The sequence below is a fragment of the Nyctereutes procyonoides genome, unplaced genomic scaffold (genome assembly GCF_905146905.1).
Source record: "Nyctereutes procyonoides isolate TBG_1078 unplaced genomic scaffold, NYPRO_anot_genome, whole genome shotgun sequence".
Lineage (NCBI taxonomy): Eukaryota > Metazoa > Chordata > Mammalia > Carnivora > Canidae > Nyctereutes > Nyctereutes procyonoides.
Genome location: NW_026575135.1, coordinates 38,916,321 through 39,162,564, shown reverse-complemented (window position 1 = coordinate 39,162,564; position 246,244 = coordinate 38,916,321). Strand labels below are relative to the sequence as shown.

General features: G+C 39.3%; 2 protein-coding genes across 11 annotated transcripts; both read right to left on the bottom strand.

Moving 5' to 3' along the window:
* Positions 1–10,795: 10,795 nt before the first annotated feature.
* On the bottom strand, positions 10,796–13,308 carry CER1 (cerberus 1, DAN family BMP antagonist). Its single transcript, XM_055301511.1, has 2 exons — positions 12,811–13,308; positions 10,796–11,110 (listed from the first exon to the last, which is right to left on the bottom strand). Exons 1-2 carry the CDS (start codon positions 13,306–13,308, stop codon positions 10,796–10,798), a joined length of 813 nt encoding a protein of 270 aa, XP_055157486.1.
* Positions 13,309–28,737: 15,429 nt separating this feature from the next.
* On the bottom strand, positions 28,738–193,930 carry FREM1 (FRAS1 related extracellular matrix 1). Of its 10 annotated transcripts, none has more exons than XM_055302119.1 (37): positions 193,893–193,930; positions 164,424–164,932; positions 159,710–159,804; positions 157,122–157,423; positions 155,390–155,586; positions 148,013–148,336; positions 144,876–144,984; positions 141,616–141,747; positions 133,933–134,277; positions 133,171–133,313; positions 125,989–126,182; positions 125,167–125,257; positions 123,510–123,677; positions 121,002–121,210; positions 118,407–118,500; positions 114,388–114,640; positions 109,885–110,079; positions 108,391–108,576; positions 102,036–102,232; positions 97,724–97,946; positions 93,412–93,556; positions 89,770–89,911; positions 86,550–86,745; positions 82,317–82,452; positions 73,408–73,822; positions 67,699–67,900; positions 66,835–66,979; positions 57,508–57,637; positions 54,809–54,881; positions 48,243–48,392; positions 46,518–46,756; positions 45,458–45,505; positions 45,024–45,188; positions 44,711–44,839; positions 44,186–44,301; positions 33,861–33,946; positions 28,738–31,846 (listed from the first exon to the last, which is right to left on the bottom strand). In XM_055302119.1, exons 2-37 carry the CDS (start codon positions 164,664–164,666, stop codon positions 31,641–31,643), a joined length of 6,423 nt encoding a protein of 2,140 aa, XP_055158094.1. In that variant the 5' UTR covers positions 164,667–164,932; positions 193,893–193,930; the 3' UTR covers positions 28,738–31,640. The 10 variants fall into 10 exon arrangements, 8 of the variants coding, with proteins under 8 accessions (XP_055158094.1, XP_055158093.1, XP_055158092.1 ...); XM_055302118.1 differs by having other exon boundaries at positions 82,188–82,452; positions 193,895–193,917; XM_055302117.1 differs by lacking the exon at positions 193,893–193,930 and adding an exon at positions 193,364–193,649 and having other exon boundaries at positions 82,188–82,452.
* Positions 193,931–246,244: the final 52,314 nt, after the last annotated feature.

Below are 246,244 nucleotides of genomic sequence, written 5' to 3'. Positions count from 1 at the left end.
ACTTAAATAAATAAACTTAAAGAAAAAAAAGGATTCAGAGCTTAAACAAAGTATGGGGCAGGGGTAGCAGTAGAATCAACAGTCCAAATAGAGTTATCTTTGGTAGGAGAACAGACAGTTACTTAATACTGAAAGTCAGAAACAAAAGAAGAGCCAGAGGGTGAGCAAGTGGGGTATTTTGAAGGGGAGAGAAGGGAGGCTGAGAGGGAAACTTCAATGACCTCCAACTTCACGTAGACACCAGAATAAGAGATTCTGAACTCTCAGAAAGGTAAAGGAAAGAGGCACATGTTCAGCACCAGGAAAAGAGATGAAGACTCTGAAAGAGATAGCCAATGTGGCTCATGTGGAGACAATGTTGGCCAGTGAAATAAAATAATCTGAGTCCTTCTAGAAAAACTTGAGTGCCCAAGGTAATAAAAATAGCACTTTCTGGACACCTGAGTGGCTCAGTGGTTGAGCTTCTGCCTTTGGCTTGGGTCATGATCCCAGGGTCCTGGGATCAAGTCCCATGTCAGGTGCCCTGTAGGGAGGCTGCTTCTCCCTCTGCCTATGTCTCTGCCTCTCTCTGTGTGTCTCTCATGGATAAATAAAATCTTTTTTAAAAATAGCACTTTCTGCCATATGTTATGGCTCTATAACACTTTGGAGAAATAACTTCTGTTGGTTTCTGAATATGCTAACTCAATAGATCTGCTTTGGGTTCATGGTATCTGCATTCAGTAGATGAAAAAAAATGAGGCCACCTGACATTTCATCCTTTGACATCCTGCAGTGCCACAGCAGGAAGCCTCAGGCTTTGCTGGTAAAAATGAGACTGGCAACAGTGTATAAAGATGGCTGAGAAAATTCCATAGGCAATTCAGACTCAGAGTGTCATGATGAATAGTATGGGGGAAGCAAACACATAATTGAGGAATTCAGTGGAAGCAATGATGAAAAATTGACCAATGACTTAGAATACCACTAAGCCCATCTGAGGTTAAGTAAATACCTGTGCCTCTTTGGATAAGGATAACTGCCAAACTCAAAGACATGCACGCACCACACACACACACACACACACACACACACACACACACATAATTTCTTACTGATATCCTTGTTCTTTGCTCCTCTAGTCAAGGAGTAATGTTCACTGTACTGCATTACAAACAAAGAAAAATGTCATCCCCAGGCTCATACCTGTCCTAGCAAGCAACCTCCTTGTTCACTCTACCTTTTCCTATTCCACTTTTGCTGTTTGGGAAGAACCTGGAGATATGACCCTATAGAACATGTAGGCAATCATCAAATGGGATCAACCTTAGGTTTAGGAAATCTTGGACCCAAGAATCATCCCCTGGCCTGAACCTGTGAAAGCCAGCTTTCTGAGAGACTCTTTCCTAAAGCAATCTGATCATGGTTGTGCTGTCATTCATTAACTGCCACGGGAATCACCAACTGTCATTATGAAGTCTTTTACAAGCGCCCTGTAAATATTAAAAGATCATGTTAAAATTACACCATGTTCAGCAGCAGCTGATGCTGTTTTATGGAAACAGTATTAGAGAGCATGGAAAATTATCACACTACAACTCCCATGATTCCTATGTCCTACAGCTCCCCTGAAGCAGGACTCTGCGCCACAATTTTAACTCTTTAGTCACAGCAGGGAATCATCCAACTGATCATTTCCACTGAGGCAAATCTCATCCTTTAGACGAGCTGTGTCCTTAATGCCTTTTTGCGCACTTGCCACTCAACTTTCTATTCTAAGAATGAAGGCAGGAAAATTGTTTTTGAAGTTTCCCAGGGCAAAGAAGAATATTTCAGCTTTCTTAGAGTTAAAACTAATGTATGGGAGTGCTTTCCAGCAGCCATATGACCTGTCAGGCTTCTCTCTTAGACTCTGTGTCAAGTAGAGTAAACATTCTGGCAAGATGGGACACTTGTCTGCCCTGATTTATGAAATCTCAGAGCTAACTCAAGGCTTATTTGGGTTGTCACATAAGTCCTGCTTGCTCCCCCAAAGACCTGCTTTATCAGCCCACCATAATGTTTGAAACTTCCACCTCTATAATTTTGGCAGAAAGAACAAGATCCAGAAGGTGTCTGTTAAAATAAAAATGACTAGATGAGATTTTGACAATATTTTTAAGTTTCTTAGCAGCAATAATGACAGTATTTTTATTGAGCAAGAATATCCTCATTCTTAGGAGTAAAGGTGAAGTGTCATGATATCCGCAATTACTTTCAAATTGTTCAAGAGTCTGAAACCATGGAGTAAATACACACACACACACACACACACACACACACCTGTACAAACTGAAAGATGAGCAAGTATGGCAAAATGTCAATAATTGTTGAGTCAAACTGGAAGTTATAGAAGTATTCTTGGTACTAGGGTTTTCAAATTTTTGTAATTTAGGAAAATTTTATAATGAAAAGGTAGAAAATACAGGTTCCCAGGAATACCTCCAATTCAGTCAATCATACTCTCTAGGTGTGGAACCAAGAAGCATTGCTTGTGAGCACCCAAAGTAAGTTTTAAGCTGATAAAACTAGGGAGTTATTGAATTATAGTGTTCAATGCTGATGAAGGAATATGTGTGGTAGGTATGTGATTTTTTAAAAATTATTTATTTATTTATTCATGAGAGACACAGAGACATAGGAAGAGAGAAGCAGGCTCCATGCAGGTGGCCTGATGTGGGACTCGATCCTGGGACTCCAGGATCACACCTTGGGCTGAAGGCAGGCCCTCAACCGTGAGCCACCAAGGTGTCCCATGGTAGATATGTGATTAAAAGAGCAATTTATTTGGGGGAGAGAAAATCAACTCAATTAAACACCTCTATTTCCTCTGAGCAAAAAATCCAGTTTTGTTAACTGGAACAAGAGTCACCTTACACATGAACTGCCCAAAAATGAAGTTTGAAGAACTTGAAAGACAGATTCTGTGGACAACAACAGGAAGATCCAGAAGGGCTGGGAGGGCAACATAATGCTCTTGGTCTAGAAGAGATCTGAGCAAGAGTACAGAATTCCTCAGTGACCTCCACCTCTTCATTATCACCTGTGGAGCTTTAAAAATACATCAATGATTGCCTCCTCTCCCAACTCCTACCACCACCCATTGGAACACAGCTTCTATATTTTACAAGCACATTGGTAATTCTAATGCACAACCAAATTTAAGAAGCTGAAACACAAATTCTCCAGCCAGATAAATTCTGTCGCAAGGGCAGGAGCCTATCATAGCCATCTTGATACCCTGTGGGTCAGCACAGTGCCCACCACTTAATAGGTTCTAAAAGATGTTAGTTGGATGAATACATTGATAGGCTCAAGATAAATGGATATGACTTAGAAGCTCTGGGCAATTGTAGGTCATTTGAATATCCTAAAGTGAAGGCAAGAGAGAGAGAGAGAAAACCTCAAGAATGAGATTCCAGGCAGAAAGGAGGAAAAGTAGACTCCAAAGAAAATCCCACCTGTTTGGCAATTGTCCTTAGAACTGTGCCAGAGTTCATGATCTCTTTGGCAGACAAGGAGGAGAATGGAGACAGAAAGTCTCTTTTTGTGATATTTGCACATTTGGGAACCTCTTCATTTCTAGGTTCACAAGGTGTTCCCATGGTCCTGTAAAGCTCCAAGATATTATTTGCTTAAGCGCAAGGTACTGCTAAATCCCATGGATCCCAGGCCCCCCGAAGAGGGCATCATCTGAGTGTCTTACTTGAGCTGGTGCAAGATGTGAAATCTGTCTATCCACTTGAGTTTTCACCTATTTCTTGCCTGAGGTTTGGGCAGGATGCAGGTTTCCTTTGGTAATAGAATTGTGACTTCTGAAAAAGAACCTACTGGAAATTCTTGTTCTTTAAATATTGGACACAAAGAGGTGTGTTTCCCTTAGCTGGCAGACAAAAGGAACTTATGATAATTTCCTTGAAAAATATTAACCCGAGTCCCCACCCACAGGTGGGTCACTGGTGATTGTTTCTTTTGGAGGAAAGGAAGAGGAACAAAACAGAGTCAGAGGGAGGCAGATACTAAAGGAAAATCTGAGCTGTCTCCCAGAAATGTGGGTGGATAATTGGGGCCCGGCTCTGGAGAACTAGTACTACAGGAAAGTTCATTCCATTGCTCAGGGAATTATTACTCACACATTTCACCACTGAAAGCTCCTGGAGGTGAACACGAGATGAAACAAGGTGAAGAGGACCCATCAATATTTCAGATTCATCCTCTGTTCCGAAAGTGGAAACCTGACTTTTCCTGAGTTCCAGTCAGATGGGGTTGGTGCACATGATTTCCACCGTTTCTTCCAGCTCTTCTGGCCTCCATGCTTTCTTTCCATTCCAATTTATCATACCCACTGTTGAGATTTTTGGCTCATGGAAATCTTTGGGAAGCTCATTAGAATTCTGGACCTTCTGCCCTGAAGGATTCCCATACCTGCAACATATGTGCACATTTCAGGGGGTTCATGAGCCCCTCTGGAGTGACAGTTACAAACCCATACCATCCTAATCTGCTCACAGACCTTCAAAAACTCCCCATTGCCTACCAAATACATCCTTAAAACCAGTTGGCTGTCATTCAAAACTCCCCACACCGTCTATACTACCTATTCTTCCAAGAGCAGCTCCAAAAATTCATCCTTGAATTCATTAAGCTAATGTGTACTGAGCATTTATCTCACATAGGACATTATACATTTTATGTAAATGTATGTTTATATATGCAAATATACCAATATTAAAATATAAGTATATAATATGATATCTAAAACAGTATCTCAAATGTATTTAAAATATATTAAAATAATATGCTGTATAAAACAACATTATATCAGAAACAGAGTGGTAACAAGTATATACAATATACAGAACTTGTTGTTCAGAGTTTACTTACAATTTAGAAATAAAGTAAATAAATAGTGATAATATAAGTTAAAAAATGACAAAGGGCTGTGGCCGACACTGTTGTTTGCCTACTCAACGGTACTCAACTGTCATTTCCTCTTTATTCCTTGCTGTCAGAGCAAAGGTTTTGTTCCATTGTTTATCCTCAGTGTAACTGATTTTATTCAGCTCTTTAAAAAGGATGCAAAATGGGAGAGAATCCTCTTTTCTATTATAGACATTGGTGTGCGAACGGTGACACATGATGTCTGGAACTGCAGCAGCCATATTGTGATTGAGCGGAGTTTTAGCTTGTGAAGGACACACTGAGAATGACAGAGCAGAAAGATGGAAGGAATTTGAGTCCTTGGTAGAATGGGAATGCTTCTGACTTGACCAACCAGGAAACTAGCTGCCTTCCATACTTCTTGTTAGTGAAATGCTAAATCCCTTTATAATTTAATATATTCTGAGTTGTGCTTTCCGGTTCTCAAGTTGAAAGCATCCTCATTGATTAAATGTCTTAAGAAAGGCATGGATGATGAGCTCTGGGAATCAGAGAAGGAATAAAGTAGTGGATGAATCAGGAGTTTAACTCTATATGTGTGTGTATATATTTTGTTTATGTATATATGTATATGTGTACATATATATGTATATGTACATATATAAACACATATTTATTTATAGATTTTTTAATCTTTATTATCTCGAGGTAATGTAAAATAGTAGGAAAGATCTGGGACTTTGGAGTCACTCAGCTTCTCTTCCACGGTGCTGCTCTGGGAGGGTTATTTAACTTATATGAGCATCTTCATCTACAAAATAATGCAATACTCCCTCCCTTGTAGAGTTTCCTGAGGATAAATGAAATTATGTATGTGAAGTGGTTGGCACAGTGCCTGATAAATGATATATCTTCAACATATGACATCTATTGATATTGTTTCTTTTATGCAGGAAAAAATATTTATTGAGTACCAGCTACTTGCTGGACACTTTCCTAGGCATTGATTACAATGATCAAAGAAATCCAATATGATCCCTCCTCTCATGAAGCTAATGATTTGAGTAATGATGACACAAATAATGGTATAATCATAAACTGAAACAAGTGCTGAGAGGTGAAGAAATACAGCACCATGAAATCATGCAAGAGTCTAAACTAACCTTGTCTAGGGCTTATGAAAGTTTTCACTAAGACAGTGGAATTTCAATTTGGGGTTGGAGACATAGTAGGAAGAGCATCATTCTAGCTTTACAGAAACAAATACATTTATTTACTTGTTCCCAGACTATAAACTTTGTAAGGTCAGGAATTATATTCAAATAATCATGCATTCCTTTATTTATATTCTTTATACTCAGCACAATGACCAGGCTCATGACAACCATAAATATACGTGGACTGAATGAATGAAGCTTTCTGACTCTCAAAAATAGGGAAAAAAATGAGAATAAAATGTCTATTTCTAGAAGATAGGAAAAGAAAGCACTTAGAACACATAGTAAGGGCTCAATAATTGGTAGCTGCTATTATTACTACTATCATTATTGCTTTATAATTTGCACATATTCTCTCTGCTACAATGCTGTAAGCTCCAGGGCAGCAGGAAATATTTCTTATTCATCTTTACTTATCTCTGGGTTCTCAGCACAGTGTCTTGCATAGAATAGATTCTTTATAAAAATTAAGAAGATACATGACATTCTTAATTAGAAATTAAATTGACAGTTTAAAGAAACCATGTACATTGAAAAAAATAAATTTTCAAAGCTAAGTTAACCACTCTGTAGCGAATACTTAATGCCTAGTTTCTAGAATTGAGATAAAGTAGACATTTAAAAAAAAACTTTAAAAACTGTTATAAAAAGTAGGCAGAACTCTGTGTGGAGAAAAAAAAAATCACTGTAGAACAATACGGATCATCATAGTGTAATTAAAAACTCAATGTCACCCTTTCAGGGACGACTCAAACTAAGTAACTACCCTCTAGCAAAATTCCCCTTCTCAATTTTTTACATACAACTTACAGCCACCTGATATTTTTCCTTTTCGGTGATTAATGAGTCAACTGATTCTCAAATTGCATGTCTCCCCCAACTAGAATGTAAGCTCTTTAGGAGCAGGGAGCTTGTCCGACTTGTTTTCTTTCCATATTCACAGCACCTAGAGCTATATCTTGCATATAGCTGGTAGATACATAAATACATGCTGCATAAAAAATATATAGAAAAATACTGCTATTTATTATTTATGGATATATACATACCTTTGCGAAAATATAAAAGGATATTGGAAATAGCAATAGGAATCTTGGGGATGTTCTTGAGGGGTCAGGGGTTTGGGGCATGGAGCTTAGCATGGTTTTGGAGGTAACTTTATATATATATATGAAATAGTTTATTTCTTTCGTAAAAATAGACAAAAGTACATGATGACAAAATGTCAAATATACTGGTGGTAAGAATTTGAGTGTTTGCTATAATATCCTTTGCATTTTTCTGTGTGTCTATTTTTCAGAATAATTTTTTTTTAAAGAAAGTATGCCTGAATGGAGAAGAGTGAAATAAGCCCTGTAATTTTACAGAATCTAAAGCTCTCTGATGTGCTGCTACTTACACTTATCCTCACAATAATTTTTTAAAGATTCATTTATTTATTTTTGAGAGAGAGAGAGAAGAGCATGAGCAAAAGTAGAGGGAGAGGGAAAGAATCTCAAAGAGACTCCTCACTGAGTATGGAGCCTGACGTGCTCAATCTCATGACACCAAGATCATGACCTGAGCCAAAGTCAGAAATCGGACATTTAACCAACTGAGCCACCCAGGTGCCCCCACAACAATTTTGAAGTAATTCTTTATCACCCTAATCCTATCTGGGTGGAAAATGAGATCAAGATTGATGAGGGAGTTGCCATGACCACCTCTTTAATATAGGGCAATGTTTGGCTGAGAATCTGACCAGGGGATGATTTCTCTTTCAAGACGTAAAATCAATGTCCTCAAATATGATTGCTGAGGAAGAGGTAAAAGAAATCAACCTTGAGGCCTATAAGGAGGAGACTTCAAAGAAATCAGTGTAAACTGGTGCGCAATAAATGACCAAATATTTTAATACAAATAGAAAATATGCTCCAAATGACTTTAGTCTGGTTGCTTAAAAATTTTAAGGCGTATTTTTCTTACCTGTAAAATAGGGTATTTACCCACCTTATAAGATTTTTGTAAGGATTGTAAGGATTGGATTCCACTCATAAGTGGAATTTAAGAAACAAAACAGGGGATCATAGAGGAAGGGTGAGGAAAATAAAATAAGACATAATCAGAGAGAGAAAGAGAGATGCCTGGGTGGCTCAGTGGTTGAGCATCTGCCTTTGGCTCAGGGCATGATTCTGGAGTCCCGGGATTGAGTCCCACATTGGGCTCCCCGCATGGAGCCTGCTTCTCCCTCTGCCTGTGTCTCTGCCTCTCTTTCTGTGTCTCTCGTGAATAAGTAAATAAAATATTTTTAAAAAATCAGAGACAGAGATAAACCATAAGAGACTCTCTCTTAACTCTAGGAAATAAACTAGAGGGTCGCTGGAGGAGAGTGGGGGGATGGGTAACTGGGTGATGGACATTAAACAGGGTACTTGATGTAATGAGCACTGGGTGTTGTATGCAGTGAATGAATCACTGACCTCTACCTCTGAAACTAATAATACGCTTTATGTTAATTAATTGAATTTAAATAAAATAAAACTTTAAGAAAAGATTTTTGCGAAGATTGTGTAATATATGTATTTATGTATTGTATAAGTTGTATGACTTATAACTTATGTCAGGAGACCCAGCATAGCATCTGGCACTTAATAGATTTTCGATATTTGTGTGTTTCCTTTCAGGTGCCCACACTCCTGTGTATTATGTTGAACCATTGAGAACTGCCTTTTTTTTTTTTCCGGTAAAAAGATGAACGTGAGCAATTTCATGAGGTCTGCTCTATGAATGTAAGCTCTGATACCACTATCCACTGTCTCATCTTGAATTCACATGAGGGAAAAGCAGAGCAGAGTTTGAATAAGACTGATGATTGTTTGGGGCTTGGGCTTGAGAGTCTATTTGCAAGGATAAATAAAAGGGATTTGCAAGCATGTAAGGAGGGGAAGGACAGTCCAATTGGCAGAGATAGGTTTACATAATCAGGGTTAGGCAATTGCAAACAAGACAGCTGCTCAATAGCTTTTGGCACCAAAATATATTGACCAGCTGGGATATCATTAATGCTTAACAGTATCATCCTTATGACCATATATTGGCCAATTAGCTTGTCTTTGACCACCAAAGGGTATAATATATTCTGATGCAAATGCCACATGTGTATCTGTATATCACATATTATATTACTTTGATGCAGAATATACACTAAATATAAATACATCTGCTTCTTCAGAACACCAGGTTAGATGATGTGATTAAAGAGAAATAGAATTAAAGCATACTTCAATTCCTTTAAAAAAAATCAATATTCTGAGAAATGCCTTTTTGTGAATGCTGAAAGTAATAGGATCCAAATAATTAAAATAATTTTAAGGTGGATTTTTAAAAAGTAATTATAGAAAAAGAAATATAACTAGAAATATAACTAAAGTCAGGTCTATACAATGTATGCATACAAATAAATATAGAAGGAGAAATGGAATCACTAAAGACAGTGATTTTTTTTTTCTGCTAACAGAAAACTGCTGGAAGGGTCAGAAGAAACACTTGGGGCATTGTCATTAGCCTCTGAAACCATTGAGAAATGCTCCCAGGTAAGTAGTCTCCAGATAGGACCTTTAAATTATGGTACAGATAAAAACTATTAAAACAAAATTTAAGACAATTGAATTCTATGACATTTCCCAATGCTTCATATACTAAAATTTAATACATTAAAGCATTCAGAATATTTTCAGAACTTGCAAGTATGGCATTTACAGAATAAAATACATAATATGAAGTTTTTAGACAGCAGCAGCAAAAAAAAAAAACAAAAACAAAAAACCCAGTCATCCAAACATAGAAGTCAAACTTACTACCTAATCCAAAATGCACATGGATAAAGAATTTCATCTATAAGTTGTTTCCATTTTTAATCATTTGCAGTTTATTTAATTTGACATCTACTGGAATTCCTTGGTTACCTCATTAGCATCTCTGGATTGACCTTTAAGCCTGGTACTGGGGCATATATTTTTGTTCCCCATAATATACATACTTGTGTGGCTACCAGTGATTGTTCCTCGTCCCTATGAAAACCACTAAAAGTAATATTGCTGTTCCTTTTTCAAAGACAGAGACTTGATATTAAGAACTTTATATGGGGAATATCAGAAAAATAAAGAGGCAACCAAGCAAGCTACTCCTTACATCTATGGAAATAAAATAAGCATATCTGGAAGGCAAATAAAACACTGTCTGAGATGAAAGAATCCTTCCTAAAAATACTAGAGACATATTTTGGGTGGTGCTTTGATAAGTTATCAAAGAAGCCAATTTTTAGGGTCTACTTTATTTCTTTTCCAAATTCAGATGTAGGGCTTTTACCAGAACTCAGAGACACTAGATCATGGAACATTTGTAGTGGAAAGGACTTTAGCAATCATCTGATTCAAGTCCCTCATGTAGAGATAAAGCCCTTGAGATGGAGAAAGCTTCCACATCCTTAACATACTCCTGCCAGGACGGCAGGGCCAAGACTAAAATCCAAATATGTACCAATAACTAGATAATACCATTGCCTCTAAATTGTCCTATCTTGCTATTTTGAACCACCTTTCCCTTAAAATAGTATGCACCCACTAACACTTCCAAACTGAGTAATCCAGCACCTTTGCTATTGTAGTTTTGTTTTTCAAAGGTAATAGTGGGATCTCCTTTTAAGTGGAAAATCCTGGGATGAAGGGATCCTGGGCATGAAGTTCTGCGTGGGAGCCTGCCTGTAGGAGGTGTCCATGCTCATGCTCAGTCTTCATCTTGCACTGGCATTCCTTCACTAGCATCACCACCTTGACCACAGGGGCAAAGCCAGTGCAGTTCAGCTGCAAGTGCATCGTGGTGAACTTGGCAGGTGAGCAGTGGGAGCAGAAGGTGTGGGGGTGCTGTGCAGCTCCAGGAAAACGAACAGACCCACATTTCCCAAAGCAAAGATTGTTCTGTACAACTACTTTTTCACAGTCTTCATGGGTGATCGTCTAAGAGGCAAACACATCTCCATTAAGTTATCTTGAGTCATTTCACTGACACACATGATGCAGAAGCTATAGACTGTAAGTCTGAAGATAATTCAGACTAAAATTTGAAAACCTTTCCAATTTTGGATATTTTACAATATCCAAGGGATGGTTAATCTATAAGGGCATAAGGGCACCTCAATTAAATTTCTTTTGTTCAGTAGATAAATAAATTAGCCTTTAGGAAATCCTTAAGTTAATAAGAAAATATTTTATATCTTAAATACCAAACTTTAAGAAATTTGATCTAATTACATGTTACCGGTTGAAAAAATTCTAATGCCTAACTTCCTATTTAAGTAACGTGCCTTATCATTCGACGTCTCACAGTGCATTATGAGTAATAGACTTTCCATACACGTTTGTTAAACTGTTCATAGAATAGATTAGAACATCAAGATGAATTCTATTCTATTTTGAGATCTATGAAGCTGCTTGGAGCAAAGTTATAGCACATATGCCTGCAAATCATCATGCATCACCTCACCTTTGCCCCTCCCATACCCCCTCACCTAGCTTTATGTGCCCTTCAAGATATATGAGTCAAACACTTTAATTTTAATTTAACTAGCAATAGAATTCAACATAAGAGTTTCAAAGGAAATTCAATTGCACGATTCTTGGGAGCAATTTTCTAATTGCACATGGCCAACAGCGCAGTCATTATTATTTGATAATGGACTTATTGCTACATATCCTTGCCTTTTCAGGCAGCATACTTAACTGCCTTACACAGTCAATTACCTTATAATACTGCCTGCTTAATTGGGTAGCATTATTGGACTGTAAAATTTTATTCTCCCCTGCGTTGCTCTCGGTTCAGTATCTTCGTTTTTAAGGACCTGATGCAGTTTCTCGGTTTAATTTAACATTTGGAGCGCAGGGCTTGCCAGGACTGATGGGAGGAAGTGGATAGTAGAATGCCCCTTTGTCTTAAAATGGCGCTGAATCCATCAGAATAACCACAAATCAGCCAACGGGACATGAAGTAGGAGGCATTTCCAAAAGGAAAAAATGTGATTTCACACTGATATCATTTTTTGAAAGCTTATGAGAAAATAAATTAAATTAAATCATTTTTTGTTGCGGTAATGTTAGAAATGATGTAGCAACTTCGGTCAGATGGCCTATGAAGTAGTTGGGTAGGAAATACAGGGATTAAGGCCAAGATACATATGTATGTGGCTGTTTGGGGAGGAGTCCCATGGATCTCACCTTATCTACAGGTAGAACCGACCTGCTCATCCACATCCCAATAGAGTGTAGAGGAATAGCTAGAGAGAAGTTCTGGTTATTACTCTGGGTTCCCACTCTTCCTTACTGAGGGCACAGTCTCACCTATCCCTCTGGATAGGACCCCTCCAACATAAAAATAAGTAAAACCCCATAAAACAAAGTTCTGTGCCATCACTCTGAAGGGTTATTAATCTGGGCAGTACCATCATATCATTCTTACAGCATTTCCAGAACACCAAGAAACAAGGGAAAGTTAGACGGAAATTTGGGGAGTATGATCATCCTTGGCAAATGTTATAATGAGTGCCCAAGGACCAAATTTGGGAGTTAGGTGAGACTCGGGCTCCTGGCAGCCCCTCCCTTACCCTCCACCTATTACAGTTGTCCACCCCTTTCCTGATCCCCTCTCCCTCCAGAACAGATACCTGGCCGAAGGGCACTGTCCTACAGGTCTCCTGATGCACTTCATGGCTTTTGATGGGCAGGATGATCCCCTGAGATGCCGGACTCATTCTGAACATGAAGTGGTGCCAGAATTTCTTGGCCTCTTCCCGAAGAGGAGATTTCTCCATTTGCATCCCATCTTTTGGCTGAGTGAGGGCATGGGTCCCAGGTGGGAAGTGCTCACTGACCAAGTCCTGGGATGGGTGCAGGTCTCGCTCAGGCTTCTTCCAGAGCCTGCCAAACCTGGACAACATCTTCTCTCTCTGCCTCTGGCCTTCTCCTGCACCTACGAGGTGTGGCACCGCAACAAAAAGATCTGGCTTCTCCTCAGCTTCCTCGTGGTTGCCAATGGGGAGCTCCCTGCGATTCCTTTCTAGGATCACAGGGGAAACAGAGCTCTGAGTTTGTCGGCCATCCCTCTGCTGTGCAGCCTTCCCTAGAGGCAGGAGCACCAGCAGCAGAAGTAAGACCAGACACATGCTGTCAGGGGGGCCCAAGCTTCTTTCAGATCCACAGATGGTGAGGCCTAAAGGAAAGAAAGGCTCATTCTCTGCAGGAATGCAAACAAGGAGATCCTATATATAGATACCTGCCTTGTGGGATGGAAAGGCAGGTGGTCAGTAGCCAGGCAGAGTAAACACATTTATTGTTTGCTTGAATTATGTAGTGCTAATGGTGTCATGCCTTCACTTGAGTTTTGTGTATTTTAGAAGGCCCCAGTGAAAGCCTGGGACCCAGGGGGTGATTAGCTGGCACTTTATCGTCTGAGATTTACAGAGCAGTATTTGAGAAAACAACACATTCTTTTCCTGGATTTCCCATCAGTTATTAGAAGAAGGACCAGAGTCAACAAACATTTGTCATGCATCTGCTTTGTATTGGGATAGAAAAGACAAGATAGGTTTTTATGACAGAAGAATATCAGATAAAAATTAAAGGCATACATTTAGCAAAACCTCAGGCCATTAGGCTCTAAGTGCACACACACACACACACACACAACCACACACACACACACAACCACACACACAGGCAGCCATATATCAAAGATACAAGGAAGGAAAAGGAAGAACTAGAATGTTAACTTTGTTGAGCAGAGAACTCTCCTTCTTACTTAGATGTGGTTGGGGTTGTTGATTTTTGTATGGAAACAGAATAAAGGGAATACGTTCTCCTTTTCCACACAAGGAAACTCACAATTCCCAAATAAATCTTCTTCCTTTAAGAATCAAATACTCGATGCTAAATTTCACACCTGGTCGGCCATCAGATAAACTCTTTCAATTGTTCACAAATTTCTCAACAGGATCCTCAGTAATAGATTGCTCATCAGTCTTCAGTGAAGATGGGCAAATGTCTCCCTCAAGCCACCCTATTGGTTTTTTTCTTTCTCTAAACAAAGAGCCAGACTTGAGAACGTGGATTCTAAGAATCAGATTTGATAGCTCAGGGCCTGAAACTGGCTGGTCAGTTCTTCACCTTACAGAATCCACATCGTCTTCTTTATTCCACAAAAATTGATCCAGGTTAAATTAAGACGGAGCCAAAAAAAAAAAAAATTAAGACAGAGACAAACATGCATCTTCAGGAATCAAAAGAAAATTTATTAGATGACAAGACTATCATTCAAAAATGTTATAAATCATGCAAGGGTGTGAGAAAGAAACAGCTCCACAAAACTGAAACCCCAGAATTGAATCCAATTGACCCTCCACACCATTTAAATAGTACTTCCACTGGGAATCAATCCCATACTTGCTTATATTTCTTCTCTTTTATTTTTTATTTTTCTTCTCTTTTAATATAGTTATCATATAAAAATATATATAGTTGTCATATTCTTTGCTTTTAGTAACACACATAATCCTGGAACATTGTCACATTTCCATTCTGATCAAGCTTTCTTTCCAAGAATTGACCCATTGTAATCTTTTTTCCAGACATTTGTGTTCTTTTTAATAGTCATGCCTGATTTCTGTGACATAAAGTCTGAAATAAGTTCCTTTATTAACAATAATAAACTATTTTTAAATGGACCATCATTTTCCAGAATTCTGTCAGAAGAAACATCTTTTGCCTGTACCAAATATCCATGGGACCTGGGCTAATATGAATTAAGATACACTTGATCCATACCAAACGAGCATTAGTATTTGCCATTTCTTTTAAAGTATTTTTTAAAGTTGCCTTCTATTTGAATTTTTTGATTGCTGCTAACTATCCAATGAAATAGGCTGTCCAGAGCTGGCCACTCTGCCCTGATTATAAATATGGCCTGGAGGCCATCTATGTTTCCCAATTTCTTTTAAGCCTTACTTTACAATGGCTGTAGTCCCATTGCCATCAATCACAGTGTCTGGTATTCCTCCAAGCCAAAGGCTGTCCTAGAGATTCTACTTAGGATCTCAGGTTGCCCTGCACAAAGGATACGTTCAAATAATTTCCGTTGAATTAAAATTTGTGATAGACTCACTTTGTGGGCAAAACATCATGGTAGATACTAGAAGATGATAGAAAGTGATAAGAACTTGGCTCCTGCCCTCAAGCAGATTGTATAGTCTAGTGGTATTGTATATTTTGTAATTGAATTATATTAGCCATACGGATCTTAGTTATCCATCTTTAATCTTCCCGTAGCCCTAAACTCTCTTTCTTCTGATACTAATTTTGGTGTTTGATCATTTAAAAGTGACTCAAGCAGGGGTACCTGGGTGGCTCATTCAGTTCAGGGTCTGCCTGCAGCTCAGATTATGATCCTGGGATCGAGTCCCACGTTGGGCCCCCTGCTCAGTGGGGAGTCTGCTTCTCCACCTCCCTCTGCCCCTTCCCCCTGGCTCATGTTCTCTCTATATATATCTCTCTCACTTTCAAATAAATAAATAAAACCTCAAACTTCAAATAAAAATAAAACCTCAAAAAATAAATAAAAATTACTCATACAGAATTTGCTTTTCTGTTCTGTCATTCCTGTTGAGAAAATGTACCAATATGTTGAAGGATAAAGTTAGCAAAGTAAAGCCTTCTGTGATGAGAACATAAGTCTGTTTTCACCCCCTGTCTCTCACAGCTAAGGGCGGATGCCATTCACCTTTCACCACTGTGTCCTTTCATTAGATCTAAAACTATGTATGTGGTACATATGGTTTACTCTTAAGAGCATAAACAGTTTGCAGCTTTTAACAAAAATATGCTGCTTCTGGGCAGCCCGGGTGGCTCAGCAGTTTAGCGCCGCCTTCAGCCCAGGGCCTGATCCTGGAGACCTGGGATCGAGTCCTGCGTTGGGCTCCCCGCATGGAGCCTGCTTCTCCCTCTGCCTGTGTCTCCACCTCTCTCTCTATGTGGCTCTCTCATGAATAAATGAATAAAATCTTTTTTTTAAAGGAATTTTCGATTTCCTGAAAAATTGGAAGCCTTTAAGAAAATATGCTGCTTCTGTGGGTCTACAGTGACACAGGCATCTAGTTACCTCCCGGTTTGGATGAAGCCAAATGGAGAAAGTGGGGGGAGGGGGGGTCTCCAGACTCAGCAGGGAGCAGTAGTGTGGAGAGAGCACCACAGATTGTTGGTGTACTTAGTACCAAATGCCAGAGTGAGAGGCAGGCCTGCGCTGACACAAGCCCCAACCTGCTAAGTGCACTTCCTGGGACAACCTCAGTCCTGCATGAGAACCAGAGGACCTAACATTGTCATTCATTCATTCTCACTTAACAACCCATGCTCGGCCTCATCTGAACTGTGCTTTCAACTTGACCTGGTTTCCTGGGCACTGCAGTGCCTTCAGGGTCGGGTGAAGCTGCCACTGTTCCCAAGAAAAGACAGCAGCCACATTTTTCCATCCCTCTCTTAGACTCTCAGGAGGGAGCCGTAAAATGTCCAGTGCTCTCAAAGGGGAAACAAAGAAGCTAAGTTCTTCTCTGCAAACCCCAGGCCTACAACAACAAGAGGTGAGAGGCAGTGTCAGGGTGGAGGTGGAGGTAAATTGGGAGGCAGAGAAGGGAATTTCGTGAATGGATTTGCGAGTGAAATCTGCATGCCACTGCTTCCTAGCTACCTCTCCTCCCCAAATATGGAAAAGCAATAGAGTTGTATGGAGTTGAATTATTTTAAAAGAACCCAATAAGGAAGCAGAATCTTCTTTTTTCCTCCCAAAGAATAAGGAATAGGGAAAATTAGGGTAAGCGATTTTCCCCTTAAATATTTTATCTTTATTTGGTTTTAGTAAATTATTCAAAGCATAGCATCTCCCCTGGGCACTCCCGTCCCTGCCACTTTCTACAGAACCAGCACATAGGAAGAACCCCGTTCCCCAAAGCTGCTCCGCTTATTGGGCTTGCTGCTCCGCTCATTCATATAGCTTACGTTTGAGTGCCAGCTCCGCACGTGGGCCCAGAGGTAAAAGGGTGAGGCTGTCCTTGCCCAGGCCCACTGGAATTTGCAGTTGATAGGGGGAGACTAGTTTACTGAGGATAAGTTATGCAAGAAAACCTTGGCAGGCACCATTCCTGTACTGATCTAGGACTTTCAAGTAGATCCGAATTCCAAAGGTACAGTGGACTGTCACGCTGTGTTTGTGTTAATTTTAATTTTATTCAATAAATAGGTGTTGAGGGGTGCCTGGGTGCCTCAGCTGGTTAAACATCTAACTCTTAATTTCAGTTCAGGTCATGATCTCAGGGCCCTCAGATTGAGCTCAGTGTGGATGGAGCTGGTTTAAGATTTGCTTTCTCCCTCTCCTTCTGCCCCTCACCCCCTCCCACCCCCTCCCTATTCTCTTTCTCTCTCTCCTAAACAAACAAAGGTGCTGAATATAAGGATGTGCAATAAATGCAATAATTTTATTTCATTTTTAAAAAAGATTTTATTTATTTATTCATGAGAGACACAGAGAGAGATAGAGAGGCAGAGACACAAGCAGAGGAAGAAGCAGGGGAGCCCGATGCAGGACTCAATTCCAGGACCCTGGGGTCACGCCCTGAGCCAAAGGCAGACACTCAACCACTGAGCCACCCGGGTACCCCTTCCTTTCACTTTTGATTATGTGATGAATATCTGCAGTAACAAACCTCAAGGCGAAACAGTATACAATTTTTTTTTTTAAATTTTATTTATTTATTAATGAGAGACACACACAGAGAGAGGGGCAGAGGCATAGGCAGAGGGAGAAGCAGGTTCCATGCAAGGAGCCTGATGTGGGACTCGATCCCGGGTCTCCAGGATCGTGCCCTGGGCTGAAGGCGGCGCTAAACCACCGAGCCACCCGGGCTGCCCCAAAACAGTATACAATTAAAGGTAAATCTTCCTGTGACTTCCCAGGCTTCCTGTCTTGCCATGGAGGCAACCACTGATATCAACTTATATCAAGCTTATATTCAAGCTTTAAAAATTGTCACCTGTTACAGGCTGAAATGTGTTCCCCCCAAAATTCACATGTTACAGACTCAACTCTCTAGTCCCTCAGAATATGAACAGTATTTGAAGAGAAGACTTTGAGAAGAAAAGATGAAGGTAGAATGAAGCCATTAGGGTGGACCCCAATCCAGTAGGACGGGTGTCCTCATGAGAAAAAGAGATGAAGACAGAGACGCAGAAGAGAGACAATGTGGAGACATCAGGAGGCATGGCAATCTGCCCGCCAAGGAGAGAACTCCCAGAAGGAAACCCAGATTTCGAACTTCCAGCCTCCAGAAAAGTGAGAAGAAAAATTTCTGTTGGTTAAGCCACCGCCTCTGGGTCACTTCATTATGGTCCCCATAGCAAACTCCTACATCCCTCCCTCAAAGAGAACAAAACATGGAGCCAATAGAAAAGGACTTATATCAAGTGGTGTAGCATGGCTCAAAAATTCTTTTTTCACTTTAAGGCACTGATCACCCAGTTACTTTTTAGGGTCAGATTACTCCATTTCCAGTGTCAGTAACCCACTCTGTGCCCCAGTCGCTCCCCTACCATGGAGAAACTGGGGATATACCCATCACCGCGCACACCTGTCATATACGATGTGACTAAGCAGCTACTCACCCAGTTGGTAGCGAGGGCTCCTGTAAATCTAAAAGAAGATTAGGGCCACAGAGGCGACGTTGCCGTGTGCCCCACCGCCTGCTGCCCACCTATCCTCACCGCCCATGGCCTCCCCACCGCCCAGGTGCGGGCACTGATGCTGAGCCTCTGCCGTGCGCCTCTTCCCCACCCGTAACATTTACCTCGATCACATCTCATTCTGCAGAGGGCTGCTCTCAGGGAGAGTAATGTCAGTGGAAGTAACTGGACTGGAAGCCAGAAAACCCTTATCTGATTCCCGACTCTGCCTTCCAGCTTGTAAGCTACAAGATTTCGGGGGCTCCAGGGCCCTAAACCTCTCCAGGGACAATCCCGCCTGCCCTGCTTTCCACCTCCAGCTCATTGCCCTTCTTTCTACCCATAACTCTGCCCTCACCCTGAACGATGTCAGTGTCCACACGGATGGGTCTAACTGGTCATCAGCATGACATGACACCCCATTCAGAACCCTAACCCAGATCCGATGACCCCAGTATCCCCCTGGCCTCCCCATCCCCGACACTTCAACTTCTGTGGTGTTGTTTTTTTTTTTTTTTTCTAATTTAAATTCAATCTGCTAACATGTAGTATAACACCCAGTCTCATCCCATCAAGTGGCCTCCTCAGTGCCGGTCACCCAGCTACCCCATCCCCCGCCCACCTCCCCTTCCACAACCCTTTGGTTCCCAGAGTTAGGGGTCTCTCATGGTTCTTATCAGGAATGGCTACCCCTCCAGGTGGTGGACTTCACACTCCACTCTCCCACGACCGTATTCTGTGGCTTCCCTTCTGTACGGTGGCTCCCTGCTTTCCCCGTTACCCTCATAACAGGCCCATCATGGTTCTAGCGAAGTGATGATTGTGTGTGAACATTTGTGTAACATCTATCTCCACCGGAGATTTTAAAGCCCATGGAAGTAAGGCTGTGTCTTCTGGAATCACCATCTCAGGCCTTAGAAGGTAAAATAACCATCCTAGTTCTTTCTGTGTGGTAGATGTTCAAAAAATAGGTTTTAAAAATGACTGTCTCTAGGCTCTCCTTGTCCTCCCATCCAGGTTGGATTCAGGGCCCATCGCTTCACACTTGTGCAATCTTCCCGACTCCCTTGCCCCTTTGTACTTCTCTAACACCCAACTGGCAAAGTTCCAACCCTGGAAACACCAAGCCGTCACCTCCCCTGGGCCACGTCCAGGTTGCAGAATGCTGGCAGGGAGGACAACGAAGTGACAAATATTGGTTCCTTATAAAGTAACTACCCCCCTTCCTAACTGAACCCTCAGTTCTGCCCAGCAGTCTCCTGTTACTCTCAACTGTCTCCATTCCTCTGTGGATTTTTAAAAAATCTTCTCTAAGTATCTCCAGCCTTAGGCCCTTCTACCTCTTCTATCGTCTTCAGCAGATGATCTCCTCCCTTCTTCCACAGAGGAAGATGGAAGCAGGCGGAAGGGTGAGTTCCCTCCCACTTGACCGTCACCCCGCATTGATTCGTTTCTCCTTCCCACTCTGCTCTTGGATTCTACCCTTTCCAACCTACCATAGTGAATATTCACTCCCCCATCAACCTTCTACTCCACTGGCTGCCTCCCACTAGCATTTCTACAATCTTACTTATTTTGAATCTTTTAAACATGTCTTTTGATTTCTTGTAAGTTTTCAGGTTTCACACTCCGGCATTGTCTTCTGCCTTGGAAAGAACTGCTCAATCTCCATGTTCTCACAACCCCCTGACAGGTCAACCCCCTGTAGGCAGACTTTTGCTTCAGGGCTTCCTTAAATAATCCTTCCCAGGATCGCCCATGCTTCCTCACAGCTGTTGCAAATCTCTGCAACATTGAACTCACCTCTCACAAATTTGGTCCTCAACAAAACGGAGAAAAAGACAGTCACCTGGGTGGCTCAATAGTTGAACGTCTGCCTTTGGCTCAGGTCATGATCCGGGGGTCCTGGGATCAAGTCTCACGACAGGCTCTCTCTGGCAGGGAGCCTGCTTCTCCCTCTGCCTGTGTCTCTGCCTCTCTCTGTATCTCTCATGAATAAATAAAATCTTTTAAAAAATGGAGAAAAGGAGATTAGAGTAGGCAAAACAGCTATGAAAATCCTGAAGCTTTAAGCTAGAAGAGCAGAATTGCCATCCGGCCAGCTCCCTGGGGAGTGGAGGATTTACGAGGAGCTGTCTCACCCAGAACACCAGAGTTTCTTTGGGTTTCTGGAAGCCAGGTCTCTTTGTTACTTGGCCATTTAGCGATTCCCCAGACTTGATTTAATTTGAGTGCATATGTGTCCTCCTAAACCAAGGAGAGAAGGCTCCCCAGAGGCTGGGTCTGTGCTTGCTAGAGATGGCATTGTCAGCAGCTGAAAACAGTGTTTTTTTTTTTTTAAGATTTTATTTATTTATTAGAGAGAGAGAGAGAGAGAAACAGACACAGGCAGAGGGAGAAGCAGGTTCCATGCAGGGAGCCCGACGTGGGATTCAGTCCCGGGTCTCCAGGATCACACCTAGGCTGAAGCAGCACTAAACCGCTGAGCCACCCGGGCTGGAGTTTTGTTAAATGCATTTATCTGTGTCTTTTCTGTTCCTGATCTCTTGCTTGACACTTAGGAGGTTAATGAATGCTTTAACTTACTGAATCCAATAAAAATGTGGACAGAAACCTCTGACGTGGGGCCCTATTGAGCTTTACTTTCTGAGAGCTATCTCTTCGTCCTGGAGAACTTACCCTTAATTCTCTGTGTTCAGACTCTATTTTAAAATCAAATTTCCACGGAATCTGGGAAGACTCAGAATAAACCTTTCTTTATTGCCTGGCTGCAGCCTCAGAGTAGGTCTTTGAACTTTGTCATACCAGCCACAGTTCCTAGGCGAGACTCTCCTGGAGGATAATTCTACTCCTAGAAAAGGTAGCTCCTGCCAGAGGACTCTATCTGCATTAGGTGACTTGTGCAGAAAATTGTTTTCCTCCGGTTGGAAGATGGAGGTGGTGTATCACCAACAGAAATGAGTGTAGGGGGCATCTGTCTGAAAACCATTTCCCTACTGGCTACCTTGCCAGTTTCTGCTTATACAATGCAGGCAGCTTGGGGGAACCATATTGTCCCTATAAGCTCATAACACATGGACAAATGATTAAAAACACATGGAAAACAGTTCCACAGCTAAGCTAAAATTCAGATGGGAATGGAAAATCAACTTGCAAAGCTTTTCAACTGACTCGGGGCCAAATGTAGGACAGAATGCAAGGAGAAGTTGCCAAAAGAGAGGGAAGTTGAAGGAAAAAAGGCAACTCGCGGATAGGAAACCTAAAACAATGACACCTTGTATTGACAACCCTTTCCTGAGACTCTCCAAGAGTGGGCACCAAAATCAACTCTGGAAATATTAAGTCCTTCATTTCGTGAACGATTTTGGACAGATTTATATTCTCTACCCTCCATAAATAAAGGTTGGCTTGACTATCTTGGCAACACCTATGCAGAAACATAATGTTAAGTATCTGTAACATAAATATGAAAATATTACACATTTTTCCTTTTCCCTTGGAGGTGTGGGAATTAAGTAACAAGGTGACACGAGACAAACTGTGAAAAATCATGACAATAAAATGCAAAAGCAAAGCAGAACTTTCCAGTAAGACTTGCCTTCTGATATGAACCTGACCCCAGGCCCCAAGGAGGCCAGCCAGCCAGGCAGGCCTTGGTCAGATTTGCAAAAGTTCAATTCTTGGTTCAAATCTGAAACTCTAAGAAGCTTGTTATTTGAGACTAATCACTAAAATGACCCAAGGATTCTGGTGGGTAGGAAATACACAGGCACAGAGATTTCCTGTGAGCCAGATTTTGCTGTTCTTTTCCTGTCTTTTCACTTCTGGCCTGAATCCTTGCTGACTCCTATACAACCTGAACTATATTTCTCTCCATTTAGCACCATTTAATTCTTCACGTGTTCATCTGGGGGCATGATGGATCCTCAGTATGTGGCACAAGTATATTCCTTAAATACTGAATTTCTAAAGGAGGTTTTCAAAACATGGCTCCATGAGGAGCCATTCTGAGAAAGAATGATCTCTCAAGTCCTTAGCAACAAACAATTCTTTCTGTCATGTGAAAAACCATCTGCTAGCATGTCTCTCTTCATAATGAGATTTGTGTATCATAGATCATGTCTGAAATGAGGACATATTGGGGTTTTAAAAAGGGCTTCCTTGGTCATCTGGATTTCTCCAAAAACTGGAAACATTTCCATGATCAACACAAATGTCCTAACATGTGGGAATGTTCTCACTTGTCATACGGAACTTTAAAATCTCGACTCTCCCACCCCCAGACCTTCCTTCCCTGTTTACTGGTGAGCACAGGGACTGTTTAAAATTGTCACTCTCTTGGGGCGCCTGGGTGGCTCAGTCAGTTAAGCATCTTTCTTTGGCTCAGGCCATGATCTTGGGATCCTGGGATCGAGCCCTGCCTTCAGTGTGGAGTCTGCTCGCCTCTCTCCCTCTGCCTCTCCCCCGCTCTTCCCTCCTTCCTCTCCTCCCAGTTGACCTCCTCATGCTCTCTCTCTCAAATAAATAGATCTTAAAAAAAAAAATTGTCCTTCTCTTCCAGGACTTTGCATCTCTCTCTCTTTCTGTCTCACACACACTCACACAACAGCTTTTAAGAAGGTATCTTTTACTGAGTACCTACTATGTTCCAGGCATATTCTTTATAGTTTCATATTTAATTTTCACAACAATTTTTCCAGGAAGTTAACTGTTATCCCCATAGATGAGAAACCTAAGCTTAAAGAATTTAAAATACATAATGAGTTAATGGTGGCATCATGATATAAACCCACCATGCTTCTCTCCCGTCAGCTTGCTTTCTGACGTGTAGCTATTAAAATGGTGCATATATTATTTTATATTCTGTTATTTTAAAACATTATGTGATAAAATTACCACTTTAATGGAGACAATATAATTTTCCATTAAGTATTCTTCTGTCGTTGGATATTTAAGTCTCACGATTTTACTCCAATATTTTACTGCCCAGAAATGAGGATATCGTTATGCTAGTTCTTTTTTCTTTTGAAATTTTCCATGTTGTAGAAACTATTGTTTCCTTAAACAGCTTTATTGAAATGCAGTTGACATACAATAAACATATTTTAAAGTGTATAATTTGGGGCACCTGGGGTTCAGTGGTTGAGCATCTGCCTTTGGCTCAAGTCGTGATCCCAGGGTCTTGGGATCGAGTCCCAGATCCGGCTCCCCACAGGGAGTGTGCTTCTCCCTCTACCTGTGTCTCTGCCTCTCTGCCTCTCATGAATAAATAAATATAATCTTAAAAAAATAAAGTATGTATACCTGTGAAAATATTGCCACAATCAAGAGCATGAATATATCCATCATCCCTAAAAGTTTCCTTTTTCCCTTTTCAATTCTTTCCCCTCTCTCTTTTCCTGTCCTCCTCTCCCATTCCCAGGTAACACCTGACTTGCTTTCTGTTACCATAGATAAAGTTTGCACTTTCTAGAATTTTCTATAAATAGAGTACATATACACTATGTATTCTTTCTTCTCAGGCTCTTTGACTCAGTCTAATTATTTTGAGAATCATCCACGTTGCTGTAGCCATATCTCATTTGTTTTTATTCCTAAATAGATTTCATTGCAAGGATATACTATGATTTGTTTACCCACTCACATGATAATGGACATTTGGTTGTTTATAGTTTAGACTGTTACAAATAAAGTTGCTATGACATTCATGTAAGTCTTTGAATGGAAATATGCGTTCTTTTCTCTTGGGTGAATACCTAGGAATAAAATGGCTGGATCACATGGTAGGTATATGTTTAACTTTTTAAGAAACCACTAAATTGTTTTCCAGATTGGTTGGACTACTTTAGATTTCACCAGTGGTGTATAAGAGTTCTAATTCCTCACCAACACTTGGTAAGGTCTGTCAGTCTTTATAATTTGAGCCATTCTAATAGGTGTGTAATACTTTCTCATTACTGCTTTAATTTATGATTTTTAATAACCAATGATTAATATGTTGACATATTTTCATTTACTTATTTGCCATCTTTGGTGATGTATTGTTCAAAGCTTCTGCTCATTTTAAGAAGACTTATTACTGATTTTTGAGGATCTTTTTTATGTAATATGAATATAAGTCTTTTATCACAGAAATGCACAGTAAATATTTTCTTCCAGACTGTGGCCTGTCATTTTCTTAGTAGCTTGATCAAGATGTATTATTCTTTTGTATATATTGTTGACTTTAATTTTAAACAAATTAATTTTTGTTTAGAATTTTTCTATCGGGATCCCTGGGTGGCACAGTGGGGGATCCCTGGGTGGCGCAGTGGTTTAGCGACTGCCTTTGGCCCAGGGCGCGATCCTGGAGACCCGGGATTGAGTCCCACGTCGGGTTCCCGGTGCATGGAGCCTGCTTCTCCCTCTGCCTATGTCTCTGCCTCTCTCTCCCTTTCTCTCTCTCTCTCTGTGTGACTATCATAAATAAATAAAAATTTTAAAAAAGCTTAAAAAAAGAATTTTTCTATCTATATTCATGAGGGATATTGGTCTGTAGTGTTCTTATAATATTTTTGTATAGTTTGGTATCAAAGTAACACTGGCCTCATAGAATAAATCAGAAAGTATTCTTTTGAGATTTCCTGGGTGTTTGTAGAATTGGCACTATTTCTTCCTTGAATATTTGCAAAATTCAATAGTGAAGCTCTCTGGGGCTTGGTAATCTGTGTCCTTTCATTTTTTTCCCTAATTGGTCCAGTTAGAGATTTACCAATTTTATCAATATTCTTAAAGAACTAGCTTTTGGTTTCATTGATTTCTGCTCTGATATTATGTATATTCTTACTTCTTCTGTCTTTTTCCTCCCTAGTTTCTTAAGGTGGAAGTTGAAGTTAAAACCTTTCTTCTTTGGAGTATAGACATTTAATGCAATAAAATTTCCCTTACATAATTCTTTAAGGGCATCCCACAAACTTTGATATGTTGTTTACATTTAAAAAAAAAATTTTGCAATTAATTAATTAATTGAGAGAGAACATGAGCAGGGGGAGGGGCAGCGGGAGAGAGAGAGAATCTCAAGCAGATTCCACCCTGAGCACAGGGCCCCATGCAGAGCTGGATCCCACAACCTGGAGATCACAACCTGAGCTGAAATCAAGAGTTGGACGTTTAATCTACTGAACTACCTAGGTGCCCCCATGGTTTTCATTTATTAAAAAGTCATCAGACTTTTTAATTTGCCCTTTGATTTCTTCTTTACCCCATGAGTTGAGTAAGTTTATAACTTAGTTTCCAAACATTAGGGGTTTTCCAGGGATAGCTGTTATAGATTTCTAATTTAACTCCCTTATGATCAGAGAACATACTTTGTGTAACTTAAATCCCTTTAAATTTATTGAGACTCATTTTATGTCCCAGAATATAGTTCACCCCAGTAAATGTTTCCTGTGCACTTGAGAAGAATGTCTCCTCTGCTGTTGTTGTGTGGAGTGTTCTAGCAATGTCAGGTTAATTTTTTTTAAAGATATATTTATTTATTTGTTCATGATAGACACACACACACACACACACACACACACACACACAGAGGCAGAGACACAGGCAGAGGGAGAATCAGGCTCCATGCCGGGAGCCCGACACGGGACTTGATCCCAGAACCCCAGGATGGCACCCTAGGCCAAAGGCAGATGCTAAACCGCTGAGCCACCCAGGGATCCCCCAAAGTCAGGTTAATTTGGTTAACAATGTTCACACTTCTAAATCCTTACTGATTTTCTGCTTACTTGTTCTACCAATTATTGAGAGGGTCTTAATATTTCTAACTATAATTGTAGACTTCTTTAATTGTATCAGTTTTTGCTTCATGTATTTCTAAACATTGTTAGTAGATACATATATGTTAGAAGTATTATGTCTTCTGGATGTATTGACTCCTTTAAATTTATAAAATAAACTCCTTCAAACTTGGTTGCTCTAAAATCTACCCCCATATTAATATAGCCACTTCAGCTTTGTTTTGACTGTTTTAGGATGGCATATATTTTTCCTTTTTTTTTCCTGTAGACTGAGTTGGGATTGATTGCCTTTGGGAAGCAAAAATACAGATGGGGATAGAAGCAAAAGGTGAACTCTTATTCATTGCTTGGAAAAAGTATTGCGGGTTACCATAAGGCCCTAATGGAAGTGTTGGTTGATTTTTGTTCCTTTCTGTCCTAAGATAAACTAGACTTTATTGCCTACCAGAATATAAGACCTATAAAAACTGTTCAAAATGAACAGTTATATGTGTAAGTTACGAGGAGGGTATATTCATTTCCTGCATGATCCTGTTCTAAAGACTTGTAGAATTAATTTTAGAAAATCATGGCATTCTGGACATTACACATATCCAGACATACTCTGCCATCAGTAATAGCCCTCTCATGATTAATGGGGAGAAAGGAGGAAGATCAATAAAGTTGTACTGTAAGTTAAACAGTACATCCAATCAACATTCTCTTCCCCTTAACCAACTAGATAAATAAACAAAAACCTGGGTGAGACACGAAGCAAAGACTGGAAAAAGTATCTTGGATGAGTCAGATAAACACACAGCAAATATATCAACCCATTTACAGCTTTCTAAAATAAATTTTTATTTGGCAATTTTTAATAGCATTTTTATTGAGATATATTTCCTGTAATAGTCACCATTTTGAAGTGCACACTTCAGTGGTTTTTTAGTGTATTCACTATGTTGTACAACCATCCCCACTGTCTAATTCCAGATCATTTCCCTACCCTCAAAAAGAAACCCTGTTGCCTCTAGCAGTTAGTTTCAATTTCCCCTCCCCCCACCCCCTGACAACCACAAATCTGCTTTCTGCCTTTGTAGACTTGCCTGTTTTAGACATTTCATACAAATGGGTCATGCACTACGTGGCTTTTCCCATCCATCTTCTTTTACTAACAATAACGTTGTCAAGCATATGTCAATTTTATTGTACTCATTATTCAAAGATATTTTACTGGAATGTAAGCAGACCATTTGCTCAGAGCAGTAATAATTAGAATATGTAGGATAATTTGAAGATATTCAGCCTACGATTTGGAAGTCTCTATTCAAGTGCTAATCTCTTCCCACTTTAACTCCTAAAGACTTCATTGTCCTGGGACTACAATAAGGATATTAGGTGAGATAGTATCATTGTTCTCTTTTTTATTCCTGTTACTCCAGGAATCTCAAAGACACAGAGACCCATACTGGTGTACCTCTTGTTGCAAAACATTGCTTGTCTTGTTGCAAAAAATCAGGCAGCTAGATTTGAAAACTTTAGTTCCTAACTTGATCTGGAGACAGGAAATTTGGGACAGCTGCTATCTGTAACCGTTTGACCTGATCATAAATACAGGAAGTAATATCAGTTTCTTAATCAGGAGAGAAATATAACAAAAGACAGCCTGAGCTGTTTGTATTGGGGTGTGTTTCCCTTCAATTCTGAAAAGGGATAATGTAATCAATGAATTCCACTGTGACTTCCTCCCTGATAAAAAGTTTCACGCTTAAAAAAAAAAAAACTATTAGAACTTTGCAAGTATCCACTATGCTTTTATACTTTTATTTTCCTATCTCATTCACAGTAACATCTCCAATATCTAGACTAGGTGAGGGGTTGGCACTTGATATTTAATATTCGTTGAATAAATAGTAGATGGATAGATGGCTGGGTGGCTGGGTAGATGACTAAAAGCCATGTAACTAAAGGCTGATTTAAACAGCAAGGATAAAAAAAGTCATGTTGAGTTTCCTTTTCTATCCCTTCTTACAATGGATAGAATAAATATAAAATGTTAACAACTAAAGCAACAGTAGCTCAGAAGTAGAAATAGTTTCATTTTATTAATTTTGTTACAAAGCTAGAGACAGTACATTTCATAGGTTCCTTTGCTGCCAAAATTAATCAGCACCAGTTCCTCCTGGTTTGAATTCTACAAGCCATAGTGTTAATGAAAATATGTGCATGTTCTCTTTGTATTAAAAATAAACAAAAACAGAAATGTAAATAAATGTCACCTCGTTCATTGTTACCACACCTTGGAAGGAGATGAAATAATTATATGTTTTTATGTTCAGTAAAATATATGCAGTATACATATGAATGTTGTTGTTAAAGGACAAAAATCACAGGATTCTGAAAAGCTACACACTACTTAACTGGGCTGATACCCTTGAAGAGGGGGACGGTTCCTGAGTCAGTATTCAAGTCTGGGGAGAAGAGCTGGGTGGCATGGAAGTCCATCTTTCTGATGCCCTCCTTTTTAGCTATCATCTGCCCCATCTCTCCCTGCCCAACCCTTCTCACCTCTCTCCCCTCTTCTCTCCCATGATCACCCATTCCCCTTCTACCATTATTCCATTTCCTTCCTTCCTGCTCCCACCAGAACCTGACGGGTGACAGTGACCAACCTAGGTGGAGAGAACCAGGACCATCCTTTACTTTTTTTTTTTTTATTAAAGATTTTATTTTTAAGTAATCTCTACACTCAACATGGTTTTTGAACTCATAACCCTGAAATCAAGAATCAAATTCTCCACGAACTGAGCCAGCCAGGTCCCCCCTTGTCTTTTACTTTTATGATGACGATCATTTACTTCTTTTCTCCCCTGAAGTCAAAGCCCAATGATGAGAAAGAAAAGAAGGTCATGATAAATATTGCTCAGCACCCCAACTTGCCTGAATTTTTCTTTGTATCCTCATTCAATTACTTGCATTTTACAACCTGATTGATGCTTTCATGATCAGGAACATTTAAAAATATTATTCCAGTATTTCTAGTTGCTACAAAAATCAAAGCATTCTCTCTTTGTGCTAGCATTGCAATTACACTTAAACATCATTGTTGTTGCAACAAGGTATAATAAAATCTACCTGTGCTGACCAGGTTCTACGTAACAGTCTTGGATCTGGATTCCCAGCCTTAAATAGTTACTAGAGCTCTGGAGTTCTAGTAGAAGGAGTGGCCCCTGAACTCTTCATTTCTTGAACTTTTACTTTCCCTCCTAGGATATCACTCTTTACATAAACAACTCTTTGCTGCATTACCTGGCATCTCACTTTCCCACGCTGCAGACCCCAGTGGATCAGAAAGGAGTGGAGAGGGTATGGGTTTTTCCATCTTTTGGTTAAATACCAGAGAGTGCTTGTGTCATAGGAGAGACCTGCATGTTGTATCAGTTCAGAGCCTACCTGGAATACCTAAAGGAGCCTCCCAACTCCAATGTGCCTTTTAAATTTAAGTAAAAGGTAGGCCTGCCTAAACGTTATCCCAACTTTTCTTTGTAATTATTTCTAATTACAAAAATCTTGATAAGTGAGCAGAAATGAAACAAGTTTGTCATGTCTTATATCCAGAAACTGGACGGAATTTCTTCCATTTATTTTCACGTTACTGAATGTGTTATAATAAAACCTGCACCAAAGCTTTAGTCTACTTGGTAACCCTGTTTTGACTCTGAAACTACACTGAATTACTCATAAAGCAAGTTCCATTTGGCACAACCGTATTTTTCAGTGATTATGAAAAGAGGAAAAATTGAGCAAATGCTTCAGAAATAAATTTCTAATTTCCTGTAATTAAATCTTGATTTCCGAAGGGAGTTCCTGTAAGGCTGCAACATGCTTCACTGGTAGAAAAAAAAATGTTTCATTCGGCCGATATTATAAATTAATAAGGGATCTTTATGTTAGAGAATCAGGTAAGCATGCCATTTCTATAAATATTAGAGATTTAAGGGCTCAAAATTGTAGCAAAATCCGTTCTGAGAATATAGGTTTTCAAGGGCTCTGCTTTCAGTATGATTTCTCTTTGTTCATCAACACAGTTCATTGAGACCCTTCAGAGGAAGCAGTATTTTTCTTCCATGTGTTAACCATCACTCATATCTACTCTATAATAAACGTCCTTGCAAAATGCTAGTCAGTACCCTATACGTAAATGAAAGAGAATTCACATTACTTCAAATTTCTCATGAATCTGGAAGGCGGGGGAAACTTAATGATTAACTCTGGGATGGTATGATGCCAACATTTTTATTGGGAAAAAGAGATCTGTCTCATGAGGGAGAGGTTGACCCTTGAAGGACAGGTAGCCTCAGAATTCTTACCTGAACTAGAGCTTTGCAAATGAGCTTCTATCTACAAGATTTTCTTATCTAAAGCTTTGCTCTTCTACCACAGAGCATTCTCCTTTCTATCCACAAGCCTCTTATCTCAGGTTTCACATTAGAAAGGGCTCCAAAAAGACAAAGCAATGCTTTGCAGTTCCACAGTGATTTAATGAGCCCGTAGGGTTGGCTTTACTCCGGTGGAAGTGGTAGAAGCAGCTGCAGCACAGATTTCCGAGTGGATTCGCTTGAGGTCTTGGGACAAAACAATCCAGGGACCATGGACTTGGTACTGACTCAGATATGGAGTGCGGTCAGGGTGAGAGTATCCCAGAATAAGCTAAACTTGTACCATATAAGACTGTAGGCATTTATTTCGGAAGGTGTTGAGATCTAAGCATTGTACCTCTTCCTGAAAGAAATATTCATTGATCCATCTTCCTGGAACTATTCTTCAAGGTTTCTTTTTTACTAGATAGAATCACTCCTATACTATGAAAAAAGAAATGTACCAAGTCAGCCATGACACCTTGTTTTCTATTGAACAATATGTACAAATCTCGTAAATAAATAGGTGAGAAATCCCAAGTGGGCACCTGTAATACAGGCCAGTTACATCTGGAGTTTCCTGGAGCACACGTAATTGTAAGGTTTGCCCTTCCTACAGTCCTGCGCTTGCCATTTCCCTTGTCTTTGAGCCAAAACACAGTCCTTGCCACGCTTTAAACGTTGAGGGGGCCCTTTCCTCCAGTTGGTGAAGGTGACAGGTTCCCCGCCAATCCACTCCCAGTGGCCAGCATGCACTTGGTCATTCAAACCTAAGGTGAATCAAAGAATGTGCCAATATTACATTTATGCTCAGATATCGTATCACTCTATTGCTCTAAGCTCAGTAATCACAAATACAGGCCTACATTTTAAAACACAGAAAAAGGCCTGGGAATCCTAAAATGCAGTTAAGAGTATATGGCTTTGAGGGGTACCTGGATGGCTCAGTCAGTTAAGCACCTGCCTTTAGCTTGTGTCATGATCTTGGGGTCCCTCTCCTGCCCCTCCCCTCCACACGTTCATTCTCTCTTTCTCTCTCAAATAAATAAAGTCTTAAAAAAATTAAAATCCAAAAAACTTTAAAAAGAAAGAACATATGGCTTTGGAGTCAGGCAGATCCAAATCCAAATCCTAGATCCATAACTGACTAGTTGAGCAACTTTTGGCAGGTCACTTAACCACTCTAAATTTTCATTTCCTCATCTAAGAAATGGGAATAAAAATAGTTTATGAAGGGCTGTTTTAAGTATTAAATAAGATAATTTAAGTAGTATGTAAGATAAAGTTGGTGGCATACATACATGTTTAGTACACAGTAATTATTATTCACATTATTCTACAGTCAGAATACCCCAGGGAAACAGGTACACTTTTGTCTATTGTTCTTTCTTGCTATTTAAATGTCTTGGTTTTCATATTTGAAAGTAGCTTAACTAGGTATTATTTTTAGTCTGGAACGTAAGATTTTTCAGCCTGCTATAATTCCAACAAAAAAGCAGCTTTTCTCAACTTGCCTCTCTATTCCCACTGGCAATTTTACAAATTACACTTCAGTGTTGCAAAGCTTTTGTCATTTTTCTTAAAGGAATAGTCCTCCTCCTCACTTCCCTTAATAGTAGAAATAAAGAGGATACAATGTGAAAAAAGTCACCTATGACAGCATGATCTGGCTGGCATCTCCCAACCAAACTCAACCAGGAAGACAGTCTTAGTTGCATGGCCTATAACCTCATCCCAAGTGATTCTCCCTTAGTATTTTGAGGATAGAATAAAATGGAGTACGATCACCTTCTGGATGGTTTCCTTGCATTATTGATCAGGATGTGTTATGCCTAAGTACTCTGTGGGAATCGAGGCTTGAGATGAGTCGATGTGGAAGCAGAGAAAGTGTCTCCTCCAGCTTTAACTCTCAGAGAATTTCCCAATTTAGAAATCTACTAAGTATTACAGAGATTTTGAGAAGCCAATGTTGAGTTTACTATAGTTCCCTAAAATCCAATACCTTCAAGGACAGATGGTGAAAATACTTTGATGTGCTCCTAGAATTCTACTCCTAAAAATAGAATCTTAAGAGATTTGTATTATTATTAAAATTGAAGAGGATATTAAAACTTCAGAAAACAAGGGATAAAATTAAGATCCACCTATAATTGTCAATAGAGGTAAACATTTCTAAATCTTTGGTATATTTCTATATATATGTATTTGTATATATCACATGCACGTGTATGTATACACATATCACATGTATAACAATTTTTTATTCCACATTATTTTTTGCTTCATATGGCTGTGGATTCTGCTTTTTTACTTAGCACCCTGTCACAAATATACTACATATTTTATATATGATATGCTTCCAACATATATTTCTTGAATGAAATAATAAACATAAAGCACTTTGTCACATCTTTACTATTCAGGCCTTACAAAGTATTAAATAGTAAATATTCCTTCGTATGACTACACCATATTTATTTAACTATCCCCTGTTTATAGCTCTTGCTGATTTTTTACTTTTAGAAATACTGGTCATTGAATTCTCTTACCTATAAACCAAACCACACCCCTTATTATTTCTTTGAGATAGATATATACAAATCAAACTGTTGTGTGATTAAGATGAGTTTTAAAAGACAGACTGTCCAGAAAAGAAAAAAAATAGACCATCCAACCATCTAACTGTTGCTTGTTACTGAAAAACCACAGTTATTTGGCCCATGGGAGGGCAATGCCCTCTTGATGTCCTCACCCTCCCGTTGTTAATACAGCACAAACACTTGCCTATCCAGAAGGGCCTTCTTCCACTGATGTCCCAAAGCCATCGCATGTGCTGCCTGGAGAGAACAGTTACAAGGCTGCCTTGGTGACTACAAGCAAACAAACAAAAAGGAAAGCATTAATGATAAGGAATCCAACATTCCCGTTGATATGAAATTCAACACAGAAATCAAATCGGTTTAAAATAGAAAAAAAAAAAAGCATAGTGTAGATAGAACTTTCCAGGATTTGGAATACTCTATTATTTTTCTTTAATGACTATCTGTAAGGTGGAATAGGTGACAGCAAAGAAAGTGAGATTTTTTTATATATATATTATCTGGATTGAATCACAAAATTCAATAGGTTTTAAACATCTTTTTAGAAAAATCAGCAACTACCTACTTATAAAAATTAATGCCAAAATATTACTACTCTCATGGGGAGTCTATCTCTAAATGGCATAAATTTGACAAATATCCAGTTAATTTGATCAGTAAGGCAACCCAAACTATTCAAATAAAAACAATTATTTGGCCTATGGGAGGATGATGTTTTACACTTGATATATATATATATATATATATATATATATATATATATATATATATATATATATATTTTATTCATGAGAGACACACACACAGAGAGAGAGAGAGAGAGAGAGAGAGAGAGAGAGAGAGGCAGAGACACAGGCAGAGAGAGAAGCAGGCTCCATGCAGGGAGCCCGATGCAGGACTCGATCCGGGACTCCAGGATCATGCCCTAGGTGTGAAGGCAGGTGCTCAACTGCTGAGCCACCCAGGCATCCCTACACTTGGTATATTTAATCAACTACCCCAATAATTGTCAGACTCAGTAAAATGAGCATGGTCTCACTGTTGAAACTTCACAGGTGTTGTAGAAGTTACAGCATGTGTTCCTATAAGCATATATAAATATTTTCCCCCCAAATAGAATTGTTTTTATGTTTAAACTGCATAACATAATGATTTGACTTATATATATTGTGAAGTGATCACAATAAATTTAGTCAGCATCTCTCATTTCATTTAGATGTCAAAAAAAAAAAACACAAAAAAAGAAAGAAAAGAAAAACAATTGTTTTCCTTGTGATGAGAACTCTTGGGATTTACTCTCAATAACTTCCAAATATACCATATAGCAGTGTTAGCTATACTCATCATGTTGTACTTTATATCCCAGTATTTAATTCTTATAACCAAAAGTTTGTGCCTTTTGACCACTTTCGTCCAAAGACCCCACCTCATATCTCTGGCCTATGCTAATCACATCTGATCTTTTTTTCTAGGAGTTTTTATTTTTTATTTTATTTTTATTTTTTAAAGATTTTTATTTATTCATTCATGAGAGACACAGGGAGAGAGAGAGGCAGAGACACAGGCAGAGGCAGAAGCAGGCTCCATGCAGGGAACCCAATGTGGGACTCGATCCCGGGTCTCCAGGATCAGGCCCTGGGCTGAAGGCAGCGCTAAACCGCTGAGCCACGTGGGCTGCCCAGAATTTTTAAAAAAGATTTTACTTATTTATTCATGAGAGACACACAGAGAGAGGTAGAGACATAGGCAGAGGGAGAAGCTGGCTCCAGGCAGGGAGCCCCATGTGGGACTTGATCCCAATCATGCCCTGAGCTGAAGGCAGACGTTCAACTGCTGAGCCACCCAGGCATCCCAAGTTTGTTTTTTTGTTTTGTTCTAAGTCTCTATATAGTATTTGGCTTTCTTTATCTGGCTTATTTTACTTAGTGTAATCCTCAATGATAATTATGTTGTTACAAACAACAGGATCTTCTTTTTAATGACTGAATAATAACCCAGTATGTGTGTGTGTGTGTGTCGCACGTGCGCATGCATGTGTATATCACAACTTCTTCATTCATTTGTCGATGGACTCTTGGTTCATTTCCATGTCTTGGCTATTATAATTAATAAACATGCTATAAACATAAGGGTGCAGATATCTCTTCAAAATACTGTTTTGTTTTCCTTCAGATATATTGCCAGAAGTGGAACTGCTGGATCATATGGTAGTTATATTTTTAGTCTTTTGAGGATCCTCCATTCTGTTTTCCATAGTGGCTGTGCCAATTCACATTCCGTCACTATACACAAGGGATTCCTCTTTTCCACATCCTCACCAGCAATTGTTATCTCTCATCTTTTTGATGATAGATATTATAACAGGCTTTATTAGGACAGTTTTACTCTATAAACAGAATGAGAATTATTCATGAATTATTTTTGCTGGTAGCTGAAAAATTCTTATAAGCAATATTTGATAGTTTTAATTCCCCAATGGTGCCCATTAAAAGCTTTTTAAAAATGCCTTAAGTAAAAAGCTAATGATTATTTTTTTTCCTTTCTTCTTCTTTTTTTTTAATACAGAAAGTTTCAAACAAGAAACAAAGTCACCATGATCTTGCCTGGTTAACATCCATTGATATTTTATTCATTTTGCCCATGTCTTTCCAAACTTCAGATCCATTTCTTTGCTTTTCAAGATCACATATGGTGAACACAATTTATCCATTTCTTAATGGTTTTTTTCCCCATTAAAACCTGTGCAGGGGCACCTGTGTGGCTCTGTGGTTGAGCGTCTGCCTTCAGCTCAGGTTGTGATCCTGGGGTCCTGGGATAGAGCCTCACATTGGGCTCCCTACAGGGAGCCTGTTTCTCCCTCTGCTTATGTCTCTGCTTCTCTCTGTGTGTCTCTCATGAATAAATAAATCTTAAAAAATAAAAAAATAGAAACCAGTACTTAATCATTCTATCATGCAGTGGTGACTTCTAGGACTTCTGAGGTATGTAAGTCTCTTTACCCCTTCTCTGAATGTCCTCAGGCTGCTGGATTTGGGTTTTGTGATTGAATCCGACCTCATTATTTACTGTCATCTCCTGTCTGACAGTCACAGCAGACACGATAGCACAATTTCTTCCCTTCCTCTCACATCCAATTTGGTAATTCCAACGTGCTGAGGGTTTAGAACGCAGAATACCAAATGTGTGCTATGTGTAGGCCGAGGGAAGGCTCGAGGGGCTGCCTCAGTCAATATGATATATTGAACAAAGCACTAGAGATCTGAGTTCTCTTCCTCTTCTGCCCCTAATTTTCTTATGGCTGTAACTTTAGCCTCACCTTCATCACTACGAATTAACACGTTTTATTCAAGGATATTTAACATCTCCTCCTGCTTTAAGATTCTTGAAACTATTGTGAAAGCACACTTTGTAAAAGCCAGTTTAGCTGGTCAAGTACTAGTTTGATTTGTCTCTCCAAGAAGCAAAAAGTCCCCAAAGAGCAAGATGGGAATGTAGCTGTGTTTAGGATAGGTAAAATGTTAGACCATAGTTATTTATAAAAGAAATATTTAGGCACTGGTATGTTGATTATTTTACAAAGACGTTCCTTTTCTTTTATGCCAATATACACACCAAATAGTGTGAATGTTTTCTATATAGATATGTATAAAGAGAGATTGAAAAAGAAAATATAGAGGGAAACATATAAATAAAAGTCTTTTGAAAGCTCTGAAATTTGAAGGTGTTCAAAGTGTAGCATTAAAAACAAACTAATCTTTCTAGCTAAAGAAATAAACATCTACTTTGAAATGTTTTTGATTAAGTATAGATGTATTTCAGAGTAACTCTTTAAGGATAGGCCAGCAGGGGTTCCAGACACTCCTGTGGAAAACAAAATGGTTTTTTTTAGATAATGATTTATAATAATAGAATTACCAAATGTACAATGACTGCCTAAGGAAATGAGCAGATGAGATTACAATATGTAAATTCAAGAAATACCTAATCTAGGAGTCTAGCTCCTCTGGGTTGGAAAAAATAATAAAACACCAATGGAGAGGAAAGGAGATTGGAGATAAAGATTGAGTTGAATTAGCAATCTGATTAGGGACAAGGAGGAAAGCAAAATTTGCTGTTCTTTTTGAAATGTGGGTGCTGTAAATGACCCTCTGTAAAGGACCTTCAGAGAAGGGAACGCCAGGAAACACAGCCCAGAATTGACTAATGATGCCTGATACCAAAACATACTAATATTAATTCTAATTATAAAATCTAAAACCATTTCCTAAAATTAATCCATGAGAAGGTAAATAGCCAGGTTGTGAAATGTCGAAACTATACATTTTATATCATAGAAGCAATGGCTAATTTCCTAGGAGAATACCTATTTTTCTTCCTTTTATATATATTTTTAATTAAGTTTTTAATTTTAATTCCAGTATTGTTAATATACGGGGTTATATTGAATTCAGGTGTATAAAAGAGTGAAGAATGCCTGTTTTCAAGACAAAGAGGGTGGAAAAGAAGAGAACATAATTAACCTGAAAAGTAATGAGTCCAGAGAAGGGAGGTAGGGAGGCCCAACAGGTGAAAAAAAACAGGTTTAATGGTAGAGGAGGTCCTGGGGTTCACAATAAAATTATACTGAAGAGGTGGCCTTGCTGTCCAAAAATATTTCTTTTACAAAGACTGAACCAAAGGAATATGGAGATCTTTTATTTTTCCTTTTAGTTTGCTTTTAACTTATTGCTAGATATTTTTTGAAATGTTTGTAACTAGTATTAACTGTTCTTGGAGTAATCATTCTCATCCTTTTGAAATACAATGCGTATTGAATATCACACAAATCAGATCAAATATTCATACTCATTTTTATATAAAAATTGAAAGTTGAAAGCTTTTATGATATTTTAAAAATCTTACATCATATATATTTTCTTTACCTCTTTTACAAATCCTGGATACCATCAGAAATAGTATTTGATAGATGTTTTAAGTTCTGGACAAATCTGGTAAACAGATAATGTGTAATTTGAAGTAGTTTTATTACTGATAGACACATAATTAGTCTTTTTCTAAAATATGATGGAAAAATTCCAATTGTCCCTAAAAACTATTTTTTTGTTCTGGAAGTTCTCTCAGTTTTATATCTTAAAAGATATCACCATTCTAGAACTTAAAACAATTCCATGAGACTAGAGTTTATCAAAATATCTTCAAAATAATATGAAAAAATTGCTTCTCAAACAGCTTATAATATCATATTTGATCTATTAGGTATGATCTTTAATACCCTTGAATTAATAGGGAAGACAGATTTTCCATCATCATTACAATAGATTTTATAAGCTATTCTAGCACAAAATATCCTTCCATTTATACTATTTCTAAATACGAAATAGTATATTTCTTATATATGCAATTAACAAATATGGCTTGTAAATCACATTATTTACATTTAGGTCCAGAGAGCTTCTTAATTGGATCTATCGTAAGACATCAACTTAACAAAAGGTAAATGCTGCCATTTAAATTCAGCAACTTTTGCATTCCTTTTTCTTTAAGATTTATTTATTTATTTATTTATTTATTTATTTATTTATTTATTTATAGATAGAGAGACAGCAGGGCAAGGGACAGAAGGAGAGAGAGAATCTCAAGGAGACTCCCCATTGATCGGTGGCCTCATGCAGGGTCCAATCTCTTGACCCTGAGATCATGACCCTGAGATCGCGACCAGAGCCGAAACCAAGAGTCTGATGCTCAACCGACTGAGCCACCCAGGTGCCCCAGTGACTTCTACATTCTTAACAGAGCTTTGTGAGAAGAAGATGTGAGAAGGAATTGTCAGGATTGTATGACATGTTACTGATGTAAAATGCAGGGTTCAAAGACACCATACAGGACAGCTGCATCTGGAGAGAGATGGTGTCAATTTCTCTGAAGCTCATTGATGAATGAAGAATGATTTAGTTGTGGGGCCAGTACTGGGGGATAATACTTTAAGACACAGGCTGGTCTAGACATTTCCAGTACATTAATTGTCCAAACAAATATTTGTTGAAGGAATGAATTTATAAACAGAGAACCTGATTATACCTTCAGTTTGCTCTGAAAGGTTACTTTGATTTCAATCCAAAAGACACTTAGGTCCTATAATTTAATAAAAATTATAATATGTCTTTGATGTGAAAGATACAAAATACTAATACATAGTTTTTAAACCTACTTTAAGTTAGTTCAACACAAAATTAACATAGGTGTGCTCGTCACAGATCTTTATGGAGCTATTTTGGAGAGTATCATAGAAAATGAAGTCCTGTTGCTTCCACTTACTTGCTTAGAGCCACAAGCAAGTGATCTTGCTTCCCCAAATCTCTTTTATCTGAAGAATGTAGATAATAATACCTGATTCCCTCACAGAAGTGATGGAGGATCAAATAAGCCAATATACGTGGTACGTGAAAGAATTCTGTAAACCATACAGTGTAATATACACGGAAGGTTTTATTGGCAGGGAGGCACGTCAAACTAGGTCAGCCTTCTGTAAAAGGGTCAGGGTATAAACGCGCTTAAAGCCAAGTTGCAGATGACATCTCAGGTCAAATGCATGAGGAAGTAGCTAGACTTTTAAATTAATTTGGGCCTCAAGTTTATTACTGGGATGAGTGAATTGTATAATATTAACAGATTTATGATGAGATTAATAGATGTATAACTAGTCTTCCTACTCTTTGTACTCACTATTAAAACCCAGCTGCAATTAGATGGATCAATAAAATAAAAAATATATTGGGGGACTAATGTAGGTTGGTCACCCTGAATATCAATACTACTATAAAAATTGCCATTATTTCAAAAGACATGAGTTTTGAGTCATTTCTCAAAAGGCTAGAAGATCATAATATCAGAGTAAAGAACAGCTCTTCTAAGAAAAGATACTTGGTGACCTTATGCCAACATTGATGAATGGATGGAAAGATACCACTTAATACACGTTGTCTTTACTTTTCTCATAATATGAAGAACCAACCAGTTAAAGTTTCATTAGAGGCCAGAGGAGTTACTTGCACTGTCATTTAGTACCACTGGAAGACAAACAATAAGGCTACCTTCAAACTTAAGGTCTGAAGTTCTGTTGCTCTGTTCATCTGTATTTTACCAACAAATCCCAGTGGCAGTTTGATTATAGTAACCTTGGCTACAGTATACCTGCACTTCTGTACTCCCCCTCATTTTTGTCATCATAGAAACCATACTCTCCTCTTCATAATATATTGCAGTCTTCTTGCTACATCAGAGAGCTTTTCATTCTGCACCAGAGCTCTTTCCTCAAGGAGAAAAAAACTCTATACTGCTATTCCTACCTGAGCTATCAATGCATCAAGGCAAATTTTAAATAAAAGTAGGACACCCAGTAATTTGGAAGAATGTCTTCATTGTTCCTTAACATACAGCATTATGGGAACATATGTATTTAAACAATAATTATTTATAAAATCTTAAAAAATAGTTTAACTTATTTTATATCACCTGCTCATCAACAAAAACCTGAAAGACACCTATTAACCTCTATAGACTCTTACTTATACTTAAGATATGAAATACATCAGTAAAAAAAGGGTGGTAGATTTGACCAGTTTTTTAAAAGACTTAATATATATTTTTCTAAAGGTTTTATTTACTCATTTGAGAAAGCACACTTGAGTGAGCATAAGTAGAGGAGAGGGGCAGATGAAGAGGGAGAAGCAGACTCCCCACTGAGCAGGGAGCCTAATGCAGGGCTTGATCACATGACCTTGGGGTCATGACCTGAGCCAGAGACAGATGCTTAACCGACTGAGCCACCCTGATGCCCCAAACTTTTAAAATATTTATTAGCTTTATAAAAATCTAGTTATGGGGTGCTTGGGTGGCATGGTCAGTTAAGTGCCCAACTCTTGGTTTCAGCTCAGGTGGTGATCTTATGGTTGTGAGATCAAGCCCTGTGTTGGGCTCCATAGTCAGCACAGAGTCTGCTTAAGATTCTCTCTTCCTCTCCCTCTGTTCCTCCCCACCCTGCTCTTGCATGCTCTCTCTCTCTCTCTATATCAAATAAATAAATAAATAAATAAATAAATAAATCTTCTAAAAAATAAAAATCTAGTTATATTTTGCATACAGTAAAATGCATAAATTTTTAAGTACTCAATTCAATGAATTTTGACAATTGTGTATATCCATTTAAGAACCACCCAGAGCAAGACATAGAATATCTCCATCATTCTAGAATTTACCTCGTGCTTTTTAGTCACCCTACAATCCCTCCCAGAGATAATTGTTTTTTTTTCTAACACCAACTAACATTAGCTTTTCCTATTCATATAAATGAAATCATATAATATGTACTCTTTTATGTTGGCTTGCTTCCTCTCTACATGTTTTTGAGATTTATTCGCATGGTTGGAAGTTTTAGTAGTTCATTCCATTTTATCATTTATAAAATAAATTGTCAAGAAAATGTGTTTCCTTGTTGATGGAGAAAATATAAAGAACCCTCATAAATCAACAACAAAAAGACAAATGATGCAAACTATTATTATTTAAAAAGTTGCTATGAATTCTTGTAAATGTATTTTTAGTGCATATTTTTTGGTTAAATTTTATCTATTTAAGTAATCTCTACTCCCAACGTGGGGCTCAAACTCATAACCCCAAGATCAAGAGTAACATGCTCCTCCAACTGCACTAGCTAGGTTCTCCTCTAGCAATATATTTTTATTTCTCTTGGGTAAATACCTAGGAGGAGAGATGTTAGGTCATAGGAAAATGCACATAACTTTATAAGAAATTGCCCAATGGCACTACAAAGTGGTTGTACCATTTTCACTTCCACCAGCAAACATGAGAACTCCATTTGCTCTGCAGCATTTGGTAACGTCAGTCTTTGTGATTTTTTTTTTTTTTTAAAGATTTCATTTATTTATTCATGATAGTCACAGAGAGAGAGAGAGAGGCAGAGACACAGGCAGAGGGAGAAGCAGGCTCCATGCAGGGAGCCCGACGTGGGATTTGATCCCGGGTCTCCAGGATCGTGCCCCGGGCCAAAGGCAGGCACTAAACCGCTGCGCCACCCAGGGATCCCAGTCTTTGTGATTTTATAGTGAGTCTGAAGTGGTATTTCATTGTGGTTTTCATTCACACTTCCCTGGTGGTACATCTTTTCATGCACTTATCGACCAATTATATATCTTTTCTGATGAAATCTTCAAGTCCTTTGCTATTTGTTTTAGATTTTTTAATTTATTTATGAAAGACACACACAGAGAGAGAGAGGCAGAGACATAGGCAGAGGGAGAAGCAGGCTCCATGCAGGGATCCCAACGTGGGACTTGATCCCAGGTCTCCAGGATCACAACCTGAGCCAAAGGCAGATGCTCAAACTCTGAGCCACCCAGGCATCCCCGCTTTGCTATTCTTTAAATCAGGTTGTCTTTTTGTTATTGATTTATAGGAAGCGTTTGTATTTTCTCTATTTGAGACCTAGATCAGATGGACAACTGGAGATTAGCTTTCCCAAATGTGGTGTGCTCTTTCACTTTCTTTTTAATAACGATTCTATTTATTTATTCATGAGAGACACGGGGTGACAGGCAGAGACATAAGTAGAGAGAGAAGCAGGCTCCCTGAGGGAAGCCCTATGTGGCACTCAATCCCAGGACCCCAGGATCATGCCCTGAGCTGAAGGCAGACGCTCAACCACTGAGCCCCACAGGTGCCCTGCTCTTTCACTCTCTACAGTGTTTTTAGATGAGCATAAATTTTTGAATTTGATAAAGTGCAAGATCTGACTGCTATTCACTAGAGACTTCTTTAGTCTCAATTTCCAACCATGGGGGATCTTAGTCTAATTGCATTGTTCTGGAGAGTTATATACTATAGGTGACTATAGTGTTAGAGTTATATGCCTATAGGTGGGCAAAAAGCAGGGGTGGTATCAGGGATAGGTATTTATGCATCTTTAAAGTCCTTCCAGGCTAGATAAATTTTGTTGTCATTATTTGATCACAAGTCATCCTTCACTAAGTGTTCCATTATCCACTGACCCTTTGTCCAACTTGTCTGGTTTCATAACCATCAATGTCTCTTACACTGTCATAGGTCTGATACCTTAGGACCTTTCATTGCTATGTATTTTCAGATTAGTGGGCAGGAATCCCTATTTAATTAAAAAAAAAAAAAAGAAGACAAAACCTGCAGTGCTGCTGACTTGGAAAAGCTCCTTCTGCCTTTCTTCAAAAGATCAGGAAATGCTAAAAAAATAGAATTTCAGCAACGGCACAGTTGTCACATAAAGAGATACATCAAAATATACTATTAAGCTCAATCTCAGATCCATTCTGGACTACGGAACTCTCCTAGGGTTCCTGAAACCAAACCAAGTAGATATCAGACACTTAGCACTCGAATGAATGAAGTGACCCTGCAGCTGGGTGAGAAAAGAGACAGGAGGGAAGAAAACACTAATTAAGGTGAAATAGGGTTTCTTACTGTTCCTTGCAAGCTTGGGCAGCAGTGCTCCAGGTGCCCTTCTGCTCTGTGACCAAAGAGTGGCAGTAGCCTGAATGATGGTGCCACCCAGCTGGGCAGGCTTCACCTTCCACCTCCTGAAATACAGTTGTTCATGTTCACAACAGAACGGTCTTTAAAATCTAGAATCTGCTCTCAGCATAAGGAGTCCTATGAGTCCCCCGGCTTGACTAGAGTGGTTCTGGCACCAGAAAGGAGGTCAGCCGTTATCCCAATGCTACACCTTGAGAAGTGTGATGGCTTTTCACAGAAAACACTACTAAAGTTGACACTGTTTCATTTTGCACTTTTAACATTCTGATGACCTTCTTAAATTGCATCGATTAACGATCGTGGTTTGTGATTCATAAAATACCACTCAGGCCTGTTTGCCTCTTCACCTTCCAAGGCAGGTAGACCTAGCATGAGTAGTCAGATCATTTCCCATCCCTTGGCTTACCGCAGAGCATCGCACAAAGATACTTTGCGGCTCATCCTGTGTCCCACCTCGGTTTGGGGGCTCCAGGCTTTCCAGGTAATTCCATCACACTTGTACAGTTTCCGGAGGCTTTCGTGGAAGTGGAGAAGTCCCTTTAATTCCGGTGTGCAGTCCTTTGGAATTGAGGGCAATCGGTCCTATGGGAAGGAGAGGGATTGCAGATTTGACGTAAAGAAGCTGGGTCGCTCACTCACCTCCTTGAGGTCTTCATTTGTTGGGTAGCCTTTGTGTTCAGCAAAGGATCCCCAAGCCTGAAGGCTGTTTTGTGGCCCAGCAAATAGCCTGTTGTAAGATGAATAGGAAGTAAAGAGATTTTCCTACCTGTCTGGAAAAGTGTGAGTCACTTGTGGATTCCATCTTATCTGCTTGAGGCAGCGCTGCCACTTGGCTTGTCTTTTGTGGCTGACTGGTGATGGCTACTTTGGCCTTCCTTTTGCGAGACGGAGAACTGTCTCCCTCCAGCTTCTGGGAAACCATTCCATTATACTTGAGGAAACCAGAAAACACCAATAAAGAGAAAGCAAATAGCCAGGTAGCAAACAAAAACGTCTGCTGGAAAAATGAACAATCAAAAAATTGGGCTACAGCAGAAAGATAAAAGGTTTTCTTCCTGAACACCCAAGCCTCAGAAGCAAATGTTAAAACAGGCCTTTAAGAGAAATACATAAATATGGAAGACATTAAAAAATAGTTTCACTGACTACTTTGCATCCACAAATACAAGAAATTTAGCAAGTTTCTCAGATTACACTTACATGATAGATGATGTCGGTTCCATTTCTATAAACAGAGGATGGAAGAACCTGAAATCAACAAAATACAACATATGAGTAAAATTGGCTTGAATAATAACTAGCAACAGGGTAAAACCCTTTCAGTAAGATCTTGTGTCTAAAAAATGTTAAAACATATGTTTTATGTCCTAAGACTTTACATGCCCAAATCATTAGAATTTTTAAAAATCACTGGACCCAATCACCACTTACCAGTATTGATTCATACATTCAAAGTTTCAGTTATAGAGAAAAGACTTCTTTATTTTCTTGATATATCTATAGTACACAGAGGTCCAAGAAAACATTCACACACATACACTCATGAGTGTGTGCCAATTAGAATCCTGTGCTAATAATAAAGGTCAAAGCCGCGGTTGCCACACTCATAGATCACTTAATCTCATTCTGTTCCAGGGTCACTGGTTATTCCCTGCTTTGATCACAAAAGGAACCAAAGCAGAAATCATATGGATGGGTCAGTATATCTATCACCTCAATTAGTACAGATTAAGGAAGCGGGCAGCATTATGATATCTGTATACAAAAGGCACTGCCTTGGGGCACCTGGTTGGCTTAGTTGGTGGAGCATGAGATTCTTTTTTTTTTAAATTTTATTTATTTATTAATGAGACACACACACACACACACACACACACACAGAGAGAGAGAGAGAGAGAGAGAGAGAGAGGCAGAGGGAGAAGCAGGCTCCATGCAGGGAGCCCGACATGGGACTCGATCCTGGGTCTCCAGGATCAGGCCCTGAGCTGAAGGCGGCGCTAAACCGCTGAGCCACCGGGGCCGCCTGGAACATGAGACTCTTGATCTCAGGGCTGTAAGTTCAAGCTCCATGTTGGATGTAGAGATTGCTTAAAAACAAAATCTTTAAAAAAGGAGGGGAATTGCATACTTGTGAAAGGAATCATGGCTCCCCTTCATTATGCAAATCAGCTTCTTCAGTGTTTCAGAACACTTATTAATTTTTTTTTTATTGTTTTACAATGTACTCCACACACCACATCCCAGAAGTCCCCATCCTCACTGTTTTGCCATTCCCTTGGGTCCTAAGCTTCATACGAGACGGATCTGCAGAATCAAAGCCCTGCCCGGTGTCTCCCCTAGTGACTGCTGGCCGCTTGGAAGATGGAAGGGGTCTTCTTTCCAGATGAAAGGAACCAGAAGTGGTGGATGAGGAAGACCCTGGGGACAGCGGGTGCCAAATGCCCTTCTCCCTTGCATTGTGCTTGTTTGGGTTGAAGGAATATGAAGGATGACACTGTCCTGGAGGCATGAAAGATGGCAGGTCAGTTCATTGTACACAAACAGATAAGTGATCACATCGACACAGCCCCTGCAGCACTTGTCATTAAACTTAGATGGATGGTTTTCCCACCAGATGTTGCCTTTTTGCCATTTGCCAGAAACTCCTTTACTCTTCATCAGTTTCCATGCAGGAGAGCTGTGCCCTTCTGCACCTCTACAGGGTGATTATAAAGTCATGAAATTGATTTCACAAACCACAGATGAAAACCATTGTCATAATTTTCTAATCATACCATATACTGGGGAAACTGCCTCACCTTTCTTCATGTCACAGCATTCCACAGATTAATTCACTGATCAAGTATCATTCTATAAACACTTCAAAGTGTTCATCCTTTCCCCAGTCTCCTACAGGTAGAAACTGGAATTGTTTGAAGAAGTGAAATCAAGTAACAGTTATAAAAATTAGCATTCAACTGTTACAGAACAAAGATCCAGGAAATCTTAATGGAGGGACTTCTATTGGAAACATTTCCAGTTAGTATGACAAATATCTCAACCCACGACCCTCGTGTGGACATTTTGTACTTCATGTGTAAAGTGTGTATTTTCATTTATTTTATGTACTAACTGTGACCAGAAAAGTCTACTGAAAAAGGAATGAATTTGGCCTTAAATGTGGTGGGGGAAGACATTGTTGAAATATGAGTATTATAAAGGAAAGGGGATAGTGGTTATCTTTATTACAGGATGAGAAAGAGAAGAGGTGAGAGTGAATTTCAGGTGGGGAAAATGTACCACGGGTACGGCAGGTGTAACCTCATAGGTCTAAGTCCACACATGGTAACTGGACACTCGTCAAATGCTAAATAGACACCTAAGTAGAAAGTCTTTGGCAGGAAAAAAAAAAATCAGAGCACCAAGGACTGTGCTTGGTTTTATTTTATTTAGTTCACAGGTTGTTCTTTTGCATATATCATCCAGGACCTACTTGGCTCCACAACCCGAGGTTATTCATTAATATTCTCCAGCTGCTCTCGAATCCCCCAGCCAGCTGTATCTTTCACATCTATTTTTCTCCATTCCTTCCTCTCAGAATTTTCCTGGTCACACTACAGTGGGGGCTCAGATTTGAGGCATTAAGAGCTCTCTTCAACAGAGGAAGATAATTACAGCCCCACAAATGCTGGGGGAAAATAATTGTCGATAGATTCTCACCAATGTTGTTTCCCCCTTGGTGAGAACAACAAACGGGTAGGGAAAAAAAAAACGAAACCAACTATGCCACTGACTTGTTGCTTTTCTCAAACGCTAGCTCTTAGCGGGAGGAAAACCATATGAAGCAGAAACCAGAATAAAGGACCTACAATATGACTGAGGTTGCTTTCTTGACAAGAAATTAAGCATTTTGATTTGAAGGCGTTATCAAGCACATTGGCTGTTGAAAGCAAGCAGCTATGCGCCAGGACCGCTCCTGATTTCAAGATGAGGATCAAAAGAATACCTCCTTTTGAGTCCAAAATTTTCACTGCAGCTTTTGTCTTGGTGCCAAGAACTGCATTCACAGGGGAGTTCAGAATTACTTCAAAGGCCTCATCGTCTTCCTCTAATCCGTCATAGGTAATTGCTATATTCCACATCTTAGTTGACATTCCTACAAGAAGTAAACATTTTAATTACTCTTTAATTGCTATTTCAATCACCTAGGTGTCAGAGAAATATATTAATTAACATGTCTACAGCTCGGCTGCAGTAGCCTAAGTGAGCTATTGTACTGCTACCAACTCACTGAAGTCCTGCTGTTCTCCCAAATAATATTAAAAGACCACGTTTGTTCCCGGACAATGATGATTCCGTTTCAATGCAAACACTGTAACAAAAAAAGTAAGCTGCATTATGCAAAGGATGAACAACGACAACAAAAATGGTTAGGAGATGAGATCCAAGACTTAATTTTTTCCCCCGACCTGCCCCTTCTCAAGAAACAAGTACTGTAATATTCAAATCGTAATAGTTTCAAAAATCCTAAGAGGTTTGTACAGACAGTTAAAAGTGATTATTGGGTGGTACTTCATGCTATTCATGGAATCCTTGAAATGATTGATTTCTAAAGACAGCTGCCTCCATCGGGTGCTTGACTTCCTGAGATCCTTCTAGCCCACAAATGCTTTTTCTAATGATGTAATACTCAATATTTGATATCCTCCTCGAGAGGATTTATGGGCTGGGGGTTTTAGAAACAGACTGAGCCAATTTTTTTTTTCTCTTTCTGTCTGCCCCTGCTCATGCAGCTACAGTCAAGCTTGGTTCATAGTAACTTTGTGAACCAAACACCGAACCGTTTTGATGCTACAAGCACATCCAGAGCCATTCTGTCACTGTGAAGATGGGACACAATGGAACCCCAGAAACACAAATATTCAAGCTGGAAGAAACTTGTAAGATTGTCTAACCCTGACTAGTTTCCATGACGCAGATTACAGGATAACGCCCTTAGTTTATTTAGAAGACAAGGTGGTGGAAGGAAAAAAAAAAAAAAGTACTATTTTGTAGAGAAAAAAAGGCTCAAGTTGAAGGGGAAAAAAAGTGAACAAATTTATGGTTTAACTTTCTAGGACTAAGTTTTGAAAGCTTTTACTCCCTGGCATTTATTCATTGGCTATTTGAGGGCTTTTATTCCCATAAACCCATCTATGTATAAGCAGTCAAACATTTTTTTTTCTAGCTTTCTCTTCTGAAAATCTGGAATCCTTTCTCCATGCACATTGTTTGCTGCAGATTTATGCCTCTCTATTGTGCCATCTATATGACAGCCTCCTTTTTGAAGATGTGTCACATACAGATTTCATGATCTAATCAAAGTTTCCTCAATCCCCCACAGAATCCAATGGAAAGATGAAACTGTTCACTTATTTCACTCCTGGCTGCACTTAGAGGGAAAAAAATGAAGTGTATTTGAAATAATTTAATTTAAAAAAACCAGGCTGACAGGTGGTTTGTTAAGTTTTCAGTATCAAGTGAATTCATAAATCAATTACTTTCCTAGTCTTTGCAAAAACAGAAGTTGAAACACCAAACATAAATTTCCATATAACTCCCACCTCATAGGTGGACAGATCGACCCATCAAAATATACATTTTGTATCTATTACGTACTTACCTTTGCTATAGATGCTATGGAGGATACCACGGGTATAACATCAGCAAACCCTGATATAAAGGAATTTAAAATATCTTGGAAAAGAGAAGATGTAAATGCCAGAAGAGTCCACTATTCAAGGCTACATATGATTAGCTGCCAAGATACAGACTAGATGGTAAATACGACATGTATGGAGGCTCCAGAGTTGGAAGGTTTTGGAGGGAGGGAGTGAGAAAACAGCATAAGCAAAGGCAGGAAGGTAGCAGAGCCAAGGCCTTGCATAGAGAATGAGCGAATTAGCTGGCTGCAGCGGAGCTCACATCAGAGAGGTGGTAAGAAAGCAGGGGGCAGTCTGTGGCCAGGGAGCGGAGAACCCTGGACACCAGGTGGCTGGATTCAGGCTCTAAACCATAGGCAATAGGGAAGACTCTTGAAAATGAGGGCTTAGAAAAATCTATCTCAGTGTTATGCAGGAAGATTTAAGGGCCCAGGAAGACTGGTAAAGAGGCTAGAAGTAGAGAGACTGCATAGGCAGCTTTTGTAATAAACCTGGCATGAAGGGATAAGAGACCAGACAGTGAAGAAAGTTCTTGAATGCTAAGAAGTTTAATGTTCAAAGAACTGTTTTGACTCTCAAAGTCCAAAAAGTTCAGCATTATTCAAATAAAAATCTGATACATGCAAAAAATGCCAAGTCCCAACTAATTGCCCTCTTATTGTAAGAATCATTTTAAAAAAATTATAGTACCCCTTCTCCCTCTTGCCCACTCCCTCCCCCTAAATTAAAGTTTTTCTAAGACCTAATGGAGTAGAACCAGACGGTTAGAGCAAATCTATTCCAAATTTAATTTAAGTAACCTTCTGATTGGCTTGCTTGCATTTCAATTTTGTTTCTATGCCTACCAGGTGTGCATATAGAACCAACTTTTCTAGGTTAATGAGATTGGAAGTAAGAACTTTCTGGGTTTTTCTTTTTCCTTCCTCTCCCATTTTCAAGGTGCAAAGTAGTTGTTAAATCACCGAGATTATAAGCAATTTCAGAAGGCTTGCACCAGCCTCCTGTTCCCATAAAACAAAAGGTGCTGAGGAAAAGGTGTCATTTTATGCAGACATAGCCCACTTTACAGAGTGGTCAATTACTGGATATTTTCCTGCAAAGCAGATTTCATTATTGAAAGACATTTTCTCAATGTTTTTTAGTAAATGCCATGTTAGAGATCTGTTCCTTTGGAAAACATTTTGACTCTTAGGAATGATTTAGTCCCAATTAAGAAAGCAGCAAACCTTTCAAGAACACATACTTAAAAGGAAAACAATCACTTTCTTCAGAATATTTACACTTCGACTCAGTCACAAGAGCTGAATGCAAAGTAGGCAGGATTAGTTTGGGGTTCAGTATAATGGCAGCAAGGCGTAGTTCACTAGACTGAGACCTTACCTGTTTCTCTCCAGCACCCTCCCCAAAGTTCTCAAATCTTATAATATCCCACTGTCTGAATTCTCACTCCATTTCTTCGTCCATCATGGAGGCTACATTGTTGAAGAAACAAACAGATTGCCTGGGGCAGAAGCAGTGGGCGTGGGGGTGGGGACACCAGACCAAGAAGAGGCAAGGATTAACGATACAGGAGTAAGTAAACATTTACAGGACCTGTGGACAAATTGGTCTTTATCTTATCCAGTTGAACCTCTGAGAGGTGGATTTCAGAGTCCCCTCTAAGTGTGATACTTGCTAGTTGTAATCAATCCAGAGACCTGGCAGGCTGCTCAATATTTACTGAAAGCCCAATCAGTTCAAATCTTGTGATAAACAGACCACAAATAATAGAGACAACATATAACAAAGACTCTTGACTCCTCAAAAAATGGAAAGGTTTGAACTGCCTTAACATGAAATATAAAAAGGACACACACAGTGCAAATGCATCAGAATCTTTCGTCTTAAGGTTGACCAGAGCACAAGAGCACAAGAGCCTGAGGCAACCTGGGATAATCATCAAATACATACTGGGAACAGCTCTTCTACAAAATAGGTCACTTGAGGAACAAACTCACACAAGTCAGAAACGTAAATAATCACGGGTGGGAGGACAATCATTGTATTGGGTAATTTCATGTCAAATTTAAGGGTCATTGTTATAGGTTGAATTGGGTCACTCAAAATCTTTACGTTGAAATGTTAATTCCTAGTACATCAGAACGTGACCTTATTTGAAATAAGGTCATTACAGATGTAACTAGTTAAGATAAAATTGTACTAGAGGGGGCCTCTAATCCATTATGAGTGATGTCCTTATTAAAAGGGGAAATCTAGACACAGACACAGGCACAAAGAAAGCCATTTGGGGACAAGGGCAGAGACTGGTATAGATCCAGCAGAAGCCAAGGAATGCCAAAGATTCCAGCAAATCACCGGGGCATGGAAGACAGGCATGGGACAGATTCTCTCACAGAAGGAATCAACCCTGCTGACCCCTTGATCTTGAACTTGTAGCCTCCAGAACTGTGAAAAAATAAGTTTCTGTTTTTAAGCTACTGGGTTTGTGATATTTTGTGAGGGCAGCCTTAGCAAACTAGTCACAAAACATCATCCTACTTGTGGTGAATGGCGGGAAGATATTTCTTTCCTTTCTTTTTTTTAATATCTGTAATTTTTCTTTTTTAATTTCTTTAATTTAAATTCAATTTGCCAACATATAGTATAACACCCAGTGCTCATCTCATCATGTGCCCTCCTTAATGTCCATCACCCAGTTACTCCATCCCCTATCAGCCTCCCCTTTTGCAACCCTTTGTTTCCCAGAGTTAGGAGTCTCTCATAGTTTGTCTTCCTCTTTAATTTTTCACCACTCAGTTTCCTCCCTTCCCTTCTGGCCCCTTTCACTATTTCTTATATTCTACATATGATTGAAACCATATGATAATTATCTTCCTCTAATTGACTTATTTCAATCAGCATAATACCCTCCAGTTCCATCCACAGTGAAGCAAATGGAGGTATTCGTCCTTTCTGATGGCTGAGTAATATTCCATTGTGTACATATACCACATCTTCTTTATCCATTCATCTGTTGAAGGACATCTCAGCTCCTTCCACAGTTTGGCTATTGTGGACATTGCAGTGCTATGAACATTGGGGTGCAGGTGCCCCTTTGGTTCATCACATTTTTACCTTAGGGGTAAATACCCAGTAGTGCAATTGCTGGGTCAAAGGGTAGGTCTATTTTTAACTTCTTGAGGAACTTCCACACTGTTTTCCAGAGTAGGTGCACCAGCTTGCATTCCCACCAATAGTGCAAGAGGGTTCCCCTTCATCCACATCTTCACCAATATTTGTTGTTTCCTGACTTGTTAATTTTAGCCATTCTCACCAGTGTAAAGTGGTATCTCATTATGGTTTTGGGTTTTTTGTTATTTTTTAAAATTAAAAAAAAATATTTTATTTATTTATTCATGAGAGACACAAAGAGATAGAGAGGCAGAGGCATAGGCAGAGGGAGAAGCAGGCTCCCTGCGGAGAGCCTGATGTGGGACTCGATCCTGGGACTCCAGGATCACACCCTGGGCTGAAGGCAGACACTCAACCACTGAGCCACCCAGGCATTCCTCACTGTGGTTTTGATTTATATTTCCCTGATGGCAAGTGATGTGGAACATTTTTCATTCATTTTTCACATTTGCCATGTGTAGGCCTTCTATGGAGAAATGTCTGCTCAAGGGCATTTCTTTTCTATGTTTACTATTAAGGTTGTCAAATTTGTAGTGATGCTGATATTTAGGCCATTCTGTTCTGCCTTTGGAATATCACATGACAGTGGTAGATAATGGCAAGGGTTTTGACTCGGTGGAATGTTCTCAGAGTGCAGAATACTTCCTCTGAGGAGAGCACGAAGTCACAGGCCCTGGCTGCTTCTCAAGGCCTTTTCCATCTGCCAGTGGCCAGGTGATCCATGTCCATCCCAGACCAGAGGGAAAGAGAGAACCATGCAGTGAAGGAGAGCTACCTGCCCTTTCTACAGAAGCCAGGGAAGGGAGGTGTGGCTCCAGCCTCAGTGCTTTAGACACAGCTCCCCAAAAGTGTGTTGGTCCTCCACCCTGAAGTCTTCTTCTTCTTCTACTTATTCAAAACACCATCTCTTCTGGGAAGTTTTCCAGAATTTCCCTTCACCAGAACAATGGCTCATCTTCTGGGTCCCAACATACTGTTAGTGAGTTGTTTTCATGTCTCTATCTCCCACATGAGAACATCTTTAAGGGCAGGCACCATACTTTTATATTCCCTTTTGCACCTGGCAAAATTTTTCCACTGATTCAAAACAAAATATGTGCTATCTAATTAATCTTCCTGGAATCTCCTCATATCAACCTATTCCAAGAGAAAACATTTAGAAATGACCTGAGGCAAATAGGGCTTTCTGAAAATTTCCATCAAAATACGAGACAGTTCAATTAGTTCAGCTTTGTGTTAGGGACTCCAAGTAATTATTTATTTGTTTTTTGTGTTGTTTTGGTTTGGTTTGGTTTTTGGTTTGTTTGTTTTTAGGAGGGAAAGGGGCAAAGGGAAAGGGAGAAAGAGAATCTGTCTTGAGCAGGCTCCACAACCAGTATGGAGCCTGATGTGAAGCTCGATCTTATGACCTGAGCCAAAATCAAAAGTCAGATGCTTAATCAACTGAGCCACCCAGGTGCCCCCAAATAATTTTTCAAATGACACTCTTTTCTGGATTTTTTGGGTGTTTGCTTTGATACTTTATATTTGTTATAGGCTTTCTTCTCATTTTAAATAAATATTCACTTGTGATAAAGTGAAAAATGAAGGACAAAACTTCAAGTCCAACCTGATCTCTCTTGGAGTGGCTGAAGAGGGTCCCCATGATCTCCACACACTCCTACAAAAATAGGAAACAAACTGTAGACATGAAACGTACCTGGGTCAAACTGAATCAGTTTAGATGGAGTCAGAGTGAAGTCTTTTCCAACTGTAGCTGACACCTGGTTGACCTTAAAAGGGACAAATGTCCTTTTTTAATAAAAATATATTTTAATTGAGAAACATCTAGTCTAATATCATAATAGACTAAACTTATCCTTGTTTTTTTAAGGAGGCTGTATATCCAACATGGGGCTTGAACTCATGACTCCAAGACCAAGAGTTGCATGTTCTACTGACTGAGCCAGCCAGGCACCACCCCAAAGCCATGCTCTTAAATCTGTTTTTAACATAAAGTTTTTTCTTTAATTATAATAAACCATTTTAGATTTAGGCTACATGGATCTTCCTTAAAGTTAACATTTTTCCTTTTTCACATCTTTATAAATAATTCAGTCATTGAAGAAAGCAACATAAATTTTAAATAATATTTTTCTCTTCATTACGAGTGTCCATTTATTACCTTCCTTCTTCCCCAAGCTGGCTTTGAAATTGTGCCTCAGAGGAAAGAGAGGGGGAGAAGAAGCAATAGCAGGTGCTTCCAACAAGTAGCTTTGGGGTATCCTGTGAGTTTCAGGGCACTGACGCCTTAGACAAGTTGACCATATACAAGTTTGGTCCATTTTCCTATCCAGATGAAACCACCCCTCTTCACAGAAATGAAGAAGAGCTCAATGGGGATGGCAGACCTGGTGAACGGCCACACAAAATCAACCCATACACACACAACTGAGGGCTTTTGAGGCTCCATCAAGTAAGTTAGCAACAACAACAAAAATGGTGCTAGTTTACAGAGACTATTTACTGATCTCCTGTTCCTCACTCCCAGGGCTAAAAACCAGAGGTGATTTAGGGCTCTCAAGCCATGGCCTTATCTTCCCCAGAGGGAGTCTAAATCCATGTTAAGAACAGTGTCCTTGACCAGTTTGAAAAAGAAGTCATTAAATGAGAATCCCATGTAACCATGATAGGCAGGGGTCACTTTGCCCTTTTTGAGACATGTAAGATGGCCGAGAAAATGGGTGACTCTATTTCTTCACTTTCATACAAAGAAATGAAGTGCACAATTGAAAAGGTAAACGTTCCTATTTTTATGGCTTTAGACATTACCTCCGTTCATCACCAAAGGCCCTAAGATCTGCTAATGGGTCTGCAGTGGAAATTGTGCTGAAGAGAGTATTTCCTCCGAAGCCTCCATTTGTTCTTTGCCTACAATGCCAAGGCTCCTCCTGAACAACCTTTCATTGTGAAAAGGAAGCCCATTGTACACCTGTATCCACCATATGCTGGAAGTCACATTTCTCCACATGGCTCTTGCACATACAATTACTTAGTATTTACCACCACTGAGCTAACAGACTCCTGTGTGGGAAAAGGAATGGTCTGAGGCAAGCTGGTTGGAGCAATCAGCCTGGTGAAGGTGCACGATTCAAACTGGGGCAAACAACACAAGTCAACGTGCTTTCCCTTCCTCTGCCTCTGATCCAGTAGCCAATATGCTCTGGGTAATGGTGGCACCTGCACTCTGGGTGGAGCTGTCCCTGAGGGCTCAGGGCTGTGTCTAATGAAGGCCTGTAGGTTCACGGTATGCGTTCAGCTTAAGTAGACAAAAGTGTTCCATGTCACACCACATATGTTCTTTCTACCTGGCCAGGTGAATGGTATGTGGCCCAAAACTCTAGACTCGAGCATATGGCGTTTTCTATAGAAGACCAAAGCATTATTTAAAAACCATTCAGGCAGATTTCATTTTGCATGAACAATCTGTTGGGAAATTATAGGGCATTCCAAGTTGTCTGATGTTTCAATAACAATAAAACATCCACTGGGAAAAAGAGCTTTTGCCTACTGGACAGGTAAATACCAAATGTGGATATGGTAGGATTTAAGTGCACAAGGCTCTGAGGGTGATTTGAATTTATTAATATAATTGCGACTGAACTGAGATGGACCTTTTTTCCAGAAGCTAATATTACTCCCCCTTTCATCAGATTGAGGAGCGGAGTCTTCAAGGCTCGCTCACTACTGTTAGTTCATAAAAGCTTTCAAGCTGTCATTCTCTTGAAGTGTTACTATGATAGCAACTCCCCCCAAAATCCTTCAATTCTGGAAGCCATAGGTTGTGCTCCCTGGTCCATGCCAATGGAAAGGAATAACCAGTTGACTAATTTTAAAGTGATTACTGAATTTTCTTTATATTTCGGAGGCCTGGATTGATATATGCTCTCTTAATTTTAACTTGGGTGACTCTTAAGATAAGTTTGCCCCTTGATTTCCCTCATCCCCTGAGACCACAGGAAGTGATCCTGGTGGCATACTAAGAGAAAGCCATCTGGGGGCTGCACTTTGCTCTGGAGACCTCACAGGATGTCTTGCGTACACACTTTCTTTTACAAAGCAGAGTTTGGCCCGAGGTCACCAGGTTGGATATATCTCCCTGTAAAGTCAAGTTTCAAGGCTCAATGACCAGATGTAAAAACTAAAAAATTAGTCTGAAATATCTCATCTAGGAACTAATTAAGCTAGATCAAGGGTGAAAGGACAGAAAACATTAGATGTAAAATCTCTAAAATAAGGCAATAATTCAGCAATTTTAAAATTTCCTTTGTTACTCTCGTTTTCTTTTTAAGAAAATAATCAAGGCACCAAACAGCAACCCAAATTTTAGCCCAACAGTTTACATTTTTGACTTGTTACCTTTACGCTCACGAAGGCTGAGTCCATGGAATATCCCCTTCTGGTAATTTCCAAGGGCAACATGCCCACACTCTCGCAGACCTCAAATTCCGTCTGTGACCACTCAATATGAGACCATTTTAGTTCCAAACTGTAAATGAAAGGAAAAGAAAAGGGAAAAACATTCTGGTAAATGCCTGTAGGGATCCTCTGCTTGGTAGGAGATTGAACCACTGGCTCATATCATGGTGACAGAAGTGGTTCATCAGCCTACACCACTGCTAAAAATTCCTTATGCTTATTTGGTACATTTTAGTTCAAAAAGAACTTTTACTAACAATCTCATCTGATGCTTACAACAATGCTGTGAGGTAGAAAGAGTAAGTATTAGAATTCTGTTTTACAAATGCAGAAACCAAGGTTAAAAGCCTGCCAGAGGGACTCCAACGTGAATGCTCTGAAGGAACCAGCAGTGATAAAATTCAAGGGAACATTTATTTCTGGAAAGGATATTGATAAAGAAATCTTCTCTCTTATTTTTTTGGCCTTTGCTGGTACATCAAGAAGGTTCCAGACACAGATCATCTCTGAACTTGGGTTCAGTTTTAATAACTGGTTACCTTTCAGGATATGCCTAGGAATTACAATGTGCATGGGTTTTACAATCATAATCTGTTCCTTCTTCTGTGCATATAAAAGGGCCAACCGACATGTAGCTTGCACGCAGCTATACAACTGAATAAACCTGATAAATAGGGGGTGGTCTTTTTCCCCACAGTAGATTTAGCAAGCCCAACATCAGATGGAAACTGTCTACTCCTCATAATAGAGAAACTTTTTTTCTCTTTTTCAGAAAACCAGAGAAAATCAGAGACATGATTGTATAAGACACAAGCAATCTTCACTATGATCATCCAATACACTTCTTCTGTTACTTTTGTTTCTCTCATTTTCCTTTATTTCTACATTGGCAAAACTCTCAGTGGTTGTCTTACTGTTTTCCCAATCTTCCACTCAGATGTAGGGTCTGTCTTCTAGATTTCTTAATACATTTTTTACAATATTTTCCTCACACAACTAGAAATTCTGGGTACTGCCATGTAGGGCACGGGTTTCACAATGTTCTCCAGGCTTTCGTGGAGACCATTCATATTAGAGAGTAAGTTTATCCCTTACTATCCACTTGATGTCTTTGTACCAATCATGTGTCACAGTCATATACTCTAAGTGCACCAGCAAGATAAACTCAAAAGCACTCTTTTTCTCTTACTCCAAGGACCAGGGGCCAGTGAGGCAAGGTAGTTTGGGGGCATGGAATTATGGTAGAGGTTCATGAATCTATATGAACATACATGTTTATTCAATTGATACATATGAAATTTATTGTTACTGGCATGCTGGGCTTTATAAAATTTCGACATGAAAACAGAATCCTCATATTAGAAATACTGGGATACTCGTGGGTCTTTGATGTAACTGAATTCAAATCTGGCATGAAACAGTCAAGAAATAAAGACATAAATGGCTATGCTTAAAGAATCACAGGATAACAAGCGACGAGGCTATTATAAATGCCAATAAAAATAACATGTGGCAAAGAATTCCTTCAGGACCCCGCTAAGAAGGGAGAAAAAAATCAACAAGATGGATTAGGGGAAAGGATAGAGAGATGAAACAGAAAGGAAAGAAGAGCAGTGGGAATGAATGGAATAGATAAAGATGGGTGGATTTCAGCTAAGTCTCACTAAGGTTTAAATGAGTTTCAACATCCAATATCCTGAGGATCCATCCATCCATCCACTGCTAATGGGAACCATGACAAGCAAAAATTCATCATTGTCACTCTGCAGATCCAGGTGACCTCAAGGCCTAAAGCTAAATGCAATTTGATTGCTGATCTAGATCCATAAAGGGACCATGGAGAGTGCTGTTCAGTTTCAAACCATAAAGGGCTTTGGTGTTTGGGAAAGTGCATTCATTTCCCTGATGCACAATTAGAATGCAGCATATTGCTTACAGGATAAAGTTGTCATTACACAATGTTCTAGTTTCTTGTCTTAAAATTCCTACCTACAAATAATAAAGATCTATCGAAAAGCCATGAAACTAAGTCATGCTATATATTTTTTGGAAAAATATTTAAACCACAAAGCACATGCACACTGACAGTATATGTGCAACACATGTTTTGAATGTATTTGGGTTTTGCAGTACTGAATTTGAGATCTTTCTATTGCTGAGGCTTGTAGCTTAAATTCTATGCAAACACCTAGAAGAAAAGAGATGTAGTCAATCACTTAGGAATTCCCCCTGCAGGAAGTCACACAGCTGTTTGCTGGGCATCATATAGACAACCTGATGCAGGAGCCCATGAGAGAAATTTTGAAAGCTCTGAATGTGGAGGGGTCATGTAGGCAAGACTTGAGTCGAGTCTTCACATTTTAATGATTCCTTCCTTCTCTTGTCACCATTGGGCAAAGCTCAATCTAAGATCAGAAATGAAGTTCATGGACATACTTTATGTCAAACCCATATGGCGATCATTTCAAGTCATTTAGCAAGAAGTGAGAACTCCTTGAGCCCCTAGGTCATGGTTTTTCAACCTGGACACTACTGACCTTGGGACCAGACAGTTCTTTGTTGCTGAGGCTATCCTGTGCATTGCAAGATGGTTAGCATCATCCCTCTCCTCTGCCCACTAGATGCAATCACATCATCCCCTCCAAAATAGAACTGTTTCCAGGGATGCCTGGGTGGCTCAGTTGGTTAAGCGTCTGCCTTCAGCTCAGGTCATGATCCTGGGGTCCTGGGATCAAGTCCAGCATTGGGCTCTCTACTCAGCAGCGAGTCTGCTTCTCTCTCTGCCCCTCACTTTGCTTGTGCTCTCCCTTTTTCTCAAATAAATAAAATCTTAAGAAAATAAAACTATTTCTAGAAATTTCCAAATGTCCCTTAGAGGTAACTCATCCTCAGAGGTAAATCATCCTCAAGAAACTTCTCCCTCAGTGACTGTGGGATACTTATTACAATAGAAAAATTTATTTAATGAGGAAACTGAATTTGAATTCCCAAAAACCACTACTGTGAACGGAAGACATAGGATTGGTCAGTGGAGATTAAATTGGGTTGGAGATCATAGGACCTCTGGTCCCTCTGCCACACACAACACAATCTCAAGGTGTGGCACAAGAAGACTGTGTTGCTTTGTTTCCTGTCTCCATTTTTATGCCTTTTCATTTGTTTTCCTTTAGCATATATTTTAAATTTACATTTTTCCTTGCTATATTTTATTTATTCATATAAGCAGTGACATGGTTATAAATATTTTAACAATGGACTCTGGAGGGAAGAGGTGTGTGCGTGCACTCACGTGTGTGTGTGTTTAATACTGATTTAAGAATGTATAGGACATAATTCATAAGTAATAATATTAGATATACTACACTTTTATTGTAGATTTCACATAATTGGTTGATTCTCTGCTAACATTTTGTTGATGTTTCTCTAACTTTTGCTATGAATATAAGAAAAGCCATTTAAACACCCAATTTAAAACTGCAATCCATCCCTAAATTCTGGCACCTGTGATTCCCCTTATCCCAACCAACTTTTTCATTTTCCAAAGCAGTATCATGTAGAATATACTATTTAATTTATTTAGATATGAAGCATGCTCCCAAGTACACAGAAGTCTTTGGTTCACTGATATATTCCCATGTCCCTTGGAGAGTGGCTGACAGTAAGTGCTTGATAGATATTTGTTCAGTGAATGAAGGGAACTTGTTTACCCACTGTTTCCCAAGCTAAATTGACCACCAGAACCTTTCGTCTCCCCAGCCCTATCAACATCATATTTCACAAAATTTGAAATAAATGTTAGGATAAATGATCCTCACATGTTCTTTCCAGCTCTTACTCTGGATTCTTTGGCTATTATTGTACTTTATTAGAGTATTGAGAAAGATGGCGCTGATAAAAGAGTATTTGACCATAAAGCATGATTGCTTAATACATATGTATGGTATTTTCTAAGATATGTGCATGATTCTCAACTTTTGGCAACGTCTAGTTACAGCTTTGATTGTCACAACTGGGAAGAGGGTGATAATGGCATTTTGTGGGTAGAGACCAGAGATGCTGTAAACATCCTGCAATGCACAGGACACTCTACCTGCCCTTGGCTTGCCTCCCAGCCCACGACAAAGAAATGACCTGGCCCAAATTGTCAACAGTGCTGCTGTAAAAACATAAAAATAAGAATAAAAATTATATATATATATATATATATATATGTACTTTCTGATATTTCATTTTGTAGCTACTTGAGTCATATGAATGAACAATTAACTGAAAGAAACACTTAGGATTCAAACCTTAGTTTGGGATTTGGGACATTAATCTAGGTTAACAAGTGCATGTGAAAAAGGCACTTAGCTGCTCTATGCCTCAGTTTCCTCACTTCACAAAGTGTAAATGATGATGAGTCTATACTTCAAAGGGGTTAAATGAGCCTTAATGAATACTCATTAAGTATTTTTAGTTTCTCACTGAAAGTTTTATAGAAGTAAAATTGTGACTAATTATTCTTCCAACTAGATCTTCATGTATAATCAAGTAGCATATGACTTAAGAAAATTGAAAGGCTAAAAAATATTTTTCCGGGTATTCTAAGGCTTATCAATTCAAAGAGGATGTTATTAATCTCCATAATCTCATGCTATGAACACCTGTGTTTTCCATTTTGTCTTTTCCTCGTGGTAATGGGAAAACAGTGTTTAGCCAGGAGGCAGCACTCTGAGTACCCAAAACAAGAGCTTTGGAGTTAGACACATTTTGCAACCACTTATTAGTGTGTGATTCTGGTCAGTTACCCAGTCTCCTGAGGCCTCAGTTTTCATTAGTTTTAAAATGAGAATTATACTCATGTCAAATGATGAAAATTAAAATTCGTTAATATGTATAGAGCACCTGTACACAGTGGGTGCTTAATAAGTGCCAATTCCCTTCCCTTACTCTGTGCTTTTTTAGATCTATCCAGAGACCAATACTTTAACTTCTGGCTTGCAGGTAACATGAAAGCTTTACTTCGCCAATGGTTTCAACCTCTTCCCCTGCAAGGTGTTTCATAAAAGTTGCTAAAACATTGCTGAGTTGGCCTGTTAGAAATTCCTTTACTGTTTGATTTCTTTTGTCCCTTCTCTTTCAAAGGCAGGAATGAATAAAGGTAGCCAGAGGGAGGAGAAGAATCAGTCCTTGGAATTGTGCAGCAGCAGGAGAAGCAACCCAGTGATGAAGAATTTCACCACGGGTCAACTTTTCTTTTGAAGTTCACTTTTTTTTTTTTTTTCCCAGTGGGCACAGTAAAGAGGTCAATGTAGAAGATGTGTGAATAAACTGCCTTGGTCAGAAGTTGGCTGCATTCTGTGACCTGCACAGGCATTTTTGAGGACCAGTGTGAGTCCTATGTAGCTGAGTTTGGGAGCTCTGCACACTATTTTGAGACTGGAACGGGGCTAGAGAACAGATATGACGTCATGTGACTGAGTCATGCCAAGGCACGAGCCAATAAGATGAGCGCCCACTTTGAAGTCATGAGGTCAGGATTCACTTTTAGATCTGCCATTCATTCATTTCGTGACTTCTGGCCAATTACTTAAATGCTTTGAGCCTGATTTCCTTATCACCCTCAGAGGACTGTATTTTGTAGATTAAATTAGACAACATATGTGAAAGCACCTAGCACAGTGCCTGAAATTTAGGCACTTAGCCAAATTTAAATCTTTATGCAAATTTCCATGGATTTCAGTGTTATAAAATAACTTCTATTTACAATAAAATGTCTCCCAAATGTATTCCATGAAAAATTTCTCCCATAAGCTATTCTGGGGTAGGGTGGTGATTGTTCTAGAGGCAAATCAAATTGAGATATGCCACGTACTATATCTCCATCTCAGAGATTCCCACTTCATACAAGCATCTCCATGATTCTGGGATGTGATGCGGTTAAACAGCATGCAAGCAAGCTAGCAACAACTTGATTAAATCAAGATTTCCTAACACCTTTTCTAATGGAATATCTATTGACCCCTCAGAACTGATATTCTATAGAAATGCTGTGATAGCAACATTTTAGTAGCAAAAACTTACTATCAATCAAGATCCTAAACAGGAGTCCTTCTTGGTTTTTAAAAGAGCCTCCTTTCTCTCCAGATTGTACCCAACAGTCCCTTTAGCTTTATTACAGAAGGTTTTCAGCCCTCCAAATACACGTAATATTAATCCATTAATCCTAAGCCAAACAAGAACATAAAATTACATAACGCTTATTAGCTTATTGATCAAAAAGCATGTTGACTGTTTACTTTGTGAATCATTCCAGAATCAATTTCCAATTAGTGATGGGCCACCAAATGTCTCCGGGATACCCCTTCAAACCGTCAATCTTCTACTCATATGAATGAACAACAGCAATCACCACTGCAAGTTACATTTGTCAAGGACTTTAAATATATAAGATGTGCTCACATGTTTTATCTCATTTGTTTCTCCAAACAAATTGTGGTATCGCCCTCATCTGACAGAAGAGATAACTAAGGCTTGCACAGTCACCTAGGTCAATGGCAGACCCAAAGCTTGAGCCCTGTTCTTTGGCTCTAAGTCCAGTGGCCTATTGTTTGTTATCTATACCATAATTCCCAGTGTCCCAGTGTGTTGGACATGAAGGCACATTAATATCAATATCTGTAATTCACTACTTAAAAAAAAAAAAACCCGAAACCTAATGTCCTTGAAGAGTATGTATTCCTCCTTTCTTGGGTGGCCAATGACTAGAGAGAAAGAAGGGAGATAAGTCTGCTGCTCCTTTCCTGATAGGCCAGTTGAGTTGACTGGTTAAGAGTGGGCAAGAAGTTCCTTAGTGCAATAAGGAAAATGTTGGACTCTAGGACCACCTTTCCTGGGCCTGAATCCCAGAATTAGTTGCATGAGCCTAGAAAGGTCACCTCCAATCTCCATGCTTCAGTTTTCTTGCCTATAAATTCTGGATTATGGTGGTACCTAACTCACTGGTGGTTGTGAAGAGCAATGAAACAGAGTAGAGGGGTGCCTGGGTAGCTCAGTCCGTTAAGTGTCTGCCTTCAGCTCAGGTCATGATTCTGGGGTCTTGGGATCAAGTCCTGCATTGGAGTCTGCTTCTTCCTCTCCCTTTGCCCTCCCCCAGCTTGTGTGCTCTCTCTCTTTCTCTCTCTCAAATAAATCAGTAAAAATCTTAAAAAAAAAAAAAAGAAATGGAGTAGAAAACAATTGTGTTGCAAATACCTGTAATATATACAGTACATGTAACTAGGTTCTTACAGGCTGTTTTGGAAAAGTGACTATTCACATTATTGTTTCTTACAGAAATAATGGGTTTCTTGTTCCAAAAACCATCTACTTACAAATGAGGTTAGGGACAACTATACCACTAACAAATTATGAAGGTAAGTGCTGAGTAATATCTATCTCCCCTACCACTCCAAAGAAAACAATATATATCAGAATCAAATCAAAATAGCTTCTGAGTTAACCCTTAGTAGGCATATTTGCATCATCTCCTTCCACTGGTTCCAATCGTTTCAAGCTGAATTACAAATATCTTCAGGTATATGAAAATTGTATCACAAAAGGAGGAGTCTATTTAAAATAGCCTTAATTAAGGCTATAAATTCCTCTGTGATTCTCCTATGAATCTGAGAATTATTTAAAAACATAAACCATCTTCAAAAGCAACATCTTTGGTAACGATGAGGAATAAAAAGGGTGTGCAGTTGAAGCAGTATCAATCTAGCACCACTGAGGGAGAGAAAAATTCCTATCAACCACGCTATGTTCATAGGTAGAGGAGCAGTGGTCAGCATTAGGTCAAAAACAAGTCTGGTCAATAGTCCGTTCTTTAGTTGAATTATTAAAAATATAATCAATTTATTAATGATTTTGGAGCAGAGTTTTTTTTTTTCATTTTCTTGGGAACTGGAAGACATTTGTCTGAAATTGCAATTAGGTAATAAATTTTATATAAAGATTGTAATGCCAAGGAATCATTTCTCTTGAATAAGATCAGTTTAATGGGTGGTGGTCTTCCATTTTAGTTTTATAAACTTATGATTATATTTTACTGTCAAGGCCCAGGTCTTCCTTGTTCATGCCTATTTTCCCAGCATCTAGTATTGTGAACCTGGCACATAATAGCCACTTGATAAAAATCTGTGAAGGTTATGAATCTGGGCCAGGTATTATCTGTTATCAGGCCAAATGGAGGCAGGACTCGGAATGAATTTTGCTAAGAGGATGCATTTTTCTAACAATGACTATAGAGACCTCTGCTGGCAAGTGTTGGAACTATAATTTAGTCAGAGAAAGAATGGAGAGAACAGAGGTGAATTTGCTTTTTTCTTCTTTGTCCATATCATGTCATGAAAAGCCCATAAAGGGGCTGTACTCGCTTATGATGATGTGTGGCTTGACCAGGTTATGGCAAATACTGAAATTAGGATAAATGAGCAACTTTTCTACGAGGTGACTGGGAAGGGTGTTAAATTTCAAAAGAAAAACATAGCACAAGAATTGGACTCTAACATTTCTGTGATTATCTGATAGCTGGCAAATTATTCAAGGTCTACATTCAAGAGAAGTTTAGAACAGGGGCTCAGTCAGAAATATTAGGATGGTCTGTTCATCTTGTTAACTGTGAGGATTTGTTACTCTTGCTATTCTGATGGTTCTACATTTTATACGATTTCAAAGCATCACTTAGTATTTCTCCAAGTCTGTATTCCCCTTTACATGATCTTCATCTTACCTGTGATCGTTTTATTAACTTACAGGCACAATCACAAGTAATCATTTCGTTTTTTGGGTTTCTTTGGAGGGAAGAGATATTTTGCTAACCCGTCCTGACTGCCTCATTTTTCCTGCTGTAGGTATTTTAGAAGACTGGTTACTAACGCAGTCCTAGAGTGACCTCTTGCTGCATGATTTGTACATGAGCTTGCAAGCCCAGTCCTGGATGTGAGTGAATTGTCAAGACAGAAACCGCTCTGTGTGCAAAGGTGTATGTATTTATGTAAGTAATATGAATGATCCAGCACTCTATAATTTAACTTTTTAATATCCCCATACCCTATGAGGCTGCTGGCTTTCCCATGATCACACATTAGAAAGAAAATTCTTTCTCCAAAATCAGTTCTATGGCTTCTGAAATGGCCTATCAACTTATCTTTGGATTCTGTTTGAAAAACAATATTTCACATTCATAACTAGATATATTCTGGACATTATAAACAGGACCACTGAATAAGCAAAATAATTTACATTTGAGGAGTAGCAGAGTTCCCTGTGGGGTCCATGATTTGGAATTCCATGATATCTGAATTCACTTCCAAAGATGGGTTTATGATGTAAAGAATGGTCTTACTGTTTAAGTCCTTTTGGACAAATTTCTCATGGATAAATTCACCTACAAAAAAGAAATGAATGAATTTAACAGGAATCAAACAAAATATTAAATAAAAGCTGATAAATTGTATGGTTATTTTATTTTAAGCACAACTTTAAAAACAGCCAAACTATATATTTTTAAGAAATTAACGTTATTGCAAGTATCTTAAAACTCCTATGCAATAAACTTAAATTAGGCTTTTAAACTTAAATTGGCTCAGAAATATTGTGCCTTAAAGAAAATATAAAAATAGAGGGAGAGTAGGAAGATACAGTAATAAAATCTCTAATTCTGTGCCATCCTTTTTAGTGATGTATTTTGATCATTGTCTTCAAAAAGCAGAAATAATATACAGTCCCGAGAAACCATCATACTCCTCCCAATTTTTTTTAAACTGACATCACTTAGAATTACTAATAGAAAAAAAATTAGTCACAAATATGAAATTGATCCTGACACTGTGTGTTCTTCTGAATATATTACAATCTGGCTGTTAAAAAGAATTGTGAACAATACACAGCTGCGTATCAGTATTTGATTCTTCCACTCAAGATAAATTTAGGAAAGCTCAGCCTCAAACTCTCTTTCGCACCAATATTGATTTATAAACTGCATCTATCGGTAAGCCCTGGTGAGTGTTTACCAAATGGGCCTATACTTAATTCAATTACTCTCTAGCCTTGCCAGCTACAGGGTACTTTAAGGCGAGCAATTATAAGGATTAAGGAAGGCAGTACCTGTGGTTGTGTTCTCCAGATGTCCATGTTGGGGGCCTCGTAAAATCTTAAAGATGATCAGATCATCATTGGTGTCAGGGTCCGATGCCTTCAGCACATGGGAAGTGAGGTAAATCCCGTAACAGCCATTTTTCAGGAGCACCACTTGAGAAGGGGAATGCAAATGTGTGATGTGGGGGGCTGTTTTGTCCAACTGGTCAACCTGGATAGTCAATAATTACATACAATCTTATACAAAGGTTTCTCACTTCTAAGCACCAGAGAGAGGGTCTTAATGGTTCACAATGATAATCTAGCCCAAATTTCAGATTCTTTATCCTCCTCATTTGTTCATTTCTGCTAACGGCTGGTTTGTTCACAGAATCCTCAGTAAATATCACAATGGCTGGAATAGAGGCTGACTTTCTATTGTAAATTCTGACCCAGCTTTGTTAATTGTTCATTGTCTGACTCTTCTATTAGGACATAAGCTCTCTGATGGCAGACATTATGTCTCCACCCCTCCTCCTCTCTCTATTCTGTGCACCTGGCACAGTGCCTGAACCCTAAGAGCAGCTCAGGGAATATTTGTTGAATGAATACATTAAAATTGACCCAAGAATTGTATTGCAGGGGCACCTGGGTGCTCAGTGGTTGAGTGACTGCCTTTGGTTCAGGGTGTGATCCTGGGGTGTTGGGAAGGAGTCCTGCATCAAGCTCCCCTCAGGGAGGCTTCTTCTCCCTTTGCCTATGTCTCTGCCTCTCTCTGTGTGTCTCTTATAAATAAATAAATGAAGTCTTACAAAAAAAATTGTATTGAAAACTTAACGTTAGCTCCAGAGGAAGATCCTCCCATGTTCCCAGTGTTTAGTGGTATACAGAAATAAACTTATAAAGATATACATAAGGATATACATCACAAATGCATTGAACATTTTTGGCGCACTGCTTTGTTCAAATGCCATAAACGTTAAATTAAAAACAGAAATACTGGGGTGCCTGGGTGGCTCAGTTGGTTAAGCGTCCAACTCTTGATCTCAGGATGGTGAGATTGAGCCCTGAGTCAGCTCTGTGCTGAGCATGGAACCTGCTTAAGAAGTCTTTCTGTTCCTCTCCCTGTCCCTCCCCTGTTTCTGTCTCTCTCTTAAAACAAACAAAACAAAACAAAACAAAACAAAACAAATTAAAAAACAGAAATACTTCAGTAGGAGAAAAATGAAAAGCAAGTATAGGCATTTACATATTTGTTTCACTAAGGATGAGAACCAGGTAACTAAACAGGTAGACTCAATTTACAAAGATAGTGGAGGTGGAATTACTCATGAATGCAAGAGGCATATGGGTTCAAACATCACAAGGGGTTGCAGTCAGGTACGGTATGAAGCTTGTCCATCTTGCAAATGGAAGTTAGGTAAGAAGCAGGTCAGCATGGATAATAAGCACCGTTTACTACTGATACTGGAAAACAGGCACAGGAACATGGTCTCCATTCCCTTTACTCCTAATCATTCAATTCTTAACTTCATTTGCCCAAAAATGATACCGTTATAAATCTGGGTTCACCTTAGCTAAGTAAAGAGTAAGTGCCCTGACAAGATTATGTATATATTTTTGTATAGGATGAAATAATAAACTGTTATCCACCTATTTAAAAAAAATTGAGGTAGGAGGAACTGAAAATAGAGAATTTCCACAACTTAGTGTTAACTGGTAAAAAAACAAAACCAAAAACCAGTAACTTGCAGAACAGGAGATGACTATAATATCATTTTTGTTCATCCATATGTTCACACATAAATAGACAAAATTCTGGGAGCATTTACACAAACCTGTTCATTTGTTTTGGGGTGGGGAAAATATCAGGCTTAGTTATGTATTTCTATATGGAGTTTTGTAACAATCAAATATTTTTTTTCCCTCTCAGATTGGCAAGGTTCTTTTTTACTAACAAAAATAATCATACAATATGTTGGTAACCGTTTGGAGGAAGACACTTTTTTATATTTTGCTGATAGAGGTTCAAATCAGTGAAAATTTTCTGGAGACAAATTTGTATATGCATGTGTATACATATATGTAAAATGTATATATACTCTGATCCAAAAATTTCACATTTTTTAGTATGTCCTGCAGAAATAATTAGATGCGTACACAGAATGTGTATGGGTATATATATATATATATATATATATATATATATATGTATGTTTTTACTAAATACAATTAATAAAAAAATCCATAAAATTAAAAGGGCAACACGGGATTTATAAATCATTTCTACCTAACACTGAGTGCCATTCAGCCTTGAAAAATTATGTTTTCAAGAAAGATCTAATGACATTAGATTTTGATAAAATAATCAAGACTGGAGACAGACAATATGCTTGATTGTATATATAATATCCTCCCAGTTTTAATTGCACAGAATAAAAAAATGAAAAGAAGTCACCAAAATTAGTTATCTTTGAGTGGCATGTTGGGAAAGACTTTTTTCTGGTCCCTTTCTGTATCTTATAAGATTATTTACAATAAACAATTATTTTACAAACAAAAAAAGCAATAACAATTTTCAAAAGTTACAGCCATTCTCCTCTCCTATAAACTGTGGATGGCAACCTCAGAGTTGTGCAATTGGGTGGGAGGTGGGGAGTCAAATAGTTATCATAGCCTTTAGGGGGAGAAGCTCCTTCAAGTATGATGGCCAGTAAGAGGGATGGTGAATGGCAGCTGAGGAAAAATAACAATACTTGGAACTATGAAAGAAATCCTCAGAATTATAATTAGCTGAGTGCAGGTGTGGAGTTTTTTTATGTTGTATTTTCCTTAAAAACAAAAGTGTTACAAAAGGAATAAATGCCTGTTGTGATCATTTGTTTAAAAAAATATATTTTCAAGAATACTTTAAAAATATTTTAATACATATAAAATAAAACAAAAATAAACAAAGTATATTTTAAAAAATATTTTAAAAATAAAAACCTTAGTTACATGGTTCTCTCTTGTGTCTTTGGTCACACTTGCCCGAATATCATTGCACTTCTGGTTTCTTTCTAAAAATATATATATATATTTAATATATTTTAAATATATTTTAAAAAATATTTTTAAAATAAAAACCCTGGTAACGTGGTTCTCTGTAGTGTCTCTGGTCACACTTCCCTAATCTCATTAAATTTCTGGCTTCTTCAAAAACAGGTCTTCTGGCTTAGTATATCAGAAGCATTTTAAAATACTGGAGTCCAAGGCATTTTTTTTAAAAAAGAAGACTATATCCTTTGAAGACTTGTATTGGATTCACTGAAAATCGTCTCGGACATGTGTAAACCATAGGAAGCAGTGACACTGGTCATTTCTCCCTCACTGCCAGCCCTGTCCCCACTTAGAGAAGAGTAAAAGAATCACTGTGGCAAGGTGCAGTATCCTGGTCAGATAGACATGATTCCCTACAACAGGAATGTCAGGTTGTACACACTGGTATCAGTGAAATACAACTGTGTTGTGTTTTATACTTGTGAAGCCTACTGGCTTTGCCCTCGGTCCCACTGAGGCTGAGACCGTAACAGTAGTATACTCACAGTTGGTAGATTTTTCTGGACCAACTCATTTTTCAGTGGTGGTAGACTTTATACTGCCTTACCGAAGAAGCTCTTGAAGGCAAGAGACTGAGGGGTAGCAGTCACTTACTTCCTAAACTACCTGACCTCTCTGCTAAGAAAGACTAGAAAATTTGGAGGAAATTATGGAAAAAAGTTTGAGGCTTTCCTTGTCTATACATAATTGTATTTTATGAAAATACAAGAAAACCTTGTACTTTGGATGAAAAAGAACCTTTACAACTTCTATCCACATTTTCCTATCAGTAAATTCTGCAACTTCCAAGAGATCACTCTCTTACAGTAACTGCTCTGTAATATGAGTGTTGGTGTTGGGTCAGGCCTCATTTAAGTTTGATATTTCTTCTAAATTCTCCCTTTTTCTTCTCTACTCTAGAACCCTTATGCCTGTACTTACAGTGTATAACTCCTACAAATTTGCAGCCAAATAGATCAAGAAAAGTATTACTGCTTAGACAGTACAATGACATTTTTCTACCTAGTGTGGGGAATCAAGAGTCAGGAAAAAACATATTACTAGATTGAAGAGTGGGATGAGACAAATAACAAAACATATAATTGAAAAAAACCCACATAATTTTACTATATACAAAGTATTTCTTTCATACTGTGTCAATGATATCAGCATCCACTCTATGTTATCATTCTTCCCTAACTTTCTACTTAGAATTCACCTAGAGACTGTGATGGTTAATTTTATGTGTCAACTGTGCTGGCTATGATGCTCATTGTTTGGTCAAACAGCAGGCTAGATATTGTTGTGAAGGTATCTTTTAGTTGTGATCAGCCCTTCAGTCAGTTGACTTTGAGTAACACAGATAACACTGCATAGTGTGGGTGGGCCTTGTCCAATCAGTTGAAGACTTTAAGAGAGAAGACTGAAGTCCCCTAGATAGGAAGCAATTCTACCTCCAGACTGCCTTCAGGATCGCAACAAACATCCATTCCTCCTGGGATTTCCATTCTGCTGGCCTGCCTTGCAGGTTTTGGACATGTCAGACCCCAAATGGTGAGCCAATTCCTGAAAATAAATCTTTCTTTTTTACTTCTCTTTCTCTATATACATCCTATTTGCGCTGTTCCTCTGGAAAATGCTCACCAATACAGAGACTAAAGAGCACAGGAAAATTATGATTATTTACATAATCAGAAGGTATCCTTCAGTGACACTCCGATTTATCTTTTCTACAGTTGGTAGAAGTGTGTAGAACAAGATAAACTACATCCAAGAGAGTGGATTCAAGGGTATAAGAAACAATGTGCTTAATGTGTTCTGACTAAAAAAGGAAAGACACATTATGCCCTCCCCAAATCATCCTAATAGACAACACAACTGTGGCAGAGTAGTGCCAGAGGAAGGGCACAGAATTGGGGGATCAGAAAGACTGGAGTGGGGGTCTTATATGGTTTTGATCGAATTATTTACCTTGTGAACTTGTGAACACCTATTAAATGCAAATAATAAAACTCCCCTCTTCCTAAGAAAGAAATAAGCTTTCCTTGAAATGGGTCTGACCTAATACTCCAACACTTGTAGCTGCTACAATTGTTTCCCCATCATTGTTTCATGTGTAATATTGAGGTTGCCTTGTACGTTTTCACGTGTTCCATCAAAAACCATTAAAATGCCAGCAGATGATGTGGACCAAGAGGTATCGTCCTAATAAGTATTACAACAGTAGTTACAAGATATTGAATATCTAATATATTTCAGGAAATATGCTAGTGCCTGCAGTACCTAGTCTGATTTTATTCTTATCACAATGCCATAAAGCCTAATTTTCTAAGGACAGGAGGTCAAATCCTAAGAGTTAAAGGACTTCCTAAGGTCATACAGCTAATAAATGGCAAACCAGGCCAATAAATTCCAACCTAGTCAAGACTGACTCCAAAGCCCATGCTTTCTGTTTCTACCTGTCCTGCCACAGACTCTTGGTCAGAGCCTGCATGGAGGGACCACACCTGTCTTGTCCATATTACTATGCCCAGTGCCTTGCTTAGTGCCTGGCATGCCAGAGACACACCTCGCACAGCACACATTTGAATGAAGGAAGGAAAGGAGGAAAGTGGTTTTCTCTACATGTGTCCCAGGGACCTGTGGCTTTGTCATACTTGCCTGGATGGTGAATGATACAGGTTCTTGTCCCACTCTCCCATCCACAACGAAGCCTTGGTTCGTTCTATCAGTGGCCACAAACGTAAAGCAGTCCACCTGGGAGTCTCCTCCCAAGTGCCTATAGGCCACATTTCTGCTGTCCACGTCCTGCTGGGTGAAGTTGTGTTGAAGCAGCACTGTCCCCCGCAGGTAAAGCTGGCCGTGTTGTGGGAGCTGGGCCAACATGAAGGTGAGGTTCTCCGCTGGGGTGTCAGGGTCGGTCAGCTGGAGGATGTCAGGGGAGAGCAGGCCCGTGGTCCCTTCGTCCAGTCTCAGCCCCCTGTTCCTGGTCACCACGGGTAAGGCTCTGTCCATGGTCTCCAGTATGATCTCAAACACCCCATGTTTGGTCTGCAGGCCATTGCTGACGATGAATCTGGCAAAGAGAGGCAAGGGCAGCCTTCAGCATGGAATCTTGTGTCACCATCTACTGGAATGAAATAATACACACCTTTTACTAAAGGACATGTCCTGGTGAGACTCAAATGAAAACCCAAGGGTAGATCTTTCAGAAGGACACCATTCTATCCATTAAACCAGTCACCAGGTAACACATATTACCTATAACATTCTACACCCAAAATTATTTTTTTGACAACAATGGCAGCAGACTCATGTAATAGAGCAGGCCAATTCTTTTTTTCTTTTTAAGATTTTATTTATTTATTCATGAGAGACACAGAGAGAGGCAGAGACATAGGCAGAGGGAGAAGCAGGCTCCCTGTGGGGAGCCCGATGTGGAACTCGATCCCAGGACCCCAGGATCATGCCCTGAGCTGAAGGCCGATGCTCAACCGCTGAGCCACCCAGGCGTCCCTAGAACAGGCCAAGTCTGCCATTGAGATTTCTCAGGCTCATCAGCATTTAGTATAATTCCTTGCCCTAAATAGGCATTTTGCATACAAGTAGACCCCTTGCATTGATTTGAAGAGTAGACTCATTTTATATATTTATAATTTCATAACTACATTTTCTTTGTAAATAAGGTAAGCTTTCAAGACTGATAACTGGGGGCCAATCCAGTGGCTGATTTTGGCTATTTCATTTTATTCATGTATTTTCATGGCAAATTTCTTAAAATCACAGTACTCAGCCATGTCATCATGCCTAACTCATTTCCCCTCCTCAGGTCTCATTTTCACCCTTCTGGAAGGTAAAAGATTGGACCAGACAATTGCTAAGGACCAGCCAACTTTAAAACATCATGAGATTCTCTAAACCTTCATATTTTTCTTGTGCTTCTACTTTTCCCCTCACAATATATATGGAAGTAATAACGCTAACCAAGGATTAATTACCTAATTTAAAGAAAAAAGAAATTAGAGCAGAAAGGTACAGAATGTAGTGGGAGATCATAAGGTAGGTAGGAGACAGAGCTGAGATGAGAACCAGGTTTCTGGACCCCATATCTCCTGCTCCTACAGAGTTTTTAATTCAGGCCGGTTTAACAAACCACAAAGCCAGACTTGTGGTACCTGAACACCACTGCAGAATGATAAAGAGAAAGCTCAAATGATATCAATCCAAGGTGTGCAAAATCTCTCACACACCCTTGGATTTATTTATTTTTATTTTTTTATTTTTTACACCCTTGGATTTATGATACCATAATGTGCTTTTGATTTTTATCGATCACCACATTACATTCCACCCACCACTGCCAATGTCAAAATACAACAAATCGAAATGATCTTTCAAACGTATCGATGCGTAAGTTTGATTTGAAGGACAACTGAGAGTATCATGAAATTAAGGAAACCAAATGCACCACTGAAACTCCAAAAAGCTAGCAAATCACCACTCTCAAGTGGAGTTGATGAATTCACTATAGACCAAAGAGACGTACTTTGAAATAATCGTGGAGTTGTATCTGTTAGTTTTTCTCCATGTACTATGGTTGCTAGAAATAGTCATGGAGAAGATACTCTTATAGTCCATAGATGTAAAAAAATAAAATAAAATAAAAAATGTAAAAACCCTCTAAAAAGAATTTTTTTTTGCAGAATATAGCAGGATATAACCTGAAATTATAGAAGAATTTTCTTTGGAGGTTCCTTTTTTTTTTTTTAAACTAGAGAAGATATGAGGTTTATATTTGTTTTACTCATCTGACAAATTTGACTAACAAGTTCTTTATTTTTTGTAAAATGTGTCTTGTCCTTGAGGGTTTAAGGGTCAATGCTCTGCTTTTGAACACAAGAGAACCTGAAACCAGGTTGTATGAGCACAAACAGTCGACCAGCCTGCCTGAGGCAGAGGGCTCAGTGTAAAGGAGCAGCTGTATGAAAAGGAAATGAACAGGAGTTCGGCTGAGCACAGATTTTACTAAAATTTTTGGGCTTTCTAATTATCTAGCTTATAAGACTGCCTACAAGGAAAATAGTATGTGATGCATAGAAAAAAACGAACCTATTCTTTTTTTGCTAAGGGAAATTGCTAAGTGGAATATTACAAATAAAGCGAATTCTTGACATGTCGCACACTTTGACTTCTAAAGAATGTGACCTGTTTTTTCCTCCACAGCATTATTTTTTACAGTCTGAATAAAGACACCAACTTTAGAATTGTACATTGAGCGAAATCAGTTTCCTTAAAATAAAACAATCACATTTGCTAGGTATGTTCTAAGCAAATAGGACAATTTCACTGCTGGATCATGAGTGTTCACACAATTAGTTATTTTTGAAAAAAGGAAAAAGAGATGCATCCAGAAAAATAACTGTGTTCTTCGACTTTGTTAGTCACTTCAGCAGTTTCAAGTGTCAAATGATATGCATTTTTATGATGAAAATTATGATCTATTTCTCAGGGAGAGCTTTTCGTGGAATTATGATTTTATTCCATTGTTTTCCTGTTACTTTTTTGGGTTTCCTCCCTGGAGCCTATCATCTAACCCGAAGTAAAATAAGGAGACAAAGCATTCCCTCACTACCTCCAATTTCTCTTTTCTCCACTCTCCTCCTCCAGAAACATATTTCACGCCTCCCATTTCAAATAAAGTGGCTCTCTTTTTCCTATCAGATCCCTATCTCAAAATGTGCTCTTGGGGGAAAGTTTTAAGTCAGCTGTTTATAGTTGAGCACAAATTTAAGCCAAAGGACGTTCATTTTTAGTATTAATCATGGAATTAAAGAAATTTGTGCCCCATTAAACTCCTGTCAAATTATGGGTGGGGAAGAAGGGGGAAAGAAGGGGAGGGATGGGGATCAGGAGTAAGGAGCTTCAAGGGGGGGCTTGAGTGAGTCACGGGGGGCATTCTGACTTTCCCCCATAGAGACTGAATTCTGAGAACACCTCAAGCTCAGTCTCAGGACAGCCGTAATTATCTCCGAATGCATGACCCACATGAGGACACTGAAGTTGTCTTAGGATTCAGGCTGTCCGTCTCAGACTCCTCCCTGCCTGATGATGGGGATCTGACCACGTCGGAAATCGGCAGCCTGCCATCAGACAGATGGGAATGAGGGCAAGCAAGCCAGAGACCATATAAGAGTAAGAAATATGTTTACTGAGGCCAGTGTTCCCAGCTGGGACCCCGAGGCAGCTGTCTGTGCTGACCGAAAGGTAATAAGCCAGTGGTGAAAAGGATGAAATTTCTAAACGTGACTGGACCAGACCCATCATGGCACTTTCACGAGTAACAATGCAAACTAGTCACGGGCAGAGAAACATTATCACAGGGAGACAGGGTGAATGGTCATGGTTGGCTTCCCAGTCAGAATAAGCCTAGCAGAACAAGGGCAACGAGGTTAGTGCTGTTCGTGTCCGCCAAGGTGGACCAGATGATCCTCCAAATGCTCTCCCCCACCACCCCCAAAGAACCCTTCCAAATCTGTTTTCGAGTTTTAAAACAACGGTGCCATTGCAATGATGGCATCCATTCCAAGGTTAAGAAGCTGGTGCTATCAAGGTGGCAGCTTCTTCTGTGCATCCGTCTTTGTTTAATTTCCCTTATGCCCCCCATACCCCACTGAAAAGACCCTCAGCCAGGATGACCAGTGTTCTCCTGAAATTTGGGGAATGACTCTCAGATTTGTCTGGGGTGCCTGCCTGGTCTGATTTCACCATTACCATGGTGCTTTCAGGCTTTCTGCATTTCCTGGCAATAGAGTTGGCTGAAGAATCTGCCATCTGTCATGGCATTTAAAAGATAAAAATGGAATCATAAATAGAGCCAGTTCCTCAGAAAGAAAAAAAAAAATAGTCCAGCCAGCATGTCAAAATGGAGGACATTAGCATGTTCTTTTAGTACCCGGCTGCCAGCAGCTGAAGTCAGCTTGCTAATCACTTGGTGTCATCTGTCCTAGAATGTGCTGCCAAATCTTTCTTCCAGGCCAGCAGCACCAAACAATGCAGGAGAAATTTATGATTCACAAAATATTTTTGCAGAAGGTAAAATCTGACCATTAAATTCCCCAGTTTAATTAATGCTGCCATATCTTACATTAAAAAGAGAAGGGGGAAAATCCTCTGCCATAGAATTTATCTCTTCTACCCAGCCAAATTCCTTGCCAGATTTAACAGCAAGCAACATAAATTTAGGTGATTAGATTGGTTGCATAGATTTAATTTTTAAAAAGCACCACCATCTCACTTTCATTAAAACAGACTTTCAGCTTTGGTTTAGCTCCGCTTGACAAACAACAGCAGCCCATGATTGGGTTCGCGAAATGACAAGATTAAAACAAGGGTCTTGGGCAGATGTTAGGCTCTTCCATTATAAATATGTAAAACTGCTGGCCAAACATCAGAAGGACACATTGAGGAGGAGGTTTCTTCCCACAGGTGCATATTCACCATGAATTTTTGGTGCAATGGAAAAATCTCTTAAAAAGGAGATCTTTTCTCCAATTCAGCTCTGATACTAAGTTACATAAATTTAGACAACTTTCTGTGCCTCTTTGAACCTTGGTTTTCTCATGCATAAAGTGGGAACAAATCATTTCTCTCAAGGTAGTGGCGTAAGGCTTAAGGAAAATGATGGACAAAAAAAAAAAAAAAAAGCCTAGTACACCGCCTGATGCATTGCAGGTATTCAAGCAATACTTGCTTTCCTATGCATAAATTGAAGGCATGAGACTAAATCAATGTTTTTCGACCCTTGTTTCCTACTTGAGTCATTCAGACAACACCTTTATAATTTTTGCCATATTTCTGTACTACCTGTACCCTTATGACTTACTATTTTGCTTTAGATCAACTCACTCTTGTACTTAAAGAAATGTATTTAAAAGGAAATCTTTTAGCTGGAAAAGCTGAAATTTTTTACTACTAAAAACTTAATCACCATAAATACTACAAAGATAAATACAAGTAAATAATGTTTTTAATTCTAGCTAGGTATTGTGGCCCAATGGCCTGGAACCCACGGCTGTCTGCTAAAAAATAGGAAAACAATACTGAAAAGCTACTAAGAACACATGAGCCCCAGCCTGAGACTCCTTTCTTGAAATAATCAGGAGGATTGACAGAACTACAATGGAGTAGTTCTCACTCTGGATTCCCTGTCATTCACTGCTTTCTCCCAAACCCACATCATTTTGCATCTTTGTATCACTGGTGGTACAAATTACTCACTTTGGGAAATAGAGCCACAGCCTTTTTGCTAAAAGAAAACCCTGCCCAGGAACCTAGTGTGGAAAACAAACAAAACAAAACAAAACAAAACAGCTCTATCAGTAAGTTGGGATGAAGATCTCAGAGCCTCACCAATTCAGCTCCTTTGTGTGGTGTCTCCAGGAGGCCCCAAGAGGGCTTCTGTAAATTCTCAAAGCGCCTCTGAATGTATTTGGAACAATAGATTGGACCAGCCCAGTGATTACTAGTCCTGACTGCAGCAGAATCCCCTAGAGAACTTTGAAAAATACAGATCTCTGACCCAAGACTGGACTTACAAAGTCACCTCTGGAGTGAGAATCAAGAATATATTTTTATCAGTCTTCCCAGTAAATCTCTAGAAGATCTAAATATTTTAAAAATTCAAATAAAAACTCTTGGGGTGACTGGGTGGCTCAGTCAGTTAAGCATCCGACTCTTGGTTTCAGCTCAGGTCATGATCTCAGGGTTGTGGGGTCAATCTCCATGTCAGGCTCTGCACTGGGCATGGAGCCTACTTACGATTCTCTCTCTCACTCTCTCCCTCTGCCCCTCCTTCCTCTAAAAAATAATAAATAAAAATTAAAAATTCCTAGGATAAATGATTTCTAAAATGTCATCTAGTATTCTATGCATGTGGATTAGGAAATTTTTAGAGTATCATCAATCCTCACATACAGAAATTCTGTATTTCATTCTATGCACATCATCCCCATCTGATTAATTTGTAAGCTTGATTTCTGAACATCTATATGCATTCATTGATTGACCTCTCTAGTAGGGTCACTGGTTTCTCCAAACAGTCATTAACATCTTCAGCAGTCTCTCCGTTGGGCATTGACTGGGGAAAGTGGGAATGGACAGGAGCAAGCAGTTCCAGAAATGGGTGTAAAATCAAAAGCCCTGAATCTGATATACATGTATTAAGCCAAGAAGCACCCAACCTTCATAAGTAACTAGGAATAAAAGATCATCAGTCTTCTTTGTAATTTCTTTTCTCCTTCAAGATTAATCTTGGTATTATAAACATTGGCAGAAAAAAAGGGGTCAAGGAAAGAATATAATCAATAATAATAGGAACAATATTACAACAATAATAGTAGTAAAAAGAGCAGCTAACACTTATTTCATTCTTCGTATGTACCACATATTTTTTATAAGTACATGCATAAACTCATTCAAACTTCCCACCACCCTGTGAAACAAGTAAGTATTGTGAGCATCATTTCTTTTCACAAAGAGGACACAAGAGCACAGGAGGATGTGTGATTTGACCACAGAATGGTTAAGTATTGGAGATGTAATTGACCCCAAGCCTGGACCACTTCTGGAGCAAAAGAATCAGCATGAAAAGGATTCCACACATCTGACATTTTAGTTAATGCCCAGCATTATCAAGCACTGAATTGTTATTTAGATATTGATCAATCAAATGATTATCTACTTGTTAAGGACATTTGTCAAGAGAAAAAAAAAGAATATATTAGTTCAAACTTCCCCTCAATTTTTTTTTATAATTTTTTTATTTATTTATGATAAGCACACAGTGAGAGAGAGAGAGGCAGAGACACAGGCAGAGGGAGAAGCAGGCTCCATGCACCGGGAGCCCGATGTGGGATTCGATCCCGGGTCTCCAGGATCGCGCCCTGGGCCAAAGGCAGGCGCTAAACCGCTGCGCCACCCAGGGATCCCTCCCCTCAATTTTTTAACAGTTGGTGGTCCCAATCATCTTTCCAAATCGTAATTCCATAAGGCAAGCAAAATCATCTTTGCTGACATTTAAATAATGTTTATCACGGCAGACATACTGAATTTAGAGAGATAAGATGTAGGATAGAGGAGAATGGTATTTGAACATGAGTGTGTCAGTGCACTTGATAATTCTTGGGAACCCAAAAAATAATAGAGGAGCATTCTGCATCTACATTAGTTTATAGTGCTCTTTTGAAGGTTATATTCTTTTTTAAGATTTTATTTGTAAGTAATCTCTACACCCAACATGGGGTTCAAACTCATGACCCCAAGATCAAGAGTTGCACGCTCTTCTGGCTGAGCCAGTCAGGAACTCCATTGGAAGTTGTATTCTGACATGGTGAAAATGGTACTGGGAGTCAGAAGCTCTTCAAATATGGCAAATGAACCAATGGTCTCAGGGCCTCCATGTTAATTGGTAAAATACAGGACTGTGTATGTACGATGATTCTCCCAAGGGCTAGTCCAACTGAGATTTCTTAGATTATTTTTATTTTTCTGACAGAGAGTGAGCAAGCACAAGCCGGGTGGGAGTGAGGGCATGGCAAAGGGAGATCGGGAGAGAGAATCTTAAACAGGTTCCATGCCCAGTGTGGAGCCCAATACGAGGCTCCATCTCATAAACCTGAGATCATGACCTGAGCTGAAATAAGAGTTGGATGTTCAACCAATAGAGCCATTTAGGGCCCCTCCAAGATTCGTATCCCAGCCCTGGGGATCTGGATTTCTATAAAAGACCTCAAGATCAGCCAGCTTTAAGAATTGCTAAATGGTTGGTAGCTCCTCTAGAGTTTGTCTTGCTTTTTATGACTGGAAACAGATTTCAGTATTTTAAATGAATGCAGACTTTCATTAATGTCATATCTTTGTCTTCTCACCAGATTGTTATTCATCCCAATGATTTATTTGATACAGAATTCATAAACAGGTACACAGCCTCCAATTATAACATTGTTTCTATGGGGAAACATGATCCACTTTATGACAACATGATTTATGATATAGTTCCTGGAATATGTTGTGTCAAAAGGCAGTGTCTGTTTGTGCCAAATGTTTACTACTAAATACCTTTCCTCAGACAGATAAAGATATCCCCCAAAAAGCAGTGAGTTAGTTTTCTACATCTCTCCTTAGCTGGGACTCTCAGGTGTTTATATTCCTCCCCTTAGAACAGCTGGCATTTAGATATGCTCTATTTTTAAACAACAGGCTCTAATTTATTGCTTTGCTGTTGTCCAATTAATTGTACACCTCCACCTTTCATACATCTAGGCAGTATTAGATCATTCCTATATCCATCCTATAGAGTTGGAAAAGAACTCATTTTCTGCCACCTTTTATCTATCTAAGCATTAATCCAGGGAAGGGGGTTCTGAAGTTTCTTTGGAGCTCACCTGAAGGTGTCACGGGAGACAGCTGCCTTACTCTTATGTACATAGCAGACTGTCTGTCCTGCTATGTCCATTTGGCTGAAGCTTGTAATGGGAACTCCAGGATAGCGGACATACTGGACCTGGCCATACCGTGGAGGGGAGGTGATGACATAGAGTAGTTCCTCGGGTTTGTCTGTTCCATCCACAGCAAGGAGAGTGGTGGTCGTCAAGAAACCTCGATCACCTTTAGACACCACCAGCGGTTTCACAAGGATGACAATATCACCTGTGTAGCAGAAGAACTTATGGTCAAGACCCAAATTTAAAAAAAAAATGTCCAAGATATAGATAAAAGAAACCAAAGGCAAAACTGCAGAAATAAAAACTAATATGCTATAGAAAGGTTGATATAATTAAGGCTAATAAAAGAATTAGGCAAAACACAGGACCAGTTATGACACAGCGGGGGAAACACATATGGCCAATAAAAATCCAAAAAGATGCTCAATATTATTAATAATCAGTGGAAACACAAATCAAGATGGCAAGAAGTTATAAGCATCTCATAACTCTCTGATCTGCAAAAAATTAGCATCTGATGACAACAAGTGTTGAAGAGGATGTAGAATCTCGCATACAATTCTGGTAGGAATGTAAACTGGCACATGATTTGGCATTATTCTATAAAGAGTAGAATATTCACACACTTCTTGACCCCGAGATTCCACTCCAGCTGTGTGCTAGAGAGAAACATACAGTGACGCCCAGGAGATGGGTACCAGAATGGTCACTACAGCACTACTGTAATTGAAAATGCTGGAGACAACTCTAAAGGTAAATACGTAAACAAACTGTGGTCCAACTGAATTTTATATGGCAGCAAAATGAACTAGAACTATATGCAGCAACACAGATGCAGCTTGTTAACCTTTGCTCTTTGCCTGAGCAAGTCCCAGAAAATAATAAACAAGAGTAAGAATATGAACACAAAATTCAGGATGATGGTTCTCTCTGAAGGATGGGAAAAGCACAGAGGTAGATGTTTATTACTGTCAACATTCCAGTCCTTGAATTGTATGGTGGTGGCACAGGTGTGTATTATGTATTTAAAAGACAGTAAATGAATGAGTGTATGAATTGCTTAAGTGAGTGAAGGAGAAGTGGGTCACATGTGGACTAATGGCACAGTTTTACAAACTAAAAATTATAGTCCAATTTTGTTCACATCATTCATTTAAAAAATAATCGTTAATTCCAATATTGAGTTTCTACTAATAATCTACACTAGATTATTTTGTTGCTTCTCTGTAATACATCAGAGCTCTTAAATATCAATGCAAAAAGAATAAATATCCAAGAGGAAATATGTGTGAAGTAAATGCTGAGCTATTTCTAAATTTAAAAAATACAAATTGTCAATAAAATTTGAGAAGACATTTAGTCCTATGAGGAAACAAAAAAATAAAATATCAAGGAGATACCACTAGACCAGTGGTTCTCAATGAGTGGCAACTTTAGTGCCCTGGGGACATTTGGCATTGTCTGGAGACATTTTTGGTGGTTTTATCTGGGAGTTCCTATAGTCCTCTAATAGCTAGAGGCCAGAGATGCTTCTAAACATTCTATAATGCAAAAGAAAGTCCATTACAACAAAGAATATGAACTATTCTATTTGGGATCTATCCCAAAATATCAATAGTGCTAAGACTGAGAAACTCTGCTTCAGATGATCGAATTGGTCTTTTGGTAGATTATTGGTGCTTTTAACTCAAAATGCTATCCAACTTAAGTACAATGGAGAATCAAAGATCATCCTAACTTTAAATCAAAACCTGAGCCCCAGGGGATCCCTGGGTGGCGCAGTGGTTTGGCGCCTGCCTTTGGCCCAGGGCGCGATCCTGGAGACCCGGGATCGAGTCCCACGTCGGGCTCCCGGTGCATGGAGCCTGCTTCTCCCTCTGCCTGTGTCTCTGCCTCTCTATCTCTCTCTGTGACTATCAAATAAATTTAAAAAAATTAAAAAAAAAAAAAACAAAAAAAATCTGAGCCCCAGATGGGGCTTGCCTCCTGGGAGTCAATACACCAAGGGAGTAAGAGGAATGAACAAAGCTGAGGATTCAAAATCACCCACAGAATGCTTCATCAGGAGCAGAAGATAGATCTGAGAGAGGAAGAGCATCTGGGCTTTCCCTCAATGCAGTTTTTCAGCACTGTGACAGCAGAGTATGGTTCAAGGTCAACTACAAACCATGTCCTTTTAAGCTTCTCTCAAAGAGCTCCACATCATTTTTGCCAGTGTGCAAATCACAAGACATGGAACAATCAGAAGGCCTGATGTTATTCATAATTGCTCTCAAATGGAGATCACCCAAATGCTCAATATTAGGATTATGCTTTAATTATTCAGTGTAGTTTTCTTCAGAGATGACCGACATAAAATTATGCTACAATCTGAGAAGATTCACACTAAGATTTTTTTTTTAAATTCAACATTGTATAGATATAAACCATGATGTAAAAAGGAACAAAGAAGGAATCTGGAACTTCTGAAAATGCTAGTCAGTTTAATATAAGTGTTCACAAATCCTTTTGGAAAAGAATCCCATGTCAGTTGTCACAGAGACTGGCCAGGGGCTCACCAACCTCACTTCCTGGGCACACCACTATAATTTCCACTACCCAGCCGCCCTTAATATCGCTTGGGACTATGATTCAGCCACCCGGATGTGCAGAAGACAGGTGCCTCTAAGCCCAGGCCAGTCATCCTCTTATTTTCCTCTATGTTTCACTTCTGGAGTGACTCCAAGGCCTTCAGAGATGAAGGACCTCTAGTTGGAAAAAATCCCAAGATGGCTATATAGAACAGATATCTCCTCCTCTTCAGTGAATGTTCTGTGCTTAGCCAAGGGCAGTCTATCCTAATACATTAGCTGTCTGCGCTAATATAGGACTTGCTTTACATTTTGCCTGGGGATATATATATATTATTCATGAGAGATGCAGAGAAAGAGGCAGAGACACAGGCAGAGGGGAGAAGCAGACTTCCCGCGGGGAGCCCCATGCGGGACTCAATCCCAGGATCCCGGGATCACGACCTGAGCTGAAGGCAGATGCTCAACCACTGAGCCACCCAGGTGCCCCTGCCTGGACATATGTTGATGATAACCACAGTAGTCTTACTTTTGCAGAAAGTAAGAGGTATGGTATGGTAATAATTAGCTTCTTTAAGGGTCACTTATTATTAGACATCTTCAAGGAAGATATTTTACAACCAGAAACATGCAAATAATAAAATAGTTATTTTAGAGCCCCAAATAAACATCTCCAAATCTATCATGCTGACTGAAATTAAAAAGAGAAATATTCAAAACAATTGTAATTCTATGACACCCTTGATGTAAGAGTTGTACTGCCATTCTGAGCTTCCTGGCAGCAAGGTGAAAAAGGAAGCATTCTGTCAATCAGGGATGCACTGAAGATTCAAGAAAATGCATGGGCCTAGGAATATAGAGATTTTGGGACCATATGGATGAACTAGAAATGAACATACCTTCCTCACATAAACTCCAAGAAAAATTATGGGGCAGTGACAATTGGGCATCAACTGTCCAACTGTTGGTTGTGCTTCCTTCCCAGTATTTTTTTCACCCTCCTCCTTCTACCATTTATATGCTACTGAGGTTCCTGAGTCCTACTATACAAAGGGTCTGCTAATTCAAGAGAAGCTTAGTATCTCCTTGTGTTCTCTCTTGTCCCTAGAAGAGTTGGTATTAGCGCTTTCAAAGTGAAGAGAGCAACGGTCTAACCTTTTTAATGACCACCTTCCTTTTTATGATTTTTAAATTTTAAAATATGTTTTTATTTCTTTGTATTATTATATTGGAAAAGTTTTTCCTCTGAAACTTCGTTTTCAAGTAATATTTCACTTCCTGTGAATAAAATTAGTTATCACATTGATTTGGTAAAATTTTACTTAGAGCAGAAATCCCTGACTCTTTTTTTTTTTTTTTTAGAAATCCCTGACTCTTAAAGCAGCCTGTGCCGCCACATTGTGAGCAAGGCTGGATTTCCAATAGGCTTTCTGAAATACTAAAAACAACAAATAGAATGGGCTATTCTCATGAACCTTACAGCTTCCCGGGAGAACAGGTGGGGAGTCAGAGAAGCAAATCATAAATGATGGAATTTCAGGTACAAAGGATGGAAGGAAGAAAGGCAAAAAGAGAGGGAGATAGAAAGGGAGAAGGAAGGAAGGAAGGAAGGAAGGAAGGAAGGAAGGAAGGAAGGAAGGAAAGGAGTTAGTTGAAATCCTTTGAGTGCTTACATGAGCTCACTTCTGGTTATATAACATAGTCCCAATAAACCTGGTGAGGGATATTTTACCTTTTCCCATATCCTTGATGGTGATGTGACAGTCAAATGCCGGTGATCTGTTGTCACCATCCCAGAGGTAGAAGGTAAAGCTGTCTTGGTCCTGGGAATCCATTGCCCCGGTGTGTGCATATCTCAGCAAGTTCAAATCCACTTCTTCCTGAGTGCACTTCATGCCAGGGTAGAGAGGGACCCAGTCCCTCCCTGTCTGAAAGGTGGCAGAGTTAGTCAGCTGCTCACGGTTTTTTCTTTCCAAGCTATGTTAGTGGACATTTTCCATACCCCCGTAAACCTCCAATATAAGTGATATTTCAGGGAAACTCCAAATGCTTTTTTTTTTTTTTTGCCATTTTACCTTATATTTTTTCCTTTCAAAGAAATAAATTGAAACCAATTAAGACCTTGGGGGAAAAACTACCTTCCACCAAAGGATTTTTGACAGTTCTGTGGCAATTCAACAGCAGTGCTACTTCCAAGGTATTTATCATAAGCAATCATAGCTGATTAAATATTCCAATTAATGAGAGCAGGTGGGTAATCGAGCTGCTGAAATTGATTCTTTAAAAATTAAATATGTTTCATTTGAGGGTTTCCTTTTTTTTTTTAGTTCCTATCATTATATAATTAATCAAACTATTTTTTCAAACTGGCTTATCACTGGACTTATCTGAAATAGATAAAACAAAAACAGAACAGATGTATTGACTCCCGCCACATTTTTCCAGCCTTACTGAAGCTCAAAGAAAATGATCAAAATCCCAATCATTCCCTCTCTGTATGTCTTGAGTCAGCAAAAAATAACTGCAAATATCACATATTATTTTTTTATCAGAATCTTCTAAAAACCAGCTAACATCGACTAACCATATATTCTATATTGAACTTGGGGGCAGCCCGGGTGGCTCAGCAGTTTAGCGCCGCCTTCAGCCCAGGGTGTGATCCTGGAGACCGGGGATGGAGTCCCACGTCAGGCTCCCTGCATGGAGCCTGCTGCTCCCTCTGCTTGTCTCTGTGCCTCTCTCTCTCTCTCTCTCTCTTTCTCTCTCTCTCTCTCTCTGTGTCTCCCATGAATAAATAAATAAAATCTTAAAAAAATATATACTGAACTCAGTGCAGAAATTATGGTGTTCTCAATTTAAAAAGGTTCTTATGCTAGGGGGAACTGACAACTGAGAGTTCTTTATAATAATGATAAATCTCTATTGGATTTATAATTTTTTTTGGTTTTTCTCTGAAGATACAATAGCTTTCCCTAAGAATAGCTCATAAAAGTCATTTGACATAATTCAAGAAGAATGTCATCTTACAAATTTATTCTACGATATTATCTTGTATTTTTCCTTGTTTGGTTTAAGAGACTAAAATAAAAATTTAAATCCTTGTGTTATTTTTCTTTCCTTTGACAGATTATTCCAGACTCCCAGTTCCTGGCAAAAAATGCTCGCCCTCTCCTCCTCTCATTGTGTTACCGCTTCCTTTTAGACCTATTTTATAAAGTTTCCACCTCTTTAAAATTTCTGCTCATCTGATGTTTGTACAGAGGTATTTTCTGCCTCAGTAAGTAAAAGTTAGTTACATTGTAATAATTAAGGTCATTATGTGTTTCTATCATACGACCTATTTGCAGATTTAGTTTTCAAAACAGTCTCTTTCGGGTTTTAAACTGCATAGCCTGCAATTCTATTTAACTTTTTTCTTTAATAATCTTTTCTGAGAAAGTAAATACAAAAGAAGATATCTTTTCCTATCTCTCATCTCCATGCAATTCCCCATTTGCACTCCCAATGCCAGCTCTGACCTAACAAAATCACTTGCAAGCCCCAAAGGAGAAGAAAATAAGAGTCAGACTCAAGGTGGAGCAAAATAAGGAAAGCCAACAAGAACACAAGAACCCTTGAGAAAGTCCAGGAGTCCTAGAATCCTGATTCATTGTCTTGGAGAGATTTGGCAAAGCCCAAGGGAGCTGGGACAGAACTATGTGGTGCCATCCTGGGAACCTGGACCCATCTGGATTTTCACATACCCAAAACACTTTGCTTCCCATGCTACCCAAATGTGTGAGCTCTCACTGCATTTCTGCTTCATTACCCTTTGAAATGAAATAAGGGCACAGCTGTACCTCAATTTAAATCAGTGATTGCTCTTCACTCTGATTCTCTATGGTGCCTACGATCTAAGACAATCAAGCTGTTCCAGGCAGAATGAATCCTCGCTGCTCTTCTAGGACTGTCTCCATTACATTAAAAGTTAAGCATTCAGTCAAATAATCACATTGGGGATGGTTGGTGGTTGTTGTTGCTAGCCTTAATCCATCATTCAAACAAACATTTTGATGGATTACTCAAGGGATCTTTTCAAGTGACTGATCTATAATTTGTGTTGGGCTATTCCTTGGGCATCATGCACACAGTCTGAATCAGACTGGTGAGCACCATTTGTTAAAAGACTATCTTTTCTCCATTCTATTGCCTCTGCTCTTTTGCCAAAGATCTGTTGACTATATTTTTATAACGGTCTACGTCTGGGCTCTCTGTTCTGTTCCACTGATTTAGTTGTCTGTTCTTTCACCGAATCCATGCTAAATTAATGCGACTTGATAGTAAGTCCTATTCCTTTAATTTTTTTTCTCCTTTTTGTTTACTATTTTGTGCATTTTGCCTCTCCATATAAACTTGAGAATCAGATTGTTAATATCCACAACAACAGCTCTGCAAAGTCTGTTTGAAAAAAATTTTTAAGGGATGCCTGGGTGCCTCAGTGGTTGAGGTTTTGATCTCGGAGTCCTGGGATCAAGTCCCACATTAGGCTCCCTGAGGGAAGCCTGCTTTTCCCACTGCCTGTGTCTCTCTCTGTGTATCTCTCATGAATAAATAAATATAATCCTTTAAAAAAAGAAATTTTTAAAAAATCTGGTGATAATTAAGATATCTCCTGGTTCTCATCAGCCATTAGACAATTTGCTTTACCCTCACCAGCCCCTCTCCCAAAAATTTAGGTACAATCCCAGGGGAGCAGGAACAACAAAGAACCCTAATATTGGTCGAATTTGGCCTGAGTTGAGTAAGAAAATTTAGAATGGTGTGAATTCACCTCAAACTAACAAAATTAAATTTTCTACCTCTGGGCAAAATACAGCTATTAGAGGATAGATTCAGTTATAGAAGTCAGTGTATCAAGAAAATTTATACCTGCTACATGAGTTTTGAAAAGTAAAAGTAAAAAGGCTACTAACCTTAAGTTGAAGTTGCCCATTTTGTGGAAGCCTTTCAAATAAATAGTAAATCTTCTCCCTGGGTGAGTCTTTATCTATGGCTGAAAGAACAGCACTAGAAATAATTCGAGTTTCACCCATTTTCATTGTAATTTCAGCCTTCCTGTAAAAAGGAAGATGTCTAGTTTGATAGGATGGTCATTCACAATGACTATTACAGTTCTGACTCTTCAACAATTACAAAAACTTACTTAAAGAAATTCAGTGGCTTAGCCACTGGTGTCCTGGTACCCTTTATGAAATACCATTTGAATCTGGAGATTCTTAGGCAATACATGGCCCTCTACATTATTCTTCCTTGCCCTGGTAACACTTCTAGGTAGCAAGCATTCTCTTCACAGTGACTGATCTTTCCCAAGTGTTACAGCTGCCAGGTTTGCGCCTGGCATCCTGACGACAAAGCTGGGATGAGTAGCTGCTGCTTCTACCATAAATGCTGCTACTATGACTTTGCAGTTCCTCTATGCTGCTACTCCTTTCCCAGCCAATAGAGCCATTTTCCTTGGTCTAACCAAGGTGGGGAAGGGATTTCTTTCCACCGGTTTCTAGCCTTCAGTTTTGGTCACCACACATGGCCAAATGCTGTCTAACTGGACAGCTTGGTTTCTGATAAAAACTGGTGAAGTTTCCTTGGGATGCAGATAATGAAGGACATTTAAGTAGCATCAACTGGCATTCCAATAACCTTCCATGCTCCTGTTGACGAGTCAGAGCCCAGGCACATCAGCTGTAACCTCTTTTACCTGGTGACTTTATTGCCTCTCCAGGACTGACATCTTCCCTGGCAGTAGAGGGTGATTTTTGCCCACCTCATTCCTAGAGAATACTAATCCCATTACTCTAGAAGGTTAATGAATCAGTTGACTGGATGACTATGGAGATTAGTGGTGCCATTAATAGAACCAGATTAATCAAAACAGGAAGGAAGCCAATGTGAGGAAGAAGATAAGGAGTCTGGGAGGAGGGAAAGTGTCAGAATGAGATAACAGAGGGGCCAAAGGAGAAGAAAGTATGTCATAGTCTGACTTATGTTGAAAGAGACTGTGGGACAAGGACTATGGTGAAGGTAATTTATTTGGGAAGTGATCCCAGGAAGCAAGAGAGAGAAGTGAGGAACGAGACAGAGGCAGAAGGAATAAGGTAACAAAAGGTGCTTTTACTACTATGGCACTCAATGCTGCTGGGGATCTTTTGAAGAATCATATAGAATATGCTTCAAATTGTGCTTCTGAAGGATGGGAGTGCAGGACATTTATTTATCTCATAGGTTGGGAGCTACCATCAGAGTGTCTTCTGCTGTTTCTGGACATGAGCCAAATGGGTCAGTGCTACTTCAGAGAAAGCCCTAAGCCACACAAGAAGGGGAGCGATGCACTGAGGCACTGGTAATGGAACCCTGAGAGTGTGCATGGTGTGTTCGACAAGAGCAATTACAATCAGAGGGGGGACTAAGGGAGCATGACTCAGAGAACCAAAAGCATCTACCATAGCATCAAAAGGAATACCAAAGAAAAGGTGTCAAAATCTAACAGGGACCAGCAAGGTAAGATGAACCATTCAATTCCGTAGGAAGGTCAAAGGTAATGTTTAAGGGAGTAGTTTTAATAAAGTGGGGAAGGTTGGGCAGAAATGGATGAAGCACAAGCTATTCCTCCAAATAGTTTGGCACTAAAATAAATGAGGAACTGGGTCATCTTTGTGGTTTTAGAATGAGAATACCTGTTAATAATGGTAATAACTAGCACTTAGGAGTGCTTTCTGTATATTAGCCAGTCTTTCAAGTGCTTTTACATATTTTAATTCATTTAACCCCTGCAAAGACCCTATGAAGAGGATACTGTTATACTCTCCACTAACAAATAAGTTGATTAAAAGGTAGAGAGAGGTGAAGTGACATTTTCAAGGCCACACAACTGGTTAGCGGCTGAACCAAGGCAGTCTGGCTCCAGAATCTGCTCTCTTCACCACTAACTATGTCCCTTGTCTTGTTAACAGAAGGAATGAGAAGGCAGGGACTAGAGATCTAAGAGAAGAAAATCATGGAGCACATTCTGGGAGGAGGCAAGAGGTGATCTACCCAAGGACACACGTGGAAACGGAAGAAGAAGCAATAGAACTTCCCCTCTATAGGAGAGAGGGAAAAAAGAAAAGAAAGAAAAAGAGGGGATCTGGAAACAGAGCAAAGGAGATTTGGTGATTCTGTAGATAAAACTATGTCAGGCAGTTTAATAGCAAGAGCATAGCAAGAAACAGGAGATCAGAGTTGAGTAAGTGCCCCATTATGTGACCTGTCTGGTCTCAGTTTTCTCAGTAAGGATAACAACACTTATTTCCCATAATTTTAGTGGAAATTTAAGGAAATATCTGTAAAAGGATTCAAAACAGTGTCTGTCACAGAGTGAGCACTTAATAGACACCAGTTTGCACTTCTCTCCCTTCCTCTTAGATACAGTGAGGTCATCAGAAAGAGGTTACTTAATACTGCAATACTCTTCATAGTTTCATTTTACAAATCATGGTCATACCAGTCCAACATTCTAACTAGACAATAGAAAGTAGAGCAGAAAGCAGAACCTGCTGCACCTTTTTTGTGGAACTGATGTCTGTGATGCAACCCTCCAAAAAACTATCATCAGTATTTCGCATACTGGTGGCCCATGAGAAATGGCAGGATCAAAAGGGACTTGTTTGTGTCCTCTTTCCTGCAAAGTAGAGGAGGCTTTGGGGGTTTACACACTTTCAGGAAGCTGTTGGCTCCCTGATAAAAACTCAGACTGTCTGCTCAATGCCTATCACTGCTGTGCCATTGAATACAGATATGAAGCAGTCAAAAAGGTCCCAAGAAGCAGACACATCTCTGCACCTAGCACCAGAGAGCTGGGCCTTCTCAAGGTTTACCCTCATATAGATATGTACAGTTGCCAGTAATAAGAGAAATAGCTGGAGCTACAGAAATATAACTGGAAGACTCTGCACTCTCTGATCAAGGTGATCATCTAGAGAGGGAGACACTGAGATGATCTGCAATTAATATTAGCTCAGAATTTTTAAAAGATCATATGAGTGATCATTTTGCTATCAGGTAGCAAGGTAGTACCAATCCATAAGGAACACAGAGGAGTGGTGGATCATGAAATACCAAGATGATGAAAGAAATGACATTTATATGTTTCCCTCAGCCACTTTTAGTTAAAAGTTTGTTTCAAATCCACAGGGAGGACTGTCTGCAGTTAATATTATCACACTTTAGTTAAGTCTATACATCTATTACACTTTGGTGTGTGTGTACACATGTGTTTACTCAGTACACTATTCATTCCACACAGAAGGTTGAGTCATTCTTAATTATTTAAAGCTAACTGGAATTTTTAAAGGAAAATCGAATAATTAAAGGGTGAATTTAACAACTGCTAAGGAGTTGTTACATTAACTACCATTTGTACCAAAAGTTCTAGGTGCCTGAGCAGGTGGGACAAGTTGTGATAGACAGGAACTGTCAAAGACTTGTTTCTCTCTGGAAGACACATATTACATTTGTACCTAGTCTTCCGGACCACAGAATTTTCTAGAACATCTGAAAGGGACTCTTTTCGGGTAGCTTACTTGCTCAGCATTGGTTTCTCATCATTAACTGGGGTGATCTCTACTGAAATGGTTTTTAATATCTTATGTTTCCCATCTGACAACTGGATTGTAAAGTCATCAGCAAGAGTCTCTGAGTCATCATGCACATACATCAACTTCATTCCTGGAAGAAGGGGAAAAAAGAGAGAAAGTAAATCTTTCTTATGATTAAACCATTCCAAAACACACTTAATCTTTTAATTTACAAGGTATTGGTATCAGCAAGAGTTCACTAATCAGTGTAATAGGATAAAATTAAACTTTTATGAAGCAAGACTAGCCTTTTAATTTTTAAAAATTCATATTTAAATACTTTAGTATTTGATAAGGATCTTATTTAGAAATCAGTGAGGAAAGCATATATTATTTAATAAACTGTAAGAGAACAGTGGTTCATTACTTGGGGAAAATTATAGTTTGATACCTACTTCAAGCCAATAACCAAAATAAATTCTAGATGAATCAAAACTTAAATATAAAACTACTTTTTAAAAACCAAACAGCATTCATATGAAAATGTAAGAGACCCAGAATAGCCAAAACAATCTTGAAAAAGAACAAAGTTGGAGACTCACATTTCCCATTTTCAAAACTTACTACAAAACTACAGTAATCAAGACAATGTGGAACTGGCATAGAATAGATATAGACTAATCTAACAGAAAAGAGTCCACAAATGAATCCCTACATTACATGCAACTTATTCTCATCAAGGGTACAAAAACTATTCAAGGGGGAAAAAGTGGCCTTTTCAAATAAATCATGCTGGGACAACTAAAAAGCCACAGGCAATAGAATGAAGTTGGATCTCTACCTCACATTACATACAAAAATGAACTCCAAATGGATAATAGACCTAAATATGAGAGCTAAACCAGAAAAACTGTTGGAAGAAAACATAAGAGTAAATCTTTTGTGACTCTGAGTTAGGCAATGGTTTCTAGATAAGACACCAAAAGCACAAGTGACCAAAACAAAACCAAAAAAGGCAGATAATTTAGATCTCATCAAAATTAAAATGACACTATCAAGAAAGCAAAACAACAGCCCACAGCACTGGAGAAAACATTTACAAATCATATACCTGATAAGGGAGGGTCTAGTATCCCAAATATATGAAGAACTCTTATAACTCAGTGATTAAAAAAACAACGCAATTATAAAATTGGCAAAAGATTTGAGTAGACCTTTTTCCAAAGAAGATATAAGAACATAGACAAATAGCCAATAAACTCATGAAAAGATACCGAACACTATTAGCTATTAGGGAAATGAAATCAAAATCACAATGAGATACTATCTCACACCCACTGGAATGGCTATCATAAAAAGATAGATAGTAACAAACATTGGTGAGGATACAGAGAAATTGGAACTCTCTTACATTACTGGTAGAAATGTTAACTGATGCCACTAATTTGGAAAACAGTCTAGCAGTTCCTCAAAATATTAAACATAGAGTTATCATATGACCCAGCAGTTTTACTCCTAGATACAGACCTAAGAGAAATGTAAGTATATACCCATACAAAAATGTATACATGAAGGTTAACAGCAAAAACAGAATAGACCCAAATATCCATCAACTGATGAATGGATTAAATAAATGCGGTATGTCCATACAATGAAATATTATTTAGCAGTAACAAGGAATGGCACAGTAGTGACTCATGCTGCAATGTGAATGAATCTTGAAAACATTATGTTAAATAAAAGAGACCCTTATAAAAGGTCATATATTCTATTTATATGATTCTGAAATGTCAGAATAAACAAATCTATAAGATAAAAAATAGGTTACTGGTTGCCAAGGGTTGATGAAGAAAAGGATGAGAATAACTGCTAATGAGTATAGTATTTCTTTTGGGGGATGATAAAAGTGTTCTCTAAATGATCATGATGATGAACATCTAAAAGAACCTCTGAATTGTAGACTTTAAATGGGTGGGTATTATGGCATGTGAATTATATCTCAATAAAGATGTTTTAAAATATTTGGAAGAAAACACAAGTAAATATCTTATTTCTGAATGTAGAACATCTTCCTAATACAAAAACAAAAAAAAAGGAAAGAAAAATAATGATGAATTACACCACTCATAATTTATGAGTTCTGTACTTAAGACTATGAATTAAAAGGCAAATAAAATAGAGAAAAACTTATCTGTAACATGTGACAAAAAAATGAAACATTAATATTTAATCAACTCATAAGTTGATATAAATCAATGGAAAAATGAGAAAAGGACATTATCAAGCAATTTACAAAAGGTGAAACATAGATGGTCAATAAATACAAAAGTTTGGTAAATCTTACTCATAATCTAAAAATTTCAAATTAAGATAACAGTGAGAGACTGTTATTTACTACCAAACATGCAAAAGTTTTAAAAAATATCCTCTCTTGATTAGGAAAATAGGCATGCTCATGTATATCATGCAATGGCAATTTTCCCCTAAAAATATTATAAATGGTCACCTTTTTTTTACCAAGTAATTTCATTATAAAAACTTATGCTAAAAAATTCTAAGAGATATGGTCTAAGATTTATATTACAAAAACATATGTAAAATATGTTTATGTATAACATGTAATATCAAGAAATGAAAAGCTATCTGCACATTTAAAAATAGAAGATACATAAAATTACAGTGTAGTTCTCCTATACAATGAAAAGCTAGTTATCACAAACCATCTTTTCAATTAGCATTTAAAAGGTAAGAGGTTTATTATAGTTGATAAGAAAAAAACCGATTACATAATGTGGTGGCAGTTTTATAAGTTCTGTATGTTTGGCATGGGAGGATGTATGTGAGAATATATTAAAGTTTTTTAAAATATGTAACCATAAATGAATCAAAAATAAAATGAAGACAAAAATCTAATCTCTGAGAATGTCACCAAGCTATTGACCAAAGTATTAATTTATGTAAACCATTCATTTTTTCTTCAAAATCATTGTATATTGCAAACTTTACCAATATGCATGCTTATTAACCAAATAATACAATATTTAAATAATAATAACCAATTAAAAGCAGGCTTTGTTGAGAGTAAAATTTGATTATTCATTTTCCTTTGCCAAATTTGAAAAAAAATAACCACTGTAAAAACATATTGTATTATTTGATACACACGGTTGTTGATTTGGTAATATCATCTCTTAAGCCCCAGAATTTCTTTCTTTGCAATTGATAAAAACTGAGAAATATATGAATTAACTTTTCAAATTCAAACGTGCCAGGACACTGTACAACTATTGCAAAATAAACTTTGGGGCAGAGCGCTTGCCCTGGCTGGGGAATGGAAAAATTTAAAAAGTGCTGAACCAGTGCTGGATGGAGCCAGCATGGGAAAGAGATGGTCTGGAAAGCGTGGTGTAGGGGGAGGCTCCATTGGGAGGTCAGAAGTTACCTGGTTCTGAAGGCATGGTGTGTTGGTTAGCCTAGGAAACAGGGTTCAGATTGGGGAAACAATATGTGAAGGCAGGAAGGAGAGTGAGAGTAGGCAGTGATGCTAGAACCACCCTTTTCTCCTACATCTAAAAGTATGTTTATATTTGGAAAATGGGATAAAATTGATTTTTTAAAAAGAGTAATTAAAAAATAATTCAGGCTGCTATTCCAATGTGTCACTTCCTTAAAGAACAAATTATCTCCACAGAGAATAATGAGCTATTATATGTGGTTCTATATTTGTTTCAAACATAGAAATTTTGGCCGACAAATCTCTTCAAATTTAGGTTCCATGATCTCAGTAGTTTTAAAAAGGAATTTTTTATTACGACATGAAAAAGTTGGAGCTAAAATACCCAAAATCACAAATGCACAAATGTCATTTTCTTTAAAGATTTATTTATTTCCTTGAGAGAGAGGGAGAGCATGAGCAGGGGAAGGGGTAGAGGGAGAGGAAAGAGAGAATCTCAAGCCAACTCCCCACTGAGCATAGAGCCCAATGTAGGGCGCAATCCCACAACCACAAGATCATGACCTGAGCCAAAATCAAGGGTCAGACACTTAACTGACTGAGCCATCCAGGTGCCCCACAAATATCATTTTTAGTGATGCTCCCAAAGTGAAAGAAAACATATCTCCTTTTCAACTACCCACTATCTCTGAGGCTTCATGCCCTATATTAACCCAGAGCCCAGAGAAAACCCTTGAGGGATAAATGAATAAAGCAGTTGAATGCTATTTCTTCACTTCCTATATATAAGATTTATTATTATCTTTTATGGACTACATTATTAAATCAATAACAATAAATGAATATAAATAGAACATAATCTACCATTCTTGAGAAGTTCCAAGGAAAAGTTCTGAACAAGTTCGTGCTTCTGGTCAGGGTTGACAGACTGCTTATTTTGAGGAAAGTCTTTGCTAAGCACCCTGTTGATGAGGAGGCCATGGCGTGGTTTATGAGTGATGCTGAACAGCAAGGGGTCTTTGGGAACATCCAGATCAGCTGCATTGATGGTGGAGGATTCCAGTTCTTTCATCTGACCCTCACACACCTGAGCAAAAGCAAGTCAGAAAGTCAGTTGTGTAGAACTAAAATTTGTCTTTCTTTTAGCAAATTGCTCAAAAGAAATAAGTTTAAGATATCCTACTGCAAATTTTCTCTGAAATTTGTGTGTAATGAGTCATAAAAAGAAATAGCTTGTTTAACATGAGCTTAGAAGAAAAGGATAAATCTATTAATCTCTCTCATGTTTTCTCTGAAGATTTCAAAGCAGTTTATTCATTACCATTAAGGACAAAACACACACACACACACACACACACACACACACCTTTTTTCCTGATAATTCAAAAGTCAGGGGAAAAGCAATCAAAAGAATGCTTGCTTTCTGGAAGTCAAGAGTTCAACTGTAAAACTAAATGTAGACCCTTCACCTTCAGATCCTAATCTGTTATTTTAACTTCCTGAACCATGTTGCTTTCACAATTCTCATTTCTGCATTAGAAATGGTACGAATGTGTGTTCTGTGCACCAGGGGTATTTTATGTTTCTATTTTTTTGCCATTGCAGGAAAACCTTCTGTATTTCAATTATAATCAACAACAATTGAGAAGGATGCTTCTGGATACATAATAGTGTTCAGTTTAATTCTGGGTCCCACACCTCTCCCCAGTCCTTATGCCTCAATTTTCCTGAAATAACTCCTCCCACCCCTATCCCCCACCTCAGGTTTTATAATCCTTTAAGGACAAAGAGAACTGACTATTTTCATTTCGGGTGGGATCTAGCCATTTATAACTTGACATGGTACTTAACTGTCTCAATATTTTTCTCATGGCAAGAATAAAGAGAACAAAGAAACACTTGTTTCCTCTTTTGAAACATAGCAAGATCTAAACAATCAGAGTGTATACACTTAACAGATGCTTATCGGTAATCTGCAATGCACTGGGTCTCATGCTGTGGGGAATAAGAAGATTCTAAAGAATCAAAGTCAGATGAAACCATGAAGGCCTGTCCATCAATAATTATAATGCAAGGAAGAAAATTATTTAGGGCTACTAAATATAGATAAACAAGAAGTGCAAAAGGGTGGAGAAGACCAGAGATGTCTTCATGGTAGAGTGGGCATGTAGCCTTAAAGGATACATATGGTTTAGATTTGTGAAAATGCCCTTTCTCTGCAGCCTCTCTTACTGAGACAGCCTTCCTGCTACCAGTGTCTAGTGAAGTGAAGAAGAATCACTTGCCATTCTGATACTTGGGCTAAAATGATGCTGGTTTTCTTGTATCTTAGTCCTTACTGAGGACTAAGATGGCATCATAATTTAATGTGCAATGATGTAATTGTGAAATCATCTTTGATGGTGACTTGCCTTTTTCTCCAAGAATTTTAATAAAGCAACCTAAAATATGGTCTAATACCCCTTTTTCAATCAAGCTTAGGACTTGGGCTCACTATATATATGGCTTTCTTATTTAGAAAATGGTAAATTACTTTACAATATAACTGGGATATTTCATTGGAAAAATTGGGATTCTTTTTTGCACAATGAATCTATTGAGATCACAAATAAAAGGTTTAGATCAATATACACAAAATGCAGCAACTCACTAGAAGAGCAGTTTGAAATGGATTATAATATCTTAAACTAAAACCTCATCGTTTTTTGCAAGTTGCAGCCCAACTTGATGGAAGCTCAACTGTCTACAAGAAATACACTTTTCCCCAAAAAAGCAAGCTAAATATGACTATTTTTAAAAATCATTTAAAGATGAAAGCCAGCTCTGCCAGTAATACATGGGCCTCCATATTTGTTACTCTTCAATAGCTTCCCTAATGAGTGAACAGGTAATATAAGTACGATTACTTTCCAAGAAGAGCAAGGGACAATTTCCCAGTGGCCTAATTATTTCAGAAACTCCAACTCTTGATAGATAGGTGACAACAGAGGTAGGTATAGAAGACTCATTGTAGAGTTTTTCCTCTCTCTCGTAATTACTGAAGTGCTCTCTAGAGAAACTCATGTGCCAACAGAAGAGGAAGTATAGGAGCTGGCTCTTAAATCTCTTCATGAGATGACTCTCATATACCATGAAGAGATAGTAGAAAATTCAGATCAAATGAAGTCTTTTGTATTTAGAATTTGATAATTTTTAGTGACAAATAAGACTAGATAATGGTTTCAAAATAGATAATATTTGCTTTGGTAAATGTCCGAAAAAAGATGCCCAACATAACAGCAATAATACAAACAGTACCTATTTATTAAGGGTCTAGTATGTGCCTGACGACCTTGAGCATCATAGGTACCCCTTAAGGATTTGATACACAGTTTGCAGATAAGGAAACAGAAAGATAGAGAGAAATAATTTATCCAGGACCCTACAACCAGTAAATGGCAGCACCCAAGTCCCTCTTACTCCAAAGCCTATGCTGATCCATTTAACCAAGATTTGTGGTACACATGTCTGAATTAAATAATCATATGTAAAAAATAGAATTGTTTTAAAAGATTATTATGCTGATATGAAAAGGTTTCCAATATATTTAAATAGATTTTTTAAAAAAGATTTTACTTATTTATTCATGAGACACACAGAAAGACAGTAAGGCAGAGACAAAACACAGGCAGAGGGAGAAGCAGGCTCCATGCAGGGAGCCTGATGTGGGACTCGATCCCGGGACTCCAGGATCACGCCCTGGGCTGAAGGCAGGCGCTAAATCACTGAGCCACCCACGGATTCGCTAATTAGATTTTTAAAAAGCAGAATAGTAGGCATAATATGATCCCTGATTTATAAGTAAATACAGAAAAATTGCATATATATTATACACACACACATACACACAAATCACTGGCATGTGCACAAGTTATTTTTGAAGAATTACTAAAACTCAATCAATGGGAGTGGCTGTAGGTAGAGGCTACAGAAGAGAGAGACTGTCATATTTCATTGCATATGTTTTTCACTATTCTAACTTGTATGACCATATATTTTTATTATTATACTTTTATTTTATTTTATTTTATACTTTATTTATTTATTCAGGAGAGAGAGAGGCAGACACAGGCAGAGGGAGAAGCAGGCTCCATGCAAGGAGCCCGTCATGGGACTCAATCCCAGGTCTCCAGGATCAGGCTCTGGGGCTGAAGGCGGGGCTAAGCCGCTGAGCCACCCAGGCTGCCCATATTATTATATTTTTAAAGACAGTATAAAAATAGCTTTTAGAAAACAGCTACATAAAAATATGCTTTAATACATGTGAATTAGGACAACAGGTGTTATCTGAGAAGTGATATCATGGCCATTTTAACTATCTGAATTTTTAAATAAAACAAACATCATAGAAAGATAGCTTTAAAACTACATAAAAAAATGATTCAAATTGTATTTTTTCATTCCATATATCTTTATAAACAGCTATATAACGGGGTGCCCAGGTGGTTTCTTGCTTTCAGGTCAGGCCCTGATCTCAGGGTAGTGAGATGGAGCCCTGTGTCAGGCTCCAAGCTCAGCAGAGTCTGATTGAGGATTCTCTCCCTGCCTCTCTCTCTGCCTCTTCCACTCATATTCTCTCTCTCTCTCCTTTTCTAGCAAAGTAAATAAATCTTTTAAAAAGTAGCTATATAAAAATATGCCTTATATATGTGAATTAAGAGTCCTTATCATTATAGCATTGGTTAAGAGGCCATGCTATGGAATCAAACTGCCTGGGTGCAAATCCCCTATATACCATTCCCTATATGCCACTTATTTCCAAGTTCTGTGATCTTGGGCCAATAAATTAACCTCATTGTGCCTCATTTTTTTTAGCTACTAAAAGGCAATAATAATAATACCATCATCCTAAAAACCTTATAAGTATTAAAAACAAGCACATGTAAAGGACTTGAAATAGTACCTACAACCTAGTAAGTACTCCATCCTATATATATGCAACTTAATTGCATCCATGCAATTCTATATGTTAGCACTTATAATCATACCATCATTATTAGATAATATTTTTCAAGTAATTGCATTATATAATATAGGTTACTGCTCTCCCCATTCCTTATCAACTTAATGTATTAAGTGCAAAATAAAATCAGAAAATGATAAAAAAATAAATGGAAAATTCTGTTATCTTTCTTACAGTAATATTCTGCACTACAAAGTCAGGAGCTTCATCATTCATGGGGTTGATTATAATGTAAAATGGTATCTCCAAGGAGCGTTGCTTCCCATCTGTGACATACACCATGAACTGGTCAGCCGTCGGTTCCATCCTTAGATGCCTAGCCTGCACATAGTTAATGTGCAAAGCCTTCATGGCTCTCCACGGGAACGAAGCTAGAGCACATCAACAGGGAGCAGGTAAATAAGAAAAACATTTTTTTCCCAAGCAACTGGCTCTTAATCCTTAACCCAATAGCCTATTTCTCAGAAAAGCAAATAAGAGATCATCACGGCTGACTTCAGAATTAGCTATCAGGAGCTGCTATAATGTCTGTCAGCCATCAACATAAAAACAGATATCCATAAACCATAAGGAAGGAATAAAATTTGCATGGAGAACAGAAGGCCGATAACTGCTAAGCAGGATGTGTAGGGACTTCATGACTGTTCTTTATATAGTTGGAACGAATGTAAGAGAGACCTTCCCTTGATTAAAACCACTGCTCCTATATGAAGAGTTCTTATAATACTTGAATAAGAAAGAGACTATCTCTTTCATGTAAAGGCAAAACAAGAGTCAGTCAATCACTTGCCTAATTGATGTCAAGCAACAGGTTGGATTGAGTGGAATTAGCTGTTTTGGTATTTTGACATTACGTTAAATCAAAAGAGAAAAATGCTCTAGGTTGAGCATTAGGACGCAGGCCAAATTGCATACCTTTAATGCAATAAATCTCTTCTCCCAGGTTTACTGAGATATAACTGACATATGACATTGTAAGTTTAAGTTTTACAATGTCATGATTTGATATACACATACTATAAAATGTTACCACAATAAGTTTAGTTAACACATCATTCACTTCATGTGATTACCATTTTGTTGTTGTCGTAGTGAGAACATTAAAACTCTACTTTCAAATCAACTTTCAAGTATACAATAGAGTATTAACTATAGTCACCATGCTGTACCTCAAATCCCTGGATTTTACATAAATTTGTACCTTTTAACCAACATCTCTCCATTTCCCCCACCCTTCAGCCCCTGGTAACCACTATTCTACTGTTTCTTTGAGTTTAATGGTCTTAGATTCCACATATAAGTGAGATCATATGGTATTTGTCTTTCCCTAATGTATTTCACTTAGCATAATGCCCACAAGGTCCATGTGTGTTGTTGAGAATGACAGGATTTCCTTCTTGTTGCGGCAGAATACTATTCTATTATGTGTTTAGATCACATTTTCTTTAAAAAAAAGATTTTATTTATTTATTCATGAGAGATAGAGAGAGAGGCAGAGACACAGGCAGAGGGAGAAGAAGGCTCCATGCAGGGAGCCCGACGTGGGACTCGATCCCAGGTCTACAGGATCAGGCCCTGGGCTGAAGGCAGTGCTAAACCGCTGAGCCACTTGGGCTGCCCCAAGATCACATTTTCTTTATCCATTCATCCATCACTGATCACTTAGGTTGTTTTCATGTGTTGGCTATTGTGAATAATGTTGCAATGAACATGGCAGTATAGATATCTCTTTGATACCCCATTTTCATTTCATTTGGATATATACCCAGAAATGGAATTGCTGGATCACATGGCAGTTCCATTCTTAATTTTTTGAGAAATCTCCATAGTGGCTGTACTAATTTACATTCCTACCAACAGTGCACAGGTGTTACCTTTCTCCACATCCTCACCAGCATTTGTTATCTCTTGTCTTTTTGATAAAAGCTATTCTAACAGGTGGGAGGTGACGTCTCATTGTGGTTTAGACTGACATTTCCCTGATGATGAGTGATGCTGAGCACATTTTCGCATACTTGTTTGCCATTTGTCTGTCTTCTTCGGAGAGATGTCTATTCAATTCTTCTGCCCATTTTAAAATCAGATTATTTGGGCTCCTTTGCTATTGAGTTGCCTGAGTACCTTATACATTTTAGGCATAAATCCCTTATCAGATATATGGCTTGCAAATATTTTCTCCCATTCTGCATGTTGCCTTTCCATTTTGTTGAATGTTTCTTTTGCTCTGCAGAAGTCTGTTAGTTTGATGTGATCTTTCTTTGTTGATTTTTGCATTTGTTGCCTTTGCTTTTGGTGTTGAATCTAAAAAAAACATTGCCAAGCCCAATGTCAAGGAATTTACCACGTATGTTTTCTTCTAGGAGTTTTACAATCTCAGGTTTGAAGTCTTTAATCTATTTTGAGATCATTTTTTTTACAGTCTGACATTGGTTGGTCATTTTCATTCCTTTGTGTGTGGCTGTCCAATTTTCCCAACACCATTTATTGTCCTTTTCCCAGTGTATATTCTTGGCTCCTTTGATGTAAATTAAATGACCAAATATGAGTCGTTTTACTTCTGAGTTCTCTATACTGTTCTATTGATCTATGTGCCTGTTTTTATGTCAATGCCATCCTGTTTTGATCACTATAGCTTTGTAATTCAGTTTGAAATCAAAAAACATGATGACTTCAGCTTTGTTCTTTCTCAAAATTGCTTTGGCAATTTAAGATCTTTTGTGGTTCAAAAGACTTTTAGGATTGATTGTTCTACTTCTGTGAAAAATGTCGTTTGAATTTTGGTAGTGACTGCCTTGAATCTATAGATGGCTTTGGGTAGTATGGACTTTTTAACAACATTAACACTTTCAATTCATGAATATATCTTTCCATTTGCTTATGCCTTTTACAATTTCTTCCATCAGGATATCAACTCTGTCTTAAAGTTTTTAGTGTATAAGTCTTTCAGTTTCTTGGTTAAACTTATTCCTAAGTATTTTATTGTTTTCTATGCTATTGTAAATGAAATTGTTTTATTTCTTTTTCAGATAGTTCATCATTGATGTATAGAAATACAACTGATCTTTTTCTGTTGATTTTGTATCCTAAAACTACTTAATTTGCTGAGTTGTTCTAACAGTTTTTTCGTAAAATCTTTAAAAATTTTCCATGTAATATCATTCACAAACAGAGCCAATTTTACTTCTCCCTTTTATTTTGATGCTTTTTATTTCTGTTTCTTGCCTAATTACTCTGGCTGGGACTTTCAGTACTATGTTGAATAGGAACAGTAAGAGTGGGCACACTTGTTTTGGTCATCTTAGAAAGTTTTTAACCTTTTATTGCTAAGTATGATGCTAGTTGTGAATTTATCACATATGGCCTTTATTATGTTTAGGTATGTTCCTTCTATACCCAATTTGTTGAGAGTTTTTATCATAAAACATTGTTGAATTTTATCAAACGCCTTTTCAGCATCTATAGAGATCATCATAGAATTCGTATCTTCCTATCAATTTGGTGTATCATATTTATTGCTTTGCATATGTTGACTATCCTTACTATCTTAGGTATAATTTCCTTTTGATCATGGTGTATGATTCTTTTAAATGTGCTACTGAATTCAGTTTGTTAATATTTTGGGAAAAATTTTTACATCTATATTCTTCAGGGATATTGTTGGTTTGTGGTTTTTTTAATGGTATCCTTACCTGGTTTTGGTATCAGGGTAATGCTGGTCTTATAAAATGAGTTTGGGAGTTTTCCCTTCTATTCAATTTTTTGCAAGAATTTGAGAATACTGTTAATTTTTCTTTAAAAATTAGATAGAACCTGTAAAAATATCTGGTTCTGGGCTTTTCTTTGTTAGGATGTTTTGGATTACTGATTAAATCTCTTTATTTGTTATCAGTCTTTTGAAGGTTTCTAGTTCTTCATGATTCAGACTTGGTAGGTTGTCTGTTCCTAGGAATTAATCTTTTTCTTTTAGGTTGTCTAATTTGTTGATGTATAATTGTTCATAGTAATCTCTTTACGATCCTTTGTATATCTGTGGTATCAGCTGTAATATCTCTTCTTTCATTTCAAATTTTATTTGAGTTGTCTCTGTTTCATGGTAAGTCTAGGTGAAGGTTTGCTTTTGCTTTTGAGGTTTTGTTTATGCTTCTGAAAGACCATGTCCTAGTTTCATTAATCTTTTCTATTGTTTTTTTAATCTCTATTTCACTTACTTTTACCATAATCTTTGTAGTCTCCTTTTTTCTGCCAACTTTGGACTTATTTTTGTTCTTTTTATTTTTAAAGATTTTTAAAAAGATTTTATTTATTTATTCCTGAAAGACAGAGAGAGAGAGAGAGAGAGGCAGAGACACAGGCAGAGGGAGAAGCAGGCTCCACGCAGGGAACGAACCCGATGCAGGACTCGATCCTAGGACTCCAGGATCATGCCCTGGGCCGAAGGCAGGCGCTAAACCGTTGAGTCACCCAGGCGTCCCGACTTATTTTGTTTTTATTTTTCTAGTTCTTTGAGTTATAAAGTTAGGTTGTTTATTTGAGTTGTTGTTTTTTTTTAAATTTAAGCACTTATCACTATAAACTTCCCTTTTAACACTGCTTTTGCTGAATTTCAGATATTTTGGTGTGTTGTGCTTGCATTTTGTTTTAAAATTTTTAAAATTTCTTTTTCCCAGTTTTATTAAGAAATACTTAGCATACATCACTGTGTAGAGCATGATGGTTTGGTATACATGTATTGTGAAATGATTGCCACAATAGGTTTTGCTAACATCCGTCTTCTCATATAGATACAATTAAAAGAAAAAAAAAGATACAATTAAAAGAGAAAGAAAGAAAAAAAAGAAAAAAATTTTCCCTTGTGATCAGAACTCAGGACTTTTAGAAAATTTCATCTTTGACCCATTCATTGGTTGTTCAGCAGTATCTTAATTTACACATATTTGTGAATTTTCTACTTTTCCTCCTTTTATTGATTTTAATTTCATACTATTATGGTCAGAAAAATATTTGGCATGATTTCAATCTTTTAAAATTTGCTAAGACTTGTTTTGTGACACTTCATATAATCTATCCTGGAGAATGTTCCATACATGCTTGAGAAAACTGTGTATTATGCTTCTGTTGGATGGAATGTACTACTGTATTTGTCCACTGGGTTCATTTGGTCTAAACAGTTTACTTCCACTGTTTCCCTATTGATTTTCTGTCCAGATGATCTATCCATTGTTGAAAGTAGAGTACTGAAGTCCCCTACTATTACTGCATTATTGCCATTACTTCCTTCAGATCTGTTGGTATATTTTTAAATATAGGGTGCTCCAGTGTTGTATGCACATAAATTTACAATTATTATATTCACTTGATGAAATGACCCCTTTATCATTTTACAGTGACCTTTGTCTCTTGTTTCAGTTTTGACTTAAGGTCTATTTTATCGGTTATAAGTACCCCTTCTCTCTATTGGTTTCCATTTGCATGGAATATTTTTTCCATCCTTTCATTTTGAGCCTGTGTGCCCTTGAAGCTGAAGTTAGTCTCTTGTAGGCAGCATGTAGCTGGATCTTTTTTTTTCCTATGCAGTCAGTCATTCTATTAGTGCAATTAATCTTAAACCTAGCCTCTCTCATATTTAAACTGGATATGCCTCAAAGGTACTTAAAGAATAATTTAGTTCATTTATTTCTAAAGTGTTGTCTTTGAATAAATAAATGAAGTGTTGTATTTGAATAGTTTTGGTTTTGATGTCTGTTTTTGTTTTGGTTGTTATTGCCTGAAATACAAGAGCTATTTAAATATCTGATACACAGGGCTCCTGGATGGCTCAGTTGGTTAAGAGTCTGCCTTCGGCTTGGGTCATGATCCGGGGGTCCTGGGATCAAGCCCCACACTGGGGTCCCTGCTCAGTGGTGAGTCTGCTTCTTCCTCTCCTGCTCCACTTGCTTGTGTTCTTTCTCTCTCTCTAGCTCTGATCTCTCTCAAATAAATAAATAAAATCTTTAAAAATAAAAAAAAATATCTGAGACACATTTTGGTTTCAAAATTAAAGCCATCACCTTCAACATTTCAGGCTCTCTCTCTGTTACACCCATGATACATGTCCTAATCTTTTCTACCAATGTCTATTAAAAATGCTAAAAGATTGAGAGGAGACTTATGAGCTCCCACCAGATTTGATAGAATAAATCTATCAAAGATAAATCCAACTTCAAGATAAATCTAAATTCTATTACAGTATTTTGTGTTGCGATGAAGGTCTTTTAAAACATTCTTTCTTCCATATTTATTCTTAGAGTTTTCATAAGTGAAATCTCCACTTATTTTGAAGTAACTCACATACATGGGGCAATTCAAAACTGAAAATCAAAAAGAGAAACAATAATATTCAAAAGTATCCACTATAATAATAATAATAATATCTTGAGTGTACATAGTGTTTTGAACATTTTTAAGTTCCTACCCAGTCATTGAGCATGATCTGTCCAGTGAGATCTGTAAACATAGGTGGGTTATCTCTGGTCACGAAGTCATGACTTACCTATGCTTATGCCCATATTGCTTTTTTCAAAACCTGCAGAAGGAAGTGTGTTTTCAAGGTAGCCAAACTGGGGAGGAGAAACCAAAACAAATTCCAAGTCATCTGTTGCAGTGTCAGGGTCAGTGGCGGACAAATGGTTAATGGTAACGGCTGCGGAGAAACCCTCATCTACCACAAACATGGTACCTGCATGCAAATAACAACGCAATTATGACTTAGCGTGAAATCCTCTAATCAGAATAGTGAAGACAAAAGGGAGTGATTGCAATTCCAATTCAGAGAAGCCTCCCATATGCAAATATACTTCCATGGGAGTTGTTCATTTCCTTTGGCATAATTTCTCCTTACAGTGAAAATATTCAGGGGTAATGGGTGGAATTTAATTTGACTTGTGGAATTATATTTTTTTTCTTGGACAAGCAAGCCAAACAATAATGGAAAGACAGCAGAAATACTAAATGCTCTAGTACAGCCCTTTAGTCATTCTCAAGGAACTCTGATTTCCCTTGTGTCTCTATAGAAGTGACAAATGAAAATAAGAACTGCCAAACTGTTTTATTTTTTTTTTATTTTTTTTTTTTTTTAAATTTTTATTTATTTATGATAGTCACAGAGAGAGAGAGAGAGAGAGAGGCAGAGACACAGGCAGAGGGAGAAGCAGGCTCCATGCACCGGGAGCCCCGATGTGGGATTTGATCCCGGGTCTCCAGGATCGTGCCCTGGGCCAAAGGCAGGCGCCAAACCGCTGCGCCACCCAGGGATCCCTGCCAAACTGTTTTAATGATAAGCCACTAAATGTAGTTTATGTACTCCTCAAGATCAGTTGTTACCTCTGTTTGTCAGAGCGTTAATTGCCTGCGAGCTATTATGAATTGCTCATAACGAACATTTTTTCATGCCTTGGTGCTTAATTATTCTGCAGGGATAATGCTTCCTTTCCAGAACATTGCTTGGGAGATAGTTTGCAAATTACAATAACATCCATACATATGCTTGTATTTTTTTTCTAAGAGACAGAACATATACATAATGCCTATGAAGCGATGACTTTCTAAAAAGCAAATAAGGTTAAATGTATATAAATGGTCTCTCTGGTATTTTCATTCTACTCTAATAGAAATTATTATGGATAAAATAAATTACTCCCTCTCTCTAGCAGGCAAATGATATTTTCCCACGTGAAATAAAACCAGAGTATTTGAGGATTCCAATGTTGTCCTCATCCCCTCCCACCCACACACACACACACACTCACTCACTAACACACATTCTCTCTCCATACAGAATTATCCACATTTTTAAACAAATAAATTCTTTTGCCTTGTAATCTTTTAAACATATGGAGTTTTCTGCAAATTTGTGTTGAGGCAATTCTCAGACAATTCTGTATGGTAGTTTCCTATCTTAACTATAATTCAAGTTCAGTTCTTCACTAAACCACAGGTATGACACAGATGAGATAATGGAACATTAGTAGAAAAAAAACATTGTCACCAATTGCGATTGAAGGTGACTGGTTGTCCACTGGATGTACTGTGATGTTGAGGTCATACACTGGAAAGGACTCATGAAGAGGAATAGATGGATGAGGCCCATTGTAGCAACAGCCATTCACAAAAGGGCCAGCTTCTTCATCCGAAACCACCAATGTAATGGTATCAAAACAAGGCACCAGGCCAATCTCACCACCTGGAAGACACAACTACAGTTGAAAACTGACTTTATAAAAATATAGAATACTAAGATGAAACCAACCTACCTCTCTACTACATGTGTACAATGGCAAGGAAGGAAATCTAGGTGGGTAACCTGCAAAATTCAATTTTATCTCTATGAAAGGAAATAGTTGTGAAAATAATGAAAAAATGCTTGCCCATCTGTTGCCTCTGGTGAAATCCTGGCCAGCCATCTCTCACCATATGGAGGGGCAAAAAAGAGGCTAACAAGGGTCTGACAGTTCACAAATGAACAAGGAGAGGCACAAAGCTTGACTATTGATGGTTTCATTCTTCCTTCCTGATTGTCTAGTGTTAGGACCAACCTCAGGGAGAGCAGAAGGCACCCTTGTCCTTCCAACTGGATTGTCTTCCCATTTACATCAACTACCTTAAATGAACAACCATCAACCATGCCACCACAGTTAGGAGCAACGGAAGAAGCTGGGAAGGTGAAATAGAAAGATGAGCCACATTTTTGTCATTCATTTCAATATTTTCCTTATTAAATAATAGCCAAGACATTAACAAAAGAACAACAGGACATGGGGAAAAAGGTGGCATTTATTTATGCTTTCCTTTTACTCTTTAGGGGTATGCATGTGGGATTTAATATGGCCCCAACTGAAGCAGCAAGAGGTAGAAGGGAAAAAAATGTGAGGATTAGATAGTTTATCAGCAAACCAGCCAATCTGCTCTTGGTTAACTAACAGCACAGAGGTAGAAGATCCAGGGAACAGAAAAGTTCTGCAGATGTGCTTTTGGTACTTCTCATGCATAACATTGAAAGTGCCAAGAAGGAAGCAATTTCGTTTGGAATTTTGATAGACCAGAGCACAAGAGATCAGGGACATCACTGGTCTTTTCACAAGACACATTGGTCAAATCTACACTGTACTGTTCTTGGCCTTATTCTACCCACTTAAAATAATGACAAGGAAAATCAAGAGATGATATTACGGAGCAACCAATGATTGAAGAATGAGAAAACTGGGCTTGTAAGAAAAAATAAAGTTGAAGTGGAGAGAATTAGAATTAAATAATCTGCCTTTAAGTTTAGGAGTAGTAACAAATATAAGATGCCTCTCATTTATTCATATTTATTTAAAAATAAATTGGAATAAAGCCTCTTTATTCCTCATTCATTTGATAAATATATATTTAACGGCTCTTGTGTGATAATTAGTGTTCTGGGTTCTTCAGCAGAGAATCAGGCAGACATTTTGAAAGCATCAAAATCAGTTCAAAAGAATGTCAAATGCCAAAAGACCTATTATGGCCAGGCACTGACACAATCTCATGGCAAAGAAAGAAAAGCAGCTTGTTAGACTATCACAGGTGTATGTATGTATTAAGAGGAACCATGTGAAATTGCCACCATGAAGTCATTTTTTTACTAATTAAATAGAAAATTCCTATATCTCAGCCTGACTATGTACACGGAGCTGCAAGTGAAGAAAGATGAAAGTTCTGGCAGACAGGGGTGTGGGGGCAGGGCACACATGGCAGAGAAAGTCTAAGAAGTCTTTCCAGATGGCTCTGCTAGCTTTATCCTGAGCATTAAGTGATGAGTACTTTACCAGGCAGATTAAGTAGATAACTGGGATGGAGAAAGGAGAATCTGCAAGGAGAGAGAGCCAAGAAGAGAAGTGGAAAAATCATTCCAAGGAAGAATAGACAGCTTTTTTAAAGAAAGAAAAAAAAGCAAACATAGTGCCTTCCATAACTGTAATTTCAAATATAATGAAGTGTTGGATACATTTACAGAAAAGCCAGGCTGAGCATCATGGGTGGAGAATTCTCTGCCTCAAATGGAATATAGTCTTAGGGTGTGATTTATACTTAAAATGGTTGACCACAATGTTATTTAAAAATTTTTGTTGGAATGACTTCATGTTTAATGTTGGGAGAAGAGCAGATTCTCTGATGATGTAACTTTACATCATCAAATATTATTCAATTATTAAAACTTACATTTACAATAACTTCATAACATTTAATAAATATCTTAATAAATTTTTAGCTCACAAGCTCAATGAAAAAAGTAATTAACAAAACTGCACATACATGATAGGCAACTATGTAAAAAATTATGATCAGAAGAAAGAAAACAAAGTACTATAATACTGAAATGTCAACAGTGACCAGTTTTGAGAGGTAGATAGGTGATTTTTCAAAACTTCATTATTATTTTCCATGCTTTCCAAGTTTTTTTTAATGGCATGTAGTATTATTTTTATCATCATGGAAAGCAAAAAAAAAATAATGGTGACAAAATTATTCTCAGGTAGCCTTTATAATCAACACATAAAGGCAAAGCAGAGCCACTAAAACTTTAGGTCCTTCAGTACTGTGTGGTCCTTATACTCTCTCCCAGGCAATGCTAAATAATTACCAATTGAGTAACTGCTAGAACATTGCAAGGAAACACATCATTCAAATAACAAACCATCTTCTGAATTGGAAGTATTTCTGCTAATTTAGTAACACAACAACAACAAAATACCCATCTATCTCAAGTAATTTGCCTAGTGTTCTAAAAAAAATTAGTTCATACTTCCTTATGTGGCCATCACGCTGGAAGAGATATAAAGATGGACACCTGCTGTTTAGCACTTGGAGCAAAGCACTGGAAGAGAAGACAGATTCATCTCACCCCCAATTCATCTCACCCCAATATCTATGCTGCTTTAGCCTGCCACCGATATTAAATTTATATGAAAACCAACAGTTATCGGGCTACAGCCCCTTTTCTGCCAGTCTGAGACCTATTGAGGAAATCAGAATGAGGCACCCAGGTGTGGACCCTTGAGAGACATTGGGCAAGTGGACTCTGCTCCCCAGGACAGGGCAATAACCAGTGAAACCCTTCCTAAGACTAAATACACTTAAGAAGATAAAGGGATACCATTTTTTCAAGAGATGTCCGGCACAGTGATTAAAATGTGCCATACTAACTAACTGGCCATAAAACAACTGGTATCTTACTAAATCATGGTTTTCCAAAGTACAGATAAAAATACTATTTCACAATATCCCCCCCCCCCCATTTCCAATTAAGCCTTTTCTATCTCAATCTCCCTACTCTGGGTTCCTCAAGGCTCTCACACTGACTGCTTGTATTCTCCATGTGTTTTCAAATAAGGAAGTGATTTGAGTTCTGAAACCTCTTATTCCCTGCGCCCTCACCTGGCCTTCTATCCCCATCCTGCTTCCCATGGAATCTACACACGAGAGCAGCATATGGATGAGTACACATGAAACTGTAATCGAGTGGCAATAAAAAGTGTTTAGAGGAAGTATACAGTATTATTACCGAGGAAGTGCACTCAAACCAGAGATCAGAAGACGTGCAAGAGGCAAAGACTGATGAGGTACAGATATGTGACACATGAGTGAGTCTGTCTACCCATTTAAATTGAAAGTCCTTTGCAGCTGAGTCTGGATTATACTCCTTTGCAGCCCACAGTGCCCAGTAGTGTGTCTTGCAGATAACAGATGCTGAGTTAATATTTTTCTTATTTGGACATTTGACATGCAGACAAATGCCATCTGGGTAACAATATAATGTGATGCCAGAAATGAAAGAACGATGCTAATAAACAAGCTTTTACTGTATCATTACTCTGTGTTCATTGCTGTCTAATGCTGTGGGATTATTCAAAACCATAAGATATCATCTTTGCTTTTCAGGAATTCAAAAGACAAAAAAGTTACTCCTTAGGAACTCGATGGTAATCAAGTAAACTTGTGTTTTTTAAAAAATCTTTTTTATTAAGTAATATCAGTGCCCAAAATGGGGCTCAAACTTATAACTCCAAGATCAAGAGTCCCATGCTGTATGGATCAAGCCAGCCAGGTGCCTATTAAAATTAGCAATATAGTTATCTTAGGGTGCTTACTTCAGGCATTTCTGCTATGTTTTATGGATCCCAAAGCTGTGATGGTCAAATGAAGTCTTCTTTGAATTGACCAAAAAGGGAATGCAGATGACCCAGGGTGAATTAAAGGTCTCAGTAGAAGCATCAGGAACAAAACAGCAATAATAGGTGCTCCTTCTCCACTCTTGGAAATTCACTATGTTACTGAGATCAGAAATCCTTCTAAATATGGTGATTATGCTTATAAAATGGGTTACAGGCTGCTGCTACTATTGTTGCTTTTTTTAACAGAAGCAAGCGTTAAGACTTTTAGATTTATCAGAGCCCCCAGCAAGAAGGAGGGTTATGACTGTTGTGGTGCTTGCATCCACTCACACACTAGTCGCCGTGTGGTCACTTACCCGTGTGTTTGTATGTCACAGCCCCCGAGATGACATCTCCCTGAGAGAACTGATCCACTGTGACTCCAGCCTTCCTCACCACCCCATGTTGAGGCTTTTGAGCAATCACAAACATCAGTTTCAAGTCATCACTGTCCACATCAGTAGCAAAAATGTATTCAGAGGTGATGACTACCTCTTCGCCCTCTGAGCAATGTATCATGGGAATGAGGTCAGTCTTTAGGATTGGTAGCTCATCATTTACAGGGAATACCTAGTTGGGGGGAATGCATGTTTTCAAGAAAAAGAAAGCAATGACAAATTGCCCAACTGTTAAACCATAGCTCATAGTCGGAATGACAGGCATTTTCAATCTTCCAGACACATGAAACAATAACCATGGAATTTGGCCAAGCAGGCTGTGTCTTTTCCCCATATGAATCATCTTGCAAGAAATGGCCAACATGAGAGACATTTTAGGTAGAAATGGAAGAGTATGGTTATGGTTTGGGACTCAAAGCTCTCATTTATTTCTAGACAGACAAAATATAAATGTAATACAAATCAGTCTTCACTGAAGTCCCTATCCTCCTTCGTTAAATTCACACATATTCTAGAGGAAATCTGGTCCTTGTGGTCTGATGCATTTACATTTACCACATCAGAGTTATTTATATTTCAAATTATTTGGCAATTACAAAGCTTTCCTCCACCCTCAACTTCCTGCCACCCAGGAAGTTTCTCTAAACTTATAATAAGCAACAGCTTATTTCAAATATTTTGAGTTAACTCTGAAACTCCATAACCATTAAATCAATCCCAGGCTTCAACTTGATGAAACATTTTTCTCTCACTGTATGAAAATAAAGCTCTAAGTAGAAAGGAAAGAAGAGCAATATGGAATCACTCTGGCTCTCTGAATCTAATGGAATCACCCAGACACTTGAAAAGGCAAGTCCTTTATTTTTTTTAAATGTTTTAAAAAATTTATTTATTTGAGAAAGAGAGAGAGAGCATGACTGGGAGGAGGGACAGAGGAAGAAGGAGAGAGAATCTCAAGCAGACTCTGTGCTAAGCATGGAGGCTGACACAGGGCTTGATCTCCTGACCCTGAGATTATGACCTAAGCTAAAATCAAGAGTCAGAAGCTGAACTGACTGAGCCACCCAGGGACCCCAAAAAGGCAAGAATGAAGGACTTTCTGCCTCTGAGTTCATGGTCTCAACTTGGTGTATCTGCTACACATTTAGTTATCAAGTCCAACCTGCAGATACTCTCAATCCCACATTTCAGGCCCCTTCACTTGAGCCATGGTGATCTTTTTAAAATGTGGCTTTCATAACTCTGTTTCTCTTTAGATTGTGTATATCTTTCACCTTTTAAAATGTGGCTTTCATCAAGTAACTGCCATATGGGGACAAGCAGCAGCTTCCTAGGACTGTATTAGGAATGTATTAGGCCTCACTTCATGTAATTGGGGGCCTCTGCCACCCCACTGCCTTGTCACCCAAAGACACTGAGTTCCTCCCATCTTGAGTCTTTGCACCATCTCTGCATGCTCTCTCTGCCCTGTGGCTCTGTAGACTCTACCTCAGCTCCTGGCTTGCCTACCCTCTCCTTCAGATTACATTTGGATTCTTCATGGAAAACTTCTTAGACAACTCAGACTCATTTAGGGACTTCTACCATTTACTCTCTTTTAGCACCTCATTTATTTGTAGATATATCCATATTTTAATTATTTCAGTGATAATCTACTTAATGTCTGCCTTCACCCCTGCCTATAATCTCTAACTGAACAGAGACTTTCTTTGTCATGTTCATCATCATATCTCAAGCATCTATCATAGGCACTGGCATATAGAAAGCATTTGTTAAATATTTATAGAGTAAATAAATGAATGAAGGTAAATATGTATATATGCTCTGGATACCCTGTTATTTAAACAGGCTAACAACTCTACAATAAGTATACATGAAATTATTTTCATATTTTCCTTTAAAGGGTAGATGGGGTAATAAAAACTCAGATTTATTTATTTAATCGAAGGTAAAAAAAGTATGCAATACTGTATTCTATTTTCTATTGGCTTCTTAGGGAACAATATCTTTGTTCAAGTCCTCTGAGTGGATTCATTAAGGACCCTCTTTATTACTGTTCCTGACTCTATCTATGAATGGCACCAATACATCCATGATGACCACCTTACAAAACACAAAATAGCCTCAGTTTTCAAAGGATAATAAAGCCCAAAGGCAACAGAATTTAACATTCTTCCTGGATAGAAAACAATCACACATAATTGTCCAAAAGTTACCTGTACTTCTAATTGGTTTCCAAGGGCATGGCCCTTTTTGTCTAAAAATTCACAATAAACAGACAGCTTACATAGAATGATTTGGGGAAAGTCATGGAAACTTCTTGAACTTAAGTTTCCTTGCCTTAAAATGGAGATAATTTCTTCCTCATCTACTTAAAAATAATAGATGGATATAATCAACCTAAATTAATTACTAACCATAAAATACCATACACATTATTACCACTAATAATAATTTCATATCACAAAGATCTGAAAAATTTCAAACAAATATTTGGTAGATAAAAGTCATTAGTGGTTCTTTCTGGGGCATGGTAATTCTTTCAGTATACCTTCCTTTGTCACTAACTATAAATACTTGTAAATCCTATGAATTTTGTTTATGGATTTAAGTGGTCACTCAACAGAGAAATGCAGGGATTCCCATCAACATTTATGTGCAAATTTTTCATCATTTGTCAAAAGGGGTAAAAATCATTTCAAATACATCTCAGAAAGGAGTACATGGTACAGGAATTCACAAAGGGGCACTACATACATGGCTTCTTCCACACAAGAAGGAAAAGCCCAGTGATGCTAGCCTAATCCAGCCAGTTGCTAAATAAATATTTCTGAGTATTATAGCTCAAAAATATTAGAATCAATTTATGCATAGAACCAATTGGGGGTTTTATTTAAATTCAATTAGTTAACATATAATACATTACTAGTTTCTGAGGCAGAGGTCAATGATTCATCAGTCTTATATAATACCCAATGCTTATTAAATCACACGTCCTTAATTTCCATCACCCAGTTACCTCATACCCCCTTTCCCTCTAGCAACCTTCAGTTTGTTTCCTATGATTAAGAGTCTCTTATGGTTTTTCTCCCTCTCTGATTTTGTTTTTTTCCTCCCTTCCCCTATGATCCTCTGTTTTGTTTCTTAAATTCCACATGAGTGAGATCATATGATAACTGTCTTTCTCTGAACAATTTATTTTACTTAGTGTAATACCCTATAGTTCTATCCACATGGTTGCAAACAGCAATGTCATTTTTGACAGCTGAGTAGTATTCCATTGTATGTGTATGTATATATATATATATATATACCACATCTTTTTAAATTAAGTATCTAGGTTTGAGATCAGAGTGGTTTAATCTTTAAATAGATTAGAAAGAAAAAGTAGTATGCCCTTTTCACCAATATAATTTTGTTGTCTATTGCCTGTCCTGAGACATTCAGATGTAAACAAGTATACTTTTGTTTGGAGTCGACATGTTTCAAGTTCTATCAGGAACTCTTAAGAGACTTCCAAATAGGGGCACCTGGGTGGCTCAGTGATTGAGTGTCTGCCTCCGGCTCAGGTCATGTTCCTGGGGTCCTGGGATAGAGCCCCACATCAGGCTCCCCACAGGGAGCCTGCTTGTCTCTCTGCCTATGTCTGTGCCCCTCTCTCTCATGCATAAATACATAAAACCTTTAAAAAAAAAAAAAGAAACTTCCAAACCAGGGGTACCTGGTGGCTCAGTCATTTGGGTGTCCAACTCTTGATTTTGGTTCAGATCATGATCTTAGAGTCATGGGATCAAGTCCTGTGCTTAAGATTCTTTCCCTTTCCCTCTATTCCTCCCCACCCTACTCGCATACATGTGCTCTCTCTCCCCTCCATAAAAGAGGCTTCCAAACCAGATGGTTCATTTCTATATGAACCAGGGAGTAAACGTTCTACCCACCTCAATGTGTAGAATAAATTCTGCTGAATTCGTGCCATCTGTGACCTCCAAGAATATGTCATCCTGAAGTATCTCAGATCCATCATGCTGATACCTGTAGGGATGATATGTGCCATTAGCCCCTCATGGCCACTGTGACAGTAGGGCATGCCTGACACAAAAGCCCTTCCATGGCTTTGCCACATGGTCAACAAATGAATAACAAAAAACATAGCTTAATCATGAAGTCACATACTTAACTACCCAAGTATCCCTGAATGTAAAAATGGCTCCACCCTGGAAGAATGTGTTATATGCATTCATAATTTGTCCCCAAATCCAAAACCTTCCCTTCATGTTGCCACCATGGCAATGGGAACCAGTTGGTGTAGTTATGCTTACTTATGTAAAACAAGGCTGGGGTCAGGGGTTACTGAGAAGACATCAGACAGGTAAGAGTAGGACACTCTATGAATCTCAATGAGCCCCCTTCTCCCCTCCCCTTTCACCTACTAATCTTTCTGCTTGTGCTTTCAATCTACCCAGCTCTTCTCTAAAACTCTAATCTATGGATTACTTATTGCCTCTCTCCCTCCATTTTCCCTTTTCTATTTACTAGCTCTCTTCCACTCAATCTATAAAGATTTTCTAATCTCTCCAGACTTAAAAATATTTTTCCTTGGCTAGGCATTAGCCCTATTTTCCTTTAATTCTCAGTCAAGCTTTATAACGGAATTATCTAATTCAAGACTTTTCATCTACTCTCCAGCTACTGTAGTGATACATGGTAAGTTCTAAATAGCTGTTGAACTGAGCCAAATTTTTAGCTTTTCAGTGATTTGTTCACAATAGGAAATAAGCCCTAGGAAATGAAATTTAAAGTTACATAAAAATAGTATACTGAGGGGCACCCTTGTGGCCCAGTGGTTGAGCATCTGACTCTTCATTTCAGCTCAGGTCATGGATCTCAGGGTTCTTGGCTTGAGCCTTGCATTGGGCTCACACTCAGTGGGGAGTCTGCCTGAGAATCCTTTCCTTTTCCCTCTGCTCCTCCCCCTGCTCATATACACATACTCTCCCTCTCTCAAACAGATAACTCTAAAAAAAATAGTATATCAAACATATATAACACTTACATATGAAAAAATCCCAGGTCTAAAAGGTGTTTTACTCAGGGCTAGACCCACCCATACACTGGGAAGGGACTCAGGTTTGGGATTTCATTCCAATGGCAAAGAAAGTCCATCTCCCATCCCCAGTATCCTCCCACACACTGCCTCCTATGATCCCTGATATTTTCATCAAAAATAGATATGTGATAATGTACTAATCCTATCTTACCATGCTAATACCCCTAAAAGGACCAAGTGGATATAGGAATACATATCTAAAGGTATGGTTATGTTGTCATACAGAACAAAACCAGACTCCTCCATATACTGAGTGACTTCAACCTCTTAGTTTCTTCAATTATAATATGAGAATACAACCATCTCCCTTGTCAGGCTTGATTACTGTAAAGATTAATTAGGGGAAAAAAACATAAATGTAAGTCTATGGAAGAATCCTTGCTGGCAAATACGAGTACTTTTTCTTCCATCCATCATTCACTCCCTAGTAAGAATTAGCTAAACAGACTTCTTGTTCTAACATGTAGCTAAAAGCTGAGATCTCTTAAAAAATGAAATTTTAATAAGGATAGAAGTGAGTAGTGAAAAGAGGTCAAGATACTGGAGACTGTGAATAAACAATGCTAAACTAAACTAAATCTCAGATGAAATTGATCTTCCTATGTACAAATCTGAATTCCTAGTCAACTTCCAAGTGTGGAATTAAGCATTTGATGCTGAATACTTTCTGAAGGATCAAAATTCCCATTTACAACTTGAACTTATAAATGATAAGTCAACTAATATATCTCTACCTGACCTTTGCTTTTTGAGTATTTTCCATTGTTTTATAGAGAAGGCATTTTATTAGATTTTGTAGGAACGTTTTTTACAGAACTGCAGTAGATAGAAGAAATGAAAAACCTCAAGGTGAGGGGAACTGCTGTCGGACCATAAAAAGTGAATTGTTCTATTTTTGACTGCCAAAGACCCAAGTACTACTCCATGCCCTACCTCCCTAGCCTACCCTACATGTTTGCTTGCAAGTCCATTCTCAGTAGAATGGGATAAAAATTTACACTAAAGATGTTGATCAACAGAATTTTATCCCAGAATTTCCAGGGTTGTGAAACTGACCTTCCTTAAAGCTGAGTTCAACTATGTAGCTTAGCCATATAGACTATTTTAGTCTACATTCATTCAGTTTGGCTATTACCTCTTGTGACATGTATAGTTACAGCAAATTAATATTCATGGTAATTAATTCCTGTTGTTCAAATATTCAAAAAGTAATTCCCACCGATAGAGAAAGCCAGATGGAAAGAAAATGTCTGGAGAGAAATTAAAAGATTGTCATTTCTAATTTTCAACCAAACCTTGAAAGTATTAATTGGCATGCTGGTACCCCTGAAAAAATTGAACAAACTTCTTTCCCTTACTTTGCCTCACAACTGATCCAGATGAAGGCCAAAGCATATCGAAAAAGAGATCCAGGAAATGTTCTAACCTAACTTTTAAGGCATGGAGGTCTCCCCAAGAAAATATGTCTCCTATGTTTAGAGGAAATCCTTCCAGCTCCACTCTTCCACACTGAGGCAGTCTTTGTAGGGAGAGGTAGATGCTGTCCAGTTTGGTATCCACATCAGAAATCAGAACATTTTCTGTGCTGATGACACATTGAGCTCCCTCAGCCACTCTTAGGGGGTTGGTAAACACCTAAAAAGAAGGAAGAAAACATTCGAAGCCTTGTTCTATGAGCTATCACTGAAGACAGAGCTCATTAAATAAAAAGGGCAGGGTGTGAGGAGATGGGCAGAGGAAATGGAAGTGAGCAAGGAGAAGTCATAGCCTTCACTTGGAGACCTGCTCTATCCTCCTGCCCACCAGGTCACAGCTGCCCCAAAGCAGCCCCTGCTCACGAAAATTATGAGACCAACCACCCTGAGACAGTTGCTTTCTATTCTTCAATACATTACTTCTACTAGCAAAGGAAAACATAAAACAAGAGCCTTCTTTCCCTACAACTACCTTCACCCCCATCCTTCCCACATGCCTTACTCCTACATTTTTACTGTTTGGAGGAGAAAGAAAGAAATAATACTCCTGTTATAAAAGAGGAGCATTATTTTTAAACAAGGTCCATGTCTGCCAGCTTCATTGATTCTCTAGTTGCATCAATTAATACTCCAAGATGCTAATATTTCAAGGGATATATTCTGCTATATTCTGTGGTTTTAAATTATAAATGTATTTTAGGTCAACTTTCAAAAAATAAAAGCATAATGCTAATTTGCTCCAACTCATTCATCACTAACTTTTCTGTCTCTGCCTAAACCCAGTACTTAGGTTTTGGGGGTCTTCCTGCTGGCATCATATTATGATCACCTAGTGGTTATCACTCAACTCAGCTATCTGCAGGTATTTCACACCAGGAAACCAATCACTCATGACTGGTTTCACTGCAGCTACTCATTTAACTTTATTTATAATATTCTCAGTTCTCTAAGGTATGATTTCATTTGTCCCATACACTATAGGAAAAAGAAACCACTATGCCACATTAGCCCTGAGTCCTCATAACTATTCCATCTACCTTCAAAAGAGGAAGATAATTGTTCCTTTCATCATTTCTAATTCTGTCCATAAATCATTTTTCTCTAGCAAGAGGTTTGGATTGCTTTGCATAAAGCACTATTTCTCTCCATGACTGTTTTAGAAAAACCTTTGGCTTCTTTAGATGCTGGGCTAGTTCAGGGCATGTATCTCATATACAGAAAGAATGGTCTGAATAAAATCTAATCAAATTAACAGACATAATAAACTACTCCCTCCACAGGGAATGTGATCTGGTCCCTGACAGGGAAGGAATCAAAGAATATAGTTCGGATTCTTTTGTCTTCTGTGTGAGACCTTTAGTGCATCTTTTGCCAAAAGTTGCAAGTTCAGAGGCCTGAGGGGGCAGGTCAGTGATGTAAATGAGTGCACTGGGCTAAGTGGGGCCTTTTGGGACTGGAGAGCAAGCCCTGGCAACTGCTGCTGGGGACAAGTGAGTTCACTACTGCTAGAGCTTCCAAATTTTCAAGTAAAGCTAGAAATTCAGACTTGATGTGAAACTTCCTAATGTGTAAATGTTGGCAACTCACTAATTAAATGTATCATTTGGCTCTATCAGAACAGTTCTGTGGGTTGGGTAAGCCCCTTGGTCTTCAGAGTGAGACCTCTAGCCTCCAGCTTTGGGCAGGTGTAGAGATGGGGAGGAGAGAGCCGGAAAGGGAGCCTCAGGACTCCTGGCTGTCTTCCAGGTAGGTACTTGGAAGGTGACATCTTTCCAGAGGGGTGAGACATGTATGGGTTGTCATCTCTCTTGTTCCTGATATATAGGTAATCTTACTTTGTCTTGCCACTCCTGAGGGGAAAATGAGTCCAGGAACAGCCACATGAATGAAGTCTAGCCCTCTAATGGGGTTTGAAACAAACTGTCAATATGAAGTCCAGCCTCACAGATCAGATGCAGAAAGTAGCATCGCCTTTGTAGTTCAGTTTTAATGAGACACCCAAATGCTTGAATGCTTATGTCAACACTAAGGCTGAGATAGGAGAGGATGGAAGGACTCATCTTAATTCATTTGAAAAATTAAAAAGCTTATTTAGATTAGTGAGCATATAGTTGGCCTGCAAAGAGAACAAATAAGTCCTTCCAGTTGCTAAGAGACCCATAACTTAATCCCCTTCCCCTGATCAGCATGTGAGACTTAGCAGAAAGGAAATGAAATGAAAGAGGTTTTGATAAAGCTTTGAAAATAATGCCAAATTCAGCAACTGGAAAATCTCACCTTTTAGACCAAAAGTCCCATGGGGAGGTAAAAGCTTTTTTTCCTACACTGGAGCTGGAAAATTAAATAGTTCTATAAAATAGCTAATGAAAAGTTAGCATTTCCAATAAGTCTTGGAGTCTTTCTTTTCTTTCTTTAGGTCTTCCCTCCTTTTTGTCTTTCACATCAAACATCGTACATACCTTAGGAACTTGATTGTCCACTGGAAGAATTGTGATGTTAAAGCAGATCCCATGCAAAGTGCCTCCACGCTGGTTACTGATGGAAAATGCAAACTGAACATATCCTGGATTGAGGCCCATATCTTGCATGGGTGGCTTGTAGGCCACTTTCATGTGGTTTACAGCATGCTGCAAAGCAAATCGAGATGGAAATGTGGGCGCCCATCTGCAAGGATCAGAGACTTTCAGAGAACTAGGTCTCCAAGAGCCATCACATTGACACAGAACACTGGAAGTGCCAACATCATCAATTTGAAGATCCCAAAAATCTGTTTTAGAAATCACATTTTCTAAAACCAGGACGGAAAAGAACAAAGGAAATAAGTAAATATGTCAAGTGCTTGAAGCCAGCCAACTCTATAAAAGACAGGGGATGTGAATTTCAACCCAGCTTTGCAATAAATTAGCTGTGTGATATTGGTCAAAGTACTTAAACTTGCAAGGCCTCGATTCCTTATCACTAAAATAAATAAAATAATAAAATACTAGTACTGAGCACATGGGGTTTACACACTTATTTGCAACATCTAACTACAGTGAAATTAAGCAGAATTAACCCTCTGTGCAGGGGTAGCTGCTGCCTAAGTATTCATCACCATTACTGTGACTCTCGGGGGAGTATTCAGGGTACAGTCCACAGGAACAGGGAGAAGGTTAGTGAAGGATTTTGGAAGGTAGTAGTTGTTATGAGTTGAACGCATTCCCCTCAAAAAAAAAAAAAAAAAAAAAGATATGTTACGGAATCCCTGAGTGGCTCAGCAGTTCAGCGCCGCCTTCAGCCCAGGGCGTGATCCTGGAGTCCCGGGATCACGTCCCACGTCAGGCTCCCTGCATGGAGCCTGCTTCTCTCACTGCCTGTGTTTCTCATGTGTCTTTCATGAATGAATAAATAAAATCTTTTTTTTTTTTTAAAAAAAAAAGATATGTTAAAGTCCTAACCTCTAGTACCTCAGAATATGACCTTATTTGGGAATGGGGTTATTGCAGCTGTAAGTAGTTAAGATAAGGTCACACGGAAGGGTGAGCCCTTCATGGAATGTAACTCATGTCCACAGAAGAAGAGAGAGACACACAGAGAAAAGATGGCCATAGGATAACAGAAGCAGTCTGGGGTGGTGATCCAAAAGTCTAAGGAGGAGACAAGGAAGGCTTTCACTACAGGGTTTCAAGGTGGCCCTGCAGACACCTTGATTTCAGACATCCAGGCTCCAGAACTTTGAGACAGTAAATCTCTGTTGCTGTAAGCCACCCAGTTTGTAGTATCTATGGCAGCACTAGGAAACTAATACAGTGGATCTTGAGTGACCCGAATGTGGTGGAATAAAACCTAGGCACCACCAGATCCGTTAATCAGAACCCTGCTGCTGATAAAACGGTGCCAAAGGCTGTGTTGAGCTATAATAAGATTTGGAAATCATATCCAATGCAATGAAGCATTTTCAAATAGATATCACATGCTTAACAAATATATGGAAGCAGGAAGAAGTAGACATGAGGCATTTGATGCTTTTGACAGATGTCAAAGGCCAACATTCTCAAGTGCAACACTAGGAGTGCCATCCCTTCTCTCAGAAGACACCTCCATCACGTTTGTCAAGATTTTAGCATAGCATCATACCTGAGTGAATGATCTCAGCCCTCGGGCTGCAGAATTTTTAGTTAGCTTTGAAATGCTATCCACCATAATTAATTTCCCAGCATCCAGATGTCTAGAGAGAAATACAGAAGGACACATCAGCTAATTTTCCAGGCAAGGAACATTAAGTCAAATAGCCCACAACCAAATTTTCTAAAGCTAAAAAAGCCCATTGTAAGAGAAAATCAAAATCTTCATATTCTCTCTTCCTGTTGGGGGGTTCTAGTCTTCAGTCCAGAATCATCAATGCCATTCTCATGACTGCAGAAAGTATGTACAGAATTTTCTACTTTGATCTCATGAAAAGAAATTGTTCTTCTCAGCCTAAAAAATGTTTCCTTGCTTCTTCTCATCCTAAAAAAAAATGTTTCCTTGCTGTCATGTACATGACACAAGCCTCAGGTATATTCATGCCACTTTTCTAATTGAGATTAGAGAATATAACCTTTTGTGGCCTGTAATATCTGAAAATAGTGTTATGAAGATTCAATAAATTTCATTAAAAAGACAAAAATAACATGCTCTTTACAAAAGAAAGAAATGTTGTATGAAAAAAAGATTAAAGATTGCTTTAAGCTTACCTAAGCTGAAGACACTACAAGTGGCAGGTCACTTACCAATTAATACAGCTTTTGAAGGGAGGTATGAGATAAGTTTGAGATTACAGTAAATGTGGAATTGAACACAAATTCATGTCTGATCAACAGAGCAATTGAATCACAGTACTGTATATGGACACTTGCGACTCAATCCTTGGACACAACCCTCAACAAATAGCCCAGGTGATGACTTCTCAAGAGATACCTGTGGCCGAAAGAGAAAAACGGAGGTGTCGTTATCGTGTAGAGAAGCTCCCTGTTATATTCTGTATCTATAAAATGTAGATGTTTCTTAGTTATGTAGGCCACCTCAGTTTCCTTGACAACCAAATGCCGAGAAACTCCAGGAGCCTCCTTTGGAAGTTGGTCATCCACTGGAGTGATATGGATGGTCACCACCTGGAAAGAAATGATCTGTGCCATTAATTTGAAATACCAAAGGACACCAAAGAAAACACCCCACAATCACCCAGTCATGGTGAAGATGCTTTTCAAAAAGTCCCATTTATAATATACTTCCCCTGAAATGATTCAGGAGCTAATAAGAACATGGTCCAAAAATAGAACATTCTTACCCACTTTGTGTTATGTTTTAAGAATATAATTATCACAACTACAGTTAATGCAGTCACTAATGCTAGGGAACAGGCACATAACAAGGTCCCGATTTTACTTCTATTTCTCCTACCAACTACCTGTGCTTTCTTTTGCTACCACCTTCCACTCAGTCATTGATCCTAGAATCCTTGTCATAACTTTTGGTTCCTCCTTCTCCACTGACCCATAACACATCTCCAAGGCCCAGAGTGCCTGCTAACAAAATTTCCTACACTATGACCACTTTCTGCTCCCTCCACAACTGTCATTCCCACTCTTACTGGTCTAGCTCCAGCTCTTGTCATTTCTTCCCTACATTATTGCAACACCTTCCTGTGAACCCTAACTCCCAGACTGAATCTAGACTTTACATACCTCTAGTGTTCTCTTTTAAAAGAAAATTGCAAGTCAAATCAGTCATTCATCTCCTCAAAAGCCTAAGCCACCACTCAGGAAGGATTAAATTGTTCAAACTCCTCAGCATAGCACCTGGGACCTCCACAGTTTAGACACACTCATTTTTCAGCTTCATCTTTTACCACCTTCCGATGCTAACCCAGGAGTCTAGATGCACATAAGGTATCAGGTTGTAGCTCTCAAGCAGGCCTCTATGATCTGGACCATGCTGTTTCTTCAATCTGCAATGCTTTTCTCCCCAAACTTGAGGCTCTCTTACCTTTCAGGGCTCTTAAAACTTTGCCCAATTTCTCAGGGCACCTGAGTGGCTCAGTGGGTTACACCTCAGACTCTTGATTTCAGCTCAGATCATGGTTTCCAGGTCATGAGACTGAGCCCCACATCAGGCTACATGCTCAAAGGGGAGTCTGCTTGAGTCTCCCTCCATGCCTCATCCTCCCCTCCTCACACACATGCATGCATGTGTGCTCTCTCTCTCTCCCCAGCTCCTCTCCCTCTCTTTCTCTAAAATAAATGAATCTTTAAAAAAACAACTTTGCTCAATTTCTCAGTTGGAATTGTTTCTGAATTTTGTTTATCCCTCAACAAATATTATTATTTCATTGTCTGGTAGTATTAGTAGTTCACATGTCTGTCTCTACTTGACTGAAACGTCCACAAAGGGAGAATCATAGTATACTGCAAACCATGTGGGATTTGTCAGTGGACAGACAGTTGAAATGCAGAGTATACCACTTAGTAGCTCTTAACCTTGAACAAGTCACTCAACTTTTTTGAGTGTCGATTTTATTGGGTAGTTAAGTGTAACAACCACCGCAGAGTTGTTATGAGGGTCAAATATCAGTATATGGATAAAATGTCTGGCACACAGTAGGTGCTCAATAAATATTATGTTCATTTTGGTTGCTATACAACAACTGGCATGGTATTTTGTAAGGAGAAGATACTTCATCCATGTTTGCTAACTCAGCCAACATGCCCTATCTGTGACTTCTAAAATTCTTAAAGTCATGCTCACAGGTTTGGGATCACGTAAGAGGACACGGCAACTTTGCCAAACAGATTTTATCATCACATTTATCTTTTTTTTTTTTTTTACAATAATCCATGACTGGTTGTGAGAAAGCAATTACTAACACTCTCTCAAAATGGGACATTTGTTTGGCATCATGGATCTTTGCACAGCTTGATGCATAAGAGTATTCTTACCCTGCTTCTAATTATTTTAATATTGTTACCAAAGCACACATCAGCAATGCCAGTTTTTCTACAATAATGGTGTTCACAATACTTAATTTGAAAATGAAGAAAATTCCTTTTTAAATTTATGTACAAAGCAATAACTAAAACATGGTTAAGCTCTTGCAATGATAAAGCCTGGGACATCAGCTCAGCCACCAACAAGCTATGTGCCATCAGGCAAATAATTTAACTCCTTTGGAGCTCAGTTTTTCTCTCTAGTAGCACAGTGAATACCTGGTAGTAGGTGCTCAATTAATTAATTCCCTGTCTTCATCCTTCTTTACTGCTACAAAAGCACACAAAATATTTACTATTCCATTATGAAGTATTTCGATAATTAAAAACTAGAACCAGTTATTAAAATAAAAGAACACAATGACAGTCATTTCTCCAGTCTCCTGGAGTCTGTGTCACAATTTTTTTCCAATTATATTTTTTTGCTAATCTACAAAGTTCAGAAATTCTCTATGGGACCTCCCAGCCATAGTGTGCATAAGCGAGGCTCCACTTAATTGAAAAACTGGATTTAATATAGAAACAATAGTTATTGTGCCTTCAAAGAGACCATTTTCCATGCTAATTTATTCTCCAATGTGTTCTTTGTGTAAAAAGAATGTACAAGCATGCTTTTTTATACCCCTGTAGTAATTCTTGGTGGGCACATTTTTCAACATGCTTTATGATCACTTAAATTGATGTATCTTTACATATTTATGCATGTTTAAACAATTATTGTATGTGTGTCTGTGGGTAAGAAAAATCCTATTTTAACAAGCTCCATAGAGAAATAAAGAATTCTCATTGTACTGAAATTTGGTTATAAAAAAAAGGCATTATTGAACACCCATTCCCAAACAGTGAAAAACTAGTGTCCAACCACTCAGCTCTTGCTTCTGGCTCCTACATCCCTCCAGTCTATTTATGGCCATTTCTGGCTCCTACATCCCTCCAGTCTATTTATGGCCATAGGCACCTGCAAATAGTCTTAGAGAGAATTTGAATATAAAGTGATAAATCAGTATACAAAATAACAAAGCCTGACCTTGACCCTCAGAATCAGACTCAATATATGATACTCCAACAGCTAGTATCTGACTTTCTTACAAGACTGGTTTTTTTTTTTTTTTTTGGGGATCCCTGGGTGGCGCAGTGGTTTGGCGCCTGCCTTTGGCCCAGGGCACAAACCTGGAGACCCGGGATCGAATCCCACGTCGGGCTCCCGGTGCATGGAGCCTGCTTATCCCTCTGCCTGTGTCTCTGCCTCTCTCTCTCTCTGTGTGTGTGTGACTATCATAAAAAAAAAAAAAAAGACTGGGTTTTTGATCTTTTTGTCTCAGTTTTGATTCTTGCCTGATTCTTTTATCTTGTATCTTCTGTTGAGATTATCCAGTGCTATTTCTCAGTCCCAGGAACTACTATCAATGTTAGTTTTACCCACCTCATTTTCCAGTCTGACTTCTGACAAATGCCCTTGCCCTGGGTGCCTGTTCTCTCATCTAGTCACATCCAGTTGCTTCCTTTCACTTGACTCACAGGACTTTGTGGTACCCGCTTCCTTTCTTCCCCAGTTTCTTAGTGCTCTTTCTGTTTCTCTCATCTATCCTTATTTTGCATTCTCCATTTTACTTTGTTTTTAAGTTTTTATTTTAATTATCTGGTGCTCATCACATCACGTACACTCCTTAATCCCCATCACCTAGTTCACCCATCCCTTCATCCATCCCACTTTACTTCTAATATCACTTTCTCCTGGTTTAAGATCTCTTACAACTTAAACCCTATAAAGGCCTCTAGTAAGGAGAAAGAAGAGAATATTTTTCAAAAAACATTGAGTGCGTGAGGCTTTATTTGATGACAGTAATGACAACCAAGATAGAAAGAGGGAAAGGTTTTCCTGCTAATGTGTAGATATACTGTTGGTGTGTCAGTCAACCTCATAGAAGAGTGCTCAGTAGAGGATGAGAGGATGGAAAGAGCATCTCTGCCTACATAACTTCTTTCCTGCTTTATGTGCATTGTGTCTCACCTGAGGATATCTTTGCTTTCTGTCTCTGTAAAACAAAGTTTTCTAACAGTGTGGCTTAAGCAATCTCGGGCCCTACTTTAATTGTTGGTGACCACAGTACCTTCTGATCACAAAAGCTCCCATCATGCAACCTTTTTTATCTGGACTTTCAGTTAATGGTGGATTGCAGATTTTGTTGACTATTTTACAGGTTTTGCTGAATTTTTATCTGTAAGACATGACTGCATACTTGTTCAAATTGAAGATGAAATCATCAAGTAGACTAAATTTTGATCATGTAAGTTTCTTAAAAATTAGAATTTTGATGATGATATTGGGGGTTTACAATACAAAAACATTTACCAGCACAATACACAAAATACTTGTTTTGTTGCTGTGCACATACTAATTCCTAGAAACTCTGAAGAATAAAGCTTTATACTTATTCCCTCCCTATGTTACTCCCTCCCCAGTTCCTACCAAATGTTTCAATCTTCTTATTTTCTCTTACTTTTGATAAAAATGGAAAGAATCAGAGTTCATTTTGGCACACACAAAAAAACAATTCTTGAGGTTCTACTTTGAGTCTGATACCAAAGTCTGAAGATGCAGAGATAAATAATTTGTGATTCCTGTCATCAATAAGCTCACAGCTGATCCAATAAGACAAATAATGAATGGCCTCACATTATGGTTATTTGATATTGGATCATATTAAAGGGCAACCTGACCCAGCCTGGGGGAGTTATGGAATGAGGGGCATCGGAGAAGGATTCCTGGAACAAGTGATGTTATAGCTAAAAGTAGGTTCATAGTCTGGAGAAGGATTAAGCTAAAGCTGTCACTAATCAGAAGTGGGAGGGGGGGAGGAATGGATGCCAGAGGAATGCCACCAAACACTCTGCCACTGTATTAACAGGTTTTAATTATCCTCAGTTACAAGAATGTGGCCAACTCTTTGATTCTTACAGCAAATTCATAGATTCTCTCTCTGTATCTCTTTTTCAACACAGATTATGAAGATGAAACCAAAGGAAAAAAAACATAATCATGACCTTTTCTTTAGAAATCCATCCATCATAGGGAATAAACTTGTAACTGGATCTAGAGAGTTTGGTCTGACTTATTTGCCAAGATTTAGAAATATTCTCATTCAATAAGGTTTTCATTATCTTATTACAGAAAGATTTCACATCTCCATTTGATCTATAAATATGAGATAAATATAAGTAAATCTATACCTATGATGTATAAAATAGATAATAACAGAAAAGGAAAAAGAAGTCCTGAGCTTTCAGTTTTTTAAAAAACACATAGTCTGCTAAAAGTGATATGGTATTCTAGTCAGAAACAGATCAGTTTGTATAGATACAATAGGAGATTTAAAAATAAATCCTGTTAGTAGTAGCCATTTGCGATTATCAAGTCAACTAAGGTCTCAAGCAAAAATGCAATCTAGAAATGGCAATAATACATTGATGAAAAAAGAGAGTTGTTATTCGTAAAAGAATCAATTCAATATGTAGATGAATTAAGAATTTTCTCATTCATCCTCCATTCTCTTTCCAGGGATCACCTAGTTCCCTTAGTTTCTGTGCTCTCTAGTGTGATTCTTCCTGACTGTCCTTTTTTGTATCCCTTTGTTTTGGCAAACAGATAAAAATAGCTCAATAACCTATGTAGCAGCTAATGCGGGTGACTGTGATATTATGAGAAGCATTATATAACCAATAGTGATACATGCTTTAAGAAATCATTTTAGAGGGGCACCTGAGTGGCTTGGTCTGTTGAACCTCCGACTCTTTTTTTTAAGTTTTTTTTTTTTTATTCATGAGAGACACAGAGACAGAGACAGAGAGAGAGAGAGATAAAGAGAAAGAGAGGGGCAGAGACACAGGCGGAGGGAGAAGCAGGCTCCATGCAGGGAGCCTGATGTGGGACTCAATCTCGGAACTCTAGGATCACGCCCTGAGCGGAAGGCAGGCGCTAAACCGCTGAGCCACCCAGGGATCCCCCTAAACCTCTGACTCTTGACTTCAGCTCAAGTCATGATGTCAAGGTCGTGAGATGGAGCCCTGCATCAGGCTCCCCGCTCAGCGGGGAGTCTGCTTCCTCCTTCTCCCTCTCCCTCTAGCCCTCTCCAGCTCTAAAATAAACAAACAAATCTTTTAAAAAATCATTCTAGGGCTGGTCCTAGATTTGCTGAGGTCTCTATACATGCCACCTTCCAAGATCATAGGTATAAAATGCCTAGCAAAAAGAACCATGTATAGTAAGTGATCACATATTTTCAACGGTTTTTTTCCATCCCTACCACCAGTCATCCTCTCTTTGCATGGAGCCTACTCTTTTATAGTTTATAGTTGTCCAGATCCAATGCTAACTCCATCTTCTGTAATTTGTAATTTCTATATGAGAATGCCTCCTTATACCTATTTCTGCATCCTATATACGTAAATGATATACTTGAGTGGTGGTAAACCTTATAGTTTTTCAGAATCAACAAAACTTACAGTTCTTCAAAAGCTAATTTATCTATTGAGTACTTGCCATGTGCCAGAAACTTCTCAGTACTTTATATGTGATTATCTCACTTACCCTCACAATTGTTCTATAACGAAGTTGTATTCTTATCTATTTTAAGGATAAGGAAACTGAGGAACAGGTCAATCAGTTAGCTAGGGTCAAGGACGGGAGAGAAACATGGGCAGTGTAACTTCAGAGACTATACTGCAGCCACTACACACAAAATGCCAGTGTTTTCTTCATGTTATAAGGTCAGCAAATTCTGGGAGTCTATTCTGTATAAAAGAGCCCCATGGTGAAATGATCTTGAGAAACTGCATACATGGAGTTTTGACAAAGAACTTACAAATGCAATATTTACAAATACAATAATTTACAAGTACAATAATTGACAAGACTTATTAGGAAAGAAAATGGTAGAGACGTCTTGTTGCAAAGAAATTGACTTAATCGTTGAATCCATTGCTTCTCAACTTTGAACCTTAAAACCTGCTTTTATGTAGTTTCTAATAACACCTCCCAGAATGAAAAAAAAGACACCTCCCAGAATGGACATCTGTGGATAATACTTAAGAATGGTATTCAGAGATGGCCTCTTACCTGTGGCACTGAGAAATTTGGAGGTTCATGGCTGTCCCACAGGACAAATTCAAAAGAGTCTTCAAAGACCTCTCCACCAAAGTGACGATAGTAAATGATGCCATTAAATAGATCCCTCTGAAGGAAGCCAGGGACAGGATAGCCTATCGGGTCCACAAAACACCACATACTTTTGTAACAATCTTTCAGATTTGGGGTAAAAAGATACTGGACCTGTTTCCAAAGTGTTCTCTGCCTAGCATGGTGTATGTATCCCAGAAATCTTCATAAATACTCCTAACAAAGCTTATAAATAAGTAGAAAAATTAAAGTTGCTACACCTGCCTTAAAAAAGGTAAAAAAATTAGCATTACAAAAATATTTTTAAGAAACATTCTTGAATAACACTAATACTTGATACCTATTTTGTTATTTCTGACTACTTCAAGAAGTGGTCTTGAAATTATGTTATGAAATTATTCTAATAAAGCATAAACAAATGTTATTTGTGAAATTATTTTATCAATAATTTAGAAGAGGCCAAACACTTCTCTTCAAACTTATTTGTTCTGTCATCGTGCTTGGCAGACTTAATTTTTCATAGGGTAATGGTTACCTTGAGGTTCAGCTCTGGAACTTGCTAGATGCACAAATTTGAATAGATCAATTTAACTTTTTTAAGTATCAGGCTTCCCATCCATAAAATGGGAATATCTTACCTCATAAACTTGATGTCCACCTTTGTACAAATTCTGACACCAAAAATCTTTATTCAAAACTTACCTATCAGTCCTGGCCCTGGCTTCTTCATGATCTCTCCAGCCTGAGGAGGTTTCGTGATATTAAAGTAGATGTAGTCATCACTGGAGTCCATGTCTGATGCTCTCAGCATAGAACTCTGGATCAGTATGGTCTGCCCTTCCTCCAGTTCAATCACAACATTGCTTATGAGAAATGGGGGACTATCATCTTTGGGCAAAATGTTGATGGGAAACTTATGGCGGATGCTGTGATGGCCATCGAATATCCTGAAGATCACAAAATCTTTGGTGGAGTCACTATCATCATGATGATAGCGAACAACTCCAGCCTGAAGGTCAGCCACAGTGAAGAGAAATCCTTTGCCGCCTGATGGAGAGAGCAGAGATGGAGCTGACTGAATGAGGGGTGCAGAAGGAGCAGCTGTAGTGAAAGCATCTATAAAACAGGGACAATCATACATATCTCATATTCCCTACTAAGGATGAGAGAACCTAAAGAACAGTAAGCCTACAAAATATGTTAATTATTATCAAACTCATTGTTATCATCCTACATGGCAGCACTACTTAGATGGGCAATTTCGAACCAGGAGCAGCAGTACCATCTGGGAAGTCATTAGAAATGCCAAGTTCTGGAGGTGAGCCCCAGCAATCTGTATTTTACCAAACTTCCTGAAGAGTCTAACACATGCTAAAGTTTGAGAATCACTTGCTTATTGACCAAGAGCTAGAGCTCTGATATCAAATGGCCCAGATTCAAATCCCAGTTCAGTCACATTTTAGGTACATCGCCTTAGACAAGTCAACTTATCTAAATCTCAAGTTCTCCATTTGTAAAGTGGGAATAATAATTGTACCTCATTTCATAAAGCTAATATAAGGTAGAGTATGTATAATGCTTTGTACAGTATCTAGGACAAAGAAAAAAAATATTAGTACTATTTTCTACCTCCTCTGAGCCACAACATCATATGGGCTACCACTCTACTCTTCATTTCTACAGTATTAATAAACATTGCTTCACTCTGCATAAATGATTACAATTCTTGATGGCAGGTGCCCCAGTATCTCCTCATACTGGTTTTGTTTGTTTGTTTGTTTGTTTGTTTTTTGGGTTTTTTGTTTTGTTTGTTTGTTTTTTTAAAAAAGGATTTATTTATTTATGAAAGAGAGAGAGAGAGGCAGAGACACAGGAGGAGGGAGAAGCAGGCTCCATGCCGGGAGCCCGACGCGAGACTCGATCCCGGGACTCCGGGATTGCGCCCTAGGCCAAAGGCAGGCGCCAAACCGCTGAGTCACCCAGGGATCCCCTCTTCTCATATGTTTTAAAGCCCTCACTGGAATAAGTGATTAAACATTTGTATAATAGATAGTACAGGTTACTTGCTCAGTAGTCACTTTCTGATTTTTCACCAGTATCAGAATTCTAGTTTTATTTGGAATAGCAATATGATCATTTAAAAATACTCAGGTTCCCACACTTCATTCCATCTAGGGGGTAGTACGTGACTTGGTAGATTTAAGTGGAACCCACGTATCCGGTTCCAGCAAAAAGTTATTAAAGAAAGCAAATTAATTGACGTAACTTGTCCCTTCTCCTTCTTCCTTCCTAGAACGCAGACCCAAAGTCTGGAGATATAGGCACCATCTGGTGACCACTGTCAGACCAGAAAGAGGTCCTGGAATCATGGATCTAGAATGCCTACCTCTGGGCAATTTGTCACATGAGGAAAATAACTCTTGAATTTTTAAATAACTGGGTTATTTAAAATGGAAAATGGGTTTCCATTCCATGCAGCTGAATATCCACCCTAACTGATACGCCCAGGCTTATGCTGACCTCCTACTTTCCTGGGATTGGGCAAGAGAATTTATCATTTTATTTTTTATTTCAGAATTCCTAATCACAAATGATAATAAATAAGAGCTCTCTTTCTGTTTTATACTTAGGAATACCAAGAGTATAATTGAATTAATTCCTCTAAGCTCACTACAAGAAATGGACTATATTATCATATGATATGAATATTATTTTTATTATGGCTAATACCTTGTTAACTACCATCCTTATAAAACAGTTAACATAATAACACAATGCTACTAACAATATAATATCAGAATGATTACCAAGTATTAAAAAAGCAAAGTTTTTCTGTTTCTCATCACAATTTTGTGAATCAGGGAAATATTTTGTCTTCCAACTGGGATAAGATCATCAGTTTAAGCATATATTTAGAAGGAGATCTGAGATTTAAATGATTTAAATGAGTAGCATGAGATGCTACTCATAAAAGGTCTTCCAGAGGCATCTGGATAGCTGAGTCAGTTAAGAGTCTGACCCTTGATTTTGATTCAGATAAGGATCTCAAGGTCCTGGGATTGAGCCCTGCAATGGACTCACATTCAGTGGGGAGTCTGCCTGAGGTTCTCTTTCTCCCTCTCCTCCTGCCCCTTCAATAAATAAATAAATAGTCATCCACTGATGTGAGCATCCTAACACAGACGCTAATGGCTTCGAGATCTCCAGATTTTCTAGACATGACAATTCATTTAGAAATGAGGCCTAAGACAGAAGGCTAATTTGAACAAATTATAGCTAAAAACTTCCCTAATCTGGGGGAGGAAAGAGACATCCAAATCCAGGAGGTACCAAAACTCCCATCAAAATCAACCAAAGCAAGCCAACACCAAGATATATCATCTAAAATCTGCAAAATACAGAGATAAGAAAAGAATCCTGAAAGCAGCAAGGGAAAAGAAATCCCTAACTATAAGAGAAGACAAATCAGGTTCACAGCAGATCTCTCCACAGAAATCTGGCAGGCCAGAATAAAGTATCATGATATATTCAACATGCTGAATGAGAAAAATATGCAGCCAAGAATACTTTATCCAGCAAAGCTGTCATTCAGAATAGAGGAGAGATAGAGTTTCCCAGACGAACAAAAACTATGGGAGTTCATGACCACTAAACCAGCCCTGCAAGAAATACTAAAGGGGACTCTATGAGTAGGAAAGAATGACCAAAAGCAACAAAGACTAGAAAGGAATAGAGACAATCTCCAGAAACATCAATTGTACAGGTAATACAATGGATTTATAATACAATATAAATATAAATATAAATAAATTCAAATCTATCAAAAACCACTCTGAATATAAATGGCCTAAATACTCCAATCAGAAGACACAGGGTATCAGAATGTATTAAAAAAACAATATCCGGGCAGCCCAGGTGGCTCAGCAGTTTAGCACTGCCTTTGGCCCAGGGTGTGATCCTGGAGACACGGGATTGGGTCCCACATCGGGCTCCCTGCATGGAGCCTGCTTCTCCCTGTGCCTGTGTCTCGGCCTCTCTCTCTCTTTCTCTCTCTGTGTCTCTCATTAATAAATAAAATCTTAAAAAAAAAAAAGATCCACCTATATGCTGCCTACAAGAGACTCATTTTAGACCTAAAGTAACCTGCAGATTGAAAGTGAGAGCTTGGAGAACCATCTATCATGCTAATGGATGTCACAAGAAACCGGAGTAGCCATACTTACATCAGACAAACTAGATTTTAAATTAATGACTGTAACAAGAGATGAAGAAGGATACTATATCATCATTAAGGGCTCTATCCAACAAGATGATCTAACAACTGTAAATATTTATGCCCCCAACTTGGAAGCACCCAAATACATAAATCAGTTAGTAACATAAAGAAACTCATTGATAATAATATAATAATAGTAGGGGACTTTAATACCCTATTTATTACAGCAATGGACAGATCACCCAAGCAGAAAATCAACAAGGAAACAATGGCTTTGAATGACATACTGGACCGGATGGACTTAACAGATATATTCAGAACATTTCATCCTAAAGCAGCAGAATATGCATTCTTTTTGAGTGCACATGGAACATTCTCCAGAGCAGATCACAGACTGGATCACAAATCAGCCTCAACAATTACAAAAATATTGAGATCATATCATGTATATTTTCAGACCACAACACTATGAAATTTGAAGTCAACCACAAGAAAAAATTTAGAAAAACTACAAATACATGGAGAGAGAAAAACATCCCTTTGAAGAATGAATGGGTTAAACAGGAAATTAAGGAAGAAATAAATATATGGAAAGAAGTGAAAATGAAAACACAACAGTCTAAAGCCTGAAATGCAATGAAAGTGGTCAAAAGAGGGAAGTATCTAACAATATAAGCCTTCCTCAAGAAACAAGAAAAGTCTCAAATACATAACCTAAAAGAGCAACTAAAGCCAGTAGAAGAATGAAAATAAATGATATAGAAACAAACAAACAAAAAATCCACTGTAAAACAGATCAACGAAACCAGGAGCTGGTTCTTTGAAAGAATTAATAAAATTGTTAAACCCCTTGCCAGACTTATTAAAAAAGAAAATAGAAAGTACACAAATAAATAAAATCACAAATTAGAGAGGAGTGATCATAACCAACACCACAGAAATACAAGTAATCAAAAGAGAATATTATGAAAAATTACATGCCAACAAACAGCAATCTGGAAGAAATGGACAAATTCCTAGAAACATACAAACTGCCAAAACTGAAACAGAAATAAATAGAAAATTTGAACAGACCCATAACCAGCAAAGAAATTAAATTAGTAATAAAACATCTCCCAACAAATAAAAGTCCAGGGCAAGATGGCTTCCCAGGAGAATTCTATCAGACTTTTAAATTAGAGTTAATACCTATTCTTCTCAAATTGTGCCAAAAAGTAGGAATGGTAAGAAAATTTCCAAACTCCTTCTATAAGACTAGCATTACCTTGATTCTAAAACCAGATAAAGACTGCACTAAAAAAGAGAATTACAGGCCAATATCCCTGATGATGCAAAAATTCTCAACAAGATACTAGCAAGTCAAATCCAACAGTACATTAAAAGAATCAGTCACCATGATTGAGATTTATTCCTAGGCTGCACTGGTGGTTCAACATTTGCAAACTAATCAACATAATATACCACATTAATAAAAGAAAGGATAAGAATCATATGATCCTCCCAATAGGTTCAGAAAAAGCATTTGACAAAATACAGCATTCATTCTTGATAAAAATCCTCAACAAAGTAGGGATAGAGGGAACATACGTCAATATCATAAAAATCATATACAAAAGACTCACAGCAAGTATCATCCCTAATGGGGAAAAACTGAAAGCTTTTCCTCTATGATCAAGAACAAGACAAGGAAAAAAAAAAAAAGAACAAGACAAGGGGGTAGCCCGGGTGGCTCAGCGGTTTGGGGCCCGCCTTTGGCCCAAGGCGTGATCCTGCCGACCCGGGGTCGAGTCCCACATCGGGCTCCCTGCATGGGGCCTGCTTCTCTCTCTGCCTGTGTCTCTGCCTCTCTCTCTCTCTCTCTCTCTGTGCCTCTGATGAATAAATAAATACAATCTTTAAAAAAAAAAAAAGAACAAGACAAGGATGTCCACTCTGATCAGTTATTTAACACAGTACTGGAAGTCCTAGCCTCAGCAATCAGACAACAAGAAATAAAGGCACCCAAATTATTAAGGAAGAAGTCAAACTTTCACTATTTGCAGATGGCTCCATGGAGAAAACTCAAAAGTTTCCACCAAAATATTGCTAGAACTGACAGATGAATTTAGCAAAGTTGTAGGATACAAAATCAAGGTAGAGAAATCTGTTGAATTTCTATACACCAATAATGAAGTAGCAGAAACAGAAATCAAGGAATCAATCCCATTTACAATTGCAAAAAAACCCCTAAGATATCTAAGAATAAACCTACGAAAGAGGTACAAAATCTGTACTCTGAAAACTACAGAACACTTATGAAAGAGATTGAAGATAACACAAAGAAATGGAAAAATGTTCCATGCTTATGGATTGGAAGAACAAATGTTAAAATATCTATGCTACCCAAAGCAATCAACATATTTAATGCAATCTCCATCAAAATACCACTAGCATTTTTCCCAGAGCTAGAAAAAAACAATTCTAAAATTTGTATAGAACCACAGAAGACTGAATTGCTAAAACAATCTTGAAAGAGAAAAGCAAAACTGGAGGCGTCACAATTCCAGACTTCAAGCTGTATTACAAAGCTGTAATCATCAAGACAGTATGGTACTAGCACAAAAACAAACACACAGATCAATGGAATAGAATAGAAAACACATAAATGGACCCTCAACTCTATGGTCAGCTAATCTTTAACAAAACAGAAAAGAATATCCAATAGAAAAAAGATAGTCTTTTCAACAATTGGTGTTGGGAAAACTGGACAGTAACATACAAAAGGATGAAAATGAACCACTTTCTTATACCATACACAAAAATCAATTCAAAATGGATGAAAGACCTAAATGTGATACAAGAAACAATCCAAATCCTAGAGGAGAACACAAGCAACAATCTTTTTAACTTCAGTCACAGTAACTTCTTACTAGACGCATCTCCAGAGGCAAGAGAAACAAAAGCAAAAATGAACTATTAGGACTTCATCAAGACAAAAAGCTTCTGCACAGTGAAGGAAACAATCCACAAAACTAAAAGGCAACCTACAGAAAGGGAGAAAATATTTGCAAATGACATATCTGATAAAGGGTTAGTATCTAATATATATAGCAAACTTGACACCCAAAAAACAAATAATCCACTTAACAAATAGGCATAAGACATGAATAGACATTTTTCCAAAGAAGATCCACAGATGGCCAACAGACACATGAAAAGGTGCTCAACATCACTCATCATCAGGGAAATACAAATCAAAACTATGAAGAGATACCACTCCATACCTGTCAAAATGGCTAAAACGAACAACATAAGAAACAGTAGATGTTGGCGAGGATGTGGATAAAGGGGGACCCTCTTGCACTGTTGATGGGAATAAAAACTGGTGTAACCACTCTGGAAAACAGTATTAAGTTTCCCCAAAAAGTTAAAAATAGAACTACCCGTGACCCAGCAATTGCACTACTAGGTATTTACTCAATGTATACAAAAATACTGATTTAAAAAAAAGAGAAAAAAAATACTGATTCAAAAGGGTATATACACTCCGATGTTTATAGCAGTATTGTCAACTATAGCCAAATTATGGAAAGAGCCCAAATGTCCACCGACTGATGGATAAAGAAGTTGTGTACACACAATGGTGTGGTATACACACACACACACACACACACACACACACATATTGGAATAATACTCAGCCATCAAAAAGAATGAGATCTTGCCATTTGCTATGACATGGATGGAGCTAGAGTATATTATGCTAGGCAAAATAAGTCAATCAGAGAAAGACAAATACCATATGATTTCACTCACATGTGGAATATAAGAAACAAAATGGATGAACATAGAGGGAGGGGGGAAAAGAGAGGGAAGGAAACATTAAGAAACTCTTAACTATAGAGAATAAACTGAGGGTTAATGGAGGGGAGGTAGGTGGAGGATGGTATTAAGGAAGACACTTGTGATGAGCACTGGATGTTATATGTAATTAATGAATCATTAAATTCTACTTCTAAACCAATATTACACTATATGTTAATCAACTAGAATTTAAATTAAAACTTGGGAGAAAAAAAGAGAAAGAAATGAGGACCAAAAGATGCTATGTACATCCTGTTAAATATGATCTGCCTTTGGAGAGACTATTTCTTGGGTTCTCTTCTAGGTTAGAGAGGCTGATATTTCACCTCTTAGTGTAAGTCGTCCATGGTGCAGGCCGCCCACGGTGACCAGCTGGACAGCATGGATGTCATCATTGTCGACAATCTGAAACTGTTCCCAAGTGATGGCCCGAGACTGCCCCTCTAGAAGACTCAGACCTACAAGAGAAAACAGAAAACTGTCATGAAAGTTCTATGACATGCCAACATGCCTATTTTAAGACAAGATTAATGAATTTTCACTCACAAAACTAGCTGAAAATTGTATCTTTGAAAGCTTTTCAAGAAATTGGAATTTAGTTTTTATTTTTGGTAATATTTTCTTTTTCTAAGATTTATTTATTTATTTATTTATTTATTTATTTATTTGAGAGAAAGAGCGCAGAAGGGAGAACCAGAAGGAGAAGTAGAGGGAGAGGGAAACTCAAGCAAACTCCACACTCAGCATGGAGCCCTATGTGGGGCTCAATCTCATGACCCTGAGATCACAACCTGAGCTGAAGCCAAGAGTCAGATATTTAACCAACTGCACCACCCAGGTGCAGGAAAATATACTTTTCATACTATTAACTCCAATCTGACAACTGGTTCCTTATATATCCATTGGAAGCATGGTGATGCCAGAATATAAATATTAAAGGAAAGAACAGATGTTCCCAGTGTTCTCTCATTCAAAAATGTCCACAAGGAATTTTTCGAAGATGGCATCCAGGTAATTTTAGCGAGCAAAAGAATCAGAAGAGCTTTTACATGTGAGTTAAGAGTACAAGAGTAGCTCACAGGAGAATGTAAAGTGGTTAAATGTGCAAATATGGAGCTACTACGCTAGGGGAGTGTTTAAGAGTATTAGACATGAAGTGTCTGACACTTTGCAATGAAGACTGAATTTAACTAAAGGAAATGCAATAAAATCTTCTCCTTGGACCCAGCATGCTGGAGGGTAATTGCTACTCAGAGCAGTAAGAATACAGATCCTGGCTGGAACACTCCAGTTAAAACAGGGAGCTGAGCATCACCAACCATTCCCATTATTCAGTAGATCCGGGAGTTGACAGATTGCAAAGAATCTTAAAAGGGAGCAAAGCTTTTTAAGGAACCAAGTAGATAAAACTTAGAGGCAGTGTATGGATGGACTGGGTTACACTCCCTTTCAAACCTGCCCAGCTTTCCCTGCCTCCCTGGCTGTGACCATGTGCCCCCTTTCCTGCAGCAGCAGCCCCACAAGGGTCCCCAGAGTCCCCACAATTATAAAGTTCTGGCTGCCACCTTTGCCTCATCTACTGATATGGCTGGTTGGCTCAACCATTCTCTTGGGCAAGGGCCAGGTTTTGGCATGACTTACCCTTGTGACCATGGCCAGGTCCTACACCAGGGGACACAGGGAGTTTGTGTAGTAGTCACAAAGAGGGGCCAGGTACCACATCATGGACATGTGGGGAGTCGACATCCATTGAGGCAAACTGACCACAGTGAGACAGGAGATGGAAAGCAGCTAAGAGAGAGACTATTCACCCCTCCCCCATCCCACCCCTGACTGACCACACACAGTGGTTCCATCTCCTTCTGGAGACACCAGCATGGCTAACAATCAACTTCACTTTCTCATAAACTTTGTCATGCCACCTTTTTATTTGTTCCCCACAATTTCCTTTTCCTCTTCTTGTTTTCAGTATAGGGTTAGTGCATATGACCTGCCTCAAGGACTGCTGGCTAGGGAACTTGGGATAGGACATACAGTATGAAGAAGGAGAGAGAGAGAAAGAAAAAGGGGGAAAGAAGGGATGGAGGAAGAAAAGAAAGAAAGAAGGGAGGAAAGAAGGGAGAAAGGACAAGCACTTATAAATAATTTCTGTTAGGGGCTCCTGGGTGCCTCAGTTGGTGAAGCATCTTATTATTACTCTTTGTCTTGGTTCAGGTCTTGACCTCAGGGTCATGAGTTCAAGCCCCACCCTGGGCTCCATGCTGGGTGTGGAGCCTACTTAAAAATTAAAAAAAAAAAAAAAGAATATGACTGTGACTCGTAATAAGGGTTTTGAAGCCAAGAGTGTATGGTACAGCACAGTCCCAGGCATCATGGGAGACAGCAGAAGAGCAAACAAGAACACTAGAAGTATATACAGCAAAATATTAACAGTGGTTTGGTCTTCATGGTGAAGTAATAAATGATTTTATTGATTCATTACTATTTCATTCATTTACTCATTACTATCCATTCATCATTGTTACCATAATTATTATTATTACCCATTCATTCATTCCTATTGTTTAATACACTTTCCAAGTTTTCAATGATGAACATATATTAAGTTCATAATAGGTAAAAATTCATTTTAAAAAAGATTCTCATATCCAAATAGCCAAAACCAGATTTTGAGCTCTCTTAACCAGCTTGAGTTTTACAGATAATACAGAGTATTAAATCTTTATGCTCAAGCAGTAATCCACTTAATATGTGATCATTACTAAACTTCATGTTATCAATTCCTTCTTTTCTTTCATTATCCCTCTAACAGAGGTAGAATGGGACGTAGAACCTGCAAGACTGCTCAATCCATGTTCTCCACACACCTGAAGCTCACACACATACAAACATGTGTATGGGTACCCTTGTGCAAGGGCATGTGAGTGAGTGTGTATGTGTGTGTGTAAGCCACAATCTGAGGACTTAAATCAGACACAAATATTTTCCCCTTAACAGAGCCTACCACCATCACTTATAAGTATGTTTTGAATGCTATCAATGGGATCAGTGGGAAAAGAGAAAATCTTCATTCACATTCCCCGTTTACATCTGATCTAAATATACACATTGCATTATAAGACCACTCACAAGTGACCTTCTTTTAAAACAAAGCAGTTAAAGCTCTTATTCATGTATTATGGCATCCTTGCATGTCCTAAAAACAGGACAATGAATTAGTCTACAGCTTCCTTTCTTCCCTCTGAATAGTCAGAGTTGGAGACTTTTTCTCCCTATGTCCAACTATAGTTCAATATCACAAATAGTCACTTTTTTGCCTCATTCAGTTGAAAGGTATCCTTCTGGCTTATTTCCTACAAAGGAAAAACTTGGCTTCACCACACAGGAATCCTGGATTTAAATTTCTCACCCTGCCAGTAGGAAAAACAAAACAAAACAAAAACAACCATCTGATTCCCTTAACTTGTCTGGGTTTCAGTTGTTTCATGTGTGAAATGGGAAGAAAACAACCTTTCTTTCCCAACCCATAAACTTTCCTGCCTTCCCTTCAGGGCTATGTTGCTTGACGCCCTATACTGAGTTTCACCTGTGTTCCAGGACACTCTCGGGGCATTTGTATCTGCTGTTCTGATGGAGATGTGGACCGTAATAGGCACACTCCTTTCAAAGAAGAAGTCATAAACCTCCACCTCCACCTGTAAACAAACAGTTGCATAAGAATCACACATTGACAATTTATAGCATAAAATACCATTATTCCCTGGGGTATACACTATACACCACAGATGGAGGCAAAACAGATTGAGGTTTCTGCTGTTGACTGATCCCTCTTTTTAAAACATTTACTTATTTATTTTAGAGACAGAGAGTGTGAGAGAGAGAAAGAAAGAAAGAGAGAGCAGGGGGAGGGGATGTGGGGGGAGAGAAGCAGACTCCCCGCTGAGTATGGAGCCCAACACAGGGCTCCATCTCACAACCCTGAGATCGTGACCTGAGCTGAAATCAAGAGTTAGATGCTTAATGGACTGAACCACCCAGGTGCCCCATCTGATCTCATTTTTGGCAACCTGAGCTCACAATTTCAGGCTCTAGATCTTATTCCTTAGTTAACAGTATTTTTAAATTTTCCTTCCCATAAAAGAAGCTTTTAACCTGAAAGCAAATATGCTGGAGAAAGATTCCTGCAATTGCTCAGGAGACCAGCATCAGACCAATCCAGCTCTTTCAAAGGCATAGGGTCTAGAGCAGTGGATTTTAATTGAGGGAGACTTTGTCCGCCCCCCCACCCCCCGCCCCAGAGACATTTGGGAATAGCTGGAGACATTTCTGGTCTCAAAAGTGGGTATTCATGGTGGGTGGTACTACTGACCACTAATAGTGGATAGAGGCCAGGGATGCTCCATGCACAGGACAGACCCCACAATATAGAATTATCCAGCGCAAAATGCCAATGGTACTGCCTGTAAGAGACCCTGGTCCAGAGGCATCTATCTCTCCAAACATAGTTTTAAATATCCAGATTTTATTTGCCTCCATGAAATCCATCAGTAATAAATGGTGCTATATGATATGATATTTTTAAAGATTTTATTTATTTATTTATTTATTTATTTATTTATTTATTATTTATTTGAGAGAGAGTGTCCGAGCAGGGGTTGAGGGGAGGCAGGGAGTGAGGGGCAGAAGGAAGAGAAGTTTTGAACCTTATTATGTGTTATGCACACATTGCATGAGATGCTGACATGGGAGGATAACGTATAACACAGAAATGGAAGGCACATGCCTACTTTTGAAAAATATCCATTTGACAATGATGTCCATTTGGTCATCAGAGAGGATAAATTATCAAATGGCAACATATCAGCAAATACTACCAACAAAAGAAACAGATTCAAGACTGCCAAAGTAACAGACTGAAAATGAAACCATACCCAGGTGGAGATGTCTTTTGGAGATGTAATGTAAATATCTATTAGGTCGAGCCATATAAAATCATATGTCACATGCTCACTAAGAAACACTGTTCTCAAACCAACAGAGTACCTAATAAAATGAGTTTGAATTTTCATGGCTGAAAGAACGGACCACCTTGGCATTACAGTCCTCGGAAGGGTTGGCCATTGTTCTGCTCTCAGGGGTCCCACTCCAGGTGGCTGAATGAGCCGAGGGCTTCCAACCCACATAATCTGCAAAGCATCTAATTGCCACTGAGAAAATTAAAAAGTCACCTTCTAACAACAACAACAACAAAATCACATATTTGGACAGGTTCTGCTTTAAGATTACATTATACAATGCTGGAAAAGACACATGAAGCAGCCTGAGTAGCTGTGCTTTATTTATGAGTTCAGGGTAAAACCAGACGTCTAAAGAGAAATTACTTTATAATATGGAAGGAATGAGAAGTGAGAGCAAGAAAGAAAAAAACAGCTGCCACTTACTATTATGAAAAAAAAAAAAAAAAAAGCAAAGGGCAAAGCACGGCATTTACAGCCTGAAGTCTTTTGTCTGCCCTGGAGGCTAAATGCTGAAAATGCCTAAATTAGATGGAGAACAATTTGGAACCCCAGGGACGCTCATTTTCCTTAATAAACCTGAAGTCAAGTCTGTATCAATCTGCTCATTTAAACTTTCCATCCTGTTCATGTTCAAATCAACTTGCTGGTAGGTAAGTTTGGTAAGGGTTATTATGCACAGACTGTAACCAGCTGTTCTCAGCTCCCATCCAAAACAAAGATGAAAGAGCCTGGAATAGCAGCAGAAAGTACTTAGATTAGACAGAAAGAGGACTTTTCTGACAGGAAAAGTGTTTGATAGGGAAATTAGTTCTCCAAAGAGATTATAGAATCTCCTACCTGGAGTCAGTGTTACTCATTAAAATTTAGGATCCCAGTAAAACACTCCTCCAAACAAGAGGGAATAGAATTTATTAATGAGGGGCACTTGGGTGGCACAGGGGGTTGAGTGACCTGAGCTCAGCTCAGGTCATAATCTTGGGTTCATGGGATCGAGCTCCAAATTGGACTCCACACTCAGCATGAGGTCTGCTTGAGATTCTCTCTCCCTCTCCCTACCCCTCCAACTTGTGCTCTCTCTCTCAAATGAATAAATAAATATTTTTTAAAAACAGAATTTGTTAGTGAAAGGATTGTGGACAGAGTCATCTCTAACTTCCATGGTCTATGTATTGTAGAAAGGACATTAAGGACACAAGAGTTCTCAAACTGGTGAGCTCTGGGCCAAATGTGGCCCTCAGAAATACAATTTTGTAGCTGCCACAATATGTTTTAGAACTTTTTGTTTGTTTGTTTTAGAACTTTTAATATGTATTCCATATTTAGAAATTGAAACATTTTCACAAAAAACTTACAGATTTCCAACTCCTCTGAAAGAACAAGAGCTAAGGCTACCCTGGGTGTGTCCATATTTGTCTGTTTTCAAAACAGGGCAGCAATCACCGGAGCTTGGGTGCAGCTGCCTCTGAAGCTGCAGCTCTTTCTTCTGCTCCCCACAGTCTCCGTTCCCCACCACCCAACCCATGGGTTTATTCATTTGCATCACCTGGCTCCTCTTGGCATCTGAGTGTGGCCCAGATTTACAGTGATTGATTCTCCTCTGAGGCACTGACCCTACAAACTAGCCTGAAGGTGAGGGGAAGTGGCCTCCCTCTCCAATAACTCTGGAAACCAAATAGGCTAACACTTTGTCTCCTTTTTTTCTTACCTCGTAATGTCTCCGCACAGAATGGCTGCTATTCGGTGGCTGATAGGCTATCTGCAGGTCACTGAGATCTTTCCAGGTGAATGAGGAGACCGGTCTGGTGTGATCCCAGAGATGAGTCACGTAGCCCTGGAGTGGCGCTTTAGTAATGTTAAACACCAGCAAGGACTTTGGGGTCTCGTCCTCTTCACAATCCAGAACGGATGTAGTCAAAGAGGTCAGGATGAACTGATCCACTTCCAGAGTAAACATGGCCATGAACGCAGCCCTTGGAATCTGATTAGGAATGCCAGGTCTGATATAGACGGGCAACCACGCACTCTCTGACTTTTGAAGGGGAAAGAAAATACAAAGGGGAAGTAATATGAATGAAGCTATCACATACATGGTAATAATATGGTGTGTTTGGAAATGACTTGAAGCCTGGCTGCACATTAGAATCGTTGGAGAGTTTTAAACATATACTGATGCCCAAGCTCCATCTCTGTAGGTTCTAATTTAATTGTTCCCCAAAGGGACCAGAAAATTGGTATTTTTAAAGTTCTCCGGTGAGTCTAATATGTAGCCAGGGTTGAAAAGGGACATTCATTTTGGCATCAGAAGGAGCTGTCCTGGGATGCTTGGGTGGCTCAGTCAGTTAAGTGCCTGCCTTTGGCTCAGGTCATGATCCCAGGGTCCTGGGATGGAGCCACAAATTGGGGTCCCTGCTCCATGGGGGGAGGGTTTGCTTCTCCTTCTGCCCCTGCTCTTTCTCTCTCTTCTAACAAAATCTTTAAAAAAGAAAAAAGGAAGTAACTGCCCTTTGACACTATCTCTAGCACTTATGATTTGTGTGATTTTATTTAAACAGGATATTTAACTCCTAAATATTTTCCCCCCATTTGTAACATGGAAATAGTAAACCCCCAAGGATTAACCCCCAAGGATTAAGTGAGATAGCCAAAGTAAAGCACTCAGCAGTGCCTGGCACATGCTACCAACCTCCTCTGGCTGCTGTACCCACTTCCTGTCATATGGTTTTAAAGATGGCTAAGGCAAGATGAAAGGAAATGTCTCTATAACTCAGTACTCATGCAACTGAAGGATGGTGGCTCGGTTGTCTAGTTAGTTAAGACCCTGAGTCCCCAAGTGAGGAGTAGGTAATTTTAAAAAGTTACCAGTCAGGCTAGAAATGCATCCTCCTCAAATGAGAGAGCTATGAGCAAAAGGCCCCAGTAATGAGGATCTCCAGAGAAACCAGGAAATTGCATCTTGGAATTTGAGGTGTCAACAGGTGCTATGAGAAAGAATCCTCAGAGCAGAAGATGCTGGTTATTATGGGACTGTTAAGAACAACACTAAATGATAAGAGTCACATCCAATATGCTGAACACTGGACATTGGACTAGAAGTTGTAATCTATATATAACAAAATGTTGAAAATGGAATTTTTTTTGGCTCAGTCTCAACTTAAGTTCCAATGAAAGAAATATCAGATATCAAAGTGAATGTGATACCAATACTCTAGGAAGAATTTATAAACGCAAATTGTCTGGAACTGGTCTAGAACCCTCTCACCCACTAGAAGAACAGAAAAGGGTTGAGAAGGGTAAGAGAAAAATCTATTTGTAAAGAAGACCGCTTTGCTATGCTGAGTTACTTCCTCCATCCCCAACCTCACATACCCCCATGGAGAGTAAAGATGGGCAATGCTACCTCTGTCTCACTTGTCAGGAGAGAAGTTTCCTTGAGGACAGCCTTACAATGTATCTTTCACAGATAAGAACACAAGGGACTGATGCTGGGCTCTTACAGGAGTAAGCTAAGTGGCCAGACACAGAAGAATAATGGTGCTTCTTCTGGGATCTCCCTATAGTCCTTGTTTGTGGCAGAAGAAAATATATGAGAGTTCCCAGATATGGGCAAGTGGGACAGAGGATTGGTCTGGAGTCATCCTGGACTCTGACCTTTTGGGTACATCCATGAGAAGCCAAAGAATCCCAGCAGCAGGCCGCTGAAGGTGGAAATCATCCTAGAGCTGTGGGAGGAATTGCAAGTGAATATTCAGGCAAGAAATGCAATGAGATCATTTCTCAGGAAATGAGATCCACCGGAAAGAGACCTCCAGGATGGGGGAATCCCCAGAGAAACCAAAATTTGTTCTGGAGACAAAGAATCAGCTGGAAACACTTGCCAGAATTATACAGCATGACGTCATATTCTATCAGTTTCTGATCAAAACCCTCTCTCCCCAATGCTCCCCACAAAACACCCATTCAAGACCATAAGTTCTGAAACTAGCCAGCAAAACTCAGAAGAGAGAAGAGGAACAAAGAAAAAAGGAAATCAACTCCTCTCCTCTCCCACTGCATGCTTAATGAAGACAAATTAATGATATGCTGAAACATCTCAGTGTTTAAAGTATCTATTCTTTACATGCCATTAAAAAAAAAACATTTAGGGATCCCTGGGTGGCACAGCGGTTTGGCGCCTGCCTTTGGCCCAGGGCGCGATCCTGGAGACCCGGGATCGAGTCCCACATCGGGCTCCCTGTGCATGGAGCCTGCTTCTCCCTCTGCCTGTGTCTCTGCCTCTCTCTCTCTCTCTCTCTCTCTCTCTCTCTCTGACTATCATAAATAAATAAAAATTAAAAAAAAGATTTAAAAAAAAACATTTAAAGGAGTGCCTAGGTGGGTCAATTAAGCATCAGACTCTTGATCTCAGTTCAGCTCTTGATCTCAGCTCAGGTCTTGATCTCAGGGTCATGAGTTCAAGCCCTAGATTGGGCTCCATGCTGGATGTGGAGCCTACTTAAAAAGAAATTATTTAAAGAGCAATAATTTTGAAAATTCAAGAATGGGAAAATCACTGTGTGTAAGGACTGGTGCTGAACAGCAAGACCATTTAAGCCTAGAGTTAAGCCTAAAGAAATATGTTATTTTAAACATCTTAACAAAATGGAGAGAAGTGTCAAAAGAGCTTATCTGAAATAAAAGATAGATGATTTAAGAAATAACAGGTATGGAAAAAAAAAAGAAATAACAGGTATGGGACACCTGGATGGCTCAGTGGTTGAACATCTGATCCAGGGTCCTGGGATTGAGTCCCACATCGGGCTCCCCGCAGGGAGCCTGCCTCTCCCTCTGCCTGTGTCTCTGCCTCTCTCTGTGTCTCTCATGAATAAATAAATAAATCTTTTTAAAAAGAAATAACAGGGATAACAACCAAATGCCAGAGCTAAAATTGCAGATTGTATAAACAAAGCCTGGAAGGTGGGCAATCACCAGGAGAAAGGATAAATAGGATCACTCCTCATCATATATAGGAAGGACCTAAGGGACCTCATTTCACTTTTTATCTTAAGTGTTAAAAAAACAAGTTAAACAATGCTTTAAGTTTTGGAAATAAATCCCAGTAAAACATAAAATGGGATAAAAGACTCTCAGATGAGTGAAGGAAAACATAGAAAATATAATCTCTATTGTAAGATGATTTTTTTTAATTAGCCAGAAAGCATAAAACAAGATAATAGGGGCACCTCGGTGGCTCCATTGGTTAAGCATCTGCCTTCAGTTCAGGTCATGATCCCAGGGTCCTGGGACTGAGCTCCGCATTGGGCTCCCTGCTCAGTGAGGAGTCTGTTTCTCCCTCTGTCCCTCCCCCAACTTGTGCTCACGCTCTCATTCCTCTCTCTCTCTCTCTCAAATAAATAAAATCTTTAAAAAATAAAAAGATGATAGAAAAAAATACATATCCATTATAAAACTATAGCTTATATTCCCATGTTCACGACAAATATTCTGAAATTATATCTCTAATTACATGTGTCTTATAGGAGAGACATTTAAAATAAAATTACATACAAAGATTAAAAGTAAAAGGTTGATCAAAAGTTATCATGTAAAGAAAAAAGCAGATGTGACCATAGTACTTTCAAAGAAAGATGAATCAAGGAAAAAAACATTAAAAAAGGACAGTGTGGGTAGTTAAAATTAATAAAATATATGACAAAGATTATTATAAGAATCATTATACTTAATATTATACTGGCCAAACTAGTGGGGAATAGAGCAAAAATAAGAGGACTAATTCCTAAAAAAGAAAGGACAAAATTATCATCATTACCGAGAGATATAATTAGGTCTTCAAAGGCTCAAAGAACTTAAAAATTCTTAGAATAATTGAATTCAAGAAAGAAGCCAGATAAAAGAAAATTATACCAAAAAAAATAGTTTTCCCATTTATCATCAGTAACCAATGAGAAGATAAAATGAAGGTGGAAAGTGTTTATTCACAGTAATTTCCCAAAAGCAAACTGCCTAGGACTGGACTTATTAGGTATGCTCAACTTACATGAAGAAAACTGCAAATTTTACAGAAACATATCAAAGAATGTTTGCTTAGATGAAGTGAGGCCCCTCATTTCTGGATGAGAAGGCTCAATATGGTAAATGCTCTAATATTCCAATTATTTCCAAAATACTTTATAGTTATGATCCAATTCTGATAAAAAATACTTAGGGCCTTTTCTTTAACAAATATAAATGGATTAATTCTTTACTGAGAACTAAGATTAGGTGAGAATGGATAAGAAAACGTTGAAGATAAGTAATAAGGAAGAACTTGCCTGTAAAATATTAAAGTGTATTATTGACCTTTTAGATTTAGGATAACTGATACTGGCACAGGAATAAGGTGGTAAATCTAAGGAACAAAAGAGCTAGACTTGAAATTGTATGTTAACACCTTTCTATACAATAGAAGAAGCAAAAATCAATGAGAAACAGAAATCCTTATTCAACAAATAGTGCTGAAAATTTTGGCTATTTGAGAGAAAAAAACCTGTTCCGTGTTTCACAGTATCTAAAACTCATTTCAGATTGATTTAAAAGGCTAATGTAAACAAGAAAACCTTAAGAATCTAGAAGAAATTATGGATGAAATAGTCATTTAGTCACTTGATGAGGCTGGACTGTACAAGCAAAAAAATAATAAAATGACAATATTTTAAAACTTCAAATATAGTATAAGTTCAAATCCATAAAGCAAATCCAACACTGGTGCAAACGACTCCTTACCATGAGTGTGTGTATGTGTGTGTGCATAAAGTGGAAGAAATAGAACCTATTTTGCTTTCTGACTTTTTAAAAAAGTATTCTCCACAGTGAACATATTACTTTGATATCCATAAAAGAATGTGTTTTATGGCATGCCAAATTGACTATGGAGTGGGTTAATTAATAAAACAAGAAGGTCATTTTAAGGGGTAAAATCACAAACTGATCTAAAAATAGAAACAAAACCCTAACTCAGTATAGAGAGGTAAAAAAGAAAAATCTCTTCAGGAAGAAAAATGAGCCTAATTTTTTAATGGAGGTAAGACAGCAATAAAAGTGAAGTTTTGGGGCTTCTGGGTGGCTCAGTCAGTTAAGTATCTGACTCAATTTTGGCTTGAGTCATCATCTCAGGTCCTGAGATTGAGCCCTGCGTCAGGCAGACTCTGCACTGAGCATGGAGCCTGCTTGAGATTGTCTCTTTTGTTCTCTGTGGTCCCACACTCCCCCACTCTCTCCCTCTCTCTCAAAATAAAATAAATTAAATTAAAAAATATTTTTGTGTCAAAAAGATGAGAAGACATCTACTAATAGTTAGACCTAGAATTTAGTCTTGACTCAGTCATAAAACGGCCGTGTATGTACGGGCACAGTATGCACTTTCTCTGACCACCACCACACAAGACGTTTGGGCTAGGCCAGTTATTCCCAAACATAGCTGATGATCCATTTTTTCCCAGGTCACTTTTTTAACTAGCATATGCACAGTACTTACTATGTACCGGGCTTCATGACAAGTGCTTTATAAGTATTATCTCATTTATTTCTCTCAATTACCCTAAGAAGTAGATTCTATTATCCCCATCTTAAGATTTTTAAAATGAGGCATAAAATCCATGGTCAAAAGCTAGTAATCAGACATTTGAACCCAGGCAAACTGGGCCCAGTGTTCATGCTCTTAGCTGTCGATGTTAGGCTCAGAAATCTATCCTTTAAAATTCATCAAGTGATTTGCCTAATCAATTTGACCAGACCATCTCAAAGTTGGTTTTTTTTTTCATCTCAACTCTAAAATTCTCTGATCCTGTCTTGTCATTTTCTTATCATGTTTTATCTTATCAATTCTGTGGGAGTGACAGTGTTCCCTAATCTTAGTTTCTTGGGAGAAACCCTGTGAGAAGCCAAATTTTGAAAGATGGAGGTCTTTCATGAATGTAATCTTTTTTTTTTAAGATTTTATTTATTGGGGGATCCCTGGGTGGCTCAGCGGTTTGGCGCCTGCCTTTGGCCCAGGGCGCAATCCTGGAGTCCTGGGATCGAATCCCACGTCAGGCTCCAGGCATGGAGCCTGCTTCTCCCTCCTCCTGTGTCTCTGCCTCTCTCTCTCTATGTCTATCAAAAATAAATAAATAAATCTTAAAAAAAAAGATTTTATTTATTTATTCATGAGAGACACACACAGAGAGACACAGAGACACAGGCAGAGGGAGAAGCCTCCAGGATCATGCCGTGGGCCGAAGGCAGGCGCTAAACCGCTGAGCCACCCAGGCTGCCCTCATGAACGTAATCTTGGATCATCTTATACCAGCACAAAATCCAAGCTGTTTCAGCTGGTACATAGTTGCTCCACTCACCCAAATAAACAAATTATAGGGTGTATAAATCAGTTGAGTAGCGTGTTAAATATTTCATATAAACTGATTTCATCTTCTACCTTCATTTCAGTGTGAAGAGATTAACAAGAGGAAAGGGCAGGAGGACAATTTAACTGAAACTGAAAGATAGAGAAGGCTGTAGGGGACCTGTCTCCTTCATGACCTGGTCTTCCATCTCAGAGCCTGGAAGAGGGAAAAGGATATAATCTGCTATTCCCATAATAATGAAACTGAGCCTCTCCTTGCTCCGTTTCCCGTGGCCTTGCTGGTTGACATTTGGGCCCCATGGTTTCTTCTAACGGTGAAAAGAGGTTCAAACAAAGAAGGAGCGAATGAAGCCTCAGAGAGAGGGTGCTACAAAAGACCACATGACAAGCTAAAGAAGACTGAAGGAGAAGAGAAAGAAGGATAGCATGGTTGGCCCCAGTCCTTCCTCCATTGCCTTAGTGTTGGCAAAGCTAGAAGAGAGCCAGCGACAAGAAATCGTACACTGATATTCTGCACATAGCTCTGGGGTTAAGCACTTGCTGGAAAAATCAACAAGCCTGAAGTTCTAGTTCTATTAAGGGGAGTCCCACCCATAATAGGGGAGGAACTGTCCGTGGCATGGCAGCCAACATGAGCACCCCCATGGAGGTGGCTCTCTTGCAGCAGGTCATTCTAGGATACAGACACATAACCCCCAGTTCTACCTTGTATACGATTTTGCTCCTGCCATCTGTGAGGTCCACCTGGATGGAGATGTAGTCGATGTTGGGAGAAGGGGGATCTGTGTGTTGATAATGAAGCCCCATCAACAGGAACTCCTCACAGCTCACGTTGACACTTCCCATTTTCTTCAGTCCCAGGGCACAGCTTCCACCTGGACACCTCAGCTCTGTTCCCAGTTCTAGAATGTTCAGTAACTGAGTTGAGACAGTCACTAGAGCATGATTGTAAAATTAAAAAACCAATCCTCCCTCCCATGGATACTGACTCCCTCTCACTGCCTCAAGAATACACACACATAACCTCTAATCATTCAAGGAGGGGGTGGGCATTACTCTACAACCCCTGAATTTCTTTTCCTGAGAAGAATGTTTGACCAGTTGTCTCCTGAGCTCCTTGCTCACCAAAAGTTACACTGAGAGAAAAGTAATAAAATATGTGTTCTGATGACTGAATATCCCTGACACATAGGCCAATGGATCATGACTGGCCTTCCATACTCCACCGCCAGCCTTCCATCACAGCATCCACATCCAGGGGTCTGTCATGATCTCACTCCGATGCTGTTCTACTCACTCAAATTCTCTTCCCACTGTGCTCATCACACCCCTGAGTCCTGATACCTTTCCAGGTCCCCTTAGTCTTTTTACTAAACCCTCTTTTAAGTATGCTTTGACCACCTGAACCAACCTGCTCTCTCCCACTAAAGACCATAATCATCTCTGCAATAGTGTATCTCTGCCCAGCTTCATTTCACTGTTGTGGGGTGACACCCACAGGCCACGTATTTTTCGAGTGGGCTTTTGTACATTTCCTTGATGTACAAAATCAGTATTCTATTTCTTAACCAGACAGTTGTGAACACTAAATGAGAAGACTCATGCATAATCACGTCCTTAGCTGTAAATTATTGCCCAAATGCAAGTATTCCTATGACTGTGATTGTCTTCATATAGTGCCTAGAGCATTATTAAGCACAGAGGAGGTGCCCAAAATATACTGATTAAATGAATAGCAGAAGGAACGTTATTAACTTCTCCTGATTTAAACCATAGCTACTGCTCACCTGCTCTACCTCAAACTTATTTGTAATCAAATCATACTTAATAAATGCACCAATTACTCTTACGACCGCTGCCATTGTTACTCTGAATAATAACAGATGATGGTCACTGAGCACCTGCTAAGAGCCCAACACCGTGTGAAGCACACTTTGTGCATGGGATCTCATTTACTCCATCTTGCCTCAACCCTGTGGAGAGCTATCCTAGCCCATTTCATGGAGGCTTAGCCAGGTTAAGTAACTTGACTAAGGGACACCTGGGTGGCTCAGCTGTTGAGCGTCTGCCTTTGGCTCAGGGCGTGATCCCAGGGTCTGGGATCGAGTCCCACATCGGGCTCCCTGCACGGAGCCTGCTTATCCCTCTATGTTTCTGCCTCTCTCTGTGTCTCTCATGAATAAATAAATAAATAAATAAATAATTTAAAAAAAAAGTAACTTGACTAAAATCACCCCAGGAAATAAAGAGCAGAGGCGGTTTGAAACGCAAGTCTTACTGATTCCAAAGTCTATACTCTTAGCCACGAGCCTACAGTTTTCAACCAGCCACAAATCCTTGTATCAAGCAAAAATTTTTTGTCGCAGTGGAAACTGACTATTTACAGAAGTTTCTGTCAGGCCTAGCAACATTCAGATATGTATTAAAACATACATACGAGACTTAGGGAAAAAACTGTGTGGCTGATCTCCCCGAGGTTTCTCTGGCCGAGGCTCCAGCAGGACCACCTGACCGTGGGCTGGCAGCCGGCTCCCCACAGGATCCAGCCTGACCGTACACTCCAGGCCAGCCGTCCTCTCGTAATCAAATCTGAGCAGGTTCTTATCAATGGCTCCGGACAGGCCGTAGAATTCTGACACCTCCAGTACATTGTTACTCTTACGGATGATGTTACAGTCTGGTTCCAGGAGATAGACCCGCAGGATAAAGGTTTCCGTGAAGGTATCTGTCTCAGTAAATCTGTGGAGAGAACACAGCAAAGGCCATATTTACTAGCGCTCAGGTACTTCCGGTATCCAAGGATTGACCTTTACAAAATGTGCGTAAGGGGGAGAGTCTGGATTCTGCTATATACCGTACCCCCAATCTCTGTTCTTTTCCTTTCCTCTCCTCATCTTGGTGTCAATTCCTTTTTCTGCCGTCTCCCTGGCCAATGAGCTTTCTTTCAACACTTTTTTTTTTTTTACGATAGTCATACAGAGAGAGAGAGAGAGAGAGAGAGAGAGAGAGAGGCAGAGACACAGGCAGAGGGAGAAGCAGGCTCCATGCACCGGGAGCCCGACGTGGGACTCGATCCCGGGTCTCCAGGATCGCGCCCTGGGCCAAAGGCAGGTGCCAAACCGCTGCGCCACCCAGGGATCCCCTTTCAACACCTTCTTGCAAACCCATCAGCCATGCTGATATGTAATGACAGCCGGGAGCTCAGAATCTCACTTCTAGCACATGTATAATTTAAGAGTACCAAGCCTGTGTAATTTATGGATTGAGTTTTGATTCAGGAGTGAAAGGGAGGCGTTTCTGAAGCATCAACATCTTTTTGTTCTTCAGAAACCTATGAGAGACACTGGTAATTCCATGTTACAGAGGGGGAACTGCTCAACAAAAGGGCTGAAGAGGAGGCAAGGCAGGGAAAGCATGTTTTCTGATTTTCTGCCTCCGACTTCTCTGAGTATTCTATATCAAATGTCCTCAAGACCAAGAGGAACCACAGCTCCTCTGCATCAGCCTTTCTCGCCTGCTACTCTACCCTGGCTGTGCCTTCGAAATTCAAGAAAGAAGTAGGAGGATCCACAATCCACTAGTCTTTTTCAGCCCTTCCAGATAAGCTGTCCAAAGTTCGTTTTTTAACTCTAAAGTCTTAGAAAGACCAAACAGCCAATATGCTGGTGATAAGGAATTCTTGGACACTATTTCATGTTTTGAGCACAGTGTTTTGTTCACACCTTTCAGCACTTTTTGTGTTATTAATTATCTGCCCATATTTTGCATCAGATTATGAGCACCAAAAACCTATGCATCCTTGCCTTTGTGTTTCCTATGCTCGGTGATAGTAGGTGATCATAACTCTCTATAGAATGAGTCACTGTCCCAGTGTCTTCCACAAAACTCTTTGCAATAGTATAGTACCCAAGGGAAATTCACACTAAGGTATTTTAGCCATATAGTCATAACAGCAATAAAACCAAGTAAAAATCTATCTAAAAGCCTACTCCACCTACAGCATTGTCAGTTACCTCTACGAAGTGAGCAATACCATAACCATGAGCTTAATTTTTAAACTAATTTTTATTGAGATATAATTCACATACCATAAAATTCACCTTTTTAAAGTACATGACTCAGTGGTTTTTAGTGTATTCACAAGGTTATGCAACCATCACAACCACCCAATTCCAGAAAATTTTATCAACTCAACAAGAAATCCATATCCACTAGCAATCACTCCCCATTTGCCCTTCCCCCAGACCTGGCAACTGCTAGTCTGCTTTCTGCATATTACGGGTTTGCCTTTTCCAGAAAAGGTATGTGACCTTTTGTGTCTGGCATCTTTCATTTAGCATGATGGTTTCAAGGTTCATCCATGCTGTAGTAGCATCTATCAGTATTTCATTCTGTTTTATGGCTGAATAACATTCCATTGTATGGATACACCATCTTTTGTTTATACATTCACTGGTTGGGTTGTTTCAACGTTTTAGCTATTATGAATAATGCTGCATGAATATCTGTCTGCAAGTTTTTGTGGAAATAAATGCTTTTATTTCCCTTATGTATATATTTAAGAGTAGAACTGCTAGCTTACACGATCACTCTGTACTTAACTCTGTAATTGATTTTTTAAACAATTTTATCATTTAATATGTTTACACTTAGAAGATACTCTACTTCTTATTAACCAAGCAGCTGATAATCAAAATGAAGAATATCATTCAATTTTGGAATATATTTTCCTAGTTCTCACTAAGAATTTGTATTTTGTAATTTTCATTTTTCATCATAAGTAGGAGGGTGGATCTGCACAACAACTGTAAAGGGGAACAGGACTGAAATTTGTCACAGAAAAGCCCCCAGGAAGATGATACAAATATAGTTGAAAGTGGACCTCAGTTCTTGCCTCATCTACTTAGGTCCCCAATTTCTACTGATTATTTTCTTGTTTGGAATCTAGTAACTAGTCTCATGATAATACCTATCGAGAGGAAAAGCCCTAAGAAGTAACATAGAATGGTTATGTGTGCTGCTTACCTGTAAAGTCTAAGCTTCACTGTATCTTCATCAAGAATCGGGCAACCATTGTGAATATACTTTACTTCATTGGGAAGGAAATGGCAGTCAAAGACCTAGTTCATGTGAAGAAATGAATAAATATTTGTGAAAAAAATGGTACAAGATTTGATTTTTCTGGCAGTAGAGTACTGCCTGGGGTAATTATGGTCTGTTAGTTGGGGGCATCTACGTGTGTATGTGTGTACATGCTCATGTGTATATTGTACCCACCACCACCTCCACCCAACCCCCCCCCGTGCCCACTCACCATCCTGCTTACATAGTTGTAGCAGAATACCTAAACTATGAAAATCCAAGCAGATCAAGCAGATATATTAAGGAGCAATTATCTCTTGAAATGATTATTTGTTTACAGTCAATAGTACATTTAAAATATCATTCAATTTATCAAAATATCATACACCCACACCCTTCAGCGTTCATAATAATTGAGTTAGAGAGGTCTACTTGTGTGTATGCATGAAAAGGTGTGCATTACCCCTCACACAAACACACTATATATTATATATCTTTTTCTTCTCCTTTTATTTCTTTCTTTTCCAAATAGCATTTTTACATTCAAGAATGAAGCTACTGACTATGGACACTATTGTGGCTGATCAGAGCCAAACATGACTTGCAGTTGTTTCTCATACACTTGCAAAAGACTGCGTTACTGGTTAGTCATAGGAGGAATGGTTGATGAGACAAATAGCATGCTAACGGTAATTTCTTCTATTCAAACAAAATTATAGTTAACTGACTCACCTCACTCAGAACAATTAAGGAAATTGCTAAGTGTCGTATTTTGGGAACCCTAATTCTTGAAAGAAGAATTTTCTCTCCCAACCACAGCATGACCTTCATTCTACACAACCTGACTTGGAACAGTGTTAAGAAATAGCCTTGAGGTATTTGCACACTGTCATTGTTGAGTTCATGGTGTTTAGCATATACTTTGTCACAGGCTCAATCATTTACAGGCAACAACGTCCTCTCTGAGAAGACTTTATTACTAATACAAATGATCTTCTTTTCCCACAGACATCATCAGTTCCTCTTTTTAATTGACAACAAGGAAGGAGATAAAGGAAAGACCTTCCCCATATCACTGACAAATAGTCATGGTGATAAAGAGACAATCTGCTTTGTTAAAAGAAACATCTGTTTTATGTTTCGTAATATGTTTTCCTTTTATAAAAGGCGACAACCATAATTGTCCATAAATTTACTAACTAAAACAAAGGAGAGCTAAATCCTTTTCTAATTACTGTCTAGCCTTGGTTTTTTTCCACTTCAACTGCTTTTCAATTACAATTTATAATTAAATTGTCACACATTCCTAACTCATTACTCACTTTAATGACAGTAAACGGGTTCAAGTTAGAGATGTTTTCTTACGGCTGTATTTCCGATTCAAAAAAGCAAGCTCAGCTCTAAACTGAGGTGCTTTTCCACCCAGGAAATTTCTTGCTTTGAAACAGGTGTGAGAAGTGCTGTGTGTGAGGAAGTCTTGTCCTAAAACATGAGGAAAACATATTGCCACCGACCTTATCTAATTGACTATATCAAGAGGGTTATCTAAACAGAAGGTACTGGTGTGCGCCAATTGAAATCCCTTTCCAAATATCCAATAGGAAAATGAACCTGTTGGTTCTAAGACAAACTTCAGTAATGAAATGAAAACACTAATTGAACAGATGTTAAACAAAACATTTTCTGTGCAAATCAAATAAAACTGTTCATTACACAGCAGGGTTCTGTTAATACAGTCATCTCGCTAGAAATGGGTTCACATAGCCTTGCTTTCAACTTACTGGTAAATGCTATTAAAGAATAATGTTTACGCTTTGTGTGTATGTGTGCATTTGGCTATGCATAATTTCAAAAATGCCATAAGAAATACATCCTTGGGGGAGGGTTGACTTAAAAATAAGCACACATTCCCCCCAAAACCAGACTTTACTTAGGAATCTGGCTTCTGTTGAAATTATCATAATAAACTAGGAAGATCATCTGGCAGTTTGAGAAACAAAGTTTTCTTGAGGCATAGATTTTCTTACGGTACAAATATCTGACAGAAAGATAATGAAACTCCACAGTTCAACTGCCTCCTTATTTTCACACAATAAATTTTAGAAGATACAAGTCCCATATTTACTTTAGACCATATAAATCCACTTGTGATACCACATCAACCTCCGGAAATGTGCTCACTGAACATCTTCTTGCACTAAGCCACAGCACGCGAAAGGACCAGTTGAGACTTTGAAGCCCCATCCCTGGCCTACTGGTAGAGACTTCCCTAAATCATGTTGTTTCTGCTCCATATTCTTTCTTTTATTTTTTTTTGTTCATATTCTTTCTTCTAAAAAATACTTTATTTGTTTATGTGTCAGAGAAAGAGTGAGCACAGGCAGGGGGAGTGGCAAGCAGAAGGAAAAGCAGGCTACTGGCTGAGCAGGGAGCCTGATGCAGGACTCAATCCCAAGACCCTGGGATCATGACCTGAACCAAAGGCAGAAGCTTAACTGACTGAGCCACCCAAGTGCCTCCACCCCTCACCCCCCGCCCCCATATTCTTCTAGTAACTGGATTTTTGCTTTAAAATCAAAGGAAGTTTGGAATGGAGATGACTTAGAGATCTCTTACAACCCTTGATCCCCAAATAAGTGTTTTACCTCGTTGTAGTCACTTGGATCCCCATTTGCTCTCTAGCATCTCAGAGCCGGCCAGATGGTGAAGACCATTAAAACATCACCAAAAATATACAATGGAGACAACTTTGTTACTTGCAGAGAAAGTACTATACATATGCTTATAAGTCATAGGCTTTTTGGGATGGGGAGAGGTTACTCCTCAAGGCTGACTTAAGGAAAAGTTTATTCTCCCCAAATTACTTTCTAAGGAGGGAGAATCTGCTGAAGAATGGGGCTTTTGTTTTGCTTGCTTAGAGCCAGAGATAATACACCTGGACCATAGGTTGCCCCAGTGTACATGAGGGAGAATTTTTTTCTCTTCCCCCACAAAATAATCTCACTTCTAAATAAATGTTAGACAATTTTTTAAAAATAATATTGATTGGAAGGGGTACCAAATGATGAGTTCACAACTTTATAAGGCACCCACACATATCAGTGCAGCCATGACCCCACTGTTTAGGATTAGGGCCCTCTATTGCTTCCCCAAATGCCAAGGATTTGCTTTTAACAAATGCACATCTAGTTAGGACTTCATTACCTGCAGCTAATCTTTTTCATGTCACCTACTCATTGCATTTAGCGCATCTGGGTTCCAGGTATGAGCTATCCCAGGTCTCTCCTCTTTCCCTGACTGCGTAAGTACAATCAAACACACTGTCACTGGTGTGGCTCAGTCACTTAGTATCTGACTTGGACTCAGGTCATGATCTCAAGGTGCTGGGATAGAGCCCAGTGTTGGGCTCCAAGCTCAGCAGGGAGTCCGCTTGCCCCTCCCCCTGCTCATGCTCTCTCTGTCTCTCAAATAAATAAACAAAATCTTAAAACACACCCACACTTTTGCAGTGCAAATCGTGTTGGGAGGGAAGTGTGAAGATGTTGCAATTCCCAAGCACTTGGGAATATGACCCCTTAGGAGCTGGGGCCATTATTATATTCAGACAGTTTACAGGTGCCCATCAGAAGCTCTAGCTGACAAAAGAAAATCTCATGGGAAACTGGAGAGAGACATTTGGTTGCTATCACATCAGGAATACTCCCTAAGTGAGAGCCCACCATAGAATTGCGATGTGTTTCAGAACTGGACTGGACTCTGAATGCAGTAAATGGGGCAGCTGGCGATAACCACGTGAGTTAGCATCTATCTTAGTCTCTTTAGTTTGTCTCTACATTGTCTGATACTTCTGTTGAGTAACTTCCTGGAATAAGTTTCTTTAGCCAAATGGAGAAGAAGAAAATTAACATTTCACAGTTCACAAATAACGGTGCATTTTTCCAGAAGCAGCAGCAGCAACCAATGCTAAACATTCTCAGAACTGCCTTGGGAGGAAGTTAAACCACAGCAGAGACAAGTCATAAAACCAGAACCAATTTCCTATTTTGTATAAAGATAAACTCCTACTTCAAGCAAAGACAATATGTGATAATACAGACTTTTTTTTTTAACCCATGACTTAGAAGGTAACTTCATCCTATGAAAGGACTGCACATAGAATACTCTCAAACGACAAGGTCTTCAAGATTTTGACTAAAATTTTCTAGACATTTTTGAAGAACAATGAGTATTTAAGGTGAAGTATTTTCACCCCTTTTTCCATATCTCTCCTCTCACTCAACAGAATGTTCCAGTGATGGAAACAGATGAAAATGTCTTCACATTTTACTTTTGCCACTCTGTGATCACAAGAACAGTCTAAAACACATCTTGAAATCTTGAGATCTTCTTCAAAGGCACTCTGACCAGCAATGGATGAGATCATTTGGGGCAGGAATAATCACATAAAGACTGACCTTATCACATCACACAGGAGATAGCCCGCTCCAGCCCTTGGAAGGCTGTCCCTGTTCTGTTTTTCTTTCTCTCTCTCTCTCTCTCTCTCTCTCTCTGTCTCTCACACACACACACACACACAATCACTCACTCACTCACTTACTCACTCACTCACTCACATTCATACACATGACTGAATAGAAAAATCTCAGGTATGACGTACCTGTGGAGTGAGTTTCCCAACCCTTTGGGTCATTGGCTCGTTCATCACAACTTCCACTTTGCAAGCATCTTTTTCTTTGGGGATGGCAAACTTCAGGTCATCTCCCGACAGGAAGGCAGAGCTGCCCTTCATCACCCTGACCCCGCGGTTAAGGCTGATGAAGGAGGGACTGGCCCAGTTTAGGAGAAGCAGCAGCAGCAACAACAGCAAGGCACTGTGCCCACTCCAATTCGGAGAGCTCATGCTGTCAGGGGCCAACTTGGTTTGTCCACCAGTGAAATCCCTTCAACAAAGGAGGGTTTCTGTGCTTCCTCCAGGGATGTTAGCTCATAGTCCAAGGGGCAGGGCAAGGGGTCCTGACAATGTGCCCCAAGATCTTAACATGTCCCTTTCATTTCCAACTCAGACAAGGAGGCTTTTCAGGCAACCCCAGGGCTTTTAATAAAACTCGCTGATCACTCCTGACAACGCCGGCAAGATGAATGTGCCTCCCAAGTGCTTTTCTAATCCTGCAAATGAGAGGAGAGGAAGAAAGTGAGAGAGAGAGAGAGAGAGAGAGAGAGAGAGAGAGAGACCAAAAGGTTTGTATGGCTATTCAAAAGATCCCTGCAGGCAAAAGAATCTTTCAACCAGCCTATAATTTCAGCTAAATTAAAAACAAATAAACTAATTTGACCTCCAGGCCTGTCTGAAAGGCAATGAAGCCATTTCATTAGCCTGCTTGCGATTCCCGTTTCCGGGCTCAACATGCCCCCATTGGGATGTCACTTGTGTGGTCCCACAGGAGCCCACCAGCCTCGCTGACCAAGTGCCCAAGTGCAGCGTTTGGACGGCTGTGTTCATAGGGAGTTGGGCTCTTCTTCCGTTTCCTCATCTGTGAAATGGGGACTATAACCTAATTTGTATAAGACAGCTGACAGAACTATGTGTACACTGCTTCAAAAGCTGATTAATTCAAAATCATCGCCCAACTAAGAAACGAGCTTCATAATTTGTTCCGTGAGCACAGCTCTGACTTTGCTGAGCAACTAAGACACCTGTGAAACACTTGAGTGGACATTGGAGAACAGATATTTTTCTAAGTGAACATTGGGAGTTCTCAGTTATATGTCAAAGGGACTAAGAATCAAGTCACAAAGCTTCAGTAGACACAGCTAATGAGTCGAGATATACATACATATTTGCATTATCGATGACGCTAATTACATTATGATGTACTGAATTTGAACAAATGGGATCTTTGTTTCTACTTTAACCACTTAGAATTTCAAGATTATTGCTCTGGGTTCCATACTAACAGAAATGACTCTGCAAAGTAAACTGTATTGCAATAAATCCTTAAGTGCAGGGTATGGTTGGGTGGACAAATGGTGGTTTATTATGCCCATAGGAAGTCTTTACATTTTAATGATTTCAATAAATTTCTGTGCATAATCAATGGGTACTCAAATAAATGTTTGACCAAAGGGCATACACAAAAATGCCTCCAGTATTCACATCTAATACATCAAGGAAAGACTCATTCTCTTGACATTGTTTGAGACCACTTACTTTTGAGGTAGTACATGCCATGTGTTACCCGATATCTGAGGGGGTATACACTTTACAGAGCAGCCTTTTTTTTTTTTTTTTTGGTGTCAATCTCAAACTAAAACAGTTCCCACACTCCCACTGACAGTGTCATCCATGTTCTGACTGAATTGAGTTGGCTTATTTGGGCAGAAAAGCAAACCTGGTTGTTGAACCTACACAACAAGGTCAAACCTGGTTTTTCCATTCACATTTGGCATCTAAGACCACTCAAAAAAGGCAGCACATTCAGAGAGAAAAAGGTGGCTAAGTGTTTCCCAAAACAGAGAGATAAGGGGAAAAAACTTTGCTTTCTGAGATTTTTAAAGAACTAAGTCAACCTGTAAAGGCTGTAAGGGTGGCACATGCTCATGCACCCCTCTTATCTCACTATTACTTTCCTTCTCCTTTACTGCTTCATCCTAGATCCGACTTTTTAATGTGGGGAACCTAGGGCCCAGTCCTTGGACCTGTTTTTTGTCTACCCTCACTCCCTAGTGATTTCATTCCTTTGTTTTAAATACCATTTATATACTAATGAGTCCCAAATTTATATCTCAAACCTCCTTCCTTAACTCTGGATTCCATATGCCACTGTCTCTGCAACATCTCCCTGGGGGTATTTAATGGGCATCTCATTCTTTATGTTGCCAAATTTGTGGTCTTGGTCTTCCCTCCCTCTCTCTCCCCAATTTCAGTTAATGGCATTGAACTTTTCAGCTGTTCTCTCCTTTGTCTCAGTGTTTGGTCTACAGCTAAACAACAGCAACAAAATCCTGCTTGTTCATTGCAGTGGACACACCTTACAGTGACCTCTAATAATTCCAGCCTCCTGGCACCCAGAAATTCCCTCCCCTTGAGTGACAGCAGAACCTGTGAGGCTCCCAACCAACAGAATAAGGAACAGGTGATGGGATGTCGTTCCCATGGTTACACTATGTAATGTAAGAATCTCTCTTAGCAGACTGGGGCTCTGGAGAGCGTTAATTTTTGGGGGGATCCAATCTCTTTATTGTCCGGGTACCTTCCCTGGAACCCTCCCCACTCCAAACCTATAGAAAAACTCCAAGCCTGGGAGTGTTCTGGGAGGGGAGGTAGAGTGTAGGGAAACCTCTGTGCTCTGCCCTCTGGCCTGAGCAGTGCCAACAGGGAGGACGTGTGGGGACGGGAGGCTGATGACTCCACCTGCAGAGGATGTGGCACTGGCTGGGATGTGGGGGGGGGGAGGTGCCTGCTGCCAGCTCTCCTGCTGAACTTGAAGAGGCAAGCCTCCATAAATTCCAGCGTCAAAAGAAAATGAATTCTGAAAAAAAAAAAAAAAAGAAAGAAAATGAATTCTGCCGACAGCCCAAATGAGCTTGGAAGAAGATTCATCCTAAATCAAGCCTCTGGATAAGACTGGCATCCAGTGATGCCTTGATTACAGGCTAAAGTAGGGAATCCAGGTAAGCTGTGCCCAGACTCCCGACCAACGTCAACTGTCAGGTAAGGAATTTGTGTTGCTTTAAGCCACTAAGTTTGCAGTAATTTGCTTACATGGCAGTATCAATTGAATGCACTCTTTTTCAAAACGTATCCAGACTCTAACCACTTCTCACTTCCATTATTGTTACCAAAGTGCAAGCCTCTGTCAACTCTCTGCTGGATGATTGCAAATAGCAACCTATTTGACCACCCTGCTTCTCCTTTTGCTTCCCCCTAGGAACTCTTCAGCATGGCAGCCAAGGCTCCTATTAAATACTACTTAGGTCCCTTCCACACCCCAAACCTCCAATGGTTTCTCATCTTAGCGTAAAAGCCATAAGGCAACCGTGTATGTAATGTGTTTCTCCCTTACTTCTCTCACCTCTTCTGGTTGTCTTCCTTTCACTTCCTCTGCTCTAGCCCTACTAGCATCTTTGCTTTTCCTCAAACATATCAAGGATTAGCCTTCTGCTCTTGCAATCATCCCGAACACACACCCACTCTACCCCACCCCGCACTTACTCTGGCACGTTATTCCCTTGGATATCCTTCTTCTCACCTCACTGGCTGCCAGTTTCCTATCAAATGTCACATCTGCAATGTACCACACCTAACCACCTCCTTATAATTCTGACACTCCCACCTCCAGCATCCTTTTCTGGTTTGATTTCAACCTTAGTCCTTATAACTATCTAATAATACAGTTACCTGTTTATATTATTTGTTACTGTCCCCCTCATAAAGGTGAGAATTTTCATCTTTTTTATTCATGGATTTATCTTTATGATTCTCTCCATCTTGTCGCCCAGGACCACACCATGGGCTGGCAGAGCTGTGAGCTAGAAGGGCCCTGAGTCTCTGGAACATTTCAAAAGCAGAGTCATCATACCAGCCCATTCTTCCAGAATTTTACATGGCAGAGAATGTAAACGTCTTTCTTGTTTAATCCACTGTTATTTGGGGTTTATTTGGGTACCCCTGACCGAACTGTAACTATAGTTTCAATCATCACCATATTCTTCAAGTTTTTCTATTAACTTAATTTAGTTTAATCACTAATCAACTAGTGTATCTTACCTAATAGCATATGGGGCAATAGCTCATGCTCTAATTGTATCATAATAAGTTCTTAATTAGCAGATAAGTACACAGACCAAGATCCTAATGTTTATCCACAAGGAAGAGACATGAGAGAAAGAGGAGGAAATCTATTTCTGTGGCTCCCTGAGCCCCACTGATGTGAAAAGAGTGGACCCGAATTCTGAAAGTCCAGATCTGAATCTTGATTCTTATGAACATTGATTTCCTCTTTTAAAAACAGAGCTATCGGGGATCCCTGGGTGGCTCAGCGGTTTCACGCCTGCCTTTGGCCCAGGGCGTGATCCTGGAGTCCCCGGATCGAGTCCCACGTCAGGCTCCCGGCATGGAGCCTGCTTCTCCCTCTGCCTCCTCTCTCTCTCTCTCTCTCTCTCTCTCTCTCTCTCTCATAAATAAATAAATAAATCTTTAAAAAAAAAGAGCTATCCATCCTCCCACTTCCAGTTTCTCTGTGAGACTAAATGAAATAATCCATGTAGAAATATTCTATTATAAAGCCCCATACAAATGTAGCATTATTAATACAAAATATACAAAAGGAATAAGAATAAAGCTTGTCTTGAGAAAAATAGAGCAGCAGGACTTGGGTCTTGGTGACGGTGGCAGAATCAGGTTCAGTACAAGTCAGAGTGTGTTCAATTTCTATTCTCATTTACTCTTTCTTCCTCATAATCTTAAGACAGGCCGTAGTAGTAAAAACTGAATTTCAGTATTTCAGAAACAACTTGAAGCAATACAACTGGAAGGAAAATAAGGGTCCAGGAGCAACAATTTCTAAACTCAAAACCAAACATCCTTTAGTCAGTGAGGCCTAGGTGAAGTCTGCAAAATTAAGCTCAGTGAAGATTAAAAAGAGTATGTTGTATTTGTGTTCTATTTACATTCAGATTTTGCTCTTGTATTTTTCTCTTGGTGTTGAGGAATACCAGGTATGTGGACATTCTATGGAAAATATTGCTCTGATTTTTCACTTGAAGAAGGCAGCAAAGGAAGGGAGAAAGAGAAGGATTTGGATGAACAAGTGGAGAAGAAAAGACTGAACAAACAAACAAAAACCACAGAACAATAGCCAAGGAAATCGAGGCTCTGAATCACATAAAATTTCATAGATGATGATGGGTCTTTTATCTATCCCCCTTAAATTAAATGGTAGTAACTGTCTTCTCTCTGATACAAAATTATGATGTCTAGAGGTAACCAACATTTACTTGACAACACCCTGTTATAGCTCATCTTGAGAAGTCTGTTGCCTGGTTCCCAGCATAGAGTCAAGTCAGATCCTCAGAATCCATCTGCTCACAGCTCACTCAGTTGCTCATGTGGGCATCCCCCAGGGTCAGCAGAATCAGCTGAAACACTCAGATGTGGAAGCATAAAGGTGACTAAATTCTTCAAGGGAGCTTATAAACTGACTTTTAGCCACTGTAGATTTAATCTGACCTTGTAATAGAAACAAATCCTGTCTCTGCTTGCCTGTGGTTCAGCTACTTCTCGGCATTTCAAAATCCTCATGTCACAGCCACAGAGGCAGTTCTGTTCTTAACAGAACATGTTCTTGCCATTGCCTTTTTCCTTCTTGTGGAAATTCGGTATCCTAAGTAATATCTATACAAGGCAATAAAAATGAGTGAAAAGATGTTCTGAACAGTGGTAAACCACTCTGCTTTGAGTTTTTCCTCATAAATTTCAAAAATGTTTCTCTAATCAACTTTCTTCTTGGTAAATTTCCTGAACAGAAGAAAGTAATTTAGTAACATTTCCTGGTGGAAAGGGGGTTAAGGAATATGAGCTAGTATTTACTTCATAATTACATATTTGGCTTAACCTTAGGAGCATGTATTCTTTATGTTAATAAAAACATGATCCTCCTGTCACTTATCTAGGATATTCTGTACACATCAATAAAAGAATGGACCCTAGCTGTACTCCCAGGCTCTCTCTGCAATAGAAATTTTCAATCATCAATGATAGTGATGTACCCTGATAAGAATCATATTTACTACTATTCTTCTCTAAAATGCTGCAGTGGTAGCTATGCAATGCAAGGAATGTACCTTCCCCCTCTTGTGCCAGCACAATAATCTATCATAGCTCTTTGCTGGCTTGCTTTGCTGTGTGCAGGACTCACATATGTAGCCTGATACTCTTCTCCTGTGATCCAGATCATTGTTAACAATCAAGGGAAGATGATATAAACAACGGAACCTTTTATCTTCTCTGTTTTACAAGTACCCTCAAGTCTTTAAAAATGAAAATAAACCTGAAAGAACTGACCCTATGATATGTGCACCCATATGTTTACTGCAGCATTATTTACAGTAGCCAAAATATGGAAGCAATCCAAGGGTCCATTAATAGATGATGAATGAATAAAGATGTATATAACTACAATGGAACATTACAAAAAATAAAAAATAAATAAAAAGAAAAAGAAACAATTTTTTTTAATTTTTTAAAAAATTTTAAAAAAATTTAAAAAATGGAACATTACTAGCTATAAAAAAGAATGAGATCTTTCCATTTGCAACAACATGGATGGTGTTAGACAGTTATGGTAAGTGAAATAAGTCAAGGAAAGACAAATACAATTTGATTTCACTCCTATGTGGAATTTAAAAAACAAAACAAATGGACCAAACAAAAAAAGATAAACAAAAAAGTAGGCTCTTAAATACAAAGAACAAACTGGTGGTTGCCAGATGGAAGATCGGTGGAGGAATGGATAAAAGAGGTAAAGAGGATTAAGAGTACACTTATTGTGATGAGCACTGAGTAATGCATAGAAACGTTGAATCAGTTTGTACAGATGACACTAATACAATGTGGATGTTAATTATACTTCAATTTAAATATAAATACACAAATCTGAAAATGGGGGGTGAAAATTAATAAAGTGGATTTAAATTAAAAACGACCAACTCAGAATCAACCCATTCCCACCCACCCAAACATAGAGAGAGTTTGCCCAGAACGACGAAGAAAGCCAGTGAGAGTTTTCTAACTTCTCCTTCACATTAAAATCTTTATAATACCAGTCAAAATAAACTATCGTGGAATTTTTTGATGGATTTTTAAAATCATCATTATTTTCACCCAAACCAAGTTTCCAAGTAATTCCTACAAATCAAATGTAAAAATGTAAAGCATAAACTTGTAGTTAGAATTATCCATGGGACAACTGAATTGACTCCAAACCATATATGACATAAACTGATTCACTAAGGAGCAATTAGCTGACAATCAGGGCAACTGTATCTTCAAAAGGACTAGCTATCCACACTCAGACCAAGTGGTTCTCTTCTTTGTTCTAGTTGAGGAAATTAAGACTTAGACTTTACCAAAGACTTCAGATGCACTGCCCCCTCTGACCTTAGCACTTCTGAGAGAGGGACAGAGAAGTCTAGTTCCTCCTTGTTTTAGGCAAAAGGGAGTCAACATTCTAAGACCTCCCCGAGGTCATAGCCAGAAGCAGCAGAGCCTGGGGGAAGTGGGTCTTGGAGTCCCGGCAAAGGGCTTTATTCTCCTGTACACTGGCTGTCTCATTCTATTCTCTCCAACAGAGAACAGTTGAACCATATAGACTACAAAAAGAAGCACTGGGAAGACACAGTCATAAAAATGGTTCTTCTCTTTGAGAAACTCATAACCTCTTATGGAGCTTCAACTGTTCAATGACCTCCTCCCCCCCACCCCCCCCGCCCCAGCCAAGAATGAAAATCTTCTGCAATCTTGCCCAACTCAGGATTTCCAGAGATTTCTCTCAAATAGGGAGAATATAATCATGCAGAAGAAATAGCTTGTGACTTCTAAGATTGTTTTTTCTTTAACAAATAATTTGTGTCTTTCTTCGTTTTCTGATTACCTGCTATAAACAGGCACTAGGCTCTATTTTTATGTGTATGTTTTCATTTATTTCTCACAACAAACCCTACAAAGCATTTTCTACTATTGTTCTGAAATGACAAAATAATCCTAATTAGAATTAACATTTAATAACTGCTTACTGAGGGCCAGGCATCATTCAAAGTACTTCACATATATTATCTTTGTTTAATTTCTGCAACAGTTTTAGGAGGTAGATGGTGATTTTACAGATTTGGAAAATGAGATGCAAAGACGGTAAGTAACTTGCCTGCAGTCATCAGGTCATCAGCTTGACTCCAGGGTCTGTGTCCTTGCTACTGCAACTTAGTTTTGTCTGACTCCAGGACCCAGGCACTTAACCACACTACATTATACTGCTTCACATCACCACAAAAATCTTAGACTCCTTGCAATGGCTTCACTACCCAATCCCCCGGGGTCATTTTCTTGAAGCCTGTTAACCCTTAGAGATTTTCTTTAGGGTTCCCGACAGCAACTAATGACTGTTGCCTAGTTAAAGTTTCACTGAAGGCAATGCTCTCTCAAAGAAGTGGCTGTTACTTTAAGAGGAGATAATTAATGCAGATGCCCCAACTAAGCAAATCTTAAATCTCATAGTGTTCCAACTCAACACACTAGCAGCACAATTTAAAGGCCTCAAGGCAAACAGGCCTCTTCAAAATTCCAATCTATTAAATCAATAAAATATGTGTTGATTCTGTTTATAACACTGTGTTTCCTCCACTCTGCAATTTTTTTCTAAAATGCAATCTAAATCACAGAATGTATGGTTTGGGAGAAACTTTAGAAATCAAATAGCCCATATCCTTCATTTTTTTCATCAATTTATTTGCTTTTATGAAAATAAACCCCTTTATGTATATTGAAGAAATACATGTTCATTATGCATATAAAAGAAATACATGCTAAAGGATAAAAATAAAGAAACATAAAGAAAGGGGAAAAAATACACTTTCCTAAAGCCCAAAGAAAACATCCTTATGTGTATGTACATACAATTTTTAACGTTAATTAAAATTATACTATAAAAAGAGCATGGACCATCCTTTCCTATTAACGTAACATTCTAGTTTAAGCATCCTCCATATTATTAAATATTCCTTGTGATCTTACTTTTCATTTGTGCATTCTATCCAAGACATGAATATACTACGATTTCTACCATCATTCTATTGTTATGTTGAAGCACTTACCCTATCAGTGGATTGTGATGAAAACCCCTTAGCTATACATTAGTTGATTTTCCTATTTCTTTCCTTTTCATAGTTTTCTAGCTGTGGAACTACAGGATCAAAGGGTATCAATTTATTTTGAGGCTCCCTGATATGCATGCTTTCTAGAAAGATGGTGCTAATTGGACATCCTTACTAGTCTTGCTCACATTCCACATCATCCCTTTAATTTTTACTCACTTCCCAAGTGAAATGTTGTATCCTGTCACTATTTTAACTTGCATTCCTTTGCTTACTTGAGATTTAGGTTTTTATTCTTTTTAATGTCCAACAATCATTTGTACTTTCTCTTCTAGAAGCCCCTTCATTTTACAGAAGAAAGTCCTGTGGCAGTTAAATGACTTTACCAATGCTGAAATACATTTCTAGGCACAAGATGAAATACATTTCTAGGCAATCCTACCTAGCATACCACATCAGCAAACCGAAATTTAGATAATTTTCATATCCCTGTAAATGCTCTGCTTGACCAGACACACAGTCTATTCAATCTTCCAATCCCCAAACACCAAGCCAACTCTGAGACTTCTCACTCCAAACAAGGTTGATGGTGTGGCCCCACCCAGTCAGATATTCTCTAATTGTTTCTTCCTTGTTCTTTATTCTTTATCCTATAAAAACTTCTTGCCTTCTGCCCCCATTCTGCAGTTCTCTGAGACCATCCACTTCATAAAGTGTTAAATAAAGTTTGTTTGTGTCACCTAAATTGTCTCTAATCTGTTTCTCAACATAAAGATTACATAGGTATCTGGAGACCAAGCCTGGTTTGGAAACTTAGTTCTCATAACATCCAGACCACAGCAATGTCCACTATTCATGCAGCTCGCTTAAATCACAGATGCTTGGTCCAGAAACATCCCTTTCAGTACTCTTTCTTCCCTGAATTCAGCAAGTCCTGACAGACTCCCAAAACTAAGGAGAGAAAGCATTCCCTCAGGCTATTCTGTCAAGACCAAGGTTGCAAAGATGGATCTTTGACCACCACACAAATTCATTAGAAGGTTACCATTCTCAGATTTTTCAATAGTTCAATGCCTATCCCACCAACAGAGGCCACATTTTGCAAATTGTGTTTATTAAAATACACATTTGGGGAAGTTAAAAGTTTTTCACACAAAAATAAATGTCTTCTATATCCAAATCTATCTGAATCACAGAATGCTAAAGTTTTTTATTTAAGGTTCACAATGCGATATGAGCATATCAGAGGCTTTAAGAAGTCCTGAGGAAAGAAAAACTTTCAGCCTGAAGTTTGCAAATGAACAGAAAACCCTCCCCACCCCCATACAAAACCGAGGTTCTTTGAAACATCACTCAAGAAACACTAGGTTAAAGAGTTAAAAATGACTGAAATATAGAATGGCAACACGGTTATCTCAAAATTTCTGGTCACACCTGATAAAATCATACTTAATGAAATCTACATCAGAAATCCAAATTCCAGACCACTCTTTGGAAACCAGACATCTGGCCTTTCTCTACAAAGATCTTCCACTAAAACTCCCTTCAAAGGTAGAGAAAATGGATGGCAGAGAGGATAATGGTTTTGTGCCCTCGATTTACAGTTGTTTTTAATGACTATTGAAGTTTCTTTAATCATCAAAGGCATTTCCTTGAAGATTAGGAATGGCCATAATTTACATTCACTTTGCTTTTAGCCAGAGGGATGTATCAGACAAACTTTCACAACAGCTTGTTTTAATTGAATAACTTAAACAGAATGAAAACCATTCACATTCACTCTGGTTGACTATAACTGGTACTAACCATGTGTACACACCCAGGCTTACACTTAGGACCTTCCCACCCAGAGTCACCCTATCAAAATTGGTTTTCCTCTTCTTGAGTGAATTTTGCATCTTCTTCTTTTTTTTTTTTTTTATCATAGTCACACACAGAGAGAGAGAGAGAGAGACAGAGACAGAGACAGAGACACAAGCAGAGGGAGAAGCAGGCTCCATGCACCAGGAGCCCGACGTGGGATTCAATCCCGGGTCTCCAGGATCGCGCCCTGGGCCAAAGGCAGGCGCTAAACCACTGCGCCACCCAGGGTTCCCCAATTCTGCATCTTCTAACTCACTATCAAACACCAAGTTGTCCAGAAGTGAGATTCTGTTTCAATTCACAGGAAGTCATGTTCAGAAGTTCATCTTCTGGAAACAATCCCCTTTTTAGAATACCTGGTTCTCTGTTTGAATAGGACAAATTCACTTGTTCTTCTAAGTAAGGCATAAGCAGTTGTAGAATACCCACTTTGTGACGAGGGCTATAAGGGCTAGGATTACAAAGACAAAAAATAAATCTTGCTCTTAGAGAGTTTATAGTGTAATGGAGAAGGACAGACATACAAACTATGAATTAAAAAAGAGTGGGTAGTGCTCTAATGGTGGAATGCATTGTGTGCTACAGGAGTAAATAGGAGGGTGACATTTGACTCAGACTGGGCAGAGGGGAGGTCTCCTACAAGGGGAGAGAGCTGGATTAGAACAAACAGGATTTATTTAGAAAGGCGAAAGGGGCATGGTTGAAGATGAAGAGAAAGAATCAGAGAACCAATAAGCAGATGTTATGTCAGAAACATGTTTTTTGTGTAAATGAGTGGAGAGGTAGCTGACTTGTAACAGTTCACTAAGGTATAGCCCCTACCTTTGAGAAATTGAGGTCTGCAAGAGATTCCTAATCAAATACTTTACAATACAAAATGATATTGCTACAATGGCATATGAGCAAAATGCTCTAATGAGTTCATCAAACTCAGTAGTTTACACTTAAAGAACTTGTACTTTTCAAGATGAACTACTTTATGGTGAATAGGATTGCTCAACATTCAGAAAACTACCCAGTGTGATGTCTGGGTGGTACAGTTCGGTTAAGGGTCTGACTCTTGATTTCAGCTCAGGTTGTGATCTCAGGGTTGTGGGATCAAGCCCCGAGTTGGGCTCCACACTCAGAGTAGAGTCTGGTTGAGATTCTCTCTCCCTTTCCCTCTACCCCTTCCCTGCTGCTCTCTCTTGCCATCTCTCAAATAAATAAATCTTAAACAAAACCTACCAAGCATAGCTCCTTGAGCTATGCTACAATAACGCAGACCATCTTACTTGCATGCCATAGCTAATGATAAAATCCAAAATCACAGATGTCTGGTGCAGAAAAGAGGCCAACCATCACAAATAGTCCTGTTAAAAAATCTGCTGAAATGGAAATGCTTTTTTTTTTAAGGCAATATTTTTAAGGAAATAAGTATGAATTTGGAAAATACTTTATGAACAAAGATACTCATTACCCCAAACTGGAAAACCCAAATGTCTAACAATAAGGAAATGACCAGGTAAACCCATAGTACACCTGAAGTTTTGTAAAAATAATATTTATTTTCTCAATTTTTAAAATAGTACAAGTTCATTGTAGAAAATCTGAGAAATAGGGCAGCCCTGGTGGCTCAGCAGTTTAGCGCCACCTACAGCCCAGGGCCTGATCCTGGAGACCCGGGATCGAATCCCATGTCAGGCTCCCTGCATGGTGCCTGCTCCTCCCTCTGCCTGTGTCTCTGCCTCTCTCTCTCTCTCCTCTCTGTGTATTCTCATGAATAAATAAATAAAATCTTAAAAAAAAAGAAAATCTGAGAAATAAACAGAAAGAAGAAAATAAAAACTATCCAAAATTCTAACATGCAGAGACAATACTGTTAATATTTGGTCTTCTTTCTTCTAGGGATATAGACTCTGTTTTTAATTTAAATTCAATTAATTAACATATAGTGTATTATTAGTTTCGGGGTAGAGTTCAGTGTTTCACCAGTTGTATATAACACCAGTGCTCATTACATCATGTGCCCTCCTTAATGTCCTTCAACCAGGTAAACCTTCCCCCTACCCACCTCACCTCCAGCAAGCCTCAGTTTGTCTCCTATGATTAAAGTCTCTGATGGTTTGTCTCCCTCTCTGATTTTGCCTTTAGTTTTCCCTCCCTTCCCCTGTGCTGCTCTGTTTTGTTTCTTAAATTCCACATAAGAGTGAAATTATATAATTGTCTTTCTCTGATTGACTTATTTCACCTAACATAATACCTTCTAGTTTCATCCACGTCATTGCAAATGGCAAGATTTCTTTTTTGATGGCTGAGTAGTATTCCACTGTGTGTGTGTGTGTGTGTGTGTACCACATCTTCTTTATCCATTCATCTGTCAATGGACATTTGGGCTCTTTCCATAGTTTGGCTATTGTGGATATTGCTGCTATAAACATTGGGGTGCAGGTGCCCCTTCGGATCACTACATCTGATCTTTGGGGTAAATATCTAGTAGTCTAATTGCTGGGTCATTAGGTAGCTCTATTTTAACTTTTTGGGGAATCTCCATACTGTTTTCCAGAGTGGCTGCACCAGCTTGCATTCCCACCAGCAGTGTACAAGGGTTCCCCTTTCTCTGCATCCTTGTCAACATTTGTTGTTTCCTGACTTGTTAATTTTAGCCATTATCACTGATGTGAAATGGTATCTTATTGTGGTTTTGAGTTGTATTAGAAATGCTTTTGATGACTTAAGAAACCAGGTAATAAATGATAAAAAAATGTAATGTTGCTTGAGATTAAGTCACAATACATTAAAAATCACAGAATTCTAGGGTTGAAAGGAGCTTCTCCTCCAAATTTTACTTAATCCAGCATTATCATCATCAGGTGTTATGCATTTACTTTGCATCTGACCCTGTGTCACAACCACCTTTGGAGTGGATTCTATTCTAAGGATTCTGATTCTAAGGTAAATAATTTGTCCAAGGCAAATACTAATAAATGATTGAGCTGGCATTCCAATCCCAGCGGACAGGCTCCAAAGCCCATGTTCCTGAACCCCATGCTCTATACTCCACCACACACATAGAGGCCAAGGTGAGGAAGTAGTGGCCTTAAGGGGCTGAGTGATTTGCCAAAGGTTAAAGAATTGCTTGGCCTGCTGCTTTATTCACTTATACAAGCAGATTATGGAAAGCACATCATAATATCAAGTACTGTAGTAAAGTTAAAAAAAAAAAAAAGACCAACCTACAAGTGGTATATATGGATCCTGGCAGTAAGGAGACCCAGACAATTGTTTGAGAGTACTTTTCCTAGGAGCAGGCCTTCCAGAACATGGGCAAAGCCTTCAATCCCAGCAAGATCTGCCAAGTGAACATCTCTTGCCATCACCCAGCTGCCTGTACCTGCCCTTTAAGGAGATGGGTGTCACTACAAGAAAATGAACCCTTAAAAAATGGCAATTAAATTGTTCTTAAAACCAATGAACAATTAAACTTATGAGAACTCTAATGAGAGGCTTTCCTTTCTTCTCTGCTGAGGATCTTAGCACAATTCTGATGTTCAGCTGTGACCTACACATCACTTTATTTAACAAATATTTGTTTGTTTCACAAATATTTGCTTCTTATAAATAACTTTGAAAAGATGTACAAGACAAGGAGGAGGAGGAAGCAGGGTGAGTTTAATGCTCTGCTCTAGGATCACAGTTCAAGAGAAAAGAAATGCAACAGTAATAGGCACAGAGGCCAGACTATAAATCAGATCCACCAGCTCTCTCCCCATTCCACTATTTCCTTGAACAAGGTCATTATTCTTCCTTGGCCTCTGCTCCTCTCCTATACGATAATTGATACCTTGCAGGGCCATTAAAGTAGTTAAATGTGATAATGTATGTAAATGTATTACTTACCACTCAACCAAAGTCCCCAGCGTGCATGCACATGTGCACCCACACACAGAGCAGGCTGTCTCAAGGAAACTCAGTCCTTTTAGCACCGGGCCAATCAGTTTTTTTTTTTTTTCCTAAAACTTGTTGGAAAAGTTACCACTGTAATGGATACATGTCATTAAACAGTCATCAAAACTCATAGAATATACAACATCACATATGAACCTGGATGAAACTATGAGCTTTAGATAATCATAACTCACTCATCAATTGGCTTATCAATGGTAGTACACCATACTGATACAAGATGTTAGTAACTGGGGAAACTGGGGAGATGGTGTGTATGTGAGAACTCTGTTCAATTCTTCTGTAAACCAAAATCTGCTCAGAAACTAAGTTTTATGAATTTAAAAAAATTATTTGAGCCATCCTTGACCTGTTCCATGATTTATGTTGAACTGACTCTCCAGTCACACCCAACAGAGCTAGAAATTTTTCTTAAGAGCAGTATAGTGCCATTAGCAACAAAAAAGGAGCAAGCCAGTTTCCAAAATCTATAAAGAACTTATTAAACCCAACACCAAAGAAACAAACAATCCAATCATGAAATGGGCAAAAGACATGAAGAGAAATCTCACAGAGGAAGACATAGACATGGCCAACATGCACATGAGAAAATGCTCTGCATCACTTGCCATCAGGGAAATACAAATCAAAACCACAATGAGGTACCACCTCACACCAGTGAGAATGGGGAAAATTAACAAGGCAGGAAACAACAAATGTTGGAGAGGATGGGGAGAAAAGGGAACCCTCTTACACTGTTGGTGGGAATGTGAACTGGTGCAGCCACTCTGGAAAACTGTGTGGAGGTTCCTCAAAGAATTAAAAATAGACCTGCCCTACGACCCAGCAATTGCACTGTTAGGGATTTACCCCAAAGATTCAGATGCAATGAAACGCCGGGACACCTGCACCCCGATGTTTCTAGCAGCCATGTCCACAATAGCCAAACTGTGGAAGGAGCCTCGGTGCCCATCGAAAGATGAATGGATAAAGATGTGGTTTATGTATACAATGGAATATTACTCAGCCATTAGAAACGACAAATACCCACCATTTGCTTCAACGTGGATGGAACTGGAGGGTATCATGCTGAGTGAAGTAAGTCAATCGGAGAAGGACAAACAGTGTATGTTCTCATTCATTTGGGGAATATGAATAATAGTGAAGGGGAATATAAGGGAAGGGAGAAGAAATGTGTGGGAGATATCAGAAAGGGAGACAGAACATAAAGACTGGGAAATGAACTAGGGGTGGTGGAAGGGGAGGAGGGCGGGGGGTGGGGGTGAATGGGTGACGGGCACGGAGGGGGACACTTGACGGGATGAGCACTGGGTGTTATTCTGTATGTTGGTAAATTGAACACCAATAAAAATTAATTTATTAAAAAAAAAAAGGGAGCAAGCCAAACCACAGTGACTTCTTGCTCCTTGCACTTCCTGATGTTCAGAATTGAGCGTGATTTTATCCACATTGTATAGCTCTGTTCTTCCTCAGGATCTCCAGCTACTCAAGTGCCAGCAAGGCTTGCGGGCCACAGGACACTCCCACACTGAGGTCCCATATGTTAACCCAGCTCCAGTATTAGTTCTCCAGCACACGCATGAGTCCCTGATGCCTCTGTGGTCCGCTGAACTTAATTGCATTAAGATGAGTGGAAACTTAATCTGCTTACTTTGGCAGAATTTGGGGTGGGCTGTGGTGAGTGGGAGGGTGGGAGAGTGCTCTTAGGCAATGAGATTAAAAATGCTTCAGTACTACTTTAAAAACAAAATCTACATAAACATTACAGGCTGCAAATAAAAAGTATCTGAATGTCTGATTTGATGACTTATTGTTGAGTACATGTGTGTGCAAGAATATAGCAATGTATAAGAATGACATCACATAACAATTATAGACACCACTAAGTCAGAGAAATGTTTTAATAAAGAGATAGGTGCAACTGGGTGGCTCAGTCAATTAAGTGTCTGACTATTGGTTTTGGCTCATTTCATGATCTCAGGATCCAGAGATCAAGCCTGTTGTCTGCCCTCAGCACATCAGCACAGAGTCTGCTTCTCTCCCTCTCTCTCTCCCTCTGCCCCTCCTCCTGCTCTCTCATAAATACACGAATTAATTAATTAATTAATCCTTTAAAAAGAAAGACAAATAGGGCGCACACAAGTGGTCTTGGTTTAAACACTGTTTTAGAGTCCCCAAGATACAAATAAACTTTTTTTTTTAAAGTGGGCTTGCAAATCATTTGTCTAGAAGTGAGAACATATTTACCATGGGCATAGCATCCAGACTAGCTGACAAATGCAGTACACACTGCGATGTCACTGCGCAGTACGTAAACTCATCATGGTGGAAGATATTTCTGGGGAAACCACACTAACATACCTGTTCTCTAAAGTACTGGCCAAAGGAGCTGAGACTCCTTTAAAGGGTGTTTTCAGTTTAGTACACCAAAATTATGGGGCACTATTTGTGTTGTAACCATGCTCCAAGGGTGCTAGGGTGCTGTTTTCACAGACCAAAAAGTAAAAGGCACCCCCAGAGTTATGCAGGGTGGGGGTTGACCCCATGTCTCCTGAGGCCTGAGGAAAAGTAGTGGCTACGAAAGAGACTTCACTCTCATGGCTTCGGCCCTATTTCATTGTTGGAAGGAAGTAAATAGGCTTTGTGAGGGCTGATGATGGTCTTCATCGTTGACAATATTCCAGAAATACACCAAGGTGAAAGGGTTGCCTTAATGTCACTCCTAACCAGCAGGGTCCCATCTCTGGCTTCTTATCAAGATCACTCACATATCATCTCAAATTTCAGATTTGATTTGTCTGGGTGCGGTCCAGCCATCTGAAATCAAAAGTTCTCTGCAATAAACTACAGCACTTTATTTTCTTCTCCTCCGAGTAGAAGAGGCAAAAGGAGCTTTAGGGCCCAAACACTGAAGGCAGGTTTTTTGGCATGTCTGAAAATTATCAGGGTGTGATGAAGTGGTGGGTGTAGGGCTGGGGTGCCACCTAGACCAGTACCAGGAAGAGGCTGAAAGCCAGATCCAGCTTGAAGGTGATTGGGGAGCAAAGAGGAAGAGGAGAGGGAGACAGGATGGCCCCAGACAGAGAGGAAATGAAGGAAACTCCCTGACAGCCTAGCTGGGAGGCCATTCCTAGGAAGCTAGTCACATGTGTGACAAGTACAGACATGAGGCAGTGGCTTCCCAAATTAGCAGACTCGTTAGAAAGGAAACAGTCTAAAATAAAAGAAATTAACATAAAGTTTAGCCAGTAAAATTTTATGCTAGCACTAGTTTCCATTGCATTCCAACTTTTCCCTCGCTGTGACTCTTTAAAGACACAGTTAAATACATGTATTGCAACCACAAATTTTATTGCCCACAAGGCTAATATTTTTCCATGCTTTTTTTTATAGTATGATATATCATACCGTGATGGAAATAATCATTTGGGTTTAGGCAGGAAGTAATAGGTCTCCCTAAAATCATTACTTACAAAGTCATTATTGATCAGATTAGAAAGGGATTTGAGGCTGTCAGCTTAATCATCTGCTGCAAAGCACAAACATTCAGACCTTCTGGTCTGTAAATTAAAAATCTCTCGCGTGACCCCAAAGTCTAATTCCCTTTTGTGTTACTAATGTATCAGTTTCTTCTTGTCAGTTCTTCTATGGAACAGTGGCCATTATTTCATGCCTCTTATAACATTTGTTACTACAATCATGACTTTCAATCTTGTCCACTGGAGCCCATCTCACTACCTCCAGTCTTCTGCTTGGATATACAATTTGTCTTTTTCTACTCAATTAAAAAAAAAACACAAGGATCAATTTTTTGAAGGAAATAACTGTTTTTTTTTCTTCTTATATAAGGAGAAAGTCAGATAGTAATGCATGGCATTTATGTCATGTTCTTCAGTTCACACATCTCTTTGTAGGCTGACCTCAATTAAGCCTTTGAACTAAGGGTTAAGTACTTTAACTAAGCCATTCACTTTTTGAATCCTTTGAAGGTGCAAAAGAACCTCAACCTTAAAATAAATATGTTACTTATACCTTCTCAGACTTGTTTTCATTATCTGTACAGTCAGGATCCATAACACTGATTTCACAAGGTTACTGTAGAGATTGTGTTTGTTGTCATTGTTGTTAATTAACAAATTCAGCTGCCCTCACATTATGGGCACATGTGCTCCTTGCCATGTCATTGTCTTAAAGTCTTTAGTCTTAATCTTAAAAGTCTGAAAAGTCTAGGTCTTAGACCTTAAAGTTCTGGTGTCAGATCTCTCTGGCCACAGAACTATTCAGATGTGACGTGTGCAAGCCCCAGGCTGTTCTTGACAGCAAGCCTGCTGTGCAACACCAATATAATCTCAGAAAATATCTCTATTAGCTTAAGAGGTTGTCATCATTTGCTATATTTTTTTAGAGAGGGGAGGGAATGAGGGGCAGAGGAAGAGAGAAAGAGATGATCTTAAGACAGGCTCCACGCTCAGCATGGAGCCCAATGCAAGGCTCGATCTCACAACCCTGAGACCATGACCTGGGTCGAAATTAAGAGTTGGATGCTTAACTAACTGAGCCAGAAGAGGCACCCCATCATTTGCCATTCTTAATGCAAACACTTCAGTGGGGGAAACAATGGATGAGGACCTGAGCCTTCCTACCAATGCATCTCATAGCCTGTGACGTCCATGAACTACAAGGATCCTAGCACCAAAGCAACTGACAAAGTTACAGACAAGGAAATGTCTCTGTATCAGGGAGTAAATAAAGGCCAGGAGTTTCCAATACAGCAATCCAGCAACAATCAATGTAGGAGGCCTCATAGCATCTACAATGCAAAATAGTACACAGAGCACATTGCTCCCTCTTAGCCTGAAGAGTTGAACTGGCATTGTGCGGGTTTTGTAACCAAATGAGAAAAATAAAATGGGTTTCATCTAGAATTTTTAAAAGTGCAAAGCTAGTCCTGCCTAAGTTTCCTTGTCACCTTATCCTGAAGCCAAGCTCTAAATCCAGAGTGTATTACAAATCTTTTTTTAAGATTTTATTTATTTTTTGAGAGAGAGCAAGCAAGAGAGTGCCCAAGCAGGGGGAGCAGTAGAGGGAGAGGGAGAAGCAGGCTCCCCCCTGAGTAGACAGCCCAATGTGGAGCTTGATCCCAAGACCCTGGAATCATTACCAGAGCTGAAGGCAGATGCTTAACCAACTGAGCCACTCAAATGGATTTCTAAATGTGAATTTATAAGTCCACGGGTTTTATTTTATTTCCTTCTGAGTAGTAATATCCTCAGAATTTGGAAGATCAGCTAACTAATACCAGGTAGAGGCCTTGACATGGTAGCATGGTATTATTTATGGGCTGAATTTTGTTCTCCCCAAATACATATATTGAAGTCCTAACCCCTAGTACTTAGAATGTGACTATATTTAGAGACAGTCTTTAAAGAGGTAATTAAGCTAAAATGAGGCCATTAGGGTGGCTCTTAATCCAATATAATTAGTGTCCTTATAAAAAGAAAAAATTAAGACACAGATGGGGACACAAGGAAGACCACGTGAAGACACTGGAAGAAGAAATCAATTCTACAAGCCAAGGAGAGATATCTCAGGAGGATCAACCCTATTGACACCTGGTTCTTAAACTTCTAGCTTCTAGAATTGTGAGAAAATAAATTTCTGTTGTTTAAGCCACCAAGTCTGTAGTCCAGTGGTATGGCAGCCCTAGGAAATTCATACATATGGTAAACAAGATATGAAGAGGACACAAAAACCAGTGTGAAAGTCTTTGGGTAGCTACTTAATATAGTCCAATAGCCACTCAATTGCTGTTCCTTTTGCACTGAAAAGTCACCTCCAGTGACCTCTTAATCACCAATCAGTAACTCCAGCAGTGGTTATTTTTAATTGTTCCAAGAATGCAAAGGGCTTAAGGCATCAACTATTCTCCAATATTCAAGCAAAATTATTCTTTTTTTAAGATTTATTTATTCATGATAGACATAGAGAGAGAGAGAGGGGCAGAGACACAGGCAGAGGGAGAAACAGGCTCTGCGCAGGGAGCCCGACACGGGACTCAATCCCGGAACTCCAGGATTGCGCTGGGCCAAAGGCAGGCGCTAAATCACTGAGCCACCCAGGGATCCCCGAGCAAAATTATTCTTATAAAATGCTGTGATGTTTCCTGCAGATCTACTATGTGAAAGCCAATGGGCCTGAGCAGAGGCCACAGTGAAGAAAGAGATCAAAGTTAACAAGCTGTGACAGGTGGGTAGCAGGAGTCTGATTTTCTTAAGAGGAGGCAAATATTGAAAGAAAAGGAGAAGAAAGAAGAGTAACAGGAGAGGAAAGGAAGAGAAAAGGCCCTTGTGTCTGGAATTTACAATGAACTGCTGGTGCACCAAGTCACCCCAACCATAACCATGTCCTACACTCAATGACTTTACATTAAAAAGGTTATATTGTATTTTAGAAATGAGCCAGAAATGTATTCTATACTTGGTAGAAATCAATTCTTCAGGTGCGTCCCCATCCTTGTTTTTATTGTTGTTATCCCTTTGATAAATGGGCTTTAATCGGCAGCCAGTGGCCCTCACCATAGGAGAAGGCAAGCCTGAAACAGAAGAGCAGCCACACCAGTGAGTCTTGAGGACGTGGTGACCTTAGATTTGGATGCTGGTCCTGCCGCCTACCGGTGACATCATCTTGGCCAAATTAAGTTCTCTTAGTCTCAGATGTCTTATCAGTAAAAAAAAAAAAAAAGGAAACACCAACCTATGGTTGTGTTGTGAGAATCAAATGCAGAAATACATGTGTAGACATTAGAACCCAGTGGGTGTTCAATAAATGTTAGTGTTCTGATCACTGCTACTACCATCACTACCACTACCACTACTATTACTCCTACTACTCATCAAACATCTTCTTTTCTCCTTTCTCACCATAGGCCTCATCTTGACCAACTAGCCTACACCCCAGTCTCTACTCACCCCTCACCACTTTGCATTCCCTAAGAAGACCACTTGATTTTGATTGCCACAAGTCTACTGAAATAGCTATCTCAAAGGCTGCCAGTGACCGGCTAATTGATATATCAACTTGAAATTTTCTCCAACAATCCTCTCTGATCTTGAGCACCTAACAGTGCCCTCTACCCACTTTCTGGGTAATTACTTCTTTCCTGGGTTCTATACCTCAATATACTCCCGGTTCTCTTTCTACCTAACCACTGCCTTTTTCTCTTTTATTTGCTCTCCATTCTATTTCTTCCCTCTTTGTTTTTATCTCCTCTGGGTCACACTGCACTGCTAAAAACGTAGCATTTCTTAAAACTTCGAGCTCCGCTGGCTTCTCACCTCCATTCTCACAGCCTTTGGCTAACACCTATAGACTTATGCATTCCCAAACCACAGTCCTACCCTCTCCCATAGCCTCCAGTTACACATTCACAATGACCTGCTGGACCCTTCCCATCTCTATGTCCCTGTTCATGTCTGCTCCTTGCCTATAATGTCTTTGCTTCCATCCTTATTAAAATCTTTATGTATTGGGGCACCTGGGTGGCTCAGAGGTTGAGCATCTGCCTTTGGCTCAGGTCGTGATCCTGAGGTCCTGGGATCAAGTTCCACATTAGGCTCCCCACAGGATCCTGTTTCTCTCTCTGCCTATGTCTCTGCCTCTCTCTCTGTGTGTCTCATGAATAAATAAATAAAATCTTAAAAATAAATAAATAAATAAATAATAAAATAAAATAAAATCCTTATGTATTAAGGCCTCATGAAATACTTCCTTCAAGATGTCCTAAGACATGATCATTCCATTTGGAAATATTTCTTTCCTGCTTTGCAGAAGAATCGAATTTTATTTAAATCCATCACAGGGTATTTATCACATCCTATCTGATGGAGTAGCTATTCATCTAAGTGTTTTGAAGGCAGGAGAACAAAGCATCTATTGCATGTGGTATATGCTCAACGCGTCTCAGTAAATGAAAGCAGCAAATACAGTTGAACTATGCCTTCACACACTGACATCTTTGAACTCTTCTCATTTAAACTTGAATATTTCTGTAAGTCTGGGTTATAGAGATGTGTCTAGTTTTCCCTCTAAAAAGAAAAAAAGAAAAAATAGGTTAGAGACACCGTTTCTCTTAAAAGAAACATCTTGAGTGGTGCCCATAGCTCCATTTTTGGCCTCCTCTGGCTAAATCATTTTCCAAATTCCTAAACCAATATACAGAAGACAAGCTTATCCAATTAACAAACAGCACAAATTCAAAAGTGTAACTGTTATCGCTGGGAACACAATCAAGACCGATTGTTGTTGGTCTCAACAATCGGAGGCTGGAATAATGGACTGAAGCCAGTAAGTTCACGTTTGGGAATGTAAGACTACATTCCCAAAAAATCAATTGCATGTGAATGGGAAAGAGTAGACCTACTTTGGCAGTAATTTATGAAAAAAAGAGTCTGTCTTCGAACTATTTGAAAAAGGAGTAACTTTACTCTCTGGGTCCAGGGTGCAGAACCTTGGATAGGTGGAATTGTACCTTACTTTTTTTTTTTTTTTAAGATTTATTTACTTACCTGAGAAAGAAAATGAGAGCATGAATGAGAGGGGCAGGGGAAGAGGGAGAGAATCTCAAGCCAACTCTGCGTTGACTGTGGAGCCCACACAAGGCTCTATCTCATGACCCTGAGATCACATGAGCTGAAACCAAGAGTCAGACCCTCAACCAACCACACCACCCAGGTGCCCTGCACTCTACTTTTAGGAGGAATTTTCCTTTAGAGTTGTCCAATAATGGCACGGGCTGAGATATAGACAGAGGAAGGGAGAGAGTGTGGATTAGGTGCTTTCTGATGTCTCCTTTAACTGTGACACATTTCCCTGAGTGATTGTCCTCTGCCCATCTCTCCAGTCTCTTCTCACAGGATTCTCCTCCTTGCCCCTGACAAGCTAGTCACACAGCTCTTCCTTCTTAAACTCACTACCCTGCCCTCTCTGAGCCTTTATATGTTTTACACATGCACGGCTATTCCATCTGCCATGAATGCCCTTCCCCTATTTCTACCAAACTCTTGTTCCCCTGGCCAAATTCTATGCATCCTTCAGGTCTTAACCTCCCAGACCGGTGTTATCTGCTTGCATAGAATCCTGCGACACCCTTACCACAAGTGGCATTTTAATTGTTTATTTGTAGTCATTTTATTAAAAGTCTGCCTTTTACAATAGTCTATAAGCTTCTTGAAGATAATAACTACAATTGTTCTGCTCACTCAAGTCTCTCCTGCCCTGGTCATCAGCTCTGGCACAGAGGAGCTTAGTAAATATTAGTTGAGTGACTTACTTATCACAGTGCAAACACTGGACCTATAAGAAAAAAATTAGTGGAAGACAGAAAAAGACCAGGGGGCAAGGCAGGGGGAGCACTGCATTTTTGAATGCCTGTCGTTTTGTCTGGTGATAGTTCACAGGCTGCCCATGGGGAGAGCCCAGAGTTTCAAATTCTCAAACATTTCCTCCAGAAGTTGGGCCCCTAGCTACAAAAGGAGCAAAATCCTCCCAGCCAAAAAAATAAAAATAAAATGATTTCTTTCCTGATGTATTTATCTGAAATAGCTATAAAAGTCTTCTATTCTGGAGGGTCAGGAAGAAATGAGGACAAAATGGTTTTAACATTGGCCCTTGCTCTCTGTACTAATTGCTTTGAGAGTCGAAAGCTTGTTGAGTCTGTTCCATCTGGGAGAAGGAATCAGTGGGACCAAGGCCAGAGAAGTGGTGGGCTGACATCTAGTCTGTTTCGTCAATGAAATCTGGAGGAAAGCTTAATTTCCCATTTCTCTTCTCTTTTCACCTACAAATTGAGGGGCTTGCCACATGTGTGATCCTTGCCAGCCTCCACACCTGTGTTAGCGCTCTTCCAGAGAAGAAATACTCATTGAGCACTTGTCATATATCATGGACCATGCTAGGTGCTTTCCAAACATCCTTTAGCTCTCATGAGCATCTGCTAAGTGTCCATCTCTTCACTTTACTCAGAGGAAACTGAGTAAGTAACTCAGCCAGCATTACAGAACCAAAGAATATTGCAGCCCAGGACTGGAACCCAGCTGAAATTTATTCAAAGAGTCTTCTTCTTTTTCTTTCTTTTCTATTACACCACTCCAATTTAATATTTGAGCTCTCCATTTAATACTACTTTTGGGGTTTCAAAATAATCACTAAGGCTTATTTGAATGAAATAGAATTATCCCACCATGTTACAACAAAAAGGAAGATTTACATAAAACAGAATCCAAGTGTTGCTGTTGTGTGCTGCCGTGTTGCCTTTCCAAGGAGGAGAATCTTTTAACGGGAAAAACAAATCTGGGCTACGAAAGAGATTTGATAGGAAATACCCAACAACGTTTAAACATTTGGATGAATTCACTTCTAGGAATTTCAATCCTTTCTGAAATTCTCCCAACTTCACAATGGTTTGGGCTTAGCATTTACAAAATGAAGACTTTTTAAACCAACAGGAAATGCAGACCCTGGAATGAAAATCCCATGGCATGGAGTACAACTTCATGAGATCAAGTCCTGGCTCATTTATTGTACGAAGAATTTAGGGAGCATTTGTAAGTCCTGAGCAGCTGATAACACTTGGCAGTATGCAGAGATAGGATCCCAGGGATGTGTAACACCGATGGAAGGATGCGGAGCTCAGTGGGTCCTCCAGTGTTCTCTGCACGGAGATAGTTCTAAAGAAGCCAGATATGAAAGTTTCCAGGATAAAACTGAGAGTGAAGAGTGACATACAATCTTAGAAGCCTCTGCATGATGCATAAAAGGATTATTTTTGACATCATATCAGCAACCCATAAATAGGGAGGGATAAGAGTGAAACCAGAGACTCTTTTGGCACCTCCTGTAAACCTACCAACAAGAGGCCAAGAACTTTTTGTCAAAAATATCCAACTTTGCAATATCCCTGTACTCTGTCGTCTAGTGAGTAGCTTCCCACCCAAACATAATATCTTCAGACAGCTGGAAGCTGCATTTGTCAGAAGAGTGCACAAATCACAGCTATATTTCCTTATCTGGATGGCCAAGCTTTAGAACCCTTTGAAATGTTGCAGTCATGGCAGCGAGAGAAACTACAGTACAGACAAAATGCGGATTTCATTAGGGAGTTGTTGTTTTTTTTCCCCCAGACCCTCAAAGGTCTCCGTTTGAGTCTCTCACCTGGTAGCACAAAAGCTATTAAATCACTTGAATGAAAGGGTCAGGTTGCAAGCTGTGCAAGTATGGAAGCCGTCAAGCCCTGTTCAGACCACCCAGCTCTCCAAAGCGCTAGCGACACCAGATTCAGACAAGATAAGAGGCTGCTGTCCTATGTAACCTGGCCCACAGAGACAGCCTTTCTGGAGAGTTACAGGACCCCATTGTGAGGAATGACTGTGTGCTCTGCAAAGGTAGGATTTGCCTAACTCACTCTACCAGTGGTCTCAGTTTCTTATGAGAGAAAGAAAAGTTAAAAGATATTTTTGAAAAATTTTCAGAAGAGCAATAAGCCAAGTCTTTGGGCCTGTTTTCAAAGCAAATGCTAAAAAGCTCCCATTCCCCCTTATCTTTAGAAGACTAAACCAGCCGTGTCCACCAATGTCAGAATTTCAGAGTCTGGAAAGATACTCAAATTCATTTAACTCAATGGAGTTTCTTGACAGAGGAAGTGAAGTTTAGAGAGATTAGCTGGCTCATCCAAGACTGGTCAGCAACAGTTAAGACTTGAAACACCCTGAGGACAAGGGCTCTGTGCGCATACACACGGATCTCTCTGCAGTCCTCCAAAAGTAGCACAGAGCCTGGCACATAGTGGGCACTTGCAAACATTTGGGGTGAGGAGAGGGGAAAAAAAGGAAGGGACACTGATGACCACATCCTATTTTCTTTTCCCTACAAATATACAATGGCATATAATGTCATTGGAGATGAGGAGGGAGGCTGAGTTCTTACTTCCATATGTTGTCAAACGAGGACCTCAGCATAATGGAGGAATCACTTCCTGTTTCTCCCAATCCCGTGGGTTGGTCTAATTGAAACTCAGTTTCTTGGAATTAGGCTCCTCCTGAACAGTCCCAAGAAATAATTCAGCTCAGCTCAGCCCCCTTCAGTCTAGCCCATCCCCAGAAGCTGAGTATCCCTGGGAGGCTGATAAAGAGAGCAGCCCTGGGTTGAAAGTTTCTAAGACAAACACTGCTTGGCCATATGGGGTCAGGTCATCCCAACACACGGGGGAGGGGAAGACATGGCATGCAAGCAGCTTTGCCCAACTCCTCCTCACTCACGGGAATGGAAAGGCAAAGATGGAAAGAAGAGCAAGGAAACAAAGATGAGGTTGGTGGGAAAGCTGCTTAAAAGCCCTGGTGTATCAGCCAAGCATGCAAAGCCATGTTCCATATAACTTATGTTCAACATCAGCAGAAATTCAAGTTTATTATGATATTAACCAAGTATGTGACAAGAATTTAATTGCCAAGGACAACGCAGAGCAGTGCTTTTCCAAATGTAGATCTCATCTGCTTTGGAATCACCTGGGTATACTCTCGGCCCTTTCCCCAGGCCTAAAATCCTTTGGGGGGTGTGGCCTGGGCACCTGCCTTTCAGCAAGCACCCAAGAGGTTCCTAAGCACACTAAGTGTTGAGAATCCCTGAGAGAGAGAGAGAGAGCAAAGGTAGTTAACATTTTCCTAGAATCATGCTGAAGGCACTTTTATCAAGTGTGGGCAGGGAGCTGGGAAGTAATTCTTCAAGCTTTAACTAGAGCCAGGAATGGTGGTGTCAGTTTTCCGGAGCAGAAACCCGAGGAGGCTTTGGATCACTAAGTCTGGTCTGCGAAGCAGCCGTGAAGAGGTTAATCTCTCCAGCAAGATTCCCAGGTCATAAACTCCAACCAGCCCCCGGAAATGCTCTTTTTAAGCTGTGTAATTCACACCAGGCAACAGGACTGAGCACAAGAGTCGAAGAAAAAAAAAAAAAAGGCAGAAAAGAAAATTAAATGCCTTGAAAATTATTTCTGTGACCCAGATGAAAACTAAAAGAAACTACTCACTACAGCACCAAAGAATCTGGGTAATGCGCAGCAAGAACTTAAAAAAAAAAAAAAAGCCTCAAACTTGAGAACAAAATGATTTCTTTGCCCCTCCAACGCTCCTTCTCATCCTCATAAAAATAGAAACCGGGCTCTTAAAAATACATATCTAAATAGAAGTAAACCAAAGCCAGGTATCCAGCCCTCCTGCAAATTTCGACCTCTTCCTACCAGGAGGATATTATCTGTGGTGTCAAGTTTTTCACCGTTTCCCTTTGCCATTTCATGTAGCTGAGCAGAAACCTTCTGATCTGGGCTGGAGAGGGTGGATTACAAAATTGAAAACGGTGATCTCCTCGGTGGGGTGCCACGGGGATGGATTCAGAAGAGACTCCTAAACCGTGTTACATAATAAAGAGACTCCTGTGGTGGGCATGTGGGTTTTTTTTTAAACAGCGCAAACTGCCACCCTCTGAGTTGACGTGAGAATTAAACTTTTGCAAGCGGACTCCGCACTTCTTGCAGGGAGCCTGGAGGCCAAGGCTCCCGTGCAAACCTGGGGCGCGGCGCTACCGGAACCTTCGCACCCCAGAGGAGAGCAAGGGCGCAAAACACACGCCGACAGGTAGTGCAGCTCCTGTCCGAGCTCCAAAGCTAGCAGCCCTGGGCCGGGAAAGCGGGGGAGTCACCGGCCCGGTGGTCTCGGGTGCAGAGGGCTTCGGGAGGCGGCGGGAGGAAGAGCAACCCGGGAAAGGAGCGGGAGCTGGCGTTCCCGTCTTTCGGGTCAGCTGAGTCCTCGCTTTCTTTGCACCAAAACGCCTTTAACCCCACGCAACAGGGAAACAGAGCCTTGAGGTCCCCATACTCACTGCACGGTCCTTGCGGGGCCCCTCCCGGGCGGCGGCGGCGGCGGCGGCGGCTGCGCACACTCGCGGACTGCGGGGCCCCGGGGCTCCCGCGGCGGAGGGCGCGGTCACGGGGCGCGGGGCCGAGAGCCGCTGCCGGCCGCTCCCCTCCGCGGGCCGCGTCCGGGCGTCGCTGTGAGGTCGCGGGCTCCGCCGAGGCGCCTCGCCTGTCCCCGGCGCCCTCCGCTCACTTCGGGCCGCCGCGCTCCGCCACCGCTGAGCCCGCGCCGCCTCTCCCGCCCGCCGCGCCCGGGCACACGCGCGCTGCAGCTCCGCGGACCCCGACTCACGCGCACGGGCGCCCACGGGCGCCCCGCACACACTCGCAGGCGCGCGCGCAGCCACACCCCCACGCACGTGTGTGCACACGCACACATGCCGCACGCAGGTACCCGCGCGCTACCCCCCACCCTCACCCCCACCCCACCCCACCCCACCCCCACCCCCGGCCCCAGGCATGCACGCGCGCTGGCACCCACGCGTGCGTACTCACACACTTTCCTCCTGGACCCTCCAACTCTTCAAACACTTTTCTTTTTTTTTTTTTCCTTTTCCCCTCCTCCTGAACCTCTTTTCTTCAAACCAGATTCCTCCCCGGAGAGGTTTTTATTCCAATTCAGACAAGATGCTCAGCGTTTCCGAAAGGAGGAGGAAGGGGAACTGGCCCCTTTAAAGCAAAAGAGGAGCTTCTGTTCCCAAGCCCCACTTTAGCTGTTCAGTCTACAAGGCTTGTTGCGTGCTTGAGTCTCTTTAAAAAGTCACCAAAAGTCTCATTTACATAGAGTGCATGACCCCACCAATTCAGAGATATCACAGGTCAAGAAACCGCCCCCCCCCCGAAATCCATGTCATTAAACATGTCAGGGTTCAGTGGGCGGGTGAAAGTCTCGGTCCCTAACAACTGCATAATAAAATACTTTCCTGTATTTCATCTCCACCAGAGAATAAAAGTAATGGCACACCATCTGTCCTGACTTTTAAATTGACGCTAAATAGAGAAGTCGAAGTATCATCTCACTCTGGACGAAATGTTTATACTGAGACGTGTCTGGTTGTTCCAAACTTTAGCCAAAAGCACAAGGCTTCAAACTGTAAATCCAGTTCACTCAAGATGGGGTTCCCCTTCAGGAGCTTGCCATGCCATACCCCCTTCCTTGGAAACAATGAGAAGAGAGAAGGAAATTGAAAAGAAAGGAAATAAAATTGCACCAGGGAGGAAGGAAAGAAAGAAAGCAAGCTAGGAAGCAAGCAAAAGAGAGAAAAACAATTATTTTATTTTACGACATGCTTTATGGGTACTTTAGGTATACTTACTCAAAATCACCAGAAATTTAAGATCTTCTAGAATCTCTTGATTCACCCCATTTGCTCTGATAATAAATTAATGAAACTTCTTAAAGAAACATGAAGCTCTCTATAAGTAAACAAACACTGTTGGCTAAACACAATTATTAGTAAACAAAATACAGTGACAATGTGTGACTCCTGTGCTAATGTCAAAAGGGCAAGAAATAAAGCCTTAGTGATACAGTTAGGCAACACAATGTGATAGATGATTTTGTTCTCAGACTGAATTTAAAAATTTATCAGCTTGTGAATATCTTAATGACAAAGAAATGAAAAAGATCATAGATACTATTAGTTGAGACCCGAAGTCCATTTGATAAGAGGAATGATAGTAGGAAGTTGCGTCCATGTGCTTATCCTAACATCTGGGCTAAATAAAGTGCATGGATTAGTCGAGAAACGGAAATAAAGGTTTTCCATCACTTCTATGAAAAAGAAAAATACATCCAGCATCTAAGCAAAAAATAACAAACAAACTTAGATTGAAATGTAGTTCAAAATGTCTGCAGGAAATATAATTTTCTTTAAGTTAATTAGTATATGTATGATGCTTGGCATAACATTATGCTGGACATATTCTAGAAGAGACAAAGATAGAGTTAGGTTCGCCAAAACATCTTGAAATCGGAAGTACTTGCTTACACAAATAAGTCACAATCTCTCTCTTACATCTCCCACAAATGGATGAGGGCTGTTAAAGTCAGACAATTATCAACTTCTATAATGTGCTCCTTGAACAAGTTGAAATTCAAAGCCAAATGTTTAAAAAAAAAAAAAAAACAAGCAAAGGAACAACAAAGGATCCTGCCCCTAAAAGCATATGCTGTTGTGCTGAAACAAACTACATTTTAAAGAAATCATTCTATTTCCAACCGAAGGGTTGGAGTGATGTGAAAGACATAAAATGTTTTGGAGATTAGCATGTGTTGAAGATTAGCATTCTCTTTTGGATTGTAGCATGTATAATTTTTACTGAACAGTTATAGAATACAGTAGTCTCTGAGAAGCACCGCCAACATCTTCACCAAAAACCCCCCACAAGTGAATTAGGAGTGCACCTATTAAATACTGCTGATGGCACCGAGCACATTGCCCTGTGAAAATGGTTTTCCCCTGAGCCTATAAAACCTGATGACCACGGGGAGCAAGGCTGCAACAGGGAGTGGAAGTGGTCACACTCTAAATAGATCAACTTAAAACAAAAACAAAAAGTAAGCAACATAAAAGTAAAATAAAATACCCCATACAGCAAGAAAAGAACAGAAATACAACCCAGCAAGAGTATTGGAGGCAGAGGCTTGCTGAGCTCAAGGTTGGGAGCTGACAAGGTGTATAGGGAATGAAATAAGTCCTGAGAGAGGCAGGAAGAAGAGTGGTGTGCTCTGCTCAAAATCAGAAGAGTGTAGACTGATATCACTCTTAAACATAAGTGCAAAATCCTAAATAACATATTTACAAATCTACACCTATTTTGATAGATACTAGGACCAATATCTAGTATCTATCAAATTTTTGGATGGCAAGGATGGTTCAAAATGAACACATCTAGCAGTTTTGTCTTTTAAAGGAGAAAAAAAAACACAATTGTCTTCATAAATGCAGAAAAGCACTATTCAGTAAAACCATTACTAGCCAACTAGGAATAGAAGTCTTTCCATACAATCAGAGACATCTATCAGAAATCTTGCACTTAATGGTAAAGTTTTAGTAACAACTAAAGAAGGAACAGAACAAAAATCCCTGTTACATTGCCCACAATTCAACATTGGATAAGAGATCTTAGCCAATGCCATAAATCAAGAATAAAAAATAAGGCAGGATGATTGGAAAGGAGGAAAATAACCCTATTATTTGTAAAAAGATATGAGTCTCTCTATAAAATATCTTTTTAAAATCACCTCAATGAGAGTGCTGGAAGAAGGTGCTCCTGGTGGAAGAGATACTGAAGGGACAGACTTTTCCAAGCAAACACTAAGTAATGCACTTGTTAACAAAGGATCCTTCTCCTGGCACTTATTTTATGTCAGGAACCAAGGGTCCAGCTGGAGACCTGAAACAATTAATAATTTAGGTCTTGTCATTTTATGATGGCTGATATTCAAATCATATACTTTATTGAATCAATTAGAACAGTGTTTCCCATCCTCCATTTCAAGGCTATTGATTATGGAAATGGGAATTTCAGACTAAAAATTCTACTTATCACATTATCAAGTCCACATTTGTCCACTGAATTCCAGCAGGAAATGAAAACAAACATTCCATTTCACCATGCCCTCACAATTGAAAATACTTGTGGCAGTGCATTTTTCTCATTAATTATTAACTTGAACACAGCTTCAAATGCCAGCATTAAAGTAAACAGACATTAGGATGTCCGTACATGCATTAAAAACATGAAAAAAAAATCATCAGGAATCCTTTTTATATCCATCTTTTATAGGAAAAGGAAAAATGCATCAAAGGCAACATAAACAACTTAATTTTACGATGTTTTACATTTCAACTATCTGTGAGATTTGGGAGTGATTTGGTCTTTCATAGCTTAGCACCAGGAACAATTTTATCTTTCCAAGCATACATAACATAAGGAGTTAGGAGGTTTCATGTATTTTTTACTCCAGAAAAATCTCCTAATTCCAAAAAAAAAAAAAAAATCTCCTAATTCCAGCTCCTTCAAAAGATATTGAATTTTATATCAGAAAAAAATCCAAATAAAAATAGTTGTTACCTTTATTTAAAAAAAAAATCATAGCAACCTAGGCCAAGTCTGGATACTGAACTCTGAAAGAAACAACAAACCCACAGGCAAAAGATACTTTTCACATCTTAGAAATAAATGGCACATATCTACTAACAAAATCCCAGACTTGTTTAGAAATATGAGGCTGAAATCACATACTGTATAGGTCTTGCAAGAATCGGAATGAGCTGATCTATTAAATTATCTGCAACAAGGGTTACTGAACCTTAGTGTAAGCTAGGCTCTGCACAGGCCATGGGAGGGACAGGGATGAGTAAGACCTACTTCCTGCTCTCAAAAATCTTACATACAATCAGAGAAGATAAGAATATATAGAGAAATATTGTATATTGAGATGCAATTAAGGATAGCCAACAATTATTGAACACGTACCCCCTTATGTACATGGTCACCTACATGCATTTATTAACTAATTTAATCCTGACAACTCTAATATCGTGAGTGGATCTAAGAGCTCAAACCATAGCATCCGTTGTCTCTCCTTCCATTGACCAGCTCTGCTTTGTTTCACTCTGTATATTAACCTTATTTTCTCCTGGTAAATACAAGCTTTTCCTTTTTCTTTTTTAAATTTTTATTTCTTTTTTTTTTAACTGAAGTATAGTTGACATATAATATCAAATTGGTTTCAGGTGTACAAAACAGTGGAGATATATATATATAATATATATATATATATATATATACTTTTGGTTAGTGAAATGTCTTTCCTAGGACCTCCTCTTGACTGTACTCTTAATGAGAAAAGGTAGTGTTGTGCATGAGCATCGAGGACATTTAGGTCAGATCTTTCCATTTTCTTGTGTAAGAATTTGAACAGAATTTACCAAAATGTCATATATGCCCTGCTCCCCCTTGAAAACGGAACTTTCAAGGGGGGGTCCTTTCTTTTCTTTATTTAAATTTCTGCTATTAGTGCATCATGAATGTTTTAAAAGCACTAATTTATATGGTTTAATATTAATTAAAGGTATTCTTTATGTGAATTACTTGCATTTGTTACTTATGTAGGAAAGATGTTAGGGTTAGAAGCTGATGGCCAAGAAAATATATATATATATAGCTCACCATGATCAGTGTAGTTGTATAGGATTTTTAAGGGAAAAAAGACAGCCAGAAGCCCAGACCTACATTCCTATGGCTTGCAATCCAAAAAGAAGAGTGTAATCTTCCATATCAGTTTTAGCAGTAAAACTGAGGAAGAAGTAGGGGTTTTAAATGGTTGATACATCAGGACAATGTGGAGTGAGGAAATATTTTTCAAATATGAATAAGGGAAGGAGATGGGAAAGCAACTGGGCAGGACCATCAGGCACCAATAGAGATGTCTAGTTCAGCCTCTGAAGCAGTAGGGAGTCTAGTTCACTACTCTGAAGCACTGGAAATTATGTTTTAATTGAAATATATTGGACATAAAGCACTGTGTAAATTTAAGGTGTACAATATGTTGATTTGATACATTTACATATTGCAATATTATTGCCATTGGGTGATAATTAGCACCTCTATCATGTTACATAATTATCTTTTCTTTTTAGTGTTTGGAATAATTAAGTTCTAATCCTTAGCAAGTTCAATGATTATAATATAATATTGTCCACAGTCCTTACAGTGCACATTAGATCTCTAAAGCTTAAAGAAGTGAACTATCAAGTCGTGAAAAGACATGGAGGAAATTCAAGTACATATTACTAAGTCAAAGAAGCCATTCTGAGAAGTCTACATACTATACTAGTACAACCATATGACATTCTGGAGAAGACAAAACTATGGAGACAGTAAGATATCAAAAGTTGAAGGCAGGGAGAGATGAATAGATGGAGCACAGAGAATTTTTAGAGCAATAAAATTACTCTGTGTGATACTTTAATGATAGATACATGTCTTTATAAATTCGTTCAAATCCCCAGAACGTACAAAAGCAAGAGTGAATTTTAAAATAAACTATAGATGGGGCACCTGAGTGACTCAGTTGGTTAAGCATCTGACCCTTGATTTCAGCTCAGGTCATGATCTCAGGGTCATGACATTGAGCCCTACATAGGGCTCTGAATTCAGCAGTCTGTTTGTCCCTCTCCCTCTGCTCCTCCCCTACTCACATGTTCTAGATAGATAGATAGATAGATAGATAGATAGATAGATGATAGATAAATAAAATTCTTTAAAAAACAAAGTATACTATAGACTCTGGGTGATACTGATGTGTCAATATAGGTTCATCAATTTTAATAAATGTACCACTCTAATGGGGAATATTGATAATGGGAAGGCTATGCATGTGTGGAGGCAGGGGGTATGAGGGAAATCTCTGTATCCTTCCACTCAGTTTTGCTGTGAACCTAAAACTGCTCTAAAAAATAGTCTAATAATTTTTTTTAATTCAAAAGCTAAAAAACAAACAAAAAAAGCGCAACGGTATCTCTCAAAGAGGAAAGACAGTCTTTAAGAATTCCACACAGAGAAACCAGTACCCTTATGTACTGTTGGTGGGATCAGAAAATGGTGCAACCACTATAGAAAACGACATGAAGTTTCCTAAAAAAATAATAAAAAAATAAAAATAAAATTAAACATAGAATTAACATACGATCCAGTAATCCTACAAAGCAGGGTCTTAAAAATACACCTGCATACATGTATTTCATATCACAGTTGCCAGAAGGTAGAAACAACAAAATGTTCATCAACAGATGAATGGATAAACAAAATGTGGCATATGCATGCAATGGAATATTATTCAGCCTTAAAAAGGAAGGGAATCCTGTCATATACTAAAACATAAATGAAACTTGAGGACATTATGCTAAGTGAAATAAGCCAGACACAGAAGAACAAATGCTGTACGATTCTACTTATATGAGGTTATCTAAAGTAATCAAATTCATAAAGGGACAAAGGAAAGTGATGGTCTCCAGGAGCTGGGGGAAGGAGAAAGTGAGGAGTTTCTATTTAATGGATAAAGAAATTCATATATGTAAGATGAAAAAGTTCTGGAGATCTGTTTCACAACAATGTAAATATACTTAACACTACTGAACTGTATACTCAAAAAATGGTTAAGATGGTTTTTTAAAAAGAAAATAACAATATTTGAAGATTTTAAAAAAATCCACTGGGAAATCTTATCCACAAGCCTGAAATCACTAAGAATCTAGCATAATTTAAAGACTGGCTAATCATGCAATGAGCATTCTTTGTTATTATTTAGAAAACCTCATGTCTTTACTGACAAGTACAATGATAGGTTCCCAACCTGCTTACAATCAACTCACCCAACCAAATTCATTTGAGATGGGGGAAAGGATATAATGAAAAGTTGTTTTCCCTAAAGTTTCCATTGTTCAAAATTTCAAATTATCTCTTCTGAATCTCAGGAATAATAGCCCTTCCTTACTTAAACTCTTCCTAAAGTTATTTTTTTTTAATTAGAAACATTTCCCTATGTCTAGGAATCTTTTGGGGGTCTTCTCTGAAGTAAGATCAATACACTTCTCAAAATTTTTGTACATAAAGTGGTAATATTTAAGAGCAAATATGACATTCAAGTGTACAAAATAAACTTGGCTTCAAATAAGTTATAAAAAATTATAAGTTAGCCTTTCTGAAGTCTACCAATGCTTTCTCTGGTTCCTTAGCTATGAGCACTTGCCTTCACTCATCCTTTTTCACCTCCTAAACTCTTGACTAAATTTTCCATACTATGTGGGAATGAGATAAGAACACACATTTTCAGAAAGTCATTCCAGCATATTTGACATAAATGACATACATCCAGCCTTGTTCACAAGAAGCTAAGAGTATTTAGTTATGGCCTTCTTAGTTGAATCCCTATGGTGTACAATTCTGTGGTTTGCAGAGATGTTTAATACAAACACTTTTTATACTGTCTATTTTAGGACCAATAATTCAAATATGAGTATTTAACTTCAATTATATGAAACTTATCACTGTATCTTGCCCCAGTAAGCATGTGAGATGGCATTGATGACAATGGCTTGGGTACATGTTCCAAAACAATATCACAGAAGGGTCCGCACACTCTCTCCTGGCATTAACAAAAATGCAATTAGGAAAGATTCTGGGAGCCATCTGGGAAATCCATTGCAGACATGATGGAGATGGCAAAGCAGAAAGCAGAGATGTAGTTACAAAAATAGGGTCTGAGTGGAATGATCACCTTGTGCTGCCCTTTTTTGCTTTTTTTCTCTAGCATGAGGTCAGCTCATGCACTCATCTAACACTTATCAGGCACTTACCATATGCTGGGTACTGTCTCAGTGCTGGGAGTATAACAATGAATATAACACATGTAAACAATTATAAAGAATCTGCGATTTTTATCCTCCCTGAAAGCTAACAAGTTAGACTGCCGCAATTTCAGGGATGCTGGTGGAAGACAGACGACTCATGGGTCTGAGGCAAAAGATAGTCTATTACTTACAACAATAGCTATAGCCAATGTATGAACATTTGTACCCACAAGATAATGTAAGGAGGGTCATATGATACTTGCATCTACAGCGATGTACATTATAAAAGAGGAACCTTGAACTTAGAGAACCTAAATATTTTATTATGGGCAATAAGCCTGCCTGCCCTTCTTCCTGGAAGAAGACAATATCTTTACTATACTGGACAATAATCAAAACTGTCCTCTGCTCTGGAGGAAGACACTGCACCTACCATGAAAGGCTTTTTGCTCAAACAACCTTGAAAGGGTAGTACAAAACACAAAACAAAGATAGTGTTTGTTTCAGATACCTTTGCTGATGGGACATGCAGAAACACAAGACACTCATGGAGAATTATCTCCCCAAAGCACAGTCCCTACTCTCAAGAAACTTCAAATCTAAAAGAGGCACTACAAATGTCAAAATGATAATAATAGTTGAAGGTGGAGAGTAAAATGATAGTAGATGTATACAAGATACTATGGGAGAATCAAGGACATGCTCTGAACCAAGATGCGGAAGAAGAACATTCAGAGAAGCCTTCTCAGAGGACCTAAGTGCCAGGGCTGACTCTCAAAGGATGAAAAGGACAGGGCAGATATAGAAAGAGGTGGAGATCATTTTGACAAGAAGTCTCTGCAAGATCAAAGGCATGAAGATGCGAGCAAGGCGCTGCGAGGAGAAAAGTAAAAGAGGCTGGGCGTCAGGGGAGCTTAAGTATGAAGCCCAGGGAAATGGGAGCTGAAGTGTGATGGGCAGGCAAGACCTAGAGTTTGGAGAGCCTTCCATGTCTTGCCAGGGAGCATGGGCTTTGCACTATGGACACTGGGGAGCCCCTGGAGGGTTTAAATAAACCTTGGATTTGCATTGGCTAGATCCTTCTACACGGGAAGGGACCCATGTCTCTGGCTCAGTGTCGTGATTTTGGTTTGATACGCCAGGTCCTCAACAGTCCCCTCCAATCCCTGATGACATACTACAAACACTCAGTATATGTGGTTGCCATCAACCAGCCTCCTGACGTTTCTTGGATAATCCAGCAGGGCTGCTTGCTCATCTCAGTCTCGGTCAATGTACGGTCACTCTCGCATTCAGCACGAGTCTGCAGTAGGCACCCTGTGTGGTTCCTGGAGTCTACTTACCAACACCACTGTCTTCAGAGTAGTTTTATCCTGTTCCCTGGGGTTTTAACAGTCAATAATAAAGGTATCCAGTTCAGTATCTTCCCATCATCTGATTTCCTACTCTCATAAATGCTATCACTGAAAAATGACAGAGAATATCCGGATGTCTTCTGTTTCTCTTATTGTGGTACCTCCGGATCATTTCAGCTAAGTGTTGTTGATGGAGGCACTGGATGCCTGGAGCAAACACTAATACTATTTCTAATCATGGATGAAAAGTATTTTTTGGTCATTTATTTTTATAAGAAAATTTTTAATCATTTGTTTATGAGGAATGGGAATGTTAAGTCTTTCTAGAATTCTTGGGCTTTGATCTACTGGGACATTTAGCTACACATCACCAGTAATTTTTTGAATCTAAAACATACTCTAGATATTTTATTATTTCCAAATGGGATCTAGATCTGTCACAATTATGCTTACCAGGATCAAAAAGACCTGAATGGATCCCAGAAATGCCAACCTAGAAAAAAACTCAAAACCTAAATTTATTCTTCAACACACTCTTTTCCCTTTTTTTAAGATTGTATTTATTTATTGACAGAGGAAAAGAGAGCACATGCAGGGGAAGTGGTAAGCAGAGGAAAAGGGAGAAGCAGGTTCCCTGCAGAGAGGGAGTCTGACTCGGGGCTTGATCCCAGGAGGCTGGGATCATGACCTGAGCCAAAGGCAGATGTTTAACTGACTGAACCACCCAGGCACCCCAATGCACTCTGTTCATGAAACATCTGGCCAGTCACACTTCAGCAAAACCAGTGCTCACTGCCACAGTGAATGGAGTAGGAATTTATTACCTACCTGGTCCAGGCTTTCCCACTGATCTATTATCTTGCTCAACTTCTGCAAAGGCATCTTAGAACGAAGGGAATATTTGTCAAATGTTTTCATCCTCTTAAATAGTGACATCCCTGGAATTGATTCTTTACTGTCTTTAATAGAAAGTATATTATATCAAGTGTTGTAACCCTGGGTTCCTATAGTTACCCCAACTTAGAGTTTCAAATGCATAAACTGCAGCATCCAAAGGGCATCACTTTTAGCACGTGAAAAGAAAAAAAGATGTGAATGTTCTAACTTACTCCAATGTGGCTGACTTCAGATTAGCATTAATTACTCTAACTAAATATGGCAAATAATACACATAATGCAATGTTTTGGAGGCTTCTTCCAGTTCCAGAGCTAATTCATAGATATCAACTTGTTTTAGCGTTTTAAACACTGTAACTTTGATATTATTCTGTCCATCTCACAGATAGAAAAATCAATGACATTTAGTTGTGCTTCTCTAGCAAGAGACTGTCTCTGAGGCTTCTAGTTACAGAAAGTATTCACAGAGTTTCAAGGGATGACAGAGATGAACCCAAAGATATGCCCAAGTTTCCAGAACTCATGATGGAAATGAACCATGAATTCAGGTCCTTTGAATCCAAGCCAGGGTTCCATATTATGTATCTTGTGCCTTTGCAATATACCCCATAACTTTTCATTCCCCTGTAAGAAGACAAGCAAGAATAGCTCACCAGTCTCAGCATTTCCATCTGGAGTAGTTTTGGGTAGTCTTCAGTATGTTGGGGTCCCTACTGCTCCAATCTGCTGAAAAATGGGTACACTGCCCAGCCCAGATCTAACTACTCCTGCTATTGACTCTCACATTCAAAGCTCCAACTTCAACATAAAATGTCACGTTTTCACTATTGAAGCACCTCCAAGAAGGCTGATATTTTGAATTCACCAGTTTAGTGTTATACAATAGATCTATAAAAGAACAACAGCATGGCTTAGCCATGCATGGAATCAAGGATAGCAGGAAAGCGTTGGCATTAACTAGCAGTGTGACCTTGGTGAAGTATCCTCATCTTTCAGAATCTCAATTACCTGCTGTATAAAATGAAGATTAACCCTTTAGACACTTCCAGGAATTGACAAGGATTTTTGGAACAATATGCTCAAAAAGTCCTCTGTGACCTCTGAAGTGATGAGCAAATGCCATTAGGTTAGCTAATGCATGTAAAGCACTCACATGGTAAGTACAGTATAAGAAATTTGCCACAGGGTTGTCTGGGTGGCTCAGTCAGTTAAGTGTCTGCCTTCGATTTGGATCATTCTCCCAGGGTCCTGGGATTGAGCCCTGAATCCAGCTCCCTGCTTGGTGGAGAGCCTGCTTCTTCCATTCCCCCTGCTTGTGCTCTTTCTCTGTAGCTCTCTCTCTCTCTCAAGTAAATAAACAAAATATTTTTTTTAAAAAGAAATTTGCCATAAATGTTAGCTATCAATATTAATCATACCATTTATGTAGAAAACAGACACTTTTGAAAAAAATAAGTATAGTAAATTTTCCTCCACAACGCAGATTCAAAATATTTTCTAGAAAAAGTACTAGCTTTAGGGTATTATTATTATTTTTTTTGCTTTAGGATATTTTGAAAACATATTTTGAGGGGCGGCTGGGTGGCTCAATCAGTTAAGTGTCTGACTCTTGATTTCAGGTCAGGTCATGATCTCAGGGTCATGAGATCCAGCCCCAAGTCTGGCTCTGTGCTCAGTGGGGAATCTGCTTGAGGTTCTCTCCCTCTACCACTGCCCCTCTCTCTGCTTGTGGGATAGGACCATCTTACACTTGTGTCTAAATTGTTCCTCTTAAGTTCTCTGAAGAAATAAGTTTGTAATCTAGTCACCAATTATACAAATAAGCCAATAGAGAAATTAATCAGAGGAGTCGTTATTTTTTTGACTGTAAAGAGACATTTTTAATCCCTTCCTATACAAGGGAAGTAGAGAAAATTCAGTTCCTCTGAAAACAAATTAGTATGTTTAGCTATAAGAATAATTGTTAAATTTAGCTACCACTATGGTGGTAATCACATCACAACACATATCAAATCAACACATTGTACACCTTAAACTTACACGATATCTTAATTATACCCCCATTTTTTAAAAAACAGAATAACTGTTAAGTTCATAGGAGATTATCATTAACTCATCAGGTCTTTAAACAACAGCCTAGAAAGATTTTTATGATTACTAAATCAGATTTAGGTATCATTCTGATAGAATGTACCTTCATCACAACATAAGACGCAATGTACGTCTTTAGTAACTTCTAAGTCAGCAGTCCTCAGAATAGTTAGGAATACCTGGGGGCCCCAAGACCATTTCAGGAGCTCCAGGAGGTCAAATTATTTTTGTAATAATATTAAGATTTTTTCCCCTTATTCATTCATATCCTCTCCTGAGTATAGAACGTAGTTTTTCAGAGGCTACCTGACATGTGGTATTGCAAGAGATTGAATGCAGAAGCAGAAGTGAAAATCCAGCTGTTTTCCATTTAGTCAGACATTAAAGAGATTTGCAAAAATGTAAAACAACACTACTTTTAAAATTATTTTCTCATTTTCAAAATTATGATTATTTTTCACCAACATTATTATGTTAACATGCATAAATTTATTGCTACTCCTTTGAAATAAATAAATAAATATTTTAATATTTTTCCATTTTAATTTCTAGCACTCTAAATATAGATAAATGTAACTCAAATACACAAAAGATTTTTAGGGTCTTCAATACTTTTTTTAAAGAAAAATGAAACTTTCTTTATTCACATCTGGCATAATAGTCTATGGAGAAATTCCCATGGAATTTACAAGAAAGCTGCTAGAACCAATGAGTTTGGGAAAATTTTAGGATACAACATAAATATAAAAAAGTTGTATTTCTAAATACTAGTAACAAACAATTGCATATTGAAATAAAATACTTAAAGTAACAGCAAAAATATGAAAAATTAGGTATAAGTCTGGTAGAATATATGTAAGACCTGTTCACTGTAAACTATAGAATATTTATGAGAGGAATTAAAGATCCAAACAAATTTGGAAAGATACCATATTAATTGTTGGAAGTCTTAATATTGGCAATGTGTCACTTCATCCACATTGATACATAGAGTTGATGCAATGAAATCAAAATCCTACCAGGTACATTATAGAAACTGACAAATTTGGAGCACTTACACTACAATTATATGGCTATGGTATCATGACAATATGGTAGACAAACAGAGCAATGTAGTAGAATAGAAAATCCAGAAATCGTATGCATATATTCAAGTAAACTTTCACAAAGACTCAAAGTCAATTCAATGAAGAAAGAATAATCATTTCAATAAATTACCATGGAACAATTAGATATCCAAATACAGAATATTTAAATTGAAACCATATTTTGCATTATAAAAAAAATTAGCTAAAAATGAATCATAGACCTAAACGTAAAAGCAAAACTATAAAACAGGTAGAAGTAAAACATAGGAGAAGATCTTTGTGATCTTGTATTAGGCAAAGATTTCTTATACACAATACCAAAAGCAGCCTATACCAAATTTAATATATTGGACTTCGTCAAAATTAAGAACTTACACTCTTTGAAAGGAGGAGAATGAAAACACAAATCACAGGCTGGGAGGAAATATTTTGAGAGTGCAAAGCAACTCTGAAACCAAAAACTTTGAAAACTACTGATCTAAGCAAATGTCTTGCAAACATTCTCAATCTCCTTATGTAACAAATCCCAGTTCAACAATCTGACTTTAGTCATAATAACATTATCCCAAGATTAAATCAAAGAAAATAGGGCTTATGAAAGCCAAAAATTGAATTAAAGAATGTAGGGCTAATCCTTTCTCCTCAAAGAATATTGGGCATATGCTTTTTTTTATGTCTCTACAAATAGTGTCATAGTTCATATTCTATATTTGCATTCGTGGTTTTATTTAATCCTTAAATAGAAAAGACATTATCTTTCAGATTTTATAGATGAGGAAATTGACCTAAAGAAGTTACATGATTGATCCATGACCACAAGTCCAACTGGCTGGACTGGGATTGAAGCATAGATGTTTGTAACTACCTGTCTAGTGTGGTTTCCATTGTAGCAGAATGAAAGTACTATATTCTATATATGAACTTTGAATCTGAGAATTTTATAACCCCATGATTTTTTTAAAGATTTTATTTATTTGAGAGAGAGAGAGAGAGAGAGAGTGGGAGCAGGAGGAGGAGCAGAGGGGGAGGGGGAGGGAGGAGGAAAGACTCTCAACCAGATCTGGGGCTCCAACTCACAAACCTGAGATCATGACCTGAGCCGAAAACAAGAGTCCCATGTCCAATCAACTGAGCCACCCAGGAGCCCTTAACCCCACGATTCTTTCTCTCTTTCTTTCTTTTTCTTTCTTTCTTTCTTTCTCTTTCTTTCTTTCTCTTTCTTTCTTTCTTTCTTTCTTCTTTCTTTCTTTCTTTTTTTTTTTTGATTGACTATTTGGGTGAGGGAGGACAGGGGGAGAGGAAAAGAATCTCAAGCAGACTCCCTGCTGAGCACAGAGCCCACTGCAGGGCTTGATCTCACAACCCATGATATCATGACCTGAGCTAAAATCATGAATCCGACGCTTAACTGACTAAGCCACCCAGGTGCCACCAAACCTGTGATTCTTAATATTATTCCCCTGACATTTTTTCCTTCAAAAAAATCAAGAGCATCTTTTCTCTAAAATCTAACATTCTCCAAACTGTAAGTAATATAAGAGAGGCTAATTTTCTAGAAGCAACTTTTTCTTTCAAGAATAAAAATATCAGATATCCATTTTGTCTTTGCAGTCACTAAGAGTAAGCATGGTCTAATCTGGGTTAGAAGCAAATGTACCTGCTGGGACAGAACTAAGGGGTAAGCTTATGTAACCCATGAAAGGATTAGAAGCTATCTTTAACACAGCAAACTTATAATAGTTAAATACCTTATGAGAACCAGGTGAGTTTTTAAATTTAAAAAGATAGATTTTGTATTGTTTCCTAAGATCAGATGTTGAATGGCTATTTTGTGATTTACTGATAATCTCATGTTTTTCTTTAAAGCTTTGAACAATATGATGGGTTTTCTCCACAACATGATTAATTTCTTAAGTTGATGATTAAGTGATGCCTGACATTTCCATATCTGCTTGAGACTAATGGCATGCTAACTTTTAATTTAAGGAATCAATTAAAAATGACATAAAGATGTAAAATTTTAATCCTCTTTGCTAAATAAAGTGATCTGGTTTTAAGCAGAGAAGGATCTTAGTTTTAATTTGGAGGTAGCTAAATGAGAGATTTAAATCATGAAGGCAAGTTCTGTTATCTCTATGTTCACAGGAGTACCAGTAAATTGGAGTGATTGAACTAGGTATTTAGAAGCATCTTTAACATAGATAAACAGCATGGTTGTAAGGAAGACTGCAAATATTCATAAATATGAAAGAATGTTAATATTTATTAATGAATAATCAAACACTTTTTAAAATACATCAATGCCTTGGACTAAAAAGGAGGTTTTGTTTTGTTTTGTTTTACTTCTCCAAATAAATATTGGACGTTTGAAGCATGAGAGTCCAACTTTTATATTTGAAAAAATTCAGATGTTATTAGTTATTTTTTATTATAATTAAAACTATGTGGAATTAGGAAGGAGGAGAAGGATTTGAGAGCTGAAATAGAGAGTAAGAACTTTTCTTTTGAAACTACCTTCTTAAATCTGACTAGGGAATCCTAAGCCACCCTATCATGATTAAAATAGAAGATCACAAATTGGCCAAATGCTGATGCTTTGGAGCTGTTTTTATAAGAGAATGATAGAACAAAACAAGACAGTGGGAAGGGAAAAATCCCTCAATCTCTAAATGAAGTGCCCTTGGATGGCAAGAGAATGGCAAATCAACATCAAGTTGGACTTTCTCCTAAACAAATCATGACATTTCAGCCACAATTTAGCTTTAGCAAAAACAATTCTAAATCCTTTCTTAAAAGGCCAACCATCACAGCTACAGATTTGGCCACTTGATCATCAAAAATAAAGCAAGCTTTGAAAATATGACTAACCGTGCTTTTTGCACACTCCCTAAACCACTGCCACAACAAAACAGTCCTGGACAGCTGGAGAGTGAGGAAAGACAATTTCACCAGAGGAGCTGAAGAAATTCCCCATCCCTTTTCATAGACGCCTGCAAAAAAAGACCCTTCACACTGTTTTTTTTCAGGCATCACCAAGTTTATCTCGGAATTAAAAAGTTATCTTTGATGTAAATTAATGGCCCTTACTCCACAGACTGAAATGGGAATTTGGAAAAAAGGCACTTTCCAAAGAGGGTTGGAATTTTGTCTTTCTTCCGTCTCAGCTTTATTTCTATGCATCAGTGCATGATTTTAGCACATTGTCTTACCACTCTATATCAGAAATTTGTAACATATGCTTTCAAATTATTCACTAGTATGCCTAAGGATTAATTACATGGATTATTTCTTTTAAGATTAGACTTAATTTCAATGTATAACATAAATCTTGGCCAAGTAAATAGCTTCAGACATTTATGGCAAATTCTGTCCCATAGGATTAGACATCTTAGGCTCTGTTTTATGGGGATGTAGTAGCATCTGCTAACTATCAAGAGGCAAGGGAATACATTTTATGATGACTGTTTCCTGGAGAGATAAATAGGGGCAAAAAATTTAATTTTTCAATATCGATTCCTTTAAACCTTAAACTAACAGCACTTTTACAACTAATGATCTGGTTTTACAATGATAACTTAATGCTGGGGAAAATGTATTTCCTTTCTAGCCACTCACAAATACAGGATCACTCTGTTAAAAGATCTTTTGGTTACAGGCTATATTACATATTTTTTTCAACCTGCCCCCAAGACAAAAACTGATTTAAAGAAATTTGAAATGGCCACATCTTTTCAAACATGTCTGATTCATCAATAACTAACTACCATTTTACAGCATTTTTATATAACAAACAAAACTTGATTTTGTAACTTTCAGAATCAACCCAAATGAAGGCTCTTCTATCTAAATGTCTTAGCTTAACATCTAATCAGTGGGAAGCTGTTCTTTGGTGGCCTTCTGGGCAAGGGTAGGAACGTAATCAAGCATTTAGGATGTGGTTATTTGACTTGCAGACCCTTGGTTCTATTCATTACACTACAGTCATGTTAGTTATAGATCCAAATTCCAGGACAACTTTTAACTTCCCAGATAATTTACTTTCTGTGGGAGAGAACACACCCATGCATCAGTCGGGGGTGGGGCAGAAGGAGGGAATCTTAAACAGACTCTGCGATGAGCACAGACGGCACCCAAGTCAGGGCTTGATCTCACCACCCGAGAGATCATGACCTGAGCTGAAACCAAGAGTCAGACACTTAAGCGACTGAGCCACCTGGGGACCTCGTTTTAATTTTTAAAACTATTTTGACCTAACTTCTCACTTACAGAAAACTTGCAAGAACACTACAAAGAATTCTTCTCTATCATCACTTGGATTTATGTTAATATAAATTAATTAATTTATATTAATATTTTAATATAAATTAAATTATATTTTAATTAATATTTTGCCACATTTACTTTATCTTTCTCTCTTTCTATCTCTTTGTGTCTCTCTCTCTTGACACATGCACATATATTTTCTGAGCAATTGGAGTAAACTGCCTACATCATAACCCTTAACACCTAAGTACTTCACTGTGTATTTCCTTAACACAAGTGTGTTCTGTTATGTAACCACAGTATAATGATCAAATCAGGAAATCTCATACTTCTGCACTAACATTTTATAGACTATATTGTTCCAGTAATGTCCTAAATAGCAACTTTTTTTCAGATTCAGAATCTAATCCAGGACCATTCATTGCATTCAGATGTTATATCTCTTTAGCTTCCTTTAATCTGAAAAGAGTTCCTCAGCTTTTCATGATGTTGATGTCTTTAAGTTAATACGCCATGCATTTTGCAGATCTCCCCTCCTTTAGTGTTTGTTTCCAATTTTGGCAAGAACACTATGTAGGCGATATTGTGTCCCTCTCAGCGCATCACATCAGTAGGCACATGATGTTAGTTTGTCACATTATCGGTGTGTTAAATGTGGCTGAAGCCATTAGATAATGTCAGCTTTCTCCACTGTGAAGTTACCTTTCTTATTTATTTATTAATTTTTTGGTTTCCTTAAAAGTGTGGATAGCTGCTTCACTTCATCAAACCTTCATTTACTATTGTCCTATTTATAGATGGCTGTCTATATCAGCTATTACTATAAAGGTCATAAAATGCTGAAGTATCGTTCCTGGTTTTCTCCTTTAAGGAAGAGATTTATCCTTATTTACTTATTTATCCTTTCTTTATTTATTATCTCTATGGATGCACAATTCCTATTTTATTTATAGGCCCTCTGATGGTCAAACTGTACATGTCAACTTGATTGGGCCATGGGGTGCCCATATATTTTGTTAAACATTATTCTGGATGTTTCTGTGAGGGTGTTTTGGGTGCGGTTAACATTTAAGTCAGCAGACTGAGTAAAGCAGATTGTCCTCCATATGGGTGGGCCATATCCAATCAGTTGAAGACTTGAATGGAACAAAATGCTGACTCTCTCCCAAGTAAGATGAAATATTCTTGCCTGATAGTCTTCCAACTGGGATATCAGCATTTTTCTTCCTTTGGATTTGAACCAAAACATTCACACATCCTGGGTCTCAAGCCTACCTGTCTTTGGACTGGAACACAACCAGATTTCCTGGTTCTCAGACTGGAACAACATTGGTTCTTTAGATATACAGCTCCCTGACTCATCTTGCGGATCTTGGGACTTGCTAGTCACCATAATAACATGAACCAATCCAGTATAATAAATATATTCTTAAGTTCCTTATAATATACAATTTTTATATTATATACAAATATATATTTATTTGATTTCTCTTCAATTTGTGTTTGTCTTCATTTTTAGCAAGAACACTATGTATGTGGTATTGTGTCCTAGATATCTATATTTATCTATCTGTGTATCTATCTGTCTCCTATTGTTTCTGTTTCTCTGGAGAACCCTAATACAGTTTCCCATTATTATTTTTTCTAAAGATTTGATTTATTTATTTAGAAAAAGAGAATGAGTGAGTGCATGAGCAGGGAGAAGGAGAAAGAGAAGCTCAAGAAGACTGTACCAAGCTCAGAGCTCAATGTGGGGCTCAATCCCACCACCCTAAGATCATGATCCAAGCTGAAATAAAAAATCAGATCCCCAACCAACTGAGCCATCCAGGCACCCTCTCATTATTTTTAAAGTACATTCTGCCTTTTATCCAAGATATTCCAGGCTCCTCTGGGTTTTTCTCTTCCCTGGCCCTGGAATCAGCCATTATTAATTCAAGCAGCAATACCTCTTTTTATTGTGGTATGATATTTAAAAACCAAAATTCTATTTTTTGTTTTTTTTGTGTGTGTGTCTGTTTGCAATAAATAGTCCCTTATTGACCTCACCTCTTACACAAAAAATAGTGGGTTATATATATACTACTTTGACTTTTGCTTTTATTTTATAGAAAATTACTCCATTTTGGTTGGTCTATGGAGCTATTTTTCCTTCTTTCTTACAGTTGCATAATTTTCCTTGATGTGAATACTCCATAGTTTATTCAATAAATATTTCCTGTATTAAGAGATTTAAGTTATTTTCAGTGTTTTGCAATTATGAATAATGCTCCCATGAGTAATCTCATGCATATGTATCTTCATATTGTTGAGATACATCTTCAGAGTAAATTCCTTGAAGTGGGATTGCGGGATCGAATTGTAAACATAGAAATCATCTGGAAATTGCCAATTCCCCCTCTAAGGGAGTGCCGTTCTGCACTCTCCTGAGCAGCATATGAGAACGCCTGCTTGTTCTCCCGCCTCACAAAAAAAGTGTATTGTCCAGCTTTAAAATCTTTGCCATTAATTTGCATTTTTCTGACAGGTGAACTTGAATATTTTTTATATGTTTAATGGCCATTTAAATCTCTTCTTGGTGAGTCATCGTTCACATCTTTTGCCCATTGTACTATCAAGTTTTTGTTACCATCCCTCTTTATTTTTTTTAAAAGATTTCATTTATTTATTCATAAGAGACACACAGAGAGAGAGGCAGAGACATAGGCAGAGGGAGAAGCAGGCTCCCTGTGGAGCCTGATGTGGGACTCAATCCTGGGACTCCAGCATCACGACCTGAGCCCAAGGGAGATGCTCAACTGCTGAGCCACCCAGGCGTCCACCATCCCTCTTTAATATATGAGGCAACAGACTCCGTAAAGACGAGTAACCCAAGGTTACACATGAAGAATTGCTGGAGCTGAAACTGACCACATAAGGAGAAAATTGCACGAAAAATGTTTGTTGTTGGTTTTGGATCTTTAGACTTAACTCTTCAAATCTCTCACAGTAAACATCTATTTACCTTGATAATTAAGAGAGAAAATGCACTAAAGTTAAAAAAAAAAAAAAAAAGGAAGAAAGGAAGAGAAGAAAAACCAGCTGCTCCCTAAGTCACAACAACTTTCAACAGTCTGCCAGAGTGATCGGCACCCCGAAGGTGGAAGCAGCCAAGCATGTAGGCTGCCAGCTGTCAGAGGCTGTAGGAGTTTGCCATATTTGTGTTTATTTTAAATAAAAAAGTAACAACAGAGGGAGGCACAAGAAGAAAATATTGATAAGGTGACATTCGAGAAGACTGAGACAGCATACTGAAACCCTGCAGCCAAGGGGGAGCATAGGCACAAGGGAGCAAGCCTTTACAATCAAAGGCTTGTGATTCGTTAGAGAAACAAGAGGAAAGGAAGACAGGACACTCACCAGTAAGACAGAAATCGCAGAGATGGTTTCAGGGTCTAAGACAAAGCTCTCGGCACAGAGAAGGATATAGAAGAAGGCAATCAATCTGCTACCTTGGAGAACTAAAGAATGGCCAAGTCGGAGAAGAGGAGAGGTAAATGGATTCTTCTGCTAAGCAGCAGCTCTCAGCTCTCACAGATTAACATCACCAGAGGCAAATTTAAAGTAAATAGATGCCTGGGCCCCATCTGAAATTAAATCCGAATTTCAGGGATAGGATGCTGGAATGCTGTTGGGAAGCATAGGTCTATCCACGCACCATACAAAAGGGATCTTATTGGAAGTTTTCAAATATTCTTTCAAGGATAAAAGAAAGAGGTTAGGTTTATAATTTTTAACTCAACAAGTCAACCGGTTAGTGCATATAGGAAGATTATATTACCATAATCATCATCTTCATCAACACCACGGCCATCATCACAGTTCCGACTTAGTGAATACCCTACCAGGCCCTAGATCTGATGCCAAGCACTTTATACTTTTTACATATTCTAATCTTTACAGAAACTCTTCAGGGTAGATACTATAATTTTTACTTTAGATTCATGAAATTAGGTTCAGAAAAAATTAAAAGATTTATTCAACTCAGGTCTTGACATACTTTCCATCCCAGTCAGTACTGTGAAGCACCATGTTGCTCACATTTATCAACCTTACAATTACACTTACATTATAACACAGCAATTCTACTCCTAGATACACTCCCAAGAGAACTGAGTGCCAATGTTGAAAAAAAGACTTATGCAAAAACATTTACAGCAGCTGTTGCAATTCTATTCATAATAGCACAGAAGTAGAAACAATACAAAGGATAAACAAATTGTGAAATATCCACACAACGCAATACTACTCAGCTACTAAAAAGAACAAATTTCCAAACTGATATACACAACAATGTGGATGAATTTCAAAGACATTTCACCAAATGAAACAAGACAGACACAAAAGAGCACATGCTGTGTGATTCCATGCCAACTGTCCCCATTCAAGTATCACAGTGACCCAACAGAACCAAAAACAGCCCAAATTCTTAACCTTAACCTCAGAAGGACGATTAAGTGTGTTATGGTATGCCCACACAATGAAATAGAGTGCAGCCACTGCATGATGATCGTGCAGATTTTACAGCATAAAAAATAAAGGCTTATTATCCAATGTATGTGAAATAAAGCAGAATAATGAATTGTACCTACCTAAATGATTATAACCATGTATGCATTAGAAATGCAAATCTTTAAGGATTAGATATAAACATTTTAAAACTCCTAATTTGGGGATCCCTGGATGGCTCAGCGGTTTAGTGCCCGCCTTCAGCCCAGGGCGTGGTCCTGGAGTCCTGGGATCGAGTCCCACATCAGGCTCCCTGCATGGAGCCTGCTTCTCCCTCTGCCTGTGTCTCCGTCTCTCTCTCTCTCTGTGTCTCTGCCTCTCTCTCTCTCTCTCTCTCTCTCTCTGTGTGTCTCTCACGAATAAATAAATAAAATCTTTAAAAATAAAAAATAAAACTCCTAATTTGTTTTAATTAAGGAATTGTAGAGTGATTTTTTGGTATTCAAAATCCATTATTATTGTTATAATATTATCTAGACAATAAATCATAAAGGACTCAATAAGCATGAATTCTTTAAAATCATCAAACATTACATTCCGAATGAAATGAATCTAATAGTTTGTATCTAGGACCCACCCTATTAAACCATCTAAAATCATACTGGATGGATAGCAGGGCTGTTAAATTAGTCTGATACTCTTAGGACCTGAGATTTCTTGGATGGGATGAATTTTTAGAGGCAACTCTTTCTAATTTAAGAGTTAATTGTGACATAATATACAATTAAATAAAATTAAATAATAAAAAATAAAGAAATAAGAATCAAATACTTAAAAGGGACGACTTGAAAAGCCAAGTTTAGGGGCACCTGAATGGCTCAGTTGGTTAAGCATCTGTCTTTGGCTCAGGTCATGATCCCAGGGTCCTGGTATCAAGTCCCACATCAGGCTCCCTGCTCAGTGGGGAGTCTGCTTCTCTCTCTCCCAACTCGTGAATGTGCGCTCTCTCCCTTTCTCTCTCTCTCTGTCTCTCTTCTCTCTCTCTCTCTCTATGTCAAATAAATTTAAAAAATATTTTTTAAAAAATGTTTCAGAACTAGATAGAGCACAACATTGTGAATGTATTGAATGCCCCTGAATTAAACATTTTTTAATTAAACATTTTTAAGGATTATTTTGATATTATGTGAATCTTATCTCAATTTATCAAAAAGGACAACACCAAGTGAGAGATGAATACAAAATCTAGACGATGGCAAACAAATGGAGGAACGGCAATTGATGCCCAGAGCAGAGTAAATGAAAACTTACATGTGGGATATTGGAGGTTTCTTCTCCAGGGAAAATTAACAGCTGAGAAAAAAAATAATAACTAGTCATAAAGTCTCAGTACATTCTTCTCTGTCAACAAGGCCTACACATAAGTGACTGTTAGATGCCTCACTCCTAAATATGAAGGAAACTGATAGCCTCAAGACTTTTGAGGAAATAATACACCCATGAAATAAGAACAAAATGCTATATTTTGGAGAGTATTAAGAAAGCAAGAAGTAATATTGGGAAACTAAATATATGACAGGAGAAATTAAAATTTCAAAAGATGGGGCACCTGGGAGGCTTGGTCAGTTAAGCATCCCACTCTTGATTTCCCTTCAGATCATGATCTTAGGGTCATGGAGTCAAGCCCCACACTGGGTTCCTCACTCATCGGGCAGTCTACTGGAGATTCATTTTCTCTCCTTCTCCCTCTTTCCCTCCCCCCCACGCTTCCTTTCACTTTCTAAAATAAATAAATAAATAAATAAATAAATAAATAAATAAATAAATAAATAAATAAATATTTTTAAAAATAAAATAAAATTTCAAAAGAAGTTTTAGAAATACAATTGAGAAGAAAAAATAGAGGAGGAAAATAGGAGAGAGAACAAAAGTAGAGGGATGCCTGGGTAGCTCAGTCAGTTAAGAGTCTGACTTCGGCTCAGGTCATGATCTCAGAGTCCTGAGATTGAGCCCTGTAGTATCATCGGGCTTCTCACTCAGCAGGGAATCTGCTTGTCCCAGTCCCTCTCCCCTGCCCCTCCCCGTAACTTGTGCTTCCTCCCTCTCTCTCTCTCAAATAAATAAATAAAATCTAAAAAAAATTTTTAAAAAATAAATAGAGAGTTGATCCAACTTGTATTTGAGAAAGAGAGAACAAAGATAGATTGAATACTGGCCCACAAAGATATTTTGGTCTTAGCTCCTGGAACCTGTGAATGTTGTCTGATACGAGAACAGGGACTTTACAAGTGTCATTAAATTAAGAATTCTGAAATAGAGAGATTATCTGGATCATCCAGATGGGTCCTAAATTCAAGCACAAATGCTCTTATATAAAAGAAGCAAAGTGGGCTGTGACAAAAAGAGGAGAAGGTGATGTGACCACAGACACACTGGGATTAAGTGGCCACCAGTGGAAGAGTGCCTCATCTCCTGTGGGGGTGGGAATGTGCAGAAAGTTTCTTGTTTTATTAGTTTTGTTTTCTCTTTGGGAGATTTGGGTGGTTTGTCTGTCTTGTTGTATGTTTCTTTTTTAAAATGTCATCAGTAGAAGAATCCCTGAAAAAGCCAACACAATTTCTATGGGTTCATCAGAGCCCTGCTAATTTTCTGAGCTTTTGTTTGCCCTTGACATTATTCTTTCACACAAGTTTGCACAAACTCTTTTCTACAGCACCAGTCCATTACAACACCCATGACTGGCTAGAGAGCTTCTAGAATAGAGTGACAGCTTCCAAAACTGTTCAATAAACTTAGAGATCCCTGGCATGATGGTAATCCTAACAGTGAGTTTCACCCACTCAATTACCACTGGCAAGCATTATCTACAGGTTTTAATAATTTTTACTGGAAAACATACCATAATAAAACTAGAAACCAGTCAATATTTTTCCTGCAATACAAATGAAATTATTCTTCTTGGAGTTAATCTAGTTACAATTGCCTATTCTAACAAATACAAAGCAACAGGAGCAGAAACAAGTGTTTAGTCAGTTAGAGCTGGTTCTGCACACAACTTGAAAAAAAAATCCATAGTGGAATTTATGAAATACATAGTATTCAAATAACAATCTTGAACATTTCTTTCTGGTGCAGACAACAACAAAAACTCTATTAAGCATGTAGCCTAGGACTGTAATTTGATACCCGTATATCATAAACTCTAGTCAGGTACATAATTACACAGGCAGTATCAAAAACCTTTTACCCACGATGATGGATTTGATCTTGATTCATAGTCTTCTTCATGACTTACAGGGTTTCACTGCTTCTAGGAGCTTATATACTCCTAATTGTTTTGTCACTCAGTGATAAAGGATACCATCTAAAAAAAATTTTTTTAAAAAGCCTTAACCAGGGTATACCAACTGAACACCTGAATGAGAGATACCCAGTCTTTCCCATCCCACATAATTTCATGTAGTAAGTGGAGTTTGAGGAGCGCTCAGAACTGCTCGTTTCTGATGGGATCTGGGTGGATACTTGTCATTACAAAACAGAGTCTGTGAACTAACAGAGTTAGAAAACATAGAAAGGAAAATGTCGACTTGCCAGATATCCCCACTTCGCTCAATATGTATTTATGTATGTGCATATGCACGTCCACCTTCTTCCAGAAAAAAATGAATGCATCCTTGACATTTCTCCATCTGTACAAAGCAATTCGTTCCTAGTTCTATTCCACAACCTGCAAATATTTACTTCTATTCCCCAACCCAGGGAAATGTAACAATAATATCTACATCTTCTGGAAATTTACTCTCTTGGAAGAAAATGGTTTGTCTTTCTAATTAAAGAAATGCATATAAAGGAAAAGTCTGGAGAGGTGGGGGATGTTGGAGATGTTGGCTATGGTAGAAGAAAGACACTTTGAAGAAATTAAGAAATTAAAAAGAGCCATTAAGATGGATATAAGACCCTTACAAATTTAATGACTCGGATCAGTTTCCAAGTAAATACACTATAGATTCTATGATTCCATGATTAGGAATTTTAAAAGAATTCCCTGGGGATTGGTAAAAATTCCTGAGAGCACCTCAGATCACCAAAAGCTGTGGAAGTGGTGGAGTCCAAGTCTGTATCTCTAAGAAGTAGAAGGGAAGCAGCTAATATCTGGGTCAGTGGGGGGTGGGGTGGTAATTACACTAAGATATATATATATATATATATATGATATACTGAGGAAAATAAGAAAGACCAGGAGAGGGGAGAGATCTAGGGGCCATGAGCTGGTGGTAGATCCTGCTTGACTGGATGGTAAGAGAGAGCTTGTGGGTTCACTGTCCTTTTTTTGTCCCTCATCTGTACTCAAGGGCCCTTTGTGGCTGTCCCACAATCCTCTGATGGGGACCTGGCATCTTAAACTGGAGCATGTAATCCCTGAGGCCCATATGCCTGAGACAGGAGTGAGCTTCAGATGGTGGAGAACATTGGCTGAGTTCTGTCTTTTAGTGGGTCCAGTGGCTTTGGTTCTATCTTCTATAATCTGTGTGGGGTTGGGTTCTTCTTTCTATCTTGTTACCACCTCAAGTAGAATCCAATACTAAAAAAGGCCATGATACCAATCAGGTAGGGGAGTTCTAGATCCAGCTCACAGAAGAGATTGACTCTTGTCTTTTCTTTTTCTTTGCCTTCCCATTTCTCTAAATCAATTATTGAAACAGATATACTCCAGGAATAGGAACTTCAGGGAAAGATTAGGGTATCTAGGCTAGGAGAACAGCTTGGGCAGGGCAAGGGGGATCAGGACTTCTCTCCAAAGTTCACAGACCATCTACCTGTAAGAAGGTTACCTGGTAGAGGACTCCAGAGTGACCCCCAAACTCCATGCTTCAGTGTGGAAGCATGAAATAGACAGGTCCTCAGCATCGCTCATCAGCTGTCTTCCCATCTCAGGTGTCACTAGGCCACACCTCCCCATTTTGTTAGGACTGATCTATGAGCAATGCTGAGCTCCTGAAAACCTCTGATCAGATACCACTCCATCTCTCCTAAGAAAGCAGAAGCCCATAGAATGGAGCATAGATGTTCGTAGAGATCTGAGATTCTGTGTCCTTCTTCAGCAGAGGACCGCTGTCTAAACTATCAATGAGAATCACATACAGAAAATGCTTCTTTGAGTTTTCCAGGAAGGATCAGTAGAAAATACATCCATCCCCCATTAACAATGGATAACATGGAAAGAATAGAGATCACAATTAAATCAATGCAGAAAGTCACATAATTCATTCAATAATGAATACCTTCAACTTGCTTAGAAAGAGGAGAGTGAAAAATGGGTCCCAGACTCTCATTGTTCTTACCTCTCAGCATCAGTTTAGAGGCAGGAGGGATAAAGTGAGAGCTTGAAAAGGAAAGGTTCTACTATTCAACTCCCAGTGCCAAAAGGGTTAACATTCATCTCTCCTCTCCATGAGGTCCCAGGGCCACTAGGGCCAAGGATATCAGTTCCTAGAGCTGGATCTCAGAAAGCAGAGGTCCTCAAGAAGAGGTATGTAACAAAGAAAGCCCCACCTGATGCCCAGGTCCTGCCAGAGTTTCCATCAAAGAGCAAATTTTAAAATTGCAGTGGCATCTGCTACAGAAGCTTCATCCCTAGAAAAAAGAGAAGGGACAAACATATCTAAGACTCAAAGCCTAAACAATGTCCACCTCTATGCAGAGCTCAAGGTCCACTAGATATTGATATTAGAGTTGCCTCTCTGGACAGAGGGAATATTGAAACTCACAAACAAGCCCATCACTGGCCAGATCCTAAGAAAGAAACAGGCTTGTGCATGGAGCTCACGTGAAGACAGGGAGTCTACTCGGGAAGGTACTCAAGGACCTGGAAGAGCCAAATATACAAATTCCTGTAGTGACAGCACTGCTTTCTCCCCTGAGTAGGGTTAGGGCTGAGGACCTCATCCCAGCCTTCAAGCAGGCTCTGCTTACCCTGAATGCCCTAAGCATTAATATACAGGTCACAGAGAAACTCAGAAAACCCAAAACAACTGCACAATTCTAAATAAGCAACTGTGTTTGAATGGACCTCCTCTGTGCTCCCCAGGAGCTTATGCCCGCAGCTAGGCCTTGAAGCCCAGACCAGAGATGCCCCAGCCATCAGGCCATGATCCCCAGAGCCCCAGACTTTGTCATGGGAGGTGTGTTTCCTCTCATCAGCCAGAAAATTCTGCTCCACCCACTACCTCTAGCAAAATTTCTCTCCAAGAAATTCAATTAGGGAAAATAAATTAGTTCTCATATTACCACACCCTCTGAAGAGGGCAGTCTCTGTTTCCCCTAACTTGCATTGGTTACTTTCATTCTATCGTTGTCTTCTTGTTTCTTCCGTCTGTGGTATGTTTGGGGGAAGATTTAGGGAGTTCCAGGAGCTCAGGCTTAGAGAAAACAAGGTTCTGTTTCAGCTCCTACTGGGAGGCAGCTTTGGCTTCTCGAAGGCGACCAGAGCCAGGGAGGAAGTCTGACAGTGGCATTGCATCCCCACTCTGTTCCTTCATGTGTTTCTCTGAAGATAATCCCGTTTTCAAAATTTGTGATTATAATACTGCTATTATAAAAACATAAACACATGCACAAATATCCTACCTTATAAAAATTCACAGTTTCAAGCAATGGGAAAATTCAATAAAGACCAGAGCCTAGGGGTACCTGGTTGGCTCAGTGGTTGAGCATCTGCCTTCACCTCAGGTCATGATCCCAGGGTCCTGGGATCGAGTCCTGTGTCAGGCTCCCCACAGGGAGCCTGCTTCTCCCTCTGCCTATGTCTCTGCCTCTCTCTCTGTGTATCTAAAATATTTAAAAACAAAACAAAACCAGACCCCAGGAGCTATATCACTCCCCTACTCCCTCATCATTCTGAATGTTACACATCTATGGGGTGGAGTAGGTGTGGTTATACACCCAGAGTTACCGACTCAGCCCCCAGAAAACCTCACATACCCTAAAAACTAAACTGGAAGTTTGGGATATGAAGCCCTGAGCTCAAAAGAGCAAGGAGAAACCTCCAACAACCCTGAGCCTGTTGGTGGAGAGCTTCCACCTGTCCCCAAACCCTCTCCCATTCCTGGTTGAGGCTGGGGAAATAAGCACTGCTCCCCAATTCTCACTTTAGAATTAATGAAAAGGTAACGCTGACTGTCACCTCATCGTCCTTTCTCCATGTGACAGGTTTTAGAACAGCAGGGAAATGAAAAACTCCCCCCTCTGTTTGTGGTTTCACACCAGGGACAGGAGGAGGCCAAAGGAAAGGCAGAGCAAATGTGGAGTAGAAGGGGGCACATGCTGTTCACAGCATGGCAAGGAAGTTTCCACAGACCTTCAAGTAGCAGTTGGGCCACTCTTCAGACACCACAAGAGACAAGAACAGAAGAATGTCTTACGGCCGGCCGGGTCACCTTGCCCCTCCTCCCATCTGCCAGAAGACAGTCCCTATCTGAAATGATTATGGGAAAGAATATTTTCCTGCCAACAGTACCTTTTTGCATGTTACAAAACCAAGCCACTTTCCAATGGATACCGAGCCGGGTGAGCTCCTGTGGGGAAGGGGTTTGAGGGATATTGTTGAGCAGGGCCCTGGGATGCACATGGCAAGGAGTGGGAACAGGGTCATGAAGCAAATTCTGAACTCAACCATGAATTCTCCCCACTGAAGAGGTACCTTGGAAAAGGGAATCCCGTCCAATGTGCACTGTCCCAAGTTAAAGTCCTGATTAGTCTTCTAGGAGGATTCTAGAAAATCCTTTGGCTCACAAAAGGTAATATCTATACCAATGGATAACACCTTGATAGTCAAAGCCCCTTGGTTCTTGTTGCTAAAATAAATTCAGTTGATGGCAAAAGGTGGCTGATAGACCCTCAAAGAAATGTTCAGAGTATTTGAAACCAAGTTGGACCTATTAGAACAAGCTAAAAGAAGGACTAAATAGTGGCCTTGAAAAGAAGAGTAAAAAAGTAATCTTCCTCTACTCTAGTTTCTGAGGATTTCAGAAACCTACACAAGGTGAATTACAAAGGAGGAAAATGCAAAAATAGGAATCCCAGATTGATGTCTGACACCAATAATTAGAAACACAGAAGGAAGGAAACACTAAAAAAAAAGAAAGAAAAAAAGAATGTTTTTTTCTTCCAAATCCATATACCAACAATGACAAATCTTCTGCAAAGTGGCAGAGAAGTTGATGCCAAATGTTGCAGAGAGGTGGGGGGGGGGGACTCAAGAAACCATCCAAAACGAGACCGCATCAGGTGTGGTGTCTTCCCCCCACCGATTGCTAAGTGAACAAGCCACATGCTAACATCATAGCAGAAGCAATTCCTACGAAGGACTGGCTACTAAATCAAAGAAAAAGAATGGGAAAAGCAGCGCAATGTAATTACCTGGGTTCCTCCCATTCTTGCTTCCACGGTTTCTTTTAGTTCAGGGAACGAAATAACAACAGATATTTTAATAAAGTTTGCCTGAGTTTCCTGCCCATTAGAGCTTTATGACCTTCACCAGAATGTTAAACTTCCTCCCAAAACATTTGGCCTTTGTAAGGGCTTCAGATGGATTATAAAGCAAACCATGTGTCGCATTTCATATTCAATCACAACTCACACGGGCCTTTTAACAAGCGCTAAATCACAGTTTCTTGGAAACCTCCAACTGGAAACAGTCACTCGGACATCTCGTCTGGGGCCAGGATACGGGTCCCCTGCCCTATATAGCTAGCTACTTGCTCCGTTTCCTTTTCATTGCCTTCAGGGATGTGACATTTTTCTTCTCCACGTTGAGAAACCTCCTGCCATCCTATTAGGACCCACTGCAAGGAGATGCTCTGTGAGGCTTGCCTTCTGCTCTGAATATTCTAATATTTCTCATTAGTGAGTAACTCTACCCAGCAGGAAAGAAGAAGGAAGCTGTGAATAATGCAGCTGGAGATTTCAGAAAGAACACAGAAACTGGGGGCAAAATACACTAGTGAATAAATGGGCTCCTTATTGTCTAGGTGCTGACGTTCACCGCCTCCTGCCCCAGGACTGTCCATCTCACTCTGTTTAGCACTGTTGTGTTCATGCCTATTTTTCTCCACCCAAATGGGAGCACACTGAGTTCATAGTAAATACATGTCACATGTGTACTGGTGTGCCCAGTGAAGAGAACTTAAATTCCTTTATCATGGCAAGGAAATGACTGTTTGGGTTTTGCTGGGTGATTCTGGTTTCCAGAGATGGAAAGGTTAACTCATGTGAGTATAGAAAGCCTTGTATGGGGGTCAAGCATCAGAATGGTCCGTTTGTTACCTAAACATTAAACAAAAGGATGCACGTTATTCTGGTTGGGGGGGATGTTAGCAGCTCCAGGCTCTGACTCTTCAGACAGACAGACTGTGGTGTCTTCCTCCGGTCACTGCTACCCCAGCCTTGCCTCAAGCTTCAGTGGGAAAACAGAAACCGACAGACAAGCCTCCAAACATGCTTTGACCACCAAATCCCCAGGCCGGCTGTGGCTGTGACTCCCCTTCATTAACTCCTCCCTGGTGAGAGAGTGTCAAAGGCAACTTCGCACTCTGGGCCAGGACTCTGTCCCCTCTGTCTCTCTCAGAAACTTCAGTCCTTCACTTGGCTGCTCCTCCTCTGGCAGAGTCCTCCACTTTCCCTTCCACAGGACCACTCCCAGGAGCATTGTAGAGGCTCTAGTATCATCTAGTTGAAAACACAGCCCTTGACGTCACAGCCCCCTACAGCTATCAGCTGTTCTCCTTCTCAGCTAAGACTCAGAAACGCTGCCTACAGACCTTTTCTGGGCATCAGCCCTCTCCACAACACCAAGTCACCAAAGCATCCCCCATTCTAGTCCACTCAACCATTATCTTAAGAAAACCACCCTCTCCTTCATGAAATACTCTCCTTTCCCTCCTCGAACTCGCTTGTGTTTCTCTCCTGACTCTCTGGTTCTTGCTTAGTCCCCTTTGCTGGTCCCACCTGCTCATCCGAGTGGCTCGGTGCTCAGTCTATGCCTCTTCTCTTCCTCCACTGCAGCCCATGCAGAGGTGATCCCACCCAGTCTCTTGACTTCAAAGAAATCTGCTGACAACTCCTACATTTCTACCTCTGGTCCTGATTCTCCACACCCCAGAGTCATCTACAACTGCCCATTTAACACGCCCACTGGCATGTCTGAGACATATCTCAAACTCGAGATCTACAAAACAGAACTCTTGGTTTTCCTCTTCTTCCCCCAGGACCCACACAACCAAGTCACTCCCCAGTCTTTTCTGCCTCAATAAATGTTTCCCCATCTTTCCAGTTTCTCAAGCCTGACACCTGAGTCATCCTTGACATCTTCCTTTCACAAATTCCCATAACAGAACATCATATCATATTGATTTTCGATATCCAAAATATATTTAAAATCTGTCAAATTCTTGGGGCACCTGAGTGGCTCAGTGTGTTTAGCGTCCAACTCTTGGTTTCAGATCAGGTCATGATCTCATGGGTCATGAGATCTAGCCTATCTGCCAGCTCGGTGCCCGGCGGAGAGTCGGCTTGGAGATTATCTCCCTCTGCCCCTCTCCCCACTAGCTCTCTTGCTCTCTCTCCCTCCCTCCTTCTCTCTTTCTCTCTCAAATAAATAAATCTTTGAAAAAAATTGTCAAATTCTTTACATCTTATAGCCTATAAATGGTCTTCTTGCATCCACTCCTGTCTTCTCTAACCTCCTTCCCACATGTCAGCCATTTTATTTTCCTTTTTGATTTATTTATTCATGAGAGACACACAGAGAGAGAGGCAGAAACACGGGCAGAGGGAGAAGCAGGCTCCATGCAGGGAGCCCCATGTGGGACTCCAACCCAGGACCCCAGGATAATGACCTGAGCCAAAGGCAGACACTCAACCACTGAGCCACCCATGTGCTCCGACCATTTTAATCTTCTTTTAAAAACATTGGACTATGCTGGTGCCTTGTTTCCCATTGTATTCTAGATAGACTATAAATCCCTTAACATGGCCATATGGCCCTCTTGATGTGGTCCTGACTACATCTCTCCCCTCCCTGTTACTCTCTGCACTCCAGCCCCATTGGGTCAGTTGGAGTCTGGGGACCATCTACCCATGCCCATCTCATCTGCCTTGCATGACAGGAAAGCTAAGAACTACATTTTCCCCTTTTGCCCCCCTTGCAGCGAGAGACCAGCATATGGTTTCATCCTTTCAATCACAAGCTCTTGACTTTGGGCCTCAGTTGAGGAGGGGAGAGGCAGAGGATGAGGCATCAATTTGGCTGGTGCAGACTGGGCCAGAATCAGCACGGTTCTGAAGTCCCTGGCTTCCAGATTTGGTGGTTTCCTGTAGCCAATAGTGGTTTCCCAGTCATAGAAGAAACAACGTGTTTCTGGGAGCAGGACACTGTCTCTGGAAGCTCTGCCTGGACCATATGCCCAACAGCCTCACTCTGGTTCCTTCCGCACTCTTTAAACCACTGACTACCTGATAAATCTCTTCTTCCTTAAACTAGCTAAGGAGGTTCCAGTTGTTGGCAACTGAAACTTCACAGATGGACTGACCAACTTTTAGTTATTTAGTTGAACCAAGATTGCAGTTTAGAATGTGAGCATTGAATCATCCTGGCTGAACTTGAAGCCTGGTTCCAGCACTTCCATGCTATATGACCTTAGTTTAATTATTTAATCTCCCTAGCCTCAGTGATCTCATTTATAGTTGAGGAATAAAAGTAGCATCTATTCCAGAGGGCATCTGAGGATAAAATGGGATAATACTGGTAAAATACTTAGTATAGTTGCTGGCACAATAAGAGTTCACTAAATGTTAGCTTTTATAATTACTATAATTAAGTAATATTATTATTTCTTTGCTCTGGGCCTTAAATTTTGCTCTTTCTTATGCCTGGAGCATTCTGACTTCACCAAAACCAATTAACTGCCCCCCTCATCTTCAGTTTACAAATTATTTCCTCAAAAGTTACTTCCTGGCCCATTTTAATTATGCCTGCCCTCTTGGTTTCCTCTTATAATAACATTTTCCCCTCTTAGAACATGCATCAAAAATTTCAATTATGCATTGTTTTGTTTGTTTATGTTTTTATGTTTTTAACCTAGTCTCCTCCAAGGAGCTTCCACGAAGGTGGCTATAATGACTACATATGTCCTTTCATATAGGGAGGACCCAGCATTTTGTTGACACACAAATGAGCTCAAGAAATGTTTCTTAAATGAGTGACTCAGTCAAATGTGGTGGCAAATATAACAAAAGTTGTTGAACGTGTGGAGACCTGTGTGACCAGCCAGTTCTAATGCAGAGAGGCCAGGCCTGCTTTGCCATAAAACAGCCCAAGATGAGTTTGGGTAATTACCCATAAGTTTTCTCTATCGTATTAAACATTAATACCACTGCACAGTTTTCTATGCCTGTTTAAATCTATTGATTTTTTTTAATCCTTCTAGTAAACCCAATTATCTTTTTATCTCATCTTACAGAAGGAATGCAAGCTTCAAAATGTCTGCAACATGCACATCACACAGAGAAGAAGCAACACATTTCACGAATCACTGGTTGACATGAGTTCCAACACTGGCTTTGACATTTTCTTGCTGTGTGACGTTGGGTAAAACTCTCAATCTTTCTGAGATTTTCATCTGTGAAAAGGACTAATTGCGTGTGTGTTGCTGGGAAGATTACATGTATAATATCTGAGATGTGCACTGTGTAAAGAGCAGATAGCCTACATGTCATCATCATCCACATTGTTAAGTACTCACACTCAGCAAAGTGGTGAATCAGGTTTTTCCATTAGAATCTTGGATTCTAGGCCATTGATACCTTAGGATTACATATGTTAATCAAAGCTGTGGCATGAATACCATCCTTCATTTTATTTTTATTTTTTACAGATTTTATTTATTCATTTGAGAGAGAGAGTGCAACTGAGCACAAGTAGGGGGGATGGCAGAGGGACAAGCAGACTCACTGCTGAGCAGGGAGCCAGAGATAGGGCTCGATCCTGGGACCTTGAGATCAGGACCTGAACCAAAGATAGATGCCTAACCAACTGAGCCACCCTGGTGCCCCCCATCCTCTATTTCATTAACTGACAGATTTAATGCCCCACATATCAGACACAGATGCACAAACCTAGCTTTCATATGAGCTCACTCCATCTCTGCAGTCAGACTGTAACTCCTTGATGACAGAAACTAGAGCTGCCTTTTTCCAAAGTGCTTTGCACAGAGGTTGTGATTATTTGTCAATGGATAAATGAGAAGGGGGGGGAGCTATGGACAGGAAATCCAAAGCGCTTTAAGAAACCAGTATTTCAGAATGAATTCTGCAAGGTAGATGATCTAAATCAGAGCCAGGGGCCCCTGGCCTCACGCTCAGAACATCTTTAAACCTTAGGCCAGAAAAACCAGTCCTGCATCCTGTTTCTGAGAGGAAACTGACTCTGATGAGTGGACTGTTAGGCCAGGAGCCACAAACAACATTCATGGTTTTTGCTGTTGTGCAGGCTGACCGTGTTGGGCCATCGCAGAGCAAATAGACTGTCACAGGGAACTCAGTGGGAGAACAGATGGCAGTAATTAGGAGACAAGTGATGGGGTGAGTACTGAGGTTTATGTGTTCAGCATCCTCTAGATGGTATCTGCTATAACCACAAATAAACTGCATATAACCAATTACAGGGGTTCCCAGTTCCTTCCTCAGGGCCATGACTTCAACATCTCGAGTATCCATGTTAATAAGGATCCCTGGTTTTAATCCTATGAGATTGACCACATCATTTCCTGTTTGTAACTTGGCTGAACACATGTCTGGGATTTCTCTCCAGCTCCCCCACCACAGCAAATCCCATGTCTTGACGGACCCTCTCTGAGGTACCTGGCTGCTGTGTTTCCACACTGACGAGAGAAAGCTCCTTCCTCTCCTGAGGGGAAAGGCTGCTCAGGTACAGTGAGGCCCGAAAAGCAATGAGTATGTGGCCATGCTGTAAATGACAAGAAACCAGGCTTATTATTAAATCGATCTCTGTGGTGTTACTTCAGAAATTCACGTCTTAAGTGGGAAAACAGCTAATGTGTCTTGCAATAGTATAGCCAGTATTTGTTTAACACTTAGCCTTGCCAAGCACTGTGTTAGATTTGGGAGAAATCAACTCCTTAATCTTTATCACAGCCAGGTGAAGTAGGTCCCATAATTAACCCCATTTCACAGATGAGAAATGAAGGCTCAGAGAAGTCAAGTAGCTTTTCCGAGGTGACACAGCTAGTTAGCAACAGCAAGAATACTCAAATTCAGCTCAACCTGACCTGAAAGCCATCCCTAGTGTAGATCTACCTATACAAGGTCTCTCATCCCTGAGCTACCCAGCCCTAAAGTCAGCTCAAACGGGATCATATTCCTCTTCTCCTTTCATCCTTCAGCTATCAACTTAGCAGACCCCCTCCTCCAGAACCCCCCCCCACACTGTTCCTCGACTTGACTTAGGCTCCTCCTGTACTGATACACAGCACTTGTAAATCTGATCTCTCCCACTAGACCAGGAGTTCGGAGGAGGCTGGGGCCAGGTCTGTCATGTGCATGGTGAGTAAGAGAGTGTCTTGCACCTCATAGGTACCATGGACATATTTGTGGGATTTATGGATTCATGACTAAAGATGACACTCCACAAAGGTTCTTTCTGTAACATGAGAACAGGAACTCACTGCTTCTCTCCAGAATTTCCTTTGTCCCAGAAATCAGAAAAGCAGGTGAAAGCTGGTGGTGTGTTTTCTGAAAATGCTGTAAATCCCCTGAGGTCAAATTTCTTTGTAGTATGTGAAAGCCTTAAGCCCAAATTTCTTTCTTTTTTTTTAATTTTTATTTATTTACGACAGTCACAGAGAGAGAGAGAGAGAGGCAGAGACACAGGCAAAGGGAGAAGAAGCAGGCTCCATGCAGGGAGCCCGATGTGGGATTCGATCCCGGGTCTCCAGGATCGCGCCCTGGGCCAGAGGCAGGCGCCAAACCGCTGCGCCACCCAGGGATCCCCCAAGTTTCTTTGTAGTATGTAGTATGCCTTAAGCCCACCACCTGTGCAACCAATTTTTAGCCTTCTTAGAGTGGCAACAGAGGGAAAGAAAGGCTGGTGTCCTAACACCTTCACAAAGGTAAAGGTTTAGAATATGAAGTGTTGTGTTATCCTCAGCAACAAAGATTGTGTTAAAGGATGGTACTGAGGGAAGAGCATGGTCTGTCTGGCCTCTTTACAGCCAAACAGGAGCCAAGATGGGTTATGTGGGCCCCAGTGCAAAACAAAAATGAGGGGCCCGTGTTCAGGAATTATTAAGAATTTCCAGAGTGGGGGATCCCTGGGTGGCGCAGCGGTTTAGCGCCTGCCTTTGGCCCAGGGAGACCTGGAGACCCGGGATCGAATCCCACATCGGGCTCCCGGTGCATGGAGCCTGCTTCTCCCTCTGCCTGTGTCTCTGCCTCTCTCTCTCTCTGTGACTATCATAAATAAAAATTAAAAAAAAAAAAAAGAATTTCCAGAGTGACAGCAGTGTATTAAATCAAGTGTCGGCTCTTCGAAGCCTGAATCCCTGTGCAAAGGCCCAGGTCATACACACACAACCTCAGTCCTGAGATGGATGCCTGCAGACCTTGTATTAAGTCCTTTGATTATTTAATTTATTTCATTTCATTCTCATGGCAGCTGCATGAGGTCGATGTTTACACAGACAAGACATTTGAGCACCGGACAAAGAAAGATTTTGCTCTAACTGAATGGAGGAAAGGGGCCCATGGAATAACCAGCAAAGGAAGTGAGGTAGAAGATGAAGACAAGAAGTAGAGGCTGCTGTGCCGCCTTGACCCATCCCAAATGAAAACTCAACTGGATCTTTCTTTTTCTGACCTTCAGTAAGGAGAGAAGTCTTCAGGTAGAGTAAATGGCCTCAGAGAGTTTAACCCAAGGAAATTATTCTCTGCCCAGCAGATAATAAATACTAGTAACCCCCTCCCTCTGTTTCTCAAGAACCAAGACCACTGCAGGTCCCAAATACTGTCCCTAGGGTCTGACCAGCCTCCCTCACCAGCCTCTCACCATCTAGTAAATTCGACCCCAGCAGCACTTTGCAGCCACCACAGCAGTGGGACTGGTGTGCTTGAGAACTGGAGGAGTAGAAAGTGAAGAAGACAAAAGCCATTTCTCTCTGGCCACCACTGACTCCTGTTACAACTGCCTGGCTGCCCTCTGCTCCACCCAGAGGGTAAACAGTGGGTCTGAGCAGTGCCCCAGGAGATCATTCATCTTTTCCCGGCACAGCACTTTTAATTAAAAGCTCTAGGTTTGGCAGGAAAAGCCTTTAAGTACTTGAAAACACAAGGAATATTTCAAAACAAGTCTCAGTCTCACTCAGGGTGCGATCTACATGGACCCCTAAGGTTTAACTCAAGAGCCATCATTGGGAAAACATACAGTATTACCCAAGGTTTCTGGATGTGACCACCAGCAAGACCAAGAATCCCAGATTCATAAGCCTGAGCAAGATCAACCATCAACTGATGTGTTGCTCATTCTTCCTACAAAATTATTTCAGTGAAAGAATATTGGGCTGCTTTTTAATTACAAAGGTTATTCTGAACCTTCAGTTAAATACCATTAGGAATGAGAGTCCCACAAACACTGAAATACTGGCTTTATGGCTTCTGTGCTTTATGACTCTGGGCTAGTGACTTCACCTCTTCAAGCCTTGGTTTTCTCAAATAAAGTAATAATAAAAATAGTATAACAATGGCAACCAGGAGTGTCATGGGGATTCAACAAGATAATTATGTTAAAACACTTAGCATGGTGGCTGGTACATCATGAACACTGAACAGTAGTTCTCTATTACTAGCATTACTATGACACTGAGGTTTCAAGTTGGCAATGCTTTTCTCACTGTTACCATAGTCTTGTTGCCTAGAAGCCAGGAAGGTGCCTGTCAGGAACAGACACTTAATAAATATTTGTTGAATAAATGATTCACTGAAAGTCAGTGTCTATTTACAACACTAGATTTCAAGTTTTATTGAGATTGGGACCATCCCAATCTCTAATCCAAGAACTAACCATCCCTGCATTTTTTTCAAAAGATATTCATTGGACTTCTATTAGATTCCAAGTACTATGCTCTTGTGGTGTCTATTTCAGACAAAACAAGTGCTTAAATTTTTTTTTTCCTTTTAAAGAAGAGCTCTTGGGGTCTCTGGGTAGCTGTCGATTAAGCGTCTGCCTTTGGCTCAGGTCATGATCTTGGGGTCCTGAGATGGAGCTCCATATCAGGCTCCTGTAGTCTGCTTTTCCTTCTCCCTCCCCGCCGTCCTCCCACTTGTGCTGTCTCTTCTCTCTCTCTATCTCTCTCAAATAAATAAATAAAATCGTAAAAAAAAAAGAAAAGAAAAGAAAAAAAGAGCTCTCAATCCTAGCCCTACAATTCAGTTGCAATACAATGGCTAGTCCAGTGGACCTTTAAAAAGTCCTGATGGGGGACACCTGAGTGGCTCAGCAGTTGAGCATCTGCCTTCGGCTCAGGGTGTGATCCTGGGGTTCCAGGATCGAGTCCCACATTGGGCTTCCTGCGAGGAGCCTGCTTCTCCGTCTATGTCTCTGCTTCTCTCTGTGTGTCTCTCATGAATAAATAAATAAAATCTTTTTTTAAAAAAAGTCCTGATGGTCTCTTTTACATAGCCCACAGTTTCCTGGGATCCTTCATTCCAAAGAAACCAAATCTGTAAAAAGCCCACAAAAAAGTTTTCCCAAGGAACATAGCCACTGGATTAGGTACTACTCTGTCAAAAGTAAACAAATGTCACTGAAAGCAAGGATGTTGGATTTGGTTTTTAGTTTTATCTTTAAAAAAAAATTGAGGGGTACCTGGGTGGCTCAGTGGTTGAGTGTCTGCCTTTGGCTCAGGGCGTGATCCCAGAGTCCAGGGACTGAGTCCTGCATGCAGCTCCCTGTAGGGAGCCTGCTTCTCCCTCTGCCTATGTCTCTCCCTCTCTCTGTGTGTCTCTCATGAATAAATAAAATCTTTTTTAAAAATTTAAAAAAATAAATGAATGAACACACACACACACACACACACACACACACCCTAAGGGTTGTAAGTAACTAGGATCCCCTTTAGTTTATGACCATAATTCCAAACCCTCTCTGGGCTCTAAAAGTCTAAGAAAAGGGCTCTTACTCTACTGATTGAGGTAAATTTCAACAGCTACTGTTCTCGGGGCATTCGGGAAGGGAACTAGGTGTACATGTCCATACCCCAAGAACTATCCATTAAACAAAATACCATAAGACTGCTCAACTCCACATCTGCCATACCCACAACTCTGCCTCTGGTGACCTTCCATGAGATGCCATTGCATAGTGTATCAGAACCAGAAACTTGGCCCAGAGGAAGCTCCCAGGTACCCAAATGCTCTCTGGAACAGAGGAAGTATAAGGAAATTAATTTTGCAATGAGTACACTTTTCGAGAATAGGGCCAACAACTTGCCTTTGTAACCAGCGCACAGTACATACCTGATATTTACTGATTGATTGAATATGTGACTTGTCAAAATAGAGATTTTTCTGGTCTTCTGGGCAGTTGTCCAATCCTTAGTGGCTGTTGAGTTATATCAAAGCCTGCAATCTCTTTCTTCATTTCTTTTTGTTGTTGTTGGGTTTTTTTTTTAGAAAACAAAAAACTACAGAATTTTGCAGTAATCACTTATATATTCTGGCAATTTGAATAAGAAGAGTTAGTATTAGAATGTCAAAATATATGTCTGGCTTAACCAGGTTTACCTCTGGGCTGGACATAATGAACTGCTAAGGGGTTGCTGTCTGGGAGGCATTGGCAGGCTTTAGCTTGTCAGAATCTTGGAGCTTTTCAGTGAAAAATCTCCCAGATAAGGTAAGTCCCTCCATTTAATTACAAGTGGAGGCAAGGCCACATAACAGTCTTTCCAGACTCTTTGAATAAAATATTTTTTAAAATAAACACACGAGGTATTTTTTATGTTGGATTTGCAAAGCTTATTATTTTTAAGAATTCCAGAAAGCAACATGTCACTGGAAAAACACAATAGACAATAAAATGTGGTTGTGTCGAATTCTCTGGTCTGCTTTAAGGTACTAGTGAAAAATCATCGAAATGAATCCAGGGATAAAACATTGCCTTCTTCTGTTGCCTTGATTTTGTTCATTCTCCAGCCCGTATGGGTGTAAAACGGAAAGGCAAACACCAAATATATATTATTTTTTCCCTCAGTTTTAACTAGCAGCATGTGCATCCCTTGAAAAAGAAAAGCAAAACTATTATTTTAAAACATCTGAGACCAGGTTTTCTGTCTGTAGAGCACACTCAGTGAAAAGCCAGCAAAGAAGAGAGTTGTAGAGGCAATGCCTTTCATGTCTAGTGCAATTATTTTAATTGCTCCCAGGATTGGCTTAACAAATGGCTTCATGGCCTCTGAACAGCTAAGAATGTTTGGGACACAGATCACACGCAAAAAGAAGATAGGAAAGTTCCACAAAAGACCACGTAGTGTGCCGGAAGCAACACAGATTTCAAAATCAAAACTCTATGTTCAAATCCATAACCTGACACTTCCTGGCTATGTGGCCGTGGGCACGTGTCCCATGCTCTTTGAATGTCCAGTTCTGATGTAAAACACAAAATGTAGATCCTAGTATCCAGAATATAGGGCAGAATTTTTCAAAATGCAAGCTGCTATACGTTAGCAGATCAAAACGTTATTTTGAGGTGCACTTGACATTTTAACAAAATGAAAGAATATAGAATAAAACGCATTGAGGGTGCATTATATGTTTCATAAAGTAAGTATTGCTTCACGAAATTTTTCTTCCCCGTTCATATATGTCTAATTATGTTACATACATACATTACAAATACGTGCATACATACACATAATTAAAATGTAGTTCTTGCTAAGGATCACAAGCAAAGTTTAAAAACAATTCTTGTACATATTTCATATAGATTAGAGAGATTATGAAAATATCTAGCACGTAGTAGATGCTCTGCTATTGGTGATTTTCCTTTCCAAGGAGAAACTACTATATTTGGACAAATTTGTTATGAAATCACCATTTGTTATGGGCTGAATGTTTGTGCCCCACCCCCAAATTCATTATTGAAATCCTAACCCCCAATGTGGCTGTACCAGGAGGGAGAGCCTTTGGGAGGTAACAAGGTCATGAAGGCAGAGCCTTCATGAATGGGATTCATGCGCTTAGGAAAGGTGCCTCAGAGAGCTCTTCCGCTGTTTCTATCACGTAAAGATACAACCAGAAAGGGCACCTGCATGGCTCAGTTGCTTAAGCGTCTGCCTTCAGCTCAAGTCATGATCTCGGGGTCCTGGGATCGAGGCCCACATTGGGCTCCCTGCTCAGTGGGCAGTCTGCTTCTCCCTCTCCCTCTGCCCCTCCCCCTGCTTATGCACTCTCTCTCTCTCTCTCAAATAATAAATAAAATCTTTAAAAAAAAAAAAAAGGTAGAACCAGAAAATGGAAGTCTGCCACAAAGGGGTCTCACCACTACCCAACCATGCTGGCACCCTGATCACAGATTCCTAGCTTCAAAACTGTGAGAAAATAATTTCTGCTGTCTCTAAGCCATCCAGTTTATGGTGCCTTGTTATAGCAGTCTGAATCAAGACACCGTTTTTACATATATGCCCGTTGTTTCTCTTTTCCTTCTTTTCTAACACAGGCTGCAACTTGCATTTTGCTAAAACTAGCTTCAATGAGATATGAAGTGTCTCACCAAAATTTTTGGAGAGACTTTAAGGTTATTTAGGTGGGAGTTCATAAAATGAAGCTCCCTGCTTCGAGAAAATAGTCACCTGACATTTACTGTGGGCAATTTGTAAGAGAAAAATCAGCTCTTGTGCATTATCTTTACTAATTTTCTGGATTTGACCCTTCATTTTTGCAAAGAAAAGCCACACCTATAACAGAAAGGAGTTCACTGAACCCCTTCTAGGTACTAGGCTCTATAATTAGCCCTCTTTTACAACTCTGTGAGGTATGTATTATTTTTGCTTCTGCACTCATGAAGAAATTAAAGGTCAGAGGAGGTGAGTTACTTGCCCCAAATCATTCAGCTAGTGTAAAGTGGAGCCTGGATTGAAATCCAAGTCTGATCCCCAAGACTATGCCTTTCTCATCTGACAAGTAATAGCTGTGACCCCACATTTTTCAAAGCAATTCATTATTCCCTTTCACTCCCAGAGAAAGATGGCTTTTACCTCTGGTGAGACAAAAGGTGGCTTTTTCCACCAGTAGTGGTATTCTTGATCAGAAAAAATAACCCACCACCAAGTGCATGAAGAGCTGTCAGGACTTCATTTATTCCCAAACATGTGAAGACTACTTTTCTAGCCTCCTCACTCTTTCTGTGGATGGCCGGGTAATTCCCACACTTGTTCCCCAGTGAAAGTATTAAAATGAAATTTAAAGAATGGAGAAACCGAAGACCTAATATAACGCGCGCACACACACACACACACACACACACACACACAAACCCCATGCCCCCCCACGAGTTCTTCTCCAAGTGGTACCCCCCAGGAGCATAAAGAAGTCCAGCCATCGTTATCTTACATTTGATAAGAGCTGGAATGGGCTGTCTATTCTTGACAAAAGCCAGACCAGGCAATGCACAGAATGGAAATGTCTATAAAAACCAGTGTCAGGAAAATAGAGTGTTCTTATCAATGAAATGTGAGGGGATGAATAAAAACTCCTGACTTAGCTCCAAATACCAGGATAGAGCACTGTCACACATAGATAAATGAATAAGACTGGTCCCGCACTGTACCTGAATCTAAAGGTGAAAACAAGGGTTTTACCAGTACGTATCTTCTGTATCTTCCATAAGAAGTGGTGAAGTTTATCCCCCCAACCTCTCACTTGCACTCTTCTTTTTTTTTTAAGATTTTATTTATTTATTCATGACAGAAAAGAAAGAGAAGCAGAGACACAGGCAGAGGGAGAAGCAGGCTCCCCGTGAGGAGGACTTGGACCCCAGGATCACGACCTGAGCCAAAGGCAGAAACTCACCCACTAAGCCACGCAGGTGCCCTTGCACTCTTCTTGATCAGAGATAGTTTTGACCTCGAGGTTTCTTTTCCCCTCCTTTCATCAAAAACAACTCTCAAAAATAAGGATTCTTGCCTATTTGTTCCCATTAAAGTGAAAATTAATGATGTGACTCGATACGCTACCTATTCCAGGGGCTCCCACCTCATATACAAGCAGGGACAGATATAGCAAACACTTCTAATTTCCTCCTAATTTTGTTCCTTAATGGAGAAACTAGTTTTTCTTCCTGATTCCTTTTTATCACAAAGGATAAATAAGCCATGAGGCTGGGAAGGAAGAGGAAATGACAGAGACAGTCCAGCCAGTCAGGAAGGAGAGGCCCAGAAATGCCTGCCTTTCCTTGTTGAAGGACTAGAAGGGGAAACTAGGGTAAAGTGAGACAGTTAAGCTCCAGATACCTTTCCCTCTTCCACCAGCTAACCTCAAAGATGAGGTGAGTTCAGAAACATCCAGAACATTGGAACTGGTGGCCCATCTTATTCAAGCATTATATTGGGGAAGTCTGGATTTAATGTACATCCAGAGGTAAACCTTCGCCTTCAGCTATGCATAATATTCAACTTAGTGTAGGAAAAAGAGGGGCTGGGCTGGGGTGTCAGTGGGAGCTTATAAGCAGACCCAGGCATAAAGAGACTGTTTAAATGATCATACCTGGATGAATTTACTACTGGGTTGACCATGAGAAAGTATTGATATTCAACACATTTTGATCATCGAGCCAACAATTTGTATGGCTCGACCTGAAAACATGGAGCAGGGGTTCATAAGAAAGATGAGATTAGTTAAACTACATTTCAGATCCTTGTACATGAGTATAGTAATATTAAATGATTAACCTTGCTACAGAAGGGACAGGCACAGAGGAGATCGTTGGCCCCCATCTCCCAACCCACCTCCTTCCTTCTCCCCCTGTTCTATAGCCTGCAAAGCTGACCTCTCTGGGCTTTATCCACAGGCTCCTTGGCCCTGCAGCTTGGGAGGGACCAGAGAAGGGAGGACCCTGAGTTGACAGTATTTATTTCCATGTCCCTCCCTGCAAGGTCACTTAGCTGTGTCCCTCCACCATGGATCACTGGTCCTCCCACATTCTCTCCAAGACTCTCTGCTATGAAACCTCTCCCTCCCCTCATCCTATCTGGCCTGGAATCAGCTGCCTCTCCACTGTTACTGGCCCCAGACCACTCTGCTCTTTGTACTTCTCTTATGTGCTGCCCAGCTTTGTAAATTATCCTAATTTCAGTGTGTCAACTGCTTCTGCCAGGACCTAACCAATATGAAAGGAAACTAAAAATTTTTTTAAAGATTTTATTTATTTGAGAAAGAGAGAGAATCTGAAGCAGACTCCATGCTGAGCACAGATCCCAATGCAGGGTTCAATCCCAGAACCACGAGATCATGACCTGAGCTGAAACCAAGAGTCACACCCACAACCAACTAAACCACCCAAGTGCCCCAGGAACTAAAATATTGTAAGCAGTGCCTCTGTATCAAGCACTGAGCTAGGCATGTTACATATGTCATCTCATCCCATCTTCATAAGAGCCCAATGAAGCAGCTATTATTCTTCCCATTTTACATATGAGAAGATTGAGTCCCAGAGAGTGTAAGTCATTTGCCCAAGGATGCAGAACTAGTGAGTAAGTCAGACTGGTTCTGAACCCCATGCTCTTCCCTTTGTTACAGAATAACCTTGCAAGGCAGAGGTTGGAGATGCCACCAATGTTTGAACTAAATCCTAAAGGATATATTTTTGTTGGGCAAGCAATTGTAGAAAGAGAACATTCCACTATGAGAGAACACAAAGGCACGCGAAAGTGCCCTAAGCTGTATCCCGGCAAAATACTTGTGACTTGGATTCCATTGTGTCCTTGTCAAGTAGTAAAATCTGAAAACAACCAACAAATGCCAAGGGTCTACTATAATTTGGTATCATCGGGCTTTTGGGTGTGTCTGGCAATGTGGTGAGATGATAATGGGCTGGATCTGATCCAGGAGATAAGGAAGGTTGATGCGAACATTGGGTCAGCTAGGGTTGTGACTGCCAACAACAGAAATCAGCTTGGCTAAGATAAACAGAGAAGGAATTTATTAGAAGGATATGGGCTAGCTCCAAGAGTGAAGAAGAGCTGAAGAACCAGCATAGAATGTCAGCCCCATGAAAGTACCGACTTACCTATCTTACTTAGCCCCAGATCCACAGGACCTTAACTAATATACAATAAATATTTACTGAATAGATGATGAATGACTAAATGCATCAGGCTTCAGGAGAGATAGGAACATAAGCCACTCAGGATCTAGAACAGAAATTAAGGGACAGTATCTTCAGGGTAGGACCCACCCATGAAGGACCTCCATGCTTTTAAGTTTGGGGTCTTTCTTCTTAAATTTCCCAAGACAGACTGGCCTTCTGGCCTTACACCACATACCCCCTTTTTGGCTAACTGGCTACAGAGTTGGTGCCTTCACTGACTGTCCCACAGGAACACATGATAAGGGAGAGATAACTTTCCAAAGCAATTCAGGAACCTGTTACCAGGAGAAGGGAGAATGGATGCTGGGCTGCAATTGCAAAGACAGTCCTTATACCTGCCCATCCCAACTACCACCATCCCAGTTAGCACCCATCCCAACTACCACCACCCCAACTACCACCCATCCCAACTATCACCATCCCAACTACCAAAAGAGGTTTTAAAGCTCTAGTAGTATAAGCAAGAAAGAGATTAATATCTTTCAGCAGATGGCTGCTGATTCTGTTGAGCCCCCTTTTCACTTAGTGACATCTAGGACAGATTCCATACCTTCCTGGCCACTTTCAATTATCAGAACAACTCCTTTTCAAGATTAAAGGTTCAGTTCTATTCATCACACTCCTGTAACTAATCTCAAACTTACACCAGTTTTGACTGGATACAAAAAAACGTTATACGTGCTCCTGCTGTGACAAATGCCAAGGGCTAGGAGATGGCTAAGTCATGAGTATTATCTTCATGATCACTCAGGGTATCTCCAAAGCAGCAGACAGGGAAGAGTGAAAAACTCAGCCATGGAAGATATGTTCAAGATGTGGAGGTTGGGTAAGGGAAACAGAATGATCAGATCCTCAGAAGGGGGTCAGGAGTAAGAGGGGGCGTTCTGGAAGTAGTAACATCTGAACTCCAGAGCCCTGAGAAGTGAAGCTCAAGGGGGCACTTCGGCAGGGAAGTAGGTGAAGGGAACCTGTTTTCAGGTAAGCTCAGTGGATTGGAGGGAAGACAAGGGGGACATAGAAGCCTTGGGCTCTCTCTCTTTCACATGGGTCACTCATTTTAATTCTGCTTTCGGGAAGTGGCAAAACCATCATCAAAGAAAAATAAATAAAGGTGCTCTCTGGTGACCGCTAGAGAGACATTTGTTCAAGCTTGTTTCAAAATATAACAAACATGAGGCCCATATAGCCCCATGACCCAAGCCAAGAGGGAGATGGTTGCTTCAGTTCTCTTTCAAATCCATTCATTTTTCTGGAGGCTGAGATGCTCAAGGTGATGGGTGAAGAATGTTTGCCTCATGTGTCACATGGGTAAGTGCTTAAGTAACTTGACAATTCTTTCCAGTCTGACCAGTGGATCATAGCTAAGATTATTTATGAGAAAGTGAATTTCCAGATGATGTATTTCCCTGTAACAAACCTTATTAATTAATATTGTATGGCCAATTCTCACATTCTGCTAGATATAATAACTAAGGATTTGGTTAGCCCTTAAGACTAATAACGACTTAGGTTCATGTGACAATAAAGATTATAAGAACACCATTTTTCTGGTTTTGAATCATCATTTCTTGGATTTTCTCTAGAGTGGGTGCTCTCAGCTGCATTTGAATTCTTTATTGCCTATCTTTTCCCATTCAGATGGGGTCTGGAGAAGCAGCATTCTTGTCTCCTTTCACTCAGAACAGTGCCTGGCCCATAGCAGAAGCTCCATAAACATCTGCAATTTAACCAACCAGACTGTAAGAGGTTGGGTTATGGATTTAGGAACCCGATCCAAATCCTAGTTTCACCATTACCTATTTGTGTAAGCTTGAGTGGGCAAGTCACCTAATATCTGGGAGATTGGTTCCTTTATCTTTACTGTGGGAAAAAATCCTTACTTCACCAGATAATTTATTGTTCTGTGAAAGAATGTACATGAAAAAGCCTGGTCCCACTGTAGGGGATCAATAAATCCTAGTGGAACTGAAACTTTAAGCAGTCTTAAAATTGTTATTATCTACATATAGTTCTAGGATATCATAACCTCACAGTTTAACATGGCTAGACCTTTAGTTAGTACCAAGTGATTACAAAAGACTTCAAACTTCGGTATGCTTTGGAATCTCATTAAGGTGAAGATTCCCGAGCTCCACCCATGAAGATACGAATTCATAGAACTGGTGTGGAACCTGAGACTCTACATTTCTTTTTTAAGAATTATCTATTTCTTTGAGAGAGAGAGAGTGAGAACAAGCAGAAGGGGCAGAGGGAGTAGGAGAGAGAATCTCAAGCAGACTCTGCACTGAGCACAGAGCCTGACTCGAGGCTCGATCTCACGACCCTGAGATCACGACCTGAGCTGAAACCAAGAGTCAGATGCTTAACCGATTGCACCACCCAGACACCCTTGGGACTCTGCACTTCTAACAAGCACCTTGGGTCATTTTGATGCAGGTGGCCTATGTCCCAAACTTGGACAAAAATGAAACTAAGGACAACAGCATGATTTAATTGGCAAAAAAGAGGTTGATAGCCCATCGTCAACCTAAGTCCTAAAATACAGGGGGCCAGAGAGAGAAAGAGAGATGGAAAACAAACAGGAAGACGTTCACCAGCTCCCCAAACTCACAAGAGTCATAGGATTCTGGTTGAATGGCAGCATTGTTCAAAGAACGAGGACATCTGTACTGCTGGGGGAGACCGCCCTAAAAATATTTCTAAGTGTTTGGATATTACACAAAAGGCCAAAACTCCTTTTTCTCCCCCTCGCCCTGTGCTACCACTACCACAGACAAACCTTAAAGCCATGTTTATCTCAAAACAAATCTAATCCATACATTTGTCCTGTTTAGACTTGTGTCAAAAATGATTTTAGTGTTAATTTATAAGCAAGAAAAACCTTTTACCATGAAAACAGCAAAGAGGAATTAATCTACCTTTGGTAAACATTTTCACAGTAGATATTCAGAATTAAAGACAGGGGGCTGAAAATAGGAAATGGAATGTTGCAACTCAAAAGCAGTCCAGAATGATTCTTCTAGAGCTGCTTAATCTTTCATTTGGTCCAAAGCAAACATTCTCAACTGCTTTGAACTCCTCATTTACTGCTCTTGTGCACACATCTTTTTACTGTGGGCATATAAAAAGGGCACATTTTAATTAAGAGTAAATTAGTTTTGATACTTCGTCATGATAGTTAGATTACTTTCAGCTACTTTGTAAGAGATAAATTTTTTTCATGCAAGAGACTTGCCTTTAATCACAAAGCAGCTACAACAAGGTTATTTATGTTTATTTCTTGGGAATGAGCCAAGCACATCAGGGAAGTAGGACAGCTGTACTGTCCTGTAGGTCTAAACATAGTCGATGCTTGTGTATGGCCCTTTTCATAATCAAAGCTAACATCATAAGAGCTTGATGGACCAAAGACAACCAAAGTATTTTTGTCACTAGGGACAGAATAGGTACTTACCCATGGCCCAAAGTCATACTCTACCCTCCATGAGGGGAGAAGCTGATGAGAGAGCAGAGATAATCTGCCAAATCCTAGAACAGAAAAACAAAAACAAAAACAAAAACAAAAATTCCGGCATCCTGATGTATTTTCCATGCTGCCTTCAGGAGCCAGGACAATGTATGGGGACAGGACCAGTGCACACCTGCTGCACTAGCCTGAAATTGTGACTCTCAGTTCCCTGCCCACAATGTCCTTGAGTGAGCCTGGAGTGTCCTTCCAGGCTCATCTATAATCCTTATAGGGTGAGGACACCTGGGTGGCTCAGTGTTGAGCATCTGCCTTTGGTTCAGGGTGTGATCGTGAGGTCCTGGGATCAAGTCCTGCATCGGGCTTTCCAAAGGGAACCTGCTTCTCCCTCTGCCTATGTCTCTGCCTCTCTCTCTCTCTCTCTCTGTCTGTCATGAATAAATTAATAAAATCTTTTTTTAATAAATAAAATCTTTTTTAAAAATCCTTGTAGGATTATTCTAAGTGGTAAAGAAGATAATATATGAAAAGTTCAAAGCAGTGGCACATCAGGCTGTATCCCGAGAGGCATTCACCCAGGTGCCGGCAAAAAGTTGGTACATTACCAGAGAGAATTTAAAAACAATAATAAGATCGACTAGAAGTTTACTTGTTTCTTTTTTAAATTTTTATTTAATTTTTATTTGTTTATGATAGTCACACACACAGAGAGAGAGAGAGGCAGAGGCATAGGCAGAGGGAGAAGCAGGCTCCATGCACCGGGAGCACGATGTGGGATTCGATCCGGGGTCTCCAGGATCACGCCCTGGGCCAAAGGCAGGCGCTAAACCGCTGCACCACCCAGGGATCCCAGTTTACTTGTTTCTTGTTATTACAACCCACAGATGATTCTAAATGAACCCAGTTATTGAATACTTCTCCCGCCGGGGCGAGCAACTCTCACTGTGCCACTCCACCACCAGGGTATGTAATTGGCTTAGTGGCTGGTGCGTGGTAGGTCCTCAGGAAATGTTAATTCCCCCTTGGTGGAAAGAGGCCAAATCTGTGTGAAAATAGATCTAACATAAGAGAAGAGCCTTTGGACATGAATCTTACTTACTGCAGCTCCAACCGAGTCCCAGTTAAGGACAGTAAAAATGACATTTATGGGATTTTACAAAAATGATGTATGTAACCCAAGTGTTGACTGCCTTTACACGCTGTCTCTGTTTTCACCCTACACTTCACCTCCTGCACAATGAAAAGACTATGTAGCTCAGAGGTGTCAGTAAGCAATATGGATTTTATGATGTCTCGGGGGAGATGGAGATGGTTTCTATCACACACAAAGTATTTCTCTTCAAAAATACCCATTACACATCTCCATTTCCCCCAAATTCCTCTTGAACTACCATTCAAAGGGTCATCTCTCTATCCTTCCCCATGTAGATTTCAAGTCTCCTCAGGTTGCAGCACCTAACTGTGGATCTTTCCTCTGAGCCTCCCTGTATCTCTCTCCTGTTTTTACCAGATCAATTTAGATCCATTCCAGATCCTTCCTGCTGTCTTCAATATTGAGAAAGACCAGCAAACATCAGATCCTTCAGTTATCACGTGTTGAACTGGGCTAATAGTATATAAACATATAACAACAACGATAGCAACAAAACCTTCCTTTTTTCTTGTTCACATGTGGCAATTTTTATATTTTGCCTTGTGATCATTAATACCCAGAACAGGAAGGGACAGAAAGAAAACCACTCCATTAACTTTATAATAAATCACTCAATTGAGTTTTAGTTCATAAAATAAACTTTAAACACCCAAAAATAGTTCTGTGGCTGTTAAATATCATACTGATACTTAGTTCTCTGCTCTTTACACTTATCTTCTCAAAAGACAATTCCAAGAAAAACTAGAAACTTAAGCTTAATATAACACACTGCTTTTATTTCTTAAGAAAAAATAAAAACTTCACTACAGCACATACACTGATGAAACAGAAGCAGCATAACAATCAAGTGGTAAAAAAGATGAGATTATCATGTAGAGATCTATACATTTTTAGCCTAACTCTCATTTTACAAAGTTAGAGCTCATGGTTGCAAACAGTAGGAACTACTTAAGCAGAAAAGTTATTTACTGGAAAGCTATCAGACAGCTCATAGAATCAACATGAAGATTAAAAAATAAAACTGAAAAAATGGTCAGGAATCAAGAGAGTAGCCAAATGAGAGACATCAGAATCATTCCACAGGAATGGCTTTGGACTCTGCCGTTGGGGGAGCCAACACCAACATTCATCATTATACCACTGGACTCTTAAATCCACCACTACTTAAATAATCACTGGATGTCTTCCACACCTCTGTGCCACACCTTCAGGGGTCAAAGTCCTATGGTCAGTTAATCTCTGACAAAGCAGGT

Bases quoted from the DNA above. Each gene is read 5' to 3' on its own strand.
- FREM1 (XM_055302118.1), bottom strand. From the start codon at position 164,666: ATGAGCTCTCCGAATTGGAGTGGGCACAGTGCCTTGCTGTTGTTGCTG. The intron at 144,985-148,012 runs GTAAGAAAAAAA...GTTTGTTTACAG, and splicing joins CTGTGCGGAGACATTACGAG to GTGGAGGTGGAGGTTTATGA. The intron at 86,746-89,769 runs GTTAGTAGCCTT...GCCACCTTTCAG, and splicing joins ATGGGCAACTTCAACTTAAG to ACAGGGAGGGACTGGGTCCC.
- CER1 (XM_055301511.1), bottom strand. From the start codon at position 13,308: ATGTGTCTGGTCTTACTTCTGCTGCTGGTGCTCCTGCCTCTAGGGAAG. The intron at 11,111-12,810 runs GTATCTGTTCTG...TTTGCCTCTTAG, and splicing joins GGACAGTGCCCTTCGGCCAG to ACGATCACCCATGAAGACTG.